This window comes from Ceratotherium simum, chromosome 5 (assembly GCF_057802395.1).
Source record: "Ceratotherium simum simum isolate JZ-2026a chromosome 5, ASM5780239v1, whole genome shotgun sequence".
Taxonomy (NCBI): Eukaryota; Metazoa; Chordata; class Mammalia; order Perissodactyla; family Rhinocerotidae; genus Ceratotherium; species Ceratotherium simum.
In genome coordinates, this window is record NC_141904.1 from 68536977 (window position 1) to 68825334 (window position 288358).

Genomic DNA, 288358 nt, shown 5'->3' on the forward strand with positions numbered 1-288358 from the left:
TCCGGGTTAGTTATAGAAATGAAACGCACAAGAACACTTTCTACAGTGTTTTAATTACAAAGTGAAGGAAACTTCCTCCACTCTGTTCCAATCCGAGGACAAGCTGATATGTCGCAGCAGCGCTGGGAAGCACGCAGGCTGATAGGAAGACCTTTTATTTTAAGGGAGGCTTGAAGGCTAAAACTTTGTAGTGCAAAACACTTCACTATTTTTTTTTGTCTTTAATAACGACTTGGCGTGCCCTCTCAAGTGTCTGAGCTGGGAGGCGGGATGACGATAGGAGAACAGGGCTGAGTCCGTTCTTATTAATATTAAATAGCCAAGTCTGTACCCTTGAAGTAAGCGGGGAGAGACAAGCGAGAGGAGCTGCTGACATTGACAATGAATCCGAACAGGAGTTGCACTAGCGGTGTCCACCACGTTGCCTCTGCCCCCGCCTGGCCTTCTGGGAGTTGTAGTTTTCGCGGGAGCTGCTCCCCTGGCGAGCCGGGAATGCCCCGCCCGGACCGAACTACAGATCCCAGGCAGCGCTCGGCCGCCGGCCCCTCCCGCCCGAGTGCGAGTGTAAACTCACCGCGCTGGGGCGGGCGGCCGCGCGCGGGTGAGGGGCTGAGCTCGGCACAGCGCGGGGGCGCGCCGCTCGGGGGACCCAGGCCCCGCCACCTTCCCTCCGCCCCCGGGTTCTCTTCGCACTTTCCAGCAGTAGAAGGCCGGGAAGCGGGAGCCATGCAGTCGGAATCGGGGATCGTGCCGGATTTCGAAGTCGGGGAGGAGTTTCACGAAGAGCCCAAAACCTATTACGAACTCAAAAGTCAACCCCTGAAGAGCAGGTGAGTGGTGACAGTTGGAGGGAGGCGCGGCGGGCGGCTGGGGGGCCCCGCGCCTCCCACCTTGGGGCGTGGAAAGCCGGTTGGCCGGGCTCTGGGACAAGGACCCCGTGCCCTTGCCCCGGGGCAGAGGGCGAACTGCCCCCCGCACTTGGGGGCCGTGCACGCCCAGCCGGTGCGCCTCCGGGGGGTCTCCGCCGAAGCGCACTCCGCGGGAGCGGCGGGCAGCCCGGGACCGCCCGCCGCGGCGAGGGGACCCTTGGCTGGGGATACCAGCTGCCGAGACCGGGTGGGGGCTGGGGAGCGACCCGGAGCAGAGGTGGGGGAGGAGGAGCGCCGGGCCGGGAGGCAGTCGCGGTGGAAGGGAGGGAAGAAGAGTTTCTAGTGAAGCCCTTTTTTGAAGATCTCAACGGGCTGACGACTTGGAGAGGGAGAGCTTGGGGTGGATTGAGGCGCGACGTTCGAGGGAAGCAATTAGCTTGTCTGTTGTCGCCTCTTAGGAGTCCGGTCCCTGTGGGAAAACCCGCCCCTGGCCGCCTCCAGGTGAGGTTTCTCTGAGCCCCGCCTCTCACCTTCCCGCAGGCTGCTCCCGAGCGCGGGCGGGGCCAGGGGCAGCGAGGGGGCGTGTCTCCTCGTCCAGGTTAAACTCCCTGGGCGATAGAGTCCCATTCAAATCCAGGCCTTACCTGGAGGGGAAAAAGCCTTGGGACTGGAGGGTTTTGGGAGTGTCCCCTGCTTGGCAACGACACGTGTTTATTTCTCTGGGGACTTCAAAAACTTTTTAGGAGAGGAGTGAAGACACTGGCAGGTCTGGCGCCCCACCATCTCTAGTGCCCACTTTCTATGTTACCTCCACTCCCACTCATCTGTCGGAATGCGTTGGAGATCTTCCTTTCTGTCCTGTGGCACTCCGGACATTCCCATTGTTCACTAAGAGGGAGATGGTCATTTGAGGCTGTAGTAGCAGAGAAGGGTTCATTTCCACCCCTCTCAGTTGTGACGTAAGATAAGGCTACAACTGGAAGGTTCAGCAATGCTTCAGCACTCTCTCAAACCTTCCTGCCTGCCCCTGGCTTTGGGTAGGGCCTGGGTGAATGGACCTGGCTGGCAGACGGGGAGTGGGTCCAGAAATCAGGGTGAATGAAGAAAGGCAGCTGAGTTAGGAGTGAGGTGGTGTAATCTTTGCTTCTGGGGCACAGGAGGCTGGTACTTGCTCTAGCTGAAAGCAGAGCCAGGCTTGTTTCCTTCAGCCAATGTCAAGACTGAAACCAAATTGGGGAAGAAAATCTGGGAACAGCACACCCACCGACCGGGTTGCTGAAGCAGCCACTTTGCTGATGCTTCACCAAGATTGGAAGGAAACCTCCTATGCAGTTAGATGCATAAAACTAGCCTTTAGTTGGTGGTTTTTCTTCATAATGGCTGTTTTGTGTGTGAGCATAGATTGTGTGTGTTGGGGGTTGGGGGTTTTGAGTAATATTGTGTAAAGGGTATTGTTGGTTATGCTCATTGGGGCTTTATCTGCATTCGGCTGAAGGGACCAGTGTTTTACCAGGCAGTCTCTGCTTTTGCTTCTATAAGCAAATGCTTGCATGACCAGAATGAGGGAGTGAGTGTGCGTGTGTGTGTAGTCCTGAAAGAAATGAATTAACCGGACTGTTTAGAACATTTTTGATGGTAGCTGATACATAAATTAAATGACTGAGAGAGTGAGGAAAATACCATCTGGAAAAACCTAAATGAGTGCCATGAAACTCATGTTGAAGGATTTGGGCCTGCTCTTTTTCAGAGTCGGCAAAAAATTACTTGCAAGGGTGAACGTCCTCGGCAGCTAGCTAGCACATGTAAGGAAAAATGTGCGTACGTGGGAAGCAGTGGCTTCACACGTTGAAGCTAGAAACAGGTGCGGGACAGAACCGGTATGGAGAGGAAAGCTAAATTAAAAAAGTTGTTGTAAAACTTGTCTGTGGAGCAGACACATGCTCTTTGAAATAAACCAGTTAAATAAAATCTGTGAATAAATATATGGGGTTGGCAAAATTCCCCCATACTGTTTTCCACAGTTGTCTAACGTATTGTCATCGACATCTGTTGTGTGACTTTAAAAGGGCCACACGTTTTTCAGGGCCTCCTCATGGCTTTTTGTCTTAAGTCTTTGCTGGGGCACTTACCTTCTTGTAAGTCTTGGATGGAAAAAGTTGAAATTGAAAGCTTAAGGCTGCTGTAGCCATTTCATCTATGAACTGTGTTCTCCGGATTGTATCTTGGAGTTGAAAATATGTCCAGAATCTGCCCACTTCTCACCAACTCCTCTGCTACCTCTTTGGTCCATGCCAGCACCAGCCCTCGCCTGGGTTAATGCAGTAATCTCTTAACTGCTCTCCTGCCTTCCACCCTTACCCTCTTTCAGTGGATTTTCAACATAGCAACCACAATGTTCCTGTTAAAATTGGTTCTCAATCTGGGGGCGATTTTGCAATGTCTGGAGACATTTTTGGTTGTCACAATGGAAGGAGGTTGCTACTGGCCTTTAGGAAGTAGAGGCTAGAGGTGCAAAGCATTCTGTAGTGCACAGGACAGCCCCCACAATAAAGAATTATCTGGCCCCAAATCGTCACTGCTGAGGTTGAGAAACCCTGTGTTAAAACGTGTTACATCATGTCATTCTCTTCTCAAAACCCTCCAGTGGCTCCTAGTTTCAGTAAAACTCAAGATCCTTAAACTGGCACAAGCAGCCTCTCTGGGCAAGCTCCTTGTCAGCTCTGACTTTCTCGCTTGCTGCCACTCTCCTGGCTCCCTCTGCTTCAGCCAGGTTGGTCTCCTTGCTATTCCTGGAACACTCCAGACCCCTCCACCTCAGGGCCTTTGTATGTTGTACTTGCTGGTCCCTCTGCCTGGACGGTCCTTTGCCCAGAGAGCCACAGTGCTCACTCCCCCACCAACTTCAAGTCTTCCTGTAAATGTCACTTCCATTAAGCCTACCTTGACCATGCTATTTACAATTGCTCTCCCTCCAAACTCCCATCTTCCCTGCCCTGCTCTGTTTCTTCCATAGTACTTAGATTATAATCTACTCTATAATTTTCTAATATGTTAGCTTTATTTTATGTTTCTCCACACAAGACTGCAAGCTCCAAGGGAGTAAGGATTTCAGTCTGTTCCTTGTTTACTGTTGGGTCCCCAGAGCGTTTGACAGTTTCTCAGCCTTGGTGCTATTGAAATTTTGGGCTGGATAATTCTTTGTCGTGGGGGCTGTCCTGGGCATTGCAGGATGTTTAGCAGCATCCCGGGCCTCTACCTACTAGAGGCCAGTAGCACCGTTTCCCCAGTTGTGAAACCAAAAATGTCTCCAGACACTTCCAAATGTCCATAGGGGCAGAATCACCCGTGTTTCAGAATGTCTGGCCTGGAATGATGCCTGGCACAACAGCGATTTGTCATTTGAAGATGTGTCGGTACCCCACTCAAGAGGAGGTGTTTGGTTTTGGTTTTGCATTCAACATTGCGTGTCTTTTAAAATAGGTATCCACCAGGGTCTCACCAAAGAGGAATTTATGTATTCTTCCTTTGGGCTAAGCTCAGATGTGCAAGTGTTTCCTGAGGAAAGACATGTTTCATTCCTAACCCAGATTCCCTTGCCTTTAGGAACGTGAAGCTGCTCAGTTTAGCTTATGTGAGCCCCCTTTTGGTCATGTTGAGTGGCAAAGCTGTGTCGTAGGAAGACACACACGACCAGAAAAGGTTCTATGAAGAATTGTTTGCAGATTGGTTCTCCCAATAAGGTGTTTGAAACCTCGGTGTGTTCTCCTGGGAATGAGCTCTGAATGGTGGGTGCAGGGGAAAAGTGCTGAATATCGAAGGTGAACCCAGAATTCACACGTCGGCACTGTCACGTCAGGGAAACAGCTGTGGAGCTATTGAATGAGCTCCCAGCAGGGAAGGAAGTTTCTGTAGGTCTTTGGGACCTGAAAAAACCATTTTAAAACATGGTAGCCTCTTTCAAGGTCATAGTCTTTTTGTTTGGTTTACTCCGTGCTCAATTCTGCGGCTTTGTAGTTGTTAATGCCCCTTTCCTGGACAGACTTCAGAATTGGCTTCGTCTAATTCTAGTTTCTTCTCTGCTCAAATTTTTAGTAATGTTTTAGCTGACTGTTACTTCCTACAAATTAGAAATGGGAACGAAAGTGTTAGGTTTATAATGGCAGGACGGGATACAGCAGTGGTTCCCAAATGCTGATTCATAGAGAGATGTGTGAAGTTTTCACCGGTTTGTGGTGAAATGAGAAAGACAAAGACTATCGTGTCACACGCACACTCACACGCATATATTTCGGTATAAAACCACGGCCCTTTCTTGGATTTATGCTGAGATTTTCCCTCCTGTCTTCCTATTAAAAATACCCTTTCATTTATGCAATGATAATCCATTCTTGGAAAAACAAAACTCAATCTTTTATTGATTTCTGCAAGTTTTCTTGATTGTTCTGTCTGTTCAGTCTGCAGGGAATCACTAGCATGGAGATTAAGAGCATTGTTCTGGCATCACTGTCTGTCCCTAACTAGCTGGATGACCTTGGGCAGCCTGGGTGACCTCTAGCTTCAGTTTCCTCATCTGGCAAATGGGGGCCTGCCTCCTACGGGTCTTGAGAACATTAACTGTGGCAGTGACTTGGGAAAAGTATTAGCATGGTGCCTGCAATATAGTACTTGCTCAGTAAACATTAGCGGATATTGTTCTTGTTGTTATTTTCTTTATTAGCCTTTATTATCCTGATGAGTCCTGACATTCTGAAAAGTGTTTGCATTTGGTTTACTCTGGCTTTCTTCTCTAAGGCCAGTGTTGTTATGCAATAAAATTACCCCAATTTTAGTAAATTCTTTTTGCTTTCTTCCTAATGAGGTATTCAGATAAGTTTCTTAATTTTATATTTTTGATCCAACCCGTAACAGTTTCTTTATGCTGGTTAAAAAAAAGCACTTGTGGCATCAGCATATACATAAAAATTCATGTTCAACGTGTATCTATTGAACCCTAGTATGTGCAAATTAACACCAATAATGATACCTACCATTTATTGAGCACGTACTAACCCCAGTTCTAAGTTGTTTTATGTGTGTTAACTTAATCTCGCAAAACCTGCATGAGGTAATGATAATAAATAAAAACAGTAATGATATTGATTATAATTTTATTTTTTAAATTTTATTTATTTATTTTGCCCCCAAAGCCCCAGTAGATAGTTGTATGTCATAGTTGCACATCCTTCTAGTTGCCGTATGTGGGACGCGGCCTCAGCATGGCCAGAGAAGCGGTGCGTCAGTGCGCGCCTGGGATCCGAACCCAGGCCGCCAGCATCGGAGTGCGCGCACTTAACCGCTAAGCCACGGGGCTGGCCCTGATTATAATTTTAAAAACAGGTAGCACTTATACAGTGCTTACTCCATGCCAGGAACGATTCTAAATATTTTACTTGTATTAACTCAGTTAATTCTCACTTTCACTTTGGGTGTATGTATTTTTATCGTTCTCAGTTTACAGAGAAGGAAACTGAGGCAGAGCAAGCAGATGGGCCTGGATTTAAATGGAGGCCGTCTGGCTCTAGCCTCCGGCTCTTGTCTGCTAGTCTGTACTGTATAAAAGGTGTGCTGTGCTGACGCTGGGAAATGCCAAGGTGCATTGTGCTGCTCCTTCTCCAAAGCTCACCTCAGTGGATGAGGGAAAGAGAACGCATGGATCCAGCGAAACTTATGAGACAGAGTGTGATCACCGTGGGGAGGTGGGCATCGGCAATGGGAATTTAATGGAGGAAGGGAATTTGGGGGCCGATTTTGTGAACAAATAGGGATATTTGAGTTTGGCCTTGAAGGTCAAGCAATACTCAAACATATTTCTCCACAACAGTAAATAGAATGTTAAATGCCTTGGAGGGCATAATCTTAAAACAGACTTTTAGGGTTTGTGGTTGTCTTTTCAACTTCTGACTAGGGTCCCAGCTCTTCCTCGTGGTGTGCAGGCACCTGGTGGTGGCAGAGAGACTGGGTGCACGTGGACAGGTTCAGAGGGAGCTGTGCTTATGCGCTGTGCCCACGGCTTTGCCACTTAACTGCTATGTCTGTGTTCAAGACACTTAGCCCCTAGGAGTCTCAATTTCTTTACCTGTAAAATGGGATCAGTGGAACTGTCCTTTTAGGATTAGTAGAAGTGTTAAAACTGAGATAAAATGTGTAAAAGTGCTTTGCAGAGTGCCTAGCACCTGTTAGTAAGTAATATCAATTCTTTCTTCTCTAGTTTACCATGATTGCAATTTTTTCCCCTCTCTTAACAATAACTAAAGCCTGTATAAATGTATCTGAAGCAAAATAGACATATTGAGGTGCCTTAACCTGGCAGGTGTTCAGATCTTATTATGCAAATTAGTGATGTGGTATGATTAGATGGAGAACTTGATTAAAGTGGGATTCTAAGTGTTGGTTTTGTGTGTTATTGGAGATTTCCTTTTCCTGAGTACTGCTATTTATAGAATTTACTTAAGTGTATGTATGTGTGTGTGTTTTTAATTCCCTTTGAGTTCTGCCGTGCAGTTTGCACAGGCTGATGTTTATATCTGCTCCAGTTGTGCAAGAAGTGGAAAATATCCTTTTTTTAGAACAGGTCACATGTGCTTACTGTCAGGAATAGGACCTCAGTGTAAAAAAATGTATCTTGGGACAAATCAAAGTTACTAAATTTCTCCCTCCAACTGCTTTGTTTCAGAACTGGCAGTATTAGGATAAATAATAGGAAAAAAAAAATCCTTAGCTGAATTTTTTTTTGTCATTTTTCAAGGACAGTGAGCAAGAGTTTCATTTGTTTTTTTGTGTGTGTTCGTGTGTGTGTTTTAAGTATAAAATGTACTTTGCTGTTAGGTTTGTCTCATTGAAGTAAATTATAAAAATATGTTGGACTCAACTCCAAGTATGCATTATTTGGAAAAAATAATCAAGAAGACGGGTCAAAGATATTAAATGCAGTCACCACAGTCTTTTGATATTGTAGACAAGTTTGCAGTTTATAAGAAGGTTTTTGTGAGTCTGGTGAACGTTGTGTACTCTAGGGCAAGGAATTACACCAAGTCATGAAGTCTGCCTCTTTATTGAGGCAGATGAGGGCTGAGGGCAAGAAGACCTGCGAGCAAGTGTGGGATCTCTGTTGAAATTCCTTCACCTCCTTTCTGTTCCTGAGGATTTGGGGAGGAGAACCAGGCTCCTCATTTCTCTAGCTTGGTCCTTAAACATGGCTTCCTTATTTCTTTGCTCCCTCTTTCGCTACTGGGCTTTCATGCATGCCATGAAGAATAAAGAAGTACACCTGTGGAGTGTTCACATGAGCCATCTCTCCCGAGATTCAGAACGATGAGGCTCTTCTCTTCAACCTCCAGCATTTCTGGAGGCTTCTCAAGGGCTAAACACTGTGCTGAGTGTGTTACAGTTGGTATACCGCTCATTGGCTGTTTTCCATCTGAGCTGGAAGCTCAACCAGGGCAGGCTGAAAAGGATGCAGTGCTTGGGGGGAGTGGTGGGGTGATGGTGAGAGAAAGACCCAACAGGGAAGTAAATTGTACCTCAAAATCAGGAGGATCCTACTGTCCTCCCCAAGTCGCTTCTAAAACGTCCCTCAATCACTTTAAGCGGAGGCAGTATAACTTTAGGGTCAGAAGGACCTGGATTTATTCATTTTTCTTATTTTCCTTTTTCTCCCCCATTACCACAGTTATTTATTAAGCTCCTGTAGTGTGTCAGGTTCTGTGCTGGCCGTAGGGAGTCAGATGTAGAACCAGAGAGGCCAACTTCCTGCTAACATGGTGCTTCCATCTTGGAGATGGGGACACAGTTAAATGAACAAGATAATTTTTGGTGCTATGAAAAATAGGATGTTATTGATAGAATGTGACTGGGAAAGAAGGGGGCTTTATTAAATTGGGTCATGAGGAGTGACTTCTTGGAGGAGGTGATTTTGAGGCAAGACCTGAATGTCTGAAATAAATGTGCAAATCTTGGTGCTACTACTTACTAGCTGTGTGACTTCGGACAAGTTACCCAATCTCTCTGAACTTCAGTTCCCTCTTCTGGAAAATGGGGCAATGGCTACTTTGCAAGACTGCTGTGAAGATAAAAGGTAGTGCATGTCAAGCAGCTAACATTAGGCTTGACCTTATAGGTGTTCAGGAAGACATATAGGATTGGTTTAAGGTAATAAAGGAATAGTGGAGAAAGAAATACAGACATTAATCTTCCCTGTAAGTGTTTATAACTTGGTCTTAAGTGTTTTCCTAGTGTTGAGTGAGTCAGAGATTTATGCTTGTCTTTATGAAGCTAACCCTGGACTAGAAGTGGAGATGGGTGTTGTTATTTTTATTATCTTTTCTTCCCTCTAGGATCATCTTACTTGAGTTGTCCCCTTGCTCTTCTCCCCGTTGTTGCGTTGAGATCATTTATGTCCGACCATACTTCCCTTATGCTTAGCTTAGGAAAGGTTTTTGGCTGGATTTTGAATTACTTTTTGGTATAAAGGAGAGGTCCAAGTAACCTAAGATTCAAACATCCAGCCTAAGATTGATTTAACAAAATATACACACACACACCACAAATAACCCACCAGAACTCCTGACTCCCTGTCCTGTGTTTCAGCCCCTAGATCACGCTTCCTGTCTACACTGATGTGAAAATGTCAGTGTTGATGCAGAAAGAAAAAAGAAGAAGCCTCTCCTCCCACACACCACCTCAAGCTTTCATCAATGCTGACATGTGCAGGCAATGGCGTATTTTTAATTCAACTACTTAAAAAAAAACTTAAAAGCATTCGAATTTCAGGAGCAGTGTACTTTGATTCAAGTACCCGTGGAGTGGAACTTTCAAAAGGGAAAATCCTGGGTCTTGTGAGAGTAAATGTTTTAAATCCAAATGTAGTGAGTTATAGGTCTATGGAGTATACTGGTGGAATCCTCTTCTTCTATAAGAAAATTGTGGGTTATTGAGCAATTTTAGGAAGGCCTTTCTGGCCTTCAACCTCCCCACCCCCGCCCCTTCCCCAAAGTGAGATAACTTGCTGAATCATTCACACGCATTTGTCTATTTTCTTATATGATCAAGGGCAACATGGGAAAAGTGGTTGTCCCCACTGTTGGGAGTATGTATACCTTGTATTTGTAGAGCAGGTTTTCCTTCTGGGAAGTTTAACTTGCTTTGGTGGGAAGATTTGATGCAGGGAAAATTTTAGCCTGATGGCTAATGTTATATATGAAATTATGAGATGACAGATAGATAGGAATGCTGTATTTACTTTGGTACCTTTATTGTAAAATGTTCCTAAATACTACGTGGTTCTAAGAAGCATGTTTTTCAAAATATACATTTTATTTTTATAACTGGAGATTTGAAACTTGATGAAAGGAAGAGCACATAGAAATCCTAAAGATGATTTCCCTACTGAACTCGGAACCTAGTGCCAAATCCTCTTAAAGTCTAGCAGAGGACCTCAGTGAGATGCGGCCACGCTGTTTCTCTTGCATATGTCTGTCCCAAGCAGCTGGAGATAGTACTCTAAAATTGAGTCCATGAACAGACACACAGATATTGTAACAATCCCTTCTACATCCATTTTTGTTTTAATTTTTAGCATTTCAAGTTTTTTAGCAAAATATGGAAAGGTATTATTTCAGGGTCAGCTTTGCTCTGTTTTATTCCTGAGCCTGCATAACCACACCATCTAAATTTAGAACATTGGCACCTTGGCCGATAGAACCCTTTGCAACGAATTTATAATGCTTTTGGCAAAGAATGTCTGTGAATAAACCTTAAAATAGTATTGGCCAGTTAGGATCATTTACTTTCAAGGGAAGAGGATGACACCAACTATTCATTCTTGAAAATTCTATTTATTTATTTTTAAAAGAAGAGTTTACAAGCTTATGTAAAACAGTCCCTAAAAATATATGCAACTGGCATGATTCCTGGTGACATTCCAAATAAAAGTTTACGCATTTGCTGCAAGGAAGTATGCTTGGAGAGTAACTCGTGAGAGATTGGCCACAGCCTTGTGGTGTGTTGGACAATCGGTGTGTAGACTTTTTGGAACCACACCTTGCGTCATCTTAGCGTGGTCATTTATCCACTGGTCTTTAGGTAGATAAACACTAATAATGTTTTATCTAGATAAATGCTAGACGTGTAAATGCTAAATGATGGGATCTTGGAATGTAATTCCAATGATACTGATTACATATGGAAGCTTTAAATCTTTGTTGATTCAGAAATGAATGAGAGTTTGATGGTGCTTGCTTGGTCATAGTATCACAGGCACCAAAATGTGTGATTTAACAGTGGGGGTTGAATGGCAAGGACAGTTAATTGGGGTTTGTTTTTAGAGTCAGTGGTACTATATGTCCCTCTGCTGGCCTAGTGTACCCTCTTTTTTCACTCTAGAGTTCATATAGCTGATGTCTTCATAATCAGTTCTCACTGCAGCTAACTTCCCTTTCCCTACATATTTCCTCTAGTGGACAATTTTATTTTGCCTGCCTATAGTCTCATTTCCAATTTTTTTTTTTTTTGCAGAGGAAGATTGGCCCTGAGCTAACATCTGTGCCCATCTTCCTCTATTGTACATGTGGAATGCCTGCCACAGCATGGCTTGATAAGTGATGCATAAGTCCTCGCCCAAGATCCGAACTCAAGAACCCTGCACCGCCGAAGCGGAGTGCACGAACTTAACCACTACGCCGCTGGGCCAGCCTTCTTTTCCAAATTCTTGTAACAACTCCTTCCCACATGCTCAGCCCATGTGCTTCTGTTTCATGGCTCCAGGAGTGGAGAATTTGACACAGGCCCGGCCATATTTCTTCATCGCAGGGATTGGTTTCAGGGAGATGCATCTTGATTAATGAAAACGAATCCTAGGATTTTTGCTTGGGTGCTAACAGAAAGAGATTCTCTGTTTATTTCTATTGATCTTGAGCTTGGGAGGATATTGAGCTTTAGAAGAAAGCCATCCCTTGGAGGCAGAGAAAAACCAAGTCCTTACATTAAGTTAATGTTAGTTGCTGTAACAGAGTGGCATTCAATAGTCATAGGTGTCATAGTTCCTGACGGGCAGGGAACTTTCCTCCATATAGCAAATCAAGAACCTAGGATCCTTCAGTCTTATGATTCTGCCGTTGCCTAGGACCCTAGAGTCCTTTGTGTCCAGTAGTGGAAAGGAAAAGAAGAGAAGGCATAACTAAGGGCCAAAAGTGACAGGCATCACTTTTACTAAAATTCTGTTGGCAAGGACCAGTCTCATGTCTGATCTGGATGCAGGGGAGGGAGCAGGGAAGTATAGAACCCAGTGGGCAGTGACACCTCTATCCGAGAAAAGAGAACACGTTTTTGGTGGCTAGCTAGCCATCATTGCCGTGGTCTTAGTAGTAGCGTTTTCACCTCTGGATCAAGTCATGCCTATCCTTGGTAGGCCTGGTTAGGCCTATCCTTGGACTTTTCCGCTATTTAGCCGATACATTTCTTTTCTGAGTAAGTATGGTTAATTTGGATTTTCTGCCACCTGAATGGGGACTGCCCGAGCTTATACATTGTTTGAATCCCACGTCTATGCAATGCTTCCTAATCCAAGTTCATTGAGCAAAATCACCACCCCACTTCCCAGCAATAGCATATCCACCACCACCACCACCTTAGTGCAGTGGCTTTCAAAATGTGGCCCCCGGAGCGGCAGCTTCAGCATCACTTAGAAACTTGTTAGAAACGCAAATTCTCGGACCCTACCTACTGAATCAGAAACTGTGGGGATGGGTCCCAGTAGTCTGTGTTTTAACAAGCCCCTCAGGGGTTGCGGATGCACATTCAAGTTTGAGAACCACTGCCCTAATGCTTTTACCATAAATCCGATGTCTCCATTTTGAATTATTCTTGTATTGCTGTTTTGGAATGAAAAATTCCCGGATTTGAATACATTTAGTAAAAAATGGAGTGTCGCTTGTTGTGGTCAGGCCAGAGATGATCACTGATGATAATCATTCACTGATTAAAAAAAAAAAAAAAAGAGGAAATCCCTTCTAGAAAGTTAGCTATCAGATCTACATTAGTGAAACCAGGTAGGATTCTTGGTTGTCTAAATGTGATCTCTGAGTAACTTGGAGTTAACCTAGCTTTACTACTATAAGGAGCCCTGGCCCCAATCTCAAAAGAGAGTTGTAATCTAGACTCAGAAAGTGTGAAACTTGAAGCAGACTGCAGTCACTTGACTGAAAGATTTGGTTGAGAAACAGGGTGAGGGTGGTTTTGAGCGTGCCCACATGACCAAATTGTTTTTCACAAAACTTCTGCTGCATAAAATTTGAAATACGAGTGTCAGCCTGTTTTCCCGTCTTAATGAATTCCAGACAGTTTGTAGAGTGTGGGAGCTTCCAAAACAGAGAGGCGGAATGACTATGACCAGCCAGCATCTGTTTTGTCACATGTAAGGGTGTCCTGACATAACAGAGTTGTTCCCCTCTTCTGAATCTTTCCGGGGCCATTTACTTCTCTGATGGAGATGTATAGACTCTGAGAGGGAAGGGCAAGGCCAGTGTCGTGTCTGACAAATACAGCCTATAGAAAAGTTCCAGACCTCTTATTTACTGGGGAATTCCACCTACCCCTATGTTTAATCCACTTAGACCCAAGCATTTTGATTTTTTTTTTTTTTTTTGCTTCATGCTGAATTTCTCCAGAGAAAAAGCCCTGATCTGTTCTTATTGTAAACTGGTTAAGAGCTCTAACCAGTCTAAGAAGTCTAAAGTTCTGGGTTTAACCTTCAGAGTAAGAAGGATTTTTTTTTTTTTGATGTCATAATAGTTTATAACATTGTGAGATTCCAGTTGTACATTATTATTTGTCAGTCGCCATATAAATGCGCCCCTTCACCCCTTGTGCCCACCCCCCAGCTCCCTTCCCCCTGGTGACCATCAAACTGTTCTCTCTGTCCGTGTGTTAGTTTATATTTCACATATGAGAGAGGTCATACAGTGTTTGTCTTTCTCTATCTGGCTTATTTCACTTAACATAATACCCTCCAGGCCCATCCACGTTGTTGCCAATGGGACGATTTTGTCTTTTTTTTTTATGGCTGAGTAGTATTCTATTGTATATATATGCCACATCTGGAAGAAGGATTTTTAACTTAAATTCCAATTTGACCACCTACTAGCTTTTTTATCTTTGGCCAAGTTATTCTTGAGGCCTCTGCTTCAGCAGAGGGCTAAGTGGGGCTAATGGATAATAATATGATCTAAGTTATAGGGTAACTGCGTGGCTTAAAAGAAATATGTGGGTAAAGTGCTCAGCCCAAAGCCTGGCTCTTAATCACTGCTCAATAGCTGGTTCCCTCATTCTGGCTCCCTCTGTATCCACAGCATCAACAAGGTTTTTGACTTGAAATAAATTTTTAGTTTTAGACACATTAATAAAGAGAAGACAACTCAAAGCCAATCAGCAGGAAAAGAAGAGGGTCCGTAGAAGAGAAATAGGGGGCTCAAGTAATCCCTAAGTTGGATAATCAGCATCAGGATCTTAGGGAGTTGATGCAGGTCAAATAGTGGTGAACTGTGGGATGCCTAACAGGGAAGTATTTAAAGATGGCACGTGCTATTTACAGGTAAGGCGTTACTTTTGTTGCCAGAACAATCTTTGTCTTTATCAGCATGTTTCCTTTAATCATAATTATAGACTATAACTAGGTGGAGGAATAAATAATAAGATGCACTAATTGGGATTTCACAACACCATGCAGTGTGCCAGCTGAGCTCCTTTGCTGTGTCCACACGCGTAGCTATCCTTCCCGACTGTCATGTTTCAACTTTGCCCATAGTGAGTTCCTGCTTTATCTTTTCACGTTTAACATGACAGCCTCTCTATATATTTATCTTTATCCAATATAAGCCATAATTTCCTATATTCTTGAACCTCAGAATCTTTATATCTTTCATTCTTCTAGGATGTTCCCCTCCTAGTAGCAATGTATAGCTATTTTAGAGACTAGACCCTAAGTTTTTTTTTTTTTTTTTTTTGTGAGGAAGATCAGCCCTGAGCTAACATCCATGCCAATCCTCCTCTTTTTGCTGAGGAAGACTGGCCCGGGGCCAACATCCGTGCCCATCTTCCTCCACTTTATGTGGGACACCGCCACAGCATGGCCCGACAAGCGGGGTGTCTGTGCGCGCCCGGGATCTGAACCTGGGCCGCCAGCAGCGGAGCGCGTGAACCCAACCGCTACGCCATGGAGCCGGCCCCTAGAACCTAAGTTTTAAATGTTTGTATCCACACCAATACAATAGCTTGCTTTTCTTTCTTCCAACTTTACTGAGGTATAATGGACAAAGAAGAATTGTGTATATTTAAAGTGTACAACTTGATGTTTTGGTGTGGTATACATTTTGGACTGATGACCACAGTCATAGCTTGCTTTTCTTGATCCTCACAAAGTTTCTCCCCCAAACCTGTGCTTAACTGGTGACTAGGAAGCAGAAAGGGGGATTAGCCTGAAGAGGAACCATCTTTCTCAGGAGAGAAGTTCCCATTATAGTGCACACACAAGTGGATGCCTTCATCAGTTACAGCTTAGATGTGGTACATGGATAAGGAGGCTGCCTGCCTCATCCAATTACTGTGAAGATTCAGTAAGGTAATCAGAGAAGGACCTGTAGCAGGGGCGCATAGACGCTGGCTGTGCTGCTATGCCCCGATTTCCACAACTCCTACCACTATACTACTCTTACTGCCCGTCTCGGCCTGCTGCTGCGCCCCTGTGCTACTACTGGGGTCGTTGCTATTAGAGTTTAGGGGGTTGCATAAGAATTGAAGACGTGGTTAATCCGTGCAGGTGCTGTTGACTTTCCCGTTGCTTTTTGTCACTGTTGAGTAAATAACAGTTTGATTCTCCATAGTTTAAAAAACCCCAACCACGTAGTCAGTTCTCGAATGCTTCGGATGTATGCAGCAAGGTTTCAAACCTGTACGTATTAGCACTCAGTTGTAGCCTGAGAGTCTACTAGACCACTCCCCGCCCACACTCAGCTATTGTGTGTAGAGGAACAGGAACTCGTTTCATTACCAATTAATGGGAGACATCTTCTACCAGAATCCATACATACATTCATACGCACATATATAGGGTTCCCAAGGCCGTGCTTTTCAGAGTATTTGCAGCCTTTCTCTGGTATTGTCATGACTAAATTGAAACTAGACTCTTGGTTAAATGGTTCCTGTCCTGAGTTTTATAAAGAAATAGGAATAATGACAGTATTCCTCTTTCCATGGGATTAAAACAAACACACACACACACACCCCTTGACGCAAAAGACACATAGCGTTAAGTTCATTAGGGTGAGAGCCACTGTGCTTGGAGAAGTGATGAGCACTGGAGAGAATGAAGCCTGAGAGGGAAGGTCAGAAATGGACCAGTTTGATGGGCTTCTGAGCTCTGCATTTTAGTGAGAGAACAGGATGAATCAGCTGCGTAGGCTGGAGTTGAGAGTTAGGACACCCATCACGAGGGGAAGAGCCAGCCATCAGAGATAGAAAAGGCAGTTTGGGAAGTTTTCAGAGTACATTTATTTCTTGGGCATCTAAATAGATGGTGGACATTAAGAGATCTGACTCTTATTTTCTCAGAGTCCTGGTTTGGGAATGATTTGCAAGATCCTTGGGCAAATTTTCCTTGCCCTATGAGGTACAAGATATTCAATGAATATTTCTTGAGCCTGCTGTGGAGTCAAGAGACCATGGTGGGTAAAAAGGGTCAACCGTAAACTGCTGTTGCGTTTGGCAAATGGGTGGCTGTGAGGGGTCGAGGGGCAACGTGGAACGCGGATCAGATCATCGAGGGCCAGAGATACTCTTTCTGGGGGAGGAAAAGAGCATACTTGATGGTCACATCAGTTACCCTGTGAAAGAAATATATTTCATTTTATTTTTTTTCTATCGAAGTATAGTTGACATACAATATTGTATTATTTCAGGTGTACAACATAGTGATTTGACATTTATTTATATTACAAATTGATCACCCTAAGACTAGAAACCATCTGTTATCAAAGTTAGTATGATATTGTTGGCTATATTCACTATGCTGTACATTACATCCCTATGCCTTATTTATTTTATGACTGAAGAAATATATTTTAAACTGATATTCACTGAAGACAGCCTTCAGCTCTCACTTCATTGGAAGCTCTTTCTTAAAAAATAATGTGTATATTAAGAAATCAAGCATCTTCTGCCTATAAATAGGCCAATAGGTCATACTCATTTTTTTTGTCTGTCAGTTCTCATTTGAAAGAGGCCTCATGGGAACAGGGAGATTATTAGTTCAGTGGGCATCTCCAGGATCCAGGATAGTGAGTGTCCAATAAATATTTGTTGAATAAAGAAGGACTAAAATGGATAAAGTGTTTCTGGTGTGCTAGAAGGGGTCAGTAACTTTTGGGAACTTTATTAAACTCAAGAAAATGTGTAAGAAATTATCTTGACTTTTTCTCTTATTAGCTATGGGCCCTTGTTAAGTTTTTCTGAGCCTCAATTTTCTCACCTAAATTATGGGGGTAATAATATTTCTTTCTTGGAATAGCTGTGAAGATCATAGAAGATAATGTGTAAAATGCCTGGTGTATGTAAATGCTCAATACATTAAGTTAGTGGGGGCGATGATTGTTGTTACTACTATTGGTGCTAAGAGATGAAATAAAAGTATAGTCAATTCTTGTTATTTGTGATAGTTCTGTAAAGGCACCACAAACATTTAATTAAAGAATACTGAACCCTTGCTTCTAGGGGAACTACAGGGTTAGGTTCCTGCGACCCTGTGGTCACAACCTTTTGTCAACTGATCAGTACATTACCTTGTTTTATGTGTGTTTCTTTTAAAGACTCTTTATTTAATATCTATTATTGATTCATTAATCTTGAACTTGCGGCCAGCGGCATTGTAAGTCATGCCTGAATGAAGCCTATCTAAACCTGGGTTTTCTTCGTAAGGCCCGTCACAGCTTTCTTTCACTTAGCAACACTAGAGAACACTTTGGCACTAGGCTTGGAGTTGTCTTAAACAGTGAGGTCAACCAACAAAAAACACAAAAATGCAAATAGTGTGGCACTAAATAGACCTTGAAAAGGACACATGTTTACAGTATGAGAGCTGTAACAAGAAGGCAGAGTGTCACCTTGTGTGACCTCAGTTGGGAATGCATGCATTGGGTGACTCAAATTTTTCAACTCTCTGCGCATGTCTGCAAATGACTGCAAAAGTGCTGTGAATGTTGATTTTGGGGTTACAAATAAATTTTAGCAAGTAGGTGAATTCTCACATAGGGAATCCATGAATGATGAGAGTTGACTTTTAAAAATTGTTTTCTTGCATCTGTCTTTCTCTAGCAATTCTTTCTCTGAGCTGAAAAACATACTCACTGGGGAAAACATTTTAAAACACTGTCTGCTCCTGCTTTGTTGTGTCTTATACATGAAACTACATTAATAAAGCTTTTTCAGGAATCTGACGTTCCTGTTTTTACCAGTTTATTTGCCAATAAAAATGGCCCAACTTTAAAGTTGGGTGGAACGTTGCTCTTCAGATATGTTACTCTTTATTTTGATGTAATTACTATTGTTCTTTAGGAAGGTGGAGTATGAGAGTGGGGACCTGGGAAGAGAGCACAGAGAAATTATGGGGCCATTGCTGAAAAATCCAGCAGAAAGCAGTAGGATGGCTTACAAATTCTGGTGTAGGCAGTTTTTGAAGTAACCAGGCTCAGCTTACTCAGGGCCTACAGGATAAAGGTGATGATTTTGACTTCTCAGTGTATTAAAAATTAGCATCTTATAATTATCAGCATAGTTATTATTGTAAACATTAATTGAGTACTTGTTGGGAGTGCTTGGAATCCTTTTAGGAAGGAGGGAAGAATTGTTTTCAGTAGGTCCAGTAGTTTTGAGTTGCATAGCAGATAGATCACACAATTTAATAACAAAGAAACACAAACAGCAATAGTAATCACAGCGGCACCTAGCATTTTTAAAGCCCTTACTACAGGCTGTGCCTTGTGTTAGTGCTTTAATCTCTTCTACATTTAGGAAACTGAAACTCACTGGGGTTAAAATAATGAGAATTACGTGTTGCTCTGCCTTGCATCTGTAGCCTACCTTTTGTATTTTCGTACTATATCTATGTATATTGTAAAAAGAAGGGCTTGTTAAGTTTGTGTGTGTGTGTGTGTGTGTGTGTGTGTATGTGTCTGTTTAGCTTACTCCTGGGATAAGGAAGGTACCTATGTAATTTTTTTTTCAGATTTTTTTCTGTGTTAGAAAAGTCAAGAAACTAAAACAGCAGAAATGAATAATTTAGATCTAGGTCAATTACACACATATTAAGGCACCTACTCTCTACCAGGTCTTGTGTTAAATATTTCAAGTGCTTTATATAATTTAATTCTAATATGAGGTAGGTGGGATTCCATTTTATAGAGGAAGAAACTGAGGTTTGGCCATCACTTGCCTAAAGTCATTCAAATAAAAGTGAAATTAAGACTTAAACTGAGGACTGTCTGACTTCAAAGCTCACCCTCTTATCCACCCTGCTGTGGTGGTTACTTTGTATAATGGGGTACAAAGGGAGAGACAGGATAGGAAGTGATCAGGGGTGACAACTCATGTTGATTTTGGAATAGAAAGAGGCCGAGGTTTCTGATGAAGTAAAGACTAGAGACTCTGGGTGTGGTTGAACACCTGAATCCAAGATAAATAGATTTATCTATTGAAGGTGCTTACAGCATGCTTGGCTGCATATTCCTTTGTTTTCAAAGCTGTTTCTGAAGAATGAAAAGAGTTAGGCTGTGAAGGCTCCAAGAAAGGTGGCAAAAGATGGGATGGTGGATACTTAATCATTTATAAGGGTGTGATGTGTAAGTTATAGATTTTCCTCATTCCTCAATAAAGATCTTCTTTGAATGTTCCTAGTTGATGACATCAAGACGTCTGGTCTACATACCCATCCTGTGGTCTACCACTGAACATGTAGCTTCTAACATCTTGATGTCACTCATCTCTCTCTCTCTTTTCCCTCCCTAACCTGCCTTGTTAATTGCTTTTCCTGTGTGTCTTGGTAAAGTTGTAGCCAGTCTATTCCATTCTGGACTGTTTATCTTTGAATGCCAAAGGTCTTGAAACATCATAATGTTGTGTAATGAACATAACTTCTGCCTTGATATGTGGGTGTTAAGAGCATTAGTCATTGCAAAGTATTGAGTTAAATATTTTCAATAAAAGGATATAATGATCTAATAGGAAGAAGTTATAAAAATACTAGTTGATGGCTTTAATGGTGAGCCATATACTTAGTGGGTTCCATCAGTGATGGGTTAGAGATTCACAAAATGAAGGTGTAAAAGCATTCTTCCACTAACAAAGGTTAGTGGAAGAGGAGAAAGACCACCAACAAAAAAACCCCCATTTAATTCTTGTACATACAGAAAAGTGTAAACTACCAGTTTCCAATGCTTCTGCTCCCAATTTACTATCTAGCATATATCTTTAACTGTCACAAGAAATGTTGGAGATTTCCATGAGACATTATCAATAGGGACTCTTGGGCTGTGTCTTATCAGAAAACCCTCAGCCTTGTAATGATTTTTTTTTGGTGAGCCATCCAGGGATCCTTTGCAACACCATCAGAGAGCCAGGGATTTCCTGAGCAAATGAGATAGGTCTTTACCTGTGGAGTTGATTGTATGAAGAGTTTTGGTCAGCATTAGTCATTGTGAAACCATGTGCCTGCTGCCCTGGTTTATCTCTATAGACCTCTCCCCGTGGCAGAAGATTGAATCCTCATCTCTCCACGTCTCTGGGCATCTAAAGATGTTAGAGGTACGTTGGTTTGCTTCTTGCTGGGGAGTGTGTAGTGGCTACTGGTCTTCTTTGATGAAATATTGTCTAGATCAGTGTTTGGTAATCGGTTAACAGGTTGATGTGCTATCTTATTTCCTGGGATTGAAAGTTTAAACTGGAGACAGTGTGTGCTAACTCTCCTTTACCTTGCTGGCAATCTTCAGTTGTTCTGATAAACAACTTCTGAGCTAAATACCTTTTCTTTCCTAGAGAGGTTACAGAAAAGAGATTGCTTTAATTTCAGAATAGAGAGTATAAACTGTCTATGTACGCTGTTAAAAATTTCTGCACAGACTGGCTGTTTTCAAAGGATGTCCAAGTTGAAATAGATCCCTTATGGGAAAAATGTTCTTTTCCAATATGGCATCTTGTACAAATTGATAATTATTTTCATGATCAAGTTAGGAATTTATGACATTTTGGGGGTTGGAGAGTGTCTGGAGGGGAGATCTATTTTCACCAGATTTCCTTGCATCTATGGTGATATTTCTGGAAGGATTATTGATCTCTAGTCTTCTTATGTATGATTTTGAGTTTATTTGCTATCATTATTAGCTGATCTGTAGATAAGGAGGTAGTTTTGAATGGGAGCCAAGTAACCTGTTGATATAAAGTCTATTTTACCTTTTATGATTCCCATCGTTGGCACCTGCCTCCTTCCTGGCTGAATTCCCTGTCATTTTAAGTAGGCAGCAATTACTGGTTTGGTAAAGAAGCTGGCTCCTGCTGCCAAGGATCCTATTAATTATCACTCCATCTCTAATTTAGCCTTCCTAGTGTTGAGAGAAGGTGCATGTAAGCATGTGGCAGAGCGGCTGCAGTCGCATCTTCATAATAATCTCCTTTCTGAGACGGTTCAGTGGACTCAATGTTCAGCCAAAGGGCCAAGGCGGCCCTGGTGAGTGTTTTCAAATCTTCTATAGATTGTTTGGTCAGTCAAGTTTGGTGTGGTTTTCTTCTCCCTTTGACTCTGACCTGAGTAACACTAATGGTTAGCATTTATTTTGGGAATTCAGACCTATGTCCGATCGATCTCTGAACTCAAATGGGACACCTTGAAAAGACTTCAGTGGTTTTCCCACGAGCTATTTTCCGTACCTGGGAAAAGGAGACCATGGAATTGACTCTATGCCTGTCTTCAAGAAGGTAATGCAAATGCTAACCAAAGTAAATCGGTTTATGGGTTCTTGTATAGCAGATGATATTTAAAGAGTGACAGCTTGTATATAATACTGAATCTTTGGTTCTTGTCATTTGTAAATGACTAGATTGCTTTCTGTTTGTTTTCAGAAATGTTCAGCTCACTTGTTTTAGTGAACATTTTTTCAGAAGTTCCACTGGATCATTTGATTAGGTTTGGAGTGCTTATGCTTCCTTTTCCACTTTTTATGTTATTTTTGGCAGTGTTGGTGATTGAAGCTGTTGGAGTGATTCACTGCAAAGTGAATTAATTTTCCACGTTTTCAAATGCGCTTTCCAGTTGCCCCCAAGTTCCCCCTCACCATATGATTCTGCAGTTGTAGTTCTGTCATTCTTGCTGGATCAAATATAAATGCTGATGTCACTGAATTTCTTAAATTACAGCTGGTGGGGATTAACAGAAATTGTAAGAGAATACCACTTCCTCATTTTGCTATTTTCTTGACTAATTATTGTCCTTTCAAGTCCTGTAGGAGGTTGGGGATTTGGAAGTAAGTTCTCTGTCTTGAAGTTAAAACAGCAATTTTCATTTTCCTTTTTCTGTTAATGCTATTCTTCAAAAATAATTTAGTGTTTAGGATGCTGCTCTTCTGTGACCTTTAATAACTTCAGACAGACTTTCCCCACTCATGATTTTGCACATAGGGTTGTCTTCTATCCTGGGTGAAGGGTTTTGAATACTTCCCTTAAGTAAGTTTCCTTATATAGAATATTTTTACTCAACAGTCTTTCGCCAACTCCAGGCTGTTAGCGCATTAGGTGAAGGGTTGTGATTCCTTTATTATTTTTTTCCAGAGCCTTTTGTTCTTTAAGGAATGCCTAGCTCTGTCCCCCACTGTATTCTTGTTTAGAATCCGAGTGTGCTTTGTAACAGTTCTGATGTCTCGACATCCTCACACATTTATTTTTCTGGCTTTCCAGCTCTTGTTCTAGCAGTTGGAGTCTGGGGCTCAGGCTTTCTCGTCACTCTCTTTGTGCGATGGCTCCCTGAGCCTTGTCCTGGGAGTTCTCTGGGCTTCTGGGCGGGACATTGGAGGCCACCTGGAAGTATGCATCAGTGGTGGCCGAGCACTGCACGGTGGCAGTATTGATCGAACTGCAGTCCCGTGGAAACAGAAATAGAAAGGGTTCAGCATTTGCACTTTCCTCTGGTGGTGTTTTTGCTTATTTTGTGTATTTGGAAAAGGCAGCCGTATGCAAACTGCTGACTTACTATTTTCCCTGGAATGGAAACCGGTTGGATTATTTCAATGAGTTTTAGCTAAGATTTGTTTGTTCACAGTATTAGTTTTGTTTTCTGGTGGCCTGTTTAGAATAAGACCAGAATGTGTCTTTTTGCTTTATGGAAATAAGTTACTTGGTGCCTCGGGATTTTGCAAACCATGAATTTGAAAAATCATAGGTTTACTCCAGAGTCAAAATGGAAACTCTTTAGTGAAAATTATAGATACATAAATATTTCCATTTTAGGTCAATTACTTTCTTTGAAAAAAAAATTTTTTTGGCTAAATCATTTAAGGTTTCAGAGCAATCCATTTTCCTACTTAATTTCCCACTAATTAACTTTTCTAATTTTTAAAGAGAAAAAGAGATTAAATAGAAGAATTGCAGACCAAAATCTTATGTACTACACTATTTGATGTAAGATAGTGACTGGTTCTTTTTTGTTCTCTTTGATGATAGAGTGGATTTAGTTTAACTGTTAGTAGTAAAATTTAGATTAGGAATAAAAATAGAATTTCCTCACTGTAAGAACTATTAAGCACTAGTTTGAGTTTCTGAGTATAAGTTCTGATTGTTCAACCTCTGCAAAATGTGCACTATAGGATCTGTATACGCTCAGCCAACACTTCCTTTAACATTGTGGTAATAAGTTCTTTGAACTGAGATTTGGGCATAGTATAGGTATCTAAAAAATATTTCACATATCACTGGAGTTTTTGGTTAAATGTGAGTTTTTAAAAATTTAGACAACTAGAATAAAGGGGGGAAAGAGAATAGTTATGAATTGGTTGAATTGTTTGAAATGAGGTATTTTTTTAAAAAAAGAGTTTTTCTATGTATCTAGGAAATGTCACTAAATATAAGAAAATGGGAATTTAATAGCAGAGGGGAGGTGGGAATTGGAATCATACTGTGAGGTAGTAAGAGGACCTATGGATTAGCATCAAATAAATTGTAAATTTCACTAGGTTGATGAACGTGAATGTTTTCATTTATCATTTTATCTCAGCAGATGGAACCATGCAGCACCTAAATGTTGAATGAACGAATGTATTGGGAGGCCTGGTTCCAGGCCTAGCTGTGCCACTACCTAATTGTGTGACCCTGAGCTAACCATTTATGAGGACTCTATCTCTTCTTATTTACAGTGAAGGGTAAGGACTAGCTCTACTCTGCTGCTCCTTGTCTCAGCTATAGCATGGTAGATGTTGGAAACATTTACCTCGCTCTGTTCTCTGAACCTAGGGGGAGCCTTGGGCCCTTCTGAATTCAGTGCACCAGGCTTTCACAACTCACCATGGTACTAGAGGTAAAACTTATTTGCTATCTCAGAAGTACCTCCTCTCTGAAGTCCCTTACTATGGTTCCTTGATTTTGGGTTATTTTGTTTTTGATACCTCAAGCCCAATTACAAGTAGACAATATTCTATGAAGTTTCTTTTTTTTAAAAATTATTTTATTGAGGTCATATTGGCTTATAACATTGAGTAAATTTCAGGTGTGCATTATTATATATCAGTCCGTATAGATTGCATCATGTTCACCACCAGTAGTCTAGTTTTAATCTGTCACCATACATATGTGTCCCTTTATCCCTTTCGCCCCTCCCCCACCCCCTTCACCTCTGGTAATCACTAATCTGTTCTCCTTACCTTTGTGTTTGTTTGTTTATCTTCCACATATGAGTGAAATCATATGGTATTTGGTATTTGTCTTTCTCTGTCTGACTTATTTCAGTTAGCATAATACCCTCAAGATCTACCCATGTTGTCACAAATGGCACGATTTTGTCTATGAAATTTCTTGGTCAGCAGGTGTTTACAGTAGCAATTACAACGGCACTCACTGTTGTCTCTCCTTTCAATAATTTTTCTGGTAGATTTAGCCAGATATGAATAGAACTTAATGAATGGATCTAGACACTATTCCTCCAGTGGAGTAAGAGATCAAGAAATGATTATATTAACAAAGTTTTTCACTTTTACTCTCCCAAGTCCATTTATCCATCTAGGAAATGATTGTTTAACACTTAGTACATGCCAGTCACTATGCTAGTGATAAAATGGCTGGCCCATTATACATGAGCTCTGCCTTCTTGTAACTCACAGTGACAGGAATATGGTGCTAGGTCTGTAATTGTACCTTTGGGGACAAAAGATGGAGGGGTCAGTTCTTCTGAGGGGAGAAGGGAAGAGTAAAATCTCATAGAAGAAATGAAGTTTGAGTTCATTATCAAAAGGTGACTGCCAAGCAAATGAGAGGAGGGCGTTCTGGGTAGACGGGCGACATGGAAGACAGCACAGTATGGTGGCTTTGGGACAGTGTAAGCTTTTGAGCATGACTGGAGCACCAGGGAGCATGGCCGGATTTAACCAGAAGAATAGCAGTCTGGCTGCCAAATGAAGAACGAGTTGGAGGGTGGCCAGCTCTAGTGTCATGGAGGCCTGTTAGGAAGGTTCCAGCTGAATAGTCTTTGTGAGAAACGATGATACACGTGCACTGTTCAGCCCTGAAGAGAGGTTATGATTGCAAGAGGATACAAATCTTGGTCACAGATTTCAAGGGCAAGGAGGGCAAAAGTAAGACTACATGCACACCCCTTACTGGTGACAAGAATGATTGCTCATTCATTAATTCATCACATAGTTGGTTGTCTATTCTTTACCACACACCTGAGAAATATAATGGTGAATAAAATAGACATGGTCCTTGCCCTCGGGAAGCCTGTAGTCTAATGAGAGACACGGTCAAGTAAACAGGCAGTTATAGATTACTATGTATTCTTTATAAGTTACACGAGCAGAATTCTAAGTATCCATCCTATCCACAGGACTCCCCTCCCCCCTTTTCCTGCAGCTAACTCATTCTCTGACCAACATGCTTTCTGCTCCCTGTAGTAAGTTTTGAGGGTCAAGTTAGATAGGCATTGTATTGTATGTGTGTTGTATTGCACATGCTTACACACACACACACACACACACACACACACATACACACTGATTAAAGACATCTGTCTTCATTCCAGAGGTAGACAAGCACGTAGAATAAGGCATTTGAGGATTCTGATAGGTAAATTTGCTCCAGGTAAAATTCCGGATATCTTCTGATATTTTTCTAAACTCTGATGTTTTACACGGAATAATCCTGGCTATTTAGTTCCAGATCCAAGAAGAAAAATCTTGGCTCTTGTGGTGCTTTCATACATAATTGGATCCTGAATCTGGCTTTGGTGGCTGCTTCAAACTGGCCCTCATGTCTGTGTTCCAGGTTATTGCTAGTGTTTGGAATTCATGTGCAGGAGCAAGAATTTGCCTCAGGGCAGCAAGACTGGTAGACATTAGATAAGTGGCTTATTTTAAAGAGACGTTTGGTACAGAAATGGCAGTAACAACAAATTCTTCCCCTAAGTAGAAATCTTCTCCACATTCTCCATCCAACCCAGGATAACCTTTGGATTTTAAGGAGTCAAAATTCAGCTACATGGATCTGATAAAAATTCCTAGGAAGCCATTCTAGGTTCAAGCACTGTTGTTTGAAAATGAATCATTCTAACTTATTACAATGGTAATCGCAGCTGGTGTAGGTAGGAAGTACACTTTACCCATTTTTGCATGACTAGGAGAGGTGGTATATTGTTGGGGCTAAAACTCTGGTGTCAGATTCTCCTAGGTTTGAATCCCAGCCACAGCTATGTGAGTTGGGGCAAATTACTAAGATTCTCTTTCTTCACCTGTAAAATGAGATAGTAGTTAAGTGTGTAAGCCTTTTTGTTAAACCAGCCTGGGTTTGACTCGCTGCTCTACTGCTCCATGACATTGGCAACTTGTTCTCCTTGTATCTTGCTTTCCTTATCTGTAAAGAAGTAATAATAATAATAATAGTTCCTGCCTCATAAGGATGTGGTAAGAATTAAATTAGATAATGCACATAAAGGGTTTGGCATAGTACCTGACATATAGTTAACACTCAGTGCAACCTTACTCAGCTGTTTTTCCTACCCTCATTATACTGAGCTTTCTAAAATGTTGTGTAAGGCTATTTGATGACTTATTTTATTCTTTCTGAGAGTTAAGTCTTCACAAAATGCATTCATTGCTGTATGCTTTCCTTTTTCCTTTTTTACAATTAAAGACTCAATAATGCGATTTCTGGGTTTGGAGTAGGGTTGCCAGATAAAATACTGGATGCCCAGTTAAATTTGAATTTCACGTGAACAAAGAACAATTTTTTAGTACAAGTATGCCCCAAATATTTCATGGGATATCTACACTAAGAAGTTATTCTTTATTCATCTGAATTCAAATTTAATTGGGCATCCTATATTTTTATTTGCTAAATCTGGTAACCCTAGTTTTGGGGTAAAACTTACCCCTTTACTCTCTCATCCATTTTTTTACTCAGATGTATATGAATGTTTATGCAAACACAGCGAATGATGCCTTTGGAACATGAGCATAGAAATAGTTACACAAATTTGATGGAATATTTCCTAGTATCTCTAGTAAATCTGTCTCCTAATTTGTTATACCTGTATGTAAGCAATGGGACCATCAAATTAATATTATGTTGACACCTGAGTATATAGTGCGAAGTTGCTTGAGAATTCTGAAATGTTCTAGTGTTGCTTCTACCCAGAGGGAACTATTAACAACGACACATTAATGGCTAGGTATACATTCCAGAGAATCCTGAAAACCTCATCATCTTTGAAGGAAATTACCTCATTACTGTTAGAGTCACCTGTCTAGGGAAGGTCACTCCCTATGGCTGGCCTGGTTTTCCAAGTAGGAAAATAAACACATCAAGTGGTTAGGTTAATAACTTAGACTGATTTCATTGTACTTACAATTTAAGTTAATTTTTAAGTGGGTTTGGTCCTTAAGCTATTAGACTAGTTGGAGACTTTGAGAGAATTAAATCCAAGACTGAGGTCCTTTCAATTCAACTCATTTACTGAGTATGTGCTGGGCGTAAAGCAACTGCATAGGGGTAGAGAGGAATTTAAAGTATAGTTCCAGCCCTCAAAACCTTAGTGTTAACTGGAGCAGTAAGGTAAGAAACAATTATGACAAAAGACAGAATAAATAACATCAGAGTCAAAGGCAAGTAAAGCCAGGTCTCAGATGCTTGAATGTAGGAAGGGATTAAATCTGAAGAACAGGTAGAGTGGGAATGGATTCTATTAGGAATGGCTTCCCGGGGGGTCATATTTGGGAGAACTCTACAAAGGTGAGAGTGATCTTATCTGGGAAACGAAATGTTCTAGGTGTAGGCTTAGCATTAACAAAGACTTGGAGGTGGCCGCAGTTTGAAATGAATATGTTATTTAGACATGACAAAAATATATTCAGCACTGTAACTGGTCACAATCTTTTCTCTTATGTGTGACTGTTTATGGTCTAGAATTTCTAGATCAGAAACTTGACTTTATGTGGGTGGAGCTGGATTCGTTCCATGTTGGTTTCCTAAATAATTATCGTGCACCTGCTGTTGTTATGTATGAGGCGGCCAGAGAGACTTGGACAGTGTTTAGAGACTCTTTCAGTTGGTCACTTAAAACCAACTGAAAATCACTCCATTTAAATGTTTTTCTCCCCCCTGAAATGAACATTTCCAGTGATCTCTGATTTAAATTGGGCAAAATCAACAAGAGAAGGATTTCCTGAGAAGCTTCTTGTGAGGCACTCTGCCTTTGAGTATTTGCTTAAGTGACTCTGAAGGCCAGCTTAACTCATTTCCTGTTGCGATGACATTTGTTTATTAGACTTGGCCCAAATCAGGGTTAATAGCATTAATGTTTTCAGTGGTCCCAAATGATTCTTCAGCAGCGTGCCATTAGCAAATGGGGAGATTTCCACAGATGGCAACACATATAACTGCTTCAGCTATCATAGATTTGAGAGAAGAGCTGTGGATTTAGCTGTGGAAATTTGGGATCTTGGAAAGTAAGAGTTACCATTGCAGTAAATGCTAAAATATTTTTCAACAGCTCTTTTCTAGTACTTTTGCTTTTTTTTTTTGAAATGATTCCATGTGAAATTAACGCCATTTAAAAATGTACCCGGCATTCGGAACTTGTTGAGATCACCCAACTTCTCCAGCAAATGAATTAAAATGGGACAGGGGGATCATGTTGGTGAGGAGATAATAAGACATGTCATGAAGAGCATTGGATTGGGTAGCGTGCCCAGTAGCATGAGAGGGACTGCTAAGACTGAGACTGGAAAATTCTCCATTTTTCAATTTGTATGTGTGTTGGGCTATAAAGCTCTAAATTAGACTGGAAATTAGCAAGGCATTTAATGATTCCTGGTATTTCATTTTCATAAATTAGGATTAGCATGTGTCTTTCAAGTTCAGACAGGTAGTTCTTTGTGGATGTTTTTGCTATTTCAGGTGCTAGTGGGGTGAGATATACTCTTGAGATAAAGGATACAAATCTTTATTGGGTTCTTGATCATGAAAGGGCATAAACTGCTTATGTTAGTTTGGATCTGTCTGAATGTTACTTTTTTTCCCTGATGACTGGGCCAAATATTATGTAGTTTTAATATCTGCCCTTGGTTCCTACTGCCGTGTTTTTGGCCACTTTTAATATCTTCCTTTATATATCTGTCATTAAGTTATAATTGAAGCTTTGTGTTTTATATTTAGAATGATGCATGGAGGCTCAGGTGTGCCAGCCATTCAGGCTTAATGGCAAATATTGGTTCATGGCAGAAAGTTTTTGAAATCTGTTCTTTTTTTTGGGATGTCCAATATAAGCAAACCATCCCCTTCTACTCTTAAGCTGAAGGGCACAGGGAAGCCATTCAGAAGTGATTTCTGCATCTGTACATGTAAGAGCATCTTGTTTCTGATAAAAAATATTGGCTTACTAGTTCATTCTTCAATCCAAAGTCACATAGCCTCAAAGGGAATTGCTTTGACAAGTCTTTATGTCACTTCATTCCTTCATTTACTGGCTTTCACACAGGGTATCTGTGAATGCCAGTTCTAGAGTGGGCACATAGTGATGGTAGATGACACCCAGGCCACACACTGCTTCCCAGGGGCTGCCAGACACTATCACACATTTCACAGCTCTTGGATTCTCTGGATTTGGGCCACTTTTGAACTCCATCCCTCAATCCATATAACCAGTTATTCAACTAATATTTACTGAGACTTTACTGGGTGCTAGGCACTCATCTAGGATCGAGGAATAGAGCAGTGAACCAGACTATTGAAAATCCTTGTGTTCGTGGAGCTTACAGGGGGGAGATGAGAGGGTTGTAGAAATAAATACATAAAAATAAGTAAAATATATAACATGTTAAATGGCGATAAGAGCTATAGAGAAGATAAAGCGTGAATGGATTTGGGGTGACTTGTAATTTAAAATTGAGTGGACAAGGAAAGCCTCACTGAGAAAATGACCTTGGATGAAAGATCTGAAGGGGGTGAGAGAGTGGGTCATACCAGTATTTGGAGGAAAAGCTCAGCAGACAGAGGGAAGGATGAGTACATGGGCCTGGGACAGGAGTGTGCCCAATTCAGGAACAGCGTGATGGCATCAGTGGCTGGGATAGGTTGAGCACAGGGAGAAGTGGTAGGAATGGCAGGAGAAGAAATGGGATCCAAGTGGAGGCAGACCCTGTAGGGTTTGTAAAGACTTTGCCTTTTACTCGCTGAAAATGGGGAGCCATTGCAGATTTCCAGCTAGAGGAGTGACATGATCTGATTAATTCAGGTGGCAGCCCAGTGTGGTGGGGAAAACCGTGATGTAAGAATCTGGGGATCATTTAGGTCACGGTTTTGTCACCAGGTAGGGGCAAATTCGTTCAGCATTCTGAGCTTCAATTTTTTTTCCTCCTTATAAAACACAGCTGGTGGACTAGATAATTTTAAATGACCTTCCATGTTTTGATACTGCCTCTGTGCATTCATTGATTCCCCCTCCTGCCGCATCTCAGTGTGTTTGAATATTTCATATTTGTGGCTCTCTTTGAGTTTGCAGAGCAGGACTTCAGATGTGTGAATTCTCTTACTGCACTTCGTTTAATTTCTTGAAATTTTTCATAAACATCTCACATTGAAAACCTTGCAAACTATGAAGTAATTTTGTATATTGACATTAAAGATTGCTCACAGACTAAATGGTGTGGGTAAAAACAGATTATAAGCTTTATTGTGTAGCCTTCATACTATTTTTTTGTTATAGAAAATAGAGCAAATTGATCGGGGGTTACAGTGAGCTATCAGTTGGGATAGAGTGATAAACAAGACACAGCTTCTGCCCTCAAGGAGCTAAGTAAGAGGAGACAGGCCTAGTTAAGAGAGCAACCCATATAGCAGTGTTCATGGCAGAAAAGAGAGCAGGAAGCCATGGCCAGCCTGAGGCCTGTGGGAATCCCAGGCAGACTAATATTCAGGTGCATCTTCACACTAATATTCTCTAACTATGTTTCCACCATCCAGTTAGACCTAGTGCCACACAGGGTAGGAGGAGCTAGAGGTCCGGCAGCCTCTCTTCTACAGCCTTGAGCCATTTGTCTCTGCCCGAAACTTGCATCATGCTGTTTAGTGCATCAAGATCTTGCAATTAACCAACTTTAAAACACAGTTTAGGGAGTATCTTTTATTACTCGAGAATGTCCTTTGGGCATCTCAACCTTCTTCCTCCCATCAGAATATTTCTTCCACTCCTGTGATTTTTAGTGTTCCTTATAGACAGGTGCCCCAGGCAGGCACATGGCTGGTTAGTTTCTACATCTCCTCTGTGGAGAAGTATTGCCCTAACCTCGCCTTATCTTCAGGACTCCAGTGTGAACTCTGTCAGGAGTCAGGTGGAGCCCCAGTCATTTTACCCACTGACATAATGTATTCCTTGTGTTCTATTAACTGGCCTCATCTTGGGCAGCCTAGAAATGTCGTAAGTTTCCAGGTTGAGGATTCTAGAAATAACTTCCTAGGAGATGGGAGGGCTACCATTCTCCCAGACTGGCCCTTCTGCTGAGTCTCCTGGCATATGATGGGGTGCTGGAGGCCTTGCTGCTGAGGGGAGTTACTGTGATTAACCAGCGCCATGACTCTCAGAAGGATGACGCCAGCCCTTTAGCACCTAAGCTGTCCCTGTGATAATGCTGAGGAGGCAAAGGATTGTGCCAACGAATGCTGTTAGAGATGGAGGGGAAACTGAGGCCCAGAAAGGTGAAGGGACTTGCCAGGGCTAGTGGTAGAGCTGGAAACAGAGCCAAGAGCTCTTGACTCCCATGTCACACAGTGCCTCCTTTTAATTCTTTTCTAGCTCAGGCCTTTACACACTTTCTTCCCGCCATCTTGAACACTTTTCTACTGCTCTTCTACTTTCTACTCCATCTTTCAGTCTCAATTTAAAAGCTGCATCCTGACCCACCTCCTTGCCCCGTCATCTGAGTTAGCTGGCTGTGCTATTCTTTTATGGTTTCCTGAGCTTTTCCTTCATACTACTTACGTACTGAATTACTTACATAGTTATCCTATATTCATCTGTGTATTCAGTGTCTGTCTTCCAACTTCATGAGGCCAGGGAGCACAGCTTAGTTGTCACCATTGTATTCTCAGAGGTTAGCCCAGGGTCTGACACAGATAGACACTGTATAAATATTTGTCGATTAAATGAGTCCATAAGTGAAAGAATAAATGATTAAAACGCAGACTCTGTGTTTTCTCTTGTCTATTCATATTAAATATCTGTGCCTATCCTGGCTAAGGGTCACAACTGTTATTGACTTTATATATTATTGAGGATGCTGAAGATGTGATTTTTTGTCTCCAGCATAACTCTGTGGCCTTGTGGAATTTTATTAAAGTTGCCTCTGCAAAAACCAAAATTCAGTGACACACACAAATCAGCATTCTTTAATTGGTGTGGCTTGACGTGTTGGGCTATGATTTATCAATTTATTTTGCTGTAGTTGCCTTTTTTTTTTAATTCTGTTTCCAGAAATGAGCTTTAATTCTATTCAAGTTGTCCTCCATTCTGTTTATTAAAAATGAATAGAGAAACTATTGCTTTTTCTTAATAGGATTCATAATGCTTTTTTGGAGGGGATTGTTTTGGCTTACATGATGGAAATTTTAAGTGGGTAGGAAGGGAAAACCGAGAGGTGCTTTCTCTAGAAGAAAGAGAAAAGTTTCCTGCTGTGTGTAAAAAGGAAACACAACAACAACAATAGACTTTCTTTATTTCTAAAACTAAACTGTTCTAAGTGCTCATATCACAAAGATGGGCTTTTCTCAAGGTGGGTTGGCATGTTTAATTTATAGAGAAAGCGTGCATTGTTCTGCAGCGTGCGTTGCGGTTGCCTTGGCTCCCAGAAGATTAGCTCAGAGGTATCTATGAGTAGTCACACCCTAAATTACATGAACTGAACAGTTTTAAAGAGGTGGAAAATCTGATGCATACTGTTTCCCAGCCACTCATACCTCAGGAAAAAAATTGGGGAGGTGGGGAGTGAAACACAAACATTGCCACTTAAATTCTCCGATGTGGCACTTGTTGGCTGTGTGACCTTGGGCAACTGAATTAACTTCTCTGATCCCCAGAACCTCCTTGTGTAAAGTGGAGATAAAAATACCACCTACCTCAGAGTTATTGTGAGGATTTCATGAGATAATGTATGGAAATGCCCAGCACATTATAAATGCTCTAGAGATATTATTACTTGGGGGATAGTACATTGGATAGGGTGATAGTTAAGGGCATAGACTCTGGAGGCCCTGGCTGGGTTTGAATCCTGGATCTGCAGCTTGTTGGCTGGGCCATCTTGACCTAGTAAGTTGACCTTTCCGTGTTTGAATTTCCTTGTATGTGAAATGAGAATAGTAACATACCTGCTACATAGGATTCTTGTGAAGACTGAGTATTTGTCAACTCCTGGAACATGATAAGTGCTATGTAAATATTTGCAGTCGTGATTAAGAAGCCTGGGTCCTGCAGATTGGTGGTCTGGGGTCATAAGTTGGGTTCCATCAGGTACCAGACGTATGATCATAAAGAAGTTGCTAACTTCTTTGAGCCTCAGTTTCTTCTTTTTGTAATATGGGGATGATTCTAGTTGTAGTGTGAAGTTTTATAAGAAATCAGTGAGGGCCGGCCCTGTGGCTTGGTGGTTAAGTGCGCGCGCTGCGATGCTGGTGGCCCGGGTTCGGATCCCGGGTGCGCATCAAGGCACCGCTTCTCCGTTCATCCTGAGGCCGAGTCCCACATACAGCAACTAGAAGGATGTGCAGCTACGACATACAACTATCCACTGGGGCTTTGGGGGGAAAAAATAAAATAAATAAAATCTTTAAAAAAAAAAAAAAAAAGAAATCAGTGAGATAATGCTTGTGTAAAGTGCTTAGCATAGGGCCTGGAACATGGGAAATACTCACTAAGTCATAGCTACTGCGAAGACTTTTCTTATAATTGTTACCACTATCACTGTTATTGTTTCCATTATTTTTAATTCTACTGCTAATATGTCTCTGGCTTATATAGAACTTATATTCTAAGATAGATTCCACAAACTCTATGTAAAAATCAACATGATTAATATGTGGAAAATAATGTTGAGGTCTATTGTTACTATTGGTGTATTTATATAAATGGAGCTATTACAGCACATTGAAAATATTCAGTAGAAGTCTCATAATCATGCATTTACAATTTTGTAGGTCACAAAAGATCAAATCAGGTTCAGTGTTAGGTGGACAGTTTTATGTTCATGGAAAATGACTCATAGGAAACATTAGAAACTAAAATTTCCAAAATAAAAAACAAAAAGCCATCACATAAACCATGTTTAAGTCAAGTTTGTATCTACTTCATATCTTAACTAGGATTGTGTTCATAGAGTAAACTTTTGGCATTGTTTAAATTTCCCGATGTTAAATCTCATTTGTGACTGATAACCATGCATCATAATCGCGCATCACCGGAAATGGATAAGCACTGATTCCAGTGTTGGTAACATTTTCCACTTTAGTCATTGGGGCCACTGTTTCTACAATATCCATATTTAAACCTTTGTGTTGTTTTACAATATATCTTTAAGTTCAACTTCCTTTTTTTTTTTAAAAAAAAAAAAAGAAGGTAGGGAAGGAAAAACAGGAATTATAATACAGAGCTATAAATGGCATTTGAGAAAAGCAGGGCTTTGACTAGCGTTTGACCTAGAAGTCCCCTGTGTTTTAATGGAAGGTGGGAGCTTGTACTGAGCAGTCGGGTGTGCAGAGTAGTGCAAACGGTTGAACCAGGCCTAGGTTGTCAGATACTCTCAAGTCAAAATATAGAAGTGCTGATGAGATTCTGAGATTATATGTTCTGGAAGGATGAGTAAAGTTATTTAATCAAAAATATGTGGAGAGGCTTCCTCCAGGCATGTGCCAATATCTTCTGAGAGTATGGAATGGTTTGAAGGCCAGAACCTGGAAAGTTAATTCAAGTTCAGTGTCATTGGGGCCATAGAATGGAGGACCTTGAAAGCCATGATTAGAAGGGTAGCTTTATTCAGCGGCTGATAGGCAGGCATGGAGAAGTTTTAAGTAGGAGTGGTAGGATCCTATTTGTGTTTCTGAAAGAACACTGTGGCAGTGCCACAGAGAATGGATTGCAGAGGGTGGTGACAAAGAAGACCAGCGAGGAACAGTGAAGGCAGGAGATGATGCCATCCTGGACTTGCATGGTGGTTGTGGAGATGGAGAGAAGGGAATGGAATCGAGAGATACTGGGGGGATGAAGAAGACATGCCTGGGTGATCGGTTGGACTTAATGGCGAGAGAGAGTAAGGAGGGAAGGATGGCTTTCAGACTTCTCACATGGGCAGGTGGGTAGAACAATGGTGCTATTTACAGAGATGGAGCTCTAGGGAGAGAAACAGCTTGGGGAGGATGGATATTAGTTCTTTCTTGTACGTGGGGTGTAAGAGATGGAACAGTTGTCACTTGAGAGAGCTTTAGGGCGGGCACTATTCTGGGGGTAGAGTTTGTGTTTCTATCAGGTTTACATTTTCATGCGTGAAACTCAACAGCCAATTAACAGTTGCCTAAACAAAGAGGGATTCATTCATCTCCCATACAAGAAGCCCAGCGATCCATGACCACTGCCCTTCTCTTAGTGGCTCCATGATGTCAGAACCGTCCTCACAGTGATTCGTCTTGGTTTTTTCCTAATGTTTTTCACCTTGTGGTTGCAAGATGGCTGCTGCTCCTCCAGGTATCACATCTGCTTTAAGATGAGGGGAAAGAACAGCAGGATAACACCTGTAGCAGGAAAACACAGGCTTTCCCAGAAACCCCCTGTAGATGTCTCCTTGCATCTCATTGGCCAGAACTGTGTCAACGGCAACTCCTTGCTGGGCACATTGCTGCCCAGAACAAATTATGGTTCTGTTAGTAGGAGACAAAAGAAGTGAAACTTCTATATGTAAATAGTTGCCTAGTTTGCCTCAGCCAAGTTTCTGGTAAAGGATGAAATGTTTGAGGACACAGAAGAGTTTAATCACATGGATGAGAAATTTCAATGGGCACATTTTCTCTCAACTCTGTGGTCAGCCACAAGCTATAATTTCTCATTAACATATAAATTATGTAGTGTATTTAAAGTTCAACTATATTTTTGTTAGTTACTTTCGAACACATATAACTCTGAATTGTCTTTAACATATATTAAGCACGTCTTTTTTCCTATCTGATTAAAATTCTCAACCTGCAAAAGACATTTTTCTTAAATTTATTCCACATCTTCCTTATCCCTAAGTTCTCAGTGGACCTCTTTGGGTTTAGAGCAAATGCGGAAAATTCCATTTGGTGTTCACTTACTGATGTGCGAGTAAAAGCAGGGGATGCATGATGGAAAATGTCATACCCTTTACTATGACTTTTGTCTCTGTGCAGGAAATAATTATTCTGTGTTTAAAATTAGAGAGGGGAAATGTTTGTTCACTCTTTTTGAAGGTAACATTATTCAGGATGTCAGAAGATGCAAATATTTGTCCTCTACTCCAGTTTAATTCAAGAGAGTCTCACCACCTAATATGTGCAGAATTCTGTTAGTGACTCTTTTAGTTAACAGTGGTTCTGAAGATAAATAATTTTCCAGTCCCTGAGGGGTAGCAGAAGGAGCAGAGATTTTGGAAAGAGGCATCTCAAGCCTACCAGTTTGCTGTGTGATCTTGGGAATATTGTTTAACCTCCCTGAACTAGTTGATTTTATGAAATTGGGATGAGAGCAGGAGATAGTCCCTACCTCATGCTTATACAAAAATATGTCTGAAACAAGGGTGGCTGGGGCACACTGAAGGTGCACATAAAATACAGTGGGATGTAGGATAAGGAGAGATTAAGTTCTGCTGGGAGACTTTAAAAAGGCTTTGTGGAACAGGGGGTTTGAACTCCATGCTGGAGAATGCAGAGAGTTTACAGGATGCTGGAGGATGGCCTCAGGCTGAGCAGAAGCACACAGTGTGAGGGTGTGTTTGAGAATTTCAGGGATTTATTGTTCTCGATAAAGGACAAGATGAGGAGAGTCTTGACAGTCTGGCTGAGTGAGTTTGGATTTTGTTCTGTAGGTGATGGGGAGCAACCGAAGACATTTAGAAAATTCATACAAATTTAATTTTGATAGAAGTGGAATTTATGTGTCAAAGAATATGTACATTTAAATTTTCATGGATTTTAAAAATTACGCTTATTATTTTGAGATAATTGTGGATTCCTAAAATATGCGGTTTTAAGAAATAGTACCAAGAGAGCCCGTGTACTTGCCCAGTTTTCTCCAATGGTGACATTTAGTACAAGATCACAACCAGGAAATCAACTGAAGACTTTTGAGGAGAGTCTATGATATGCCTGAATCTGTGTTTTAAGTGGGTGGTCCTAGTAGGCATGAACTGGAATGGACTGGACGTGCAACATGGAGGCAAGAAGACCCTTAGGAGGTTCTTGCAATGATCTAAGAGAAGATGTGAAGGCAGTGATGATAGGATTGGAAAGGAGGGGATATCTGAGGTAGTAACAACAGGATTTGGCAATCATATGGGCGTGATAAGAGCAGTTGATGCTGTGTGCAATTGCTCAACAAGTAGGTATTGGGGACCAATTGTGTGTGCCAATCATTCTGCTAAGCACTGTAGGAGTTAATGGTGATTTAACAGAGACCAGACAATGTGACGGAGGGCAGGTTGGACTGGACGAGACAGTGAGCCCTTTGTAGAGGGGGTAACTATGTATTATTCTGCTGCTGCTGGTTATGACCATGTGAGAATGTAGGTCCACTGTGGTTGGTTTTCTGATTTCTCAGAAGCTAGAAATATATTTTATGAGAGATCTCCCAATTTTTAAATGTTTCCTAAAACAACTTAAAAAAATGATGCACAGCAATTAGCATTCGTCTGTGGGCTAGATTCACCTTATGGATTACCAGTTCCTAGCCTCTGTTTTCTTGATGGGATGTTTAGAGCTCATTTCAGGAATGTTTAGAGTTTCAGCTATCCACTGCTGTGTAACAAATCACCCCAAACAATAACCGTTTCGTTATCTCTTATAGTTCTGAGGGTTGACTGAGCTCAACTGGGTAGTTCTTCTGGTCTTGCTTGGGGCCCCTCATGTAGTTGAGGGTAGATGATAGCCAGTGCTGGAGAAATCTGGAGGTCCATCTTGGGCCCTGAGACAATTAGAACTTTTTCTTCCTCCATATAGTGTCAGGGCCTCTCCATGTGGTCTCTCTAACAGGGTAACTGAATTTCTTACATGATGGCTCAGAGCTCCTCAAAGTGAATATTCCAAGAGGGAATAAGTGGAAGCTGCCAGTCTCCTTAAGGCGAGATCCAGAATTGCCAAAGCATCATTCTTGCCACCTTCTGTTAGTTAACACAAACCAGACAGAGGCCAGCCCAGATTTGTTGTGGGAGGGGACTACACAAGGGTATGAATACTTGGAGGCCTGGTTCCGTTCATTGACTGCCGTCTTTGGAGACTACCTACAATTAAAGTCAGGATATCCAGATATTGGTGACACTGTTTTTCAAAGTGAGTTGGGAAGACAAGGCAAATTCCCCTGCTTACCGGCCCATGTTACTCTGAAGTTTCTGAGAAGTACATAATGCTAAGTTTTTTGTGGTGACTGTGATTCTGGAGAAGATTTGGTTTTTAATACAATTGTTTCCTTCGGAAATATAACTCATTTGTAGTTATTTGTAGTTATTTGCTTTCTAGTCCTTTTAAAAAATAATACTATTAGGCGATACCACAGATTGATTGTGGTTTTGGTGAGTGGTGTGTTTTTCAGATGTGTGACCAGACTGGTAATTAATATTGGGTCCTTAATCATGTGTTCTTTTAGAGAAAAGGCCCTTGAATGAAGTCTGTTGAATTAGAATCCCAAATGTTTACTGGGCCCAAATAGGCGCAGTTGTTCATTATCATGGGACTTTTATATCCCTAAGAACCAGCTATGTAATTTGCAGGGCCCAGTACGAAATGAAAATATGGGATCCCTTGATTAAAAATTAAGAATTTTAAGGTGGTGACAGCACAGCATTAAATCAAACCTGGGCCCTATGTAACTACGTAAGTCACATGCTCATCAAGCTGTCCCTAACCTGGTTACGCCCTTGAAAATGTTTGCAAATGTTGGGGTAAAGTATATTTTTCCAGTAGAGGGCCATTGGCTCTAATCAAGTTCTCATTGTAGAAAGTTTTAGACGCACTGCTTAGACAAATCAGAAAAGGTGGAAGCTTTGTGTTTGAAAAGTCCTCTGCTCCAAACAGGCCACAGCAACTGCTCTCGGCAGGCATCAGGCTGAGCTTCCGTTCAGCCTTCCTGAATTCCAGTGGCGCCAACGCAGTAGGGACAGCGCATGTTGTTGAGTGTTTGACCCATCGTCTCCTGAATGTACTTTCTCCCTTTTTACTGAGCTCGGTTTCTAAAGCATACAGAATAGATTGGCTGTCTAATTGACGGGCACTCAAGTTCATTTGAAATAGACACTAGCACAGTTCATTATGCTAAGGATTTGGGGGTCACCATCTCTGGAAGATAGTTGGTGGATTCTAGACAGGACTACCACATTGCACGCCTTCACGGGTTGTATTAATTTGCTCGGGCTGCTGAAACAGAGTACAACAAACTGAGTGGCTTAAACAACAGAAGTTTATTAGCTCACAGGTCTGGAGGCTGCAAGTCTGGGATCAAAGTGTCAGCAGGGCTGTGCTCCCTCGGAAAGCTCCAGGGAGGAATCTGCTCTAGGCCTTTCTCCTATCTTCTGGTAGTTCCTTAGCTTGTGGCACCGTAACTCCAATCTTCACATGGCTTCTCCGTGTGTGTGTGTCTGTGTCCAGATTTCCCCTTTTTATAAGGACACCAGTCATATTGGATTAAGGGCTCATTCTATTCCAGTGTGACTTCATCTTAACTAATTATATCTGCAACGAACCTATTTCCAAATAAGGACACATTCTGAGTTGTTGGGGGCTAGGACTTCAACATATGAGTTTTTGGGACACACGATTCAACCCGTAGTGGGGGTATGTTCAGATCATAGTCTAGGAATGGCAGCCCCTGGCATTGTGCAGTGCACAACCCAAGTGGCTGTACACCGAGGCCCTGCCCTGTAAGAATCTCAGTCTACTATAATAATTTAGAGAGGTCTTTGTGGAGCTGACTTTTTATAATACATGAGCCACTTTGAATTACTTGTTTGAGCCCTTGACTTGTAGCATCATAAGCTCTTCAATTTTCTTTTTATCATCCCTGTCAATCAGTGGATGCCAAGGTCAAATTACCCTCACACCCATATGCCTGACTCTTATAATAATAATAAGCTAACATTTATTGAATGCTTATTATGTGCTAAGAACTCTGCATACATTATCTAATTTTATCTTCACAACAACTCTATTAGATAGTTACTGTTATTCTTCCATTTAACAGATGAAGACGCTGAGATTGTGTGGTTGTGTGACTTGCCCATAGTCACATAGCTAATTAAACGACAAGCTGTGATCTGAACCCAATTCTGTCTGATTTCTAAACCGAAGCAACGTTACATAGGGTGTACACTATATTTTTAGAAGAATGCTTGCATATAACAATTCGCCATTCAAAGCCTATTTTATCATGGGCCTTTTCTTTTTTCTAGATCATTCCCTGATTAAGTATTTTCCATCTACGATTATTTCTTTCAGGATTCTTAACCCTTTTCAAAGTAACCACCAGACCTTCCATAGGTTTTATTGCTATCTCCTTCAGTAAATCTAGGAATATTCCATCTGAATTAATTGAATTTGTAAATGGTAAATGATTATATTGGAGCTGTGTGTTTTATAGATCCTTAAGAGAACATGAAAATTAACTCATTTCTTTGACACAAGAATAGAGCCCTAAACACCACCAGAGAATTTCCTACTAGTGATAAGGAAAATTACTCTTATCTAATTTATACTGCTTTCAATATAATGTGCTATATGGTGAGAGAGGAGAGGCCGTTTCCCTTGATAAACACCGTTTTGCTTTGTTCCTTCTTTCCCAGGTAGCAACTAGAATTCTCTTTCTCCATCGGAGTGATAGTCTAATTAAAATCATGCATATAAATAGATAAGTTCTTCTCTAGGTGTGAGAACAATACTTGTTTGGAAGCAGAGACCTGGGTATCCTCTGACAGATTGTGGGGAAGTTCAGATACCAGAAATTACATTTTGCTTGGATGCTTTTTGTCTCAGTTGCCCCTCTGTACAGTATAAAATTGCAAACAATATGATAGAGTCATCTTTCTAAAAGTCCTGATTATTCCTAACTAATAGTTTATGTTTGGCAAATAGAAAATAAAAGTAGGATGCTTTATTTGACTATAGTATACTTAGTGAAATATATATATACATACACACGTGCATGTGTGCGTGTGTATGTATATAGCCTTTGTTAAAGTGCCAAGTCAGGTTTTGTTGCTTTTACCACCACAAATGTTGACTGAGGACATCCCTCCTCTAACTGAAGTATTTGCCAGGGGCTGTGGAATACTTTAGTATACTTATTTGCAAAGTTCTGATAAAGGATGTTTTAAATTATCCCAGAATATGTTATTTTTTTCTGTCTGTCTAAAAGCAGTGTTTCACAAAGTGTAGTTTGAGGGTCATCTGTGTCAAAATCATCTGGGAACACATTAAAAATATGAGTTCCTGGGTCCCAGGGCTCCAGGCCTGCTGACTCGAGGGTTCCAGGAAACTGCATTTACTCAGCTTCTCTGTGATTCTTTGCCACACCATCGTTTGAGAATCATGGTCTGAAATGTATCAACAGGAAGATAAAGATTTAATTTAATTTTCTCTTTTTTGATTCACTTTCCTCTTGTCTGTCTCTCTTCCTCCTCCCTTTCCCTCAAATATATTAAAGAAAACTATTTTAAGCGTTATTCTAATGGCTTATGTTTATTGTTCATGAAAGTCTTTTGTTAATTTTAGCAATATCACAATTCCATCTTTTCCTTTGTGGTCTGTATAAAAGGAGCCATTGGGGAAGAGGTTTGTTTGTTTGTTTTTTAAATACCCAATATTCTCCATAGCAAGTCTCCAGGAAGAAACAGCATGCTGTTTGTTCTTTTCTCAGGATGAACCATGGCTTTCTTTGCTAGTGGGTGTTGTAATCAATGCTTTTAGCAATTTATGACTCCTCCTTTTTATAAATCCCAGAATTTGGTGCAGACATTTCTAAAGTTTATAGAGGCTACTTTTGGCGGTGAAAGAAGGGAATCAGAATTTTCTGAGAAATCATTTTGAGGGTTTCCTGGCATCTCAGAATAGGTCATAATGACTCCCTCAGTGTTGAGTGTCAAAGATTTTGAGATCTTTAAGTATGTATAGGAAACAGTCACAAAACTGGAGGTTTTAATGGATTTTTTAAAATGTGAAGTTTTTAACAAAATATTCCTGAGAGGTGAGTTCCGTACCCCCCTCCCCTGTATTAGAGAAGTTCCTTTGTTGAGAAGCTGAACTAGCAGACTAGTTTCTGCTTTCATCCATGGTAAATAACTAACTGGATTACTAGAGATTAGGAAATTTTCAGGTGATTTGGATGGATACTCCTAAAGGCATATTAATCCTGACAATGATTTTAGAGGCAGATTCTTCTTTATAAAGGACTTTCTAACATAGGAAAATCATAATTTAAGTGTTGTAAAGTTAAGAAACTGTTGTAGTGATTTCTTCTTTCAAGGTATACTTTCCAGTGGACACCCCCAGGTAAATCTCAAGGGTCCTGTGTCCCTGTCTGGAAAGGCTGGCCTGGACTGTGGGCTCCGGCACCTAATTGTTTGGCTTTTGTTTGTGTGAGCTGGTTAATACAAGTGAGAGCCTGTTATCTTTGTCAAAGGGCTGCGGTTGGATTTTTTTTTTTTTTAATGGTACAAATCTATTATCTGCCTGCTGTATCTTTTCCATGAAAGCTTTGTACTGGCAGAGAACCCTTGGCTGCAAAGCTGGGCTGATGGACGTGGTGCTGAGTATAATTCAGGTTGCCCTGTGAGGGGCTTGAACATTCCTCATGAGGGCTGAGGCAGGATAGGCTGAGTGGAGCAGTGAGTCATGGCGTGCTGGGGCAGTTGTGTCCTGAAATAACAGCAGCAGCAGCAACAACAATTTAATAGCAGTAGCTAGCCTAGCATTTATTGATGCTTCCGACATGCCAGACACTCTGCTAAGTACCTTACGTGCATTATCTCATTTAAATTGGCCACAGTCCCATGAGCTAAGCACCATCATTCATCTCCATTTTACAGATAATCATCCCCAAGTCATGTGATTAGTAAGAAGTAGAAGTGGGACTTGAACTCTGATCTCTTAGATGCCCAAATTCATGCATATAGCAACATCACTATACACTCTTTGACCGAAGTACACATTGTTACTGGCTTTTTTCCCCCTTAAATCATATCATAATCAGTTTTTACTTAGTAGTTTTTAATTAGTAATCCAGGGACCCGAAGACTCTCTTTTCTTATTTTTCTTGGGTTTAGGTTTTGAGTGAGAGGGAAATATGACCCGAGAAAGTTCAACCTTGGGAATGACTTTCAGCCTGAGGCCATGTCCATTTCCTGAGTGGTCAAGTGAAAAGAGGAGTCTTGGGGGGTGAAATGTTGGGAGGGTTAGGTAAGAGAGAACGAGATAGACAGGTAGACACATCCAGGGTGATTTCTACCTTCTTAGAGGAGAAGGAGGGATATTAAATATAATTTAAGAACTAGAGTTCAGAGGTCAGCTAGGTGATAATTATTGCCACAGGAGGCTTTATAAAAAAGGTTCTATGATCAAATAAATTTGGGAAACTGTACGTTCTAATATCCATTTGCAGAACAACAACAACAACACTTATTGTTGCACCTAACACTTATTGAGTGCTTCCTGTGTGTACTTTAAGCACTTTATGTGTACCAACACTATTAGTGGGTATTATTTTAATCCCAATTTCACAGATGAAGAAAGGTCATCCTGCTGTTGTGTGGTAGAGCTGGGATCCTAACCAAGTCAGTCTGGTTCCAAACACTGGATCCTGTCTACTCTTGCCTCTTCTGGTGATATCTACTGAGCACCTATACATGTGCCAGGCCCTATTCTAAGTTCTTACATGTATTTGTGTTTATTCATTTAACCTTCTCAAGTATCACGTTGTGCATCTGCTTATTAAAGGCTCTGAAATATCCAGCAATCAACAAACTTGTTTATCTCTGTCCAGTGTTTCTCAGATTTGCTTGACTACAGAATTCTCCTGCCTTTTTTGCAGGGGGAGGAGAATTGAAGGGAGAATATCTGCCCGTGTGCACTTTGGGAAATTACAAACAAGAGAATCATTTTATTCTGACTTTGCTTCTTCTCAAACACAGGTTTGAGACATGATTTATTTTCAAAACAGAGCAGGGACTCCCTGAGAGTCTGGCTTCATTCTGCAACTGCTCTGTGCCTAGTGACCTTCATCAGGTCTCCATCTTGCTGTCCCCATGGGCATGAATACTTGCTTCTATCCATTTTATGGGAATGTTGACAGTGAATGAGTATAAAGCACCTTGGGCTCTTTAGAAGAAAGAAGCTATTGAAGTCCAAGGTCTTCCTAATGTCATATCAAGTATCCAGAGTTCCTTCATTTTCGTTAACATTGAAAAATGAATGTATATCCTAGCAGGACAGATTAAATAGCCTTAGCTTACTCAGAGAAGGAAAGGAAATAATCTGGAAAGTGTTTACTGCTCTCAGGAGTCAAATCTTCAAGTTCTTATAGGTGGTGTTGAGCTGATTGGTGACAATCACTTGAGTAATATTCATACTGAATTTCCTATAAGACTGTGGGAGCCATATGTTTGTTTGTATGGTTTTATCCTTTTGAAGTCCAAATATTTGAGGCCAGAGACCCAAATACATACATCTGGGGCATACATCCTTGGAAGTGTGTGTTATTTTAAAAGTTTTGTTTTAGCAGAGTTTGGTCAGTGTATCAGGTAAAAATCCATTCAGATGTAAATGACATGAAATCCAACTTAAGCAAAAAAAGGAGATTTATTAGTTCATTCAGGTGAAGAGTCCAGGTCTTTTCAGAGTTGATTTGAACTTCAGGGTTGGTTTGACTCAGAAGCTTAGACTTATATCATGGGTCTGGTTTCTGATCCAATCCACTCTGCCTTCATGGTATCATGTCACCTTTAGTCTATTGTTGGTTCTCCTTCATGTCAAGATGTCTACCAAATACTCTTGGGGCTACTTATTCCCTCCTCCATATCCGGAGAGAGAGAGAAAGGGAGAGAGAGAGGGAGGGAGAGGGAGTACGAGGGAGAGGGAGTACGAGGGAGAGGGAGAGGGAAAAAGAGCTCGATTGACAGAGAGAGGTAGACGTATTTCTGGAAGCTCTTTCAGAATAGCAAGGAAGATGATCAAACCTTTCTTATTGGCCAGATTTAAGTTGTGTCTTAAGTTCATTCAGGAGCCAATGCCTCTGATGAGGAAATGAGTTTAGGCTGATTACTATAGACAGTGGTGCCACATTCCATTCATAGATTCTGAGATGGCGTGAGCTTTGCCGAAGGAGGTATGGATCCTAGAGGAAAATCAAGGTAGTTTCCAAAGTAAGTGAGAATGGATGCAGATTTAAACAGTTGAGACTCATAACACAATTTACCTTGTAATTTTCTCTTATACACTCATGTTAGCGGTTACATGTGAAACTGGCCTGTTAATGAATAAAAGACCTAGATCAAGATTTAACTTCTAAAGGATTTAGTTTTAAGCTCCTTCCTCTCTTTCTTGGTAGTACAGGCTACACCAGAGCAAATTGAGGGATTCTCTTCCTTTGAGCTTGTTGAAAAGTCTTGATGTTTTGGTTTTGAATTTGTAAAGCGTCAAGTTGAGTCTCTATCTGGCCAGTGGTTTTCTATACCAAATGCCTTTTGGATGAATGAATCTGAGGTTTTAGTAAGGCAGAATAAATTATCCTAACTTTATTTCTTTTTCCTTCATATTGATCTCAGCATGACTGTTCCTTCCTTCTGAGATTGAACTTCATGCTTGAATAAATAAAGATATCTGTTTCCACGTGGGTCTCCTAGGTCCCTGACATTACATTATATTCTACAAAAATTACACTACTGATAAAAATAAAATAGTTAATATTGAGAGGCATAAATACCAAGAATGAAGGGAGTAGCCAGAGGTGGATCAAGTGCTGCCTGTGTACCAGGAAAGCACTGTGCTAAGTGCTTTATCTGAATTATTTTGTTTGTTCATCACAACAGCCCTAGCAAGGAGGTGCTATCATTACCTCCATTTTATAGATGGGGAGACTGAGGTTGAATAATATGCACAAAGTTGCATAGACAGGAAATGGTGGAGCTGAAACACAGATCTCTTTGACTCTGGGCCCTGTGCTCTTACCTCTATTCCCTCCACCAGCAAGGCCAGGATACCTTTAGTCTGCTCCATCTGTTGTTAAGTTTGCAATTCCTGGGAAGTTGCATTATGTCTTTAAGTCCTTCTGAAGTTAGTGCTTCTACACACTAGTAGTGGTAGAGGATTGAAAGAGAGCATTTCCCAGCTTGGGCCTTGGAAAAACCTGACCCAAGAGTCTTTCATAAAAAATTTATATTTGCCCCAAAACAATTTTGAAAAAGAGCAAAATTGGAGGATTCATGCTTCCTGATTTCAAAACATGATTCAAAGTTACAGTAATCAAAACAGTATGGTACTGATGTAAAGACGCACAAATAGACCAATGGAATAGAATAGAGAGCACAGAAATAAACCTTCACATATATGGTTAAATGATCTTTGACAGGGGTGCCAAGACCGCAAGGTGGGGTAAGGACAGTCTCTTCAATCAGTGGTATCGGGAAAACTGGTTATCCGCATACAGAGGAATGAAGGCGGATCCTTATATTACACCATATACAAAAATTAACTCCAAATGGATTAAAGATCTAAACATAAGACCCCAAACTATAAAACTCCTAAAGGAAAACGTACAGGAAAAGCTTCCTCACACTGAACTTGGCAGTGATTTCTTTGATATGACAACAAAAGCACAGGCAACAAAAGGAAAAGTAGACAAGCAGGACTGTATCAAACTTAAAAACTTTCGTGCATCAAAGGACATAATTAACAGAGTGAAAAGGCAACCTATGGAATGATAGAAAATATTTGCAAATCATATATCTGATAAGGAGTTAATATCCAAAATATATATAGCACTCCTACAACTCAACAACAAAACATTAAATAGCCCAGTTAAAAAATGGGCAAAGGACTTTAATACACATTTCTCCAAAGATGACATATAAATGGCCAACAAGGTTATGAACAGATGCTCAGCATCACTAGTTGTAAGAGAAATGGAAATGGAAACCACAATGAGGGGCTGGCCCGGTGGCGCAAGCCATTAAGTGCGCGCGCTCCACTGCGGTGGCCCGGGGTTCGGATCCCGGGTGGGCAGTGATGCACTGCTTGGCAAGCCATGGTGTGGCAGCGTCCCATATAAAATGGAGGAAGATGGGTGTGGATGTTAGCCCAGGGCCAGTCTTCCTCAGCAAAAACCAAAAAAACAAAAAAGAGGAAGATTGGCAGATGTTAGCACAGGGCTGATCTCCTCACAAAAAAAAAAAAAAAGAAAGAAAACCACAATGAGATATCACCTCACGCCTATTAGAAGGCCTATTATAAAAACCAGAAAAGGGGCTGGCCCAGAGATGTAGTGGTTAAGTTCAAGCACTCCGCTTTGGCGGTTTGGGGTTTGCAGGTTCGAATCCTGGGTGCGGACCAACACACAGCTCATCAAGCCATGCTGTGGTGGCATCCCACATACACAATGGAGGAAGATGGGCACAGATGTCAGCTCAAAGCCAATCTTCCTCACACACAAAAAAACAAAACCAGAAAATAACAAGTGTTGGTAGGAATGTAGAGAAATTGGAAACCTAGTGCACTGTTGGAAGCATTGTAAAATGGTGCAAATGCTGTGGAAAAGAGTTTAGAGTCTCCTCAAAAAGTTAAAAATAGGACTACCGTATGATCCAGCAACCCACTTCTGGGTATATATCCAAAAGAATTGAAAGCAGGCTCTTGAAGAGATATTTTCACACCTATGTACATAGCAGCACTATTCACAATAGCCAAGAGGTGGAAGCAATCCAAATGTTTATTAATGAATGAACAGATTAAAAAAATGTGCTAAGGGGCTGGCCCCGTGGCTTAGCGGTTAAGTGCGCGCGCTCCGCTTCTGGCGGCCCGGGTTTGGATCCCGGGCGCGCACTGACACACTGCTTGTCCGGCCATGCTGAGGCCGCGTCCCACATACAGCAACTAGAAGGATGTGCAACTATGACATACAACTACCTACTGGGGTTTTGGGGAGAAAAAGGGGGGAAAAAAAAAGGAGGAGGATTGGCAACAGATGTTAGCTCAGGGCCAGTCTTCCTCAGCAAAAAGAGGAGGATTGGCATGGATGTTAGCTCAGGGCTGATCTTCCTCAAAAAAAAAAAAATGTGCTAAATGCATACAGTGGAATATTATTTAGCCTTAAAAAGGAAGGAAATCTGTTACATGCTACAACATGAGTGAACCTGGAGGACATTATAGTACGTGAAATAAGCCAATCACAAAAAAGACAGATACTATATGATTCCACTTATACGAGGTGTCTAGAATATTTAGATTCATAGAAACAGAAAGTAGAATGGTGGTTGTGAGGGCGCTGGGGGGAGGGAGAAAAGGGGAGTTTTTAAAATGGGTGTAGAGTTTTAGTTCTGCAAGTTGAAAAAGTTTTGGGGACTGGTTGCACAGCAGTGTGCATGTACTTAATACCATTGAATTGTACACTTAAAAGATGGTAAATTTTATGATATGTGTTTTTTTGTCAGAATTTTTAAAAAATGGCATTTGTCTCCTGGTACTAATTTAACTACTTAATTGAGTTATTTGAACATCTTACTCGAAGTTGCAAACCCCGAGCCTACAGACTGAATGTGGCCCACAGACACATTTAGATGGACCCACAATCTATTTTTGACAACATATGAATCAGTGGTCAATATTTTTAAAAATATGGAATTTCACATAAAAATCCACATTTCTAGCTTCTCTTAGAAAGCTGGGAAATCTGGAAACTCTGGGCCCATGTTCTGTCTAATCAGCAAATGGCTGGGGCTGAGGAGTAGCTAATGTCCTTTTAGACTGGGCGTGAAATTCAGACTACACTTCCCATGTTCCCTAATTTCTTATACCAGGCCCAAGACCTCATATATATATATATGTGTATATATATGCGTATGTATATATACACACATATATATATGTACTAACTTCCTGGCCACGGTATTTGTAGGTTTAACCTATTAAACTCTTAGTTCCAAATGCCTCCCGTAATCATACGCTGTGGATGCTCTGCTGGTCCTATACTAACCAGTTAGGGTCACTAGTCTCTAAGTAGCCTATTTTATTTTAGGTCCGAGAGTTATGATCTCTTTCTATAGGAACAAATATAGCCTCTGCTTTTTTTTTTTCTTTTGCTGTTCTGCTTGCGGCAAATGCTGTCCTACAGTCGTGTTCTAAATATAGATGTGTTAAATTTCCAATGCGAAAGTTTTCGATGGGTCTCAAGCCAGTTTGCTAATCAGGGGAAGTGCTGTGATTGGCGCCAGTCTGTACAGGCCCTGAGGGGATTGTGAAATCCGGCCTTGCAGCTGTGATTCAACGCTGGGTTGGAAGAAAGCTTAGCCGCTGCTCAGAAGTTCTCCAAGCTGTTTTTGTCCTTAACAGTGTGGGGGTTCTTAGAGCGTCATCACTTAGAAAAGATAAATACATGTTCCCTAGTTCATTTCACTAGCACTGGATTAATAGTACGGTGATAAATCATTTTCGCGAGCAAAAACAAATCACGTTTTCTGATTTTTTATGTGCAATCTGTGCGTAAATGTCTGTGTAGAGAAAGGAACTCAGAGACCCGAGGGCCTGCCTCCTCCTGGAAAGTTAAGAAGAAGAACTTCTTACAAGAAGTTACTTGTGCAAAATATGAGTGTCTTGGCTATTTGAAAGTTCAAATTGGACCAATTTTTTATCTTTATCTTTTAAATCTTATTGTTATGTAGTCTTTCAAGATAGGGCTAGTGGTGTTCCTTGCAAATAGGGGCAAAATACTGGAACATTTTTTACAGTGACATTTATGCGTGCGTTTGTGTATGCACGAGGCATTGTTAGAAATGCCTGTATGTTTCACGTGGGGTCTATTTCATTTGTGCGGTAGAACTTGGAAAATGCAGTTTCATGCTTTGAGTAATAGTGACCAGGAGTTAGAGGAGGCCTTAGTTTCCAGTACTGGTGGAGTACAGGTATTCAGAGAACTTGCTGGTTACTCCTCAAAGGGGTGACTGATGTGCTGAGTCCTTATCTACATTTGCCAGAATTGAGGCTGTCATCTAGCGCAGTTGATGTCTCTGTTTTTGAAAAGAGATATGACGGTAGTTGATCCCATCGCTATCTGGTGCAGAAGTTTTGAAGATGAGCAGTGGGTCAGAGAAACCAAACCAAACAAGCTGTTTGAACCAAACTGCGTTGCTAGCTGAAGGGGCCTGATAGTGACCAAAGTGACAGATGTTTGGCGTTGCTTTCCTGAATTTTATTTCACTGCTTTTAGCCATTAACTTGGTCAACAGCAGCACTCACTGGTAAAAACAGGAACAACAGACTCCAGTTTTCTTATTAGCTCTTATAGTGCTGTTCTCTCTTTTTTCTTTCCCTTCTCTTCTCTTCCTTCATTTGTTCTTTCTCTCTCTCCCTAAGCTCATTTGATTTTATAAGATTTTTTTAATTCCAAAAGAATAATAACATATAAAGAGAAACTTGTTAACTTTCCTCTTCATCGTCCCCAATGTCATCCTTCTAAAGAAATCAATAATAACATTTTGGTTTGTATCAACGGTTCTTCCTTTGCTCATGCAAATAATATATGTATATAGAAAAATTTATTTGTTTAAATTTTTATAAAAGTGGACTCATGCTGTATACAATATCCTGTAACTTTCTTTATTATCCTGACACTATTTCATGGGCATCTCTCCAAATCAGTGCATTTAGCTAAAAATCATTATTTTTAATGGCTGCGGAATATTTCATAGTATGATTTTATCATAATTTATTCACATAATCCTGTATTGATTGATTCAGATTGTTTATAGACACCCCTCTCCAAAAACAAATAGTACTTATTTTAACTGCATATTTTTTTGAAGCCTTTTCCAAACTGTGTGATATTTGAAGAGGAAGGTTAAAGGGCTTCTAATTTTTCATTTTGCTTTTATTTATTGCTTTACATTTTCATCTGATTTTATGAGCTTAAGTCTTTAGCTTTTCTAATTTGCTAATTTATCTCTTGGAATCTTTGCATTTTGGCTATCTTCGCTATAATGCAGGGTTTCTCAACCTCGGTGCTATTGTCATTTTGGGCCAGATAGTTCTTTGTTGTGGGGGCTGCCCTGAGCACTGTAGGGAGTTTAACAGCATCCTTGGCCTCTACTCTAGATTCCGGTAGCCTACCAACCCCCACCCCCTCAAGTATGACAATCAAAAATGTGTGCAGGCACTGCCCAATGTTCCCTGGAGGGCAAAATCCCCCTGGTTGAGACATGGCTATAACGTATAATGTCTATAAAGCATATATTTAAAAATCCAGTTATGTGGCAGAAAATCATTTTTCTTGTATATTCATCTATACTTGAAAACATGAGTTTAATGTATCATAGTATTATTAGAAATGAATCTCAATATTAGGTTCCAAATAATGAACCTCAGTTAGCTCATGTATACAAGACAGCATTGGAATCTTCTTTAGGTTTTGGTGTCATACTGGTGCATTGACACAGGGTCCCCGTTTGTAAGCTGTGCTATCTTTGTTTTTTTCTTTTTTGCTGAGGAAGATTCGCCCTGAGCTAACATCTGCTGCCAGTGTTCCTCTTTTTATATGTGAGCTGCCACCACAGCATGGACACTGACAGATGAGTGGGGTAGGTTCGCGCCTGGGAACCAAACCTGGGCCGCTGAAGCAGAGCGTGCCGAACTTAACCGCTAGGCAAACTGGGGCTGGCCCAAAGCCGTGCTATCTTAATCGTAGTTTGGATATTTCTTGGCTGTGGTTGGGGCAGCACCTACTCAAATTAGACAAGCGTGAGAATGAGACGGGAGTGCCATTTGAGTCTTACATTGTTTTATTCTAATGGGATTCAGGCACTTCTTGTAGTGCACATAGTCCTGCCCATGGCACTCCAGATAGTTCAGGTGTGTAGGAGGCAGTGGCACCCGGGTAGCCAACCACCTGCTGCCCCTCCTCGTCTCTCTTCCTCAGGGTCTCCCCAGCTTCTCACCTTGGGCAAAATAGCCCCACTTGGGAGGATTTTTGGGGGCCTCCCCACTTTCCACATATTCTGTAATTTTTTTCTGCAAAAAAGATGCGTTGTGTAATGATTTAAGTAGCTTCACATTTTACAACTGACTGTTTGTGGTTGATTTGTTTAATTAATAGGGTATGTATTATCATATCTGAGCAAAGCTGGGCATCAGGCCCTTAATCAGAAATTGTGGTCCCTGATCAAAGCGTTGTTTTTTGTATTTTTACAAAAAGTCAGATGGCCTTGTGTTGATTGGACTTAGTGCCTTTTTCAAGTGGGTGACTGTAAAGATTACTGATGTTTCTATGGGCTGGGCAATAAGCCCATAGGCATCTCTCTTCTTTTGCCTTAATACTGAGCTAAGATGATTGAGATTTGATTGTCATGTCCTTGGTTGTCATTTTAGTTTGATAGGTTTGTTGTCAAAATAATCGGCAAACATTAAAATTTACGTGCATTTAAAAAAATAGTTATGTCATTTAGGCTGCTTTGCATTTGTGATATATTTATTTACACACACACACACACACACACACACACATGCATGTAGCTACTACCCACATCAAGAATTAGAACCATTGCAGCACTGTAGAAGGTTCTCCTATGTCCCTCTCAGCCAGTAACTATCCCCCAAAAGAAACCATTAGTCTGACCTCTATCACTCTGACCTAGTTTTACCTATTCTTGAACTTTATGTAAATGGAATCATTTGTATTTGTTCTATTGCCTCTTTTTAAGAAAGCCTGATATAGAACACTTCCAATTAAAAAAAAATACAGAAAATTATGTAATTACTCTTCATATTACAAAAAGCTCACTTTTGGTTTTAAGAAAATAATGAATTTTCTTACCTCATTTAAAAATCAATCTGTTCATAAAATTTAAATACATGGCTAGTATTTCAAATCAATCTTACATATTTTAAAAGCATATAAAATTATAAAAATATAATACACATTTTTAGACTGTTTGTGATTTCTCATTATTTTTGCTCATGTGCATACCATACCAAGTTATGTAGAGCAGAGGTCCCTTCCATCGTAAAGCATATAAAATCTGTTGTTAGGAAGCAAAATTTTAATTTGCTGTTGTTATTTTTGAAGATTGGGTTTAGTTGTTATTCCTTTGAAGAGTATGGCAATTATTCTTTTCGGTGGAAAAAGGGGATATGATCTGACAGGAATTTTTTTTTCCGTGCCTGTGAGGAATCTTCTGCAATAGTTTTCCAGGTAGTAAAACTTTAGTGCTGTTTGGATGCCCTGTAGTTTGTGAATCTGACAAGCAACATCTCTTTGGGGTAGTTGTGAAACAAGACTTGGGACAGACTGACTTGTTACTTAGTCCTCATCTGTTGCCTTGACAACAAACTAAACATTTCAAAATACTGGGGCAGATGCCACAAACAAGTGATGCTTAGGGGTTAGGGCGTTACAGCAGAAGCACCGAGACCACGTTTAGATGATAAAGGTGCCGAAACCATACCCATTTAATAGGAGAATTTTATTGTAGGTTTTCTGACTCTAATATAAACTAAATGCATTAGCAAAGAGAAAATTTTCTGCTTTAAGTTTACAAATTATTTTTTAATAGCAATATGAAACAATTTGCACTGTATTTTAGTCCAAAGGATATACCTCTAATAATTTGGCTTTCATCAAACCAATTTAATACCACATGTTGCCTGGGTGGCAATATTGACAAATCATATAAATGAACATTTATTACAGCATCTATTCTATTATACTAAAGATCATTCATTAAATAATTTTGGGGAATGAATAAATTGTAGGAAAAAAAGGATTCTTTTGGCCAAACAGGAAGGATTTTCTGTTTTGTTGGACTCAATGGGAGGGGGAAAAAAGATCGTGTTACAGCATTAGATATTTGAAGGGGGGCACAGGTTATGATAGCTGAGGAATTAGGAATTCAGGGAGCCTCTTTCACTGTTTTCTGTTTTCTTGAATTCTCGTGGTCTAATATCGTTCTCTTTGGTTGTAAGTGACATATATTTTCAGTCCTGATTTTGAAATGCTGATACTTTCACTATACATTTAGTGAAAAATAGTATGATTCTTCATAGATGACTTGAGTGTCACAGTCATTTTTTCTGCCCATTTTGGTGGAAATCCTCAATATTTTTCATCTCTAACCGAGGTTATCTTTATGAGCTGTCAGGGGTGTGGTGACAGAAGAAGCGATACAAATCTGGGACTCCCAGTGCTGTGGGTCAGAGATTACAGTAAAAATATGAATGCTGATTTCAGAAACAACATGCGTTTTAGATTTTACCGAGGGCTTTACCGATTACAGATAAAGTGGTGACTCATAGTTTTAGTTTTTAATTAATCAGCATCCTAATGAAAAAGGAAGAACCCTTCAGAACTTTGTCTTCGGTGAGTCCAAATCCCAGTTCTGTGACTTTCTGAGCTGGTAACATTTATGTACTCATTTTATTCCTGCAACTGACCTGGCCCTGCCTCAGTTTCCCCATCTGTAAAGTGGGGATGCTGCTACCCATATGACACAGTTTTTGGAGGATTAAAAGCCCGACTGATTTTAAACAGTAGGAGCATAGTTCCTGGCTTGACGTTCATTGATATTTTTATTATTTTTATGGTAAGGAAACAATGTCATATTGGTGAAAACTGGGCAGATAGATTTTATTCAGTTCCTGTTGTATCACATGCCAGCTGCATGGGGTCTTGGCTAGGTGATTTAAGTCACTTAACTGCCTCTGATTCTCAGTTTCCTTGACTGCAAAAATGGGAATCCCAATATTTACCGTTCAAAGTGTAAGGAAAAAAGATACTATATTTAAAGCAGGGGTCTTGGCATGTAATATGCATTCAGCAAATGACAGCTGCTGCTGTCATTATCACTTTTATTTTTATTTGGTTATATCTACCTTGCAAAATTTTTGCTGCCTTTTCCATAGCCTAGCTACTATCATTTCCCCCTGGATTATTGTAATAGCCTTTTAACCCTACTCCCCCTGTTGGTGTAAAGACCCTACATGATCTGGCCTTTGCCTACACCCCTCCCCACCATTCTCCCACATTGTTTCCCCACAGTTCTTTCTGTGCTTCAGCCACCATGGACTTCATTTACTTCTTCAAATGCGTTCTGCTACTTTCCTGCACAGGGCCTTTGCATATGCTGTTTTTGTCAACTTGGAATGGTCCTGACTTCTTTTCATCTCCTCTTCTACCCCTTCACATCCCTACTCATCATATTAAACATCCATTGTACTTCACCTTAACTTTGCCTTGTACTTAACTTTAAGTCACTTGTTGTTTTACATTTTTTGTGTACTCATTTAATGACTTCTATATCACACCTAGACTGTAGGTTCTGACAGAGCACAGATAATGTCGGATTTAGATTACCATTATATATATCTTCATTTAGTTCCCTGCCACACTCTGTTGTGGGAGGGAGTGAATAAATGGATGAATGACTGCGATGGTGGTAGAAAGTGTCTGGGCAACGTTTGAGGAAATAGAGGAGGTTGTGGGGTGTGAGGTTCATCCCTGGGAGATGCATAGAAAGAAGACAGATTAGCTAATGGTCTGGCACTCCACGGAGGAAGAGTGGTGTGTTTATGCAGCAAGAAAAACTGTGCAAATGAAGAAATGCAGGGAGGAAGGAAGAAGCTTAGCAGGAAATAGTTGTGGAGTGTGGAAAGAGGAAATAGCTGAGAAGTGATTTGATAGAAAATTGTGCATTTATTTCCTCTGCTACAGTTCTTATTTTTCTGGTTTATGCATTTGTCACCTTTGTTCTATTTTTTTGTTTTGAGTCTGATTTACAGTATTCTCCTTTTCCCCATGTCTGTTTATTTATGCAGACAAACATATATACCAAAAATGAGCAAAGAAATGATGGCAGTTTAGCCTTTATTTTGTCCTCCTTTCCTAGGACAAACTCCCTCCCCTTTTCCAATTTCTTTCACTGTCTTATTATTTCCTCTGTCAAAAATACACTTTTATTTTCTTGTGGTTCTGTACTCTGAAATGAATTTAAATCCCCTTACCACGCTGCCTTTACCATTTCTCGTTGTTTAAAGCTTCTGCGTTGGCTTCTCTTTGCAGTTGTTCATGTCACTTAAATGAATGGGGAGGTTTTTCAGGGAAGAAACCTCTACGGAGACCACTGTCAGGGTGAGGTTCCAGGGGGTGAGGAACCAACCGTACATCTGTAAGTTTAGTGTTTCTCTTTTTCAGTCTCCAAGCTTTTCTTTTAGCATTATGTTAAATGAAGATGTAATTCATATAACATAAAATTCACCATGTTAAAGTGTACACTTCAGTGGTTTTTAGTATATTCACTATGTTATGTAATCATCACCACTGTTTAATTCCAGAACATTTCCATCACCCCAAAAAAGCCTTGTACCTATTAGCAGTTGGTCCCAACTTCCCTTTCGCCCACCCGCTGGCAACCATAAATCTATTTTCTGTCTTTACGAATTTGCTTGCTGAATATTTCATATAAATGGCATTATGCAACATGTGGCCTCTTATGTTCGGTTTCTTTCACTTAGCGTAATGTTTTCAAGGTTCATCCTTGTTGTAGCATGTATCAGTACTTCATTCCTTTTTATGGCCAAGTAATATTCCATTGTAGGGATATACTATGTTTTGTTTATTCATTCATTCCTCAGTTGATGGACATTTGAATTATTTCCCTTTTTGGCTGTTATGAATAATGCTGCTACAAATATTCTTGCATGAGTTTTTGTGTGAATATGTTTTCAGTTCTCTTGGGAATATACTTAGGAGTGGAATTGCTGGGACATATGGTAACTCTATGTTCAACCTTTTGAGGAACTTTAGACTGTGTTCTATGGCATTTGTACCATTTTACATCCCCACCGGCAATGTGCTGGGGTTCCCATTCCCAGTTTCTCCATATTCTTACCAGTGCTTGTTATTTTCATTTTTTTTTTATTATAGCCATTCTAGTGTGTGTGAAGTGGTCATGGTGTCTGACTTTATTTTTTATTTTATTTTATATTTTCGGTGAGGAAGATTGGCCCTGAGCTAACATCTGTAGCCAATCTTCCTCTTTTTGCTTGAGGAAGATTGTCCTTGAGCTAACCTCTGTGCCAATCTTCCTCTAGCTTTTGTATGTGGGATGCTGCCACAGCATGGCTCGAGGAGAAGTGTAGGTCTGCGCCCAGGATCCAAACCTCTGAACCCTGGGCCGCCGAAGCAGAGTGCGCAAACTTAACCACTACGCCACCGGGTCGGCCCCATGTCTGACTTTTTTAGTGGTGGTATCTGCTGGGGCTTGATTACTTCCTTCTCCTCACCGTCCCCCCCCCCCCCACCTTGTTCATTTAAAAAAAAGGGTATTATTCTTGTCATTTTTATTAGAACTGGATTTTGAAATGGGCCGTTTCTAGGATTAAGGGAATCTTGAATAGTATTTGAAATACTGCTTTGTGATTGGGAAACAACATGCTTAGAGAAAGTAACTGAACCAGAAAATGGCAGGTATAGCCTACAAATTAGGATTTATTCTACCAAACTAAACCTCAAGTAGATATTCTCATGTATAAATTATAGAAACCTATCATTTTCAGGAAAAAAGTCAAAAAAGAAATTTGGGTAATAAAAATTTGTATCTCTCTACGGTTTGATTTTTTTCCTTGTGAAGATTACTTTTCTTTAACTTTAAATGCTTATTCTTTATATGCTGTTACCGTGATGATTATTTACTTGTATAGTAATCTTGTACGATCCTTTAAATCCTGTAGAAAAAACTCTGCTAACATTAGCCAACTCTAGTTTTTATTCTGTTGTTTCAAGTGGATAAAGCATCATGGCTAAGGGCCCAGCATTAAGCAGCTTAAACAATTATAGATTCTTTTTCCTCCCATTCATTAAATGCAATTTAGTATTAAAAAAAATAAAATTACTCAACTTCAGTTGAAGTTCAGCTGTCTTAACCCCTTCTAAAATTCTGTATATGGCATTTTCATTGTAAACCTTGACAATGTCAAATCAATAACAATATATTTTTGTTTCTGTCTAATGTAAGATTACCACCATCACCCATAAACATGTAACCAATACTTCAATTATGTGGGGAAACTGTCTCTGATCTTTAGGAACTTACAGTTGGATACAGAGAGCATCGATGCCAGTAGATATCATGGATGGAAAGCATTTGCAGCATATACCAGGCAGGAGGAAGTCAGTAATTATAAGGATGGAAGAGGCAACTGGGAACTATGCTATATTTGACATGGGATTTTAAGACATCATTTCCATATTTCATATGCAGTAGGGAAACTTACCGAACTCTGATTATTCTGGGAAAAGAAAATTAGGAAAAATGTTGGAAGGAGATAGATGTTTGTTGAGGGCCCACTGGATGACAAGCTGTGTTCGGAGATTGATTGTAGAGTGTGGTGGGTGAGAGCTAGGAGTCTTGGAGTCAGGTGGCTTCAATACGAGTCTTGGCTATGACAACTCCTAGTTGTGTGATTATGGTGAAAGTGAGAGTACCTATGATCCATATGGTTGTTGTGTGGATTGGAGGGAACCAATTTAAGTAACTCCTCCATTCAGTGCCTGGCACACAACAGGCATGTGATGAATATTAGCCTTGTTGTCAGAATTGTTTGTAATTATAGTTATTTTATAATTATTACAACCATTACTTGAGGAAAGTGGTATTACACACATTTTTTGTATGAGAAAATGAGGCTAAAGTAATCAGGAGATTTGCCTACAGCAGTGGTTCTCACCTGGAGATGATTTTGACCCCCAGGAAACATTTGACAATGTCTGGAAAAACGTTTTTGCTTGTCACAACTGGGGGTGCAGGATAATACTGGCATCTAGTGAGTAGAGGCCAGGTATGTTACTGAACATTCTGCAACGCACAGGACAGCCTCCACAACAAAGAATTATCCAGCCCAAAAGGTCAGCCGTGCCAAGGTTGAGAAACCCTGGCCGAGAGTCGTGGACCTTCTAGGTAGAGGAGTAGGATTTGAACCAACTTTTCTGAGTCATACATTTATACTTTCCCCTTGAAACCATTTTGTTTCTTCATCAGAATCCAAGGAGTGAAATCAAGTTAAGTTTTTGACAAGTCCCTTTAAGATGGTCTTATGGCTTGAGACTCAAATATGGCTTCGTGGGAGAGTGACAAGCCAAATCCAGAGAAACTGAGGTGACGTGGGAGAGAACCGCCATCCATTTATTCTTTCACCGTTCATTCATGTATTGACTTGATATTCATATATTGATTCACGTGTTGATCATTAAGTCTTTAAATGCTTAGTGAGCACTATGTGCTAGTCGACGGTCCGTATTCTCATGTAACTTCTATTCTGCTAGCCAAGCATCGCTCAGAAATGGAAGTGCACATTTCTGAAATGTAACATAAGAAGTGAAAAAAATGATTCAGTGTACAAAAATCCGTTGTATGAAGTTGTCTAACTGGAACCCTCATCTTAATCTCTGTTCTTTTATTCATTGACTACTCAAATACATTTATGCCCTGGCATCGTCTTGCCAGGAACTGTGTCAGATCCTGGCATGGTATACTTAAGGAAATCTGACTTCTGTTTGTCTTTCCATAAACTCGTATATAGCTCTCAGGAAGAATTTGCAGTTCTATCATTCTCATTACCAGTAAAAATCTTTTCAGAAACGAGATGTATTGGTCTGTGTCTCAGACGACTTTTGGAATTGAGGTTAATGCTTGGGGAAGGAGGAATCTTCCTTGTATATTTACTGAGCCCTGTGGTTTACTTTTAATAATTATTTTAGTATGAGACAGTTTGCTGGGTTTTGTGGGAAGTATCATAAAATACCTAATTTCCCTCAACAAAAAATAAATGCTGGACTTATAAAAAAGGTTGGGATAGAGCAATTCTGTTTCTTTTTAAATGCATCTGTGCTATAGAAATTCTGTTAACGACAGATAGCAAGCGTGTACACACACCTCAAGAAGATAAATTGAAGGCCTTGATTCTCAACAGTTTTTGCTTTTATCCCATGAAAAAGTAAGAATTACTACTATTATTATTATTATGAACTTCATTGACCCAATAACTCAGGTTTTTTTTTTTTTTTTTTATTAACCACAAATTTTCCCATAGTGAGGAAGAGGTAACAGTTTCCTTGGTGCTGGGAAGTCCCTTTCTTAGAAGTGTATATTCATCGTGGCTGAGTGAGGCTAATTTTTTTTTGCTTGCTTGTTTCTGTTCTTATCTACATAGAAGAAAGAATCTGTGAGGCAGAGGTACACTGTGCTGTACATAAGGAAAAACTGAGTCAGCAGCACAGAGCACGGCTTCACTGGTCACTCCTGCATAGTCCGAACTGTTTGAACAGTTCAGCTGTACATGCACAGAGCAGTTTAATTCCTTCACTGTGGAACAGCCAACTCAACGATCTTTCTGAAGTTCTAAAAATACATAACCATTTGTTATGACAGATAGTATAATATTCTTTTTCTTGATCAATTTTTGCCAGTTTGCTCTGTCTCCCCTTGTCCCGCTAACATCAACAATGAATCTCTTTGAACCCTTTCCACACTTTTGGGGTTCAGGCCTCCTTTTTATTCTGGCTTCTTCCCCCCTTTCCCATTCTTTACCACCTACCTTTTTCTTCTGTGATTCTTCCATGCCCAACATTTAACAAAATTTTATGGTTAAATCTCTTTTAAAAAATACTTTAGCTAGCACTTGATACTATTCTTGTGTTTATTCTTTTAACTTGAATTTTGGAAAGTTTATGTACACAAGTGCAATTAAGAGTTGATAGTTTCAAAATGTGATTTGCTCTTGTGATATGTGAGAGCAAGATTTTTTATTTGGCCCTAACGCATATGCTTTCAACTTCTTTTTGTTTTGCTTTTCAAGAGCTTCTGAAGGCTCTCTGAAGGGCCCCGTGGGGCAGAGACCATCCTCAGTGAAGGAGTGCTGAGTGCAAGGAAGTTGTGGGATGTTGGCTATATGTGGAAGGCCAGCATGATGCAGTCCTAAGACTTCACCATGCGGAATCTTGGCCCTTGAGTTTGAAAAGCTGTAAAACAACTTTGTTCTGCTTATTAGAACAATGAAACCACATTAGGGTTTACATGGAGGTCACACATCTCTAATACATGTGTGCTGCTAATGGTTCTAAATCTACTTTTTGAATAAAGCTTGTCATTTTCTGGATGTTTTGTAGAGACAGATGTTAGAGGAATCATTCTCTGACTTTTCATACTTGTTCTATTTAAACTAACAGGAAACTGAGTCTATAATATGACATATTTCATCTTGTAACTTTTTGTGACCTTATAATTTCCTTTTGCCTTCTTAGCTAACCAGTTCAAATTAGAAAAATAATTTGTCTATTGCCACATGTTTCTTAACCTCCTCTCCATTTCTTCCCCATTTGTAATTTTTGGTTCTTTAATAATTTAACATCTATTCACTATTTTAACTAAAATTTTGATGCTAACTTGATATTTTAAAGATATTCTCAGCTAAAAACAAGAAGCTCTGTATAGTCCCCTCTAGCTTTGATTAATTTGTTTTCTTTTTCTTAGGTGGAGGGCAAAAGAGGGTGAGGCCTTCTCTGACCGCCTGATGCTATACCAGATTACAGCTACCTATTGATTTCTTTCATAGCGGTTAAGAACATCTTTGATCATGTAGCCTAATCATTTACTTATTTGCTTATTTATTGTCATCTATTCCACTAGACTGTATGTGTTATAAGGGCAGGAAGAATGTTAATTTTAGTCACTATACCTCAATACTTAAAACATTCATGATATACAGTAGACAGTCAATAAACATTTGATGAGTGAATAAATGCATTTTTAGAAGCATGGCATATAAAGTTATTGTAATTTAGTCCATTTAATGTAAACTAGTTCTTTGAAAATCTACCTTGCAAAGTGAATTTTAGGTGCAGGGTATCTGTTTGTAACACTAAACTTAGTTTTTTTAAACAGAGATTTATTTTACTATTCTTTTAACTGAGAGATTTTTTTTTAAATGAGGAATTGATAATAAAAAAGTTCTTAACTTTGAGGATCAAGAGCCAATTTATAATTTGAAGCTAAAGATCCTTTCCCCAGAAAAATATATTTAGTCCATTATAAATTGTGCATATAACACTGAGATTTATGGACCTTGAACTCATATGCTGAGAACTCAGTCTTTTTTCTCTGAGGCTTTGTGTAAAGAACAAAACTCGTTTCGTTTAAAGATGGAGCTCTTGTGCTTAAAACTCTGTGAGCCTACGGACTTGTAATCAAAACCGCAATTATTGTTAGATTGGTTCCATGTGTAATTAAGACGGGAAAAAATACAAGCCAGTAAAATGAGTAATGCAAGGAAATTCTGATGTGCAGCTTCCTTTTGAAGAGGATTTTACACATTCATCTCTGTCTAGTTCTCTTGAAGATTGTCTTGGCCTCATAGATTGTTCTGAATTTTCAACCTAAGGAAAACAATTAAAATGATCTGCCTTTTCTTGGGGAAGCTCCCCAGGAAAGTATTTCTGGCTGGGCCAGATTCTCTCTTAACTTACGTGATATCCCCCAGCATGTTGGTGGGCTTCTTTTATTTCAAATTTCAGTGGTACACTGTAGCTCTCTGGAACTATGTTAGGGATGACGTAGCACACCTCAGACCTGAGGAACGCTTGCGTGTTATTTTATTGCCTTGAGCAGTCTTATGGATCTCTTTCTTCTTCGTCTGAGTAGTGGGGAATTCAGAACTATAGTTAGGAAATAGTTCGCCTGAACTATTATTGCTTTGATGGAATTAATGATCAAATATTGGTTAGTGCCCAAAGCAGATATGTGTTCTGTGCTTAATTTTACACTTCCCTTTCAAAGACAGTTGTTCAACAAAGGGCTTTTATATTGATGAAAGCCAATTAATAAGTGGAAATGTAATTTAATTTCTCCTCCACCTATGGTTGAATTTGATGAGTCTTGCTTGTCTACAATGACATATAAACAGGCGACACTTTTGTTTGTTAAGTGTAATAATTAAGGCAGAACACTCTTTATTGCACTTCTGTGCTGGATAAATCAGTTTGATACCTTTATTTGGGTCAAAGTGTTCTTTATACAGCCTTTGCGGTACTGACCTCATCGAAGCAGTTAATCTTCCAGTGACCCATTTGGGAATAATATGGACACAATGGTGCTTCTCTAGCGTTGATCTAAAGTATTGTGTATTTAGTAACTAAGCTTAGCTATTCTAAATGCCAGAGACTGTTAAGAGTTGGCTATATATTTGATGGTTCTCTTTGTTTAGCAGTTTGGTATTTTGGAAAGCTACTTGGTAGATCTTTTTTTTTCTTCTTGATATGATTATATATAAAATTAGATTTTATACTCGTTAATCATTCAATCAATATTTACTGACTACTTTATATAGTTGCTATAGCAGTAGTTACTGGGGATTCAATGATGAACTAAAATTAGGATAACCATAAGTGTTCTAATCTAATCAGATACCTTTGAGAGTCAAAGGTGGCACTCAATAATTATTTTGGGACAACAGATGTAAACTGGACTGTTCCAGGAAAATTGGGATGAGTGGTCACCGTAGTTAAAGCAGCTGTGGTCTCTGTCCTCATGGAGCTTGCAGTCAATGGAGGGGACAGAGATTAATCCAATAATCAGATAATGAATACCAATTTACAGCTGTAAAAAATTATGAAAGACCATATAATCAGGGGATTATGGGGTTAGGGTCATGGGGTTAGGGTCATGGGGTTAGGGAAGGCCTTCCTAAGGAGGTAAATTTTATGCTGAGATCTGGAACAAGGGTTGTAGAGTAAGAGGAGAATATTTCAGAAGGAAAAAGAAGGTGCAGAAAGCTGTGGGGTGGGAAGGGCATATGGTGTGTCCAGGTGACTGTGAGAAGACCAGAGTGAGTCAAGCACAGACCTCAGTGCAGAGCATGGTGTGGGGTGAGGCTAGGAAGCTCCACACCACACAGGACTTTGACTACCCTGGAAAGGATTTAGATCTTTACACTAAAGGAAATGGGAAGCCATTATAGAAGTTAGAGGGAGGAGGGGATAAGTAGGTAGGTGGGTCACATGATCAGATTTGGTTTTTGAAAAGATCATTTGGGTTGCAGTGTGGAGAAGAGATTGAGCAGGGATGGGTGGGGTGAAGCAGCGCTGAGGGCAAGAGTGAATCTGGGGAGAGTGGTTAGTTTAGCTCTTGTGTTAGTCCAACCAAGAGACTATGGTGACTTTAACTAGGGTGGTAACTAACAGTGGAATTGGAGCAAATGGATGGGTTTGAGAGGTATTCAGGAGCAAAACTCAAAGGACTTGGAAACAGAGTGTTATGGGGAATGAAGGGTGTTTCAAATTCTTTTGTGCCTACTTGTAATGATATACAGTTCTATTGTGCAATGAGCAGAAACCACAGAACAGATAGAGCTAGCTTTCCTGACTTCTGAGATAGTCCCTAAGTGACTGGAAGTAGTTTCTGAGAAGTCAGAAACTTAGAACATATCTTAACTGTTCGGTAGAGTGTAGTGGAAGAATAGCATAAGGAATGTATTGGGTGTCGGGGAGAGTACAGCTTTTTAAATTCTTGTGCAAGAGTTGAACTGTGGTATGATCCCAACCAGTATTGCTGTGTCATTGATTTCTTACCCTGATCTCTCCTCAGCCTGTAGGGCAGCATGGCTAAGGTATCATTTAGGATGCCAGAACAATAATTTTCTGAATAATACCCTGGTGCATTGAAGGGGTTAAGGTAAGGATTCCCAGTTGTTTTGTCTATGATGAGGATGCATCTTAGACATTGGGCTCAACTGGTTTATCACAAGGTTCTTTTATAAGGCTGTTGCTCGTATTAAAGCATGATGTAATGAGCTTACAAATTAAAAATAAAAACCCACAGGGTCACGTGAGTGTGTATAAACACCAATGAACTAAGTATATCTTTCTTTGTAGAACATAATGTTGTGGGTAGAGATTTTTGCTTTTGCACATAGCATAGCATCAGGCTAACATTGGTATTTAAATATTTGCCAAATGATGAAATATTGTAGTTTACTTCTTTCCTACACTCTGGATTCTTGTTTCATTCATTCTGTCTTTATTACTGATATGGTACGCACACTTTTTAGCAACAGTCGAACCAGGCCTATCTCTGGGACCATCTTGCAATCTTAGTTCAGATACTGTACTAAGAACCTCAAAATTTTTATTAACATATATAAAATTCTGTTTACTCCTTAGATATAAAATATCAATTTTAAGGCATTCTAAAGTTCTTAAGATGATATCTTGACTGTTCTTCCAAAAATCCTGTTTCAGTTAAATAAAAAGCAGACGTTCTTTCACATGTTTCTCTTTACTGCTTTTGCTTAGCTCTTTAATCTTGGCAAGTTATAAAATTTCTACCCCAGTTTATACATCGAGATTCAGTTTCTATTATCAGTCTTTTTTGCTTGTGGAGGTGAGGAAGGATGTTGTTAGAAATTTTCATTTTCATTTCCTGTCTCTTTCCTTTTCGGTTTTCTCTTTTTATTTATTCTAAGCTGAGTATTTTAAGCAGGCTCATCTACCTTTGGTCCTTTATCCTGAGCCTGCGCCTGGCATTGGCTGGCCAGAAGAATTGGATGTTATTTTTCAAAAGCTTAGTACAGATTTTGATATCTTGTTGCAGGTTTTGGTCCTCAGAATGACTGAGGCCAGTGTTTAGGGATAATTCAGGTGGCTTTGACTACTGCTTGCCAACTCATTACTTTACTAAGCATTGAGTCATATTTTAGATTAAATGTGGTTAATTTTTTCCATTCAATTCTTAAAACCTTACACACTGAGTTAGATATGTGGCTTAAGTTTAAACTGTGTTTGCCATCAGTGGGGTTCCTGGATTATTGTCCAGTATGAACTTGGACAGTCCAAAGATTTATTTGACAGCAATATGCTCCGCTTTTGAAATTAAATAACAGAGCTAGTATTCAAAATAACTTTTTTAACATACCAGTTTTGATCTTTGATCAACATATCAGTTTTGATTAACTCCCTGAAAAGACATGTAATTTCAACATTATCTGTATGATAAGTGAAGCACCTGTGTTGCCTTAAGTCTATTAGAGACTTTCTTAGCTTAAAAATCCTCATTAGTGACAAGGAAATAATATTGCCTACCTTCAAGGGCCACTATGAGTGATAAATAAAATCATACATTCCTTTGTTCATTCAACAAGTACTTATTAAGCATCTACAGTATACAGGCACTGTACTAGACATTGGGGATGTGACAGAGAACAAAACCAAGTCCTATCCTGCATGAAGCTTATATTCCACTTAATATTTGTAAAGCACATTATAGGTGCTCAATAAATGATAGCTCGAATCGTTGCTATCCAAAATTTGTATAAAACTTGTGATCTAAAATATGTTGTTACATTATTTAACTTTACATATTTTGAATTTGAATGAAAGTCGAGGTGATGAAGAATTTCTGTAGATATATTTGCACATTAATTTTAAGGTTCTCAGGCAGTGATTCTCAGCTCTGCCTGCGCATTAGAATGACCTGGGGAGCTTTTAGAAAACTACAGTACTGGTGTCAGGAGGCTGCCATCAGAGATTCTGATATAATTGGTCTAGGCGGGGACTCAGACCCTGGTATTTTTTAAAAAGCTCCTAACGTGATTCTAATGGGCAGCTGTGGTTGAGACTTACTGCTTTAAAGGGAGGAATATTTTATGGGTATTTACACATTATGGTTAATGATAGATTCACTATTTATATATCAAGATATATAGGTTGATGTGAGAAAGGAGCTATACCATTAGCTATGGATTGAACAATTTCAATGATACGTTTCAGAAAAAAATATGTGGCTTCAGAGAACCAGGATATGCGGACTGTAGGCATGACTGCCACAGAGCATCTGTGTCACCTTAGATAAGTCACTTTACCATGCAGACCTCAGTATTCTCATCTTTAAACTGAGGGATTTGGTTAGATGCAGTGAGGGTGCCTGCTAGTACTAGTGTTTTGCTGTGCTGTAATATATTGATTTAAGGCCCCAGTATATGAATTATCTGTTACCAGAATGGTTTCCTGGCCTGCTGCCTTATTCCCTCCCTTCCCCATAACTAATCAAACTAGTGGTAGACATCCAACCAGAGCCTGCCAGGCCATCAGCTGGCTAACACACAGACAGCTAACTCACTCTTGAGAGAGCCTGAGTAAAGTTACAAACATTATTATAGTGCATGAAGCATAGAAAGATGAGGAAGGGGTGGGAGAGCTTGATGATCACCTTGGACCATGTGTTAGCTGAGGCCAACTGTGTGGAGAGACTAACTAGAGTAGGTGTGCAAGGCGAGGCACCGACTTCATGCGAATGCAACTAGATGACCCTTGAGAGAGATGACGAGAGCTTTGTCTTTGACCTCGTCCCGGTACCAGTCCCCAGGGCCTCAGGGTATTTAATTCCTGCCCTGGGCAACTGTGATAGTGCCTGCTGTTTCCTTATCATTCTCCTTCCTTGTTCTCCCTTCAGGGGATTTCTGTCCTTTGCAACCCCAAAGGCTTTGAGTAGAACATGAGGTTAGTAGAAACTTTTGAGTAACAAATGGGGCAATAATAAAAATAGAAATGGGGTGGAGAATAAGCAAAATAGTGCGATGTGGTGGAAAGAATGAAGATAGTAAGTTACAGTCTTAGCTCTGTCCCAGAATAGCTCAGTGACCTATCCAAGGTGCTTGACACTTCCAGGTTTGTCTAAAATGGGAATGGTACAATCTCTTAGGAATGGCGTAATGAAAAATTAGATTACAGTTGTAGAAATGCTTTGAAAAGGTACAGGGGCATGTCAGTGAGGGGATTGCCTTGTGAACAGGTATTTGCAGAATGCAAGTTTTGAGATGTTTGCTCTCAGAGACAGAGATAGTAGAGAAGAGAGGCTGAGTTACAAGATATACCTGAAAGACCAAGTTTTTTTTGTGTGTGAGGAGGTCAGCCCTATGCTAACATCTGCCAATCCTCCTCTTTTTTTTGCTGGGGAAGACTGGCCCTGGGCTAACATCCGTGCCCATTTTCCTCCACTTCACATGGGGTGCCGCCACAGCATGGCTTGCCAAGCAGTGCGTTGGTGCGCGCCCGGGATGCGAACCAGCGAACCCCGGGCCGCTGCAGCGGAGCGCGTGCACCTAACCGCTTGCGCCACCGGGCCGGCCCGTGAAAGACCAAGTTTTTAAGTGTTGATTTAACTCTAAACGGAATATTTCTTTACTTCTCTCAATTTTTAATTTTCATAGCTTGAGTTTTCTCAATGGTTATTATTTCATTCTCAAGATTTCTAATTATTTGATGCCTAAATTGTCACATAGAGTTCTTCTAATATATATTTTTAGATATAGTTCAGTTTTTTTAATGAAAATATGAGTAACAGAGTTCTGTGTGTCATGAGTTAATGATAAAGTTATTGTTTTTCTTTCTCTGGGTTCAGTGAAGAGCAAGCGTTGGGTCACGCATGCAAACGATTTGGTTTCCTTCTTGTCCTCAGTTGGCACATCCTAAAATCATTTTGTTGTCTCCCACTCAGTGGGTTGGGCAGACAATGGGAAAAGTTTATGACTGGAATAGTGAGGGTGTCAAGAGTTCAGGACTGAGGGAAACTGGCCCTGCAGTGAACATGTTTAGCATGTGGATACCAGTAAGCCTGACTCAGACAAGATTTTCTCTTCCTTCTGCATTACTCTTGAAGGTAACTTTTCATTGACATGGTCGAGTAACTAAGAAAGATAAGGTAAAAAAGAAGGAGGATTGGGTCAGTCAGTAGGTATAATGTGTACGAAATCTTTCCTATCATTTATGCATTTATTTTCATCAGGTGGAATAATTCTCCTCCTGGAAGTGCTTTTACATTTCCCATTATATTTTGGCATTAATATCATTCCCTTTCTCAGAGCCACTTAACAAATTACTTTATGTCAGAGGCAAAAGTGCAAGGATTTTTGATAGATTTTACTGCTGGAAAGACCTAGGTCATTTTTCCTTGCATTCCAAATTTCTTTCTGTTGCTTTAGTGGAAAAGGAAGATCATCAAAGGCTGCTCGTAGATCTGACATAGGACCATAAGTTTCTTAAATCATTAGCAGCTTTTATGGAGTTACCTAGCTGCCAAATGTTTGAGATTTCTTTGAAAGGTGTGAAGTTTATTATTTCCACTGAAGTCTGAATGAAGTATGCAATACTGTTCTTTTTTTAACCTTACTGACAAGTTGATTAGAGTTTATGGAATTAAGTGGAAAATCAGTAATTTTCAGAGGGTGACTTTGTTTTGCTTTTTTTTTGATTGGTGTTATGAACAAGAAGTGAAAATACTTAAGGATCATAGATAAAAATCTGTAATAGAGCACTGAAAGAGGATTGCTAATCCATTATTTTCTAGGGGCCCGTTAAGAACTACAGAAACTTAATAGAGGGCTACTAGTGCTTAATTTAAGTGTCCCTGAAAGATATGAGATGCTTTTCAACATTATGGTTGATTGTTGTTTCATCTGACTTTCTGTCCTTTGGGAAAATAGTGTATTATTGGCTCATGGAAACTGGGAAAAGAGTTACATACCATTGGTCAGGTCGTTGTGTGACTTGGCAGCTTCGTGATTTCCCTCTCAAAGAATCAATTCTCCGTCGACTTTTGATCATCTTCCCAAGGTGAGGCATTCACAGTGTCTGATGACCTAGCCTTGTGGTATGTTTTGTGATATACAACTTAAATATTGATTCGCTGATTCATTGATTGATTGTTCATTCATTCATTCAATAAGTCTTTTCCCATTTTGTGGTTTGAACTGCCATTTTTGTGTGTAGTCTGAAATTTTGGTATCTTTGTATACCATAGAGATATGCCAGTTATTAATCTATTAGTGCATGTAGACACAAGGCTCAAACTTCCAGGTGGCCCTTCCCAGTGGAGTCACATGGGGATTCACTTAATTCTCCCAGCAACAACACGTGCTAACACGTGCAAAGTGTTGCCAACCAAGGAAGTTCACCTGAGCCTTGGTGTACAGGATGTTTTTTGGGGGTCCTATAGTGCCTGTGTGACTGACCTCAGCTATTCAGACTCCACCTCACCCTACTCTAGCTCCCCTCCCCCTCCAGCAAAAACAGGTGTTCACCCTAAATCACGCAATTAGGAAACCTTTCCTAGGATAAACTTTTCTGGTAAATGGTGACAGTATGGCTCAAGGCCTCAGGCATAGAAAAAGAGATGTTCACCATGAATACAGTGTGGCTCAAGCCTCCAGGCATACAAAAACAGATGTTCACCATAAATACAGTGTGATCCAAGACCTCAGACATACAAAAACACTCTTATCAAGCAAATATTCCAGGGGCTTAGAGGTTATCTCCTAGGAACCATTGAAGACAAATCCTGAAGACAGACATTTCTTTGGAATGTGCAGAGTTTGAGCAACCCAGGCCTGCTGAGTTAAGTCTTTTCTGCCCACATATCTAGTGATATTTTATTGGGTGCTAGTCATTGTGAATGTTATGCTGTTGTGTCTCTGGATTTTGTTGTCTTCCTTTAGGAAGTGTTGAGTTTCGTCCTGGCAGGCAGTTAATTTACTTGGGGATCAGCTTGATTCTTTTGAGATTGGTTTTAATCTTTGTGTGAGTGGATCTAGTGTAGCATTGTTATAGGCCTGGTTTATCCCTACTCCTAAGGTGAGGGCTTGCTGGAGTCTTTACTGAATGTTTCAGTTGTTCAATGAAGTTTCTCCACTTTGGTGGGCTGGAACTTGCATGTCTCCCAGCCTGTTGTGAGCTCTGAAAGTTTTTCAGCTTATAGCTTCTCAATAGATGTTCTTTTCCTGGTAGTCATTCTTCCTCTGGTAGTTGTTCTTTGCCAAGCCTTGTAGAGTCTCACCCTCTGTGTATGCATATTGCTATTTAGCTAAAAACTTAAAGAGACCCCTGTGAAGATTTCTAGATCTCTTTTTTTACATAACTCCTTCCGTTCTTGTACTCTGCCCTACATATTCCAACCACCTCATTCTCCTCAAATTCCAACCTTTCTCTTCACAACTCCTTGAGATTGCTCTGCTCTGCTCAGGCTTCCCCTCTCTGTCTCACAATCCAGAAAGTACTTATAGGCAGAAAGTTTAGGTGGTCATACTGCTCATCTCATTTGTTTCTCTTCCTTCAAAGATTACAGTCATGAAATGTCTATTGTTTAATGACTGAAAACTATTGTTTCATATATTCTGTCTAATTTTCTAGTTAATTACAGTGAGAGAGATAATCTGGTACCAGTTACTCTGTGTGGTTGGAAATGTAATTTTTTTCCTAACACAGTTTTTACGTAGTGGTTAAGATCTGGACCTGAGAATCAGACACATGAGGTTCAAATTTAGTCTTCAGCATTTATTATCTTTTGATCTTTGGCAATTAGTTAACATCTCTCTGATTAAGTTGCTTTATCTGTAAAATGGACATAATAATATCTAATTCATAGGGTTTTATGAGAATTATTTGTGGCAGTGCAAGTAAAATACTTAGTATAGCTCCTGACAGTAGTAAGGCTCATTCACTGATGATGATGATGGTGATGATGGTGATGGTGGTGATGGGGGTGATGGTGGTATTTGGCTGTATTTTCACCAAAGGTGAAATACAAGGTGCTACAAGTTTTGTGGCAGTTAATTGTCGCTGAAGTATGATAGGATAGAGAAGAACATAGACACTTTTCCTTTTCTCTGCTTGCAGAACTGTCAGAAAAGTTACAGAAAAATTGATTGATGACTTCCAGTCATGGTAGTCAGAAGTGTTGATGCTTGTTCTGGAGCTACTCATATACACTCTAGGGATCCAAAACTCCTGAAGACTGTGTGCAAAATGACTTTAAAAATCAACCTGATTTTATCTTTAATGTTTTATTTCTTAAGCTGTGTGATACATACATGGGTGTATTTATTATATTTGTCCTCATTCTTTTTGGTATGCCTGAAATGTTCTGTAATTTTAAAAACCTGTCTTACCCCCTAAAATGATCCTGATATACATATTCAAAAAAATACTGAATTAAACATACAAGTTGCAGTATGATGGGTATGATAGGTCCCACTTAGGTAAAGTTTTAAAATACGTATAGAGCATTACCATATATGATAATATATAAGTGGATGTGTGTGTGTGTGTGTGTGTGTATGCATGAAAAACGTGGTTTGGAAAGAAACACCAATTTCAGGAAAGCAATTCCTTTCTGAGGAGAGAAATGGATAGGAGGGACAACAGACAAGGGTACAAAAAGGTCTTAAATTGGACCCATGCTATTTCATTTCTGAAAAAAAGATTGAATCAGACATTTTGAATAATATCTTAAGGTCTGGTTGGTGTTTATATGGGTATTTGTTTTATTCTTCTCTGTATTTTTCTGTATGTTTGGTTTTGCTTAAAAACAAATATAATAACTATAATGTTCAAGTTGGAGATGGAATTAAAACTCTTTGTTTTAGTTCCTTGGTTCATGTTATATCAAGCCTTTTGAGGATGCTTCCAGGGATGTGATTACAATATTGGGACAATTCCAGAATATATATATTCTTAGGGGTCAAGAACACCTCTCCTTCTGTATATGTATTTGCAGTAGCTGTTGGTAGGATAAAACATGGCTAGTGGTCTACTTAAGTTTGAATTTTGGGAAGTGGAAAGTGGGGACTTTTTCCTGGGCCAGTCTATGCTCTAAATCTAATCTGCTTTCCTCTGAGCCCTTCAAATCTTAAAAACTGCGAGATGGCTTCTCATTGCTAGGACAAAGTCCATACAACTTAGGGGGACCTGCGGAGCCCCCACACTTTCTCCCCTGTTGCTCCTCCCACCATCATCTACTCTTTCTTTTTGTCATCCAGCCATACTCAAATGTTTTCTTCTTTATTTTTTGTTTCCTCTTGGGTTTCCTGATTGTTCCCTTGCTTTCATTCTGGACATTTGTGCTTGATTTCCTCTTCATCTGTAACTCCCTCCCCCTTTCCCTCAGTTTTTCCAGTTGACTCGTATCCATCAAATCTTAGCTTCAATATCGCTATTAAATATAGTGATCCCTATCCATATATATATTCATAATACATATATATAGATATGCTTTCTACAATTCCCCAATATTAATACCCATATCCGTACTGTTATTACTTACTTATCCATCTTTCCAGTCTAGTTTTTAAGCTCCACTAAAGAAAGATTGTGTCTGTTTCCATTTCCCCACCTATACAGGTGTGTAGCACCTGTATAGTGTCTGGGATAACATAGGCATTGAATAAATATTTGTTGGATGAGTACGTGAATGAAGTACAGTTTGGGCTTTTGACTTACATATTCTCACTAGCTATTTAAACCTTTTAATGGAAAATACTGGATTTAAATAAAACATTTATGAATATTTTCGTAACATAGAGGACTTGGGATCAAAGATATATTTTAAAGTCAGAGAAGTAGTGTTTACTCCTAAGAGGAGCAACATTAGAGTCCATGGCCATTAATAGGTTAATTTTCTTCTTTAAATAAATTAATTAAAAATTTTCTTATAAGTGGCACTTGCGTATGGAAAAAAATCAAAGAGGACTGAAGTGTTAACATGAAAAGCAGCAGTTGCCCAGCCCTACCGTTCTTCAGTCCTATCTGATTAATAGGTTAAAATTTCAATAAGATTCACCTTCAGGAAGAAAAAAGTATATACATGTGTACATCAGAATACTAGAATGTTTTAAGAAAAGCACTACGGTTATTGTATTGAGGGTAGGATGGGAATGAAAGTTCTCACTAAAGAGACTTTTTAAGTCACGATTTGTTTTTTTTTTAAATGCCATATAAAGGGCTCAGTGTCTCCCTCAATGTTAGCTGTGTTTCCTGTAACCTTCTTCCTCAAAGGCCCATCCTAAAAAAGGTTCATCCTTGCTCTTTTCCCCTCTTTGAAAGACAGTATCTCAAAAATGGTACTAATTTAAGCCCTGCTAAATGTCCAGGTGTTGCACCTGGGAAAAATGAAGTTCAGAATTGGGAACTGCTTAAGCTAGGAGAATCTTCTTGCTGAGATTGCATGTCTGGTTCTAGAAGCTGGTAACTTCTTTCGGACGGGCATTGTTCCATTATAACAGATGGCCCGAAGTGTGGATGTGCCAGAGAGTGAAACCGAGTGTGAACTTGTCGAAGTTGAAACACTTCTCAGAATATCTTCTTCTCCTGCTGATAGCCGTGTCATTGCCACTAGAACTTTCTGGGTTGGAAGAGAGACCTCAAAGAAGAGTAAGAGAAGTCTTTAGAGCTGTGTTGTCCACTATGGTAGCACTACCACATGTGCCTGTGGAACACTTGAAATGTGACTGTTCAAACTGAGATGTATTTTAAGTGTAAAATGCACACCTGATTTCATAGATTTAGTATGAGAAAAAGAATGTAAAACATATTGTTAATAATTTTTAATATTGATTAATATTGAAATAATATTTTGGGCAGGCTGGGTTAGATAAGATAAAATTAATGTCACCTGCTTCATTCTGATTTTCTTTTTACTATGACTACAAGAAAATTTAAATTTACATATGTGGTTTGCTTATATTTTTATTGGACACTTTTGTTTTAGGGATAAACTACCAGGAATGTACAACTTTGTCCACCTTACACTTTGACTTGACTGTTTATTTTGAAATATGTCTGATCAGATATGGAATTAAAATATTGGAATTTCTAAGTTAGTTTCTTAACAACTTGCAGTTTAAATGTAGCAATAAAAGCAAGAGTAGGATTCTTCTTTTCAGTTGTAAAAGAAATTTCTAGAAACTAAGAGCTTTGCAGAGCTAAAAATTCATTCTCATTGTTTTATTTTTAAGCTCTATTTTAAGTTTCTGCCAGGACGAAAATGTTCATTCCTTTTTGGGTTCTGATGGCCTGGTAAAACTTCTTTGTAAACCCAGGGGATGTGATAGAATTGGCACAGGAGAAAATTAATTTGGTTGGGATCCATGAATGGAATGGACGTAATGTGCAGGGCTTGCAGAGTCCTTTGTAATCAATCATTGCAGAAGTTTTGCTGCGATGCTGGGCACCCAACACCCTGCACTGGGGGTATAGCTTGTCAAGATACCTTTGTGAAGAACTCTTGTGATAAGAGGAAAGCGTAAACATAGAAAGAGAGTACGTGTGTAATTATAGACCACATATACACACATTCAGTAAAATTGCTTGGCATTTATTCTTGTGTGTATGTGTGTGTGTTTTTCTGGAAAAAAGTTAAATGGGGTTTTCCACAACTTTTTTTTTTCTTTCAGCCTAATTGTAGGATATTTTCCAACCCCGCATTTTTCCAGTAACTTAAGCTCAAAACTCATAGCAGTGAGGCACTTTCTTGTCAAAGGTGAGTCAAAAACAGGAACCTTTTAATTCTGTCACATGATGCCGAATGTTATAAAATAATAATAGCAAGGAGTTCATTTTTTTTCCTTCAATCGTCAGACTTTTAGCTGCTTGCCTTCTTGACCGTTGCTAAAGCCAGGAATTCAGAAGTGTGTGTCGTATATTCTCCGTAGAAAATGCATTCAGGAGCATACACATTAAACAAGTTATAAATAGTATCTGCCCTGACAATGCTGGAATTTTCTCAGCTTCTGGAGACATTGAAGTCTTTGTTTTGTGGGTCGCTGCCCTATCCCCCACCCCCTAAGCCTGAGTCATAAAGCTTGAAAAACTAATGAGGGTGCAGAAACTTACGATCTAATTGGTAGGATGTATGGGAAACAATGAAAGATAGCAGAAACCATAAGCTTGGATTCAAGGCGGCTTCTCTGCGGCTGTCTTGAAACTTGCTCACTTTGCATTTTATTGTGTCAGGCCCTTGAATTTATTTTTTTCCTTCGATAGGATCAAATGAGACTTGGATTGAAAAAATTAAAACAGAACCTAAGTAGATAGCCATCAAAGCTAATATTAGATCCTAAATTCTCCATTTAGAATAGGAAAAAAATTTATCCATCAGAGCAAAAGTAGAAGTAAAATTTTCTTGATACTGCATATATATGTGTATATATATATTTAAAAATATTTTGCTCTTATATGCTGAGTTTATGTATGATAGTGTACAATAGGCACTAGCAAACCATAATCTGCGCCTAGCCTGCCACCTGTTCACGTGTAGCCGTAGAACTGGGAATGGTTTTTACAGTTAATAGTTGTTTTCAACCATTTAATGTTAAAAAAAAAAACAACCAAACAAGAACCGTGCAACAGAGACCATATGTAGCCCACCAAGCCTAAAATATTTACTGGCTCTTTATCTAAAAAGTTTGCTAACCCTTGGTTTAGAATGTGCTTACTGTGTAACACTTGACGTTAGATATTTAATCAAATAAAAAGTTCCGTTCTTGGATTTTGTTAATTCAACCAACAAATATTTCTTGAGTATTTGTTCTGTCATAGATACTGGGCAGATAAAGTCAAAAGAAGAGACACATCCCTGCCTTCACCGAGCTTACCTTCCTGTGGAGAAAAAAGACCAAACCTAACCAAGTCCCATAGAAATAAACTGAAAAATTAGGCGCTGGGAAGACAAAGCAGCTGACTGTGAGATAGAGAATAACAGAGGGAGTGCTGTGCGTCTCACCCTCTGTTCTCCCTTGGACTGCGCTGTGGAATGGTGACTAAGTTATTTCCCAGATTTTGAATTCACCCCCCAGCCACCCACACACAAACACAAAACACTCATTTGCTTTTCCCTATGATTCTTTCATTTTCTGTTTTATTTCTTTCCCAAAGTCTCTTTGTGCCCCAACTGAAGTTCATTATTCAGCCCAGACTTATTGAGTCCTGTAGATTGGTGTTGACAAGGTATATTTATTTTCATCATTTTTTTCAGTCAGCTTTTCTGTGTCCGTCTACTTAAGGTTTGTTGCTTGTATGCGACGTATAGTTGGGTTTTGAGCCTTAGTCTTTTATGCTTTTTTCCCCTCTCTTCTGGAGATATGGATTGTGATTATTTTCTTTCTTTCAGCCTCGGGGTTTTCCCCCAGATCTGATGTTCTCTAAAGAGCCTGCATTTTGTGCTCTGCCCCAAAGTGAGTTATTGACAAATGTTTGCTTGCTTCCTTTATTTTGGATCTTTCCTGTTGTTGGACTCCCCTCTGACACTACCTGATCATTAGTCTTGCTCTCCTGAGCCAATGAGTAGTTGAGAATGATTTCTTTTCTGGTTTTCAAAATATGCCTTCTAGCCTACATTTTGGTTAGCAGAATGACCAGAGCTTGGACAAAAGGCTGGGACTGACACATACACAGGCCTGAAATTATCCTATCACAAAACAGTTACCACATTCATGTAAACGGCTAAGCAAAGGTCAAAATATGAGCAACATTATTTATGGCTCAGTGAGCGATTTGATATTCAAAGTCTGTCATCATTTGTCAAAAGACTGGTATTATTAATGTCTGCGCCAGGCTAAGGACCATCTAAAGAGGAATTTGGTACAAACTCAGAATATAGTAAAAAGAAGACAGTTTAGATATATCCTAGGAAACAAGAACCCTGTTCCTGACTCAGAAGTAGTTCTGTTATTCGTGCTGCTTTCAGACTTGTTTGCCTTTTGACAAGAGAATTTTCTTCCCTCTAAATCAGTTTTGTCATCTGTAACCAGGGTAGTACTCACATGATCAAGTTAATATCTATGGCATGCATGCAGGGTGTTGGGATATTAGAACTTACTGCAATTGCTTGCTCTAGAGTCTGTGTGGGTTATTAATTTATTGCCTCTCAGGTCCAAATTCACCCTCTGTTGCCTGCTCTATGAAAATGGATCTGGACTCTGAATGTTTTCCTTTGCCAGCTGGCATGATGTTAAGCTTTGTCAGGAGAGGGTGCTGGAGAGACATTGCAGGAGGAAGGAGTTTTTCTTCCTGGAGCTGGTGTGTCTGCTCGCCTGGCTTCTGCAGCATTCGTGGTTTCTCCAGCACTTGGCTCCTATAGCGTGGGCGCTTCTCCAGTGCCAGGCTTCTGTAGTGCCTGGTGACCAGAACTGCGTGTAGCAGCCAGCAGCTTCCCCTGACATCCCGACTTGGGCAGTTTTGGAGCAGAGTGCCTCTGGTGAGCCACCTCTCTGTGAACAGCTTTCTCTGGCACCCTAGAGGATGGGTTACAGTAAACTCCACAGCTGTAGCACCACAGCGAATTCCCTGCTGTGCAGTGAGCCCATAGGACCTGGATTTCAGCTTTAGAGAGGAAGGCTCTCCCTTGGGCCCTGTGTCTCAGCTCTGGGGGTAGTGGCTGCTCCTTTTATCTGCCATTCCTATATTCTTTAGGGTTCTATTTACTTCCTACTAGCTAATCCCCTGTTATAGTTAATAATTCCTTATATTAAACTTTCTCTGTTCAAATTACTGTGTAGTTTCTCTCTCCTGATTGGACCCTAACTAATCCAGGGTCCCATCAATAGAATTGCATTCTGTGCTTGCGTTGCAAGAAGCAAGTATGTAAGAGAGTCTAATGGATTTGTACAAAGGAGCATGAAATAAAAATGTATCTGCTATTATATATTTCTCTGCATTCTTCTAAGCAAATGAACAAATCTTAGGAAAATCTGGAATTTGCAGTTATCTGTATAGTAAAGGAGGAAGTTAATGGTTCTGATGATCCTAGACTAAAAAATCCATAAAAGATTTTGTGTGACAAATTGGCCATTCTGCTTTGTGTGGGAGATTTGGGATAAATGAACAAGACTGCTGATGGGACCCGGTTGGTGAATGTAATTCAGTTTCTGGAGACTGGCTGCAAAGCTATAACATCTACATTGATAATCCAAAGCTGATTAAATGTACATGTCAAGTTTGTTTCCTTCTAACCTCGTATCGTGTGATCGGGTTTCAAGCAGTTGCTCTTTTGTTCCCCTTTTCTGTGTGAATGCTGCAGCAATGTGATAGGGGCAAGTATAGGACTCAGAAAAAAAGAAAAGCCCAGAATGAGGTGTCTTGAGGGTCATCTGCTCTGATCCCTTCAATTTTGAGATGGGAAAACTGACCACAGGTGAGGTTAAATGTCTTGCTCTCAAGAGTATGCACCTAGAGAACAAAAGAATACACCAAAACAGATTTTTTTTATTTCTGCTGGATTGTTTTTCCCTGACTCCAATCTATTAACTTTTAAATCTCTAATGATTCTTCTTCTTACGCTTGTACTGCTTGGGATTTATAAAGCTTGGGAAAATATAGTATGTGCTTTATTAAAGAGTATTTGAGTCTAAATACATTAAAAGGATGGAGCAGAAAATGCCTTGATCACCTGTATCATTTTTTAATTTAAAATGTATTTTATTGAAGGGTAATATATGTAGAGAAAAGTACACTATTATAAGTGTATAGCATGATCAATTTTTTAATAAATTGGACTCCTGTTTACCAGTACTCAGGTCAATTAATCCAATGTAATCTGTACCCTAGATGCTCCCTTCCTGTGCTCTTTAGTTGTTATCCCTGCCAAAGGTAGCCACCACCCTGACTCATAAAAGCCTAGATTAATTTTGCCTGTTTTATGCTTTACAGAAATGGAATCAGTCAAACAGTAGGTACTTGCCTGTGCCTGCTGCCTGTTGATCATGGTTATGTTTGAGAAATTCATCCATGCTGCTGTGGGTAGTTGTAGTTCATTCATTTTCATTGCTATATAATATTTCATTGCATGACTCTAATGGGATTTATTTATCCATTCTACTGTTGATGGGCATTTAGGGAGTTTTCTAGTTTGGGGCATTTACGAATACTGCAGCTATGAACCATTTGTTATTGTTATTGTTATTTTTTAAATGTTTGGGCATTAGAAGAGAGCAAAGTGTGAGGTTAAGGGCACAAGCTTGGAATTGGATAGACAAACACATTAACTGTGTGTGATCTTGGTCAAGTGTTTTATATCTTTGAGCCTGTCTCCTCATTTGTAATGGGCATACTAATTCCAGCACTTTGGAAAGAAATGAAATGAAATGATGGGTGCTCTGCACAGTGCTTGACACATAATAAGTACTCAGAGAATGGAAGTTGCTATTATTTTTTAAATTAAACTTTTATGAATTATAGCAGAGCATCCTCATAATTTACTGTTTGCATTCTGTTGCTTGTACACAGTGTTTTCGTTTTTTTCAGAGCTTGCCCGCGCTTTGTTTGAATCTTCTTTATCTTCCCTCTCCCCATGCCATGCTTATTACCCGCCTGTTATAATCCAGGGATAGGAGCAGGGGTTAAAGAAGAGAGTTTTTACCAGACTTCATTCATTATCTTCTCGGTTTTTACCATATAGGCTCACCGTTGTAATACTGTTTGCTTATTGTTTTTTCTTATTTTGCCTTAATCAGCTCACTTTGTTTTACTTTGCTTTGCCCAAAGATGCAAAATCCTTGAAATAAGGAGTTTGTAGCAGTATTTTTAAAGAGTTTTCTATTTACTATCAAAAACATTTCACATACTACCACTGATATGCATATCTCACTTTTGGAAATATTGAACTAAACGTGGACTCTGCTTATTGGAACTCATGGTCTATGGATAGAACTGGACAATTAAGCAGATAGCTCACGTTTTATAATTTTGCTGGTGTCTTTCCTTATTGCCACTGTTTGAGTTCACGTCCTTTTCACCTCATACCAGCTTCTGAATGCTAATATTTCTCCTCTTCATCCGCTCACTGGTATAATCCATGCTACCTGGGGTTGACAGGGTAGTCTTTCTGCAGGACTGCCGCGGCCAGTTGATTCCTATAGTAAAAACTTGAGAAAACTCAGCTTTACCATTAAGTCTTCAACAAACACTGTTGTATGGGCTTTTTTCCCAAAGACATGGATACATCATGAGAGAAGGCCAATGTATCAGTCAGCGGAGTTTTGCTGCATCAACAAAGGACTCCAAAATTTTAGTGACTTACAAAAATCTCAGATTGGCAGTGGCCCTGCTGCATGTTTCTTTGTTTCTGAAACTAAGACTTAAAGAGCAGCACCTATTTGGGACATATTTATCTTGAACAGGAGGAAAAGGAAAATGGTGGAACCACACACTGGCTCTTAGAACTTCTCCTGGGAAGTGGCACATGTCACTTGCACACACATTCATTGGCCACAACACATCAGTGGGCAAGCCTGGTGTCAGTGTGAGGGGAATATAAACCTCCCAGAGGGAGCAGTCAGTGAGAAGGAATTTGGCAAGGAGGGGCAACATAGTAATGTTTTAAATATTTTCATTGAGTTAGTAGCAATCTCGATCTGAGGGGTTATAATTCCGAATTTGTTTTTCATTGTTAGTTTTATTCAACAGCTTCATTCCTTTTTTTTTTTTTTCTTCTTTTAACTTTCACATCAGTTTACTGCTGAACCAACAAACAGGCAATGCACAAGATATACAGGAGACCCAGGCTACAAGTCAGTGACCCAGGTATGCTGATGACTTCCTGTTTCTCACAAAGGTATGCATGAGCATCAGTGACCTCAGCAGCCTGTAAGAAATGAGGGATCAACGGTTTCATTCTGTGATTCAGTAAATATTTACTCCTTCTGCCAGATGATGTGATAGAAGCTCTGTGAAGCTTGAAGGCAACAATCTTGAGTCCTGCCTCTAGAAAATTCATGTTATAAACATCATCAAGAATGTCCCTGCCTTTATTTATAATTGGCCTAAAGCTAGGATTACTTGCCTGGGTGCCAGCTAATAAGTAAATCAGTCAGTATTGACTCCATGTTCAGCCTCAAGCATGCTTTTCTCTGGAATGCATGTTTAGTTGGACTTCGAGGAAAATCATTAACTCATCCCAACTTAAGGAAGCCTTGTGAATGACTAGAGATTTCAGGATTATGTTTATGTAGTTTCAAAGGTTGTATTTTAAGATGAAGGATAATTTAAGATTAGCTAGCATGCCTCATTAATCTGGACCTATTTTAATGAAAAAGAAGAAAAAATCTGTTTTCTTCTACTTAGAAGAGTCATATGTCGGTTTTGTTTATAAATTATATTTCATCTAATTCTATTTAGGTTGTATAGGATAATTTTCAAGTAGATAATGTTAACTAACCTAGAAGAGGCAAAGGAAAACCCTTGTGGCCCAAGTGTACATCATTTTAGTAGCATTTTTTAAGACTTCATCATAATAGTTTACATGATATATTTCTATAAGCTGCACAAATATATAAATATAGGAGATAAATATATAAAGATTACGTATTATAAATGGATTAATATAAAATCACCGTTGTATTTACATACATAAAATGCATCTTATAATTATTCTACTAAATGTAGGATCCATTATAAAATGAACAATCTGATCCTAACTTTTGTGCTTAAATCGTGGGATGATTTGAAGTTTGGCATAATCAATATATTAACATCTTTTTGGAGTCTGATATTATGGGCATCATGGGCTTGCTAATTTTATTCCTTGATGGTTGAAGTAAGTGTCTGACAGAAGCGTAATAGGAAGCAGAACGTTCTTTTTCTCCTCGTCTACTGGAAAGCAGAAGCATTGGCGTCGGGATTGGATATCGGAATCACTGGCGTGTGTGTGCGTGTGTGTGCGTGTGTGTGTGTGTGTGTGTGTGTGTGTGTCCGATCTAAGAGCCATGCTCCTCAAAGTGTGAGCCATGGATTAGACTGGTTCGTGAACTGCGTGTGGCTGGTCCGCAATGAGATAAGAACAGAAATTGAGAGTGTTCAGAAACCTTTATAGCAATTGGACGGAGTAATTTTAGGTCTGTTGAATCTAATACAAATTTGGGCTTGCATATTCGTGTGTCTGTTTTGTTTTTCATTTCATTTGTTTAAGAATTCATTTTTATTATAGTTTACAAAAGTATTGGTTCGTGATGGATTTGAAATTAAAAAAAAAACAGACAAACTGGTGCAAACCACCAATACTTTGAGAAGCATTGGTGAGAAACCTATATTACTGAGGCAGAAAGGTGGTATAATTTCTCATATTCCGTCAGCATGAGTTATGACATGGAACACTGTGGCTCATGTTGCTTTGAACTTTTCTAATCCCTAGTTAAGCCATATCCCCTAACCTTTCCAACATAACTATTCTGTCTATTTAATTGTGACATTTTGATCCACATATTTCCTAGAATGATTTGCAAAGAAGTAATTCTTTGGATTTATTCATTCATTCAACCCTTGTTTATTGAGCAGCTACTGTGTGCCAGATATTATTGTAAGCACTGGGAATTCACCAGTAACAAAACAGGAAAACAATTCCTGCTTTCTTCCAGCTTACATGAAAAGAATGAAAATATATGAATATATATGTATACGTGCACGTATAAGCACACACACACACAAATGAACTGCACAGTGGTAGCTTGGCTCCAAGTGTCATCCAGTTCCACTGGGGCTGTGACTGCATGCATTCCTTTACCCTCTGGGTGTTAAGATCACTGTTGGTGTGGTTTTGTGTCTGAACCCTGTGTAGGAGGGTTACAAGGTAAGAGTTCCCAGGTGACAAATGTGAGTGGCTTCCCTTTGAGCCCTTGGTGCTTGAACATGGCTTCCCCAGATTGATGAGGACTGTGGAACAAGTGAAGCCGCAGACACCAGAGGAACTTTCGTGTCCGCTGTCCTGAATTGCAATTGCTTTTTGGGATGTTTGTAATACAGAGTTAGATCCAGTGTGTTTCTTTGGTCCAGCAGGAGGGACTGTGATTTCCTGCAGGACAATGTTCTGATCCTGGGAGTCTGGGATGGAGTGTCGGGGAGATGTTAACCATCTGAAATTAGGGCAGTATTTTGTGTATGTGGATTTTCTGGGGAGAGAGTCCCTAGACTTCATCAGCTTCTACAAGTAATTCATGACCCCGAAAGCTGAAGAATCATTGGCATACAGTGGCCTAAAGAGCCTTTTGCAGTTTGGCCCCTGTTATTCAATGTGATTTTATCTCCTGTTTTCTCCCTTGGGCTTCCCTGCAGTAGTTAGACTGGCCTCCTTGCTGTTCTCCAGCATGCCAGGCATGGTCCCATGCTCAATCTCCAACCACCCACAGAACTCAGCTCATCACCTCCTTTAAGCCTTTGCTCCAGTGCCACCTTCTGGGCTCACCCTAACTGCTATATTTAAAATTGCATCCCTCTCCCGCCCCTATCTTGGTTCTTGGTGCTTTATTTTTACCCTTCGCACTTGCTACCTTTAACATCGTATATGGCTTGGTTATTTGTTGAGTTTATTGTCCGTGTTCCCCTCCCCACCCTGATGCTCCACAGAAGTGGGAATTTTTGTCTCTTTGTTCACTGCTGTATTCCCAGCACCTTGAACCCTGTCTGGCACATAGTAGGTGCTCAATAAATGTTTGATGAATGAATGAATGAATATGGGATCTGACTCTCCCTTTCAGAGTGTATGACATGGAGCTTAAATTCGGCCAGTTTAGCTGAAATTCCTCATGTTGCTCTGTGTGTATTGCATCCCGTTGGTTATGGTTTCATGAATCTCAGTTCTTACGTTGCCATAAATTGGCTTTCAGTGCCTCTCTTTATTTTTATTTCCATGTTTCAAATATTCCCATAAGGCGTTTTCATCTTTTTCTTATTGATTTTTGCTGTTTGTTTAATCTTACTTTACCCAAGACCCTCAAAGTGTTCATGGATAAGACCTTAGGCAAGTTACCTGACCTCTCCACCCCTCAGTTTCTTCATCTGTAAAATGGGAATAATGATATATAACCTTGCAAGGTTGCTGTGAGGGTGAAATGAGATGATGCTTGTAAAGTGGATAGCACAGTGCCTGGCGTAAGTATTGGTTGCATAAATGCTGATGAAGATATAGTATCTTATGGCCTAGCATAATGTCTGCACGTGGCAGGCACAGAATAAATGGCAGTTGTTACAATTATTGTGTCCCCCTTGTCCATTATTACCACCACTGATGATATGGTCCCAGGCAATCATCAGAGAGTAGGGCATTTGCAGAAAATTCTAGAGAAGATTAAGTGTGTCTTCCTTCCCCGCCCCTCCCTTCCCTTCCGTTCCCTTCCCCTTCTCTTTCCCCTTCCCATTTCCCTTCCTTTTCTGTGGTGGGACTAAACTGTTTCTCTCCCCTTGCCGTGCCATGGAAGACCTGTCAGGTTTGAAATTCATTCTTTGCTGTGATATTGTTTGTCACCGTCATCACAGTACTCAGTCTTTTTGCAACATTCTGTTTGAATAGATAGCAGTAGGTAACTTGTCTGGGTCGTTGAGACGTATTTCCACATATGTATTTCATAATAATCACGATTTCTGGCAAAGGTTTCATTTTTTTGGAGGGCGTTTCAAGGAGCTGCCTTGTAAGTCTCTGAATGCCTGTGTTGTTTGCTTTCTGTCTTTTTTTTCCTTCAGCTCCAGGTTAGTAAAACTCCCCAGGTTTGAATCTTACAAGTAATCAATCAGCAAATGTTTATTAAGTTATTATTAGGTATATATTTGGAGGACTTTTTGAGTAGCAAAATGCCACAGTGAAAGGTGAGCTTTAGAAAGATTAACCTGGGGGCTGTGTGCATAGTTGGTAGAGGGGGTGTTACACATGCAGCAGAGAAGGGAGAAGGGGGGAATATTGTGGAAATTGGCAAGAAGCAGAAATGCAGTGGTGCCAGTGGGATTGTAAGCCGGGGTGGTAGACGGGGTATCTGTGTGTCCAAGTTTGCTGGGTACTGCCAACAGTCTCCCAAAGCAGTTGTCCCAATTTACACCTCCAGCAGCAATGTCAGAGAGTTCTGGGTGCTCCCCATTCTTGCCAACGCTTGGTTACTATTGTTGCATAACAAATCATGCTAAGACATAGTGACCGAAAACAGTAGCTATCATTTTATTATCTGTCGTGGTTTCTGTGGGTCAGGCATTCAGCAGGGCTGGGCTGGGCAGTTCTGGCTTGGGGTCTGTCGTGAGGTTGTAGACAGATCGTGGCTGCCAGACTTTCTGAAGGAGGAAGCCTTTGGTGGTCAATTTATACCCCTTTTTATCATCTTTCTCTATCCCAAGGGACAGGGCCTGAGTAGGGTGAGCCAAGAAAGGTGGAAGTCCTGGCCCTGCCAAGGAATGAAATGAACATTTATTGAGCATCTACTGTGTGCTAGGCCTCGTGCAAGATGCTCTACTATTATATGAGGTTTTTGTTCCCCTCACCATTATCTTTCTTTCAGAGTTAACTTAGAGAAGCCTTTTCCTAACAACTCTATATTTAAATACAGTTTCCTCTTTATTTTTATCTTAGTGCTCCATTCACCACCTTCAAAGCTCTTTTCTCTATTTCCACTGTGTATATAGTTGTTTGCCTATTTATTACCCATCCACCTGCCTCCTGTGCACTACTGTTTACCTAGTAGGGCTGCCAGATGAAATATAGGACACCCAGTGAAATTTGAATTTCACATCAAAACAAATAATATTTTAGTATAAGTATGTCCCAAATATGGGACATTTTAAAAGTATATCTCAAATGCTTAGAAACCAAATCCTTAAAAAAATGTATGAGTATATCTCAAATGTGGGACATGCTTATACTGAAATATTATTGTAGTTTATTTGAAACTCAAATTTAATTTGATGTCTGGTGGTTCTGTTTGCTACATCTAGTCACTCGAGTACCTACTATTTAGCACAATATGTAGCACATAATAGAAACTCAATAAATGGTTGAGTGAACAAATGAGTGAATAAATAAAAGAGCTCATTTCTTTCTCATGAAGAGTTTTGCAAAGTGGATATTATTATTTTACAGATAGGGAAACTGATGTTCAAATAATCTGATAAGCTTGTTCATATACCCAGAGACAGTTGGCACAGGGTGGGGATAAGAATTTTGAAGGCTGCTCTCTTTGGCTTTCAGTTATCTTTGTATTCTTTTCACTACATCCTGCTGCCTCACTTTGTTAAAAAAAATTTCCTCAAATTTCTTAGCCGTATCAACAGAAAACTAAACTCTCTTTAGTTTAAGCAGAAAGAGAGTTTATTAAAGGATTTTCAGAGCCCTGGAGCCCTGGGAGGCCACAGAAGCCGACCTGAGGCTGAGTAGCCAGGAGCCATGCCCCTACCACACTGCAGAACTGGTCCGGTGGAGACACTGATGTTGCTGCTGCTGGGCACAGATGCTGCAGATTGCACCGTGGATCCCACCAGCACAGACCACTAAACCAAACTCCTAGCCTCAAGGCCTTCCAGATGTAGCTGTTTCTTTCTCTACCAGTGTACAGTTCCACACACTCTGGCCCAGGCGTGTCCATTTGGCAGAACTGAAGGCATCATGTCTTCATCCTAGCTGCAAGGGATTCTGGGAAAGTGAATATTTGGCTTCCAAAGTCAAAGCTCTCTTTACCTCTCTCTCTAAACTCATAAGAAGGGGAATTCTCCAAACACAGGAAATGTCTTAAAAGGTGCTAGGTATCCTAAAAGGTAATACGTGTCCACCTAACATCTCCTTTGAACTTTTGTAGCACAGCGCCTTCTAATTTTTGAAACAGGTATTACTTTCTACCTTGTGTGAACATAGGAATTATTTTTGCTTTAATTTTTTAATGTGCCTGCAGAGTACTGAGCCTGTCTCCAGGAGGCACTCAATACATGAGTGAATAAAAACTCAATTCTCTATGTGATAGGATTTTACAGGTGACTTTAATTTTATTCATGTGTATTTTCTAAATTTCCTATCATGAACATTTGTAATAAAAAACAAAGTTTTCAAAACTTGGTAAGTAACTGGGAGAAAAACTGTAAGTCTGAAATCCCTTATCCATGATTCTGAAATCTAAGTCTCTGAATGTTCAAGGATTTTTTTTCCTCCTTTGGCAGAATTACCTGACCTGAAATGACACGAGGCTATTTATAGTCTTTATTATCTCACTTAGTTGACTCTTCATATGTTTTCTGGCAGAAATATTAATGCACTTGATTACAAGTTGTTGCCTTGATCTTACTGGGGATATTATATGGTGTATATACTCTCTAAAATCTGGGAAATTCTGATCTAAGGCCCATCAGTCCCCAAGAGTGTTTTTGAAGTGTGTGTGTAAATACACATGCATAATATGTACATAGAAATTTCTGGAATGATATATTAAAAACTGTCAACAATGATTACCTCTAAGAGAAGGGATTGGATGGGGAGACAGTGAAAGATGAATTTATGCTTCATATTCTTCAATATTTCTAATAATTTTTATAATAAAATGATTGCCTTTTTCAATGAAAGAGAGGAAAGAGTAGAATTGGCTAGAGGTTTTATTTTATTTAGGAAAATAGTGGTAATATTAATGTTAAAAGATAGTTTTTCAAGCAGGCTCTGCTTTACGTATTTGTTCAACATTACTAACTGCTGACGAGGACCCAGAAAAAGTTATACACACTCCAGGCAGCCTACTGCCTTTTGGATAATGTGTGCATGCTCTAGTGGCAGGGAATTTGCATCAGCAAAAACACTAATTTCGCTTAAAAAAATAAAATAAAGGCACCCAAAAATGTGATGAGTAGATGAAACTACCGTTATTAGCGTTGGGTTTGGCATGTTTTACGAAGTCTGAACGATTACTCATCCACTGCACATTTGCAGAAGTTCTTTAACAAAAGCCAGATGCATACGTAGTAGCAGAGGTTAGTAGGTGGATGAGAGGATTAAACCCAGTGAGTTTTTGGAGCATTGGTTTGTAGCTGTTTTTGGCTTGTCAACAGGCTACTTTTCTGAGTCAGCCTATAGGATGGCTTCCCAGGGTAAGTCTGATTTTTCTTTTCTCGGTTTACAATAGAAGTGGTAAAAGAGATCTGACTAGTTGCCTTTTGCATTGGATTCTGTAAATTAATAGTGCCTGCATTTCTTCTGTGAGAATGACATTTATCATATTCCAGCATATTCTGGTGTTCCTGCTACTGATTTTTATAGCTTTGCCTCACCTCCCCCTAATTTTTAAAGTCGAATGCCCAAGTGCTGAAAGGATTTGCAAGGGGAATTGCAAAGGTCATCTGTAAGTTCTGCGGCTGGCGTGTGGGGAACAGTGGGATTGAGCCATAGCCCTTTGTGACCCTGTCTTTTAAAGAGGATGTTTCCAATAAATTAGTGTAGCACATTTTATGTGCTTGTTTATGACCTTAAAAATGGTTTAGATTTTGCTGAGTGGCCATTACTGATGCTTTATGACATGTTATAATGGTTTCAACCTGCACATTTTTTTTGGACTAAAACAATGTCGTGCACCAGTCAGTGTGAAGCTCATTTTTTTTTTCTTTTAAAGGGGCTCGGGAGAACTTATTAGAATAAATCCCTGGATTCTGACTCCAGAGAATGTTGGTTCTCGCGGTCAGAAAAAGGATGAGGATTCGCCAAGCTCTTACAAATGAGCTTTGTAGTAATTGCTGATGAAATTATAAAAACACTGCTTTTCCCACTGGATGTTAAATGCCCCTTTTCATTAGCTATAGTATGGGGAGCAAAATCATGTGATTTTTTTTTTTTTTTTTTTTTTTTATGTTTAACCGTACTACTTTGAAAAGGCAGTTTTTATTTTGTGGCTGCTTTTTTTCTTCTGATGTCTAGCACAGTTGAGGACTTTATCTTCTTGTGTCTTTTTAGGGCACTCTGATGAATAATGGAGTCTGAGTAGCTCTAAAGCGAAAAGGGTGCAGAGGAGCCTGGGCTGGAGGGTCTGGAAGAGCCCAGTCGCGTCTCTGCCAGCCATGGGTTGGGGGTACTGCTCTTCTCCCCTCCCCTCCAGCTCTCAGACAGACTGAAGGAGGTTACTGTGAAGTGAGGGCTGGGACGTGTCAGTGGCTGATAGCTTTCCGTGTGGCAGTGACATCTCTGTGGGCTCAGAAGAGAACTTGCCTCAAGATTTCCGTTCATTAGTGTTTGGTACCCACAAAAGAGAAAAGTGATCTGCTCTAAATGCTGTCCTATCTCGAGAAAGACTGATACATAAAAATGAGTAAGGGAATTTCAGTTGATTTTTTAAAAAAATGACAACATTGACATTAGGACTTAAAAAAATAAAAGCACTCATATCCTTAGTGCTGTGTGTGTCATCTAGAAATACTTCTACCCCTTGGAGTCTGAAGCCCTCTGCCAAGGGCTGCATGAATTTGGAGGTTAATGTGGCCCATCTTTCTGGAGCATCAGTAGTTCTTAAATATTTGGGGTAGGGGCGCAAAAGTTTCGTAATCCAACTGGTCAGTAATTTAGGAAGTCTTTCCTGCTGATATACGCAAGGCTGTCTTATGGAGTAGAATGTGAGATAAAATATAAGGCTGAAAAGAGACGTCTCCCTTGCTGATGGTGAATTCAGACCACCCTTCCAGGCCTTGCTTCCAGTCTTCCTTGCGAGGGTGGTCCCCTTTCCTCTGTGGTGAGATGTGCTTTGGTGGAAAAGTGATGGGATCAACTTTCACCCCTTCTCAACCAGCCTTTCCGGGAATGCTTCTGTGGGGAAAACAAGGTGCACTGCTGTGTGGTTTGAGAAACGTTATTGCCCAGAGTGAGCTGGAACACGTAATCCATCATGTCACACGCACAGAGGTACTTGGAAAGGGACAGGAGTTGGGGCTGAAGGCTTAACCACCACCCGGAAATTGTTATAATAATAAGACAATTGTCTTTTTCAGTGAGAGAGAGAAGAGTAAAATGTGGTGGCGATTGGCACCTGAAGATGTAACCCTGTGACCTTTTCCAGTGTTCCCTCCCTCCTCTGGTTTTGAGCTTGAATAATGACTTAGCTAAGCATTTTTTTTTTTTTAAAGAGAAGAGTAAAATCAATTATCGGTGATTTCAGAGCAGATTATTATGTGTCTGGATTCTTTAGCCTCTTTTGATTTTGTCCTATTGGCCTCATTTCTCAGTGTTTCTCAGCTTCTTATCAAAGGGCAAGAGAGGATGAAAACTCCAACAGCTTTTTACTCCTAGTGGCTTGTTGCTAGTTAGGGAATATAACTTAGAGAGAATGACAAACATAATTCACATTTTGTAGGAGAGAAAATTCAAGAATATATATATTTGAGCCTGTCTTTTATACATACATACACACACATATATGTGTGTATATATATATATATATATATATCTAAATCTTCCACATAATTTACTAAACTCTTAAATCCACACTCACGCACACACAAAGATCAAATCTTAAAATAATTCTGCTGGAAGAAATAAAGAAGGAAAATTAGTAGGCAGTCTTCATGAGACTTTAATGTGTATATTTACTACTTAGAAATATTCAAATACAGCTTTGTTTTGTGTCGTTAATTTTGGTGATACAATATTGGAAAAGGTGACAGAGAAAAGGGCAGAATGCAATTCTTGAAGCTGTAATTTGCAGGAGACTAATAATACAAGTCCATTTTCTTTTCCAAATGTGCTATTTATATAATTTATATTTTTAACAAGTCTTAGAACTAGAATGAAAATAGTAATTAATCTTAAGGGCAAGAAATGTTGCAACTATGCCAAATTTGGAAACTTTAAGCAACTCTCTTGGTGGCTAAGCATAGTCTATAGAGTGTTCTAATTTGAATGTCACAGAGCGTAGTGCTGAGTGAATAGTGTGTGCTCAGTTAATGTGAAATGATTGACTCAATTTGGCAACACTTTTCTTTTTTAGAAAAGTAGGCATATTTGATTTAGAAGTGGCAGGTCAAATTTAAAGCCAAGTTAGGATAAATAGATCAGGTGAAATAGTGCACATAGCAGGGATAGTAGTGTTATATGTGCAAAGAAAAAAGATGGAAAGAAAAACCATCAAAATGTTTGCATGGTAAGATGATGAGTCATTTTTATTTTCAATCCATTTTTCATTTTCCTTTAATTTTCCAAAATGAGCAATACATTCTTTGGAACATAGTACTTTCATGACACATGTTAGGCTTCATATAACTATTTGTTGAATGCTGAGTTAATTAATTTATAGTAAAAATGATACACATCAAATATGATGTGAGTAGTGTCCCCTGGAGTTGGGCAGCTTGGTAGCTTTGAACTTACAAAGCGAAATTTTGAGCTAGAACTTAGAATTTCTAGCGAAATTCATTTTTTCAAATAATATTTTATATAGAATCCCAGTGTTGTCAGTTCTGCTATAACACAAAATACGCCTTTCTAAAAAAATCACCAGGCTATGCAAAATCATGCAGTAGATACCATAGAGTCTATAGGGGCACAAGTTAGGGGCACAGTATTCAAAAACTTCATCAGTGACATATTAAAAAAATAAAAGATAGAAACCTAATAAAGCCTAATAAAAACGGTAGACAGTTTTACACTTGCTAAATGATTAAACAGTATATAAATGTAATAATAAGCTTGGTACTCTGCTTTGAAAAGACCTGGTATTTGCTTGTGGAAGTGGCTGTGGGAAGGATTGCAGCTTATAAATTATGGTGAAGTGTGGAAGGAGGCTTATCTGAAATTGGACAGAAAGATGTGGATGGGTGTGGTGTGTAACATGCATGGTAAACTGAGGTAGCTGGCAGATGTGTGAGGTGTGTGCATTTTGTGTATCCCTACACTGCTTGATTCAGCTGGGTGTAGTTTTTTGTGTTCACCTAGTGTTTCTAAAATCACACATAAACAAACCAGAATTCATTTGGGTTATGCTCAAATTGTTCCGTAATGTATCAGTTGTGGTTGAACAAATTTGCATTTTTAAAATAAGTATTATAGCAGAACTAAGTGTATACGAGATAGATGAAATAAAACTGCATTAGCTCTAAGTATGTCGAGAGCCCAGTTTAGAATCCAGCCTCCCTGTCATTACCCCAGGGATTCCAGGGGGCATCGCTGTGTGGCGTAGAACTTGGTCGTCCTTTTGTTCGTGACCTGGAACAGATACAGAACAATGTTCTTTTTGTGGAGACATTTGGTCCTATCTTTGTATCCTTCCTTGACTGGAGGCGTGCCAGGTTCTTCAACATTCACAAAGTTCAGTCCCACTGCCAGATGGACTGTCCAGTAAAGTGAGTGGCCTTGAACTTAACAGCCCCACAGAAGCCCTCACTTCAGGTCCTTGTTGGGGAATCTAACCTTGAACCCGGTGCTACTTGATACTTATCAAATGCTGCTGTGAAAAAACAATATTTATGGATTACAGTCAGAAGGATAGAGGTTCACTCGTTTCTCTGGATACTCTAAAACAGCGAGAGAGGAAGGGAATGTTGTTTGAAAAATGATTTTCCAAGGTGGCTTTTGCTTTGACTTGTGAAATAATGTTAAAGAAAGGTGTGAGAATTTTGCTTTTATCAAAAAAGGTATTGGTTAAAAAATAGTTAAGGGAATTCTGATGTAAAATGTATACATGAAATAATTTAGACCAGCAGAAATCTCTATACCTGAGAATTTTCCCCCTTGCTCTCCCGTCCCTGGCAATTAGTTTTACTAAATTACACTTAGTATTGTGCCCTTAGCTCCGGTTGAAGGTCATTGCAAGATAGAGCCCCGTGAATCTTGATGGTATGGGGCGCCTATCTTGTGGGTGTTACAGTGTCATCTTCAGGAAGACTCTTGGGAGAAGTGTCTCTCTGGTTTCAGTACCACAAATGACTGTACTTCTACACAACTTTGGGTTTTTATTTTATGGATATAGTTAGTCATGTAACTGATCACGTCTTCTTCCTCTTTATGGCCACAGGCATGTTTTCTTTAAGCCACACATTTTTTTTTTTTTTTAACCAAAAGAAAAACTAGTTTGCCAACATTGGAAAATGAGAAGATTTCGCACAAGTATGTTTGAATTTCCAGCATCTATTGAAAAATCAGATCTAGCAACACTGGGCTTACATGTCTCCATGGCAACCATGGGATCCAATAAACTAACGCCATTTTCCTTAAAATACAACAGGCACTCTTGAGTTTGTTTTACTCCTTTACCTCAACTGCTTGGCCCTTAGATGTTGGACTCTGTGGCCCCTGGCTTAGAAAGCAATTTGCAACCCACCTCTAGAAAATGTGCAGACTCTTATTTGCATTTTGTATACTGATCTTATTCCTAGGGTCATTTATTTTTTTCTTTAATTCTCTTTCCTTTACCCACACACATTCATTTTCTGTTGTTGATTCACCTTGGAATGTTGTGTGCTTTTACATACACTGCTTTAAGTCCTTTTGGGAAGAAACAAGGTATAAATAAACAAAAATAGGAGAATGACTTTTTTCTCCTCAGGTCTTTTTATTTTTTACCTGACAAGAGTTTAAAACAATTTCAGGTCTTTCGCTGACCTATTTTAGAGTCTACTTGATTCTAGCACCATTCAGAGCTCTGCAATTCTTTGTTTTCTCATTTATTTGTTTTTTGTAGTTCTTCACAGAGACTTGGAGAAAATGCTGTTTTGTACCTAAGGTTGGTTGACTTTCCATGATCTTGCATTAAGAACTGAAAAGCTAAGAAAGTCGGAATAGTTGTTCATTTACTTCTGAGAGGGAGGATTAGGACACCACGAACCTCCATAGAGGTTATTTGCCAACTGCAAAGACCACGAGAAGGCATCGTTCGGTGTCCTACACATGGCACTGTTGTGGCTCTTGGGGAAATGATCAGAGAAGGCAATAGTTGCTGTGACCTGGAGACCTGCTGTTGTGAATCTTGCTATTAGATGTTAGTGTAGCCCAAGAAGTGTTGAAAACAACTCTGAATTGATCAGAATGTAGAAACATTAATTTTTAAGTACTATTCACGATTTCCATATTCCTTTGAGAAATCTGAAGACCCAACAAGAATGGGACAACATTTGCCCTTGGATGGGTTCTTGTCTAGTTCACCACATCCTCCCCACCCCCTGTTGTCTCCATGACACTGAGGCTGAATGCCACTTGCCCTGTCTTCCTCCATTTGCTCAATATGTAACCGATTGTTATTTAATACCATGTTGGAGCACTAGATAACAAGCTCATCTTGCTTGTTAAGCATATCCCAGACTTTGGCATATTTTCTAACTGCTATAGTCACATTCCACATGCCTCACAGCCTATCAGCTCTTTCCGTAGCGTTCACGTTCAATGAGTTGGATTTTCTTCAATGTTCCTCTTCTCCCCAATCTCAGAGTTGTAAGCTTCCTCAGTAGGAGTATCATGGGTGTGTGTATACGTAGGTAGAAAGAACACCAGGCTCATTCATTCAACAAGTATTTATTGAGCACTTACTCTGTGCCAGGCGCTATTCCTGCAGTAGGATAAAGCAATGAATAAAATAGGCAAAAATATGTGCACTGATGGAGTTTACATTCCGGTAGGGGGTGGTAAGTGCTATGAAAAAAAATAAAGCCTGAAGGGGTTCCTATTTAATTTGAGGCTGATAGGTTAGACCTTGCTTCTGAGGTTCCTTTTGAAGAGAGATGTGAATTAACTGACTGAGGAGGGAGCCACGCAGCTTTCTGGGGAAGAACGTCGTAGACCAAGGGGACATGCTTGGATTTGGCGTTAGACATGGATTTTAGTTCAGCGCTGCCTCTCCTAATGGTGTGAATTGCTTTTTGGTGTGGTTGCTTTTTGCCTCTGGACCACGTCTGTGAACTCCTCTCTGAAGTGCTAAGACTCGACATTGGAGAAGGACCATGTCTTCTCGGCAGTCTGTACCCAGGGTCATGTCTGGTCTTTGGCTCTCAGTAAGTGTTCAGTAAATATTTGTGCAGTTAACAGATGGACACATAAATAGTTTTTGTGCAATTAACAGATCGGCACATAAATGGTTTTAAAAGCATAGAAAACATCTCAAAAACAGGTTCTTAGCTAAGTGTATTTCAGTCCCATAGATTAATGACAGTGAACGTGGCCAGCTCTGAAGTATGTGTACAAGAAACTTTTCTTTAATGATGCTTCCACATTCTCTGTGCTTAGCAAGACGCATCTACAAAACATCATAGGGTACTATTATGACCCAGGAAAGGGACCTGGGATTCTTTGAAAGTTTCCCCTTGAGGGCATTAGCCTAGTCAATTGGGGGGCAGTCCCCCCAATTCAACTAAATATTGGTCACACTCCAAGAGGACACTGGGAGCTAGACTGAGGGCAGGGACTGTGTCTTTGTTGTTGTGTCCATTGTTGTTCATTAGTGTGTCCCAATCTCCAGCATAGTACCTGTGGGCTCACAGTAGAAGCCTTAATAAATATTTATTAAAGAGTGAATAAAATCAAAGCAAGTATACATTTTTGGCTCTTTCATAAAGCAGTGTTGGAGTCACACTGGAAAGATAACATACATTCCACTTATTTCCTTCCCAAGAAAGACACACTAGAACTAGAGAAGATGAGAAAGACTAAAATGATGTCAAGGCCAGGCATAGTGTTAATGTCCTATTTGCTTTAACTCATTTAGATATCCTCATTTACAGATGGAGAAATAGAGGCTTGGAGCTAGTAAGTGGCAAAGCCAGGTACTTGAGTCCAGGGATTGCGTTCTTAACCCTTAGAGTGTGTTGCTTACACGAAAGAATAACTAGCAGGTATAGAAGCAGAAGTATGAAAAGAATTCACTTAGGCTAAATGGACTGTGTTAGTGGCATTAGTAACTGATGATCCTTTCTGTTGATCGAAGTTTCTTTCACATATGACAGGTTTCAGTTGGAGAGACAGGTTTACTTTGTAATTCGTAGTTCTCTAGTTTTCTTGTGTATGCCTCAAAGACTGCTTTGTTTCAATTTCTTGAGAACATATCAGGTTTTCTGAAAGCCATCTGGGAACTCCCTCCTAACATGAATCCTTGTTTTGATTCTGGTAGGACAGAGGTATTTTTTCAGTGCCATAGTCACATTCCACATGTTTCACAGCCTATCAGCTCTTTCCATCACATTCACGTTTAATGATGTGCTAGTAACATTATCCTCTCGTCAGCCTCAATTTCTCCCTTCTGCCCCCATCTCATGAACACATTCTTCTATTTCTTGTTCTAGGACAATTGGGTTTTTTACTGCTTATTTTCATTTTCCATGGAATGAGCTCATTTGCTACTATGCTTTTACAGGAGAGCAAATTTAAAGCTGAAGGGAAGCTTGGTGAATTTGTAACAGTCTCTTGGGTTCAGGGAGGATCATTGGAATCCCTGCATTTTCCTTTCATTCGTGTGCTTTAAAGTGAGGTGAACACTGTGATTTTTATAGATGATGTTAGCCTCTATGGCAGAGATAAGCAGATATCGTGGCCAGCTTTCTGGGGAAGATGAGAATGGTTGTGTTTCTATGACTTTATTTTTCCAGTGCTGACTATATGGCAGTATCACTCTGGCAAATATTGGCTGGCCATGGAACATTTTTAAGAGCAAGGATTTCATGAATGTTCTGTCTATTACCATGGCTGAGAAAGCAAAACAAAATATTCTTCACACATTTCCTCGAGCATTCATGGATAGGTTCCAGTATATTACTTTTATGTTAGCTCCTAGACCACATGAAGAGTTCAAAATAAAATAGTACTGAAAATACAATGATTAAGAAGGATTGGGTAGAATATTTTGTACCATTTTTCCCTTCCTGTATAGTAATGTCATGCCAGGAATGGTGACAGATGAACTGGGTGCAGAAAGGCTTCGCAAGAATTTTTGTTTTCGGGCTCTTGTTATGGACATGATACTAATAACAATAACATGTAACATTTATTTAGCTTTTGGTAATCTCTATTCTCACTTAGGAGAAGAGCAGACACTGATGATATTAAAAAACAAAAACAGGGCCGGCCCCGTGGCTTAGCGGTTAAGTGCGCGTGCTCCCCTACTGGCGGCCTGGGTTCGGATCCCGGGCACGCACCGACGCACCGCTTCTCCGGCCATGCTGAGGCCGCGTCCCACATACAGCAACTAGAAGGATGTGCAGCTATGACATACAACTATCTACTGGGGCTTTGGGGGAAATATTTAAAAAAAAAAAAAAGAAGATCATTAAAAAACAAAAACAAATCCACCACAGAGATCCCAAAGATCGTTGTAATTTCTGTTTTTCCCCCCTTCTCTAGAGTATGCTTCTCACATTTTTATGTGATTAATGAGAATAAGTAATAGGGTGTGAGTTTACAAGGAATTTACAAGGAGAGTATTTTGAGAGGTAGCTTTTTGCAGTGGGGCTCTATTTGGGCAGAGATCCTTCTGGGGTACCTCATGTGTCTAAGAATGTAGCAGTTGGTCCAAACATGAATCAAGGAGTTCAGTTCTGTTGCTGTTATGGAGGAGTTCCTTTTGGGAGGCCATGTCGGTGTCAGGCCAGGGTGATGATGGTGGTGGTGATGATGATGCTATTAGTAATAATGGCTACAATGTATTGAATGCTCACACCATTCCAGGTTCTGTGCCAAATGCATGTCATGCGTTATTCCATGGGTTATCTCACAGCAAGCCTGTGGAGTTGGGGCTCTTCTGATCCCCATTTTACAGACGAGGAGACTGAAGCTTAGAGGGGTTTAATTTTCCCCTGGGTGCACAGCTAATGAGAGAGGGAAGAATTTGGATTTGAACCCAGGTCTTTCTGACCCCAGAGCCTGGGCTCATACCTCATTGTTCTTAGCATTTCCTTTCTAGAAGTAGGAAATTCTTGCCTGAAATATTTCAGTGACCTGTTACCTATTTCTCTGCTTCCCTCCTCTTTCCTCTTTAGATCTTTTTCCTGCAACCAGCTTTCTGAAGCAGGTACTTCTCCATGGAAGTCCCCCTTCCTTCCTTCTTTGCCTGGTAGATTCCTCTCAATCTTCAGGACTTCTCCTTTGACTTCTCACAATACTTTACTCCTGTCTTCATCAAAACCCTTTGCAGCTGATAGTTAGCTACTTACATATTCCAAAGATTCCTAGGTTGTGGCCCAAGCATTCAGTTGAGTTTTGCATGTCTTTGCCTGTGTGAATTTTTCTAGAGAGAGTTTGTGGTTTTCATATGAGTCTCAGAAAAGTATTTGACCAAAAAGTTAAGATATAATTGTTTATAAGATTCTCCACCCTCCTCCAAGTAGTGAGCACCTAGAGAGGAAAAGCATTTCTTATTCATATTTATTTCCTTGGATGGATATAATAATGTAGGATTTTTTGAGTATCTGGATAAATGAATGTATTTACTAGTAAGGCTATGAGGTGGTATAGCCTGTGGGTTAAGAACATAGGATCCAGATTCAGACTGTGCCTTGGGTTGAATTCCTTCTCTGCAACCCCTTCAGCAAGTGATATAATCTCTCAAAGCCTTACTCTCCTCATTGGTACAAGGGACATCATAATGGTATTTAAGTTAGAGGGTCGTGGTTGAAGATTAAAACAAGGTACTGCGTATAAAGTGCTTAGCATGGGAGAATATAGCATACCTGCCATAATTAGCTGCTACTATTATTATTATTACTTAAGAACTTTTGAAAGGGGCTGATGGATGAGGTTCTCATGCTTTTCCTAGTGGCTATCATGGAGATATTAAAACCTTTACAGTAGAAAGAGTTGCCATGCTACTCTTGAGTTTCAAAGGCTTAGAACCAAGGTGTTTTCTCTAGCCATGGTGGCAGGTGCAGCTCGGATTCCTCCTCCCTGTTGTTCTTGGACATTTCCTTTCTCCGTGGCCTTGACCCTGGCCATGCAGTGGCTCAGGCTCCACAGAAGGACACCCCAAAACACCAGCTAATGGAAATTTTATGATGTGGGCACTCTGCCCTCGAGGATTTGGACATATGCGTTTTGTGTTTAAATCAACAGAAAAAAGTGCAGCTGTAGCCACCCCTCCACATAATGGTTGAAGTAGCCCTTTTCCTCGTGTGTTCTTGGAGCCCCTAAGTGCCAGGCCTGTCACTTGCCATCACCTCTGAGCATAGCAGGTGAGTCCAGTAGGTCAGATGAAAGGCAGAGGCCAGCAGGGCATAATCACTTATTTACATAGCACTGATGAATAGCTGCCCAGACATCAAGACACACACGTTATTTATAATAGTGCAGCCGTAGGGTCACATTGGCAAGAAGCAGCCTTTAGAAAAGTGCTTTAGTTGGATACTTGTGAACTCTGGCCCATCAATGTGCACTAAATATAGAAAAGGGAGCTCGATCCCTTTACAGAAAATATATTGTGAGCTGGATTCATTGACACAAGGGGAAAAATTGTCAGCTCCTACTTTTCCCATAGTCAGTTTATTTTTGTTTTTGTTTTTAAAGTGTATACCATTTCTTTTTATCACTGGTAACTGTATGACCTTGGGTGAGTTACTTCCAAATATCCTTTTTTTTTTTTTTAAATCTTAAAAGTAGATAGCAACTTTATTCACAATCACCAAAAACTAGAAACAGCCCAAATGTTCTTTCACTGGTGAAAGGATAAACAAGTTGTGGTTCATCCATACAATGGAATACTAATTAGCAACGAAAAGGAACGAGCTACTGATACCTGCAGCAAGATGAATGAATCTCAAATGTACTTGCTAAGGGAAAGAAACTGGATTCAAAAGCCTATGTATTATATGATTCCATTTATATGACATTCTAGAAAAGACAAAACTATAGGAATAGGAAATAGGTGGTTTCTGGGGGTTGGGAATGGGTGATGTTTTGACTCAAAAGGTGCTGCCCTGGGGAGTATTTTGAGGTGAGGGAACTGTTCTGTATCTTGATTGTGGTGGTGGTTACATGAATCTGTGTATTTAAAAACTTACAGAACTGTGCACCAAAAAAGGTGAATTTTAGTGTATATAAATAAAAATAAAATAAAAAAAGGGAATGATAGCATTTATCCAACATTCTAAAAAATGTGGCCTTGCTTTGAAAGAGGCAATGTATGTCATTTAAATCTCATAAATATTTATTGATTAGCTACTATAACGCAGTGCTTTATGGGAAATCATAAAGGAAATACTGGTCTGTGTGCTCAGTGGTGTAACAATCAACTTTGGTAAACATGCACAAAAACCCTAGGGTAATTTTAAGGTTATAATTATATTATGGGAATTTAGATAGAGGAGGAAGAGACATCTAGTTGGGATCATGGATGATTTTTTTTTTTAAGAAAGTGAGGAAAGTTTGTCAAGGAATAATCTTGAAGAATGGATAGATTTTTAAAATGTTTTTTAGTAAACTTTTAATGGAAGTATAACATTCCTACAGGAAAGTATACAAATCTTACTGTGTACTGCCTGATGAATTTTTACCAAGTAATCAGCACCCAGGTTGTGAGACAGATCATTACTAGTACCCTTGTGCCTTCTGCTAGTCAACGCCTCCTCAAGTTATAATCACTCTCTTGATTTCTAACATCACAGATTAATAATGTCTGGGTTTTATTTAATTTTATACAAATGGAATCATACAGCATGTACTCTCACATCTGGATTCTTTTGTTCAACATTGTGTATGTGAGATTCATCCCTGTTGTTGTGTGTGGCCATAGTTCATTCCCATGGAATATTCCATTGTATGAATACATCACTATTTATCTCTTTTAATGTTGGTGGGTATTTGGGTTGCCTACAGTTTTGCATTATTATGAGCAGTGCTGCTATGAACATTACTGCTGTATGGTTTTGGTGAACATACATATACATTTCTGTTGGGTATGCACCAAGGAGTGGAGTTATCAGGTCATAAGGCTTGCATATGTTCAGCTTTGATAGATACTATAAACTGTTTCCAAAGTCTTTGTACCAATTTACACCCTCAGCAGCTATGTCTCAGTGTTCTCGTTGCTCCATTCCTTGCCAACGTTGTGTAATGCGTCTCTATTTCATTTCATTGAAGAATGAGTAGGATTTTTTATATAAAGCAATGGTGAGCACTTGAATGGTACTCCAGGCAAGAGGAACAACCCAAGCAAGAGTGTACAGCTGGGGTTAGAGAATGAATATGCTGTTTATATTGGTTGGAATATTTATAATAGTTGTGACTAGAAAGGTAAGTTGGCCTCGACTGCCAGTCTAAATAAGACATTTGAAATTCATTTATTCTATGTTGATGAACAATTAATTTTTATTAAAGTACTTGCATGGAAACAGCAAAGCCATGCTTTAGGAAGAGTTATCTGGTGGTATGCGTAGGATGTATGAAGGGGAGTGGGGAGAACAATTTAGCAGTCCAGGCTGGAGCTAAATCATGGCAGAATAACTGAGGGCAGAGGAGATGCAGTTTGGTGGTTGATAGGTAAGACATGGTAAGTGACTGAACAGTGGAGGGTTAAGGGGAAGGAAGAATAAGAGATACCTCTGACCTGGTGGTACCTTAGCCACTTACGTTAAAATTCACTATTATCCTTCTAACTGAGTGACCTATGCTTGTTATCTCTGTTTCTTCACTTCCCTAACACTCCTTACTTTTTAATGACTTTTTTAATCGTTAGATGTATTGTACATGTAGAAAAGTGTCTAAAACCTATCAGTTTGGTAAAGAACAATAAAACGAATAACTATGTACCCACAGTATCTTGAGATATAGAATACTCTAGAAGCCTCATCTTTGATTACATCCTTTTCTCTGTCCCGCACTGAGTTAACCGCCACCCTGAATTTTAGGCTAATCTTTCCCTTGCTTTTCATTATTGTTTTACTATCTATGAATATATCTCTAAAGTATACTTTGAATTTTATTTATTTGTTTTTTTTTTTTTTGTGAGAAGATCAGCCCTGAGCTAACATCCATGCCAATCCTCTTTTTGCTGAGGAAGACTGGCCCTGGGCTAACATCCGTGCCCATCTTCCTCCACTTTGTATGGGACGCCACCACAGCATGGCCTGACAAGCGGTACATCAGTGTGCGCCCAGGATCCGAACCAGGGCCGCCGGCAACGGAGCGCGTGCATTTAACCACTACCCCACAGGGCCGGCCCTATACTTTGAACTTTAAATAAATGGAATCATGTGGCAATATTCTATGTGATTTGCCTTTTTTTCATTCAACATTAGTTTTTATTTTATCCATGTAGAGGCATGTAGTTGTCGTTCATTCATTTTTCACTGTTGTGTGGTAGTCCATTGTGTCCATAATCCTCAATTTATTGATCTATTCCACCTTAATCTTTAATCCCTGACTTTAATCACCCAAAATTATTTTTACATATTGCCACAAATACTGTGGCATATGTGAAAGATTCAGGGACATCAATGTACTGTGTCCCACAGATTTAATAGCTGTCTTATAAACACATTGAGATTTTTGCTTAGTATTTAATGCTTACAATGAGTTCCTGCTGTGTCTCCTGTATGGGAGAGGTGCTTACTCTAAAATAGTTTCTCAGTCTTGGCACTATTGACATTTGGGGCCGGATATTCTCTATTGTGGGGACTGTCCTGTGCATTGTAGGATGTTTAGCTGCATCCCTGGCCTCTGCTTACTAGATGCCAGTAGCACCCACCTCCCCATTTGTAACAACCAAAAGTGTCTCCAGACATTGTCAAATATACGCTGGGGACAGAGTAATCCCTGGTTGAGAACCACTGCTCTAAAATGTTAGGATTCAATGAAAAGGCATTGAGTTACCATGACTGACATGAGACAATCATCTCTGTAACCTTCCTCTTACTTCCCTTCTGCTGCAGCCCAGCCCAGCCCCGCCCCAGGTTAGTGACTCTGGAACAGTGGTGTATTCTCGTCTTTCCCCTGGTCCCTGGAGATCAGCCATTTCCTCTTGCAAGTACCTTAGCAGTTTCCCCCATGCTGGCAACTATTTTCTATATTCTCATAGACTGTGAGTCGACGTTTTACCGACCTGCAACTCTCTTTGCCCTGATTTCTCCTACACTGGAGGTAGTCTTTACTTAGGTGTCTGATGAGACAGTCATGCTCATTGCATTTATAAATTGCTTCCATTTCTCCTAAAACAACAAAGAAAAAGCATGTATTTTTTGAAATTGTCAGTTTAAAAAACTATAATAAATACATATTAATAAATCAAAGTTAAAATATGCAGAATGGTAAAATGATGGGACCATTTGATCTTTAAAATTAAAATTTAAGAAATTTAAATTAAAATATATTTAGGTGGTACACAGCTCTCCTGTAACTTTGTGTATGGATTTTTTTCAAGTGCAACACAAACCTGTCCATGAATCCCAAAGCATTGTAAAGTTGGCTCCATCTAGTGTATGCAAGTATTATACAAGCTGGGGGAAAAATCTGTACTAGGAATCTCTTTGGGTACTTCATTATGAAACTAGAAAAAAAAAAAAAAACAAAGCTGGACTATATGCTATATTTGTGCCCCAGGAGATAACACAGGCGGAAGTGACCTTCACAGCCTGAGAGCAGAGGTTGTTATATATTGGAACATCAACCTCAAGCATGCCTGACATTTTGTTCTAACAACCTTGCCTTTTTTTTCCTGGACAGAGGACTTATTTACAGGCACTATCAACAAATGCAGCGTGTCCCTTCCATTCTGATATTCTCAGGGCTACTTGGCCAGGTCCCTGCTTTTCCTGTATGGGGTCATATCTGAGAGTCATGCTCATTTTCCACAGTTGGGGAGTGATTAGGGCTGGGCCCACTTAACTGTGATTTCAGAACCCTACATGATTTTCTTTATCAGACTGAAATTCTTTGTAGTTGTTAGCTTCTCGCTACAATAGAGTAGGCCAGTATTTCTGGGCTGTGTTTAATCTTGTTTCTGCTGAAGGATTCTGGCACATTCTTCTTTTCTCTCAACCAATGTTTCCCAAATTTTAGCCATTCTCATGCTAACTTCATGACTTTTGCCCCCATATGCTACAGTCTTGCCCCGCATAACGACGTTTTGGTCAACGACAGACCCACATATATGATGATGGTCCTGTAAGATTAGTACCATTTAGCCCAGATTTGTAGTAGACTATACAATCTAGGTTTGTGCAAGTACACTCTACGATGTTCGCACAACAACAAAAATCACCTAACGACACATTTCTCAGAACTTATTTCTGTTGTTAAGTGATGCATGACTGTATATGATGCTTAAAAAAATTAAAAGTATATTTTAAAGGAAATTTTATAATAAGTGGAAACCACATATGGAAGTACTTGTGAAATAAATATAATGAAATTGGAAGAAAATTGTTAGATTCTTACTAAGTGTACTGTCTGGAAGCTTAGCCTGAGGTCTGAGCTTTTGTCTTGTTACAAAGGGCAAGTGTTGAGAGATTGACGACATATTAGCATTAAACAGAGACTCTTCCTGGGATGAAAGAAATTTGAAAGGGCCTTTCTCACTCTGTAATTCCATGGTTATTTAATGTGGAGTCTATGTGCCTTCATTTGAGATCATCTCACGTTGGGAAACTTTGCTCAAGATTTACCATCTTTGCCAAAGGAAGTTCATCATTCTCTCCCAAATTTCCAAAGGCCTTGTTTCCCTTAGAAAGCCTTTTTGAATTATTCCTTTCTTCTCTGAGCACTTCCTTACTTCTTCTCCCATTAACAAGTATAAATTGTACTGATATGTTGGGTTACTTTATTTTTTTCCTTGTAATTTCACATTTTCACACTCTCTTTTCCAACTAGATTATTTGAGGACAAACATTGTGTATTTTTTTTTTCCTAGTGAATGCCATCAATTTAACTCGTGCTTGGTATAAATATTTAGGGAAGTCTGCTTCATTCCCTGTTTTTTTTTTTTTTTTTAAGGTGGATCATGGTCAAAAGTGGCCAGAAAAAGCACTATGGTCAATTAATTAATCATTTAACCCACTGACAAATAGTTATTGGGTGCCTTCTCTGGGTCTGGAATTGTGCCTGGTTAAATAATGAAGAGGTGAACTAAATAGACATGGTTTCTGCCTTCATGGAATTCAGAATCTAGTGTGGGGTGTAGGGTACAAACAACTAAAGAGGCAACTTGAGTGCAAGGTTCTAATTTTAGAGTTAGTTTGCTTTTGTGATTGTTGGGTGGCTCACATAAACTTGGAACAGAAATCCATAGTGAGAAGCTTGTGGGCTCTGAAGTTTCACACCCCAGATCTGCAGCTCATGAACATCTTTTTTTTTTTTTTTTTGTGAGGAAGATCAGCCCTGAGCTAACATCCATGCCAATCCTCCTCTTTTTGCTGAGGAAGACTGGCCCTGAGCTAACATCTATTGCCAATCCTCCTCCTTTTTTCCCCCCATTTTCTCCCCAAAGCCCCAGTAGCTAGTTGTATGTCGTAGTTGCACATCCCTCTAGTTGCTGTATGTGGGATGCCACCTCAGCATGGCCAGACAAGCGGTGCTTCGGTGCGTGCCTGGGATCCGAACCCAGGCAGCCAGTAGCAGAGTGCGGGCACTTAACTGCTAAGCCAGCCCCCGCCCCCGTGAACATCTTGATTTTGGGCAAGTTACTCATCTCACTCCCTGTCCCTCAGTTTCTTTATGTCAATAAAAAGAGATTAAATAAACCTGAGGTGTAATATGCAAATATGTGACACAGTTATTGGTGTGACTATAAGATGAATTCTGTCTTCTCTCCTCCTCCCTCTTTTTTTAAAATGAGACACGATCTCATTATTTTTTCAAATTTTCAAATTTCCTACGTGGCACACTAGGAAATGAAAATACCTTGATCCTTGATCCAGTATTAGAAACCAAACATCCTTGTTAATGGGAATATCATTGTGGATGGTGCTTAAAGATTGCAAATCCATGCAATTTCCAAATTGTCTGTTTAAATTAATAAATGATTTGAGCATTCAGAGTTACTGTAAAACATTTTTGTCTTCAGAATCTAAGGTCCATCATGTGTCACTGATCTCTGTCAAGCATATTGAGCAGTGCCTGGGACACAGTAGGTGCTAAATAAATATTTGTAGACTGAATGAGTCTTAATAAGAATATTTTGATTTTTCTTTTATTCATATTTTTTCCATATCTCTTAAAAATTAACCAGTGTTATTTGATATTAGGAGCCAGATGAGCTTGAATGGAGTGGTTATCCTCTGCATCTATATCACTAGCCTTGCCTGTAATACCTAGCAGGTAATAAATACTTAGTAAATGTTAAAAAGAGAATTAGGTAGCTTTGTTAGGCACTTTAAAAAAAAAAATAAACACAAAAACATGACTTAATTTTTTTAAGCAAAGATTTAATTTTTCCTTTATGTCACTTCGTGGCAGTAATACTTAAAATTACATAGGCTATTAATTTAAAATATTGGTTATTTTAGCATTTTTCTATCAACATAAATATACACTTTGATTATAGGCAAGACTCCCTAGAGTGTAAATTAGATACAGAACGCTAATGTGTATTGAGTTTATTATGATTGATTGGATTTAATCAACAGACAGGAAGGATTTCTGTGCAAATATTATTTTTCTCATTTTAAATCCTGTTTGCTCAGCATAACCGAAACAGGATGTCATTAGTATAAGAGTGAGTATTGAGAAGCTTTAGAAGTTTGGGAAATTTGACTCTTAGTACACACTTAACATAAGATGATCTATTGAACACAAAGAAGTTCGATTTGTTATAGTTTTGCTTGTTTAATACATGATTTCCCTGCTTGATTTCTGGGTATGTTTATACAGTAAACAAACAAATTAAAAATATAATTGACACACTGAGTCAGAGCAGAAGATTCCTTGGGCTAGGATTTTTTGTCTGTATCTAAGACAGCCATTAAAAAGGCATAGTTAGTTGTCCACTATCAGAAGAAGTTACAGATCACCACCACCATTGTAAATAATATCTTATTGAAAGATTTCTCTAGACCTTTCCTGAGCTTACATATATTTTCAATCTGTACAACCTCTTTGAATATCAAGTTTGAAAAGCATCTTCACTATTGTCTTCAGATAATAACTTTTGTTTGCCCTATAACTTGCAGTTCTTTGGGGTTCTAAGGGCTGCCTTTTCGTTCCCTATAGTATTCTGAAATAGAGTCCTTCCTTGCATAACATTGATTGAGTGCATTTTTTCAGGCACTGTACTAAGGACTTTTCATACTTTACCTCATTTAATCATCACATTAATCTATTAAATAGGAAATATTAATATTACCATTTTCTAGGTACAGATCTTAAGACTCGGGACTTAAATGATTTAACCAAGGTAAAGCTAGGATATGAACACAGAGTGTGGGGTATATGAGTATTTGTGTGTCTACCTTGCACTGTCACACTCTGATGTCTCCAGTTGAAAAATGGTGCTAAGTTTATGCCCATAGGAGACACATATCAGCTGTTCATTCATTTATAAAATAGACTTCTCAGAGGTTTGCTGCCCACAGGTTGAAAGCACTGCTCTGGGTCCTTACCACATCTTGTACAAATTGGGGTTTTCACGTATCGATCTACCACCTTCCATACCACCTTCCACCATAGCATGGTTGTCCACAAGAAAGTCTATCTCTACCTTCAGCTCAGTTTTTGGAATACAGATATTTAGTTTACATGAATGGACTAGAATGTCTAACTGACAAAGTATCCCTTTCTTCTTTTTCTTCATCCCTTTTCCAGCTCCCCCTTGGGCCATAAAAGATTTGGGTGGTTTTCTGAGCTGCTGATGCCCTGGTATCTCATTCAGAGACGGAATCTGGGGAAGGATGGGTTCACCTTCCTTAGCAGCCAGGACCTCAGCTAAGGTGGTCTGTGGAGGCCACGTCTAAAAGCTGAGTATTATGTTGCTTTAAAATATTTTAATATCTCAGCTCCTGCTTGGAAGAAGAAACTGATGTCTTCGATGCTGATGACGATGGTCCCCTCTCCTGCTTCAGTCCTCAACACCCTTAAGCTGTAGGCAGAGACATCCTATGTGCTTATTTGCTCTTTAGTCCTTCGTTGCTTAAAAAAAAAGAGTTAATACAGTAAAAGAGAAGTCCACATTTTTCTTTGCTTTTTTTTTAGTTAACTTAGGAGTTAACCAGTAAATTGAGAGAAAGACACCATGATTTTAAAGTCCTGAAGTGGAAGATTTTATTTATTGTAAAGTCATATTGTAACTTTGGCCTCCCGCAATGGCGACAGCCTTATCTTTTCCTGTTTATTTACCTAGATAAGGAAAGTAAATTGCATTTTTACTAAATTTCTTATTTGAAGAGATTATCAGAGTGGCATAATCTCGTTGGTGTTTCCCTCCACAGTGTTGTGTTGTCTCACCTACTCGGCTTATATAGTAGATTGTGGTCTGCTTATTGCAAATACCCTGTTGCCATTTATAGATAACAAAGAAACAGCCTTTGAATTACCTTTAATGCAGGAACAAGTATTTCTTTTGAAGTGAGCCCTAAGAGAGAGAATATCAGAGAGCTGAGGACAGGGAAATTAATCTGTTGTATTGATTATTATATTAAACGAAAGGATCAAGCTCTTATTTTATGTATTTCTCGCTTCATTAATTGCTTAAAAATTCACTTCAGACAGCATTAGAGATGCCTCTTTGTAGATTATGTTTTTATTCTCAGGAAAGATTTCTCTAAGCAGATGTAAAAAACATTAATTTTTCTCTCTGGATGTTTGTCTAAGCATCTAAACAGTTCTTTAATCATGTTGGCATGAGCCTAGATAAAGTTTACCTGGGGTCATCTTGGTCTCATCTGTATTTTCCTTCTCAACCTTAAAGGGCTTCTTTGTGTGCCAGGTACAATGAACAGTCTTTCAGAAGATGCTGTACTATCATTGTTACAGGAAAATCTGTTCTTGGTAGTAGAAAAAAATAGAAACAGGATGAAAGAGATAAACATGATTGAGTGGTTCTGAACCAGTTATTTCTGCAGATAGGTAGTCATTAAAAATTTCCTTCAGTCACTCAGTGAGGGTTTCACATGAGAAGTGCTGGACCAATTCCTTGTAACTTTGTATTCGAATACTTTATCCATGAAAGTGAGTTGTGTACAGCAACTAAAAGCTTCCAAACAAAGAGTATACAATTGTGCGTCTCATTTATGCCTGTTGACTTCCTTCCTAATTAATTAAATGCCATCCTCAAATTATATTTCATAGGCTCCTTCCTTACCTGGTCTTGTCTCATTTTGCCACTCATCCATCGCTTCCTGCTTCCTTCTATGCATCCATCCATCCATCCATCCATCCATCCATCCAGCTAGCCAATATTTATTGAGTACTTACTATATGCCAGGCACTGAGAATAAAATAAATACAAAGGACCCTGCTGTCAAGGATGAAAGACAAACAAACAAATGACATGATTACTAGTTGGACTAAGTCTATGAAGGAAACAAACATTGGCCGAGAGAGCAAAAAACAGAAGTGGGTGTTTCTGCTTTAGGTAGGATGGGCAGAGAAAACATCCCTGGGGAAGAAACATACACCTGTAAGACCTCATCTGAAAGATGAGGAGGAGCTGGCCACGGGAAGGAGTCAGTGGAGCAGCATTGTACAGCAGTTGCTGCACACAACTCACTTTCATGGATAAAGTATTTGAATACAAAGTTACAAGGAATTGGTCCAGCACTTCTCATGTGAAACCCTCACTGAGTGACTGAAGGAAATTTTTAATGACTACCTATCTGCAGAAATAACTGGTTCAGAACCACTCAATCATGTTTATCTCTTTCATCCTGTTTCTATTTTTTTCTACTACCAAGTAGAAAAAAGTAGTACCAAGTTCTGTCCTCCTTCCCCACTCTTATGATAGGCGTGTGTATGTGAGTTTTGGGTGTCTGTGGTGTGGGGCCCCGAGAAGCAGAGCCTCTTACGTCTTCACCTTGGTCTTCCTCACAGCACTGAGAACAGTGTCTCTCACATGGTGGGTGAATCAATAACTGTTTGAGTTGCAGGGCCTTTTGGTGGCATCTGACTCTCTCAGAATGTGAGCATAATGGCATGTGGGGAGAAGAGAGGATGTATTTGTTACTCTTAAGAGTACTTGTTGAGTTTCGTAACCACTTTCATGATACTCTTTTAATTACCTCATAATAGGGCTTTCACTGAACCTTCAAAGCTTATCCATAGTAATTCCAAATGGACACTTTAAAGAATTAAACTGTACAAGTAAAGACTTCTTTATTCAAATTCTTGGGTATTTTCATGCCACTCTTAGATAATTTACATAGAATGTATTATATATAATTATATATATTATAAAATGTTATATTGTATATTAGTGATTCCCAGGCCTGTCTTCACATTAGACTTTTATGAGAATCTTTTAAAAAACACAGAATTCCAAACCATAGCCCTGAAGAGTGTCATTCAGTCATTTGTATAGGGAAAGATCTTTTTTTTTGGTGTGTGTGTGTGTGTGTGTGGAAGATTAGCCCTGAGCTAACATCCAATGCCAATCATCCTCTTTTTGCTGAGGAAGACTGGCCCTGGGCTAACATCCATGCCCATCTTCCTCTACTTTATATGGGACGCCGCCATAGCATGGCCTGACAAGCGGTGTGTCAGTCTGCACCCGGGATCCAAACCTGTGAACCCTGGGCTGCTGAAGCAGAGCGCGTGAACTTAACTGCTATGCCACTGGGCCGGCCCCTGAGGAAAGATCTTTAACATTTATATTTTTAAATGCTCCTGAGTTTATTTTAAGGGAGTGGGTGGGGAGCAGGGTCCTCAGGTGCTTTTGATAGGAATACAGATTTGGGAACCATTGGCTGGGATCATAATGAAACCTTTGAAGACTGGGTAGATACTTTCTAAATTGTATGTAGGAGGTCGTTCATGGGTCAGGGTAGTGCTGGGCACACAATAAGCCCTCAAATATTAACCATCATGGAACAGGTGAGTGAAAGTGTGAGTTTACTAAAAAAAAGCAATGACTATCAAAATAAAAAATATATGAAAATGGCGTGCTTTGGGAGCAATAAAACATTTGATACCCAAATAACATAAGAAGAATTCCAGCTGTGATAAAACAGTAGTCCTACTTTTCTTCAGCTGAGTTTTGGACAGGATAACAAGTAAAACCTCTTATCTCTTCTCTAACCCATTCAACATAGTGATTGAATTTTTCCTTCCAAAAAGATTCTGAGGCCCAAATTTAGTATCCTAAGAAAAAGTTGGCTGTCACTTGGATGGTTGATAGTTTTAAGTTCCATTTTAGTTAAGGTCACCCTTGAAAAGGTCAGTAAGAATTCTGATGACTCTAGTTGATTTGCTGCAATTTGAGTTGATTTGCTGCAATGAGGGGCAAGGAGTAGTAATTAAGATTTGAAATGCATTAGAGTGCAGGTAATATTTTTATTGTGCACTCAGTGTTTCACTTTTAAAAATATTATTTTTCCTTTCCCTCCACTGCCATTTCTTAGTTTGTGTTTAAATTTAGAGTTTGTATATGTGTGTGTGTGTGTGTGTGTGTGTGCGCGTGCAGATGCATATACATATGTAATGCGCTTAGGATACTCATCTGGATAGCACAAATGTGCACAAGAGAGTTGCTTACACATTATAGATTAATTCATTTTAAAGATATTTATTGAACATCAACCATAGACTGTTTATTCCACTAGGTTCTAGGGATGTAACCATAAACCAAACAGACATGGTTCCTGCCACTCAGAAGACATTTGTTGAATAATTGGGTGACTGCTCGAGGACCAGTGTTTTAGTATTGGGGAAATGTATGTAATATTTCATGAATTTTGTAGATGGTGGCAGATGTGCACATTTAAGTCAAGCTTTGGTCCATTTGCTGGTGGGTATTTCATTGCTGTGTCCAAGAAGATTCTCCGAGAACACTGGTGTCATATAGATTTTCCTAAAGTACCATGGATGAGTTGAACACATGTCCCTTAAATGTAATTTTGTTTAAACACTCATATAAACGGTCAGTGGATTGCTTTCTTGGGATGGTGGATTGTCTGGGATAAAAAGCCAGGCAATGTCATTGCCGAACCTGCCAGGGGAGCATTTGGCATTACATTGCATCCCCTGCTGGAATGGCTGGAATTGATACCATTGGTTTCATGTTCAACGTTTGGGAGCCCACGGAGGGTACAGATTTTCCCTGTGTGTAAGCATGTAATAAATCACGGTTTCAGTTCTACAATTTATCTGGGTACCCTGTAACTTAATGCAGTTTCAAATAATGCCCAAAGTGGGAGAGAGCCCGGCTCCGTCTTTTTGAACAATAATCCCTTCAAGGCCTTGCTATGGTAATTTCCTACCCTCTCTATTTTCCTTGATCTTCCACTGTCTGTATGTTTTCTTTCACTCTGTCCTATTTCTCTTGGTTCTCTAAATCAGTCAGTGTGAATCCAGGATAACAGCCCTAACCAAGGTCATAATCGTAAGAGCTGGTTTTTAATTGAGAGCTTACTATGTGTCAGAGACTATGCCAGACACATTACGTATATTATCTCCTTCAGTTCTGACAGTAGTCTATGGGATAGCCATTTATCATTTCCTCTTTCTCAGGTGAAGAAACTGCGGCACAGAAAGTTTGTAAATTTGCACAAGGTGACAGAATTAGTTAAGTGGTGGGATTTGAACCTGAATAGGTTGACACCCGAACCTGTGTTCTTGATTTTTATGCCACATTTGCTAGAGGCAGGAGCAGAGGGGCGGGGTAGGTTAGTGAAGGGAATAGTGTAGTGTCTTAGTCATCTATTTACTCCAGTACACAGCACAATACCCTGTGTGTAGGAAGTGCTTAATAACTGTTGTTAATGAATGCAATTATTGCATCAGGACCTGGATTACCCGTTCCTTATATTTGTTGGTTTTTAGTTTTACTAGTAATCTACCTACTTTTCTCCACTTATCTCCACTATTGCCCCTTCTCCCTGCACTCCCCCCACCATCCAGTGAGCTATCACCACCTCCTATCAGAACTATTGCAGTAGCCAATCTCGCCCCTCCTCTGGTTGGTTCTCAATGTACTAGCCAGAGGGACCTTTCTAAAAACTCAAATCTGAGCCCATCACCTCCCTGCTTACAACCTCTCAATGGTTTCCTGTTCATCTTGGAACAAAATCAGGGACCCTTCCCTGGCCTACCAGATCCTGCATGGTCTGGTCCTGGTCACTGCTTTGGTCTCACAGATGCTGTTCTTTTCCCTCCCTCTCTGTCCTCCAGCCACAATGGATCTTTATTCTAACTCCTCACCTTGGGTTTTGTATATGTTATTACCACTGTTCAGAAGACTCTTCTTCCATCCCCCTCAGGTATCCCCAACTGCTACCCCGACTCACCTCTCAGCCCAGAGGTCCCTGCCTAAGGGAAGCCTTCTCTGACCTTTACATTGTAAGCTTTTCCAGCTCCCTGTAGCAGTTATCACATGTATCATTATATATTTGTGTGATTATTTACTGTGTCCCCCCCTAGACTGTAAACTCCAAGAGTTTACACAGTGCTTGTGCCATAGTAGGTGTTCCATAAATAGTTATTAAACAAAAGAATGAAAAATGAACAAAGAATAAAAAGAGCCAGAAATAGCTTGTCTGAGACCCCTGGCTGGATATTTCCTATTATTAAAGGAAAGTTAAAAAAAGATAATTTCATGACATTATGGAATTCGAGTTTGATCATGATTTAAAAAGATTGTATTGTTTTCCAACCATTTACTTTGGAGACAAACTCTTAGGCACAGAGAGGTGAAGTAACGTGCCCAGGGTACACAGCTAGTCAATGTCAGATGTCTTTGTTCTGACCTTTGGGTCGTGTGTAGGGAGAAACATATTTTCATATCTCTGCAGGACATCTTTGGTTTGCCGAGTCTGTAGGAGCTGCATCAATATTTGATAATGTTGATGTTGTCATGTCAGAATTTTAAAGTGTCTTTTGAGAACATGTATTTTTTTTTTTCTTCTTGTATACTAGTGTGTTCAGAATTTAATTGGATGCGAATTGAAGAATACACAGATAGATGTATGGCCTAAAGATGTGTATGTCCCAAAAGGTAGCGCCCACAGTTAGAAGCAGCTTGTGTTTGACTCCCACCAGGACTGGGCAAGAACAGCCCTCCTTAAATTCTTGGGGTCTGAGGGTGAGGAATGCTGTCCTGATCTCTAGCTTGTCAGCAGGAGAGCATGTTCAGTTATCAAGTTCCAGTTCCAAAAATGCCTGTGCACGGATGCAGAGCAGCTGGAGGTGTGTGATGAGCTGATGCCCGAGCTCTCCCCAGCTGAGAAGGGGCACGAGCAATCCCACAACTCTCCTAGATCCTGTGACTCTATTAAGTGTTAAAAATTCACCGGTATGTGAAATTACCTCTCCTTTCAAGTTCTCTAATAAGGCGCAGCCGCGGCGAGCCTCAACCGGTACCTGCGTTTGGGAAGGCTAAGTCAGCATCCCGAGGTGCTTGCCTGGCTGCTGGGTTGGATTTCTGTCCGTGTCTGGGTCCTTGCATAGCCCCCTTTGCGGTGTGAGGCAGCATTTCTGTCCCGCAGGTATAGTAGGTACTGGATTAAACAGGTCTGCGATTGCAGACAGACACCAGGCACCGTTGTAGCGTGAGCTGTGTTTGGATTGGAGTTTCCAAGGCCTTATCAGGAGCCACCCCTAGTGACACAGCCAGTGCCAGAACTAACTTTGACTTTCACTCTTCGCCAAGGGCTTGCAGAACACCTTAAAGGAAAAAAGATGGAGGCGCTTAGAGTTCAGATGTTCATGCCTTGCTCCTTTGAAAGCTTGTATCTGTAAGTGAAGTTTTATTCTGGAAATAATCCCGGGACCACTTAACAGGAGCGATTGTCTTCTTTTTAAGGGGGAGGACAGAGAAAGGGAAGGTTTTATTGGGAGTTAAAAATCCTGGAGCTGTCACTTTGTGACCGTGGCTTTAATCAGCTTCAGCTGTAACCTCTAGTAGGCGGCTATGACAAGAACAACTAATTTGTGGGGGTGGTGGTGGGGATCGAAATGCTAGCCCACTAGCTTTGCCTTCCCATTTAAAATTGAACATTGGTCTTAAATTAATGATGCCAAAAGAATGACTGCTTGAAAAATCTGAGTTAGAACAGAGCGTGATGTATGATTACAAGGTAGACTGCCGCCCAGCTTTCTTATGAATAAAAGAGGATTTCTTCAGGAAAACAGTTGTGCTTACTAGTGACATTTGTCAAAACTGCCCCATTGCAAACACTTTGGATTTTTGGTTTCTCCTTTTGTTTTTTGTTTTCCCCCTGACCTTGTAATAGTAACAGTTGCATTAATAAACATCTCATTTGCATTTCAGTATATTGATTTTTTTTCTCTTTGAGAGGAAAACGAAACATCCATACATCAGAATCATCTGCCTGGCATATAAGTGCAGAACAAATTTGAAATTGGCATTCTCAAAGAAATACTGAGAAGGAGAAATACTACATAGATGATAGCTCCCTCCACTGCCTTTAACGTTTACTTTCAATGTTAAGTGATAAGATTTGAAAACAATACATAAGCCCTGTCCCTCAGTGAATAGGCATTCAAGCAAATCAACTTATGCAAAAGCCACCTCTGGAGCTTAATAATTATTTACAGAACGTTCCTGGGTCATGAGAGAGGTTCTGATTAAGTCAGAAAAGCATCATGTTCAGCAGCTTGTGAAGGTGTGTTTAAAGACGGCAAGAAAGATGGAAAAACACTACGTGTAGCAGAACTGCTTTGAGAATCTGATTCTTAAAATTCCCACAAATTTAAGTGTGAGTAAAGTTCATAATGTTCCTCTTTAGAAGGTCTTATAGTAGCTTTTAAAATGATTTCTAATTTCTTGTGCTATTTTTGCTGTACTGAGTTTGCTTTTATAGATATTTTTTCATTCCATATGTCATTAAAACAGTTTAATTACTCATCTCTCTAAAATGATAGAGCAGTTTATGAACAAAGTGTATATAGTTATGTATTTAAAATGGCATTATGCTAGAAATGTTATAAATGTCTGCTTTGTAAATCAGAGAATGGTTAGGCAGATGATGGCTGCTCTTTGTGATTCGTACCCCACAAGAATGTCCTCTATAACTTACTAATTTTTTTTAAATGTTAATTTAAGCAAATTAATGTCTGGCATGGAGGGATAAACCATGCCGTTTTGATGCAGTGTAAGGACAGTAGTGATGTCACCCTTGAATTTACACCCAAATTAATTCTTAATTTCAACTCCTTTTGCTTAATTGATTTTGAATTTATTTTTTTTTTTCTGGATAACTAAAGTACTCACTGTAGGAGCATGCTTCCCATATGAACTTTCAGAATGAAATTCTTAGCACACTCTTTGACAAAACTTGTGCACTGGGCTGTTGCCCATTAACTTCTTTGTGCCTCGTCTTTTAGGGAGGGCACACACTGTGAATTGTTTCTTTTGTATTTTCTTCTAGGAAAGCAATGGAACACCATGGCAGAAGGCAACATTCTAAGGGTTTTGGCTTCTTAAAAAAAAACTCAGTTTTCACTAGTTTTGAGGTATTAAGATGCTCAGAGGATACCCGTTCAGGAATTAAAACACAGTATAGAAGAATTCCTTGCCTATCTTTTACTTATCGTCTACATGGTGTGCCAGCCACCATTCTAAGTATCTTACCTATATTAACTCATTTAATTGCTGTCATAATTGCTCTATGACAAAGGTGCTTTTTTCTACCTCCATATTGCAGATGAGAAAATCGGGCCTTGGGCAGGTGAAAATTCTGCCCAAGTCGGATAGCTGAGAAGTAATGGAGCCGGGATCTCACCCTAGGTATTCTGGCTCCGGGGCTTATGGTCTTCTCTGTTGTGGTCTACGGATTTTCATTTAAGATACTGAAGGAACTGATGTTTCTTCCTCTGCCTTTTTATTGATGAGTTTGTCCAATGCCCAGATTTTTGAATTACACAGACTGTAACTCATTTGAGCTTTTAAGGGGCCACAATTAGTCCAATGCCGCAGTATTTGTCTATCAAATATATTTCCTTGTGTTCAATTCACCATTGATTATAAGGCAACTATTTAGGGGAGGAGAAAACTATAAATAAGATTATAAAATTATAAGGTCTATTCTGACTTGGGAGGTCTTAAAATGTGGAGGGAAAGTTCATCTTAGAATTAAGGAAATATACTAGGTCTCTAGAACTCAGATCTCCTTGGAAAAAATGTGTTCTCTGTTACTGGATGATTCAAGCAACTGAAGGTCTTCTAACACTAAGGTTCTAATAATATCTGATTTTATGAGGTGGGGTATTTCTTAGGATAGAGACACCAAATTTACCCATTGAACAGATATTATTTCATTCTACTATGTGCCAAGTATTTTTCTAGGTGCTGGGGAATCTGTATGTGAGTAAGACAAATAAAAATCCCTGTCCTTGTGGAGCCGGCTCCATCAGGTCATGAAGCACTAGGTATACTCAGCTTCATCCTTAAGTTTGAGCCTTATCCTCCTGGTCCAAAATCGCTGCTAGAACTCCAGACATTACAGCCAAATTCCAAGAGACATGATGGCAGAAAGTTCAAAGAAGGGTATCTCTTTAGGAGAATTCCTGGAAGTACCACATGACATTTCTGCTTAAATCTCATTGGCAAAACTTGGACATGAAGCCAACCTAGCTCCTGGAAAGCTGGGAAATATTGTAGGTGGCAGTGTACCACCCAAAAGAAGGAGAAAATGAGAGAATGGATACTAGATTGTTTGAGTTCTAGATCTTAGGCTGAAACTTGGATCATTTTTTTCAGAATAACTGATATTTTCTAAAATGTCACAAAAACCAGCTGTGGTATATCAGAGCACATCAAACTGGCTTAAGCAAAAATGGAGATTGATTGGCCCTTGTAAATCAACATCCAGCATCCAGGGTCATCAAGAGTTCAGGGGTGGTTTGATCCAGATGCTCAATGCCATTCAAGTACCAACTCCTTCTTTGTTCTTCCTTCTTGTCAGTCTTCTGTTTCCCCTTTCAACTCACGTTACTGTTTCATCTAGTTTGGCTTTCTTTTCAGATACGCCCAGGAAGTTCTAGATTTAAATCCTACCATCTTTTTAAACCTTAGTATAAAGAGAGTTCTTCTACCCCAATAGTTCCGATCAAAGGCATAGGGCTGACTCTTATTGGACCGTCTTGGAGCACATGTGCGTTCGATGATATGCTGGCCAAGCCTGGGGTGTGTTTCTATGTCTGGAGATAGTAGCACCACCATAACCTCATAAAGTGAAAGTGAGGAGGCTGGTTCTTCAAAGTGAAGTCAGAGTGCTGTACCGAAGAAGGGAGACAGGATGCTGGGCTGGAATAAATAGCATGTGATCACCATAAATCATTACTACTATTCGTAAGGCTGCCCCCTAAACCATGACAAGTGCACCCATTCACTGCTCCTGAGACTGTAATTCGTACTTTTGTCTTGATTTCCACACAGTATTGCAAACTTTGCATCTTGGTAGGTGTGTCCTGGACATGCAGTAATTGTTAAGTGATGGCAGTCTAAGGCTTTTGAATCTTCTCTGACCTGTTACCACGTTGTCTAGACGAGTAGACAGAGCATGCTCTGTGCCTGGGGCAGTTATTTGAGTAAGGATAGAAGGACTTTCTGTCTCTAAAAAGATCCTTTCGATTACTTTCACATTCATGTCTAAATTCTGTCATTAGGTTGTCATAGTTTTGGATAAACAAAGTTCTTCCTTTCAAAGTACTCTAGGTGGGGTTTCATGTCATGCCATATCAATTACATACGCCTTATAGGGGATGAGTTTTTCAGAGGCTTTTAAAACATGGCAGCTAGATGTGGATGAGATTCCATGATTGGACAGAGTAAGCAAGAATTCTAGAGTGTGGTCTAGTGGAGGAAAACTTGATATGAAAGCCAGAAAGCTTGAGTGTGGGGCACCTCAGCTGTATCTGCTTTATAACCTTTCGATCGTCTGGCTCTCAGAGGCAATTTCCTGAAGGGAATTGAATGTTAAGAGTGTGCCCATAGTGGCATCTGTGGAAAACAGAGATCAGTCATGGCCATAAAATGAGGAAATGGCATCCTCATATACTTGGTTGAAAATATCTTTTAGTAAGAGATTGACATTCTCCTTAGTTGGAGTGTATAAAATGAGAAACTCGTTGGGAGTGGTGAAAATAACCAACTTCAGAATAAATCTGATGATGAAAATTGCCTGGAAGAACATTAGTCATATATTAGAGATCTCTTAAACTTTTTTTTTTTTTTTTGTGAGGAAGATCAGCCCTGAACTAACATCCGATGCCAATCCTCCTCTTTTTGCTGAGGAAGATTGGCCCTGGGCTAATATCTGTGCCCATCTTCCTCTATTTTATATGGGATGCCGCCACAGCATGGCTTGACAAGCAGTGCGTCCGTGCTCGCCCGGTATCCGAACCTGTGAACCCCGGGCCACCGAAGCGGAGCACGTGAACTTAACCACTATGCCACTGGGCTGGCCCCCTCATAAACATTTTTGGTCTTCCTTCCTAGTTAAAGACATTTAAACAAACTCTCAGCATATTTGAATATTTTTTTAATAAATTATATACTTGTGCCACTGTGCTCATATTGTATTACATTATACATGTACAAAAATAGAAAATAAAAATGATGGATAAAATATATATAATGTTCTAATCTTTTCTTCCTCCATCCAAGGGTATCATTTTTTGTGCCCTCTTTTGACGACTATTGATATATTGGGAGTCTTATTAGTGTTCTCTTTGATTTTGATCTAATCAATTATTGAGATTACTCTTACTGGTAACTGCTGGAAGTCCGGCTTAAAGAATATTAATCCTGAATAGATACAGAGAGTCTTCAATTTTTACCAACTAATTGGAGTCTAGGTGTTGACAAGATTTCAGATTTTGACTTACATATAATTGGTGGTTCTTACTTTTTAGAATGTTTTCCTCCTTTTGTGCAATGAGAGGTGCAGCGCTCCAGAGGACAGGAGTGCTGCCCACTTGGGACACCGTGATATCCCTCATGTCTAGCAGAACCTGGCCTTTGGAAAACATTCAAATATTTGTTGAAGGAAAGAAGAGGAGAAAGACAAGCTGCGCTTTGCAAGCCTTTTGATTTTCTCTGTGCCAGAAACCTGTAGTATTTATTGTCTGAGCTGGTAATGTTACCAGAAAAAGCTGGAATTTTGGCAGGTTTTCATGTTTTCTCTTGACCACTAAAACCCAAGGTTGGTGATGACAGAAGTCCAGAAGATCTCACATCTCAGAAGCCAAACTGTGAAATCTGGTACTTTCACATGTACATGGGTTGTACTCTCAGCTAGTTTAAGTACAAGTGACAATATATTTTCTTATTGATACTTGCTTCCACTATACATGGTGAAAAAGTCATCCTTACACTTACAAAGTGATTACTTTGGAAGGAATGGAAAGATTAAGATAATGGAACTACTGATTATTCTGAAATATTAGATACCCAGACTGTCATTTAAAATATAAATTCATTTACCAACTCTTATTTCAGTGACTTGTGCATGTGCAGGCACTTCGAAAAGACTCTTGAGAATTTCTTTTTGCTTATAGAACAAACTGGCTGGGGGCAATTTCTATAGATTCAGCCTATCAGTTTCTTTTACTTATGATAAAGTACTCATGTTTTAACCATGAAGACCCATTGGTGGTTTCTGGACAGATGTTTTTATTTGTGTGGCTTCTTAGCCCATTTGGCAGCAGTGAGTAGTCCTTCTCGTTCCATTCCATTCAACATGTTGAATTCGGTGCGAGGAGGACTCTTCAGAGCTCTTGTCAGGCTTACTGGAGGTGGGGAATGGAATGTGCGTTTTCTCAGACATGGAAGAAAGTGTTCTAGTCTAAGAATCAGAGATGTGGATTCATGTCCCAGCTCTCCTGCTAAACAGATGGGTGATCTTGGGTGTTTTACTATTAGTTTTCGAACCTGGCCAGGCATCAGAATCAGCTGCAGAGTTTTTGCAGGCATATTGATTCCTGGGCCTTACCTAAACTGAAATGAGAGTTTCCAGGGATGGAGACTGGGCATTTTGATTTTAGACAGAGTCCTCAGCTGATCTTGTGGCAGCCAGCCTTTTGCATTTGGAAACACCTTTAGCTTAACCTATCCAGGACATAGCTTTCTCACCTGTACATGAGGTTACTATTGCCTTTCTGTGTCTCCGCTGTATATGTGAACATCAGCCACTGTGTTTTCCTGGACATAATTACATTGTACCCCAGTGTAGCCAAATGCTAGGCTTTGAGCTCTATGAACTGAATGATTATAATGAAGATTAATTTTTCCTGGAGAAAAATGCTAGAATTTTTACTTGATGTCGTGAGAGAATTGCAGGATAGATCATCGTCTCTCTCCACCCCTGCAAAACTTTGTCAAGTTCTCTAAATTAAATAGGATTGCCTAAACCTTAAAAGACAGGTCTAGTATGGTCCAAACTTGCATATAGGCTTATAAAAAATTGCTTCCTTTCATCAAAAAAGAAGTAGCATGTTCATAGTTTAATATTTTTTTTACTTTGTTTCAGTTTATTAGACTATGTTCCATTCATTGTGCTGATAAGCTTTTTACATCTATTACAAATTTTAATCCTCATCACAATGCTGAGAGGTAGATGTATTAACGCTTAATAAATAAGGAAAACTGAAGCTCATACAGATTGGCTAACTTGGCCACAGTCTCAGGTTAGTTAGTAGGAGTTAGTTAGTTAGTTAATTAGAGCTGGACTCTGCCTAAGGAATTGAAGAGAGGCCTAAGGAATTGAAGAGAGGAAATGCAGGAAAAAGTTTAACGGCTCCTTTAGCCTAGAGACTGTTTCAGCTGACAACCAGATTCCTGCCTTGGATGACCATGATATGCAGACTCTGGGCTGATTCATTCGGTCTAGGAAAGGGACATTGGCATCACTGTCAAAGGGGAGAAGTGGTCTGGCAGATATTCTGGTATTGGATTTAATGGAATTTCTGATATATTTAGACGGTTGATGAGAGCAGTGGAATAAACTATTTGAATTTAGGAATATACTGGATAATTCAGAGCATATGTCCACAAACCGAGAGCAGTGGAATAAACTATTTGAATTTAGGAATATACTGGATAATTCAGAGCATATGTCCACAAACCTAAACTATCACAGAGAAAGGCTTTGAAGGTTAAAAATGTAAATTCAGCCCTCAAGGTAGGAACTCAGGTCACATTTAGTGGCTGCCTATTGTCCATATTCCAGCTGCTGTGCTGAGCACTGTAATTTAGCTAACATTAGCACCCTCAATTGCTGCAGTACATTTGGGAGGTGGGTTTTGGAGAGGCTCAGAGTGGTTGAATGGCTTGTTAAAGATCGTGCTGCTCAGCAGTGAATGAGCTAGAACTTGTGTCCAGTTGATGGCCATCCTCCTCGAGTCACCGTTGAGCATTTCCCAGTTCTCAGGGAAGTTGTGTGTCTGGCTTCAGTGTTTTGGATAAGTGCCAGTAAAGGCATTAGCGTCTCTTCAGTTGGCTTTCAAAGGGTGACTTCTTAAGGTGAGATGTACCCCTTCCTACGTAGAACTAGATAAGAGTCAGATAATCTAGATAATTGACTTAATTTTAAGGCATCTCAGAAAAATTATGTGACTGTGGCTTTAAACTCTGAGATTAGAAACCAGGTATTCCCGGCACCTGACACAGAGGAAACACTCAATCACTATTTGTTGAATAAATGACCTTTACATAATCTGATTAAAAGGAATCAGACTCATGGAATTAGGATTATCTAACACAGACTGAGCTTTATGGGTCCTGGATGAATTCAGTTAGCTTTTAAAATTAAATACATTTGGACAACTCTCCTTGCTTATCATTAGTGGCTTCAGCATCAGATCCTCATTTTAAAAATAAGCTTTGTAGCCACCTACAATGTTCTCACATAAACCTTGATTTTGACTTTAAATCATTATGCTCATGTGTCCTGCTTACATTTTGAAGTGTAGATATCTTCATTTTTGTCTATAAGGTGATAATTGCAGCTTCAATTATTTCTAAGAGAAAGAGATTTTTATTGAGAGTAAAGCTGAGAATCGGGGAGTCGTCTTTAACAAGGTGGAAATATCCCGCAGCGAGTGTATGCAATGAAATGACTCCAATCTTCCTTTGCATGTTTTTTTTTTTTGAGAAGATTTATTAAAATAATATCAATTAGCTGACCTCTGCTAGATTTTCTTTAGTGGGATTTCAATTCATTTATACAGATCTACCATATAAATACATATTTTTTTGATAGGATATTTCAGTCGATGCTTTAAATGATATTGTTATTGACTTTAAAGTCTGCACCCTTAGTGTGGTTGATAACGAGTAATTTTAATTTAAGATGTCTCAAGAATGCTTTACTGTTAATTGAAAGGATTTTTCCCCCAGTATCACAGCCAATGGCTTGTCCTGAGCAGCTAATTAGTGCGATTATTCCACAGCTGCATTTGCTACAGCACAAAGGTTTGCTCCTGTTTTTATCAAAAGGATCAGTCTCTCTGGGAATGTTTTAACCTGACAGGCTTTGAATAGTAAGACCATTTATTTATTTATTTAGTTTTAAATAGCGCCCCCACCCCCCTTTCTTTTCTTGGTTTAGGAAAGTACATCTCAATTTTGAACACATACTCCAGAGTGGGAAAATACATGTTCTTCTGATGCTCTTTTAGTAGAAGCTTCCAGGTGAATAGATTATTTTGAGTAATGGTTAGGTATTTTTATTGCATGGATGACACATGATATTAAAATAGTAAGCAGGGTATTCACCTTGTTCCATCTGTGTGTGTCTGTAGGAAACTATAAAGGAAAGAGCGTTTAAGTCTTCTAGGATACTGAAGACTTCCAGGAGAACCAGTGCGCTGGGTACAGTCACTTCTTTCCCATCCTATTGTCAAAACACTGTCTGTGATGGATCCAGTCTCCTTTCTTCTAGCCAAATGGTGACTTTGATTGCTCAAATCATTTCTTCATGTTCTTAAATTAGTTCATGTTCTTCATGTTCTTAAATTAGTGGCATATATTCTCTCACTGAAAAAAATGTTATGGTTTATTTTAGTTTAGGGGGGAAAACTAAAGAAAAATAAATTTACCTCTAATTCCACTTCCATTCTGGCAGCTATGATTACCTTTATATAGTCCCTGCTAGTTGTGTGTGTGTATTTGTGTATATACACTTTTGAATCCTACTTTTAAATTTACTCTTATTGTGTGCATTTCTCACTTTGCTCTCTGGAGTTGTGCAATTAAAAAAATATCAAATTCATGTATTATAATTTACTTTTTTAAACCTATTTTATGCTTAGATCTTTTTAATGGTTTTATCTTTTCCCCGCTTTATTGAGATATAATTGACAAAAATTGTTTATATTTAAGGTGTATAATGTGATGATTTGATACATATATACATTGTGAAATGATTACAGTCAAGCTAATTAACACATCCATCACCTCACATAGTTACTGTTTATTTTCTTTTTTGTGGTGAGAACACTCAAAATCTGCTCTCTTAGCAGATTTCAAGTATATAATATAGTATTATTAACTATAGTCACCATGCTATACCTCAGATCTCCAGAACTTTTTCATCTTGTAGCTATAAGTTTGTATCCTTTGACTAACATCTCCCCTCATAGTTGACTTAACCATTCTCATAATAGGGGGTAAATTTAGGTGACTCAGAATATTTTTCAATTTGTAAACATCTTTGTAATGTCAGGTTTTCCTAATGTCAGGTTTTCCACACTTTAAATTATTTTCTCAGGAAAATTGTCCATTAGTGAAATTTCTGAATCGAACTGTGTGAACAATTTTATAGCTTTTTGATAATATTAAGTTGTTTTCTTAAAGGATTATAATAAAACATACCAGCAACGGCTCAGAGTTACGTTGCCATTATACTTTTTCTTGTGATGAACATTTTTTTTAAAAAACTGGATTGTACCTTGAATAGTATTTTGTAGCTGTGTTTTCTAAGTTTATTATACTGTGTAGTTTTTATTCACAACAATAAATATATTTCTATACTATTTTTAATGGCTATATAGTATTACATTGTGTGAACCTATCATAATTTACTGAACCAATTTCCTGTGGTGAGTATTAAGTAAACTGCTAGTATAATTTTTATTATGTAATTTCTGGAACTATGTGCGGGTGAAACACAAACATTTCTTCATCCTTTGGCATGTTTTGTTGCTTGCAGAGTTTGAAGGTTCCTGTCTTTAAGGAGTTCCTGAAGGGATGGTCAATGATTTAAAGGCTTTATTTTGCCTTTTGTTAGAAGGTCAAGACAATACTGGGGTTTATACTCAAGCGAAAAGTGCAACGCTCACTTGAAGAGTGACTTACTCAGGAGTGAATATTTTCTTAAATGTTACTTTTTTCTTTTTCCATGTGCAAAGGTTTTGTACTCTTTGCGCTAAAAAGAGATAATTTTAGAAAATTGCATTGCTGGAAATAAACAATTAGAATTTCTAGATAATAATAATAATAATATCAACAGTGACCATTTATTGAGGCAAACTACATGGCGCTCATTGTACCAGGGGATTTTTGTGCATTATTTTATTTAATCCTCAAAAATTCCTTAGAGGAAGGGTTTTAAAATGTAAATGATGCAACAGACATTTAAAAAAACACCTTCCACTTTGTTAAATGGATAAGTGGGTAGAAAACTATTCTTATCCTCTTTTCCCAATATGGTAACTAAGGCAGAGAGAGGTTTGATAACTTGTTGATGTCATAGAGCTGGCAAGATAAGTGATCGAAACCCATATTTAGGAAAATTAGGAAGTCTTTTCTTCTTAACTTACAGCTAGTGTTTAAGCATTTATATAATTTTGGGTAGAGTGACTACCAAAACCATTAGAAGTAGGCCTCATGGGGAACTTGCAGAGCACATATAGGAGAGGGCATGCCAAGATGAATCAGAAGAAAAGACGGTACAAAGAAAAGCAGGCGGAGAAGAATTGGGTTGTCAAACCAGCTTGTCTTCTGCCCCCTTTCCCAAAGACTAAGGTCGAGTTCAGTGTTAACATTCTAATCCAAATACTTCTTTCATTAATGATTTTTACTTCCCAAATCTTAGGCAAATTTCCTCATGACAAAGTTCACCTTTTCTTTATTCTGTGTTAGTAAACATTTTAAAGATATTCAGGGAATTTAGATAACCTGTAGAAATAGTTATTTGGTTAGATTCAGTTATAAAAAAGCAAATCACCCAATTTATTTTTAAATGTGGAAATCTGGGTGCCATTAAGACGCGTTGCTTCTTGGCACTTCATATGGCGGCACTATATTTGGTGGTGATGAGTAGTATGCAGTATAAAATGTCAAAAAAAAAAAAACCTTCAGCCGTATGATAAAAATGCCTAGATGCAATCAAGCTGACTTATTTTAATTCAACTGCTAATGACTTAAATCCTGTCACCTCTTGAGTTTCAATTATGTGGAGTACTTTTCTGTGACTTGATTATATTTGCACAGGCTCTTTTCATAGTTTGGTGCAATTTAGGATACCCCAAAATGCAAATGAAGAGTCTCCTTAGGAAACTAACTGTTACGTGTTTTTTGGTTTTCCCACAGCAGTTCCGAGGAGCATCCTGGGGCCTCCAAGCCTCCGATAAGCTCCTCCAGTATGACATCACGCATCTTGCTACGCCAGCAACTCATGCGTGAGCAGATGCAGGAGCAGGAGCGCAGGGAGCAGCAGCAGAAGCTCCAGGCAGCCCAGTTCATGCAACAGAGAGTGCCCGTGAGTCAGACACCAGCCATAAACGTCAGCGTGCCCACCACCCTTCCCTCTGCCACCCAGGTGCCGATGGAAGTCCTTAAGGTATGTGTGTGTCGCTCTTGTTGGTTGGGCCAAACCCTCTTCCCCAACATTTTCCGTTTTCTAGGTGTTTTATTTATCCGAACGTGTATTGAGTTATATGGACCCATCTGAATGATATTTGTAAATGCCAACTTTGTTGAATGCTACATGGCTTTGTATTTTAAAAGAATGTTGCAAACTAACTGTAAGTTTAATAGTAACCCTCACTAAATGGGGGAAGAGTGTGATGTTCCATGAAATCACAGGTAGGAACAGGTGTGGTCATGATGTCTTTCCATCTTTGGGAAAGTTTCAAAATGTACAAGTTATCTGAAGTGAGCCTCTTCTAATAACTTGTATATGTTTTTTCCTCACTACATTCTGTGGCTGTTTTTAATTTTTTTTCTTTATTTAGTAAATAATCTTGGCTATAGAATCTGACTCTTTTAGAAAGTGTCTTCAGATATAAAACTGTAGAGGAGTTTCCTACACTTTAATAACCAGACTGCGTAATCCTTAAACTGGAGTGAGTTGTCTGTTTTGGGTCTCTTTGATTTCTTGCTAGAGTAGAAACTGCAGGAGCTTGTTAGCATCATTCTATCAGGGACATATAGCTTCCTAATTACTAGGGAAAATTGTAACAAGTCTAAGAACAGAATTCCATCTCACACATGTGTCCTCCACATCCCATTGGGAGCTACTCCTTGTTTAAAGATAAATGTTCCAACTCTTAAATATGACTGATGTAAAGAAAGTTAAAAGGAAAGTAGGGGAGTTTCCTTTTTTGTTTTTTCTTTTTTTACCCATTCACCTAATTGATTCATTCTGAAGAGTCCCAAGTGTTACTGTTCATTAAACAATGTGAACTTTACACGCCAGTGATTCATTGTTGGTCTTCGCATTCATTCGTGTGCTTGGAAAAAACATCTCCCACTATTCAAAGTTTACTATTAAAGCAAATAGAGGGGATGATGTGTTATAATTGGGAAGCAATGTATGATCCTTACCGGGAAGTAGGAAGGAGATCCTTTAAAAACAAATTTAAAGTCAGTTGTTTTTTATTTGCAAAGACTCTTTCAAAATGTAGTGATGAAATAATGAAGCCCTTTTATAGAGAAACCAACTGAAATTCTGTTAAGGCAAAAAAGATCCAAACAGTTTAGCATAAAATTTTGCTCTAATGTGATTGAAGTTCTGGACATTGCCACTTAAATTAATGGATATTTTATTCTTCCCCCACCCCTCTCACGTAAAGGCAAGGCTTTCTCTCGGGAGTAGATTATACATTAAATCTTTCTGTTTTGCTTGGGTGAAAATTGACAATCACTAAGTTTTCTATAGACTTAAGATTTAAGGTTTAAGTTGGCCGGTGTTCATAAGAATCATGATTGTTTTGTCTGTACCTTAGATTATTTAAAGTTATATGAATTAAATAATAATAAAATGTAGAGAAATATGTCTGTTTTATTCACCTTCATAGTCTACTTTTTTAATCTGAAGGACAAATTTTAGAAGAAATGACATGGATTTTTGCTGGTAGTGGTTTATAATACTTGATATTATATTACATATATTAATTGAAATGAATATTGCTATTAAAGCAGTTACATCTCATGATGGGAAAATTACCTAAATGCAAATATATTGAAAAACATCATTTCCCTATCATCTTAAAAATGGACATCATTCCCAAATGTTTTTATTACTTAAAACATGTTATTTCAAAAATGATTAAAATTAAAATCTAAGTGGTTTGAATAATATACCCATTTTTCCTCATATTTCGCTGTGTCCTGGTAACACTGGCTTGAGCTGCAGTCCCCAATTTAGGTATGCCAGAAAAATGTCCACAGTTAGAGCACAAATAAATTGTTAGAACTGGGAGACTTAATCTAACTAAAAATGAGCAATTGGTAAATTTATATTACATGCTGAATATAGTTGATCTCTATTTAACGTGTGCAGTTAAATAAAGTAGTGAAGTATGTCATAGAAATGAAAAGAAAGAATCGTTGGCACAGCAGTGCGGATTGGTTTGATAGATATTTAGACAGATTTTAGTACCCTTAAGTGAAAGATCAAATAAAAATATATGATTTCTTATAAGATGATGTTCTAAGAAATTCAAATAACATTTTTAAGGAGAGTATCATATAAGTGATTGCTTCAGATACTTAAAGGCTTGGTACTTTATAAAAATAGTTTATGTATTTTCAAAAGTTTTATGTATGAAAATATTTTTATGAAGTATTTATTATAGAAAGGTAAGTGAGAAAAATGTAGTCACTTTTTTCTTTTCCCTTTTATAGTTCTTAAATCATCAGCATAATTTTATAAAGTAAATGGTTAATAGCAAAAACAATAAATTTGCTTAATTTTGGACCATTTTTCTATGAATATGCATTATTAAGGAATGGATAATGCCGAATGTCCTGATTGTGTGCAATTATGACACAAATTATATTGAATAACTATTTACTCATAGTGTAGCCTGAATAAATTCTTCATTTAATTTTTAAAGATTTAAATCGATAAAACAGAACATACCTGCTTCTTAGTGGCGGTGGGTGTACAATCAGATATGCTCCCATGTGCTAGAGAATCCTGGTTAAATCTCTCTGTCTCCCACTGGTTTGCAAGAACTTGATAAAAGATAACACGCGCAAATTTAAGTTACCAACATTTTACTGTCAGTGGATTGACTGACTGATTTTGAAAAGCTGAATTCGTGTTTTCAGATTAATCCTTTTCTTTGGCAGTTATACTTAAAATATGAAGCTTTGTAAAGCATGTTTAAAAATTGTTGACAGCTTCTGGTAAACTTAGGACTAGTCTTTGGAATTTGTGTTAGTGGTTGGAAATGTGCGTTACATATTCCTCACATGGTCATTGTTCAGTCTGTAAATTCAGGAAGCTTTGCAGGATTAGCCTCTGGTTTCTATATTGATTTAATTAATTTATGGCTTTATTCCTGGTGTTGATTTTTATGTTCGATGACATGGAATGATGTCTTATTGCTATATATTTAAGTATTGGAGATGCCCTCTAGGTTTCCAAAGAATAACCCTATTCAATTGGGTATTGTAATTTAAGGATTCTTCTTTATCATAAATTAACCAATACTTGGAATATATTGCATAGTGCATTTTTTCACAGTAGTGAACACATCTTACATTTCAAACTGTGAATTAATAAAAAAAAGTCATTAAGAACCATTAATGGAAGCAGTTTCTTCTACAGGTGGGTTTTGTTGACGTGCGAGTCATACAGACCTGAGGTTTGATATTTGATGTAGCTTCTTTCAAACAAAAGCAGAGGAACCAGGGACAGACCTTGTGGACATGTCAGGTCTCATGGCTAAAGAAGCATCACGTACCAACCACTGCGTTATCATCTGCACACCCATCAAGCATCTGTTTTCACTGTCTCAGCTCCCTAACTCTAACTGATTATAGGAGCATCTGGGTGCTCTGATCCTGGACTGCATGTTCATCAGAATTTCTCTCCCCACTCCCTCCCACAACATGGACTCTGACAGTTTATAGCTTGAAAACATTATTTATAGTTTGTAAACATTTCTCTGTTCAGAAATTTGTAGAGAATTACCCAGGATTTCCATCTCTACCTCCTTCCCTTCCTTCCTTTCACTTTGGAATGTAAAGATTTCAAAACAAGGTGTTCTATCTGGAATAGATTGTACATTGAATTTTTCTGTTCTGCTCAGGAGAAAGGTTATATGAATTTAAAAGAAAAGAAATTTTTTTTGTAGCTTTAAGATATTTTAAGTAGTTCAGAGGAATTTATTTTTTCCTTTTTTCTACATCATCTCAGATAATCCAAAGAGTTGGGCAGATTGCTTTAGAATTAGAAATGATAATTATTGCTGTTCGTCAGATACAGAAACACATTTTGCCAGAGCCCTCTACGTTGTCAACTAAGTTTACTTTGGTATTTATTGGGTGGTTGTTGCATAAATGTGGCCTATTGTTTGGATAGTGATTCTAGCGAGTTGTCACCGTGTTCTACCCCCAGCGTTCCTTGAGATTTCACTAGTGAGGGGAAGGGTGGATGGCTGAATTACTGGCCTTTTTTTGTAAATTATGAAATCTACCTGGGGTAGACTTTTCAAGGTGTGGTTTATTCTTTAGGTAAAATACAGAGACACGAAAAAGGGTGTGTGGAGTTACAAGCGGGTTGGTGGGTTATGGGCTAGCAGAAGGGTCTACTCCCACACCCAACTATGCATTTAGGTTTTGTTCCTAATTTATTTAGCTGGGAATACAGAGCCTTATTAGCATCACGGTGGTTGCAAGAAGCAGGAACAGATGCAGCATGTCTCAGATTGGCTTGCCTTGCTCCCCTTAGTTAGGGGATCTGTTGCTAGAGGCGCTGTCCCCCTAAGAAAGGACGTCTGAGAATTCCTCTAATACCATAGTCTGTGGGCCATCATATGTGTATTCATGTTCATCTGTGGGCCATCATATATTTTTGTCACCAGTCAGTGTGACTTACACAAACATTCTGTGAGCCTTGATTTCAGGACTGTTTATAAACTTCAGTGTCCTTTGTTGTTGAGTCAGACTTGGTGTCTGCAAGGCTACATCCTCTTTCAGGGGGACAAAGGGACTCAGTTTCCAGGTGCCACAAACAGCTCTTTGTTCTCCCAGCCCTCCTTTCCCTACAGGGTCTTGGAATCTCTTGGTTGTATCACTTGGACGTGTTCAATGTCACACATAAGGTAATTTTCTCTTTACAACTCATTTTTATTGATTTTTTAAAAATTACAGAGGATTTGTTAACTTGGAACAGATTTAAACAGTGCTGAAGAAGAATCCAGCCGGAAGGTCTCCCTCCCACCTCTTCCCTCCATCGAGCTCCCTGGAGGGAGCTACTGTTAACAGTTTTGGGTGCAGCCTTCCTGACTTCTGCTGCTTTCCAATCCTACAGTTGCCTTTTGTGGGAGCGAGGTCTAAAGAAGTATGCTAGGCATTTTTGATCAGGCACACATAAACCCTATCTTTCTCTTTGTTCACATTTGCAAATGGAACAAAAGAAATAGAATTTCTTCTCCTTCTGTGTTGTCTCTACTTTTAAGGATACTGCCTCATACTCCACTCTCCCTTAGGCAGAATGGGGACTTCTTACTCTCTATTTTGAAAGCAGTTAGATCATCCCAATGGTACAGGTGTGAGCCAGCTTGCATTGGCACTGACTGGTAGCCCATTTGCTTCCCAGGCTGCTTTCCGAACCCCCGTGGGTAAGGATTTAATAATCTCAGGGCTGGTGCGAGAAGGTACTCCGTAGAGTTGTCTTACCTTGGTGAAATCAAACTTAACCCAGGCTAATTAGGGCAAAAATCTCAGTAAATGCGCATTGATTAATTTTAGACATCGTTTTTCTGCCTGCACTGCTTTTAGTGACTAGTCACTAGTAATGAAATGCTGGCTGAAGAAAGTCGTCTTTGCTTAGATTTTTAGGCCTGGTCCACTTGAAAGGGCAGACCCATGGGGAGCAACTATCTAAAACAAAATATTCAACCTTGACACAGCTAAGCCTCTGAATTAGTTCCCCTTTCCTGAGAACATTGAAACATCAGCTCTAATCACATGTTCACTTGGTAATATTGGCACAAAATGGAAATGATTTCTCTCCCTATGAAAATGGAAACGATTTCTCCCCTTATGACCACAAGGCCATTTTTATGGGTAGTTTGATATGCTCAGGTTGTGGATAGGGCAGCTGTGCTCAGTGGACACCTGGACCCTACGGTTTAGGAGGGACACCTTGTCTTCAGGCATGAGGACCTTTGTCATCTTCTCTATGAGCTACTTTGTGATCACTGAAGTCCTCTTGTGAGTTTCTGTGAGAGGGTACCTGCTCAGCTCCTCCTTGTTTTTTGCTGTTAAAGGAAGCTGCATTGATGGGTGCGCTTTCCTTTCATTTACACACTTCTCATAATTCCATAGTACTGGAGGTTAGGGTAGCATCTTAAGGAGAATATTAAGCTCTGGGGCCTAGGAGTGAGGGCTGAAAATTGAAGTGGGCCTTTTTTATCTGGCTCTAATGGTAATTTCTTTGTAATGTGATGAGACCTGTAGAGCATGCATCCTCAACAGAGGTGATATTGCCCCCCAGAGGGGCGAAAATTGGTTCTTGGAGGGCAAAAAAGTCGTAGATGTTACAATGGTTGGTGATTCTCTAAAGGACCATAGTACATAAACAGATACACAGTATATGTGCCTGTTAAAATTTCATGGGGACAGGGATATGGGAGAGGCAGTTAGGAAAAAAAAAAAATGTCTAAAAAGGCTCCTTAGGGGGCTGATGATGGAAAAAAGGTTGAGAAACATTCCTGTAGAGTTCTCAGCATCTTTCTTTAACTCCTGTCTTTGTGTTGTGTTTAGAGAACACTTATCGAGGCTCTTATAGATGTGACTCCTACTACATTCCAGCTAGTCTGTACCTCCCGAGGAGAACTGTTAGAATAGCAGTCCTGCTTAGCCTGTCCAGCACTGGGCAGTTATTACTAGTCTCCCCATTTCACAGATGCAGGACCTGAGGCAAAGGGGTTAAGTAGCTCACCCAAAGTCGCTGAAGCAAGTGAATACCCTCAGGATTTGAACCCCCTCAATTAGACTCCCTGGCTCAGATTTCTTAACCATCGGTAGTTATACCTCTCCTAGAGTGGATGACCTGGGAAACTTTAGGAGAGGGAGGTAGCAATATTCAGTCTCTCAACTGACATGGTAGCCTGGGGCCTGTAGCAAATGTTTCTTATAGCGCTTCAGGTCATAGCTTAAAATTTTTAGGGGAATTACTGGTGTAAATGTGGTACTACTTAAAGCTACTTGGAGGAGGAAAGGCAATGACTGCAGGGACATTAACTGTTGGCTGGATTGGGTGATAGGCTGAACATTTCATATCCTTTGTGTCACTTATCCCTCTAGCAACCCTATAGGATAGGTAGGATAAGCCCCATCTTCCAGATGAGGAAACTGAGGCATACTGAGATTGTACTGTGGTCACAGAGTTAGGCTCCACAACCTACCATATCTACGTATACCCACACACCCTGCTATGTCCTGTGTTTTCTACAGAGCTCAAGTTCGTACTCTAAATATTTCTAAACAATCACCAGTAACAGAATATGTTAGAGCAAAGTGAGAGGTCAAAGAGAAACTACAGGGGAGTCTCACAGGCTTCACAGGAGGATCCATGATCTTAAGCATTTGGAATTAGTAAAGACCATCTATATTGAATAATTACAGTGTCTTCATGAGTCTCCACGATATGCCAGATGAAAGAGCTGGGTGTGTTCTTACTGTATAAAAAGATCACCTGGCCACAGTGACGACGATGGTAATTTGTGGTTGAGTTATAGTCATCATCGTTGGTCAAAAAACACTATAGTGATAGTCTCTGTCATCCAAAAAGCCAAAAATCACAAGTCAAGATCACTTATGTTTCAAACATCCTGTTGACCCAGGCTATCATAATTCATATGCCTCATAGTTCTATGTATTTTAATAATACATCTGTATTCTTTTAAATGATTTCTGAAATACTCAATTTAATAGACTCACACACATCTTTTCATATGAATTTTCTCCTGAAATTACAGTTTATAGTTTTGTTCCCCTGCCTACCTGCAGTATTATGGCTTTTGCTCTCTTTTGGCACTTAAAACTAGAACTTCAGTTCTGGTTGTTTTTCTGTTTGCTTTTAAGTGAATAATATCAGCTGTAATAAATCTTATATTCTTATATGAAAAGGTCATGAGTCTTCTTCATGAACTTAATCCCAACAATTAAAGGAAGGACTTAGATTTGAAAGACTGCTGATGGATGACCTTCCATAGGTATGCTCTTGAACAATAGAGATTGTGGACATGTTTAAGCAAAATCTAATTTTAACACTGCCCTATTAAAATAAATGAGTGGGATCTGTGTTTGAAAGTATGTAAATCAGTGCAGCGGCTTTGTACAATGTTATAGTTGCCATCAGTAATAGAATATTGGCTCTTGCCCTGAATATGTCTCTTTTTATTGACTACTTTGAGTATCAGCGTGAACTTTAAGGAAAATTTAGCTCCTAACAATACACTAGTCTTTCAGACCTTGTTTATAAAGTTAGATATTTTTGCATATTAATTTATAACTATGTGAAAATGAGATAAATCAAAATTGGAGCATATGAAGCAGATGAAGGAGGCAGCTTTTAGAGAGTGATCCTAGAAAAAGAACTGTTTAATCACTCCTGAAAAATGGAGAATACCCTAAAAAAAGGTCTAGATGAATCTATACCAAACTGTTTCTACTAGTGACCTTTGGAATGGGTTTTGGGATTGGAAGTGGTGGTGGTCAAAGGCTTTATTCTTTTTACCAGGAGAGCATATGCATACATTCTCAATGTTATTATAATGAGCATCTCATACATTTTATTTAGGAGTCTTAGCAAAGATTTTTTCACCTACAACTTTTTGAGGAGCACAGTTCTTCTGTTAGTGAATTTACTACATTATGCACATTATGTAACTCTAATGGTCTTCCCTACAGGAAAGATAGCAAGGTGTAAGGGTCCTGAAAATTAAAAATGAATAAAAGGATTTGAATCACCAGGTTGTGAATAATTTTAAAAAGCAGTTAAGAGGCCCAACATGAAAAGCAAAATTCAGATTTCTATTACCTTACCACCAGGCATAGCTTTGTCATAATCTCCCCTGTTGGCCCTGAGTTTTGTATAATTAAAATTTAGGAGCTAGAAATTTTGTTGAGACTTAATTAGAAGCGACAAACCAGAGACATTCCTGCTGGTTAGGAAAGGCTTAAGAAATTCTTATTGGCTAAATTACAAATATGTAACATTTTTTCTGAACACTGCATGGTAGTTCAGACTGCCTAAAGGTGACAAGATTAGCTCTGTTTTTCTAGTGAAGTAGTAAAAATTAGATTAATAAGTACCAGGCAAAGAACCTTTTCTTTTTTTCGAAAGAAATCTTACCTTGAGTACTTCTGGCTGTGGAGAGCGGTGCCTTAATTAGCCACATGTTCTTTTTACCTCCTGGGAAATAAGTACGGGATAAAATTGGGGATCAAGACGTAGACGCACATTGACTTAGCACACGCCGCTAAGTAATTCATCAAGGAATGTTGGTAATTAGTCTTGCCTCTTTCAACTCTTGGCTTATTTCATAAAACTGGTTGATTTAAAATAATGCCTGCTGATTTATTACCAACACGTTTCAAGACTGAGACTTGGCCCTTAAACAAAAGCAATATTGTGCAACGATGGAAATGCGCCCTCTTGTTTTTGTGTTTTTACAAATTCTGAAGGGCCATCTATGGCCCCCTATTAACTTTGTTGTGTTTTCTTTTACTCCATTCAGCATTTTACTGGGCTTTCTTTTGTCTGTTGGTGAAGAGAAAGGGGGAGCAAATTAGGAAAAAAAACTTCCAGGCTCTTGGAGGTTTTGGATGTGAGGTGCTTGTCAAAGTGTATTGGTTCACTATGGTTTGATGGAATTTAATTTGAATCCTTCGTCTGGTAAGACAGGCTGTAGTAATGGCCTTTGGTCCTCCTGCATTGTTAAGTGTTCAGTGATATTTATGACAGCCAGGTTAATCTTAAAAGGTTGAATTTATGAGGAGCACAGAACCTTGTGACTGTAGCCTCGTAGCCTTGGTATCCAAACACTGCAGTAAATTATTATTTGGATGCCAAATTCCCATTAATGCCAGCTGATGGGCTTCATTATGCTTTGAGATGCAGCCATAATCAGCATCCCTGTTGACAATCTAGGATTAGATTAGAGGAATCAAAATTGGAGCATATGAAGCAGACAAAGGAGGCTCTAATACTTAACTGGGTGACCTTGGGCACATTCCCTGTTCTCTCTGGACCTCAGTGTCCTCATCTGTGAAATGGAGGTAATAGCGCCTGCTGTGGAGAGTCTTTGTGAAAGTTAATTGAGATAATTCACCTAAAGCAGTGCTGTCCAATAGAAATAGAATGTGAGCCACATATTCTATTTCTAGTAGTCATATTAAAAACAGTAAAAAGAAGCAAGTGAAATAAATTGTAATAATAGATTTTATTTAACCCAATATATCCAAAATATTATCATTTCAACATGTAACCAATATAAAAATTATTAACAAGATTTTTTTATATTCTTTTTTATATTGTCTTCATATTATGTCTTTCATACTAAGCCTTCAACTTGTGTATTTGACACCTAGAAGAACATCTTAATTCAGATGCTGAATTTTCATCAGAATTATTTGATCTCTGTTTAGATGTTGTAAGGTTTACAGTTGAAAAAGTAGATTTATATACCCAAGTTTCTCGAACATTTAAAAGATTTCCAAAAAACTAAATTGAGTGTGTCTTTAAATTTAGATTTAAATGAAATAAAAATTAAAAACTCATTTTCTCAGTCCCACTGGCCACATTTCCAGTGCTCAGTAGCCACACGTGGCCTGTGGCTTCTATATTAGCACAGATCTAAAGCATTTAGCACAGTGCTGGGTAGATGGAAAGTGCTTAGTAAATGATTCTGGTTTGTTGTTGTTGGTAATGAATAATATAATAATTTCTAACTATTACTCACCTAACTATAGTAATTATTATTATCATTTCCAAGTTGGCCATCTTCATATGCCACCATTGTACCTACCCAATACTGCTGTTTTCCTGCTGCCTTCCTCCGCACCAAAGAAAACATAAAAAAGCATTTAGTCATTATTTTCTTTGTCACAACCCTTTGGAGCCCGGGTTAGCTGACATATCTCATGTATGGTTGATATTCCCTGTCAAAAACGGGCTCTGGCAGGAAAGCACAGTGAGGAGTCACCCTTGGTCACATTTGGACTTGTCTCTGCCTGCAGCCTTCCATTCAGGCCTGAGCGATGTGACACTTCTTGACTTGTTAGTCACATGTCCTGTACTCTCAGTCCAGTTTCTTTTCAAACCTATATGTATCAGACTTGCATGGCACCTGTCCAGCGTGTTAAAGATGTCTAAAACCTTGGGAGTATATAAGCATTTCATCAAAGTTCTTGGTGCAAAAAAGACATTGAAGGAAAAGGAATTAGTTAGTCTTAGTTGTTCTTTAAATATATATTCAATAGTAGCTAAATTAACATGGAGGGTATTAAAAAACTAGTTTTTTTGGCAGAGTTCTATATATGATTTTTATTCATGCTAATATCACTGAGGCAATTTCTTTCCTCAGTTAACTTACAGTATATTTTTAGGAATTTTCCGCATAGCTGATGATTCAATGAAACAGTTTTTTCTCCTTTTCTTATTCACCAGGCATCCATGTTTTCTGTTTTGATAGTAGTTTTTGACCATTTATTAAATCAGAAATAATGTACCTAAAATGATAATTTATATTTTATTAGGTACCTTGTCATTCCTAATTCAAACAATGAGTCAATTATGTTGGAATCAGTAAACTATGTTGGAGAGATTTAATGTGTTCTTCATATAATACTAAGAGCCTATAAAGTTCCATTCTTGTTCAATTACAGCAAGCAAGAAAACCAAGAGAGCAAAAATATTAACCGTGCCATGACTTCCAGAAAGAAAAATCACAGTGTTGTCAGATTTGATGATTTCCTTGGTTTGGAGTTATATATTTTCTCAATGTTTATTACTTATTTCATTATCATCTTAAAATAAGTTAATAAACCTGTAGGCCATTGTAAAGTTGATTTCAATTTTCCTAGTAGCTTTCCAGGTTTGTATTGAAATCATATACCATAAGAATTTTTTTAACTCATTAACTGGCATAATCTTGATAGAATTCATAATACAATGTTAAGAGTATGGATCATTGTGCCCATTTTTATTGACGCTTAGGACCACTGATATGTCATAGATGAGAGAAAAACCAGAACATTGTGAAAGAAGTTTTAATTTTGATATAAAATCCTTATTCAGTTTGACGTGAACCTAAGGTATGTAGAACTGAACCCTAAATGGTGTTTCTTGGAAAGTATTCTGTAGCATAGTGGTTCTCAAAGTGTGGTCTGGGGTCTGCCTGCATCGCCTGGGAAATCTTTAGAAACGAAAATCCCCTGAGTCCATTCCAAACCTGTTGAGCCAGAAACTCTGGGGTGGGGCCTATTAATCTGTGTTTTAACCAGCCCTCTGGAAGATTCTAATGCATGCTCATGTTTGAGAATCACTACTGTAGAAACCTGGAGGTTAATTTGTAAGAAGCATAAGAAAAATTAGGAAATGCTAGTGCAAATAAAGTCAACCAAGTTTCTTTACTGTAGGGCTTCTTAGACCTACGGTAAACATGTAGAGTTATGGCAGATCTTCAACAATGGTACAAGAGGTAGGCACTCTGAGAAGAGAGGAGAGCGGGAAGACAAGCAAAGGAAATGTTGCCTTTGTGTAAAATTGATCCATAGAAGTTGCAAAATATCCAGAAGCTCTTTAGAGTCCTTTGTACATGGGGTGCATTCCATTATATGCTTATACTTACGCAAAGCAGATAAAAATAGATTAATCCTGTTAAATCTTGGGGATAAAACAACAAGAAACTCTAAAATTACACAGTGGTTCCCACTTTAAGCTGCAGCGACCATTGTGCCTTTGGAGGAGCTCTGAGAGGTCAGTGGATCCATTTGTCCACAAATATTTGTAAATTAAATATATATCTCACTTACATATATACCATACATCTCTTTTTCTAAAAAAATGTAGATGCTGCTGTGATGGACAAAGTATAAATTGATACCCAAGCATATATTTCTCTTTTTTTTCCTCATTTTTGCACATTTTCTTAATGAAAACTAAAAGCAAAGTCCTAATCCAATAGGGCCTTGAAATATTTGACTTTTAAAAAAGGTTAAGAGCTACTTCTTTTTAGGAAAGCTTTTTTTTTTTTAAACTATCAAGTGTTATTTAACTTCTACTTTTGGCCTCTGCTCTTTTTTTCAAATTGGATTTCGTTAAATGGTAACACAAAATGGCCTTTTCAGAGTCTGAGGGACCCTAACGTCTATAATTTCACGAGCAGCGGGCCCTTGATGGTCAGTCTCTGACATCAAAGGTCTTTACTGACATGGCCATGGTCTTGGCTTTGCCTTTTACACTGGAGCATTGACCAACAGAAAGTGTTTTTTTTTTGTTTATTTTTTCTGTATTAGTTTTCTGCCTGAAGGCAGTATATCTAGTGTATGTGGCCTGCTTGCCCCCTGGTTGGAATAAAACCCATGTTCATTTTTGGAAGCTCCCCAGGAAAGACCAGCTCTTTCTGACGCTGGACTCCTTAACTTGCACACCCAGCGTGCAGACCCAAGTCCAGCCTTAGAAGAGGCATGGCTCACACAGCAGCCATAATGTGCACTTTTCTTCCACCAGGAGACACGGATTCTTACCTCCCCCCTAGTAAGAGGAGAAAATTGGCAATAACCCTAAGATGCGCCTTGTGGACTTCTGCGCTAATCATGACCCTTGTTTCCTAGACCTACATTGCTTTTCTGTTAGGGTTTCTGTTTTTCAATTAAAATTCATTCAAAGAACTCTTGCCCAAAGGTGTTTGATTACATGCAACACCTGCTTTCTGGGTGGAGCATACATGTTTAAGGGCATGGGCTCTGGAGTTAGATGGGCAGGGTCCAAATTCTTTCAACTTTAATTCCCTTGTCTGCATAACAGGGATAATAAAAGTTTCTAGCTAGTAGGGTTACTGTGAGAAATAAGTGACATGATGCTTGCAAAGCACTTAGTACTGTGCCTGGCACAATACTTATTAATGCTGATCACTGTCATCAGCGTTTCAACGAGAGACACACGCCAAGTCCACAGTGATTGAGGCACATAATGAGTTCTTGAGAAATGACTAGAAGATTACTGCTTTGGCAAAAGGTGAGAAAAGTTGATTCTACTTACAGTCTGGAATTAATTTCTCTAGAGTTATATGGGATGTATAAAGATTCTTTGAACAGATAACTATTGAGTTACATTTCAACAGCAAAGAATTTTTATTCTTAAAAATCACCTGGCTACTCAGGTTCCCTTAAAAGTGACTTTCTTTGTGGAGGAGAGTGGGATGCTTGGCCACAGTTTTTAGCTTCCTCCCAAATTACACCCATTACTTAAAATTCTTAGAAGTTGTTTTGATGATTGAAAACCAAATTAGGCAACTGTTAAATCCTTACTTCTAGAAAATTTTGAGGAAAGAAGTAGAAATTGGGGTTAAGTTTTCAAGAAAAATTAATAGGTGTTGGGCTGTCAAAATTCTTCCTGATTCTGAAATTAAACTTTCACTTATAAGCTGAGAAGTCAACAGTTTTGGTTCTGGAACTCTGGTTAAATATAAGTGACCACATATGATTTTACTAGCTGTTCAGTTTATGTGTGTGTGTGTGTGAGGAAGATTGGCCCTGAGCTAACCTCTATTGCCAGTCTTCCTTTTTCTGCTTGAGGAAGATTGTCCCTGAGCTAACATCTGTGCCAGTCTTCCTCTATTTTTTTGTATGTGGGATGCCAGCACAGCATAGCTTGAAGAGCAGTGTATAAGTCTCCACCTGGGATCTGAACGCACCAACCCCCAGCCGCCGAAGCAGAGTACGCCACACTTAACCACTATGACACCAAGGCCAGCCCTTTAACTGTTCACTTTTGAAAGCATTATTATTTTGGGGGGAAGTAGAGATTCAAAATATACTTAATCTCAACCTCTCATCCCCAAGCCGCGGGGCCCACTTTATAGAGCCAATCAACTGATGGAAACCAATATCTGTGTTCAGAAAGTTTTCATTGCTAATTGAATTACATGATTATTTTTATCTCATCTCCAAGTGTTTTGACTCATATGCTCTGCAATTACCTGACTTCTTCCTTACATGATATGTCCATTTTCTTTTTCTAGTCTAAGGTCTTGCTGTCCTACCCACCTATATCTTGTAATTTATATAAAATTTTAATCTTTTTAAAAATGTTTTTCCTTTTATTTTTTACCTTTTAGAAACATGTCACCTTGAATGTTCTGTAGTCAAGACTACTTCCTGACCTTTATTTTTTCTGTTAAATCATTTATCTTATTTCTGTGATATGTGCTATCATGAGATAAGACCAAAGGCCATTCCCTTCAACCGATCTTGCAACGTTCCCTACTTTACAATCAATGCTACAGCCCTGAAATAAAATATAAATGCATAATATCCATGTCCATGCATGGCCCTGTAATATCACCTTGAGGAAGTTGCCTTTCTGCGCCTCAGTCTCCCCATCTGACTAGCTGGTCTCAGACTAACTCTGACGATCCCTCCCAACTCTGATATTCAGACTAACTCTGACATTCCCTGCTAACTCTTGGCATTCAGTGAGCTGTCTTCTTTTTCCTTGAGAGGTGCTTACCTACAGATCACTAAAGTTTCATTTGTGATAAGATGAAGACAACAAAGGACTTTAAAAGTCCTTGAAAGAAACATTAGGCATGTTTTAAGTATTAGATACACAGAACAGATGTCATGATAAAGAACCTCAGTGTATATAATGCTTACAATTCCATTGTAGTTTAAGTGACCTTAAACTACAGGGTGGCAAAAGGTGAGTTGGAAAACCTTTTTTATTGTTATTTATATTTCTGTTATTTTATCTGTTTTATTTATATTATATTATAATATATTATATACTATTTTATATATTATTGTCATGTTATATTATAGTTATATTATTATAACAGTAATAATATTAATACTGACTTTCACTTACTGCATTTCTGAGACTTTCCTGACAGCCTTTTAAGCAGAAACTGAGCACAGACTTATTAGGAATAGATGATGAGGGAGTTGACAAAACTGAGTTTATTTACACAGATGTCTTAAAATCCATATTAAATATTTAATTCTCAGGTTTACTAAATCTCTAACATTAAAATTCATTTCTGACATAATTTGTGGTCACAGAATGTTCTATAGCTTTTATTTTCTTTATTAAGCAGAAAAGGAGTTGACGCTAAGGATGTTTGTTTATGATTGATCAGTGAGGATGAGGGCAGGAGAAGGGGAATTTAAAATGTGACTCGCTTCTCTATGTATATATTGTTCATTTTCCTTCAGTTTACGTATTAATACTGATTTTAATTCTCTTCTTAAGAGAGAATGTGTGTGTGTGTTTGTATGTTGACTAGTTTTCTCTCAAAGGCTTTCCTTTTTTAGTGATCTTTCAATTTTTCCTCTTTTTTCCCCCTTGGAGGACACCTTTATAGATGTTAATCTCCCCGCCTCCTCCTTTCTTTCTTCCTTAAATGTACAAATCTGGAATTACACAGCCTGCCTTTGAATCCTAGCTCTGTCATTAAGTAATCTTGAGCAGGCGACTTAGTCTCTAGTCTAAACCTTAGTTTCATCATCTGTAAAATGGGCCCAGTATCAGCGTACCCTATCGGTTGCAGTGTGTTTCTTTAATGTGAATACCTCAGATGTTATTGATAAAGAACTCAGACTAGTGTAACTTGGAATTCCTTTTGGTTCATTTTCTACAACATGTTAATGGTTAAAGCAGTCAGGGGCAAGCTTTAGCATATTTAAAGAGAAAGCCTTATCCATAGATGAAGACTTTAAAATAAGCCAAATTTCTACAAAGCATCTGCCCCTCCTCCAGGTTTAGTGGAATCTAAGCTTCGAGAACTATTTGGCTTTCCCATCTGCTTGCTCTCTGGAGAAGTTGAGAGTACAGAGGAAGCAGGGGCAAAAACATTTCTTTCTGTATTAACACAATGCACTCATAAAGAAGGCTATCTCCAGGATCAGATTTTAATCTTTAAAGAATTGATCTATGTTAGAAGCACTCACCATCCATAATCTACCTTTTGAAGGAAGAAAGCAGGAGTCTCAGGGTTTAAAACGGTCTGTGAAGCCAGCTGCAAATGCCAGTAGAAATTTAACCAGCTGGTGTTGAAGTAGAGTTTACTGATTGTTGTTATTCATGCTCTGGTTACAAAGGTCCACAGGTTTTGAGGGGTCTGCCTCTAACCATTTATTTTCCTATATGCCCGGTTATTCATAGGGTGTGGTTTTGCAGAACGTGCCACTTTTCGGGACTGTATAGACGGAATAAGAGCAGAAACACCTGAGTCAGCCTCAGAGCTGTGGTAGTGTGGTGAATTAATGTATGTAAAGTGCGTCGCACAGCTCCTGAGGTGGTTGCCTTTGAGCGGAGTCTTGAAGGACGAATAGGAAAGCACTCAATACAGCTCGTGCTGTTAAGGCCTTCTCACATTGAAACTTTTACTTCTCCAACAATGAAGGCGATTGGCCTACCTTGTGGGGAAGTGCTGTGGGCACACAGAGGGACTGCAGTTCAGCCTCTCAGCCTCGGAAGGTGAGGGAGGTATTCCTGAAGTGGTTAGTGTTGAGTGGAAACTTGAAGAACAAGTAGGGTCATACCAAAAGGACTAGGATAAGGGAGCATGGCATGAGGAGAGGAACGATCAACAATACATATTCTGGATTTTACTGTGAAGCTGTGAAATGCAAGATAGTAGAAGATGGGGTTGAGAGAGTGTTGGGAGGGGAAGGTGGAGGGGCGAGCAGGGGTCAGGTGGTGGAGGGCCCGTACGCAGTGCTGAGGAGCTTGGATCTGATGTAGTAGGTGTTGCATAGCCACTGAGGCCTGTGTTTGTTCCTTTATTTTCATTTTAGAGGAGAGGAATGGTCAAGTAGATGCCTCTGGGAGCTGGTAGAGGTGGGAAGATCAGTTTTAGAGGAATATGATTGGAAGTAGGGAGACTATCAAAATAATTTGGGGAATAAATGATGAAAGCTTTGCCTCTAGAAGTCGTAGAAGACATAAGAAGAGAGCACTGGTTAAAAAAAAATTAAGGGATAAAGTGAATGAAACCTTGTTAGGTAAAAAGGAAAAGGTAGAAAACATAAGGTATATATTTTACATAGAAGAAAACTGACCATAGTAGAGATGAAGAAATTGCTCTGTACCAGGGGTTGGCAAACAATGTCCTCAGGCTAAGTCCTGCCTGCTGCCTGTTTTACTAAGGTTTTATTAGAATACAGCTATGCTCATTCATTTTCTTATGGTCTGTGACTGCTTTTCACACTACAGTGGCAGAGTTGAGTAGTGCACCAGAGATCTCATGGCCCCCAAAGCTGAAAATAATTAATCTTTGGATCTTTATAGGAAAAGTTTGCTGACTGCTGGTCTATGCACATGGCTAATAAGTAGTAGACCTGGGATTCAAATCTTTGAGATTTGGGATCATATCTCTTGTTCATCTCTGATCCTGAGCATTTTACATTGTGTGCAATATATAGTAAGCCCTCATAAATAAACTCTTATTGAATTAATGAATAAGTGAATGTGAATAAATGAATGAACAAACTAGCAAAGTCAAATCTACTTGATTTATAGCCGTTGCTGTTCACAATTATTCTGTACTAATTCTTATAAAGATGTCAAGTGTAAGTTAATATATAAGACAGATATTTGTTAAGTGCCAACAGTGTACAAGGCATTGTTCTTGGTTTGAAGATTTTTCTATGCCTTTGTGAAACTCCCTGCTAATAGAGGAGACAAATGTTAATCAAATAATCACAGAAATGAATGTACAGTTGCAGTGTCAACAGGTACCAGACAAGAGACAGGCACAGTGCTATGGGAGCTGGTGATGGGAGGATTTGATGTAATGAGTCAGAGAAGACTTTCCTGTATTCATCTGTCCTACAATCTGAAGAGTGAGTAGACTGTAATTTGGCGAAGAGATGTGGGAGAAGTATTTCAGGCAGCAGGAACTGCATCTGCAAAGGCCCTGTGGCAGGGGAGAGCAGGCAAAGAACAGAGAAGGCTGGCCATGCTAGGGGTCACACTGGAGAGATGGGCAGGGCTCTTGTGATCAGGATAGGCGAATCCATCTGCTTCTAGAGCCAAGTCTGAACTTGAACTACATGTGTAGGACTAGTAGCATAGTGAGTATTTTAATCCAGAGAGAGTATGAGGTCACCAGAGAGAGTATTGTGAGAAAAGATGTGGGCCTTGAGAAGAACTCTGGAATACACCAATAAATAGAAGGACAAAGTATGGAGAACCTATGAAGAGACAGAAAAACTAGGAACAAAACTTGGAGAACGTGGTGTGGCAGAAAAGTTTTGAGGTTGAAGAGCAGCCGATCAATTGTAGATATGGCATGTATGTCCAAGAAGTTAAGGATTGAAAAGTGTCCACTGGGTTGTTCCATTGGGAGGTCACTATAACCTTTGAAAGACTAGCTTTGGGAGAGTGGAGGGGGAAAGATGGGGCTACCAATTTGTTGAATAACTGGGCAGAGAGGAAATGGAAACATGCATATATTCATTCATTTATTCAGTAAATAGTTACTGAGCATCTATATATTAGGGATCCATTGTGGAGCAAGATCAGTCAGGGTCCTTGTTCTTCTAGAGCTTACTGTTAAGTGGAGGAGAGCGATACTTAGTCAGTCTCCCCAGAACCACCAAAGAAGGTGAATGGACAATTACAAACTAAAGTAGGTGCTATGAAGGAAGGAAAGAAGGCTCTGTGGGAATACACAGCAGAGGAGAGGGGGAGAGTTGGAGTAGGAAAGAATTCTCTAAGTCCTGGAGCTGAAGAAAGTGTAGGTGTTAACTCTGTGGAGTCTGTGGTGAGAGAACGTTTCAGGTTGTGGAGGAAAGCTTGTGGCCAGACCTGGTGGTGCCAGAGGGCTTCACAGCTCCGGGAAACAAGAAGAAATGAAGTCTGGGTGGTTGTGTGCAGAGAGTGAGGACGAGAATTGTGTGGTACAGGGCTAAAAGGTGGGCAAGGCCAGAGTGCCTGGCGCCTTGTAGACCATCTTAAGGATTCTTGTCTTTGTTCCAGGAGCAGTGGAAAGCCGTGGAAAGGCATTGGCCAGGGTAACCAGACTTAACCAGACTAAAGTTTTAAGAAGTGTAGTTTGCTGTTTGTAGAGAGAGTGCGAACCTGTTATACCTTTCTGAACGGACGCGGGCAGATGACCCTGAGAAGGATTGTCGTCCCAGGAGAATGTCATTCTATCCCCCGAGAGTGGGTGCACCGAAGATCTTCAGGGAAATACTAGCTCATATACAAGCTATGCCTGCCTTGGCAACAACATGAACATTTCTCCGGAAATCATTGGAGAAAGTTCTTCTGAGGAGAAGAATGTCCTTGTTGACTTTGTATAGTGTTATTTCAGGAGACCTGAATTTCTGAATCAGCCAATTTCAGGAAAAAAGAAAAAAGTACACCTGAAATTTACACAATGTTATAAGCTAATATGACCTCAATGAAATAATTTTTAAAAAAATGCAGATAACTTCTGACAGTAATGATTTAAAGGGCCACTGTCTTTACGCTTGAGTTACCTCCGGGTGGTGTCTCTCCTTGGGGTCTGCCTGGGGACATGACTGCAAAGCAGACAAGTGTTTTCAGAGACCTTTCTTTTAAAAAGCCATTTGTACACCTCCCTAGTTCTGCACTCCTGTTCTTAGATTTGATAAATCAAGAAAGCTGCTAAGAGTGGCTTACCTACATGACTTCCTCCAAGAAGTCTTTGTATATTAAGAGGACTTGATTACTGCTGGCATGCAGGAAGAGAGAAAAAAGATGGATTTTCAGAGAAGGTAATGACGGGCCTGGTGGGGGCTGAAGGCAGGAAGCAGTGGCTTTCTCTGCCACACTTCTAATCACGGTGGGTAGGTGGCCCTTTCCTCTGCTCCCAGTTAAGGCTCACCTCACCCAGCCCTGTTTCAGCCGGTTTATTTTTGTGTCAATGATAACCTTTCTCCATGGAATTAAAAAATTGTTGTACTTTCTTGTCTTGTTCTTGCCTACATTCTCTTGTTTCTAAACCACCCCCCCTCTTTTTCCAAGAGTGCCTCCTTAATTAGTTTTGCATAATATGTGTGGTACAGTTTACCTGAATTTCTTCTCATCCTTCCTGGAGCTGTTTAATCAAACACCTCCCACATCTTTGTTCTTTGTGCTCATCCTGATTGACTCATGAGGTGACACTGGCTGACGCTTGGCAAACCAGTGACCTTGTTTTCGAGCTAGAGTTGACGAAAGCTGATAGAAGAGGGTAGAAAGTGTGGATGGAAGCATGCAGCTGGCCCTTTCTTCGGGAAGGAGGAAGCAGCTGAGGTGAATATATTAACAGGAAGTTACGTTTTGAATATTTTGGGAATATTTGACTAGATAATTTGTCCAAGAACAGAAGTAACATATTTAAGACAAATAAAGGATGAGGGACAATGCACGCTAAGGGAAAACTTGATCAATGGCTAGAGGAGAAAATGTTTGTACAATGTCTATTTTAGAGATATTACTTTGTGAAAGTCCTGAATTTGTTACCAATTAAATTTGGCTGGAAAAGTAATATCAGAGGAACAATGCACTTAAAGTATGTTAAGCTGGGCCAGGCCGGTGGTGTGCTCCACTTCAGCGGCCCAGGATTTGCAGGTTCGGATTCCGGGCGTGGACCTACACACCGCTCATCAAGCTGTGCTGTGGCGGTGTCCCGCATACAAAACAGAGGAAGACTGGCACAGGGGTTAGCTCGGGGACAGTCTTCCTCAGCGAAAAAAAAAAAAAATACATATGTTAAGCACCAGAAGCCCTTTTTTAAATCTCCCCAGAAAAAATTGTTTCAATTAAAAAGAGAAAAAAAGCTCGAACTTGTGAGGATGGAATGAGATATGTGTCAAGTACATTATGCTCTTTGGATGAAGGTTGCTGCAGTATAGCTTTTTATATATCTATGACTTGGGTTTTGGTTGTAATTTCCAGCAGCATACTCCTAGACTAGCTAGATAAAAGGAAGTGCTCTTTAACCAAAATAGCAGTGATAGGAACCAATGTGATTTTTAAAAATCCGATGTATCTTTAGTAAGACTTTCTTACTTTGCCTCTGTGTTAACATTTGTAGTATGTAGCTTCATTTAGAGCCTTTTTTTCTAAATATGAATAGTAAGTTGTTAATAATGCAGGTGGTTTGGCTTTTTTTAAAAAAAAAATACTTTTTATAACAGTTTTTACCACTTCCATTTTGCCAAGATTTAGACAAATTTCATGGGTTTGAGCACAGTCTTTTCAATTTAAGAACCCAAGTTTTTAGCCATTATGCCACAGATACTACCCTTCTGCTCATCCTTCATCCCTCTCCCAACTCCCATAGTTCCAATTTCTTTAAGACTCTCTCTGTCAGAGTGCACCTAGAATGAATAGCCTGTGAGCCCATGGAAGTTAGCTACTGCTTAATTCTTTTTCTCCCAATGGCCCGTGGTTTAATCACATATTTGAGACAGAACAACTAGTTCCTATCCTATGCGTAGCTCCTCACTTCTGCATGGGTTGTAACCAGATGAAGAAACGGATTAATATTACAGTAAATTCTGAAAACAAGCATTTAACATGTTACCACTTACCTAATTCAGAGATCTGCAGAAAAACTTGAGTAGTACTTTGAGCCTCCAAGATGTGATGTAGGCTGACTGAGTATAGCCTCCCGCCCTTTGTCCTAAGAGCTCATAAGGTCTAGGCAGTTAACGACTCATTTATCCCAGCAAGTGTCAGCCTTGCAAGTGCAAGTGTTACAAACTCGGAGTTGTCCACTCTGTGCCTGCATGGCGACAGGAGAGGGAGGTGCAGCCCTGGCCCCGTCTGGCAAGGTAGGGCAGGTGGTAGTAGTATGATTTGCTTTGCACTGGAAATTGAGATTTGGCTCCATTCCAACTGGCAGTGAAGAAGCGACCTTCCTTCTAGATTGTGTCCGTCAGGTTTCATGAAAATAAAAAATGGAGAGGTGGCTATCAGTGGAATTGAGACCTTTTACATCGGAGTCATATCTCCTAGAAAGAAATACATTCATGTTTTGCGATTGTTCATTTCTTTAGTTTTTCTTTTGTTTCTCCAGTGATGGATCATTTCTCGTGTTTCATCTTCTTTCCATTTATATAAATTCATAACTGTTCCATACTTAATATATTTATACCTAAAGCTCAGTTTTAACTTCATGAGAACATGGATCTTATATCTACTTGGCTTCCTGCTGGGACCTCAGCACCTAGAAGAGTATGGGACATGTTACAGGCTCAAATACTTATTGAATGGAATTGAAGTTTAATTCATGAGTCACTCTTCACCGCTTGATTTTTATGTTGGAGTGACCTAGCTCTCCAGTGGGCTTGTATGGGTGATTTATATTTTCCTCCAAACGAAGGGTTGAACAGATAGTTCATAGGTCATTCTGGTATAAAATAGACCCTTTTGAAAACCAGCCTGAGGCTTTCTTTTTTTTTTTTTTAAATATATGACGCTAGTTTGATCTTCTGACAAAAATACTACTTTTAATTACTGTGTAGTCTTTAGTTACACTCATAACCTCTGGAACACTGAGATGGTAACACATTCAATTCTTTGTCTTTAGACATCTTGCCTTTTGACTTGGTTATTGGCAGTTTGTGATGTTTAGTTGGAATTGCCTCTGGAACGTTTTAATATCTACTTTATTTTTTTTAAGGTAGAAAACAAAAAAAATACAAATGGGTTTGTTTTTGAATTTTAAAATAAATTACTCTTATTTTTGTTTTTATTTTATAAATAGAATAATTAAAGTAATGCAATAATGATATTTTTCTATCCTGTTTCATCATTTCCAGTTTTGTTTATAGAGTTTATAAGCTATGGTCTCTGAATCTTCAAAGAGTTTAGGAACTAGGTTTTCCTTTTAAGTTAACCACACTGTATGAGTTTTAGTTTCAATTATTATGAAACCATAGAGATGAAAATTCTATGTGTATCATAAGAACAGTTTTTCCCTAAGATGCGGGTCTAATTTGTGGTGGAGAATAATGATTTCCAAACCAGCTAATCTTTGGGATACTCTGGCCATCTTTTAAAAATAAAGATAGCTGGGCCCAGACCTAGAGTGTGGAAGTGCCCTTTCAATCTTTATTTCAAAAAAGCTCCCTAGTGGTTTCTGATGATAAGCAAAGCCTGGTTTAGAACAGGGGATCAGTGGGTTCAAGGTCATGGGTGTGATTTTTCTGTTGGTCTTTTCTGTACCTGAGACCTGCTTCTGACCAACCCTTGGATGATGAGGCGGCTAGGGTCATCTTCTCTAAAGGCAGCTCACTTCATTAACCACGTTAAGCAGCAGCCTTGTCACTAGGGGCTTCTTTCTTTCTTTTTTTTTTAAAGATTATTTATTTATTTATTCCCCCCAGCCCAAAGCCCCAGTAGATAGTTGTACGTCATAGCTGCACATCCTTCTAGTTGCTGTATGCGGGACGTGGCCTCAGCATGGCCGGACAAGTGGTGCGTCGGTGCGCGCCCGGGATCCGAACCCAGGCCGCCAGCAGCGGAGCGCACGCACTTAACCACTAAGCCACGGGGCCGGCCCTAGGGGCTTCTTTCTTAATTTTTTTTTTTTTTAAATCAGTGGTCAGCAGAGGGGTGTTGTTGAGTTGCCGCTAATTGAGACTCAGTGGTCCATTCCAGTATTCACTGGAGATGGAATTGAGAAACTCAACTCCCTTCTAGAAGTCATAGCTTCTAACTCTGCCTTGGTGTGGGAGGTGTTTCAGGAGCATGTGAGGAAGAGGTGCTGGAATCAGATCACCTGGGCTCTGATTCTGCCTCTTTTCGTGTGCTAGTTGTGTGATCTTAGCAGCAGATTACTTAACCTCTGAGAGCCTCTGTTTTCCCATTGGCAAAAGGCCATAATAAGGATGTAAGGTTGTTGGAGCACTATGTGAGATAAGGCCTATGCAGGCAAAAAAGTAAGTGCTCAGTAAATGTGAATGGCTGCTATTATTACTAATATTATTACTACAAATTTTGAATAGTAACTCTAGAGACAACTTGCCATAATTGGTTTGAAGTTGTGTTGCCCATAATTGTTCATTAAGTATTGTCTTCTTTTGTCCTCTTTGGAATTTTTATTCATTTCACTAATATTGATTTAGTACTGACTATGCACCAAGCAAGGTAGTATGCACTGGGAATACCATAGCTAACAAAGAGACAAAACATAAATGATAATTTAAAAAATGACACTTTATTGTCTTTTAACAGCCCTACCATTTAACCATGCTGATGACTGAGAGAAGACCTGAGATGTTCGATCATTTTTAGATTTTGTGTATTTGCCCATACCAGGCACTCACCAGGGTGAAAAATAGCAGCAGAAATGCTGAGAATTTGCTCATTATGTCTTCTCCTGGTCTGCCCTTCTGTCTTTTGTCTCCATCTATCCTTGGCCAAATCTTGTCCAGCCATAAGGCGCAGCTCAAACGCTGCCTTCTGTGTGAAATATTCCTTGACTTTTCCTCTTTTCCTCTCTGTCTCCCTCTCCTCTACTCTCCACCCACCTCCTTCATGGAATTTTGCTTCTATTCTCCTTATAGCACGGATCAGTTTATCCTTTCTACTACTGTTAGCTATTTTCATCCTTATAGGCTGTAAGTAACGTGGCAGCAGGACCACTTGGCTTCCGTGTGTTTGCATGTCCCCTGGCTCTTAGGGCAGTCTCTAGTATATATTAAGTTGTCAGTGTGATGCAGAGTTTATTGAGAGAAAGAAAGAAGTCTCAGTCTGCAAGTGATGTTTTCCTCTCTTCACTCCTCTGTAAAACGCGAGTAAGTAATACCTCCCTCGTAGGCTGGTAAGAATATGTGAGACTATGTTTATATACAGGTAGAAATATTAGCACAGCACATTCATAGTACAGTTTCAATAACTACTAATTATTGTTATTATTTTTTAAAACAGCTTTATTGAGGCATAATTGACATATGACAAACTACACATATTGTGAAAGTGTACTATCATTTGATAAATGCTGATATATTTTACACTTGTGAAATGATCACCACAATCAAGATAATGAACAGATCCTTCACCCCCAAAAGTTTCCTTGTGCCACTTTATAATGCTTCTTTCCCACTCAGCTCAGCCCTTCTCCCCTCATCCCCAGGCAACCACTGAACACTGACTTGATTTCTGTCATTATAGATTAGTTTGAATTTTCTAGAGTTTGATAAGTATAGGTTTATATAGTATGTACTCTTTTTGGGGGTGTCTGGCTTCTTTCATTCAAGGATAATTAATTTGATATTCAGCAGTGCTGTGGCATGTATGAATAGCTCATTCCTTTATGTTGCTAAGCAGTATTCCTTTATATGGATATACCAGTTTGTTTATCCATTTACCTATCGATGGACGTTTAGGGTTGTTTTCGGTCTTAGAATATTACAAATAAAGCTGCTCTAAACGTTTGTGCACAGGTCTTTGTAGGGATGCTTTCTTTTCTCTTGGGTGACTACCTGGGAGTGGAGCAGCCGAATCATACAGTAAGCATATATTTAACTTTTTAAAAAACTGCCAAACTTTTTCCAAAGTGGTTGTACCACTTTATGTTCTCACCAGCAGTGTATGAGAGCTCCATTTCCTTAGATCCTCTGCAACACTTGGTGTGGTTAGTCTTTTTATTTTCAAAGAGGTGTGTATACTGATATGTGTGTAATTCTATCTCATTGTGATTTTTTGTTTGTTTGTTTTGGTGAGGGAGATTGGCCATGAGCTAACATCTGCACCCATCTTCCTCTATTTTGTATATGAGATACCCCCACAGCATGGCTTGATGAATGGTGTGTAGGTCCACGCCCCGGGATTCAAACCTGCGAACCCCAGGCCACTGAAGCAGAGTGTGTGAACTTAACTACTATGCCATTGGCCCGGCCCCTTTCTCATTGTGGTTTTAATTTGCATTTCTCTAATGATGGATGATGTAGAGCATCTTCTCATGTACCTATTTGCTATCTATATATCTTCTTTTGGTGAAGTGTCTGTGCAAATAATTTGCCCATTTTTTAATTGGGTTTTTTGCCTCATTGTATTTTGAGAGTTCTTTATTTTTTCTGGATCGAGATGTCCTTTGTCAGATATACGCTTTGCATATTTTTTCTCCCAGTTTGTAGTTTGTCTTTTCATTATATAAACGGTATCTGTTGAAGAGCAGAAGTTTTTATTTTGACAAAGCCCAATTTATCAATTTATTCCTTTATTAATCATGCTTATTAATCATGCCTATCTAAGAACTCTGCCTAACCCAAGATCATAGAGATTTTCTTTTATGTTTCTTCTAGAAGTTTTACAGTTTTAGGTTTTTTGATTTATTTTGAATTAATTTTTGTATATGTTATAAGATATGGGTCAAAATTATTTTTTTCATATATGAATGTCTAATTGTTCCAACATAATTTGTTGAAAAGACTGTTCTGTCTCCATTGCATTGCCTTGTACTTTTGTCAAAAAGCAGTTGATCAGATACGTGAGGGTCTGTTTCTGTGCTCTCTGTCCTGTTCCTGTGCTCTCTTTGTCTATCTTGACACTGATACCAAACTATCTTATGACTGTAGCATTCGAGTAAGTCTTGAAATCAGGTAGTGTCTGCTCTCCAATTTGTTCTTCTGTTGTTTTTTGTTTTTTTAGTAAAGTTAATAGTTGTGTATATGATGTCAATCTTTAGGGAGGTAAAACTGAAACTTTGCTTTATCACTCTGGTTAATAAATGCCATGATTTGATATGCTACCAAGTGTCTTTCTCTGAAGATGATTTATCTAAGACATTTCAGAATTTTCCCCAATAGCAGAAGGATGGGTTATGTACAAGTCCCTTTGTTTAATCTTTAATATTTTCTAGTCTTATTTTACGTAGTCTTTAATGATGTAGTTATTTAACATTTAGGAAGTGACTTCAGAGTGCTTGTCACAAGATTGATTCAACTGTGGTAGATTCTGAAGTGGATTGTAGAGTCTGTCCAGAGGACTGTGGTTGCGTTTTTATTTGCTTATTTTATAAGATGCCCAAGTGCAGAGGGTCCAGAGTAGAGACTGGCAACCTGTAGGCTGGTGGGTGTGATTTATAATAGAAGCTGTCAGCACACTCCCTTTTCTACTTCTTTGACTACAGTACACAATAGATGCAGCAGCTTTTATTTATTGGCTACTTAATATATGCTGGTCACTGTGTTAAGTGCTTTATGTAGATTGTCTCATTGGTACTTAGACTGGCAGTGTGAAGTAGGTGCTGTTAACCTCTCTCTCTCCTATTTTGCTTGGAGAGAGAGAGGTTAAACAACTTGACTGAGGCCACACAATTAGAAGTGATGGAGCCTGTATTTAATCCCCTCCTTGCTTCCCCAAATAATCTTGTTTTCCTAACCACTATACATAATAACTTTAGTACTAAAAGAATGAAAGGGGTTCAAAACTTGAAATATAACTTAAATAGGCCATTGATCTCTGGAATTCTTACTTTCTATGTCTAAAACTTTCCTGTTTATGATCTTTTGAACCATTGGATGAAAAAGGCTGGTGGGCCATTTGTGACAACATGGATGGACGTTGAGGGTATCATCCTAAGCGAAATAAGTCAGAGGGAGAAGGTCAAATACCGTATGATCTCACTCGTAAGTAGAAGATAAAAACAACGCACACATAGAGACAGAGATTGGATTGGTGGTTACCAGAGGGGAAGGAGGGAGGGAGGAGAGCGAAAGGGATGATTAGGCACATGTGTGTGGTGATGGAACATGATGTAATCTATGCAGAAATAGAAGTATAATGATGTACACCTGAAATTTATACAATGTTATAAACCAATGTTACCGAATTAAAAAAAAAAAAAGAAAGAAAAAGGCTAGTGGTATTTAGAAATGGGGCCCTGTGGGGTCAAACTGCTTGAATAAATAAATGGGTCATTTATTCATTGAGTAATTCAACACAAATTATTGAGTTTCTGTGTGCCAGGCACTGTTATAGGTGCTGAGGACACAGCAGCAAAACAAACAAATAAACAAATACACAGGTCTTTCTTTCATGAACCTTATATCCTATTGCGGAGAGGCATATGCTGGGTACTTTGCTGGGTAGCATCCTCCTCCATTCCCAATCTAATGGCTTCTATTGCAATGAGAAAATTTGTAGTTGAAATTACCTTTGATTTCAGACAGGAGATCCTTCCTGTCTGTCCCTGGCAGTTTTGAACGCTCTGTTTGGTTTGGGTAGACCATCTGCTTTACCTTGGCTTAGATCATTGGCTGTCCTTTCTAGTATTGAGTTTGCCCCAAGACCACTCATCTCTCCACATACCTCTTAAGTGTATCAGAGCAAACGCCCCAAAACACACTCATTGCTCTTGAGAATAAACAGTATCTGTATGAACACACAAAAAAACATATTTCTGTGGGGCTCAAAGAGAGTTTCTCAGAGTCAACTCAAGAGAGGCTTAAAAATAATAAATAATAAAAAAATGATTTTTGAAAGAAAAACGGAAATGATTTATTTATCATTTTAATGATTTTAAGAGTGAGGAAGATAAACCAAAATATCCAGGTCTTTTTCTTCTAAAACTCTTTTACCGGAGATCTTGCAGCATTTGCCCCAAACTTTTGCCTGTTAGTTTTGCTGTAGCATCCAGGATGGATACATGAGATGGAGAGATAACTGAGAAATGTTCTCAAAGCGGTTGGTTAGGCCACTCAATTAACGCTGGGGGTATGACTCAATTTTGTGACTAAATCATTTTAAACAGCAAGAGAACATTCTAGAAGGAGTAGTGCTCTCCTTGGGCACAGGAATGTCTTCTCCCTTCTGGTTTGCCTGATGAAATTTAAAAAACAAAACAAACCAAAACTCTTTTATACTACGTATCACTCCTTTATTTGGCATGAGTTTTCAAATTGACTGATATTTCCCTTTATCACCCTCCTCCCATTTAAAAAAAATTACTGGGTGGTAGAATTTTTAAACATTTGAAAAATAAAAAAATAATGGCACTTTAACAAGTGTAAAATCATTTTTCTTAAAAAAACATATTAAAATATTAAATATTATCAAAATAAAATAATAGTAAGGTTTTTTGTTTACCACATTGATATTTGTATATTTGCAGTTTGTTTACTACACTGCAATTCAATCTCTTGTGGAGGTGTGGGGAAATAGATGCTCATCCACTGCTGGTAATAGTGTAAATTGGTACAATTTTTCTGGATGAAAATTTGGCAAAATGCATCAAAAACTTCAGTGTTTTATCCTTTTCTATCTAGTTATTCCACTTAGGATTTATTTTTCTCCTTAGGAGAAAGGAATGAGGAATAATCTGAGAGTATTTCTTCCTACATGAGCAAACACAATTTCTGAAGATTTGTGTAGAGTTAGTTCCTTTGTACTGTCAGTTCTGCTTTTAAGTTGAGACTATGTGATAATTTTTTTTTAATATAAGTCCTTAGAAAATGTATCTTTGATCATTATAATTTTAGGATATGGTGATTTCCTTTACCAGCTGCTAAATTCTATTCAGTTTTCAATGACACTTTTGGGAGATGGTATTATAAAAGTTGGGACATTAGTGTTATGATTATATGACGTTTAACATGAATGGCAAATTGAGTTGCCACAGAGGTAATTCTTAGTTATCATATAAGGTTTTAATCCTCTGTATTAAATTTGAATATCATAGTTAGTGATTGGGTTTAAATAGTGAATCTATTCGTACACAAAGGTTCTTATTAAAAAAAGTTGATTTTTTAATGTTTAGCAGCCCAATTTTATAGATTGACAATTTTATTTTAATGCTTATGGATCAGTTCCCTAATAAGATTATTAAGAATAATTTTCTCTGTAATAATTTTAAAAAGTTTATGCTTTCTTTATTTTTTAAAACTTTTCCATTTTACTTTGGAGAATGGATGAAAGCACAGGTGCAGATGGGATAAATGAAAATGGAAGATCTCTTCCTATGGGTTTTGTTCTCAATCCCTTTTCAAGGAAAGTGCATATAGTTAAATAGAAACACAAAGTTAAAAGACAAGCAATAAGTAGGAAAACAATATTGGTAACATAAAATAGCAAGCATAGGATTAGTACCTAGACTATATAAAGAACTCCTGAAAATCAATAGGAAAATAATGAGATGAGAGAAACGGCAAAGAATGTAGATAGACAATTCACAAAAGCCAGCCTGATTTATAATTTGTTGTTAGTGCTGTCGAGTTGATTCTGACTCTAGTGACCTTGTGTCCAGCAGAGCAGAACCCTGCTTGGGCTTTTTGCACCATCCTCTCACCTTCCAGGACTATATCAGACAATGGTCTGCTGCTATTCATAGGGTTTTCATGGCCAATTTTTTCAGAAGTGGGGGGCCAGGTCCTTCTTCCTAGTCTGTCTTAGTCTGGAAGCTCTGCTGAAACCTGTCCACCCTGGGTGACCCTGCTGGTGTTGAAACCCCGGTGACAGAGCTTTCAGCATCACAGCAACACACAGCTGCCATAATATGACAACCGACAGAGGGGTATTGTAGTTCCCTGACTGGGAAACGAACCCAGGCTGGGGCAGTGAGAGCACCAAATCTTAACCACTAGACCACCAGGGCTGGCTGATTTGTAGAGAACTGCAAATTAAAACAGCAGCCATATACTATTTTACATACAATCAGATTGGCAAAAATTGGAAAGCCTGATAATACCATGTTTGGATAGAACAGGGGAAATGGAACCCTCATGCTTTGTTAGTGGGAGCATAGTTTGTACAAACACCTTGGGAACAATTTGGCAACATTTAATCAAGTTTTTACTGTGTGGAACCTGCTGTCTAGCAATTCCACTTCAAGATCTATACCCTAAAGAAACTCTAAAGGAGATGGGCAGACGGATGTTCACTGCAGCATTGTTTGTGATTGCAACAAATTACAGTCACCCTCAATGTCTGTTAATAAAGGAATGGATTATATGAAATATCATAATGTGGAGAAAATAAATAAATTAGATGTGTATGTATCATCATAGATAGATTTCAGAAATGTAATATTGAATGACAAAAGCAAGTTGATTCAGATATACATTTGGTTAATATTTATGGGGTTTTTTTTTAAAAGAAAATCACACAATAACATAAGTACTTTATAGGTGCCATGTTGTAAATGCTTGAAAATATGGATGGATACACAACAAATTCTAAGTAATAGTTGCCTCTGGGGAGAGAGTAGGGGGAATGGGATTGGACAGGTGAGCCTAAGAAACTTATCGTTATCTCCAATATTTAATCCTAAGCAAACATGGCAATATTTTAACTTTTTTCATTCCAAGGGGCAGGAAGATGGCTATTATATCACTCTGCACAAATTTTAAAAATAAAAAAAATTTGTAACTGTGTGGTGATGGATGTTAACTAGACATTGTGGTGGTCATTTCACACTATATACATATATCAAATCCTTGTGCCGTACACTTGAAACAATATAATGCTGTACAATGAAACAATATAATGACATATAACAATATAATGTTATATGTCAGTTATATCTCGATAAAAATTTCTTTTTAAAAAGGAACACTTTAAGGGAAAAAAAAAAAGTAGTGAACACATCCCAACCAAAGAGACTGCCCAAGGGTTTATCGCAGAAGCTTGTCATCACTGTTCTCTGCTTGGTTAGCTTCCTTGAGTGCTTGTCTTGGACGTTTTTTAGTAGTTTTCTATGTTGCTATTTTCCCTCACACTGTAGTTACCTTTAGGGCAGGAACTTCGCCTGTGATTTCTTTGAAGTCAAGCTTCATGCTGTTTCCTAAAGAAAATGTGACACTCATTCAATAGCCTATAGGCTGTTCACAAAAATTGTTAGAAAGCTTCTCAAACCTGTTGGAGTCGGTGTTGAGGAGGGTGTTGGGTAAATGGGCACTCGATCCTCTGCTATATCAGTGAATAGCCTTTTTGCAGGGAATTTGGGCAGCATCTGTCAAAATGTAAAACAGTTTTGACATTTTGCCCAACTGTCTTCTACCTCAAAGACTGCACCCGCCAATAAAGCTCATATAATGATGCAGTATGGTCATGAATGCAAGAGTGTACCAATTCTCCATTACTTATAGTAGTGAAAATTGGGAACCACCTAAATGCTCTTCAACCTGAGAGTAAAAAAATTTATCAATAGAATGGAACACTAGGTGGCTGCTTTTAAAAAGAGAAGTAGATCTAGGCACGTTGATGTGGAGAGTTGTCTATATTATATAATCATTAAAAAAAAAGCAAACTGCAGAAATATGCATCACACCACCAGATGTTTGTTTTAAATACATATATTGTATATATATGATTATATTTTTATTTAATTCTTTTTGAATTAACCTGAAAAGATAAAAAATACATGTAAACTTTAAAATTGATTACTTCTAAAGCATAAAAATAATAGAGAGGAATGAGATAGGGCTTTTTGTTCTAGATTTATATTGTCTTTATGGTTTTAAGATTTTTTTAATGAGCTTGTTTTATTGTTTAACGAACAACATAGTAGTATTACTGATGTTTGAATGACACTTCTGTCTAAATAAATGAAGGAAGCATGTCATGTGCTGCGTTTCATGTTTTATGCCATTATTTTTCTTTAGGAGATGGATTTTTCCTTGAGAGCTCTCATTTGCCCTGCACATGTAATGTAGGGTTTTTCTATGGTTCCAAAGAAAAAGCTGAGGTAATGGAGCCATTGACCATAGTGCATAGTTGAGTTTGCATGAAGGTGACTCAGATTTCAGCCCTTGAGATACTTGATCCTTGTGCGCAGTGATGGACTGCATCTCGTTTATAATAATGCAGTCGACTCTTTTTAGATATTTAATAAATAGTAGCACAGCTCATTGGACAGGAGGGTCGAGCTGGGCAGTTCCACAGTGTCATCAGCGTGTAAACTAAGCCAGTGATTTTATATCATCCTAACAAACGTGTTAATAGCATGATAAAACGAAGTCCCTTGAACTGTTTTGGCGGTGGTGCCTACTCAACCTTTCCATATTCAGGATGACATAAAGCTGTAACTGGCTTTTGTGTATGCAGTATAGATTTGATATTGCGCTTTTTATGAACTGTGACATGACAGATTATGGCTCTTTATTTTTTTTTTTTTAAAGATTTTATTTATTCATTTTTTTCCCCCCAAAGCCCCAGCAGATAGTTGTATGTCATAGGTTCACATCCTTCTAGTTGCTGTACGTGGGACTCGGCCTCGCGCTGAACGGAGAAGTGGTGCCTTGGGGCGCGCCCGGGATCCGAACCCGGGCCGCCAGCATCGGAGCGCGCGCACTTAACCGCTAAGCCACAGAGCCGGCCCAATTATGGCTCTTTAAATGAGAAGGGGAATTCTCTCTCTATTTGAAGTGTAAATTAACAAAATACTTATTCTTGGGAAAAGTTGTTTTCATGGTTGTCCCCGTTTGTTTTTGTTGTGGTTGCCCTTCTCTCCTGCTCCTTTTATCAGATAGATAGACAGACAGACACACAGACACACACACACAATTCATACTCATCAATACTTGCTACTAGAGTTGAACAGTTTTTCTTCAAAGAACAATTTTGTGTTTCAGAAGAGGATATTTATACTGAGCCATGTGATGAAAACTCTGCAGCAGATAAATTTGATGTCCCCTTGTGTATCTACGGTCTATCTTTGCACAGTTGTTACTTCCTCTGACATAGGGATACTTCGTCCGTTTGTGAGGTGGTATTGGTGATACCTGCCCCACTGGAGCATTGAGTCCATCCATCATTGTGCAGTGTTGGATAAGTAAATATGTGAGAAAGGGTGATTGCTAAGGTCTGGGTAGTTCTGCATGAGGGGTGGGTTGTAATTGTTGGCTGATTGTTAAAATAGGAGAGTAACAAAAGGAACCCTGAGCTTGACTTCCTCTGGAGTTGCTTAACCTGTAAAAATAATGAGCAATTCAGGATAGTTCGTATCAATTCAGTATTTGAACAGATGTTTATTGAACACCTGCTATAAGTAATGTATTGTAATAAGCATAGGAGGAGATATACAGCCTAGGTTAGTAGGTTCTAATGAAATGTAAACATCTTAAAATAAGTGTAGTTCTTTATAGAACAAACAACTCTTGTGTTCTGTGGGTCAGTCATTGTGCAATACATAGATACAAGCATGGATGTTAAACATAATCAATCACTCTTTTCTCCAAAGTTAAACAGAGATATTGCCTGCTTCCACGTATTACATTTAATTGTAAGTTATAGCCCAGAGAGAAATGTTAGAAGCTCATTTCAGTTTTTCCAATGGGAAGAAATCTAAGAGAATCTATTCATTTGAGGATTTTCCATATCGTAGGATTCTTTTCTAAACTAGAGCCTGTATTCTTTTAAACACAAGAAGTGTACATCATCATCAGGCATAATAAAAATGAATCATACCATATAGTTCTTGTTTGTGTAAAAAAATCATAATACATAATAAAAATTAATGGTAATTCCCTTTATATATGTGTAAATAAATATATTTGTATATATAAATGCATATATTCATATGTATTTAAATATGTACATATTTCTATAATAAATATATATTTATAACACACCCATATGTGTATTTATAAAAGGAATGAAACCTTAGTCCTGTATCAGAGATTTTAATAGCTAGTAACAATCAGCAACTCTGGTTAATTTAAAAGAAAAGAAATTTATTGACAGAATAGTGGGATACCTGCAGAGTTGCTAGGTAGGTAGGAGAACCAGGCTTGGAGCCATACAGCCAGGAGTAGGACCTCAGACCACACCCGCAGAATTAGTCTGGCGAACAACTACTGAAGCCTGCTCCGTTGTCCGCGCTGTACCGGAAGCTCCATCTTCCCGCACCGTGACCATCTCCAGTGGGGCCTGCTACTTATCTCTGGCGCCTGAGTCCAGGGTGAATGTATCTGGTTGGTGGCTTCTGAGCCATGTGTTCACTCCTGTGCAGCAAGGGAGGCAGGAAAAGAAACACCTACATTTTCCCACTTCTGTAGTAGGAGGCTGGCTCTGCAGCCCCCCAAATTGGCAAATTATTATTATAATAATCATACCAGAAAGTTTGGAAGGTAGGAAAGATGAAAATATCATCATACTCCATTGTTCTGATATAAAACTATTTTAAAATATAATTTCCTTAGTCTTTTTCCAATTCATGTGTTTTTGTGTCAGTGCTTTCATAACTTTTATACTATTATATCTGCATTTTAAATATCATGTATTTTTTCATATTACTGTATAATCCCCATATAAATAATTTTTAATAATTTCATAATAATTCAAGTGAATGTACTTATTTTGGCATTCTTCTAAAGTTGGAGTTTGCTGATACATTTTCATTATTATGAAAAATAATGTGATGAATATGTTCATATTTAAAGATTTGGCATCTGAACATTGAATTTGGGTGTTAAGAACGTGGAGAAAAATCTATTAACCCTCCATTCTCTAATAAGAAAATTTAGTATACTTAATTTATACCTTTTGTTAATTGATTTTAACATTGACACACTCCTGACTCCTTTTGATGTGAAATTTTGTAGGTTCAGAATTGAGTGAGTTAAATTTGGGGCTGTTTAAACTTTTTAAAACATTTTATGTAGGCAAGCTATGTTTATTAAGCAAAGATTTACTAAATAGCACTATTTTTAAATTTAATATTAGGAAAACAAATACATGACCTAATAGTAAATATCCTGTATCTAGACTAGGTAACTTGATGTGCATCATAATAAGTTTATGGCTGTCACATGACTATTAACACTTGCCTCTTAATATTTTTTAAAGTAAAACATTTCTGTTTCATCAGGATCACATATCTTAGAATGATCTTCTTACTTTGTGGATGTTCTGAGTCAATTACTGTATTCATAAGTGGATTCTTTTAGAATTAAATGGTATTATCATAAAATGAACTATGTTCATTTTATTAGTTTATTAGCCAGCTGCCTTGGTAAATCTGTCAATATCCCATTTTCAGTCTTTAGAAGACTTGCTCCCTCCTGTAAGATTCTGGCAACATCACTTGTTCATTTGGGATATGTTTATTATATGTCTCATGCATGTCAGACTGTGCTAAGTACCAGGTACAAGAACAGAAAGGACGTCTGTCTGCTATCAAGGGGGTTACATCAAGTAGGTGGTTTTATATTCTGGAAGTGTATGTGTATGAATGCTTTTGAAAAACCACAGTAGATTGTTTCTGGGAATAATGACCAAAAAAGAAATCTCATTTGTGCATATTTAAGTTATTGGCATTTAGGTTAGTGTGCATAGTTTGAGGACTCAGCTCTGGAAAATTCTTGGATATTCTTCACCATTCTTTGAAATATGGGGATATTTGACTTGATAGATTTTCTGCCCTCTCTTTTTTTTGCTATCATTAGCCCTTCAACCCAGTCTGGGTTGTAATTCTGCTCTCAGGTAAGGGTGGTTGCACTTACGGCTTGATGTAAAAAAGACATTTGTGTGGCAAAATTGGATGGGTTAGGGGAAAGCATAGGATTTTTCAGCATTAAGTCTCTCCTTGTAAGATTCCTTATCTTCTTCCCATTGATGATTCCCTTTCTACTCCCTTGACACCTAGCAAAGGGCTCTTTGTAGCTCCAAGTGTTCCCTGGAGTTGGGATCCTACAACATGTAGTTAAAGAGTCAGGAGTAGTAAAATGTAATTTAAGTTAATAATCCAAATCTGAACTCTACTCTCAGAGATTAAATTGGGTGTAATCTTGCAGGATCTTGGTGGGGAGGTTGGCGAGTATGTTTTGTGTTTTAGAGATATATATAGATTTCCCTTTAGGAAAGATGGAGCCTTGGTCTTTTTGAACTTTTGCTCACGTTGCCTGGTGACAACATTACAATTCAACTTGGATCCATAGAAAGATGAATACCATCATGTATTTGTCTCAGTATGGGATTATTTGTGATATTTTTTCCCTTCCCTTTGCTCATCTTTATTCTCTAAGTTTTCTCCAACCATGTACCTTACATATTTAATGAGAAAGTCATAACATTTTTGTTTTGTCCCTATTCTTGAGAGCGATAATCAATAAAATTCCTTCAGTGGTTTTTCTCTGCTGCATTCCCTTTTGGGGGTGACAATTTTAGGGGTCTTTTACATAAGCATATTTGCCATATCACTTGTAGCAGAGCACTGATCACTCCCGAGAAGTGAAGCCATGATGCATCCTGCATATTTTGGCTGGTTTGGAGCCCAAGAAACTAGGGGTTAGAGCTCTCACTATGTGAGAGCAGGTAAGTGACATCAGACTAGTTATTTAACCTCTCTGCTCTCGGTTTCCTCATCTGTATAATCAGAATAGTGATAGCACTTTATTGTGCGCATCAAGTAAAATTCAGGTATATAAAGGCCCGAGCATTATGCCTTGTATAAAAGAGATGCTCAGTAGAAGTTAATTTTCTTCCCTTTGAATAGAGAGGGTAAAAATTGTGTTAGAACTCAGTCTCATACCCTCCAATGACCATTTTGAATATGGAAAATTATGTAGCTTTGTTGTTAAGTAAATAATCATGTTCTATCTACAGGAAAACAAATGAAAAGTATTGCATTATCTGGCCTTTTATTACATGTCTTTCCTTAATCATTTCTATTATTTCATGAAAGTGCTCTCTTTCTCTCTCTCTCTCACCATTTTATATCAAAAGCTAACTTTCTAAGCACATATTCTGTGGTAAAGGTATAACTGCATGATTCCGTATTTCAGAGCCAAAAGGGGAGGAAGAGAACACTCAAATTCAGTCACCACATTGTAAGCATTTTCTGGAGTGCTAATTAGATAAAACATGTAATAAAAGGAAGCTTCAGTTTGGCAGTTGAAACCACTTGTCATTTTGCTAAAAGTGAGAGTCCATTTAAGGTCATTTGAGTCTGCGCTTATCTGTTATAGGCATCATTTGAGACAAAAACTTTGTGGGAAGAATATTGTTTAATTAGTTCTATTTCCACCACTTTAGCTTTTTCTTGTTTTTTCTTACTAAATAGTTTATAGATTTTTTTTTTTTTAACGTAGGGTATAGGGAGGCAGATAGCAAAGTAAAAGTAGATCTAGAATCTTTAAGACCGCAAAGCATTTGCCATTGAAATCATCAGGATTAAATTATTTTATATAAACACCCAGGGCAACATTTGTGTTTGTGTGTTTGTGTGTATGTCTAAGAACTATGTACACATTTTTCTTTTTTATAATTCTTTATCATGGAAAATTTATAGTATATACAAAAGTAGGAAGAGTACTACAATGAGACTCCTTCTCCCCATCATTCACCTTTAACAGTTGTCAGCATTTGCTACACTTCTATTTATACTTTTAAAAGCAGTTAGAAATAAAAGTCCGCGTGTCATATACAAAATTATAAGCTAATGACTTTTGAAAGCTCTTAAAAATTATTATTTTTTTTTTTTGTGAGGAAGATCAGAGCTAACATCCGATGCCAATCTTCCTCTTTTTGCTGAGGAAGACTGGCCCTGGGCTAACATCCATGCCCATCTTCCTCCACTTTATATGGGACGCCGCCACAACATGGCTTGACAGGTGGTGAGTCGGTGTGTGCCTGGGATCCGAACCTACGAATCTTGGGCCTCCGAAGCGGAGCACGTGCACTTAACTGCTACGCCACCCGGCCAACCCCAAAATATATTTTTTAAAAAATCCTTTTTTAATGTTGGAAATGAGTAGATGAAAAACTGTTGTTTTGTTATTGATAGTTTGGGAGAGTAAGGATTTATGTGAAACATTGTCTAAGAAGTAATTCTTAGAATTAATTAACTAAGAATTAGCAAACTCTGGCTTTCTTTGCAAGTGCAGTAATGTTCCTTTATTTAGTATTTTCACAGACAGAAAAGACTGTCAAGTGACACTTAAGTGATATTGCCCATGCACTCATAGTTCGTGTTCAGAAACACCAAAGCAGGTTCCCAGTGTGTGGTGTTTTTTTTTCTTTCTTTTTTTTTTTTTTGCTGAGAAAGATTCACCCTGAGCTAACATCTGTTGCCAATCTTCCTCTTTTTTTTTCCCTCCCCAAAGCCCCAGTACATAGTTGTATATTCTAGTTGTGAGCCCTCTAGTTCTTGTGAGCCACCGCCACAGTGTGGCTCCTGACAAAGAGTGGTGTCCTTCCGTGCCTGGGAACCGAACCCGGGGCCGCCGAAGTGGAGCGCACCAAACTTTAACCACTAGGGCATCAGGGCTGGCTCCCAGTGTGCCTTTTGAATCGTTAGAATTGTTCACTTTCATTCTGTGTAGCTTTAGGGCACAGTTTATCATTATTCTGTCAAAGTGATAATTTACCAGCATAACTTTTCCTGCCCACGTTACTATCCAGAACTCAAGTTGATATGAAGTCTTGGGGTTTGAATTAAGCTATTTACAGTGATGCTGACATTTCCTCCTCCTTCCAATAAACTAAAAAGGTGTCCTTTGCATGTCAAGACAAGATATAAAGTCACTGTTAACTAACTATGAAGCTCGGATGCAAGGTGAAAGCACATCAATAGTTTCTGAGGTATCTATGCCATTCCTGTGGCTTAGACTGGTTTTGTTGCCTTTTTCTGAAATCGACCACTAAGAGCGTTGGTGTGGGAAATTGGCACAATATCTCTTAGTGTAGGGCTTCTCTACTGTCAAAATTGGGGCCACGTAATTCTATGTTGTGAGGGGCTGTCCTGTGCACCATAGGATGTTGAGCAGTATGTTTAGTCTCTACCCACTAGATGCTAGTAGCAGCCCCCGGCTCCTATCCCCAGATGTGACAACCAAAAATGTCTCCAGACATTCCCACATGTTCCTCAGAGGACAAAATCACCTGTGGTTGAGAACCACTATCTTAAAGGGTAGGAGCATTTTAAATATAAATTTGTGTGTGGATTTCCCTTCCCTCCATTGTCCCCCACCCTAACCCTCCAATTATAAGCTCCTTGAGGAGAGGAATGAGGTATTTTCTTTCGTGTTGAGGTCCTTCTATTTACTACACATAATGTATAGACTTTTGGGGACTGACTAAACCATCACTTTTTGCTTTTGTTTTATCCAAACCGCATAGTGCAGTGGGCCTTTTAACAAAAGAGTAAGCTGGACACTTCTCTTCTTCCCTAATTTTTTGATATTGGTTTCCAATTAGCTATACGGCGACTGGCATTTCAGTGGTACAGTGGCCTATTTTCTTTCTTATAAAAGGCATTACTATATCGTACAATAGTTTAACCTTTCCTTTAAAAATCCCATGATACTTAGTTGCTTTTGGTTAACAAAAATTCCTATTGAGTCTGAAAGATTCTGTTTGTCTGCCGACTCCCCCGTTCCTACCCCCTCACCCAAAAAAACGAAAGAAAAAGCATCAACTCTTAAATTACTCAACGTCCTAGGGCGGTTTTCCCATAACAAATGTTCACTTTGACTTTCTCTCTTGTAAAGTCCTGTCTTCATTGATCCACTGCTTGCCTGACTGCCTGCTTTTGTTCACTTAGGAATTGGATAGAGCTTTGGTTTAAGGCCTGGTGTCCACCCAGGTGAGGAACATATATTAAAGAGAGGCTTATTTATGATGAAAGCATGAAAACAAGTACTCAGAAGAAATATTATTACAAAGCCTCTCTGTACAGTTTCAAAACCAGAAATACTATGTTGAAATATGAATTCTACAGATAACTCATACCATGGCAGTGTTTAATACAATGGTTAGGAGTGAGCCCCAGCTTTCTCATCCCTAAAATGGGAATAATAACAGCCCCTACCTCAGAGGGTTGTAGTGAAGATTATATGAGCAAATTCATTGAAAACTTTTAGAAAAACTACCTGGCACCTAATTAGTGCTCAATAATTACTTCATTTTCACTTTTTAATTCTTTCTCCTCGTTATGAGGAGTCTCAGTACATTCCCATTTTCTTTCCCCTATTAAATCCTCACCTCTATTCTCAAAAGAAGTATTTTGTCCTTTTCCTCTTTACACCGTTTATCCATTATTTTTATCACACAAAGAAATCCAATTGAAACTATTCCAACTACATATATTGGTTTTGTATAGGTGTGTCCCACCTCTATAAATTTTTATAGATTTGTAATAAATTTGAAATCTCTCTGAGAATTTGCTTTGTGGAGTGTGATGGATCATTTTTTGCAAATGAAATTTTTTTTAGTGAGGAAAAACAAAACTACTTCTACATATCTCCATAAGCTTAGGTTTCAGTTGATTGTATTTTCTTATAGGACATAAATGTAGATTAGTGGCCATTTTGTTTGAAAGAGATAGTCCTGATTTTTTTCTGAAAAGGTCAGTATGAATTCAGTGTTCTACCCCCTGCACAAGTAAAAAATTATTCATTTGTGGCTAAAATACACACTTCTGGTTTGATCAGTGAGAGCACTCTATGGGCAGATCCAACTTACTTTGTTAACAAAATGTTTTTCTGAGAGGTGCTCAGGCCGACAACAAAACACCACAGAGGATCACAGATCGTGTTGAATCCATGATCAGTTCATGGAACATCAAGTCAGTTCCTTTAGAAGAAAAGTTCAGGCAAAGGTCCAGAATAGTAAGCAAAAAAGCAGACATTTATGCTTGTGTTAGGTTGATAGATTGACCAAGTGCTTGCTTAGTAAATATGCTACCATGAAACTTTCCTTTTTATAGAAAATGAATAAAAATAAAGTTTCTAATACATAAATATATATGCTCTGTATGAATGAAAGATGTCTGAAAGAGGCCAAAAATGTCCCTCCTCCCCTTTGCCCTCTCTGCTCCTTCAGGGTGGCCTTGTATTCTTTGAGATGGAGGAGCTAAGTGATCTAACACTGATCTACTTGAATGTGAAAGCAAAAATTTCAGGACTACCAGTAATACAGAACATTATTTATTTATTGAGCGTTTATTATGTGCCAAGTACTGTTCATGCATTTTATCACTTAAACTAATCAACATACCCAGCAGCTACTAGGTGGGTAATATCCATGATCCCATTTGCAAATGGAAAACTGAGGTTCCAAGCATTTAAGCAACCTGCTTAGGATTTGAACTCAGATCTATCTGAAATTCCAGCCAGATATTAACAATACTAGACAGGCTCTCTCCATTGCACTCCAATAGTTGGCCATACACTTAGCTTGTGTTCCTCAAGCAGGTATATATATGGGATATTTACAACTGTGTGCATCATTTATAATAACTTCTCGATGGTGATGTGAGACATTTCAGAGCATTGTATAAGAAAAGTCCTTTAATCTGTGTGCTATTCTTACATTAGATTTGATGCAAGCCAAGAAGAAGCCAGAGACAAGACCTGGTAGCATGTATCTTGTATCCAACCGCATCTTAATATTTGAGACAAGGCATCATCAGCTCTCATCTATGTGGCTACAGGAGCCTCCTAATTGTTCCTCCACTCTGACCTCCCATCCATATCGACCCCAGAGAGATGTTTTACAAATGTTCATCACGTCATGTCACTTCTCTGCTTAAGACCTCCCAAAGGCTTCTTATAAGTAGCAGGGAAGAAAAATCCAGTTCCTTACAGAGGCCTGCAAAGCTCCATGACGTCTGGCCCCGACTGCCTTTCTCAGTTCACACGCTGACCTGGTCGCTGCCCCAGCCCTGCTGGCTTAGTTGTTTTTGAGGTTGTTCTTGTTCTTCCAATATGCCAAGCTGCTTCTCACCCCAGAGTTTAGGCTCTTCTGGTGCTCAACATTCCTGGCTTTGCGTCATTCAGGTTTCAGGTAGAATGTCAGCACCACAGAGTAGACTTCTTCTCTCCCAATGGCTTTCTTTATTTTATTTTCTGCATTGCACTTATGTCACTGTATGAGATTCTTCTTTCTGCGTTGATTTGTTTCTGTTGTGTTTGTCTCGCTTCCCCAACCTAATGTAGTTTTTGTGGGATATAGTTGCTGCTGTATCCTCGGTGCCTTCGTAAATGCTGGTTGAATGAGTGACTGAGTTGTTTGTTACGTCGGGGTAGTTACAGTGTGTCTGCATGTACAGCTCTCAGCACAGTGCCTAGCACAGTCAGGAAGCTCTTGAGCTGCTGCTGTTATTGTTGGGGTTGTTAATTCCATTCTGGAATGTCATCATCACATAATCTATACAGCAAGTCTTGCGAATTGCCCAAGACAATGCAGTTCCTCAAACACCGGGAGGACTCTGCAGTCTCATGATATAGGCCCTGAGGTCTGTGTTATTATGAGGCAGCTGCTTTTTGCCAGTTTTCAGCTCATGTGGACTTGACCTTCAAACTGGGAGCATTCAGCTCTCATTTCTGACTGACCTTTTGCTTAGGCCCAGGGCAATGTTTTCATCTCTGACAAACTTGACCACTGCCAGTTTCTTAAGAGTGTCGGTCCTTACGAGAAGTTGTGCTGCCTGTCCCCTAATGATCGCTAATACCCGATAAACTGCAAACAATGGGGGCATTTTGGGGGGAAAAATGCTAAAACAAAAAGGCGTCTGCAGTTCTGAGGCAGTGCTAAACTGGGGCACATGGAAAAGTTATAGCACGTGGAATGCTGTGCTCGCAGCTCCCCTTAGGAGGAGAGAGAACTGGACAGTCCTTACAATGGGCTATTATAAGGGCGCCATTGAACCACGTAATCGCAGCCCTTTACAAAACGGTAAAAATGTGGCAAATATTATACAAATTCAAACTGTCCGGGCTTCAGTGCTAGACTAAAAATTTCATAAATAACAGGGTCCTCTTAATCTGATCAAGTATTTAAAGAAAAAATTGAAACGAGGCAAATTTTACCATTAAATAACAACTTAATGGGTTTATCTGTTGTTTGCAGAATTTTCAATAGAGGAATTCTGCCTGAATATATTTGTAGTTCTCCAGATCCATAGACTTTAATTTTTGTGGAATTTATAGATTTTTTAAAAAATTACAAGTTTAGTGCCATGTACATTATAAAAAATGTAGAAAAGAACCAATAAAAGAACAATCACTTATAATTTCATCACCCAGGCATAGTCATTATTAAGACTTTGCAGAATGATTTGTCATTAGTCTTTTTTGTCTATGCATATGTGTAAACAACATTTTTAAGCCAATTTAGAATCAGTGTATGTAGTGTTTCTAACCTGCTTTGTGTTCCTACTTACATACGAACTTACCCCTCATTAGTTTTATAAAATATGGATTTAATGACTGTATTGTATCCATTTATATGCAGTGGTCTCAACTGGGGGCAATTTTGCCCCCCTAGAGGACATTTGGAATGTCTGGAGACATTTTTGGTTGTCACAACTGGAGGAGAGTGTGCTACTGGCATGTAGTGGGTAGAGGCCAAGGATACTGCTAAGCATCCTGCAAGGCACAGGACAGCCCCCCAACACAGAATCATCTGGCCCCAGGGTCAATAGTGCTGAGGTTGGGGAACCCTGAATTTATATGACTACCTCATGATTAATTGAATCCATTGTCTGTTATTAGATATTTGTTTCCAATTTTCATTATTAGAGATTAATGGTTGGCAGACTTTCTGTAAAGGGCCAGATAGTAAATATTTAGGCTTTTGGGGACATAAGGTCTATTACTCAACTCTACTCTAGCACTGTGACAGCTTGAAAGCAGTCACAGACTGTATGTAAATGAATGAGCATGGCTGCATCCCCATGAAACTTCAGTTAGAAAAACAGGTGGTGGGCCCCAGGGTAGTAGTTTGACTATTCCTATTTTCGATAATGCTCTGATGGACATCCTTGTACTTAAATCGTTGCCCCTGTATCTGATGATTTCCTAGAAAAGTTCTTGAACGTGTAAATTGCTGGATGGACATGTATGTACCTTTTAAAAGTTTACATCAATTTATTTTATTTGTTAAAGTTCTACCAATTTATTTTGTTTTCCCACCCATACCATATGAGATTGTTCATTTAATGTGGCTTTCTAAGCACAAATATGCCACCACCATTCCATCAGATTTGGAACTACCTCCAGGAATGTGAAGTATGAAAGGATAAGGCAGGGTTTGCCAATTTCAAGACAGATGGATGAGTGGAGCAGGCTAGTGGGAGTGTCAGAATGAGGAGTGGGAGAACTGTGGCAAAATGAAGAGCAAGTGGCCCTTGCTCTGGATTGTGACCATGGGCCAGCTGCTTGGGGACCTCGGCTGTAATTGTGACTTATCGAGGGGTCTACAGTTTAGAGATGGAGATAAACCTCCAGGCTCCTGGCCGTGTGTGTCAGACCCTCAGAGCCCTAAGCCTCACAGACGAGAGCTATAAGAATCGGCAATCTTTGGGCAGACCCTGATCAAAAAGAAGCTTTATCTCTCAGAGTAGGGAGGTGGGCTGTGAATCAGCTGCCTGACCTGGAGACTTAGTTCCTTTAGAACTAAGGCAGCAAGAGTGAGTTAGTCAGGAAGAGTGAGAGTCTGTCACTTCTGTTTCCTCAGGACATTTCCAGAGGCTGTCAGAATCCTAGCCTCTAACCCCTACAAGGTCCTACACAATCTGACCCCTTGTCCTTAAGCTTCTGTCTCCCACCTCCCACCCCATCCGTGCGCTTCAGCCTCACTGGCTTATTCATTGATTGATTCACCAAATATCTACTGAGTGCCTACTGTGTGCCAGGCCATGTTCTGGACAAAGAAGAGCAGGGTACTGGGATCAGCAGCACGGGCAGGGCATGGGTTGGGATTTTGAACAAGTTCTTAGGATAGCTGTGGGAGGTAAGGTTAGAGGTCATGATGCTAGGGTGGAGTGGGAAGTAGGTACAGTGGGCAGGGGTCCTCAAACTGGTGTGCATAAGAATCTACCTGCAGAGCTTGTTAAAACAGATTTCTGGTCCCTAGAGATTCCGATTCATTAGCTCTGCTGTAAGGCCCAATAATGTGCATTTCTAACAAGCGCCATGGTTGGCACTGGTTTAGGGACTTGTAGGCCATTGTAGGTACTTTGTTTTTTCTCAGAGATAAATGGGGAGCCATTACAGAGAGTTTTTTTGCAAAGGACTAACACAACCTGACATACTTTACAAAGATCATTCTAGTCGGTGTATTGAAAATAGACTGCAAGAGGGAAAAGACAGAAGCAAGTAGAAGAGTCCAGAGACTTACAATAATCCAAGTGAGAAATGATGTTGACTTGGATCAGGTGAAAATGGGTTAAATTCTGGATATATTCTGAAGAGGGAGCCAATACTTCTTGGTGGATTGGATATAGGATGTCAAGGAGAGACAGGAGTCAAAGATGACCAAGATTTTGGTCATGAGCAACTAGGTTGCACCAGATGAAGACCATTTTTTTGGCCTACAAAGAAATGATAATTTCATATGTTCCAACCTAATAAAGGATGGAGTTGCCATCTACTAATATGGAAAAGACCATGGGAGGAGCAGGTTTGGAGTAGATATTGAGCATGTTAAAGTTTGAGATGTCTGCAGTCCTCCAAATGGTGCTGTGGAGTAGGCAGATAGAGATGAATTGGGGGTATAGAGACATCTGGACTGGGTGTTTACATCCGTGAGACTGGCTTAGGTCTCCAGGGCTGTGCGTGTAGATACAGACACTCCAGCTCTGAGCCTTGAGGCACTTTGACATTTAAGAGGGAGAGAAGAGGAGAAAACTAGCAAAGGAAACTGAGAGGACATGATGCAAGAGGCAGGAGGAAAACCAGGCAAGTGTGGTAAATTAGAAGCCAAGTAAAGAATGTGTATTATGAGCCTTCTTGTCGTTCCCCGAACATGTGAGGCTTGTTCACACCTGAGGACTTGGCACTTTGCTGGGATGCTCTTCCCACCAATCTGCCTGGCTCATCTCCTCCCCAACTTCAGCTCTGTGCTTCAATGTCACCTTCTGTATGAGGCCTTCCCTGAGCAGCCTGTGTAAGATTTAGGATGGTTGCCTGGCATTTGGTTGGTGCTCAAGCAATATTTGTTGAATGAGTAGTGAACCTATGACTCTTTTGATAGGAGCAGGAGTCCAGGTGAGAACCTATTAAAGCCTGGCACTCAAGGTGTGGTGTGGTCCATGGACCAGCAGGTGAGCATCCCCTAGGAGCTTATTAGAAATGCAAGATCTTGGGTCCCACCCCAGACCTATGGAATTACACTGCATTTAACAAGATCCCAGGTGATCTGCTTACACCTTAAGGTTTGCACCCAGTCCTGTATTTAGTTCTTTATGTATATGGCAAGAGGGTGATTGGGTGTGCTCTCAGGTGGCAACGACTTGAAATAAGAGGTTAAAACTATGGAAATCAGATCTCTTCTGTAGTTGCTTCTGTATTCAATCAGTTGTCACGATATGATTAAAAAAAGAAACTGTGTGAGGAGGCTTTCAAGAATATTTTATATGGTTATCCAAGTGATTTATTAGTTTATTTTAAATTGACCTAAGCTAGGGGTAAATGTAAAATGCACAGCATCTGATACATGGTAGACAGTTTTGAGTGAATGAATGCTAATTCTGTTTTCTGTATTTTAAAAAATATCTTGCTATTTAATATGCCATATCCATGCATAATGACTGATAAGATCCTCAAAGTGCAGGCCCTGTAAATGCATGATTTTCTCTTAATGTGAGTTATGGATTAAGTTTATTGGGTCTTGCTGAGTCTCTCATAGGAATTTGATTCTGAAAGTGATGTTTTTATTCTGGGATTATAAATACTTCGCAGGCAGACGGCTACCACTCTTAAATCTCTCATATTTCTGTTTGACTGAGATAAGAACTTGATGTATACTCAGACCTGTGGCTTATTTTAATCTGAGAGAGAAAAAATAGTATATATAGTAGGAGTTTTCTTATAATATCTTTTTTCATGAGGCTACTCAATATTGTTTGCCCTAAACCCAAAGTATGCCTGCCTTGCGGTTTATAATAAGCACACTGTTTTATAGGTCATTAGCAAAGAATAAAAGACCTGATAGGAATTTTGGGTCGGGCTGGTCTAGTTTATTCTATTACAACATCAAGATTTTAGAAAATAGATTTGCTGTCTTTTCTTTTTGTACACATTTGCAACTCATTTCTCTGAATCCAGAAGCCTAATGATCCTACAAAGTAATATGACAGGAAGTGGTGTGAACATATACAGACCAATAAAAATGGGATATAAATGCATATACATTAGTGTGTGCACATAGAGGGCATGTGAGTATACCTCTGGATTTACATCGTTTTATCTTCCCCTCTTTACTCAGTTAAAGTTCTAGATCAAAATGATCAACAGTGAAGGGTGTTTCTGTCATTTACCACTGGGGACAGAGTGAGGGAAACCTTGGTTTAATGTCTGACCCTCTGACCCTGGCAAGTCTTTTTTTTTTTTTTTGTGAGGAAGATTGGTCCTGAGCTAACATCTGTGCCAGTCCTCCTCTATTTTGTATGTGGGTCGCCGCTACAGTGTGGGTTGATGAGTGGTGTAAGTCTGTGCCTGGGATCCGAACCCACAAACCCTGGGCTGCTGAAGCAGAGCATACCGAACTCAACCACTACACCACCAGGCCAGCCCCCTTGGCACATCTTTTAATTTTCTTTTCAGAGTTTCTGTTTCTTTACCTTTAAAATGGAGGTAATTAAGCATACTCTGTGTTCTTACGTGGCTGTTTGTCCAGTTTGGACAATATTTGGAAAAACAAATACAAAATTATATACCCATATACTGTTTCTCTTTAGAACAATCACCTCATTCTTTTCCTCAAACCTTGCTAAAACTTCTACCTAATAGAAAAGCTGAATTATAATTTGGTAAAACTTTCTGACAGAGCAGGGGTTGGCATTTTCTGTAAAAGTCCAGATAGTAGATATTTTCGGCTTTGGAGGCCGTGCAGGCTCTGTTGCAACTACTTGTAGTGTGAAAGCAGCCATGGCCAACATGGAAACAAATGGGTGAGTTCCATGAAAACTTTATCTGTGGACACTGAAATTTGGATTTCATATTATTTTCATGTCATGAAATCTCATTCTTCTTTTGATTTTTTCCAACCATTTAAAAATGTAAAATCTATTCTTAGTTTACAGGCCATACAAAAATAAGGAGTAGGCCTGTGGGGCTGGTGGGAAGACCCTGGTGATAGGGAAAAGGACTTGTTCTTTTCAACCTTTGTCACTTCTAACCTTCCTTTATTGAAGTACTCTTTGTTTTTGCTTTTTGTTTGCATCTGATTTTTTGTGTGTGTGTGTGTGAGGAAGATCAGCCCTGAGCTAACATCTGATGCCAATCCTCCTCTTTTTGCCGAGGAAGATTGGCCCTGGGCTAACATCCGTGCCCATCTTCCTCCAGTTTATACGGGACACCGCCACAGCATGGCTTGACAAGCGGTGCATCGGTGCACGCCCGGGATCCGAACCTGCGAACCCTTGGGCCGCTAAAGCAGAGCGTGTGCACTTAACCGCTGCGCCACCAGGCCGGCCCTGTTTGCATCTGATTTTGATTCTTCTGTCTTAGGTCAGGATTCATATCCTTGTTGTCCTTATATTTTGTTAAGGATACTTTTGTACAGATTGTACAGAAAACATGACTGAGTGTCCGAGAACCTGTGTTCTGGGCTTGAGTTTTCTCTTGCAGTGATGTTATAATTGTGGGACTGAAAAGAACCTTGGCACCTAGCAGATGTGACCCTGAACAAGACTTTGCTCAAGTCATTTAAGAAAGCTAGCTTTCTCTGTTTTACCTTTTTTTTCAGGGATGGTGATTACATAATTGACCTTCTCTATAAATTGTCATTTAAAAAATAGTATGAAAAAAATAGTGGGATGAGGGTGGCAGTGGATAGCAATTGATTGAATTATAATCCCTTTAAATTTCCTCAAGCTTCCTGAGCAAAAGGACACATTCTGTCTCTAAACATAAAATGAGAGATCTGAACCTTTGTTGACTTGTTAAAAAATAAAATCAGTTATAAACTAAAAGAGTTATTGGAATCTTCACTCAATCTTATTTATATTCTGGTTTATAAATAGTAGAGGGAATAGAAGACCAATGGACATCAGATGGGGATTTTTTTTTTTCCTCCGATGAATTCTTCTGTGAGCCAAGATGGTAGTATCTACAGGCACCATCTTACCGTGATGTGCTTCAGGAGCTCTTAAGAATGAAACTGATGAAAAATAACCTGTCAGTGTCACCTGGGAAGTGGAGAAAATAAACTGTGACAGTTAGAAAGTGATCCATTCCACTTCTCTTGCTATCAATTCAAGATCTGATTGAAGAAAGGAAAATGGCAAAATGATAGTGGTAGTATCGTAACAAGGAAGAAAAGTTTCAGTCTTTGGATTTTTGCACTTTAACCAGAGAGCTAGCATATTTTATGTGAAATATAAATTATATCAATAAAATATTATATTATAATAGAGTATTAAGAATTTTAGCTTTATTTTGTGGTCTGTGCTTCAAGTGCTCAGCAATATCCAGGTCAAAAACATGCAAAAATTATTGGGAAATCATGCAGATGTTTGATGCCACCTATATGTTTTCATCTGCTTATTTGTTTGATTGGCTATTTAAAAATTGGTAAAAGGGAAGTCACTAACTAAAAACCTGTGGTTCAGGATGGTTGAAGACAGAAAATTATATTTATACGGCTTTTAAAATAGTCAAAGGACTGTAGAGCCTTATAATCATGCTATAAGCAAGTTAGCGCAGGGGTAATGTCTTCCTCCAGCGTCTTCTGGATGAGGGAGGCAAGACACACAAAGGCTGTGTCACACACCACCGAAACACAGTGGTGAATGACATGGCTAGGATGGGTGCTGATAATGCTAGAATACTATGTTCTAGATCGGTGGTTCTCAAAGTGTGATCAGAGAGCCTTGGGGGTATCCAGGACCCTTGCAGTGGTTCTGCCAGGTCAAAACTATTTTCATAATAATACTAAGAAGTTATTTTCTTTTTTTCATGCTCATTTCACAAGTATACAGGAGAGTTTTACAGAGGCTACATGACGTGTTAAAATGTCATTATTCTGATGGCCAGTGGAATATGTGCTAGTGTATAATCTTGTGTTTTAAAATTCTCTGTTTTAATTCCTAATGTGGTAAATATTGATAGATATAACCCACATAAACACAATAAATTTGGAAAGTTTAAAAGAATCCTAAGACAAAAACAGTTTGAGAATTGCTGTTTGAGGTATGTGGCTATGGCTAAGCCTGTTAGAGGTGTGATTAATTGAATGCTGAAAACACCTCTATGAGGCAGGCTCTATTATCAGCCCCATTGAGCACGTGAGGAGATGAAGGCCTGGAAAAGTTAATGACTGGCAGACGGTCACATCAGTAGTAAGTTGCAAAGCCAGAATTTGAACCCAGGTTTCGCATTCTTAACTATTCTGCTGACTGTGCTGTCAGGCATGCTGTCTCTCAGAGAAGCACCAGAAATGCCTGGATTTTGACACTAACTTCTCAGAAGAGGAACTAACTTCTCAGAACCTAGGCCACCCTGCAGGGAATGTAGATGTGAAGATTATCCCCGTGGACACTGTAGAGCAGAGACCACATTCTAGTGGCTTGTGGGCTGAGTCCAACCCACGGATGTGTTTGATTGGTCTTATGCAATGTGGAAAATCAAACAAGTGGGTATCATTTTTTTAATCTGGGAGATTTCACTTAAAAAAGAAGTTCAGCTGGCCAGCTAAATTGAGAAATTGGAAGATCTAGCTAGACTAGACTAGTATTCCCAAATGGCCACAATCAGCTGCAGTTTATGTCAGCTGTTCCTTTTAGATAAGATGTGTGTCCTCTGATTTGCCACAGACCTTACCACTCCATGTTACCCTACAGTTTATGTCCGTCATTTATGTTACCTGTTTCAAGTGTTTGGACTGGAAACAGCTGGAGATGTTCTGTCTACCGCATAGTGTTTATAGCCAATCTGTTCTCAACTTACTTGAAAACCAAAAAGATGCTGACAGTAAAAGAGCAAAATACATCCCACTCTGATTACCCCAACCTGAATGTAGTAAAGACCTCACTGACAATGCCAATAGAGAGCAAGTTGCTTCTTTTCTTTCTAAAGCACAAAATTCTAATTCATTAAAGAATAAGGATCTGCCAGTGAATTAACATTTATTTTTAAATGTGCAGCCGTTTCTTTTTTAAGTGTAATAGTGAAATGAGCACATTACACCCATTGCCCTCATTTTATGTTTATTTTAGTAATGTCTGTTGTCCTCATCATTATCGTGTCTGGACCCTTTATGAACCTTAAAATGTCTCTGTGAACCTCTGTGTGCATGTTAGATCAGTCATTTGAAGCAATTTGAGATTGTCAACCTAAAGGACTTCATTATCTTGGGCATTTGGACCGAATTATTGAATTTCAAATTTTTATGCTTAAAATAGCTCCCATTTCAGCAGTGAATAACCATTTATCATAATTTTTAGATATATATTTGTTTGGCATTTTTTCTTCTTTTTCCTCCCCTCAGACTATAAGTTTCCTAAAGGTGGCAAATGTATTTGTTCACAATGTATATTCTGTGATTTGCACACTGTTTAGCACATACTAAAAGTAAATAGTGGAATGAATAAATAAGTAAATGTATAAATGCATCAGTTGTGTATATGATAACTCTTAGTCTTCTCTAGCCCCAAGAATTATATTAAAAGATTTTCAGTAAAAATTTTCACGCTTCCTAATTCGAGGGTTAAATTGGGAAGACATTTATTTCTTATTTTCCACATAAATAAACATCCAGTCGTGTGTGTCTGTGTATATTTTTCCTGTTCTATTTAGGATAGCTCCCCCTCTTTCTGATGCGAGATCAGTAGGAAGGTTACATATCTATCCAGCTAAGAATAAGATGTACATTAAGACCAGGATGCAAGATACGGCCATTGAACTTGAACGTTCATCACAGAGACTCCTCCATCCTTAAAGACAGTCTTCCTGCAGTCGGCAGTGGCAGAGTTATTCGGCCATTAGGAAAGTCTCGTGTGTAATAGTAGCATTTAGGCAATGTCTTCTCCAAAGGGGGCATGTAGCTCTTAACCTATTGCTGCAAGAGAAATACCATTGTCTATTAATACCACTGGAACTAAAGATGAATAGTGAATCGGCCTTGATCTGACCGTGAGTTTGACTTTGATAGCTCATCACTTAAAAAGGTTCTTTTATATTTATGAAAAAAAGCATGACGTCAAGCCAGGGGGAAAAATTGATATCAATATTTAAGACCAAACTCTTAGGGCTTCCAAAAAAACGGCCCCTTGTGTGAACGTGTTTTTTTTACATGCATAACTAATTAGCTTAGGTTATTATAAGCAGGGCCGCTGTGATAAAGTTTCCGGTGGTGTCTCGGGATACCTTGTTTATAGTGCCTTCTCTATGCCAGTCAGTCTTCGAACCGGAATTACAGAAAGTAGAGGGAGTGAATAGTCTACCGTTTCTCGTTGGACTGGGGCCACCTAAAACGTTGTTATGCTGGAAATGCTAGAATATAATCACTATCAGGTGAGCTTTATTCTTATTCTTATTCAGTCTCTGAAATATAGTGCAATCAATTGGGTAATTCAGCTTTTCATGTTATTGCAGTAGACACTGTTTTCAATAAGTACAAATCTACTATTTTAATGCTGTTTATTGTTTGATACCATAAGAAGTAATTCAGTGTAATTTTGAACAAAGTAAGTATTAGCAGGATATACTTTTTTCCCTGGCGCATGGCTATGCTCTCTCCTTGAGCTCCTGAAATTGTGTTTATCAAGGAAGAAGTGACTTTAAAGTGAATATTATTGCTTTTTTAAAAAAGCATTCCTAATTCTGTATTGATATTTATAAGATAGGAAGAAAAATATCCTGGTGGCTTAATATTCATGCCTTTAAAAACACATGCATGTAAGAGTTACGCTTTTGCTTAATGTGGAATTGCTTTTTATGTTGAGTTCAGGCTCTTAATTAAAATGTTGAATAATCATGTCCAAATGAAAGTGGGAGGAATTAATCCACAACTAGTTGATTTAATCATCAGAATGTTTCTGTTTATTTTCTGCAACCATTTTACAGTTGGTTCTTAAGGAGTTTTTTTTTGTAACAGAAAGCTGTTCTGTTTGCCAAAGAAAGTGAAATAAATTGAGCTATGCTTCTTCTTCTTGGATTGTTGTTTTGATCTTAATAAACCTTTCAGGTGTGTTGGGGAAATTTTTGCCCTACAGCTACTTGCAAATTTTTAGTTATTAGACATGAGAAGAAGGGCACAAGGTTTTAAAGAGATGTACCGCTAATTAGCAGGGAAATAAAACAGGGCAAAGTATTACCCCAAATCCTAAGAGTTAGACTTTAAACTTCAGTAATATCAAAATCCATGAGCACAGTGCCTGGTACATAACAGGGGCTTAATAATTTATTCTGTTGGTGGACTGGCCAGTCTCATGTTTGTGCCTGAGAGAAAAGCTGTCCCAGACTCACGAATAACAGCGCTGTCTTCTCTTCCCTCCGTGGCTATGTTCAGGTGCAGACCCACCTCGAAAACCCCACCAAGTACCACATACAGCAAGCCCAAAGGCAGCAGGTAAAGCAGTACCTTTCTACCACTTTAGCAAATAAACATGCCAACCAAGTCCTGAGCTTGCCATGTCCAAACCAGCCTGGCGATCATGTCATGCCACCGGTGCCGGGGAGCAGCGCACCCAACAGCCCCATGGCTATGCTTACACTTAACTCCAACTGTGAAAAAGAGGTAATTCATGTCTCCTCCCCTCTTCTGTTTTCTTACACTGAATGACTGTCTGTTGGATATTATTCCCGCACTTGACTCTGGACTCTAGTCTGTCCGTCCGTGTGGCCATATTCACCGGCCTTTGTCCCAGATTCGCCAGCATGGCTGTTGCACTCCAGCCTCTTGTCACCGTCACTGGGTTATTGGGTTATGGTGCATGACAGGCGACCTGGCCCGCTCTGAGTGGAATGCAGAGGCGAGGACACTTTCTCTCTTAACCTGTTTCTGCTTCGTTAGCTGAGTGCGCTCTTCTCTTCACTGCCTTTCCGTTTACAAAGCAGCGAAAATGCAGAGAGAGGAGAAGGGAAGGTGGAAAAGGAAAAGGAAAAATAGGAAAGGTGTAGGACAGGCGATTTAGAAGTTCCACTTGTTGTGAATGTCTGGAATATTATTTCTCCCTGAGTTGAAAAAAAAAAAAAAGCACGGAATGTGTGTGGAGGAATTTGAATAACATAGCACATGAGAATTTTACGGAGAACCAAAGGTTTAATGGCTAGATAAATTCAGTTTGATAATAAAATTGTCGCTGCCCATTCAATCTGCTTTTGTAAAGACAGGATTGGAGACAAGACTCAAACGCACCTCACGCTAATTGTTGCATCCAAATTTGAAACATAAAAGACCTGAGAGTTGTGATTTAATGCCAGTTATTTCCAAATTATGAGATGATGAGCCTCATTTTAATGGAATTTTACTGTACTCTGAAATGTTTATGTGATTTCAGAGGTGACATTCCTGAAGTTCAGTTGATTTTAATTTCTAGAGGGACTAAGTCTTTTCCCCTGTGTCCAAGCCAGACCGCCTTGTTCTTCTCTGGCCATATTTGTCATCTATCAGGCTGATTTGATGGACTTTCTTCCTTCATTATTTTGTTTCTTGGTCAGATTCCACTTTATTTGAAAGCTTAGTTCATCTTGTTGCTGCACCATCAGCCTCGTGTGAACATGTCGTTGAAAAGTCATTTGCAAATCCAAGTCATGGGCTGATTTTGCTTGTGTTTTTGCAGGGGTTTTATAAGTTTGAAGAGCAAAACAGGGCGGAGAGCGAATGCCCAAGTATGAACACACATTCACGAGCATCGTGCATGCAGGTACTGAACGACTCTGCAGTCCAAGGATGTAACACTTTGTAATGAGAATCTATATTTGTGGCTAATCACACCTTCCTGATGACTTAAGGGTTTCCCCCCCCCCCATTGATTTTTTTTTTTTTAAAATACAGAAAGTTATGAACAAGACCATTTTCTTCATAATATCTCATGATTAAATAATTACTGGGGAAATTAAACTTAAAATGTATTTTTCCCCAAGTTACTTTAAGTCATTAAAAAGTGCTTAAAATACATAAATTTTAATAAATAAAATGTAAAATGCTGTGCTTCATTTTCATACCACCAGCAATGTATTTTATGCAAATTTGTAGGGTAGCAACTTTGATTAGTAAAACCAAGATGTGTGTGAGATCTATACATTGTTTTAGAAAATGGAATCTCATGGAACATACATTTTGAAACTTCATTAATTTAATAATATTTAATGGATATTTTCCCAAGTAATTAAAGGTTCTTCTATGATATCTTATTTAATGGATATATAAATTATGCTACATTCATTTATTAATATATTTATATATTTAAAAAAGTATGTATAGAGATATGAGAAAGAATAACCAAAACATTTTTTTTTGCTTTTCTATATTTCCTATTAACTCGCATTACTTTTTTCATAAGAGAAAAAAAAATTGTTTTGAAAATTCTATCACCTGAATCCCATTAATTTTATTTCCCTAAAAATAAAATTAAAAATATACAAAGAAAGGTTGTTCATAAGTCCCCTCACCCATTTGCCTGTTCACCAACTCAAGTAGAAAATCATCTCTTAAAGACAAACAGATAAAACTGGTATACCTAGAAATGGAACTTAATAAACAATGTGCTGGCAAACTGACCTCCAATTATTCTTCTCAGGGGTCACATAATAACACTGATTTTTTGAATGTTTACTATATTCTTGGTACTATGAGCTCTTTATATGGCTTATCCTTAAACCTCACAAGAATTCAGTAAGGCAATGAGTATTATTAACCCCTTTTACAGATTGACACACTGAAGCTCTTACAGATTAGGGGCTTTGCCCCTAATATGGAAAGTGGGAGAATGAAGATTCCAACGAGCCCCATAACAATGGAGCCTGTTCTCTTTAATTGGAAGTGGCAAAAAGACACAAAGGACCATCCCTCTGAGTTCTGAGATTTCATTGTGTACTTATGAAGCACGATTAAGATCCAAGCCTGTGTGTACATGCACACACACACACACACACACACACACACACACACGCAGACACTCCAACTAGCTCAAATACAGAAGGTGTTTACAAAGAAATGTTTTCACAGACTTGTCTTTGCAAGTGCTGCAATGCACATGTAATCACTGTTGTTTGTTGTCATAACCGATGTTTTGGTACTTCAGGAATAAACTTGACCTAGTGGGAATGGCAGCTCCACGACAGTAATGATAACCTCGTCCTGGTGTTCTCCTTGGGGAGTACCAAGCACACTGGCAGCTGTACAAGGAGAAATTTATTTTACAAGTACACTGATCTTATTTATAAGATCAGTGCAGGGCTAGCCAGTGGCCTGGGAGTCACAGTGCCCTACATGCCCCTGTGGGAGCAAAGGGCTGAATTTACCATCTGTTTTCCTACTTCAAAGAGGATGTGGGAAGGATATGGGGCAGAGTTCTTAGAAAAACAAGGAAAAGGCAGCTATCATTCAAGATGAAGTTTCCGGGTTCTTCTTTCTTGTTTAGGTTGGGCAGTTTAGCATCGCAGTTGAGAGCATGGGTTCAAATTGTGGCTCTAACCCTTCTTTGATGTGTGACTTTGGGCAAGTTGCTTCTCATTTATCTCACCTGGAAAATTAGTATAATAACAGCACCTACCCTGATAGAGTTATTGTCAGGGTAAATAACTTAGCCCATGCAAAGCCCTGAGCTCAGTGCCTGGCATCTAGTAATCACTCACTAAGTGCTGGTTGCAGATGTCATTCTTATCACCCCCTAGTGTTAATGGCCTCCAATAACATTCATATTTGGGGAGGAAAAGGACAGTTACTTCTTAGAATCTAACTAAAGAGTGTTATTGCTTTGGATAAGAAAAGACCATGGATCTCTTTTTGGGTTGCTTTGCACAGTTTTTGCTTATATCTGTCTCTCTTCCATTGCCCCTTTTCCTGCAGATGGATGATGTGATCGATGACATTATTAGCCTAGAATCAAGTTATAATGAAGAGATCCTGGGCTTGATGGATCCTGCGTTGCAAATGGCAAATACGGTATTGATGACTTTTTTTCCCCAAAGAAAATCTTGAGATGTTTCTAGTGTTCTCTCTCTTTTTCTTAACTTTTAGTTTCTTTGCAAGGGATTCATTGAGAAATTTATTAATAATAAAACAGAATTATCTCAGGATCAGAAATAAGTGACTTTGACATCAGAAATTAAGAATTTCTCATGAGTTTATCAGTAATCCCATGATAAAGCTCTACATTCCCTGGACTCCAAGTCCACTTTCAGTGGTACCTTAGACTTTCCAATTCCCCTGACATCTAATGCCCAACTTAGTATACTGCTGCCAAGGGAAATGCTATGGACTATACTATTTACAGTGGTATTCTAGTTGACCTGAAAAATAAATGCAGTTTTTAAAGGTGGTACCTTACTAGTCATGGGTGATAGAGGGATAGTCTTCAACAGTGAAATTTATTCTAATTTTAGTTAATAAACCAGTGGTCATAATTGCTCTTATGTTACTTATTTCTCTCTATAATTTAGAGCCTTGCCTGTATTGTTTATTTTTTTTCACTCCTTACATATGTGTCTTATGTTACTGTTTGCCAAAGTCTTTTTGCAGATCTTATGTAGCCCTTGCAATGATTCTGAGTCAAGTTGGGGTGGTGTCATTGCCCTCAGTTTTAAGATTACAAAAGGTTAACTAGTCTTGCATAAGATTACATAGCTTAGGTGTGTCACAAGAATACTTCAGTAGGTCTTTGAATGCCTAGTCTAGTCTTTCTCTGTTTTCTGTAAGAGCAAGGCCACGAGACTCTCATATTCTTTAATAACTAGTATTTAAAAGACTAACTTCCGTGGGGGAGAGAGTGTAAAAGGGAGTAGTTATTTAATGGGTATAGAGTTTCAGACTTGCAAGATGAAAAAGTTCCAGAGATCTGTCTCACAACGATATGAATATACTTAACACTACTGACCTGTACACTTAAAAATAGTTAAGGTAGTAAATTTGATGTTATATGTTTTTTACCACAATAAAAAAAATTATTTAAAAAGACTAAATTCCAGTAATAAATTCCCTCTGCCAGGGCGCATGATAGCTCTCGCTTATTTACACCAAAAGATTTAGTAAACTAAATTTTCATAGTTAGCATTTTCTTTTCTTTTCCATCTTGATCCAGTTCTTTAAGTTCACTTACTTGAAATCTTGAGGGGTGAGGACTTCCCTTGAAACCTCAGAGCTTCTTCTAGGATCTTTAGTTTCTGTCAGCTTCCTACCCTTGTGAACTTACCCCCTGGTTTTGAAAGAACTAAATGTTCTTTTATCCTGACGAGTGTTTCCATTCCAAACTCTCCCCACCCTCTTTGAACTCTTGGTTGGCTTCCATCGAACCCTTCTGCTTTCAACTATGTGCATCCCTTGAGGCTGACTACACTTGTCAGTAGTCAAAATCCTAGGACAAACGTGAGCAAAACACTTGGGGGAGCTTGCACTGGGGAATTTATAAATATACCCAAAGACCTGGCTATATTTACAATGTTTTCACGGCCCTGGCAGCATTAATTAGCAATGGCCCAGTCATCTCAAAAGAAGTTTGCTGATGAGGGTGGTCACTTTGCCAGTGGTATCAAATGGGTACCTGAGCACACTCAGGACTGTAGAATTGATGTGTTCTTTTTTTAGGTCATTGTCATTGTCTTTTTTTTCCCCCAATGGTGAGGATCTTTGAAGTCATCTGATCCAGCCTAGTACTCAGTGCATTAACTTCCTCTTGCATATCCTCCATCCCCTACAAAAAAACAAAAGGCAGGCATCCAGCTTCTTGAAAGCCTCCCGTGAAGGATAGGCAGTAACTCACAGGAGAAGCAGTGAAGCACAATGGTTAGGAGTTAGAGATTTGTGATCAGACTTGGGTTCAAATCCTAAGTCTGCCATTTACCATGTGACCTTGCAGGTTACTTAGCTTCTTCAAGTCCTGCATTTCCCCATCTGTAAAATGGGACTGATAATTGGACTTGCCTCACATGGTCGTGTCACTTGATAAAGTATATATAGTGTTTAGCATTAGAAACGTAAGTGGTATTCAATATCTAAATCAATAAGTGTAATTTATTAATTAGAATACCAAATAATTTTGATAGTATTTTATTCAGCTGATATTCATTGAGCACCTGTAATGTGTCAAGCTCTATGTTAGAATAACATCATACATAATAATCAAAATATTCCTCACAGTGAGTCTCTGTAAATTCCAGGCACGGGTCCCAGTTTGCCTCATGGAGAACTTGTCCTCATGACAACCTTTCTCAAAACAGTTGTCATGACCCCCATTTGCTTCTCCCCTTTAGACTGAATACTCGTGTCTCTGTAGTCAGTCTGCATTAGAGTTGACATCTTATTCCTTAATTATCTGATTGCTCCTGAACTAATTTTACTATAGATTTAGCATTTTTTAAATGCCTAATATGTGACCAGCACTAGGTGAGGTGCTGTGGATGCAGATGAGTAAGGTTGCTTCCTGTTGTCATGGGGCTTACTGGTCTGGAAAGGGGAGACCACTTTAGCCCTTGAATGGAGAAGGATAATTTAGGAGCAGAGAGGCCATCTCGGAGGAGTTCTCATATAGGAATGATCCTCTGGGCAGAGTTGAATTAATTCCCAGCCATGAGGGGAGTAACCTACAGCAACCCTCAGAAGTCCCTGACTTTGTTTCAGCATCCATTTCTCTTCTATATTCCCACCCTGGAAAAGGCTAAATGTGCCCCACTGGAGCCTTCCCTTGATGAAACTATTTCAGCATTTTACTATTAGGGGAAAGACAATATAACATAGATGTTAGGAACACAGACTCTGAGCCAAACATCTGAATTCAGTACATAGGCTTGGGTGAGTTATTTGACCTCTCTGCCTCACTTTCCTTGTCTGTAAAATAGGGATAATAATAGCATCTAAAACACAGAATCCATGTGAAAATGGATTAAGAGTTAATGCACAAAAAGCATTTAGAACCATCCTGGCCCTGATAGGCTCTCACTAATAGTTACCAGCTATTATTCTTGGTAAACTTGAGTTTTAGTTGTCAAAATTAAATAACAAAGCTACTACAACTTACTAACATTTAAATTTTTTTCCCCACACTAAAGTTTCAACTTAATGTTTTTCATGTTGGGCATTTTTTTCCCTTTATTTGATTCTTTGAAATGCTTTACTTAAAGTTAACTACTTAAAAAACATAAAGTGGAAGGGACACTTAGAGAAGAAACTATCCTAAGGGAATTGAAGTCTAGAAATAACTATTCTGAGAGCACAAGGGCCCTCTTGTACCATCACAAACAAAGAATAAAAGTCCCAGTTTACTTGTTCTAACAGCGTTCAATTGATATTCAGAGAAGAGGACCATCCAGAGAGAGAAAAATAATAACGTTTTACAATTATCATTGACTTGGAAAAATATTCATTTTGGTGGAGCTTGAAGAACTCGATTCAGACCAAGTTTGGGGCACAGACCCCTGCCTGTCTACGTTCTCTTTCTTTGTCCTGATTAGACTGTGGCTCTCATCTGTCCTTTGTGTGGCTTGTGTGCTGAAAGTGAAATCTTGTCCATCAGGTTAATGCGCTGGATAAACACCCAGCAGAGACACAACATATCCATGTTAACAGAAGATGCTTCTTCCTCTCCTTTAGCTGAAAAGGTGTTGTTCTGAGCTAATTAGGATAATAATTGTGTTTCTGAAGGAATTTTTCTAACCCAGAAGGAGAAGCACAGATTCCTTTCTTAAATATGCATGGCCAGGAGACTAATTTTTAATTAATTAATTAAATTTTAATTTTATTTTTAATTTAATTTAATTTAATTTTAATTAAAAATTATTGTAATCAACCTTCCTTTTAGTAGCTTTAATAAGATGACATGCATTAATACCAAGAACATAAGCCACCATTTACCACCAGGTCTCTCAGCTTTGGCACTATTGACATTTGAGACGGATAATTCTTTGTTGTGGAGGCTGTCTTGTCCATTGTAGGATGTTCAGCAGCATCCCTCGCCTTTACATACTAGGTGCCAATAGCACCCTCCTTACGAGTTGTGACAAGCAAAAATGTTTCTAGACATTGACAGATGTCCCCTGGTGGGAGAAACGCTGATTGAAGGTAATGAGTGGGCACTTCAGCCTTGCAGATCCCCTAATTTGAGATTTGCATTGTAATGTGGTACAATTGGGGTAATGATTGACAGGATACTTGTTAATTAACATGCAGATAGTTTTGTTGATCAGAGTGAAAATTAGCTTGACTGTCCAAATTGTAGACTGGGAATAGAGTACTTTCTAGAAAATTACAATATTACTAAACGTAGCAGCTTATCGACCACTTAAGTAGCAGGCACTGTGTTCCACCTACTTTATCTCATTTAATTCTTACAAAGCTCTGTGAGATGGGTGATGTGATTGCCACTTTTCAGTGGGGGACACCATACCTCCGAGAGGCTAATACCACACGGCAGGTCAGTAAGAGAGGCAGGTTTTAACCCGGGTCTCTGACTCCTAAACCTAGGCTGTAAATCACTGCACTATTAATTTGTAAATTTGAGTATCCACACTTGGTTAGTGAGCGACTTTGCTCAGGTCCACGTGGAGATTAATTGAAAATTGCAGTTTCTACTTGGTTAATATCAGCAGGTTGATACTGCCCCCCAAATACTGCTATTAACATGGGACATGAACCTCCTACCAACAATCTCCATTCAGACATAGCAAGAACCGTGGTTTTCTTTCTGTAAAATCTGTAAGATAATGTACACAAAGTGCCTTTCTAGTTCTGTGCCTGGCCCAGAATAGGTGCCCACAGTTACATCTTCCCCATCAGAGTACTCTGGCAGGCTCTATGCCACCTACTCCTCATCAGCAAGTATTGGAAAAGCAGCCGAAATGGGAAATTTTTACGGGACTAGATAGAGAGTTATAAGCTGCTTTTTGGACTGGAAGTAATGATGCCTGAGCTCAGTGGAGTGCCTCATAAGGCATCTAATTATAGAGATTTTAATTCATCTCCTTTCTTGGTGGGCAGTGCTGTCAATCCATGCCAGTCACAGCCATCTTCTCTTAAATTTGTAACCCCCTCCCAATCCATTTGTCTCTGAGCCTCCCCTAGTCTTGCATCACTTCCACCCCCTCCCCTCCCCCTCCCCCTCCCCTCCGCTCCCCTCCCCTCCCCTCCCCTCCCCTCCCCTCCTCCCCTCCCTCCCCTCCCCTCCTCCCTCCCTCCCCCTCCCCTCCTCCCTCCCCTCCCCTCCCCTCCCCTCCCTCCCCTCCCCTCCCTCCCCCTCCCCTCCCCTCCCCCTCCCCCTCCCCTCCCCTCCACCCCACCTGTACCTCCATCAGTCTTTCCATCTCTTTCCCCATTTCCACCCCACCTCTGTGTCTTTGTCTCTGTCTCATTCCCAGTTTTTGATTTTTTGCCCTTTGTGTCTTTCTATCTCGGTCTTCCTCTCTCTGTGAGCTTGCATTTATTATTAGGTTTATATATCCATATCTTTCTTTAGAGTATGGTTAGAAAATATATTCTTGTTCTGAAGAAGCTTATAATTAGGTATCTGTTCAATGTAGATCCATTGGTAACTTAGAGGTTTTTTTTTTAAAGATAGCTGTACCTATCACTTCCCTATTATTGGTAACTTAGAGGTTTTTTTTTTAAAGATAGCTGTACCTATCACTTCCCTATTATATATTTATCGCCAACAAATCATCATTATAACATGATTGCATGTTTTACATACAATTTGCATATGAAAACATAATATATATGATTTGTATTTCTAGAGCTATGGGAATAATTTTTTTAGCTTGTTGCCTTGAATTTTGAAGTCACGTTCTTGGTTTATTAATACCCAGGAGTTCTCCCCAAATCTGACACTCCATAAAGATAGGATAAAGCTTCGGAATCCAGATGAGTTGCCGGATGTCATAGCAGCTTTATAGGTTTCAACTCTCTGACTTTTTACAGTGCTGTATTGCAACATTTTGTGCTCCTTTCACTTTGCTGTGTTAAGTTGGACAAGAATAAAACTGAACATACACAAGGCAAGGTCGACCCTGACAAGGTGACCTATTTCAAATAAAACCACTTAGTGAACTGACAGCTAATAATCAAAGTCACTTTTTATCAATTCCTTAGCTAGAAGGCCTTGAAATGAGGTTCAAGGGCATTTTAAATTATCACAATACATTGTTTTATATGCACATGTAAGTGGGGTATGTGTATTACATTTTATATACATGATATAAATGCTGCCTTCAAAAAGGAGCAAAAGACTAAGTGGAGAAGAGAGAGACATGCTCTGCTGATCTCTGCTGATCTCTCTGTCCTCCCTGCCCCAGCCTCATTTATATTAACCTGTTGAGATGTATCTTATTCTATGTGCAGCCCTCCTCCATCTCTTTAGCTAGGGGTTTGGTTCTTAGAATATTTATTTAGAAGCCATGATAGGAATAGATGGCTGATGGCTACCAATGAGGGAAAACACATTGGATTCTCTCTTTATTTCATATTCTATATTTTCACCTGTATGTTAGTGGTTATTTGAGAGAATGAAAGATGCTATATTGCAGTACAATCTTTACTAGCTACCTCTCAATCACTAAACATTTATATCACACTTAAATGCTATCTAAATTTACTTTTCTCAGATGTAGAGTAAAATTCAGTGTGTGTAATGAAGTAAGAAAGGACTAAAAGACATAAAGTCTTACCTGGTAATAATAGTTATAGGAGTTGTTTGAATTAAGCTGGAAATGAGAATTTTCTATGGTGAAAGTGGTGAGGTCGTTTAATTGTGTCCCTGGAATTAACATTTAGAACTTTATTTCAGGGAGTGGGAGTAGGAAATACAATAGAGCGTATCAAACTCCTGAATGAACCAGTCACAGGGAAATGCATGTATGACAAAAGGAAGTCGATGTCGGGAAGAAATAAGTTCACTACTTTATAGTGTTCAATTCATAACTAGAGAAAAACGGTCTTAAGCTAGCTTGGGAACACTAAATATTTCTTCTTTTTCTTTTCTTTTTTTTTTAGGTGTAACTTTTTTTCTTTTACTAAAGTCAGGGGGCTCCCTCTTGTGGCTTTGTGAAAAATTTCAGTTTCAAGGAAAATAGCTTTTCTTGAGCAATAAGGAAACTATTTCTTTTCCAATAAGAAAACACTTTTCCTTGTAAAAGTACAAGAGCGAATAAGGGAGAGGGGAAGAGAGGGAAGGAAGAAAATTGACTTTAATGAAAAACCCGATTTGGTGAAAAAGGTCGTCCTGCATAGAACCCTGTTTTACCATAATAGCCAGCTTTTACTGAACTTCTACTATATGCTACTAGATGTGCTGGATAATGCTCAAAACAAACTATAAGCTGGGTAGTATAACCATTTTTATGGGTCTGAGATTCTGCATTCTTTCCTCTCTCTAAGGGAGCTAGCTAAGGAGACCATATATCTGTGACAGAAGAAAAGGTAAACACCCCATGTTTCCTAGTTTAAAAAAATGGCTTTCTATATCAAACCATTTCCCTTAAGTCAAGCCTGGAATAGGATATGGGTTTTATGTGAATAACTTAGGAATTGTTCAACAATCCATTTCTGTTACTGTTTTTCTGTCTCTAGTTACCTGTCTCCGGAAACTTGATTGACCTTTATGGCAACCAGGGCCTGCCGCCCCCAGGCCTCACCATCAGCAACTCCTGTCCAGCCAACCTTCCCAACATAAAAAGGGAGCTCACAGGTAAATACCTGGCAAATGTGCCTCTTACTGGGGATTTTCTGCAAACTCTCTGATAAGCAACATTATCAAGATAGTGACTCACAGACTCACAGACATACTTTTTTAGCTCTATGCAGTGGTTAAAACATTGAGCAATATTTTCAGATAGTGGATTTATACTTGAAAATCCTAGTTTCCAGTATTTCTTGAGATACTGGAAACTGGGGCCGCCATTACTCCATGGCATCATTACTCCATGACCCCCATCATTGTGTCCATGGCTGTTGTCCCCTTTGGAATGGAGGCAACAGACAACACTTTCCATTATAAAATGTGTCCACCCAGTCTGGTGTTGATATTACTTGCCAAGCCCTTAGAGGCACTGAGTTTGAGAACCCTGGTCTGAGTTTTCCTTTGACACACATTTAAGCCCACAGTTGGGATAGGGTAAGAATAGATTTCTTACATCTTCAGATGCCTTCTGTTATTTTTGCTATATCATGGTGCAAAAGATTTATTACAGAAAAGAAAAAAATAAATTATAAAATGGAGCAATGGATATTGTTTGTTCTTGAGGCAGGTGTGAAATTACCAATTTCGCCATTTTGTTTAATGCTTTTCGGAAGGCATTTGGCCGTTAAAACATGACGAAACGATATTAGAACTGGCATTCTACCATGCTGAATTTTATGGCCCTCACCTCGTCCTCCTTTTTATTACTTGGTTCTTGCATCCTGGAAGATTGGGTGAACAGACTGAGAATATGGAATATTGATTTGGTGCAGAAAATTCCTGTTCTGTTCAAGGGTATCTCTTTAAAAAAATACTTCAGAAAATTGTGGCAGGATAAAGACTTTTTAAAAGAAATCATTGATTTGAGTTGAAAAAGATAACCGATTAATTAATAAGTAAAAACCAATGGAAACCAACAAATAAGTAGATACCCTACCAGGAAGGAAAAGTACCATGGAGTCTTAGAAAATATTGCCAAATGAGATCTATATTAAATAATGATAAAATATGGTTAGAGCAACATGAGTGAAATTCTTTCTACTTCAGTACAAAGTGGAGTTTTATGCTTCAGTGGCTATAAGTTATACTAAAAAGATTTCTACTTTGAGGTAAAATTCTGAATTATGGTACTATAATATTTCAGATATCACTTCTGAAAAGAAAATAACAGAGGTTCCTGAATCCCAAGATTACTCAAACAGCATGTTTTTTTCTTGTTTTGTTTTGATCTCTGTAAAGCAAAAAGTAATCCTTATCACAGAGATCTCACAAGAGTTGCTCTGCTGCAAATAGACCTTTCCAAATGGAGTTGCCACCAGATGCCTCTGTACCCTGTTCCTATTTTTGTTTTGATAAACTCAGACTAGTAAATAGTTGCTCCTAAGAGTCATTAAATAATTTCATTCTAGAAGGTTCTGATAGAACCTGACTCCAAGTTCTGAAAAAATGAGTTTATGCCCATAAATCCGTTAGAGATTCATTTTGGGGGCTTCTCTACTCTGTTTTCGTGTCATTGTGTTACACGAGGCATCAAAGAAAGACAAAGTTCTACTGCCCAAAAAGAAAATTTGACTCCTGATAATAGACTATCAATAGCAAATTTTCATAGTTTTCTAGTTATTTTTCTCTTGTTCATACCTGTATGATTACAGCGTGTCATACATCTTTGTCACTGGTCTTTTACCATTTTCTAGGAGCCAAGTTTTTGCATTTATTTGATTTGATTCTTTTGAAAAAATGCAAATTTTATAAAAGTCATAATTTTAAAAACTGTATTTTTACTTAGAGTCAAGTCAGATAAGCTTCCATATGTTTAGAAAATGAGCTGTTTTGAAGTTTACTTTATTGTGTGCCTTGAAAAGTTCCAATTTCTAATGACTTCATTCACGTGCACAGCGTGTATTTTTCCCACAGAGTCTGAAGCGAGAGCATTGGCTAAAGAGAGGCAGAAAAAGGACAATCACAACTTGAGTAAGTTGGTTTTATGTTCATACTATTTGGTATTGGAGTTGATGTTCCCCCATATATCAAGATTTTTCCAGAAATTGTGGAGGGGAAAAACTGATTTCTAAACGTATATTTTATGGAAGAAAATTGTTTTTCGGAGGAACCAAGGTATACATTTTTTCCCATATTTCTGATCAAATTGAGTTTTTTTTATATCCTTGTTTTCAGTATCCCGAAGAGTATTTATTTTCCTTGTTTATAGTAATGGTTTGTGTGTGTGTCTGTGAGAGTGAGGGAGAGCTGATCCCCAACTACCCACTTAGAAATGTTGCTCACACTGGAACTTATTAACAAAAATGAATTATGGGATCACCTTCTCCAGTGAGATTTGAAAGAAAAAAAATGAAAAATCTGGAGGGCAGTAAATGCGTGTGGTAGCCTCCCAAATTTCTGACTTAAAAAACAAAAGTCTTCTAACATTTGAAATTATTTTCTATGTGTTTAATTTACTCTTGATCAAATCTTTAAATTTTTACTATGAAAACTTAAAATTTTTGTTTTATAAACAAATAAGAGAGACTGCACGATTAAAAAAAAGGGATTGGGCGTGGAGATAGGAAATAGTTTGCAAGTGTGTGAATTTCTCATTTCATGGCCTCCTTTCCTCTTTTTTTAAATTGATTTTTAAAAATATGAGTTACGTATAAACACTTTTTCCTTATCAAAATGGTAGAAAAAGGCCAGATTTTTCCTTTGATCTCCAGGAATAAGAATTATTGTTTTCAATTTGCTGCTGGTCTTCCCAACCTCTATGTATTTAAGAATGTATGCACATATGCGCACAGAGGATAAATAGCATTGTTTTGTGTGTATTTTAACACAAACAGTGTCATATTGTCCATATTCTGTTGCTGCTTGCTTTTTTTTCAGCAGTATGTCCTGAAGACCTTTTGCTGTTATTAATCTAGATCTATCTACTTTTTAAAAACTGTTGCATAGTATTCCACAGTGTGACTGTGTGATACTTAGCAATCATCCTACTGCTAAGTGTTTATCTTGTTTCCAGTTTTTCCCTATTATTTTAGAAACAATGCCGTAGTCATCATTTGCATACACGCCTCTTTGTGTACAGGGGAGTTTGTTTCTCCAGGTTAGGTACTGAGAAATGGAATAGCTGTGTCCCAGAGGGGGTGAGTTTTTTCTTTTAATAGATACTGCCCTTCCCAGTTCTCATTTCAATAGGAGAAGCTTTCCTCATCTTTTAACCAAGAGATTTGGACTAATATTTCAAAGGTCTTCTCTAGCTTCCAAGTAATTTTACTCTTAAGATATTTCTTCTTTTAAAATGCCTTAGAAATAAGGTAATTAGGCATTATCCAAAACTTCACCTACCTGAAATGTGGAAAACTAAGTTGGATCTTGTCAAAAACAATATACGCCTTTACTTAGGCACCTAAACTCTCAAGTTCAGGGTTGTCAGTAACATGCCAACATGGTCACCTCAAACTCTGGGAGCTGTAAAACCATCTTACGATCTCATCTAACCATTGGAAATAACACTCAAGGTTAGAGTCCCTGTTGGCATAGTTCTTCCTCTTCTAGGAGTTTATTACTCAGTGAGAAGAGCAAGTGACAGAATAATATCTACAGTATCCCGTTATGTAAAGAGATACACTGTCTAGGAATGTGTGTGTGTGATGTGGATGTGTGTATGTGTGGGAGAAGATCTAGGAGTCACCCTTATCCATGACGATTTCCTCAGATGTCTAGATATGGATGGTATAAGAAGTTAGCTTTTACTTTTTACTTCATACATTTTTGTATTTTTTGAAATTTTTTGCAAGCTTATATCAGTTTTGTAATAAAAAAATAATTGGGGAGGGAAGGCACTGAAATAAAGATAAAATGTGATACATCTAAATGTTGACAATGAGAGGTGTCAACAATATGCTAAGTGAGAAAAGATAGATGCAGAATTGTTTTCAGTGTAATTCTATTTTAACTGTATCATTCTTTATTTAACACATAGTTATTAGGGGACTACTATGTGCTAGACTCCTGTGGGTGCTTGAAATGCAACAGAGAATAAAAACAATAAATAAATGAAATATGCAGATATTAAATGGTAGACAGTTCTGTGAGGAGACAAAGGGCAGCCAAGGGGGTAGAGTGTCAGGATGGGCATGGGAGGTGGTGGTTCAGCTTTGAATTGGGTGGTCAGGGAAGGGTCATAGGTAAATTTGATTCACTACCTGAGGGAGGTGAGGGCAGAGCTAAGGTATCTGGGGGAAGAGTGTTCCAGGCAGGGGAGACAGCAGTATGAAGTCCTAAAGTGGGGAGTGTGTCTGGCTTGGTTGAGGAACAGCAAGGAACCTGTGGGGCTAAAGGGGGGGAACACAGGTGAGTCACAATAGGAGATGTGGTCAGAGGGGTGGGAGGGCCAAATCCTTGTAGGGCACCTCAAGGACTTGGCTTTTCTCTAGGTGAGATGGGAAGTGATTGGAGAGTTTTGAGCCAAGGATTGACATGCTCTGACTTATGCTTTAATACAATCCCTGTGGCTGCTATGTTCTAGAAAGGCCAAAGTGGGTAGGGAGTGAGTGAAGCAGAGATACCAGTTAGGAGGATTGCAATAATCCAGGCACAAGATGATGGTGGCTTCTGTCAGGTGGCAGTGTAGGGGACAGTTTCTGGAAATATTTTGAAGGTAGAGCTAACAGATTTGATGATGGATCATATGTAGGCTGTGAGAGGGACAGAGCTGCAGCACTGATCCAAGGTTCTGGCCTAAACAACTAAGTGAGGTGGGGAAGCCTGTGTGTGAAGCTATTTGAGTGGAGAAGATCAGGAGCTCATGTTTGAAGTGTTGGACTGTCCACTAGACATCCGTATGGAGACATCTAGTAGTCACTTAGACGTATGAGTCTGGAGTTCTGGGGAGATGTCTGGCCTGGAAATATAAGTATGGAGTCATCAGTGTATACATGGTATTCAAAACTGAGACTAAATGAGATCACCAGAAAGTGATTGTAGATAAGAATTCTAATGACTGTGTCCTAGGTGCACACCTGTGCCATGTGCGTGTTTATTTTCAGAGCAGAGAAATAATCACAAAGGATATATAAGAAACTTAACAGTGGTTGCATCTGGATCTAGGGGATTTTTAATTTTACTTATAGGGGACTTTTATTTTCACTTTTTGTATTTCAGTATTGTTTTGATTTTTATGATTATCATATACTTGGAAAAGTAAGAGAAAGTATCAGCTTCAGAGTTTTGGAGGAGGATAGCTAGAAGATCAGAGATCCAAAAATTCCTTCTTCAGAACCATTGATATCATTTACTGTTTCTATTTTATTAAAGTCTAATGATAAGGCAGTATGATATATGACTGATTTAATCATAGAAATAATCACTCAGCTAAGAAGAAAAATGCAATTTATATATTAGGAAAGCAGTGAATAAAATTTATCTAAGTGTACAGAATATTAATGAGTGAAACATAAATATATATTAGACTATAATGTATTTAAAGTAAAATATTAAGAACTTTAACCCAATTTATTAGACCTTAAATTATTTAGAATTTATTTGCCAGACTAGGTAAATTAGACACGTTTATTAACTCATATGCCTTACTCTTTCACCGTCCCCTAAGAAGATGTTAATTTAGTTGAACATACAACTGGATTTATAATATAAAAATGCTGTTAGGTTGCAGGGTATAGTTAAAGATGCTAGACTTAAGTTCCAAGGTTGTCTTATCCAGTATAGTAACCACTCCACATGTCTGCCTGTTGAGCACTTGAAATGTAGCTAGTCCAAATGGTGACGTGCTTGAAGTGTGAAATACACACTGATTTCAAAAAGTTAGTACAAAGAAAAGAATGTAAATATCTAATTTATAAATTTTTATATTGATTACACATTGAGATGATAATATTTTGGATAGAGTGGGTTTAATAAAATGTTAAGTTAATTTTACCTCTTTTTATCTTTTTAACGTGGCTACCAAAAAATTTAAAATTACTTATGTAGCTTGCATTGTATTTCTGTTGGGCAGTGCTGGGCTGGAGCAGGGGTTTTAGTATGACCCGTGAGTTAAGAATGTTTTTTACATTTTTAAATGGTTAAAAAAAATCAAAACAAGAATAATATTTTGTGATATGTGAAAATTCTTTAAAATCCAAATTTTGGCATCCAGTGTTTCTCATTAATAGACTTGCATTGCAAAAACTGTCCCCAGTTAATATTGCCAACGTTTTGAATTTTGTCAATAAAAAATTTGTGGAAATCTGTTTTTTCTCTGTCATGTAAGTTATATCCTCAATTTTTGCCATTTAGCTCGCAAAGCCAAAAATACTCACTCTCTGGCCCTTTGCAGAAAGTTTGCCACCCCTGGTCTGGAGGCTCAGGGTTGAGTTCGGGCTGTTCCCCACTTATTGCTGGGTGTCCTCCTCAAGTTCCTAATATCTCCAAGGATGTTTCATCATTTGTAACTGAGGATAGTGACTCGTTTCAGGGTTGTTATAGGATCGAATGAGAAATTGCATATCTCAGGGCTTTGTAACTGATCAAGTTCTGTATAAAGCTAGCTCATTTTTTCAAGTGCTTCAACCTCAGTACCAAAAACATGGTAAAAACGGGGAAATAGAGGTTCAGGGGTTGCATTGTCCTAACCCGGGGAAGTTAACACCCACATGCCTTGAATGGGATGTGCTGACTGTGTATGTGGCGCTGATACTGATGGCCCTTTCCTGTGCTCTTTTCTTGAAGTTGAACGAAGAAGAAGATTTAACATAAATGACCGCATTAAAGAACTAGGTACTTTGATTCCCAAGTCAAATGATCCGTGAGTATAATTGCGTGTTAATCTGCATCGTATCTTTTTTCATACCTTAATGTTTTTTCATATGTTGCAAAAATTGGGCAGTTATAAAAATTATAGTAAAGAAGTGCCCTCTCTCCCCTTGGTCTCATTCTTAATTACTTCTTACACCTTTCTTTTGGTTACTCTCATCAAACTGCAATTTCAAGAGAAATAAACTGAATTGTACAAAAGGATTCTTGGAAGTGAGATGTTCAGTTTTGGGTGTGAGGAGGTGGCTTTCTGAAATCTGAGAATCCTTGGCAAAGAAGCACCGAGCTGCCAAAAAAAGTTATTTTAACAGTTCATGCAGTACAGAGATTTCAGTCGCTATTAAAGCAGGATTTGTTGACTATTTGTTCTTCAGCTCTGACAATATCTGTAGGCGCTGCGAGCTGATATTGGAGACCTCAGGTTTAACAGTATTCCACAGACAAAAGGTCAATTTTTTTTGAAAACTTGCATGCTCTTTGTATGTTTTACCCATCTAGAAAAAAAAGTAATTTTTAATCCTCTTCTGAGTACAGGTTAGCTAATTTGGATTTCGACTTTCAGGCTCCCTGCCTCCCCCCCCCCCCCCCCCCGCCCCTGGCCCCATTTAGAGATAACAGTTGTAAAGATAATTTTCCTGGCAGCAATGTCAGCAAATAGGACAACAAATACACAATTTTTATCCATTAGAAATTGGCCCATTTGAAGTAAGGGGTTAGAAGATGTATACATTTTAATGGCTCCCACAGGCATTCTATGAAATTAGCCTTTGAATATGACCTTTTAGCTACCTAATAAAATGTAAAGATGAAATCAAGCATTATTCATGCAAGGCTTATTAAATTTGCTATTCACATTATTGTCAGGGAATTTATGACAAAGTAAAATAAAACCATTGCCCATTGTAAGGTGGTTTTGATGGATGTTCCACCACAATTTCCATCATCAACATTTTGCTTTCCCAGGTTTCTAGGAAAGCCATTTTGAAACTCAAAACATTCAAATTCTCAGTTCTGCAGCACAAATTTATCCTACTAAGGGGCTGTGACCTTCATTTCCTATAGTCAGTCTTGCATGATAGTTGAAATTGAATTCTCATTTTCCTGTTCTTTATCAGCGTTTGCTTTTTAGCATATTCTTTTAAACTGTAGCATGTGAATCTCTTTAGCAACATATTATGAAATTATGGGGCTACAGTGAAAGCCTCTATTTGCATATCTTCTTTCTCCATTGTATTAGAATACTTATGTGTTTATAATCTGAACTGATAATGATCTTTAATTGTAGGCATTGTTTTAAGATAAAATGGACTATAATGTATTACGGGGTTTTCCCATACCGGGGTGCTGGAGCAAGCTTTGGGGCTGCTATAGAGAAACAGAATAGCTGCCAGGGTCTCAGCCCCATTCTGTCTCCTCCTCTAGATCAGATCTGCTTTTGTCACTTTATTTACTGGGGATCTGTGTACACTTCTGTGTGAAAAAAGGGTCACTCTCATTAACAACGACAACAAAAAGTTAGAAAACCTTTCCTTTAAGCCCCAAAGCATAATTGATTGATTGGGTCTCACAAGGAAGCAAAACCCAATATATTTGACTGAAATAGTCACTTACAAATTGAGTAGCTGCTTGCGTGTTTCAATACTGATTTCTCACCTTACTGGCCTAGTTAAGGCATCTTTCAGTGTAGTCACATTTTTCTCTGGCTGCTAAAGTTTCTGTTTTGGCCTTAGCTCTGAACATTAAGTCTCTTGGCTTTCTGCTCACTCTGAGGGTCTCAGGACACCTCCCTGGGTTGCCATCTTTGGTGCCCAGACCCCGGGGAGCAACCCCAGGGAATTCTCAGGGGGCTGTAACTCTGCCTCTCATGGGAGAACTTCTGTTTTGTTCTTCGTCTAACCCGTATGAGGATCAATTACTTGGTGGCTTGTTTTAATGGCCCTTCATTCACATGTCCCACCTGATACTTCCGATCTGCTTTTAGCAGCTATAGATTTTGAAGTAGGAGGTTTATGATGCATTAAATTGTTTTTGTTTTCATCATTGTCATTGTCATCATCATTATGAACATTGTCTATAAAAGGGCTCAGATTAATTTAAAGTGCTACAGAAATATTACTTATGTAATTATAATTTCATTCTTAATTATTTTTCTGGAGTGCTCTAAACTTTTCAACTCACTTTTACCTACATTTTAATGGCGTTCTTAATTTTCTCATATATGAGTACATTAGAGCTGTAATGATTGAAAACTGAGAGGAACCAAGCTCGGGCCATCTGGGTTTGAATTCCAAAACAGTACCTTACTAGATGTCTGACCTTGGGGAAGATACTTGAATTCTTGTACTTCATATTTCTCATCTGTTAAAAAAAGGGGGCGAATCAGAATATTTCTACCTAGTTTAGTTGTTTTGAGGACCCAATCACATAAGAGGAAGAATGGTATAGTGGTTTAGGTCATGGAGTCTGGAGCCAGATTCCCTAGGCTGCCTGCCTCTGCCATTTCCTAGCTGTGTGACCTTGGACAAATTACCTAATGTCTCTGTGCCTTAGTTTCTCAATCTGTAAAATGGGGATAATATTAGTGCCTCCCATTGGGATTGTTATGATTAAATGAGCTGTAAAACACTTTAAAAAGTACCTGGTACATAATAAATACTATTTAAAGATAGCTATTATGGGGCCGGCCCAGTGGCACAAGCGGTTGGGTGCGCATGCTCCGCTGTGGCGGCCCAGGTTCGGATCCCGGGCGCGCACCGACGCACCGCTTGTCAAGCCGTGCTGCAGCGGCGTCCGATATAAAGTGGAGGAAGATGGGCACGGATGTTAGCTCAGGGCCAGTCTTCCTCACACACACAAAAAAAGATAGCTATTATAATTGTATGTTGAGCCCTTAACACAGTGCCTGCTTCATTATTCGAACTGCATTCTAAACTTTTCACATTCATATGTGGAAGTGCCTCCTTTGATTCCAATAACATACCAATGAAGCAGCTCATGCAAGTGTAGTATCACCATTTTATAGATGAGGAAATGGAGACAGAGAGAGGTTAGATAATCTGTCTATGAAAATTCATGATAGAATCCAAGGATGCCACTTTTATGTGCACACAATCAAGTAGTGGGATCTCATGGAATTTTTTTTACCATAGCTCATTCCATCTGAGTGAATTAACTTTAATACTCCTAGGAACCTATAAGAAGTTTTAAATAAAAATATAGTGTTTAAAAATATTGACTTTGTAATCAACAGACCTAAATTTAAGTCCTGACTCCACTCTGTGACCTAGGGCAAATTGAATAGTCTCTGTTTCAACACGTGCACAACGTCCCTCCCTTTCAAGGTGCTTTTCTGAGTTAGGTGAGATAATGTATAAGAAATGAGGGGATAGTGTCTGGCATGTGGCAAGCACTCAATGCGGGATAGCTATTATCAACTTATAATTGTTATAACATCTTTAGAAACTAAATGCTCTGAATATTGAATTTTCATTGAGCCTCAAATCCTGAAAAAGTCTGTTTTCTTCCATTTTTATTACAGAGACATGCGCTGGAACAAGGGAACCATTTTGAAAGCATCCGTGGACTATATCCGAAAGTTACAACGAGAACAGCAACGTGCAAAAGAACTTGAAAACCGACAGAAGAAACTGGAGCATGCCAACCGGCATTTGTTGCTCAGAATACAGGTACACGGCATGCATCGTGTAAAGTTTACTGCATGTTACTGGCGTTAAGATGAGAGAAGAAAGGATATAATGAGCCATGAGGAAGTTGACTTACGTGATCCTAATAAGTCGATACTCATTATTTGTGGATTTCCTATTTGTGAACTTGCCAACTGGTAAAAATTTATTTGTAACCCTCAATTGAATATTTTTGACACTTTCATGGTTGTTCTCGGATGTGTTCAAGGCAGCAAATTTGAGTTTCCCAATGCACTTGTTCCCAGATAAGTTTGGACAAGGCGATTCTCTGCCTTCTTGTTTCAGCTCATGATGTAGACAGTGTCGTTTTTGTAGTCTATATATTGGCATGTTTTTCACATTTTTGTGTTTTTTTGTTGGTGATTTCGCTGTTTAAAATGGCCTCTAAGCCTAGTGCTGCAGTGCTGTCTAGTGTCTAAGCACAGGAAGGCTGTGATGGGCCTTATGGAGATAAGTTTTGTTCAGGCATGAGCTATAGTGCTGTTGGCTGTGAGCTCAATGTTAATAAATTGACAATATATATTAAATAAGGTGTCTTTAAACAGAAACACACAAAAAACAAGGTTGCATGTTGATTGGTTGATGAAAATGTGTGACTACTCACAGGAACCTAACCTTGTATTTCTCTAGGAGCAATGGTTCAGTATTCACTAATCCAGTGTTCACAGTGACTTTATAGATCATAACTGTCTTAGTCCATTTGTGCTGCTATAACAAAAATACCATAGACTTGGTGGCTTACACAGCAGACATTTATTTCTCACCGTTCTGGAGGCTGAGAAGTCCAAGATCAAGGTTCCAGAAAATTTGGTGTCTGGTGAGGGCTTGCTTCCTGGTTCATAGAGAGCTGTGTTCTCACTGTGTCTTCAAATGGCAGAAGAGGGAGAGATCTCTCTGGGGTCTCTTTTATAAGAGCAATAACCCCATTCATGAGGGCTCCACTCTTATGATCTAAAAACCTCCCTGCACCTCCAAATACCATCACATTGGGGATTAGATTGCAAAGTATGAATTTTGGGGGGACACAAGCATTCAGTCTATAGTAATCACTACCTTGAATAATGAGAATTGACTGTAGTTGTTAAATACAAAGATGCCTTGGGGCCAGCCCAGTGGTGTAGTGGTTAAGTTCCCGGGCTCCACTTCAGCGACCTGGGGTTCACGGGTTCAGATCCCGGGCACAGACCTACACACCACTCATCAAGCCATGCTGTGGCAGCATCCCATATACAAAACAGAGGAAGTTTGGCACAGGTGTTAGCTCAGGGGCAATCTTCGTCATCAAAAAAAAAATTACTGAGATGCCTTAGTATTTGGGGGGAAAAGTGTGGTCTGTCATCAAAGCTCATCTCTATAGGGAACTTGGGAATACCAAGAGGATCTTATCATCAAGATATAAATTTTAGAAGTAGTTAAAGAGAGTGAAATTATACCATATGTATCTTTAACTTACCCTATACACTCTTAGAGGGAAAAATACTAATTTTAACAATATATGAAATTCATCCGTCATTCCATTTAGTGAGTGTACAGACCAGTGTGAGCATGAGATGGAGGATCCCTCTTTAGTATCAGCTCTTGGTACTTCTAGAACAATCAGCCTCTCAGGCTGAGTGTAAAGACATAACTTTCTCTGAAATTGTCTCGAAGAAGAGAAAGAAAAACTGACTCGCTGCTAATGACCGAAGGAGTTTGCAAGGGTAATTTTAATTTACTTGCTGACTTTGAACGCAACTTACCAGTAAGAGTCAATGACGCTGTGTCTTCTTGAGTAGATGGACTCACCTTTTACCAGGTTTTGCCCTAGAACAATGGTTGTGTTTCAGATTGCCAGTACAACTATTTATGGAACGGCAATGCAAAGGATGACACTTTAGAGACTAGCGTGTTTCTTCAACTGATGTTAATCCTGGACACTGAACTTATTTACCAGAGTAATTCATTTATAACAATGGTCTCCAGTCTTTCTAATGCCCTACAACAGTGTTGACTTTTCTAGGTGTCACCTCTCTCATTTCACTGCAGTAATCTTCAGCCGTGGGATAGGGAGGCAGAAGGCGGTTCTCCTCTAGGCGGTGCATTCTAGAATCTCGGGAGTGAAGTAGAGGTCATATGTGATTTGAAAATCCTCCTTCCCCTCTCCCCTCTTTTTTTTGGCTTTTGTTGTTTATGTTCCATCTCTTCAGTAAGTAGCCATAGGTCTTTAATCTCTTGAATGTAGTATACCCATTTATAAAAGCAGCTTTTCCGAATATATTATTTCCTTATACGAATATTAGAATATAATAACTATTTTGAAAGAGAAGCTATGTTTCGTTTTAAGGTTCCAAACACATCTCTTCATTTGACCTACAAACATTATGAAATATATGCATTGGAAATTCTCTGGTGATGATGTCTTGGGTGTCTTCCAGTGACACTGCGAGGCAGCTTTTAGAACTTTTGCGTATCATGGAAAACATTATTAATTAGGAAAGCTCTGTCATGCAATGAGCCTGAGTTCTCTAGATGAGATTTATCACATTATTTAGAAATCTAAATAAAGCTTTAATCAGCTGATAAACATTTTTAATTAAACAACAAAGGATTAGAGTAAGATGTTTGCCTCTCTTGATCCAACTTTTTTTTTTTTTTTGAAAAGACAGACTGCACATGTGGAGGTGCTGCTCTTGTTAGCGTGTTGGTGTAGATTGACAGGAGTGCCTTGTTCAGCTTGGGCCTAAGGGCTTCCCTTCATTTTCGCTCTAAGTGATGTATACAAAAATTTTCACAGAAGAAAGAGCATGAAGCCTTAATATCATTGGAACTGTCTTTGTATTGAACAGCCCAGGGCTTTAAAACGATGCCGGGAGAGACTTGTGTTTCTGGAGATCGAGTACAGGAACATGCAGATGCTTGTGTGACGTCTCAGGCTCCTGTCTCTTACCCGCATTGCATCCAGAGAAAGAGCTTGCAGATCAAACACCCTTTAGTGTAGACTAACATGACTTTTCAGGAACACATACTTCTAGGCTTGTGGGCAAAAGTTGAGAGGCCTTATCACGTTAGAGAGTACCTTCCTCTCTCTGATGAGGCAAGGTGACTTGCTTCAAATTTATATTCTGTTATTATTATATTATCGAATCACATAGGAAGATCAACATTGGTATGTGGAAGAGAAAGCTCATCAGGAAGTCAGTTGGAGTCTATGTGGTTCCTTTGAGGAGGGTCCAGAGGCACTCAGAAAGGGAAAAGGGAAAAGGGAAAGAGCTTGCTTAGAAGGCGTTTTGAAATGAGGTATTGAGGGAGGCTCTGACACTTAGGAAGTGAATTAGGCGGCTCAGGCTGCCATAACAAATACCACAGACTAGGTGGCTTAAACAACAGACATTTATTTTCTCACAGTTCTGGAGGCTAGAAATCTAAGATCAAGGTGTGGCCAGGGTTGGTTTCTCCTGAGGCCTCTCTCCTTGCCTTGTACATGGCCACCTTCTCACTGTGTTCTCACATGGTCTTACCTATGTGCATCTCTGTGTCTTAATCTCCTCTTCTTATAAAGACACCAGTCCTACTGGGTATTCGATTAGGGCCCACTCTAATGATCTCATTTTAACTTAATTACCTCTTTAAAGATACTGTCTCTAAATACAGTCACATTCTGAGGTACTAGAGGTTAGGATTTCAATATATGATTTTTTTTTTTTTTTTTTTGGTGAGGAAGATTAGCCCAGAGCTAACATCCGTTGCCAATCCTCCTCTTTTTGCTGAGGAAGATTGGCCCTGTGCTAACATCCATGCCCATCTTCCTCTACTTTATATGTGAGACACCTGACACAGTATGGCTTGATAAGCGGTGCATAGGTCTGCGCCTGGGATCTGAACCTGCGAACCCTGGGCCACCGAAGCAGAGTGCATGAACTTAACCACTACACCACCGGGCTGGCCCCTCAACATAATAATTTTGTGAGGGACACAATTCACCCCATAATAGGAAGGATGTAAGAAAGTGTAGGAAGAATACAGATAAGAACTTTCGTGTGGGATTAAAAAAAAAACCTTACATTTGCCATGGTGAGATGGGTTAAATGGTACTTCTCAAACTTAAGTTACTTGTGTAGAACCTTCTCAGCTTTTGCCATTACTACCCAAACTTTCTTAGTTCACAGCACACTTAGTGAATTAGTAACTTTTTCACCACACCCCTAGACCAAAAGAAATACCTATCATTTCTTTGTTAAGTGGAAACAACTTATTAAATATTTAGGTCCTAACAACTTAGTAGCCATTTGAAACATATAAATATAAAACATATAAATTGAAAGAAAAATAGCATTTTTAAATAACCACATTACTTACTAATGGGATGCATGTGCCTATTGGGCACTGCACAACTTCTTGAACCTTGGAATCAGATTGGACCCTGCCACCCTCGTTTCCACATTGATTTTCATGCAATACTTGGTATTTTTTTATATTTTTATTTTTTTATTGGTGTCATAATAGTTTATAACATTGTAAAATGTCAGTTGTACATTATTATGTCAGTCACCATATATATGTGCCCCTTTACCCCTTACGCTCACATCCTAATCCCCTACCCCTCTGGGAACCACTATTCTGCTCTCTTTGTCCATATATTTGTTTATCTTCCACATATGAGTGAAATCATACGGTGTTTGTCTTTCTCTGACTGCCTTATCTCACTTAACATAATATCCTCAAGTTCCATCCATGTTGTTGAGAATGGGACCATTTTGTCTTTTTATGGCTGAGTCGTATTCCATTGTATATATATACCACATCTTCTTTATCCAGTCATCAGTTGATGGACACTTGGGTTGCTTCCACATCTTGGCTATTGTGAATAATGCTGCAGTGAACATAAAGGTGCATAAGTATCTTTGAATTTTTGATTTCAAGTTCTTTGGATAAATACCCAATAGTGGTATAGCTAGGTCATATGGTATTTTGATTTTTAGGTTTTTGAGAAATCTCCATACTGTTTTCCATAGTGGCTGTACCAGTTTGCATTTCTACCAACAGTGTATGAGGGTTCCTTTTTCTCCATATCCTCTCCATTTGTTGTTTTTTGTCCTGGTAATTATAGCCATTCTAATAGGTGTAAAGTGATATCTCATTGTAGTTTTGATTTGCATTTCCCTGATGATTAGGGATGTTAAACATCTTTTCATGTGCCTGTTGGCTATCCATATATCTTCACTGGAAAAATGCCTGTTCATATCTTCTGCCCAATTTTTGATCGAGTTGTTTGTTTTTTTGTTGTTGAGTTGTATGTGTTCTTTGTATATTTTGGAGATTAACCCCTTGTCAGATAAATGATTTGCAAATGTTTTCTCCCAGTTGGTGGGTTGTCTTTTTGTTTTTTTCATGGTTTCTTTTTGCCTTGCAGAAGCTCTTTAGTCTGATGAAGTCCTATTCGTTTATTTTTTCTTTTGTTTCCCTTGCCCCAGTAGATATGGCATTTGAAAAGATCCTTCTAAGACCGATGTCAAAGAGTGTACTGCCTGTATTTTCTTCTAGGAGTTTTTTGGTTTCACGTCCCACCTTCAAATATTTAATCCATTTTGAGTTAATTTTTGTGTATGGTGAAAGGTAATGCTTGGTTTTTATCACAGCAACCACCAAAAACCTGGCTTTGCCCTGATATGATGTGATGGAAAAGAATGTAGCACAATCTACTACTGAAACTGTAAACTATCTTGAGTTTGATAGTTCTCACAGTAGCGTGCCATTTCCCATGAAATTTTAAGATATCCTCAGTGCCCCACGAGTTCATTGCAGCACTCCTGGGTATCTCTGCACAGTTTAGGGACCGCAGAACTATATTGTATACTGAATATTTTCCTTTAATCAGCTCACATTTTGAATTTTTATTTTTATATTGTTTAACTTATCCTCATTGTGAACATTACATCTGAACATTACATCTGAGACTGTCTCTATATTTAATATATCATAAAATCCATATACCACCTAAAACTCATTTCATATACTACCAATGGTACCTATACTATACTTTAAGAAATACAGCATTTATTTGTTGAAAAGAGCAAAAAAATTTTATTTTAATAATTTATTGTTTTCCCACTAAGGGATTTTTTAATAGACTTTGTTTCTTAGAGCAATTTCAGGTGCACAGCAAAATTGAGCAAAAGGTACAGAGATTTCCCACATACCTCCTGCTCCCACACATACACATCCTCCCCCGCTTATCAACATGCTCCACCAGGGGATACATTTGTTACAGTTGATGAACCTACATTGACACATCACAATCACCCAAAGTCCCTACTTTCATTAGGATTCACTCTTGGTGTTGTACACCCTATGAGTTTGGACAAAAGCGTCATGACATGTACCTTTCGTTATAGTATCACATACAGTAGTTTCAGTGCCCTAAAATCCTCTGTGCTTCATCTATTTAAGTGTCTGATTTTTACTTTTCTTTTAGGAACTTGAAATGCAGGCTCGAGCTCATGGACTTTCCCTTATTCCATCCACGGGTCTCTGCTCTCCAGATTTAGTGAATCGGATCATCAAGCAAGAACCTGCTCTTGAGAACTGCAACCAAGACCTCCTTCAGCATCACGCAGACCTAACTTGTACAACCACCCTCGATCTCACAGATGGCAGCATCACCTTCAACAGCAACCTCGGAACCGGGACCGAGAGCAGCCAAGCCTACGGCGTCCCCACGAAAATGGGATCCAAACTGGAAGACATCCTGATGGATGATACTCTTTCTCCTGTTGGTGTAACTGATCCTCTTCTTTCATCAGTTTCCCCCGGAGCTTCCAAAACCAGCAGCCGAAGGAGCAGTATGAGCATGGAAGAAACCGAGCACGCTTGTTAGCAAATCCCTCCTCTGCATCCTCACAAACTGCTTCCTTTCTTGATTAGTCGGTTTAATAGTTTACCTGAAGGGGTTTTCTTGATAATTTTCCTTTGATATGAAATTTTTTTTTCATGCTTTATCAATAGCCCAGGATATATTTTATTTTTAGAATTTTGTGAAACAGACTTGTATATTCTATTTTACAACTACAGATGCCTCCAAAGTATTGTACAGTAAGTGTACAGTATCTGTGAACTGAAGTCACCCTGGACTTGAGCTTTCTGAGCAAGAAGATTTGCGTCAGAGAAATTTCTGTCCATTTTTATTCAGGGGAAACTTGGTTTGAGATTTTTATGCCTGTGACTTCCTTGGAAATTAAATGTAAAGTTTAATCGAAAGAATGTAAAGCAACCAAAAAAAAAAAAAAGAGAGAAAGGAAAGAAGACAAGAAATCCACACTAACCCTTTTCCATTTTGTAAATGTATTGATTTATTGGTACTGCCTTAAAGATACAGTACCCTTCTAGCATCCTTTAGTCTTTATACTGTAAACTATTTAAAGAAATACTATATTCCATAAAAGAAAAGAAATGCAACTATTTTCAAGAGGATTGTCTGGTTAGAAAATGTAACTGATACCTTACTTAGGTGCAACTGAAATTGAAGGGAGATAGACAAGGCTCTGAAACGTGGGGTCTGATCTTGCTCTTATTCACTCTGTGCTCTGTTACAGTTTTCATCAATGAATGTGGTTCAGTTTTTCATAAGATATACTTTATTTTGAAATGGAAATTAATGTCCTCTCAAGGTAAAATGTTGAGGAGCACTGAAAGTTTTACTTTTTTTTGTTCTTTATTTTCTCTTTTGATAAGAAAACCAAACTGGGCACATCTAATTGGCTTTACTATTTTTATTTTTAAATTATGTTTTACTGTTTATTTGATTTGTATAGACTCTTTATCATCATTGTTCTTTTCAATATGTTTGTATTAATTTGTAAGAATATGCATCTTAAAATGGCAAGTTTTCAATATTTTTACAACTCACTGGTGGTTTTCCACATTCTTTGTACACATATGAAAGAAAACTTTTATGCAAGATCTTGTGTTTAAAGAGAGCTTTGCAAATTTTTTGTATATTACAGTCTCACTCAGAACTGTTTTTCGACACATTTAAGGTGTAGTATTAATAGGTTAAAATCAGCTATCTAGAGAGAATAAACTTACATATTTATTTTTAGCGATATAAAAATAGCAATATTCTTGGAAACTGATAACCATAGCGTTAATACACCCATTATGGTCGTTGAAATTGGTGTTTATTTCAGCAAACCTGCTGAACTTTTTTAAAGAGAGAAATACTGTATTGGCAAATTACTGTTACTTGATAACAATGTTTTAACAAGCAGCAATGTTGTAAAGTTAGTTTCAGTGCATTATCTACTTGTGTAGTCCTATGTTAATAACAGTAGTGTTACATGTATTCTATCAAGCCTAGATGTTTTATACAGATGACATATGGTGTTAAGAGCCAGGCTGTTGAATGGAATTTTTCAGTAGCAGCCTACAATTGAATAGCAAGTGGCATAAAGCATATCCATTCAGAATGAAGTGCCTTAAATACAGCAGTAGTCTTTTTTGGACTAGCACTGACTGAACTGTAATGTAGGAGAAAGTTTCAAGATGGTATGTATAGTCAAGAGGAACATGTAGCATGGTGCCTATGTAGACAATATAAGAGCTTCCAATTTTCCTTCAGATATTTTTAATATTAAATATATTTTAGTGACAGAGTGCCAACTTCTTTCATCAGGAAACCTTATTCAGGAAGGGTTGTTAAAAAAAAGAAAATGAGTCTAAATATCAGCTGTGAATTGGTGATGGGTATTGGAGGGTTCAGAGGGAAGGAGTGATTGTCAGATGTATGAATGGATGGCTTATGTGAAAATAATCAACCACATAGTTCCCGTGCACGTTGGGCAATGAGAATCCTTGGAAACATTGATGATGCTATCAGTTTTATAGCTTTATTACTTAAGGGGGTAGGGAAAATTAGTTCCCATTCTTTCAACCCCCTTAATTGTATAGCTCTTTTCCTAGAATAGTGATGCAGATCTGCATGAACAGCTAATTGTACCATAGTGTTCATTGATACAATCATACCATTGTCTTTCTCTTCATATTTATATGGGGGGAGGGGAGCTGGGTGCAAATTCGAAGACCACGATGGTATGATGCTAGTTTTCCTTAGCTGATTTTGAGGGTTCTTAAAAATAGAGCAAGGTTGACTAAGCATGGCCCAGGGAATATGGCCAGGGTTAAGCGACCTAGTAGAAAGCTTTGTTGCGAGAAAGCATGGCATCTTGTACCACTGCTCTGACTCTCGCAATTCCTTAGCTTGCCATCGCCTGCTTTCCCATCCCCTTCTACTTAAGAGACAATTTCTGGGAGTGGCGGGTTAGCAAGCTCGGGGATGCTGCGACCTCGGGGGTGGATTTATTTATTTCTTTTTTGCCAAATAGAGTGTGGATTCGTTTTAGGGACTAGTTAAGCCAAGAGATGCCGGTTTGGGCTCGCCATTTGTGACAACGAGAGAATGAACCACACCGCTCCCCCCATCCCTGTGTACAGAATTGTGACTCGGGGTTGGGCCTCCATATGGAGTGACCAAAATGCCAAACTTGTCCACCTGCCTATGGGTAAAGGCAATGAAAATACCAAACCTGACTTTGCCAAAAACGGTACAACCAACCTGGTCATACATAGGATGACAAAGTTCTTTCTGGTGGTTTTTAAATAATAAAGCAATAAGAACAAATAAAATACATAGGACGTTAAAAGACATAAAATAAAGCACAAAGGAATGCACTTATTAATATTTTTTTAAATGCACTGGGGAAAAGTTGATGTTGATAACAGTATATTAAAAAACCCTATTTCTTGAAAAAAAATGACAAATGACTGTCTCCTGCGGACGCTTGGTACTGTAATGTTAATAATAGTCACCTGCTGTTGGATGCAGCAGTAATTTCTGTATGGTCCATAGCACTGTATATTATGGATCAATATTAATGTATCCAATGAAATAATTGAACTGTTGTTCTTGATAGCCTCATTAAAGCATTTGGTTTTTCACATAATGGCCAGTTGTGTTTAGTTAATGCCAATTTTGAATATTGTTTGCCTTATCAGAAATTGTAGTGCACATTTTCTTCTGATTTAATGAATAACAAATTGCACGAAAAATTTAAAAATGCCAGTAAGTACTTTTTTTGTTCTAAATGCCACTCTAAAATATTACTTTTTGGTTTTAAACATTTTTGATTACTTTATGACTTACACTCAGATGAACTATAATTATGCAGCTTTTCTTTACCCCTCTGAATTTGGGGAGATTTTGAATTCCCACATGCCAAGAATTCATTTTAGATATAAAAGTTTTATTTAAAATGTTTCAGTGAGTGGTGGCTTTACCAAAAGAGAAATTGTTAGAAAAACTCTTGCATATTTACGAAAAAGAGATTGGGTTTTTAAAATACAAGTTTACAATAATGAAAGCTTAATATACCCAGGTTGCCAGCTCCTGGCTGGTTTTTTTTTTTTTTTTTTAATACAGTACTTATGAATCATTTGATAAATGTTGGATTTGACTTGGGAAGTGTCAGACAAAACATGTCTTTATTCCCTAGCTAGACCTTAAACTTCTGCCCTCTTCAAAAAATATTCCAGTTTAACCTCTGGAGAAAATGAGCAAGAAACTTCCTGTAACACTTCTGATCTGATTGTCAGCTTTTTCTTAAGTTTGATTTTTTTTTCTTAAATTGTAATATACAATAATTGAGCCTTTTCTTTTTCAGAGTTATTTGAATTATTTATATTTCCCATAGAAATATGATTATATGATGTCTTAAAAACGTGAAAATGGGAAGGTTTCCTATCTGGATAAGAGAATTTTCTGGGCAACATTGAAAACAGGTAAGTTGCACGTTGGAGCCATTCATCTCAGGAGGTCTGCAGCGGGACTTGAACTCAAATTTCTGATCTGTCATTTGCCTATTAACATTTACTTAATAATCTGTAAGAATCCTTAATCTCTAGCTGCCCCCCCCCAAAAAAACATAATTATGTGTTATAGCGTTATTACCAGAACATAAACGTGTACTCTCAGCTAGACTTTCTGAGTTTGAATCTTATCTCTGCCCATTTCCTGCTGTGTGATTTTGAGCTAGTTATTTAGCCTCTCTGCACCTCAATTTCCTTTCTGTTCATTGGAGATAGTAATAGTAGCTACCACTTAGTGTTCTTGTGAAAACCATTCAAATTAATACACTAGAATTTTTGCTTGGCAGCACATGTAAATACTCAGTAAATGGCAGCTATTTTTCTATTATCATCATAATCACCTTCATTATTGAAACCTACTCCTGGACCACCTAAAAACATCATATGTATCGACAGTAACATGCACATTTTGAAAAACGCTGCATTTTAGCATAGGGCTAATATTTCTGTGAATTGGCAAAGCGACAGAAGCTACAAGCTAATTTGGAGAAGAGGACCTTGCTGTCTCTAGGACCCAGGAGTAGAATATTTTAGAGAATTAATAATAAATCCAATTTGTCACATTTTTAAAACATCTTCAGCACAAAAGAGCTAAAATTTAGATTGTATTAAACCTATATACTCTGCATGTGTGCCTCTGCCATGAGAATTGTTATACTATATTATTTCCATAAAATATGCCTTGCTAAAGCTGAAATCTCCATTATATTCCCTAGAGAATTAAACTTTTAATCCTTTTTGATACGCACTGATGTTATGTATCTAAAGTGTGGAGCCTTGACTATATCCTATCTGTTCACTTTCCATCAATATTTAAATGTTTTTCAGGTTTTTATTTTCAATTATACTCACATTTGATGACTTCTTTGGAACACCATCTGAGGAGTTAATCTTCATAATCCAGCCAACATAAATGAACCTTTAGAAATACCCTGTTTTTATTTTTTGTGTATGCCGAGATTTAATGCATAGCCAAGTAGCATGAGGAAAGCTCGATTAAGAGGAGTGTTGTAAAGTTAGATTGTCATTATATTTAGAGAGAGATGGTGGTGATCTCTTAATTCTTTGCTGCCACATCTGAGGCTCAATAGCAATGACTTCATGTCCTCACCTATACTAACATGAATCCATAATATACATCTTGTGCAGAATTTAAATGAAGATGCTTCCGTTCCATTCCTGGTTTTCCCAAGAGGCATGTAACAACAACAACAACAAAGAAGTTCGGAGTACATTTGCCATATTAAAATTGTCAAGCCCCTGTTTATACATAAAATTTAGATATGGCTAATCTTATTTGTGTTCAATATTTATAGGTCTTTGGAGCCTCTTACCTTTACCAGATATACTGGAAAGTAACAGGACTTTACCCAAATCCAAATAAATCTCAGCAACATGTCTAAATGGTAAAGGCAGTTTGCTTTTGAAGAATTTGCATTTTAAATTTCTAATTATGGAGTCAGTTGAAGTTATATCCAAATGGGTGCAATTGTCACTCAAAATTTCTTACATATTATTCAGACAGCAAAATCTGTAGATAGAAACCACTAAACTAGTGTTTCCCAAACTTTGCTTTATGGAACTAGTTCCACAAGCTGTTCCAAAAGTTGCTTTGGGGAAAGGAGGGGTTGGGGGACCGGGGGAGGAAGCAAAACACTAGTTAATTTTGAGAAAGTTAACTTTGGAAGATGCTGAGTTAATTAAATTTGGACAGGTATCTCTACTGCAAGACTTCACACATTCTAAAATATGCTAATGGGCATTGAGAGTTTTGAAGACTGGGAATAGTATATAATGTTTGCCAATCTTATTTGACCACAGGAGTGTGTGTGTGTGTGTGTGTGTGTGTAAAACACCTGTTAATGGTTCCAAAGAACATAGTTTGAGAAATTCTGAGGATTTTACAGAAATTATGGAGTTGATAAAGATAATCTCTTCTGTTTTCCTAAGGTAAGTATACTTACATTTGTTTATTATTCTGTAAGTAGAAACCATTGTCGTTAAAAAATTATTATTCCTGAATAAACAAATTAGCCTAGGTTTTCATTTCCAATGAAAATATAAAATTCTGGCCAAGGAAACTATTGCCATTAAAATATTATTATTCCTGAATTCAAAAAGTAATTTATGTTTTTACTTTCAATGAAAATATAAATTCTGTTATGCTCACTTTTGGTGTACCTTTTCTATGAGTGGTAAAAAAAAAAAAAAGCCCTTTATATTGCATGTCTCCCACCCCTTTAAATACAGGCACCTGATGTTTGGGAAGTAGGGTGAGGATCTTGGCTACAGTACAATTGGTTTATGATGTTAGGTCCTGCTCATTGGTTTTTGGTGGAAGGAAGTTAGGAAGAATTGTATGGTATTCAGAATTTACGTAGTCTTGTCCATGATGCTTTTTTTAATGCAAGCAAATCCTAAGAGATCAGGTTATATCTCAAAAATTCAATTATTAATTGGTTGTAGGCCAGCCCACAAAGCTACATTAGTTATCAAGTCCCTGAAGTATATTATCGTACTTACTAAGGTTGTCCTAGAATTGAAATACCCTGTATTACAAAGTCTGAGGGAAAACACATTAGCACATCTTCTCCCCTCCTTACAAATGGGATCAGAGATTTCTTTCATTCAATGTCTTTTTTAAATATATTTTTTTCAGCCACCACTCTTTGCCTGGGAATAAATGGTGAACAGAGGAATCTCACTCCAGTGGGACAGAGGAATTTATTGGCTCATACTACCACAAAGTCCAAATGGTAAATGTAGCTTCATGTGTGCCTGAATTCAAAGGCTCAGATGGCATTCGATCTGCCCGTTGGTAATTTTCTTGACTCTACCCCCGTCTCTGCAGGCGAGTCTTCTCCATGAGGACTCTTCTGACGGTTTCAAAGTCCAGTTGAAAGCCAGCACCTCTTTCTCAGTTGCTATGGCAAAGTCCTTCTGTTAGTACTGGTCAGGCCTACTTGAGTATGATCATCACAACCCGAAGATGCAACACACCAATTGGCCAGGTCTGGATTATGTGGTTTGCACTGCCAGATTCACTCTAGCACCTAAACCATGTGGACCAAGAGAAAGATATGTGGGATTAACCCAGACTCCAAACGGTGGTGGTGCTCCCAAAAGGGGGAGGAGAGGCCTCTAGGTAGGCAAAACAACAGATACTCACTACTATACGTTTCAAGAGGATTGGGCAAGCTCTGCCTTTCCCAATCCCTTGCTCCTCCCAGATGCATCAATTTGGAATTTTTTTCCCTCTACCTTAACTGCAGGATGATGGAAAGGGAGGGAAAGAAGGTATTAAATCCCTATAGCTGTATCTCCCTCCTCCTCCTCATTCATGGCTGGTTTTTCATAAACAATTCTCCAGCTCTTACCCCCCTAATCAATCCTCTACCAGATGGAGATCATAGGCCCAAGCTTTTCAATAACGTGTTCAGAGGAATCCCTCAGCACGTTTTGGTACACTTCTTCTGTCATTTCCAAAGTACATGGACTCTTCTTTCTGTCATTTCCAAAGTTCACTGGGTTGTCAGAATGTTTTCAGTTGCACATGACTGAAACCAAACTCCCATTTGGCTTAAACTGAAATGGGGGATCTATTGGTTCACATATTGAAAAAAATCCCAGAGTCTCTCCTCCCAGAGTCTCCTTGGCCCAAATTGGCCAATGTACTTATTCCTGGACCAATCGCTCTTGCCAGGGGGTTGGAATAGACTGGTCATGCCTAATCATTTCCACATGTTGAGCCAGGTGAACTCAGTCCTCTGGAGGGGAAAAGGGGCAGCCCTAAAAGCTAGGAAGGTGGTCCTCCCATGGCCCCTGTCCAGTTGTCCTTCCTGCCTGTGAGGGTCTACTTCTTGCTTTTGCAACAGTTGGCTCCTTATCGTTCAGGTTTCAGATTAAATTTTACCTCCTTGGAAAAGAGGGTGCTGACCACCTTATAGAAGGGAAGCTCTACTTGTATTCTCTTAAAACTCCATCTTGTTATTTCCTTCGTAGCCCGTTTTCTTTTCTTCTCCTCCTCTGCCCCCCGCCCCTTTCCTTGAACCACTTTGAGCTGGTTTCCTGTCATTTGCATAGAAAATAATCATATTTGTGATCAGTAGACAAGGACTGGCAAGTTTTGCTACAATATTGTCACTAAAAATACGGTCTATTTTAAAAAAAAATCTTATAAATAAGATTTTGAATAAGTACTAGGTTAAAATAATTCGTTTGCTAGGACTGTGGAAATACCTGTTTACAAGCACATCATCACATCTTATTTACAGTTCTTGGGAGAATAAAAGTTTCATATGCATTAACTAACGGATAACTTACTTATGTCTTTAAATGGCCAGAATTTTCTCTTCACTATTTTGATGATAGACTTTCTCAAGTATATTATTCTCTGCCTCTTAAAACAGAATATAATGAATATAATTTTACCTGTGCTTGACAGCACAGGGTCGTCTTTAAGATCATTATGTCACTGAGCTGTAATACAGTGTGTCCTTGGGGGCTTCAGAGATGGAAAGGAGGTTGTGGTCCCTATATTAAGATGCCCTAGAGAAGCACTCTTATCCTGTCTTCTTTCCTCCCCAACCCCTTTAAATTTACTGCTACAGCTCTGCCGTGGGTTTGGGTGAACTGCTAATCTGTTAACAGAATCATTAACAGTGAACAGAATTGTGTCTTGTATGAGAAAAATGTGCTCTTTGTGAAGGTCTGGGCATTCTCCTGTATGTGCAGTACATAAACTTTAGTGCTTTGATTTTGGCTGTGCAGAAGCTTTTTTCTCCCCTACTTTTCTGTTTTTCCACAGGACTTTGGCTAAAAAAAGTTTCTGGATTTGTGACTTGGTTAAAGAAGTTTTACTATGGTTAGAAACACAGGCTAGACTCCTTGGGGTCATGGGGTTCTGTTTTGCTACACCTCTTGTAAGCCATTCTTCCTTCTACATTTTACAGGAATTCCACTGATTTAGTGCAGCTCAGACTATGACAGGGGTCAACAAACTTGTCTATACAGGACCAGAGAGTAAATACTGAAGGCGTTGTGGGCTGAGAGGCAAAATCAAGGATATTGTCGGTACTTGTATAACAAGAAAGAAAACAAATTTCCACAGATTTTTCATTGATGAAGTTCACAGTATAATAATAATTGAGTACAAGTTTTGTAACACAGATTTTACTCATGAAAAGAATGGAATTCTTTTTCAAGAGGAATAACATTTTGCCTAATTGGGGTTCAAAGTTAGTGTTCCGTAGCATCAAATTGATTGTAAACGGTCACCTGTAAAAGCCGCTTTTAGCTCACAGGCTGTTCAGAAGCAGGCGGTGGGCCAGATTTGGGCCATAGCATCCCAACCCCTGGACTATGGCATAGACGGATAATTGTCCCCTGATTTCTGTTTTTTCTTCTTCCTTTTAGTAATAGAATGCTTTGAATTTTAGCTCAGCACATAGCCACATTGCTGGGTTCCTTTTTTTTCCAGCCTCCCTTGCAACTGGGTGGGAACATGTCATTAAATTCTGGATAATAGCACGTAAGCAGCCCTGCGTTTCTTACTTCCTACTGGCCAGGAGAGAGTGAGAGCTGAAACAGGCTCCTGAAGCCCAGAGACGGATGCTCTACATTGACTTTGGCAGAGCTGCCCCCCCAGCCCTGGACCTCTCATCTCTGGCCTGCTATCTGAAAAAAAAGAAATGTCTATCTTATTTGAGGCCTGTGTTTTGCGATCTTTTGTTATTACAGCTTAGCTATGTTCACTGCACTCTTTGCAATTAAAAGTAAGAAATGTTTTCTCCTTCTCTTCCTTCTCCTCCCCTGTTCCCCACTCCTGCTCTTTGTCCTTTTCATCAACATTATTTCAGGATTTTTGCTATTTCCTACTGGCCTGACCACTCAAATGGTCTAAATCAGTGAGTTTTTTTCTGCTTAAGCAAAAACAAATTAAATTCCCCTTTGTAGCTTCAATGAGAATAGTTGAATTAGGATTTAAAAGCTGTCTAAGGATTTTGTATGTTTCTAAGGATTTTGTATGAAATGTAGTTGTTCTTTTGTAATAGTAGGAAGCAAAAAATCTTGAGAAGTATATCTTACTTTGTTTAGTGAAAGCTGCAGGCAGATTTGATCTGTTTACTGGGATTATTATAAAAGACTGGATAACGGCCTTGAATATTGACTTATTTTGTTGTCAGCGGAGCTTTTCCTCTAATCATATCTGGTTTGAAATGAACTGCTAAATGTAGAGTGTTATACACACACATGTTGCACAAAATTTAAAATTATCCAAGAAGCAATGAAACCAGTGCAAATACTGTTGTCTTTGCCGTGATTCGCTGTAGAAAAAGAGAGCTACAATGGCATTTTTCTTATCATTTTGTAAGGCTATGGGGTATGTGATAAGTTGCTAAGATCAGGTCCCTCCTGCACCCTGAAGGTAGACATCTCCCCAGAAATGTAAGTAGTAAGGATCCTGCCCCTAATGTCTAATATCATCGTAGTTTTCCCCTATTTTCTCTCTTATACCCAATTTCTACTGGTGTGTCTGAATAGGAAGAGACATGAGCCATCTTTCTCTGCCATGGAAAATCTATCTCAAGGATGGCAAAGACAAGGTCCACACATTGCCATTTCCTGAACCTCCTCATTGGCCAGCACCACTAATCAGTTGCCACAGTGTTTCTCTCTGAGTCCAGACATGGCTTCACAATTCAAAAAGAGCGTTCTTAGCAGCTCCCGCCAATTGATCAGGGTTGTTTCATCAAGTGAGCCTATTTCATAGCTCCAATCTAGTTGGTGGAAAAGGCATGCATTTGGGAGGATGTCGCTGGCTCACAAACTTTCTCACCAAATAAGATGCTACTGAGGTGTATTATTTGGTCCAGTGTCAAAATCACAGGTAAATGGCTCAAAAAAAAAAAAAAAATGTGTTCCACATTTTAAAACCTCATCTGTTCTAGATAGCATTCGACATTGAACCTACAAATACAAGAAGACTTAGTTACTTCTCAACTTGTATCCAGGACATTTCAATACCAATGATTCATATGTCTTTCATTTTTATATCCCTAGTATTTAACCCAGGACCTGACACCTAATAGGTTTTCAATAAATAGTTGAATGAATGAGTAAATGAATGCTCATGTGTAATGATTCAAGTAATATTTGTTGAATTCCTGTTATGTTCTTAATAGAATTTCAAAATTTGGAGAAAGATTAGAAGCACCTATTACGATAATTTACAAGACAGGGTGCATAGTTTTAAAAAAAATAGTATTTTTTTATTTAAAAAAGGAAAAATAGCTGTTTAATAATGTAGAAAGGAAAGATCTTGTGTGTAGAAACCACTTCTTGAGTGTGAAGGCACATACTCGTAGGAGGAGGTTTATTAAAATGGGAATGTATTATAAATGTCAAGAAATGCTCAACATTTTATATATAAAGAAGTAGACCCAGAGAGGTTAATTGATGTACCTAAGGTCACACAGATCTTCCAGGGCAGAGGTTGGACTGGTATCTTACTTCCTGACATTGTACTGAGTGAGGTTAGCATGAAGAATGATAACAGGGTGTTTTAAAATATAGTTTATTAATAGAAAATTTGAAGTATGGTAAGGCCAACAGATCAGGAGATGATTGCCATTGAAAGATAGTTTGTTACTCACAGTCTCAAGGTGTGGGAAGGGGCTGTCACACCATGCCATGGGAGGCCACATGGGGAAGCATTGGAGAGATGGAGCAAGGAACCGTGGCAAGACAAAAGGAACTGGCAAGGCAGGGTAAGCAGGCTTAGGATTGGCCAGTTTGAATAATTTCAGTAGGCTCTGGGGAATAGGGCTCTCCCTAGTTCTCTGGTACCTGGCGGGGGGTTGATTAGGGCAGGTGGATAGTGACCAGGAGCGTGAGAGCATGAGCGCCCAATAAGGTGGTTGGTTGGAGGTGTGGAGTCTGGATTGGTTGATTTGTATTTGAAAAATGTGCTATGGGAGGAAGACTCCTTTCTAGGTGGCATGGGGTGCGTGCTGAGGGAGGCGGGAGGCCACGGCAAGGTGACTCAGGCATATTATTGGATTGTCCAGAACAAACAAAGCATGTCTAGCATACGTATGCAGGGAAGTTGTTAAAGCATCAAATTTATAGAAGCTAGGAACATGGTTAATGCACAAGGATTCACGGTTCAGAGAACATAAGCTATTAGTTGCGGCAAGAAGGCAGGGAGAAGGGCTGGGAAGAGGAAGAATGGAGACAGGATTTCTTTTGGGGTGATGGAAATGTTCTGGAATTAGATAGTGGTGATGGTAACATTGTGAATATACTAAAATCTCCTGATTTATACACTTTAAGATGGTCAATTTTATGTTACGTGAATTTTATCATAATTAAAAAAAGGGAAAAAAAGAAAAGTAGGGAGAAACATAAAAAAAGTTGTTTTAGACTGGAGAGTAGTCATTTTAAGGTAGAAAGGATTTTGCCCCACAAACTTCTACTTGGGCAAAGATTCTGCAGGGTGCAGCCAAAATAGGAAGCTGGGTTGAAAACAAGAAGTGTTGAAGAGGAAGAGGGCAAAGACGGAAGGGAAATAAGGCTTAGGGTGGGGGTGCTAGGGTTAAGTTTGTTCTCAAGTCATGGATGTGAATATTGGGGATAAAGCGAAGTTTAAATTAGGAAGCAGAATGGAAGGAAATTTTCATCTTTCTCATAATTGTAATGTCAATCAGAATCAGAATGTAATGTTTACATTTAGGTTTCTTCAAGACAACTCTTGGCTAGTACAGACTGTTTCTTCGTTTGTCAAAAAAGTTAACTTTGTCTGAAGATGAACTATTGTTATGATATCACAATCATACTCTATTTTCTAAACACTGGATGTGTTCATGTTTATTTTTTGCCACAAGACAGTACTAAAATTTCATCAATAGTGATGTTGGTTTTATTTAATGTTTAGGCTTTTGCATTAAACTACAAATGCTAGGCTAAATTAGTTTGGTTGCATTATGGTCAATAATGGTGTATCATGAGCTATCAATTAAAATATAAATTATCCAGAAATATCAATATCTTGTTCTGTTCTGGCAACACACTTGCATGTCCACCCATGCACAAGCACTCACATATGCATTTGCACACACACACACGTGCCACAACAAAACAAAACAAAAAGCATTTAAGTTACTTAAATTTATAAATTTAAGTAAATAAAAATTTATTTATTTAAACAAAACAAAAAGTATTTATTTAATCGATTCCCAGATACCATTCCATGGAATAATGCTTGTCCAAAGCATGGCATTCACATATTTGTGGTGAAGTGAGAAAAATCAGGGCAATAGATTGAACTTTTCATAAAGCTAAATGTATTCAGTTTAAAGGACTATTCTTTATTCTGAAATGATATACTCTATCATTTTTGTTGTTAAAATGACATTTATTTTATAAATTTAAAGAGAGGGATCTCAATGTTGTTCTTCCAAATTTTGTTGAAAGAGTGTTGGTTTACGAAATCCTCTAACTCGTTAATGCAACCCCTTAAAAATACTTTGTAATTCTAGACAGAACCCATCCCTGGGTTATTCTACAGGGGAGAGACCATTGGGAATAGAACTCTGGATCTTTAACATTGGTTGCTTGCTGGCCTGTGTTATTTAAGACACCAAGCATAGATATAACACAAGGTTTTGAGTTAGAAGAGTCTGTCACTTACTGTGTAATCTTGGGCAAATAACTTAAACTTTCTGAGTCTCAGCTTCCTCATCTAGAAAATGGAGGTAAAAGTACCCATCTCAGAGGGTTGGTGTGAAGATTAATGAGAGAAAATATAAAAAAGACTTACTTCTACACTTGGCAGCACTGGAAGCCTGTTGTTATTTTCTCTACAGTTGTGTTTATACCACAATGTTTTCTTTCAAACAGTAGTTGTCTTTTCTCCATAAAAAAGCCTCTGTTAGGGGCTGGTCCAGTGGCGTAGTGGTTAAGTTTGCATGCTCCACTTTGGCAGCCTGGGGTTCATGGGTTTGGATTCCGGGCACGGACCTACACACCACTCATCAAGCCATGCTGTGGCAGCATCCCACATACAAAATAGAGGAAGATTGGTGCAGATGTTAGCTCAGGGCCAATCTTCCTCACCAAAAAAAAAAAAAAAATTGACTCATTAGCCAACATATCTTAGTGACTATAGAGGGATAAGACGTCAAACTTCATTGTTCTTGTTATCCTTCAAATAGAGTTCTTTGAGGGCGAAGGCCACTGGTTGATTTTCTTTTGTCAAAACTGCTAATAGGACCTTCTCTAGGTTTCCAGATTTTTCTGCAGGATGCACACGAGTTCAGGGATGCATCAGGCTCTATAATGTGGTCAAGAACCTGGATGCTGGAGGCAGAATAGGTTTGAATTCAGTGCCCTTCACTTATAACCGTACAACCTTGGGCAAAATATCTAACTTCTCTTTACCTCTTTTTCCTCGTGTGTAAAGTGTCAATAAATCATATTCCTTACCTTAGACAGTTGTGAGGCTAAATGAATTAACACATATGAAAGGACTTGTGCCTGTTAACAAACTAACCCTCAGTAAATGTTAGCTCTTAGGTGCCATAGAGGCTGATGTTTTCTCTCTTGGAGTGGCCTTCCAGTCTAGCAATGGGCAGCTCCAGCCCACTGCTTTTCCGGTGTTTTTCTCATTTCCGTTCCCCAACTGTTGTACTTACCTATTGCTGCATAACAAACCAGTCCAAAATCGTGGCATAAAACAGAAGACGTTTTATTATGCTCACGGATTGTGTGGATCAGGAATTTGGACAGGACATAGCTGGGATGACTTGTGTTTTCTCTGCTCCATGATGTCTGGGGCCTCCGCTGGGAAGAGTCCAGCAGCTGGCGGTGACTCAGCAGCTGAGGGTTAGAATCACTGGGAGGCTGCTTCACTCACAAGTCTGGCGCCTGGGCTGCGATGACTCAAAGACTTGGCTCAGCTGCGACTGTTGACCAAAGTGCCCACACGTGGCCTTTCCATGTGGCTTGGGTTTGTCTCAGCATGGTGGCTGGTTTCTGACAGGGAGCAACCCAAGAGCGAGTGTTTCAAAAAACCCAGACAGAAGCGGCGTGGCTTTTTATGACCTGGCCTCCACTAACCTACTGCTCCGGGCAGTCACAAACCCTCTCTGATTCCAGGGGAGGGGCCATAGACTCTACTCTGGATGGGAAAAGTGTCACAGATTTGAGGTCTTTTTTCTTTTCTTTCAGACTTTCCTCCTCTAAATTTGGCTCTATTCCATCTATAGCCTTTTTCATCCAACTTCTTCTGCTTACTGGTCCCTGGTCGTCTTTGATTGCTCTGTACCTTTGACTAACCCTAACCCCTAGGATCTGGACCCTAGAGCATCCCTCTGTTAACTTGCATGTGCTCCTTCCACACCCAGACAGCGTTCCCTATTACTGCCCACTCCCCAAACCCTGACTCATATCTCCTTTCTTTGCTCCAGCTCCATCTGCCTACAGAACATTCATGGGTAGCATAATATTTTTTTAATGCTAACCAAACTTCAGTATTATAACTTCCTCCTTGGTCTATCCACAACTTCATGAAACTCAATTATTCTGTGCCCATGGACTCAGAGAAGGGATGTTTCTTCAGAAAGCAGAGAACAGAGGAGGCTCTTCATAAGAAAATAGACATGACTCACAGCAAAGGACAAATATTTGAATATAAAGATTTCCTTAACAGACTCCAAAAAGATTCCCCAGTAAGGGGCAAAGAGAAGGTCAGGGAGAGTAATGAGAGCAGAGATATTGGTGGTACCAGAAAGATAGGCCCTGTGCATTGTTCACTAGGCCAAAGCCTGGGGAGATGGCAAAAATCTCAAGTAGTTTTATGGGATCTGAGAGCAGAGAGGACATGAGGCTCTTCCAAGGTAAGTTCCTGGAGTGGCAGCCATACTCTAGAAGAAAAAATGACTACTAGAGTATTTGGGTAGGACGGAGCCTTAGACAGCATAACCAACCACCCACTAGAAAGACCTGGAATTAAAGAAGAAAACAACCAGTCACAGAAGGGCCTTGCAGAGGAGGGTGAGAGAAGACTCATCAGTAATCCACACGGTCCCATCACCAACGAACAGAGAGAATAATATGGAGAACCAGGTGCTTTGCTTCTCCTAATGCCTCTTCTCTACAGACCCCCCCAAAACTGAGACAAAACACCATGAGAAGAGGAAGGGAACCCCCAATGACAAAGATTAACCTTCCACCTCCTTAATAGGAGGTGATAGACTCAAATTAAAAATTAAATCTAGTTTTAGAAAAATAAAGTTCTACGTTTTTGCACACCTACGTGTGTGTACTGCAACCCATGTTCACCACGTGTATTTAATGTTTCATATTGATAAACGTTTCCAGAAAGAGGTGGATATATACAATGGAACACTATGTGGCATTGGTTTCTTTGTAATCTATTCTGATTTCTGTTGTCTTGGAATTTTATTAAGTTTTTGCACACCTACGTGTGTGTACTGCAACCCATGTTCACCACGTGTATTTAATGTTTCATATTGATAAACGTTTCCAGAAAGAGGTGGATATATACAATGGAACACTATGTGGCATTGGTTTCTTTGTAATCTATTCTGATTTCTGTTGTCTTGGAATTTTATTATATATTGGGTTCTGTCAAGTACATTGATAGGGACTTAGAGAGCTGTTGAGTAAGTGGAAATTGCGAGTGAGAGTAACCATTCATTCATTTACACCTTACTGAGCGCCTATCACAAGTCAAACATCGTTTTGGGTGTTGGAGTTACAGAGGTAAATAAGACCGAGTCTTTGCCCTTGAAAATGAAACTCACATTCTACCAGCTTTAGAACAGACATGATTTCTTGGTCCCATAGTCTGGGTCTTACTTTCATAGCTAGATACATACAAATGTCTGGGGAATCCGATCGGTTTAGATAAAGTGTATTCTTAGAGCTTCTTCCTCCAAACACACAGTAATGATCTCCATGTCAATTCCCCTTTTCTCTGGTTTGGTCAACAGCCTCAAAAGAAAGGCTTGAAACACATGTACACACACATGTATCTGTATACGCCATCTCTGTATTCATAGTAGGGTGTGTTGCCATTGCATGATATATTTAGACAAAATCCTCTAACTTTATAATGACCTTTGTTCACATGAAATCTACAGAAATAAATAGTATTACCAATTTCTTCTTTTGTTTGATGTCAGTGTAAGATATTCATTAAGAAAATGCACTGTATGTAAAGTCACCTTAATTACAATATGGGAAGGCTTAGTGAAGGCAAATTCCCCTGGATAGCTTTAGGCTTTAATGCCCCTAGGCTCTTCTGTTTATTCAATGAATTACATTCTGGCACTCACGAAAATCACGTAACAAATGCATAACTAATGTGACATTCACACAAAGACACCACATTAGTTCCATATGATCGGTTCTCTTCCAGTGAACACCAAACCAAATCATGTTATTGTAATGTGAGTTGTGATTTAATACCCTAATTTGTAAGTAGTTTTGTCTGAATCTAGCATGTTGTTTATATCACTTACGGTGGTTTCTGAGACGTACTAGATGCACACTTTATTTGGCTTGGATACCACCCTGCATGGACACGCCCCTAAATAATACATCAAATAGTATTTTTCTCCTAAATGTGTTCTCAACCATCTTCCTACAAGGTTCAAAATTATAGGGTGACAGTAGTTGACTGTTTACATAACTCAAAATTTCCCATAATGTAACATGCACTGAGATCTGGAGAACTAGGAGTTAGGGAAGAAAACAGATTATCATCCAGCCCAGAAAAATCTAATAGTTGCATAATATTACTTATAAAATGAGGCCAACATCATTCTGTGAGCAGAAATCAATCCATTTTGAAATGACATTCTTTCTGCCTGGCATCCTCTTCCTCCAGTTCATATGGCAAGCTCACTTGCCTCCTTTAGGCCTCAGCTCAATTGTTACCTCCTGAGAAGGCCTTTGACTACCCTATTAAAGCAGCCCTCTCTGTGTCATTTACTCTCTATCACGTCACCCTTTGTGGCACTGTCTACTACCTGTCTCTCTATCTTCTCTCCCTTTTTCCTTAGTAATAAAATTACTGTATAATTTCCCGGTGGGCAGATGACCACCTAGAAAGAAGGTTACATATTCCAGCTTCCCTTGCACAGTGGACTACAGTCTGGCTATTGAGATAAATACTAAATTATCCTTAAGGGGAGGAGATGTGGCCCTCTTCTCACCTTCATCCTTCTTGTAGTTGTAATGGCTGGAACCCAAGCAGTCATCTTGGGCCATGAGGTGGAAGCCACGTGTTGAGACTGGTGAATAACAAATCTGAGTCCTTGATGAATTCATGAAACTCCCTTGTCCATTCTGAAGAGGCTTGTTTAATGTGAGAGAAAGAGTGAAATAAACTTTTTCAGCCATAGTCAATATTCAACATATATAGCAACTTGTCCAGCATCTTAACCTGAACCAACCAAAGAGAAGAGGGCACTGATCAATCAGAATAGATGCCAGTGTTAACAAATTGTTGTAGCTACCCCAATACCTACTGGCTGAATCAAGCCTTGGTTAAAGTGAAATGATTTTGAATCTTCTGTCACTTGCAGCTAAACCTAATCCTAAGTAATATACTCTATTTCTTTTATAACCCTTGTTATAGTCTGTGATTATCTTTTCATTGCTTTACTTATTTATTATCTTTCCCTTCCCTTAAAATCTAATCTCTATGAGGGCAGAGAACACCCCTGGGGTTTGCTGCTGGAACATGACTTTGTTGAATGTTGAAAGAATGAATGAACTAATTCTTTAATTTTGTATTGTTAGATATAATATTTTAGGAATTGCAGATCTGGAGGAGTGAAAAGAATTCTATTTGGAGAACTAGGGTTGGCAGTGCAATTGACAAAAGTTTTTTTTTCTCTGTGACTCGAAAAAAAATCCTGATGAAATTAGTGGTAGATAAAAATTCATTTCTAGCTTCTAACAAGGAATCACAAACAATGGAGGACATATAAATAGAGTAGCAGCTTTATTAATAATACTTTCCTGCTCCATTCGTGATCTTTTGATGACAACCCTACCGGAGGCACTCTTTATCAGGCTCTAAAGCAATTTAGATGCTGTCACATGCCTTTCTTGATATATACGTATTAGACATAAAGCAGTTTTCTGTTCTTTAGCTTATTTTAGTATATAATTAAAACTCTGACTGTCTGCTACTAAGCAACGGAGCATGGCAGAGGTTGATCACATCCTATCACAAAGATAGAAAGAGGAAAAATAATAAAAATAATCATACGCATTCCTGTAATCAGCCTTCAGATCTTAATTATGTTTTAACTCCTTTGTTATGCCAAAGGCAGTGCCTGTTGGCATTTAAAGGACACTCGCACTTTTCTGCCTAAGTTCAATCTAGTTCTTTCATTTGGATCCTAGTCCATTTATGGAATCCTTTGGGGGGACGCAGCCAGATCCTAACCTCTGGGGAGTGGAGGCTGGGGTGGGAGTGCCTGCAAGGCTGGAGGACGGGGCAAGTGGAAGGAGGCGTTGGTAGATGAACAAGTGCTTACATACCCAAAACAGCCCTCTACCACCTTTCTACCAGACTCGAGGGCTGACCTCTGAAGTTTCCATTGTGTATTTCACTCTTCTTCAAAAGATGCCTTTTCATGAGAGTCTTAACTTACATATTAATGGTATTTCTTTAAAGTTGTTGAGAATGCACCAGTTTTGAAGAATATACTCAGAGGGAATAACTCTTGTTCTGTTCTGGCACCCTCCTCCTTCAACTCCCCCAAAGACTTCTGAATATGAACCTTATTCATTCATTCCTTCATTCACTCATTCCTTCACCCAGTGAAGAGGTTCTGAGCCCCATTTTGTGCCAGGCATGATTACGTTTTAGGGCTATAACAGTGGACAAAGCTGACATCTCGGTCCTTGTTGAGTCTCCGTTCTGTAGTGAAAGACAGCCAATAAATAAGAGAAGCTCTTTAAAGAAGAAATGGATGTTTGCCGTGTATTGAACTCTCACTCTGCCAGACACGTCACAGTCTCATGATGCCATGTACTCTTCACACCAGCTAACAAGCAGGGTCCAGAGGATGTGTGGCGGTAGTGCATGGGCAGGAGATGCGCTGCTGGGCCTGATTCCCACCTCTGCCACTTACTAGCTGTGTAATCGTAAGCAAGTTAATTAATCTTTATTTGCCTCAGTTTTCTTATCTGTAAAATGGGGGTTCTATTTTTTTTTTTTTTTGGTGAGGAAGATCAGCCTTGAGCTAACATCTGATGCCAATCCTCCTCTTTTTTTTTTTATTTTTGCTGAGGAAGATTGCCCTGAGCTAACATCCATGCCCATCTTCCTCTACTTTATATGGGATGCCACCACAGCATGGCTTGACAAGCAGATGCATCGGTGCGCGCCCGGGATCCAAACCTGCGAACCCTGGGCCTCCGAAGCGGAGTGGACGCACTTAACCGCTGCGCCACCGAGCCAGCCCCTGGGGGTTCTATCTTATAGGGCTCTGTGAAAACAATAACTTAATGTATTTGTAGTTTTTACAACAGTGCTTCACTGCTGTAAATTGGTCCAATTTTACAGATGAATAAATCAAGGCATAGTGAGATTAAACAACTCGTCCCAGTCCACTCAGCTGATAAAAAGTGGGAACCCGAATTCCAACCCAAGGCTCTTTGCATCCTCAATGTGTGCTCTTGCTCACAATTCTGCTTTGTTCTTCTAGCAAAGTCTCTTAACCTCTTAGAGGATCAGTTTCTACATCTGCAGTCTGGGCATGATAATATCAAACTGCCTCCCTCACAGCCTGTTGTGAGATTCTTCTGTGATAAGGTATTTGAAAGTGTTTTGGAAACTGTAAAGCATCACGGAAAATACAAATTGCTATTATTATTATTGATTAATAATAATAAACACTAAAAAAAGTGTTTTTATGTTCAACACTTTAATTTGCCTGTGATGAGTCTTGTTTGCAGATTTGTCAGATAAGGCTTTCTATTTAATCTTTTATGCTTATTATCAGACCTCGTAGCCAGCCCAGAAGTCTCTCTGTTGCCTCCCCATAGTCCTTTGCTGGTTAAGATACCTTGTGAAAATGATCCCGTCTGTTAGCTCTCTAAATGCAAGAGAAAATACAGAAGACAGCAACTTGAAACTATCTACAGTTTGGGATACTTTTTGGATGTTCTGTGAAAGTTTTAGTTTGAGCAGAAGGTGAAAACACTCAAACTATTGGCGTAACGCATGGGGACGGAATCTGACATAAGTGAGCCTAATTAAAGGGGAGTTCATTGAAATGACAGAGCGGCATCTCAGCAAATCCAGAACAGCCAGCTTGCTTTAAGGAAACTAAGTTATTCTCCTTGCTAGCAGGGGTGACCTCCTGTGGGTTCCAGATAACCTGAAACTGGCGAACATGTTGTGTAACTTGGGAAATGTTTCATCCTGGAGAAGCCAAGTGACTCTATAGGAGGAAACAATGTGACTTCTCTAACTCAATTCAAGGGATCACCTGTCAACTCAGATTTGTATAGATCAACACAAGTCCTTTCCCTCCATTGTATAGCAGGAGGAGAGGTATATTTCATGTCCCTCTTTTCCAGAGTCGTCCACTCTCTGACATCCACACCACCAAAAGATTTCTGACCATGTTAGGTTTTCCAGAGCCCAGACCTACATAACTTTCTTTTGGGGGGAATGTATGGAAGAATGATGATTGGTAACTATTAAGGTCATATGAGGACATAGAAAAAATCTGCAGATAGGAAGGGCAAGAATAGCTGTCCTCAAACAATTAACTACATCAGGAAAACTCCAAAAGTACCTTTACCTGCTGATGTCTCTGCACTTAAAACATATAAATTTCTGTTTGGGAGTGGGAAAGAGAAAAGAATTCTTAGGGGTTCATGGCGGCCTGCTCCATTGTTTTTCTTCTTAGGCTTTTATAATCTTCCTAGATATTAAGAAACTAAAAGTGACATGAGCTCTTGTCTCAAAACCTGAACTATTCTCCTTCTCCATGAAGGCTGACTGGCATCTATTTAGTCATCTTTATGACTAAAGACCCTCCATTGTCTGCCCTAGAAAGAGAGAGCATGTGCAGAAGAGATTGAGAGAGCCCAATGGAGACAGAGAAAGAATATAATTGGTCAGCATCAGCCAATGAACCAGCTGCATCAGAGTCAGATGTCTGTCCTTGCCCCCCTCAGCTATCACGGGGACCGAGTCAACTCTCGAGGCTTTTTATCAGTAAAGAAGGTGTGGGATGGGCAAGCTTTCCGAAATCTCTCTACTTTTGATAGTCTCTGGAATTTTATTTTCCACACAATGTGTCTAATTCCTATTATCTCTGCCCTCAACTCCATATTACAGATAGTTAAACATCAGTTATACTGTCATACTTAATATTTATGAAGGACCTTCCTAAAGGTAGCAATGTACAGATGACTTTTTAAAGTAGCTATTAGTCTCTTTGTGGGTGGAGCAGCTCAGAATCCTACACACCCAAAGGTGCTCTCTTATCCATAGGCAGCCATGAGCACCCTCAGCCTGACACTTTGAAAAACAGGTTTACATGTGGATCTGTGTTTTATGCTTTTAGTTAATCTACCAACCCTGTCATCCCACTACACTTAAAGTACTACAGGGAACAATTGAATCTGTACCCTCAAGGCGTCTTAATCTAGAGAGAGGATCATGACACATACAAGACTTTAACATTTTCTCCAAGTCCAGCTGTGAAACGGGTAACTAAATTGGCTCCTTGAGACAAAAAATTTCCTTCAAGAACATCTATTACAATTGCACGTAAAAGTTTTAACTACTCTCTTCCTAACTTTCTTTTCTGGTGGGGCTGTGCTGAGCAGTTGGCTACCACTCAGGAAAGCATTATAATTATAGGCACTAGCTTAGCCAAAAGGCCATGTTTTCGCTTTAGGGTAAACTTGTTAAAATTGGGAATTCAGCCAGGGTCATCCATCTAAGAACATTGTGAGAACGTCTTACGGTTGTTCGTCTAGCTACGGTCTAATTAATTTTCAAATGGACAAAGTAGCTTCTTGGGCCATGTAACAAGCATTTTCATTCATTTAAGCGAAGCTGGATTTGGCTCGGAGCAGGGTCACGAGAAATTCTAATGGCTTCTTCTCTTCTTTGTGTGTCCTCAGGAGAGCTTGCATTGATGTCAACAAAGCAAGATTTGTGCTCTGGGCAATTGGAGTAGAATCAGTTTCGAGAGAGCCAAGTTCTTTGACTTCCCCTAGAAGGAAAGGGTATGGAATTGAGCATATGGGAAGGCTCTCTGGCCCTTTTACATTATTGGATTTAGCTACGCTCACATAATGAAATTGTTGAGATTGTTTAAACCTTCTGCAGGGACTTCTGTTACCAGAGAAGAAACTTGTACTAAAGCCATGAGAAGATTGTATTATAGATATAAATGGAATCTTTTTTATCTTTCGCCTGGTTTTCTGTGCAGGGCTGACATTTTTTTTTTCTGGGCATGAAGCCAAAGGTCTATTTAATTTCTTAAAACTTCCCGTGGTCACTAATACTGTCCCCCCGATGGCAGATTCATAAATTAATGAATAAAGGCAAAGCTATTAGAAAGGTTGTGAATCCTCACGGTTAACTTCTAAATAATATTTGGAAGCTCTTTTTTTTTTAGGTGGTTATTTTGCACGGTAAACATAGTAACACCTATAGAAAGCATGCTCTTGAATCTGCAGAAAATGGTTCACCGGTATCACCAAAATTTCAGACCACATCTATGATTAAATAAGGTTTGAATATAAAAATGCAAGTTTACTTACATCAGATGAATTCTTATGAATAGTTAAAGTTATATCACTCATTTTTATTGCATTTAGGATTTTGGGGTGATGGTGTTTTTTCTTTTGAATTTAAAATCTTATTTTATTTACTTTTAGATTTTGGGGTTTTTTTTTTTTTTTTTTTTTTTCCAATTTAGAAGCAGAATTTTTTTGTTTGATTTTTTTCCTTTTTTTTTGAGAGAGCGGGAGGACCCAGGTGTCAAGCAGCTTCTCATAAAGGACCATCGTGACAATTTGTGAAAAATGTACACCATTGAATACCACGTGTTCAGGAATAGCTGGCCACACACAGCCCTCTGCCCCTAATATTCATTTCAACACAGTCCCCAAATTGCTTGCTTGCCCCTTTGCAGCCAACCAAGGACTGCCAAATGTATGTGTAGAAAGACATCCTACCTTCCAAAAATCCAACCTTCATAGAACCCTCGCTAATAAGAGGCTGTCTTAGTCTTTCCTGTTTCACTCTATAAAACTTACTCTCCTTTCTAATACCCTCGAACCCCTGCTGAAATTGAAGTGACAGCCCATGGTTCCCTTGCAAGTTTATGAATAGTCTTTGTTAATTTTGTCTCTTAGACTTAGTTTTGCCTTTGACAGATGTATCCCCAACTTGGAACAATACCTTGGCCATAAAGGAATCAAATATTTACTTATTGAGCAAATATCTACTGATTACCTACTACATGCCAGGCATTATTCCCAGCATTGAGATATAAGATATATAATTTGCCCTCTATCCAGTATACTAAGGTTAATTCAAGAATCCCATAAATAGTAATAACTTACCATTAACAATGCTTACTGAAAAATCACCTTCTTTTTATAGTCTAGAGAGAAGTGGTTCCTCTTTTATAAGTGTAATTGAAGCCAAAGTGTTCTATGCAACATCCTCAACTACCTGTGATGGAGAAGCAATTGTTATTGTTGTTGCCATCACATCACCTTAGTATCTGGATTAGAGTGGCATTCCATTTTCAAAGAAAAGAGTAAGTTAGTTGACACTTTCACAGAAGAGTTTTCTCTGACTAGTGAACTATACTGTCTTTTTTTTTTAACTTCTAGAACTATAGTATAATTGTATAGTGATATATATTGATAATAATCCTCTTTCACCCATATTTTATATCTGTTTTCATGATTAAGTAAAAAAAGATAATCTCAAAAAGCTAGCAGAAACAATGGAAAGCAAGACTTTATGCCAAATATAAACATATTTCTGTTTAGCAAATAGCAGGAGTATATAAGGCATTCCCATTTCTCTTCTCACATAACAGAATGTTCTATGCTTACTGTATTAGTTAACAAATTCAAGTCTGTTTATTTTGTTTGAAATTCCACTTCATCCATAAATTACAGCCTTACACAATAACACCAGAAGGACAATATCACCATTGTTTGCTTCTACAATCATCTCAGCCCACAAAATTCTGTTCCATTGTCAGCTTGCTGCCATCAAGCCATTGTTGTTTTCCTCTGTCCAGGGTCTCCCTACTAATATCATTCAAATTATTTAGACACTCAGCAATGTTTTTGCTATCAGTGCAGACTTCTAAAGAGCCGGAGCCCCAGTGTGATGACCAAATAACCCTTGACTGTTTATCTTTCCACAGTCATTGTTTCCTGAGGCCCCAGAGTAGCTGAGTTGCAGTGTGTGCAGTGCAGTGTGGGGAGCTTCCCCTGCTGAAGCCGGTTCGTTCCAGTGGACAATGAGGCCCTTTCTGCTTCACTCTCTCTGGGCACGTTCACAATGAGATGGTTCGGGGACAGGGGGTGAGGCAGATCATTTATAACGACAATTCCCAAACTTCCTAGAGCAAGGAATTTTCACACACACACCCACAATTGTACTTATTAATTCTTTTTACCCCCTTTTCTAACTGCAAAAGAACTGCAAGCACTTGATAAATATATACATGAAAAGTAAATCTCTCTTTCTGCCTAGGTTCCCTGTTCTCTTCCTTAGAATTACCTCTTTTATTCACTCCACAACTATTTATTGTGAGCCTCCTGTGTGTTAGCCATTGGAAATTCAGAAATGACTGGGACAGAAACAGTTCTTGCCCCCATGGAACTGAGGTCCTAAAGGGGAATACAGATGTTAAGTTGTTTTTAGTTTTTCATGTAAGAATACTGTCTATACATATATACATGTAATATGTACTCTCTCCCTCGTTTTTAAAAACACACATGGTGATTTACTATATGTATATTTTCATGTTTTGTTTTATTTCTTTAACAGTACGGAGAGGGCATATTTTTTTACTGTATAGCATTCTTTCTCCTTTCCAAATAGCTCCCTGATTTTATTGTGGGGAATCACCTCTTCCTCATTCTGCATACTCCTCTTGGGAATGTAAGTCCAGTCCGTGGTCCTCTGGTAGCCAGGAATTAGGTATGTGACCCACATTCTCTCTCTTTACAGTGAATCTCAACCAGAGTGACTCAAGGATTGAAACAACATTTGAAGGGCGCTGCCAACATCCAGACAAGATGATGGGATGATACCTGAGGCTGAGTGGTCTGGAGCTGTCAATTCCTCCACTGAACATATTTCTTAAATTCCAAATAGATGGAATTTTCTACTTAAATTTTTGTTTGTGATTTGTAATTTAACTGCTAGTTGTCAGACAATATACTTTGTGTGGTTTCAACCCTTTGAAATTTGCTGAGACTTGCTTCAAGGACCACTGTATGATCGATAGTGGTTACATTTATGTGTGTCTTTGAAGAATGTCTTCCCTACTTTTGGGCAGTATCCTTTGTCCTTGCTTTAAATTGGTCTTGCTAGTTGTGCTGCTCAAATCTACATCATTACTGATTTTGTGTACTTGATTTGTTGGTAACAGAGAAGGCATGTTGAAATTCCCTGCTATGATTATGTATTTGTCTATTCTTACAATTCTGTCAGTTTTTGCCTCAGATATTTTGAGGCTCAATTGTTAGGTACATACAAATTTAGAATTGTATTTTCCTGGTGTGTTAAATATTTATTCTTTAAATTGTCCCTCTTCAACTCTAATAGTGTTTTTGACTTAAAATCTATTTTGCGTTATTTCATAGCTTTCTTTTCGTTAGTTTGTATGGCATAAAATTTTCTTCTCTTTAGAATCTTTTGCTTTCAACCCATTATACTTATTCCTTATAAACAGCTGGTAGTGGATTTTGTTTTGTTTTGTTTTGAAATCCATTCAAACAGTTTTTGTCATTTAAATGAAGCATTTAGTACATTTATATTTAATGTAATTATGGGTATATTATAGAATGTCTTCTCTCTGTCCAGCCTGTTCTTTCTTCTTTTTCCTTTTTTTTGTATTATTTTAGATAAATTTAAGAGTTCCTGTCTCATATCTTTATCTAGAACTTGAAAATTTTACTTGCATCTTTTGTTATTTTGTATGGTTATTACATCCATCCTTGACTTATCAAAATCAAATGTTAGTATTTTTAACCTCTCAATGGATACTCTGAGGAGTTTAATGCTAGCCACTTTAATGCTATTTATCCCCTACTATTTAATATGACATTATGTACTTTAATTTTATATATTGCAAAAGCAAATAAAACATTAGTGTTACTGTTTTGTACATTTCATATCCATTTTGACATATCCACATATTTACCATTTATGTTGCTTTTCCCTCTTTTCTGCATCTTTAATCTGGGATAATCTTTCTTCTGCTTAAAGATCTCTCTTTAATATATTCTTTAGTGAGCATCTGCTGGTGACAAATTCTTTTAATCTTTTAGAATGAAAGTGTCTTTATTTTGCCTTCACTGGGAATTAATTTTTTTAATTTGCCAGCTTGACAGGTGATAATGGTATTATACTGCTTTAATTTGCATGTATTTTATATATTTACTACCTATTCTCTTTCTTCTCTTAGATACTTAATTTCTCACAAGGTTAAGAGCATCTCTTTTTTTTGGCAAGAGATGAGGAAAGGCTAAGTTATTCACATAACTGAGGTTAAAGTATGATATATGTTTTTGGTAACTTATCTGCTTATTGTGCAGGTGTGTCCATGCACACACAAAGATGCAGGGACCTGTCTAAGAGCCACCTATGGCTAATAAATTAACTCTTTATACGGACAAGCACATTACCAATGTTACCAAGACTTCTAAACAATTCTTGACACTCACTCTGATTTCACATGACAAACTCCTGCACCAACATCTTTTCCTTAATTATGCAACTCTTTGGGCATTTCTCTCTTCCCTGCAATGTTTCAGAAGAGAAGCCTTTTATTTTGAAATGGTTTTGAAGGGAAGAGACAATCCTTGGTCGATAGAAGCCCACTTATTCAACCAGAAATTTTCTTTTGAGCACTTACATGAAAAGTTACGTTCACTCTGTTACCCCTCTACCACCATTTAAGTTATCTATTTTTGGGTAACAGAGAACTCAAAACTTAGTGGTTTAGAACGATTATGATTTATTATTTTTCACAACATTTACCTCAGGAATTCTGGTAGAACACATCTGGGCAGTTCTTCTGTTCCATATGGCGTGGGGGTGGATTGAGTTGGAAGGTACAAGAAGATGTTACTTGTCCGGCATTGCATGTCTGTGCTTCTCCAGTGTCCCTTCTCTCTCTGTGTAACGCCTCATCATTTAGTATTTTGGCCTAAGCTTTTTTAGAGCTTGGCATCTGTCTTCCTACATTGAAAGTGGAAGTTCTTAAAGGCTCTTAAAGGCCTCTTGAAGACCTTGAACAAAGCTGGCAGAGTGTCACTTCCACCATATTCTATTGGTCAAAGCAGGTCACAGGGCAGGCCCAGATTCAGAGGAGGGAAAATAGAGTCTGCCTCTTGATGGCTGGAGTGACATGCAAGTACAGGGAAGGAAGGAATTGATGGAAGCCATCTTTGGATACTATTCACCACTCTCCCTTAGCAAGTATTTTGTATTTCTTTTCTGAAGACCAGAACACATTGCTTCTTTCAAACTTGTATTTATTTTAAAGCATAAATTAGAACATGAGTTGCGCATATGCTTACCCACTTGGTCCTTTCCTTATTGACTAAAGATAGAACAGACTTGTTCTAAACAGGCTGCAGTTCATGCAAAGAATGTAGGCCACCCCTGTAGAAGCTTGCTTTATAATCAGGAATTCATGTAATGTTTTAGTTTTTCATTTGCTTCAGCCCTCCTAGTATTAGCCAATAAAAGAGTTATAGTTTTAATAACTAGGTGACACAGCTGATTTTATCGATTTTTATAAATAATCAAACATGCCTAAAAGCAAAAACATCAAACGAATGATTTAATTCCCTAAAACCTTGCCTGTGCTAATCATGAAACTCAGTTAAATGGCTAAGATAAAAACAGATTAGTGTCATTAGGCAAAAAAAGAACACGCACCAATTACAGAGTATACGTCTTATCAGTTTGCTTAGTAAAAACCTGACAGGCTAGATGAGCAGCTGTGCTCTTCCACATCTGTGGAATGCGCCAGCCTCTTGTTTTTCGTAGTAGCCCAAAGGAAACCAGTAACAACAGCAAAGCAAGAGAACTTTGATAGACGATCGCGTGCCTGCCCTGCCTTCATTGCGTTTTCTCTTCTGTTGTTCTTATGAGCCCTATGAAGTTTGACAAAGATGGCAACTGAGACTCACACAGATGAAGGAAGTAGTCCAAGGACCCACAGCTACTGAGAGACGGAAGTGGGATTCTAACCCAGGGTTCAGTTCTTAATCGAGTCCAAATATTTCCTGCTCCCAGGCTGTCTCTCAAAGGGCCCGCCCTATTCTATTGTCTACTGGTGCTCTCGCCATAGCACCAGGGAGAGCATGGATGCTTATTCTCATGGATGTCATTCTCATGTCTGATGTTTTCCTTTAAACCTCCCCAACTTCCCTTTAATAACGTATTCATAATTTCCTCATATATAATCTCTCAGGAATAATTGGTTCCTGAGAGGGGTATGTACTACAGAGCACTGGCTTTTACACTTTGGGGTGTTACTCAGGCCTTCTTAACCTCTTTTGTGCTTCAGATCCTTTGGCAGTATGGTGAACTCTCCTCAGATTAATGTTTCTAAATTCGTACAATAAAATACAAAGGAAACAAAATTTATTGAAATATGTTTTAACTTAGTACCTTAACTTAATTTAGCTGAAGCAAAAAAGAAAATACAAGTCAGGAGCAGGGGTGAGCTTATTGGCTTAAAGAACTAGCCCAGGGATTAACAAACTACAGCCCACGGGACAAATTTGGCCTATTACCTATTTTTGCAAAGTTTATCTGAACACTATTACTTTCATTCGTTTATGTATTGTCTATGACTGCTTTCTAAGGAAATAAAAAAGAAAAACAGAAAGTCTCCCATTTTCTTATGCAGAGCAACCCACTTCTCCCTAGCTCTTCCTCTAAACTCCATTCTAGATCTCCTTTGAAAATGTAGGGATGTGGCCAAAGCCTTGAAAATACCTATAGTTAGGGTCTGATCAATAGCATTCTTAAATTTAGGGTCTTTCTTCTCCCCAGCCCCAATATGTGGGTGGGGATAATTCATTTTTTCTCTTAGTAATTCAGAACATATATAATTTGTCTGTAATCTTAACAAAAGCCTACTTTGGCCCATGACTGCTTTCATTAATCCGAAATTTGAGGGATAAAAGAAATCTCAGAAACGCATGCAAGACTGAAATGAACAATGATTTAAAATTTTTTTATTATAGAAATGAAGTCAATTGGTTAAGAAGTGTCTGAAAAGAAAACTGTGAGTATTTCAGTTCCATTTCTTTAAAAGCAAAGAAAACAAATAATGGGAAAATCTTATAATGCCCATTCAAACATGACCTGGGAGGGAATCCAAGAAAGCAAGCTATAAAACAAATAAATCACTTGCATTACGAAGTGTGGAAAGCACAATGATCTCAGACCTAAACAAGGAACTAGTCACTCTTCATATTATGTTTTAAAACACAATTATTAAAGAGTGACCTGTGGAAACTTATTCTGGAAGTAGTAATTGAAATTAATTCCCGCAGGTGACCACATCCTGGCAACCACAAATGGCAGTGATCTGGGTTGAAAGGCAATATGACCTTTGGCCCAGAAGAGACAGGGATAATGGTGTGATCTGTCTCTACTCCTTTGTCTGAGATCCCTCCCAGACAGAGCTGCAGGGCATGCTGGTTCCACCCCAAGATCCTGAGCTGGAATAGAGAGATGGAGCTCAACACTGAAATCGTGAAGCTTGAAATTATTTTCTAGAAGCAATCTCTGTTGGCCTCTGGGGAAGCTAAAACCTCCTTTGCCTACTGTGGTAGGCAGAATAATGGCTCCTTAAAGATGTCCACATCCTTATCCCTGGAACCTGTGGATATGTTACCTTACCTGGCAAAAGGGACTTTGCAGATGTGATTAAGTTAAGGATCTTGAAATGGGACTCTGGGTTATCCAGGTGAGCCCAATGTAATCACAAGCGTTCTTATAAGTGAAAGAGAGAGGCAGGCGAGTCAGAGTCAGAGAGAGATTTGAAGATATGACACCACTGGCTTTGAAGATGGAGGAAAGGTCCACAGGGCAAGGGGTGCAGGCAGCCTCTAGAAGCTGGAGAAGGTAAGGAAACAGATTCTCCCCTACATCCTCCGGAAGGAACACAGCCCTGCTGACCCATTTTAGATGTCTGACCTCCAGAACTATAAGATAATAAATTTGTGTTGTTTTGAGCCACTAAGTTTGTGGTAATTTGTTACAGCAGCAGTATGAAACTAACACAACTACTTGCCCCTTTCCACTCTACCTACAAGAAGAGCCTTGACATGCCTCAGTCAAATCAGAGGTCATGGATCAGGCAACAGTTTAGAACGTGAAACTTTGAGTGTGATGGAGGGAAAAGTGGGGCTTTCGTGTGGCAAGTTTTCTGCTTCTTACCTTTAGTTTTCAGTGGGAAGTTATGATTTTTTGTTTTTTTACAAGTTCTAGTTTCTTATGTGGCTAGGATGGCATAAGGGTCCTGGGGTGTGTTCTACCTTAAAAGGAAGCATTGTTCCTTTTTATCTACCTTGAAAGGCCAAGTAAAGAATATAGTACATTGGCCAAGTTTGCAGACTCTGGAGCAAGACCGTCTGGTTTTGAAACATAATAACTGTGAGATTTTAGGCAAATCAGTTAACCTTGGTCTCCCCATTTTTGAGTAAAGGATAATAGTATCTATCTGATGAGTTATTTATGTAAAACACTTGAACAGTGCCTGGAACACAGTAAATGTGTTTATTATTATTATTATTAGTTGTCTAGGTTTTGATTCTGTCTCTCTTATTAGGTTAGTAATCTTGCACAATGTTTTTAGACCTGTGTGTATCTCAGTTTGTTCATCTATAAACTGTAGATAATAGTAGTAACCACCTCAAACGTTGTTATGAGAATTAAGATCATACAAATAAAGCATGTGGCATGTGGTAAATTCTCAATAAATATCAGCCATACTGTAGTTAGTGGGGTTCCAGGCAAGGGTGTCCAGGAGTCAATGCTTAAGCTTCCCTAGGATGTAATTCTTCTTCCTCTTCTTTTATTTAGCTTTTCCCTTCCTTCCTTTAGGATAGAAAGATTGAAAAGACTAAGAAAGGTACTGTTATATTCTTATTCCACAACCATGCAACTTAAAACTGGGGTCCTCAGCAATGAGCCAGGGGGGTGAGAAGACACTATATAAACATGCCACATCTTCCTGGAGAGTCAACTTTACTCAAAGGTAAATAATTTAACATATTTTTCTTTTAAAGCAAACATGGATGTATTATGAAGGAGAATGCAAATTCTGCATGAATTTTTAAGAATAGGGTGGATTATTCAGCCACTTTCTTATTGAAGCTTTAGAAACCCAACTCAAACTAGCTTAGGCAGAAAAGACATTACTCCTCTGTAATTTGAAACTGCGGAGGGCTATATTTCAGAGGCTTGGCTAGATCCAAGGGCTCTAACATTGTCATCGGGAATCTTTACTTTTCCATCTTCCATGTCTGTTTTCCTCAGTGCTGGCTTCACTTGCAGGAAGGCCCCCTCTGCTCTGATGGCAATGATGATTTTTGTTCCAGTATCTACTATTTTCAAAGGGGAGAGAAACCTCCCACTCCTCGTGCCCCATGTTGGCCTGCAACGCAGGATTTTGTCCAGGTGACAGAAGAAAGGTATTGGCTAAAGTAACTTGCCTTCCAATAGGGTTGGAGTGTCTGGGCCCTTACTTTGACATACCCTCCCAGATATAGATGTGTTCGAAAGGAAAATAAAACACATTCTGATAACTGAAGAGGGAGGAGAGGATTGCAGGCAAAATCAACCATTGTCCACCATGAGAAGACTTCAAGCGAAATTGCTTGCTTCTGGGGACTGTGCACCCTGATTTCTCAGGACATAAATTTATTCTATTCTTTGACATATTTGCCTGCAGTCTAGGCAAAATTACTGCCATTCTCTGAGCCCACACATTCTAGCCAAATCCAAATGCATTGGTTCTGCTCTGTGGAGTAGGAGTGGGAACGAACACACACAAGAGGCACCTACCTGTGGCTTCCTTCTCCGCAGAGTCTGAGAAGGTGCCATTTATGCAGAAGGTGTTCAGGAGCAGAACCAATCACCTTGATTTTCCTCCAACCCCCAACATAACTTCTGGCCTTAATCCTCAAGCGTCTACACTAGAGTTTGAGAAAAAGGTTTTATTTGTAGAAGTCAAGCGTATAATTTTGCATGAGTTGTCCATCTCCCTATATCTCTCAAAGACTTGTGGCTTCAACTAAAAATCCAGAGCTCTGTGTCCTAAACATCATATCAGCATTACTAAGAATGACTACAGGGTTTCTAAATTCCTCCCTTAAATACATAATATGGACTTGGGTTACCAAATCTAAATAAGTTAAGACAAAAACAGCAAATCAAGATGTAAAACCATCTTGGGACTTCCCTAAGCATTTTGCCAAGTGTTTAGCAGACCACTAAGCTCGTGAAATGCTCTGTGAAAAAAGTGTTGGATGATCAAGGACGAGCCTCTCTGGGAATTTATGTTTTGTATTAGCACATTAAAGACTCTGAGAAATGTTGCAATAAGGGACCCTGCTTGGCTTTGCCTGACATAGCCTTTCTCACACTGATTGACAGCTTGTATAACAACTATTAAAATTTGGAACACTTGTGAAGAAAGGCTTTCTCAAGTCCAGGAACCAGAAGCTCAGGAAATTCTTGTTTGGCTCCTCAATTATAGGAAAAGAGTATCTGAAGACTTCAAGGGGAGAGTTCAAAAGTGCACCATGTGCATCACGGCCAGAAAAGGCTGCCATTTCTGCAGCAGACAAGGCACTGGACTGAGCACTGATTGTATGCGATTAGGCAAATCCCTGAACACTAAGCATAATAAATTTGAGTCTGAAAGTTATCTTTATTTTTTTTATCCTTTCTTGTATTCCTTTCTGTCCCCTCAACTCTTTTTCCCAGTCAAGAGCTAAAAGATTAAAAAAGGCAAGCAAAAATTCAACAGGAACAGGATGATTCAATAGCACCCTAGATGAAAGAGTACAACTTGAACATCTCATGGGAAATGGCCAAAGGAGTGGAAATTATCCAAATGCCCTGTATTTGCACAGATCTCCTTGTACTGTCCCTGCTGCTGTAGACTAAATGTTTGTGTCTCCCCTCCCAAATTCATCTGTTTAAACCCAATCATCAATGAGATGGTATTAGGAAGTGGGGTCTTGGGGTCGTAAGGGTGAAGCCCACATGAATGGGAAGGGTGCCCTTATGAGAAGAGACCCCAGAGAGCTCCCTTGCCCCTTACATCATGTGAGGACACAGCAAGAAGATGACCATCTATGAACCAGGAAGCGGTCCCCGACCAGACACTGAATCTGCTGGTGCCTTGATCTTGGACTTCACAGTCTCCAGAATGGTGAGTAATAAATTTCTGTTGTTTATAAACCACCCAGTCCATAGTATTTTTATTATAGCAGCTCAAATGGACTAAAACATCTGCCCCCACCAATCTGGAGATTGTGGCATTTGTGGCAGTGGCGAATAAGTCAACATGGGCAAACTTGTCAAGGAGGTGGTGTTTATCTCAGACTCTTCCCGTCCCTGTGCAGCGTGGGACCCAGAGCCTTCACACCGCCCATCTTCCACTGCCTGCATCCGTGCATTTCTCTCCACCTTCTGCCTATCTGATTGAGCCAACTTGGGTCTCATTCCTTTCCCACTAGCTAAAGGGAATAGTAATAATAAATAATAATAATCACAGCAGTAGGAGCTACTGTTGATTGAGCACCTTGCCCAATTGACGAGGCATGATGCAGAGTAAGCTCTTTACGGACATCATTCATATCATCTCCCCAATGACTATATGAAACATGTATTGTTATATAAACACACGTGGGTACTTACCAGTGAAGGGATTCAGATTTAGAACATTTAAGCAAGTTTCTCCCTTCCACGGTGAGAGAATGGCAGAGCTAAGTTTTGAAAAAATGGGTAATGGCGAGCGAAATGTCTTACCTACCTAGCTGTAATATTTGTATTTCAGCACAGGCATTCTGGAGGTTATGATGCCTTAGCTTCAAGGAGGGAGCTAAAAGTGCGAATTTTATTTTTCATGGGAAATGACTTTAGAGATGTTTCTCTTTTTACCCACATCATTTATTCACGGAAAGAATTCCCTGTGTGTGTATGTTTGTGTGGAAGGGGTGGGAAGGGAAGGAGAACGTGAGGAAACTTTACTCAGTAAGAGGCTACCAAAACACATTTCCTGCTAGTCTAATTATATCATGAGTTGTTGTTTTCAGTTAAAAATGTACTTATTTTTTTTGTATTAGATTTTCTTTTATTTCTGTTTGATATGTTTACTTTTTAAGAAAGAAGCTAGCATATGGCCTGTCTTTCAGCCTTGTTAACTGTTTGCTGTTTTTTAATTGTTTACCCTATTTTTAAAAATTTAATCTATGAAATGATGAAGTTTATCCACTTATAACATAAAACATCTGTGGCAAAATAAAGACGCGACAAAATGCTAAAAGAGCAGTCAAGAAAAACAAAGGTTGTTTAAATAATGCCGAACGTACGTCTACTTTACCTGATTATATTTTTTTACTTCTCAAAACCTCTCTTTGATTTTCTGTAATTAATTGTCATTAAAGATCCAAACCATTTTTGGTGCAATGTCTCAGAGGATTTCTCAGATTGTAACGATATTAACAGGGGAAAGTAAGTCAGTATTATTGTATATTGTTTCGGGATTGTTTTCAAGTCACTGGAGTAATTGGCCTGTAGCCTGCTCCAATTAATAAGGTTTTTAAATGCATTTCTACAAATCTGTTTTTTGGACGCAAAAATCTTGACTTAAAAAACTTACTTGCAGCTGAGGCTTATTGCTATGAGTGGACAAAGCCTGGGAGCCATTTCTCTTTAATAATTATTTTCAAAGAAACCTGTGAAATCTTCATCAACATTTTTAAAGGAATAGTCCCTATCAAGAGAAGAAAGACTTTGAGATCTAAACCCATTTAGCCATGACGATAGGTGAGAGAGTCTCATGTCACCTGCTGAGAGGTAGTGCTTGCCGGAAGGCAGCATGTTCACAAGAAGGCCCTTTTGTTTTTGCCAACATAAAGATTTTGTTCCTCCAATAATCTGTTGTCCTTGAGTTGGGGCTGGAATATGCGGAGATTTCTACAAATTGATTCTTTTTTTTTTTTTTGGTGAGGAAGATTAGCTCTGAGCTAACAGCTGTTGCCAATCCTCCTCTTTTTGCTGAGGAAGATTGGCCCTGGGCTAACATCTGTGCCCATCTTCCTCTACTTTATATGAGATGCCGCCACAGAATGGCATGACAAGCGGTGCATAGATCTGCGCCTGGGATCTGAACCTGCGAACCCCAGGCTGCTGAAGCGGAGCACACGAACTTAACCACTATGCCACTGGGCCGGTCCCATACAAACTGATTCTTTACAAAAACTCAGAGGATTCAAATGACAACAGGATGCTCCCCTCCGGCCCCCGAATGTACATAATTTGATTTCATTGAGGAATTGTGTTGCGAGACAGCCAGCACAGAAGAGAGACAACCCATTATTTTTAATTGTCCTCGTGGTTTTTTTTTGGTTCTTTTGGTTTTTCAGTTGGGAACATTTATGGGACTAATTCCATTTCTTATTGCAAAATCTATGTAGTATACTGGCTTGCATCATAAATTCCAAAGGCAATTCTAATTGACCAGATGAAGTAAGGTCTCTTTGGACTTAAGAATCTCGCAATTTCACTTTGTCTTCCCAAGTTGTTTCTTAAGAATATCATTAAAGAATTCACTGATTCTGACTAAATTTGGTGCACAACTAAAGGGCTTACAAGACTCCTTAAATTCAGTTTGGTTTTTTATCTTGCAACAAAATGATAGCTGCCATCCTTTTCAAATGGAATAGTTTCTGTGATTTTTAAGTAGCTTTTATTTTTACTTTTTTTCCTTCTGGAGATGGAGAAAAGATTGCATGGATGCAATTCTTGTGAAGAAAAAGTTGGGTTGATATTTTCATGTGATTGCCTTGAATTAAAAAACTGGTTAGAGGAATTGAATCCAAGCTCCCTCTTTTTTTTTTTAATACATACACTAGCGTTACTCAACACCTATTTCTTTCTGTTTTTTTTTTTTTTTTGAGGAAGACTGGCCCTGAAGTAACCTCTGTTGCCAATCTTCCTCTTTATCTTTTTTCTCCCCAGAGCCTCGGTACATAGTTGTATATCCTAGTTGTAGGTCCTTCTAGTTCTTCTTTCTTTGATGCTGCCTCGGCATGGCTTGATGAGCGGTGACTAGGTCCTCACCCAGGTTCTGAACCAGCGAACCCTGGGCCGCCGAAGTGGAACGTGCGAACTTAACCGCTACACCACTGGGCTAGGCCCCAAGCTCTCTCTGAATGAGGCATTCCACTAGATTCTAAAATATCTTGCCATGACATCAGAATTGCAAAATCTCAACTCATTTCCTAATCTTACTCCTGAAGTTGGTCCTTAAACCATTATTCATTTCAATGGAAACTACCAAATAATTTCTGGCCCCCAAGGCTAGGAATCTTATAATAATTTTTTCTTTCTTTTCCTTAATTTCCTGTATCCACAGCTTTCTTATCATGCAACTTTCGTCATCATAGCTGCCATTCAAAATTCCTATCAAGGAGGCAGTGTTCATAGTACACAAAAATTTGAATCCAACTCTGTTGCACCCTCTCCTCATGCTTCTCCTTGACTCAATAACTATCAGTGGCTCACATTTGTCCACTGTCACAAACTGAGCTACACATCTGCTTGTCGTTTTTTTTTCCCTTGGTGAGGAAAATTCACCCTGAGCTAACATCCGTAGCCAATCTTCCTCTTTTTTTGCTTGAAGAAGATTAGCCCTGAGCTAACACCTCTGCCGGTCTTCCTCTATTTTGTATGTGGGTTGCCGCCTAAGCATGACTGATGAGTGTTGTAGGTCTGAGCCTGGGATCCAACACACAAACCCCAGGCTGCTGAAGGGGAGTGCACTGAACTTAACCACTATGCCACTGGGCCGGCCCCAACATCTGCTTGCCTTTTGAGGCTAGACTTGTTCCCCATTTCTAGCTCTTACCATGCACGGTTCTGTCTGTTTCTCTGCTCACACCGAGTCCTTCTCCTAAAATGTCCACGCTTTTTCCTTCTGCTTGTCTTAATCTGATCTTCCCATTCAGTTTTGGTTTAAGCTTCTCCTTCCTATCCTCTTCCCAACCATTATCGGCCACACTGGTCTGTCCCTTGTTTCAGATATGCCTCCACCACTAACAGGTCCACATCTCATTATGCTGTGTCCATCTTGTTTCTTCAGCAAGAATGGCAGCTCTTTGACTCAAAGAACAATGTCCCATATCACTTTCGTATTCCCATAGTGACCGGCACAAGTCTAGACATATAGTAGGTGCTTAATATGAAATAAGGATCTAATAAATGGAACCAGGGCATGATTTTCCTAGTTTTCACTGACATACTATGGCAAAGACAGAATAGTTAGCTATAATTTTTCATGATTTATCCTATTTTTTACAAAGTCACCTCTTCTATTTTCCTCAAATTAAAAATGAGGTAGACATATCCTTTCTGATTGGAGTAGAAGCTAATAGATGGTATTAGACCAGCATCCCGAGAATAATAGTAAAATTAGCTGATATTTATCAACAGCTTTATCAGATGCCACAAAATGAAAGGAAAGATGGAGAAAGTAAGATGTTTGCCCAGAGGCAAAGAGGACCACTCACAGCCATTGCGCTCTGCCACCTCTTGGCTGAATCTTGCTTTGCCTTAACCTCTGTTGTTCTCCACGGTGTCCCTGAAAGATATGCAAGGGGGAGACAAAGGAAAGCATCAGAACGCTCTTTCGTGAGCTGGGACTTTGACTTTAAACCTCAATGCGGAACTCTACCATTTAGGTTGGTCTCATTGGAAGGCTGATGTGTTTTCAAGAGATGAAAACCTAAATCAAGTAATCTGTTTCCCTTTATCTCATGCAAATCTTGGATCTTAACATTGATGGCAAAGAAAGAAAGAAAGATACAGAGGAAAAGGAGCGAGAGAGGCAGAAAATTAGAGAATGTTTGACTCCTGAGGTCTGTTTAGTCAGCGTGGAAAGAGGTGAGAGAAACATGGCCTGAAGTCTGTTGTGGTCATGAGTTTGTCCTTGAAGAAAGGAGTGAAGAAGGATCTGGAAGAGGCCTTGAGCTTCCCACAGAGACCACCATGGGCTAAGATCTGCTCAGGTGAGAAGAATACGTTATCTTAAAATGAAGTTGGCTAAATTCCATAGTGTTTGAGGGTTGGTCAGTGTGATCAAGTTTTGAGGTACACTCGCTTAGAAGAGTCTAGAGGAAAAGCTATCTTGGAATAAGTACAGTAGTTTTATGTTAACACTTAGCCTCCAGTTGCTTTTGTATTTAATTAGCTAACAATCATCTTAAATCAGAAATCTTTTTCTCAGAAAGAACTTAAAAAACAGGCAACAGAGAGGAGAACAAACTAGTATAATGGAAATGACTAGAAGTGAAAGTTTGATAATTCATAAAAGTGCAAAAAGAGGAAATGATTTTGGAAAATTATTCAATGACACGATGATATGTTCCTTAATGAAATATTTTATTTTGCCAAGGTTCTTTACTTATTTCATGAAAGGAAATAATGTCATTGGAAGATGATATTCAATGCTGCTCTCCATGCATTGACTATGTTCCCTTTTAACTTCTGAGAATAGAATTTCTGATTTTAGATAGTTGTTAGCTCATTAAATATAAAACAATTTGAAGCTCAGCAGTTTATTTCTTTTCTCCATTTCTTTTTCATTCCTACCTCCCTTCTGCCACTCTCTGTCTCTCTGACTTGTCTGTATTTCTTTCTTCCTCTATGTTTCTTTCCCACTAAAATCAAGATTTCCTGGTGGTTTAGTAAATCTGTAACAAATAACATAGGGTACTGCCTGGGCAGAGATGCAGAGATGACAGACTGCAGGAGTGTTGAAAAAATATCAAGTCCCTGATCACCGCAGACAAGTGGTCTAGATGAGGGTTTTTCCTCCCTCCACAGCATCCTGTGGAAAATAGTTTGCTTGTTAAGGTCAGATAATTTGATGATCTTATAGTAGGCTGATAGATGCTGGGAGCCCCAAATCTCTTTCGAGGTTCATGTTGGCGGGCATGGAGTAAAAGGGGCTGGTGTCTTCTGAGTTCACCACACAAAGATTTCCAACTGGGTTGGCCTGTCAACATAGTTGGAGGAAACACACTAATTGGACATAATTGTGGGATTGTGCATGCATGACATTTTATTCTCTCACTCTCTTCTCACGTTTTTCTCTTGGCCTAAGAAATATTGAGGAACTCCAGTTAAGAAAGCATCATTGCGGGGCTGGCCTGGTGGCGTAGTGGTTAAGTTCGCGTACTCTGCTTCAACGGCCCGGGGTTCGCGGGTTCAGATTCTGGGTGCAGACCTACACACCGCTTATCAAGCCATGCTGAGGCAGGCATCCCACATATAAAGTGGAGGAAAATGGGCACGGATGTTAGCCCAGGGCCAATCTTCCTCAGCAAAAAGAGGAGGATTGGCAACAGATGTTAGCTCAGGGCTAATCTTCCTCACCAAAAAAAAAAAAAAAAAAAGAAAGCATCATTGGATGGTGGCATAGGGTAGCAGGTTGGAATGGCCATCACTTTAGCACTGACTCCTGGAGGCACTGTGCTTAAACTGGGATAATAGGGCCAGTTCCCAAACTGTACTGGGAAGTTCATAAAATGAGCATTCTGAACTAATTTTAACAAAGAAGTTTGGCCCTGCAGATTACTCTAGCGTGCATGAATCGGGCTATTAAGCCATTTTCATTTGCCATACTTTTCTTTGAGGTTGAATGTTTCTAATGATTTATTTCGGTAGTTAGCTAAAATATTTGCGTCCTATTTAGGCAAAGTAATGGAGAGGACAGCATTCTGGACTTTGAAGAATGGAAATGGGAGAATTGAGCTTCAGAAAAAATGTATCATCAGCCATGTAGAAAGCTAGAATTTGGTATAGACTAATTAATTGTGACTCAGTTTTTGTTCTAATGCCCTTGAAGACATCAGACGTTAATCTCCCCTCCCTCCTTTGGAGAATCTACTGAAAAATTTAAGTGAGCGAGAGGTGGACTAAATTAGAGTTTTCTTGAAAGCCATGATTGAAATTTATCATCAAGCTTGGGCTAGGTTATCCCTCAATGTACCAACCCACTAATTTTAGAAACCTTCCTTCTTTGTCATGAAAAATCAATTTAATGTCATGAATAATTGTTTTTTTAAATCAGCGAAATTGTAAATGTTGTTATGAGTGTTCGAGGGATTGGTTGAGAACAAATACTGGTTTATTTCAGAATAACACTACCAAGGTGGATCTATCCATTTATTCTCTTACACCAAATCTATTCTTGGACCCATTTGTCCCCAGATGTTGCCATCTTCAGAGCCATACATCATCAGAGTGAGGTGCTCTTATAATGTATTGCACTAATACATTGTGCGAAGGACAGCACTGATGATAAATTTCTTAAATGATGGTGCTGTCTAAGGCTAATGACTCTAAGAGCAAATGCAAGGTAATGCAGTGATTCCTTTTCAGGCCCCAGCAAAGAATACAGAAGACATCTCAAAACCATTTTCACTTGGGAGTAATATTGAAATAGACAGTATTTCAAGGCCTTTGCTACAGACACTTTGGCAGTATTAAGGCAAATGTAAATGGCTTTGCATTTTCAGTTAAAACCCATTTCATGCTTTCCCTCATGGGAACTGTTATTTTATTTATTTATTTTTTAGTTTTGGATATTTCTCTCTTGAAGTTGTTTCTCTCTCTTTGTGGATATGATGTGTCTTGTGCTTCTTTGAATATGCACTGTTTACCTTTGAGCTCTTTACTTTGAGCAGAAGTTATGTTCCCAAGATTTTTTTCCCATGATTGTAGCCAGAGGGATGGGCTAACTGGCAGGATTTGTGGCTGAGAGACTCTTGTTCTGGCAAAAGGTATGTGGGTGGATGGCAAATTCCTGCGTGTGCCACAGAGTATGTCACATCCATGCCCAGAAATTGCCTGGTTATTCATTAGTTGGGAAAGGAACAACCCTCAATTTGAGGCATTGAGAGGCAAAATGACACATTTAATGGAATATTTTGGTGGGAGTCATTCCTTTGGTCAGTGTGGTGTATTCTCTTTGTGCTAAAGACAGCAAAAACTGTGACCAAATCATTTCTTAATATTTGGGGATGAAGCCTCCCCAGATAGTGTCATTCCTATTCTTTAGGCATATTCAAAATAAATGTGTCTTATGTTTTCCCTAGGAAAAAAATATAAGTCCAAATGTCATCCACACAACAGTTTCCCCATTGATGATGATGATAGTAACAATCGCTAAGGTGTATTGGGCATTGCCAGCCACTGCTCTCAATGCTTTTATGCATTATCCCACTGAATTGAGGCAGGTACAATTTTTAAGCCCATTTGACAGATGAGCAATTTGGACTTGGAGAAGATAAGTAACTTGCTCAAGGTGACATGGTAAATCTGGCATTGGACCATCTGACTCCTGAGGCTATGAGCTAAACCATTAAACTATTTTGCAGGTTTATGTGTTTTAAAATTAATCCTATGTCTCCATCTACATCACAATGAGAGATAGCATCAAGTCATAGACTGGATTTGAAATTAAATGATTTCATTGCCCAATTCATTGACTTTTACCAGATGGTAATACATTTAATCCATCTTTCTTTCCAGCCAAACATATACACAATAAGAGTCAATTCTTTTCTCTTTAGCTAGAAGCCATATCAAATCTTGAGCATTTTTAAAACGCTGTTACTCTTCACCTTTAAACAATGGATGAGACCAGCGTGGAATGTTTCCTTAGCCTAATGCACCTTCAAAGTTCTCCCCTCTCTGTTAAGAACTAGAAGAGCGGCTCTAGCCTTCCCAATCAGAAGGCAGCATATATTTCTACTAATTATGCCTTAATTTGTTGATGAAAATGGTTGTGTATTGGGTTGGGTCCTTTGGGGTAGTGATTTTAACTTCTTCAAATAGGAAGATTTGGTTTGCTTGTGGATTGCATTAGAAATCATTCTTTCTGTCTATTACCTGATAGGTTCTCACTTCTAGAACTGTTTTCCTTAATCCATATTTATTCCACCTCCCTCAATTGTAGGGAAAAAATCCAATTTTAATAATCTTTTTAAATGAACCTAATTTTGGTTCATACTTCGCAGAATATTTATCTTGTGTGAGTGCCAAAAAGACAGGAAATGGGATGACCATATAAAGCTTTATTTGATATTTTTGCCAATTTTAACCAATGTGAATAAAAAATAAATTAATAATAAAAATAGTTACCTCTTATGAGGGCTTAGTTTTAGATAACAAATGTTTTATAAACTTTTTCATTTAACATATTATTTATTTATTGTCCTAATCAAATTTTACTTTTTGGAGCTTAAGTGATTGAGAAACTGGGAACTGTCCTCTAACTTTAGTTTCCTTCTTTACTGATTTTCTTTAAGATGGAAGGATACCACGGGCCACCTTTAGAGACTATAGTAAGCAACTAGTTCTGATGGGCAATTATCTTTCTTCACTTTCTACAAAGATAACCAGAGAAGATGTATATGGATCACACCATTTCCCTAAGACAAGATTGCTAATATTTTCAGAATATGTTTAGTTCCTGACCATATGCTACATATTCTACTAGGTGATTCTACATTATTATCTCTTTTACTTCTTATAGCAATACCATGAAGTGGTTATTAACAACCTCATTTTACAAATAAGGAAACCAAGGATCAGGTATTTTAACTAGGCTCCATAAGTTTGTAAACGTGTGTTTGTCTAATGCCAAAACTCATGATGATATTGCTCAATATTGCCAGCTTTTTAGATATATTTCAGAAACTTTAGCTAAGGATAATGGCATAAAGTCTTGTTATGTTTTGTTTTGCAATGCACATTTAATAAAAATGTCTTCTTATGTTTGTTATGTTTTAAACATTATATTGGCCGGCCCTGTGGCTTGGTGGTTAAGTGTGCGCGCTGCGATGCTGGTGGCCCGGGTTCGGATCCCGGGTGCGCATCGAGGCACCACTTCTCCGTTCATCCTGAGGCCGAGTCCCACATACAGCAACTAGAAGGATGTGCAGCTACGACACACAACTATCCACTGGGGCTTTGGGGGGAAAAATAAAATAAATAAAATCTTTAAAAAAAAAAAAAAAAAAAAAACAAACAAAAAAACATTTTATTAATAAAAACATTTAATTAAAATGTTTTCAGGGGCTGGCCTGGTGGCGTAGTGGTTAAGTTCGCGCACTCCACTTCAGTGGCCCAGAGTTCACACGTTCGGATCCCGGGCGCGGACCTACACACCGCTCATCAAGCCATGCTGTGGCAGACGTCTCATGTAAAATAGAGGAAGATGGGTACAGATGTTAGCTCAGGGCCAATTTTCCTCAGCAAAAAGAGGAGGATTGGCAACAGATGTTAGCTCAGGGTTAATCTTCCTCACCAAAAAAAAAAATGTTTTCAGTCATTAACGCATTAGGATCACAAATTTTAAAATATTTTGATGTTTGTTTTATAAAAGTAATGCAAAAAATGGTATAAGGCAAGAATTAAGTCTTTTTCTTCCTGTTTTCTACCCCTACCACCCACGCTTGGTCTCCTGGTACCTTTCCCCCAAGCAAATCACGAAGCACTATTAAAGATCCACAGGTTGGCTGACTTCCTTCCTTCCTTCCTTCCTTCCTTCCTTCCTTCCTTCCTTCCTCCCTCCCTCCCTCCCTCCCTTCCTTCCTTATCTTTCTTCCCCTTCCCCCTAGCTTTATTGAGATATAATTTGTACATTATCTTGTGTGATTTTAAGAGGTGCAGTGTGAAGATTTGATACATGTATATATTGCAAAATGATTACCACGATAAGGTTGGTTAACATCTCCATCACCTCATGTAATTACCATTTTTTCCTTGTGATGAGAACATTTATGATCTACTTGCTTAGCAACTTTTAAGTATATAATACAATATTAACTATAGTGACCATGCTGTAATTAGATCCCCAGAACTTGTTCATCTTATAACTGGAACTTTGTATCCTTTGACCAACGTTGCCCCATTTCCCCCACTCCCCAATTCCACTCTCTGTTTATATGAGTTCAGCTCTTTTAGATTCCATGTATAAATATTTGTCTTTCCCTGAGTTATTTCACTTAATATAATGCCCTCAAAGTCCCTCCATCTTGTCACAAATGGCAAGATTTCCTTCCTTTTTATGGCTGAATAACATTCAAGTGTGTGTGTGTGTGTGTGTGTGTGTGTGTGTGTATCACATCATCTTTATCCATTCATCCATTGATGGACACTTACGTTGTTACTATGTCTTGGCTATTGTGAATAATGCTACAATGAACATGGGGGGGTACAGATATCTCTTTGAGATAGTGATTTCATTTCCTTTGGATATATACCGAGATGTAGGATTGCTGGATCATATGGTAGTTTTATTTTTAAATTTTGGAGGAACCTCTATACTGTTTTCCATAGTAGTTGTACCGAGTTATATTCCCACCAATAGTACACAAGAGTTCCCTTTTCTCCACACTTCCATCAACACTTGTTATGTCTTGTCTTTTTGACCATAGCCATTTTAACAGGTGTAAGGTGATATCTCATTGTGGTTTTGATTTTCATTTCCCTGATGATCACTATGTTGAGCATCTTTTCATGTACCTGTTTGAGCCACAGGCTTTATAATCTCTTCATTTATAGAAAGCCTGGCCATGAATTGCCTCAATTATTTCTTTCGCTTTTAATAGCGACTTCTATTTTTATGTTTTCTTGCCAGATAAGGTGATCAAAGGGAAACACCATATTCAAGATGAAGTTTAAGATAGCTGAGATGCTTCAATTTATTCTACCCTTGCTTCAGGATCCAAAGAATTGTGTGACTTAATCTGAACCTAATCCTGTCTACAGAATCTCTTAGCTAATAATTAGGGATGGATTGAATTCAACTGGGCTAGAGAGTTGACTAAATGCAGAAGTTAGAACCTATTATTTTGAAAGATACTGCCATTTATAACTTCTAGACACAGAATTCTAGAACAGGTTTTGTTCATTAGTGTAATTATCCAAGGTGGTTAAAAGTCATTTCTACTGGAATAATTCCTGAGCCATCTTGAGAGGGAGATCACTGCAGCAGATGAATCCAACGAAACTGACCCTCACCTTGAAGTGAGAATGTGAGGCAATACCCTTTTCTCTTTCTCATGTGTGGCATGAAATATTTAGACCTTGGGCTAAATAACAATGGTATTTGTAATATTTGACTTTTTCAAAATAAGGAGTCTAAACAACATTGGCAAATTCTGTACCAAAAATTCCATGTTGTGTGCAGTATTGAAGATCATTTCTCTCTGCAAAGAGTATGAGAGTGATTGAATTGTTGTTGCTCTCTAGTGTTTATTTTTTACAACTGGCTCACTGGGACTAAGTTCGGATATATAAGAGGGCTCCTCACATTTATGGTCAATTGGTTTTCACCAAGGATACAAGACCATTCAATGGGGAAAAGATGATTTTTTCAGCATATGGTGCTGAGGAAATGGGCTATCCAAATGCAAAAGAATGAAATTGGACTCTTACCTTAAATCATATACGAGAATTAACTCAAAATGAATCAAAGACCTACATTTAAGAGCCAAATCTATAAAACTCTTAGAAGAAAATATAAGGGAAAATCTTCATAATATTAGATTTGGCAATGACTTCTTAGATATGACACCAGAAGCACTTGCAACAAAAGAAAATAGGTAAATTGGACTTCATCACAATTAAAACTCTTATGCATCAAAGGACATTATCAAGAGAGTGAAAACACAACCCACGGAATAGGAGAAAATATTTGCAAATCAGATATCTCATATTGGGTTAATATACAGAATATATAAAGAGCTTCTACAACTCAACAACAACAAGAACAAACAACCCAATTAAAAAATGAGCAAAGGACTTAAATGGGCATTTCTCCATAGAAGATATACAGATGGCCAATAAGCACATGAAAAGATGCTCAACATTATTAGTTACTAGGAAAATGCAAATCAAAACTACAATGAGATACTCCTTCATATCTGGTCAGATCACTATTATAAAAAAAATGGAAAATAATTGTTGCCAAGGATGTGGAGAAATTGGAAACCTTGTGTATTCCAGTGGAAATGTAGAATGGTGCAGCTGCTGTGGAAAACAGTTTAGATGTTCCTCAAAAAGTTAAACAGAATTACCATATGATCCAGCAATCACACTCCTAGGTATATACCTAAAGAAATTGAAAGCAGGAACTCAAACAGGTACTTATATACCAATGTTCATAGCAGCATTAGTCCCAATAGCCAAAGGTGGAAGCAACCCAAGCGTCCATCAACTGATGAATGGATAAACAAAATATGGTATATACGTACGATGGAATATTATTCAACCATGAAGAGGAATGGAATTCTGATACATACTACAACATAGATGAACCTTGAAAACATTATGCTAATTAAAATAAGCCAGACACAAAGGAACAAATATTGTACGATTCTACTTATATGCCTAAAATAGGCAAATTCGTAGAGACAAAAAGTAGAATAGAGGTTAATAGGGGCTAGGGGAGGGGGGAATGGATAGTTAGGGTTTAATGGGTACAGAGTTTCTGTTTGGGATGTTGAAAAAGTTCTGGAAATAGTGGCAATGATTGTCCAACATTGTGAATGTACTTTATGCCACTGAATTGTACACTTAAAATTGTAAATTTTATGTTATACACATTATATATGTATGTATACATACAGAACGGGGTAAAATACAGCTAGGCAAAGAAAAGACTAGGTAAGAACTAAAATGTAAAGCTAAGTATGGGCATTGTTACAGCTGTAGTGACTATCAGCTTTAACATATGGTAAACATCTCTGAAGGCAAAATAATCCTGAATTTAGGTGTATGCATAATTAGTGGCACATCGCTTAGAGCTGCTGAATGGAACCAGCTTGACTTTCCAAGAGAGTTTGATTACAATGTATTAAAACACTGTGGGCTTTTGGAGTTTGACATGGCAGAATGACTCTGTGTGCTTAACAATAAATACAGCCATCAGCACAGCGCCAGCACAGGGTATGTGCTCAACAAATATTGTTGAATGGACGCCTAACTTTACCAAAAGGCAACAGCTACATAATAATTTGACTTTAAAGATTATTTGTGAGTTGTGTGTTGCACATCTTTGTATGCAGTGCGCATTTTTCCCAGCCATAGTTTTATAAAATGGAAAAGTAATACAAATTGGCACACTCAATCAAAGGCACTGGAATTCTATTTTAAATTTATAGAAATTTGGGAACATGATTCTTTTAGGGATGAGAGATGCCTGGAATTAGGATGACACTGTTATTGTGATCAGCCAACTAACATTTCTGGGCTGCCCCTCTGAACAACCACTCGTATTTGTATCGAATTTATGTCAGGGTACATCAAGCAAACAGGAGGAGAAGGGTACAGAAAAAAATCTTTCAAATTAATTTGAATAAGCCAGGAATAGAAAAAAATATAGCTACTTGCTTAAATTATTTTAAGGGTAACTTTTTATCGATTTTATAGCAACAAAAGTTTAAAAATATGATAAAGACGTATTGGATAGTGACTTTAAATATATATATATTTTTAAAATTCCTTCAGCCTAGAGGACTTTGCTCTCTGTCTCTTACTTATTACTTTTAAAATTACAAAGACCAGGAAGAAAACAACTTTACTGCAGCATTTTGAATTGCATCTAAAGTATTTGGTTATATATTTGACAGTTAGGCCTGCAGAACTTAAACTTCATATTAACGAGTGTGTATCTTATCTTTTTATCTGTGTTCAACTGTGGCATTAGACATTTAGTATCACGGAATGGCTTGGGAAAAGCTTTACTGATTGATTCATCTAACAAACATTTGGGGAATTCTAGTGTGGACCAATTGCTCTACTAGCAGGACATGCTCTCTAGGAGCTCAGAGCTAGAGAGAGAGAGCAATAAACTCTAGTGAGTGCTGCAGGAGGGCTAAGCACAGAGGCCTTTGGGAGAACTCCTGTCTTTGGAGGAGTAGGGGAAAGCTTTGCAAAGAAGGTGTAGCACATGCTTTGGGGGGCCCTTCATCACCCGCCCCTGCCCCTCTGATTCAGTTGCTCAGGCAGTGGATAGTTCTGCCGCCCTGAGAGTATGGGCTGTGCCTCTCAGCTTTTCTGCCCGAGAGCTTTCTCCGAAGCATCAGGACCTGGAAGTATAGTGCTGAACCGCCCAGGTAGTTAATGCTCCCAGGGTCAACCTCCCACTGATGGGAGGCATGAAAGCCAATAGATAAATGCCCCAGTCTCCTCAACTTTAAAGGACCAATTCTAAGAAGCAGTCTGTGGGGTTTTCAGAGGTTCTGACATCCCTCACAGCAACAACCTTGAAACTGCAGCTTTATTTACTTATCCTTCTTCCCTTTCTCAATCACCCCACTGCGCACTCCTGTGATCACTTCTCAAATAAACCGTTTGACCTCCAGTCCTTGATTCAGCTTCTGCTTTTAGAAGAGCCCGAGTGAAGACAGAATGTGACATTTGAGCTGGTGGATGGAGCAGTGGCATAAAATCACCAAGGACCTGGAGTGTTTCTTGGAGACCCGGAAGATGATAGGATGTGTGAGGAGTGGTGGGAAGGTGAGAGTACGCTGGGCTGAGGGATCTGGGAATGGGGAGAGGCTGGAGAGGTATGTTGGGATCAATCATGAAAAGTCTGACGAGGCATGGGAAAGATTCAGGACTATCTTGTAAGTGACAGCAGATAACATGCTCAGCAGGGATGTCATACTCAGAGGAGAGAGACAGGCGGCAAGGAGAACAGTTAGGAGATGATTCTAACAGTCCAGGTGAGAGAGGAGAAATGAGGGAGGTTCAGCTGTGAATGAGGAGGAGGGGACAGCATGGCAAAATGTGGAGGCAGTGGGCTCAATGGACTTGGTGACTACACGGCGGGCTGAAGGAGAGAGTGAAGTTGAAGTTATCTAGATTTTTAGCTTGGCAGATCAGGTGAATGATGATGCCTCTTTTGAAACCTAATCCCAGGGTGATCGTATTAGGAGGTGCGTCCTCTAGGAGGTGACTAGGTCGTGAGGGTGGAGCCCTCATGAATAGGATTAGTGCCCTTATAAAAGAGACCCCAGAGAGCTCTCTTGCCCCTTTCACCATGTGGGGACATGGCAAAAAGATGGCTGTCTGTGAACCAGGAATTGGGCCCTCACCAGACACTGAATCTGCTGGTGCTCTGACCTTGGACTTTCCAGCCTCGGGAACCGTGTGAAATAAATGTTGTTTAAGCCACCCAACCTAGGTTATTTTTGTTACTGTGGCCCAGATGGACGAAGACACCACCCTTATGTGGAGGGATGGGTTGTCAGGTAAAGTTAATAAGGTTGTTGAGCTCAAAACGTGAAGGATGTGAATGTCATAGTCAGGTGTTTGGTTATATTAACCTGGTACTCATGTTAGGGGTTAGTACAGTTGAGAAAAAACGTCAGAGAATGTGACTTAGCAAGTTTAAAACACTAATCTATTTGCTATGGAGTGGCAATATACCATGGGTATATGGTAAATTTCTTATTTGTGGTAGTTTCTTGTTAACCTCATTCAAGAGAAGTTTAAAAACTTCTTGCAGATCTTAGGATAAGGTAATTTATACAAAAAGGAATTTTGGTATCCTGATTCTCAAATAAAGCTTTAGAATGAGAGTCTCCATAACTGACATTCATTGTAGATGCAGTTTCAGTAAATGCTGAAAAACTGTGATGGGAATTTAGAAGTAAATGAAATTTCCTTAAAGCACCGGTTTTTAGATTGGACTCTCAGTGCCCCACACTCAGATGGAGGCTTTGTGAATCAGAAGGGGTTGAGTGAGTAGGGGCAATCTGTCAAACAGCTGAAGCTGGAGTCAGAAGAGCATAATTTATAATAGGAGAACATGTGGGGTGAGGCAAACACAAGTAGAGGTTGGTGGCTGGGGAGTCAAGTAGAAATGAAAAAGTGTGGAGTGATTCAGGAGCTAATAGGCATTGTCTTGGGTTGGTTTCTGGGGAGCAGAGCCTGAGACAGGGATTTAGTTGTATTGTTTGATTGTTGAGGGAAAACTCCTTATGACAAACCTGCGAGAGAGATAGAAGCTGGATAGGGAAGGAAAAAATCCAAACAAGGATATGGTCTCATGTAAAGTTTAGCCTCAGTCTGGTTCATAAAGACGTCCTGCCTGGGCTCTTTGACTGCCCTATCAGTCATTGGCCATCTGAGATTGGAGAGCCTGGGGATAACCTCTTGTGATGTTTAATTTTATATATAAACTTGGAGAATGATTTTGGATGAGATTAATGTTTAAATCCATGAATTTTGAGTAAAGCAGATTGCCCTCCATAATGTGGGTGAGCCTTGTCCAATCAGTTGAAGGTCTAAATACAACGAAAAGACTCCAGCAAGAAGGAATTCTCCAGCAAACTGCCTTTGGACTTCATCTGCACCATCAGCTCTCCTGGGTCTCCAGCCTGCTAGCCCACACTACAGATTTGGACTCGCTAGCCTCTATAACTGTGTGAGCCAATTCCTTATAATAAATTCCTTTATATCCACATTCTATTTGTTTTATTTCTCTGGAGAATCCTGACTAATACACCTCCTGGAAGTCTCTGTCTCAGTGGAGGTTGCTCCCATTTGCCAAGGGCAAGTCTTCTGCAAAGATCACAGCTATAGATAGCCCTTTGCAGTGGTCTTTGCAGCAACTGATGGCTGTGTGCGCCAGTAGAGAAAGGCAATCTTGGTGGAGCACCAATCTCCTGCAGGGAGCATACATTTGGACATCCCTTTTATGGAGTGCTTGGAAAATGATGCAAGAGTAAATAATAGTGAATTAAAATTATTTAGTTGCAAGCTGAGTGTATGGGCTTTATCAGCAACCAGGCTTGCATAACCAAGAAGCGGCATGACCAGCCCAGGCAGCCCCTTGCAATACGTATATGCCCAAAACACATGACGTTTGATATGCTGTGTTCTTGACCTCACAAATCCCTCCTCAGTACTTTATCAGCTTGGTGTAGTGGTTAAGTTTGTGTGCTCCCAGGGTTCTCAGGTTCAGGTCCCAGGTGCAGACCTACGCACAGCTTATCAAGCCATGCTGTGGCAGGTGTCCTACATATAAAGTAGAGGGAGATGGGCACGGATATTAGCCCAGGGCCAATCTTGCTCAACAAAAAGAGGAGGATTCGCCACAGATGTTAGCTCAGGGCTAATCTTCCTCACCAACGAAAAACAAAAAAACAAAAAAACTGGGAGGCTTTGAAGTCAAAGAGATATATGTTCAAGTTCCAGCCCCCCACTTACCCACTGAGCAACATTTACACGTGTAACTTAATTTCCGGGTTTTGATTCCGTGTCTGTATGACAAATATTACCATAACCTCACAGATGTGTTATGGAGATTAAAATTAAAATTGATATCATACATGGAAACCAAATAAATGTCACCTGTGAATACTGAACTCTTCTGCATCAGTGAGTTAAATAACTTAAAATTGTTATCAGGTAAAATTCTCACAATAGTTCTGTAAAGTAGATATTATTTAACTTGTTTCGGAATAAGGAAACTGAGATGCAGAAGGGCGTGAGTTGCACACGCCCAACGTCACCAGGCTGGGAAGAAAAGGGGCTGGCATTCTTCCAAGTTCGGCTTCTGATAAATAGAATTCTAGAAGATTTGGGACTTGGTTGTCACTCTGGAAGCATGAGATCCTGCTCCAGGAATCTGAAATTATAGGCCACTGCTATGGCTCCCGGCCCTGGGGAATGCTGAGCAAGGGTGATGAGGGTTGGGACTCAAGGACTCTAGCCACTGCCATTGCATCTTGAGTCCGACGTGTCCGACATGCCTCATGCTATTCCCACCACCCGCCAATCATCTCAAATTGCCCCATGGCTTGGGGAGGTGGGTAAATGGAATGGAGGGCAAAATGGCGCTTCCTAAGTTCATTTTGGTATGTCATCATCAGGATGCGAATCAACGTCTCTGGGGTTGAAAAGGTCATAAACAGAAAACCTGCTGCACCTTTGAGTTTTCACAGATTTCAGTGATTTGGTCCAAATCCAGAAACTGTCTTGAGACAGTAAAAAGGCTGCTGAATGGTAACCGAGGAGGACGGCTCAACTCTCAGCGAGCCGCTTTGACGGTACCAGAGGCATTTAATTTTCATGGTCTTGCAATAAATTTAAAGGCAAATTATAAAAGTAAGGCTCAGTTTTGGGAAGGCTCCAATTTACGTGATTCGGGCTTCTTCTAACTAGACTGTGGGGGCAGCCGGCTAAGAAAGTTTAGATTTAAAGACTTTTGCCAAAGTGTCCTGCGTGAAAATTTCCAGCGTTTTGTGGTATTTCCAAAGACGTCTTGTATCCTCCTAGGCCTCATTTCCTCCACAGGTTTGGAAAGCGGGCTGTGACTGCTGGAAGGTGATATTTTAAAGGGCAAGTGCTAAAATTAGGGACCAAATCCTTTTGTCTAATGTATTTGAGAAATCAGTATCTGTTTCGGTATAAAAATTTAATTATTGCTTTCGTTTCACCATTTGCCTCTCAAGGGAAAGTGAGGCCTGCAAAGGAGGTGGTATGCATAGTGATTAGGATCTCAGAGCCTCAGTTTCTTCATCTGCAACATGTAGATGTTAATAACTATCTCACGGTGATGTTAGATGGAATAAATTCAATAAGGATTGTGAAGCTCTTAGAAAAGTTGCTGGAATAATGAATACTAATACTGTAATCATTAACAGGAAGAAAACCCTCTGTTACAGGAGGAACAAAAATCATTCGTAATGCATGAGATTGAAAAATAGAGTTATCTGTGCGTTGACCTGGACAGTAGTTGGACTCTGGTGTCCAGTTGAATGACTGAATGAGGTGGCCTTTGGAAGGACAGGAAACGGATCTCCTGTCTACTCTGAGCCTCTGCCAACACTGAAAAGGCTAAGGAATGGTTTCATGGTATATCAGGGTTCCATTTTTACAACTGGTTGCACACATCCCTCATTTGAGGGTTCAAATGGGTAGTTTAGGAGAGAAAATGAATGTCTGTGTTCTTGAAGGCCAATTTGGGAGTGCAAATCTGGGATTTGGGATCTCATTGGAAAGTCTGTGTTATTTAAATTCTACATTGCACCCTTCTCATATGACCTCAAGCTAATGCACGGGTCTGTTGGAATGACAGTTTGGAGTAATTTCTTCCAGCAGCACCTACTAAGCAACCCAGGATAAAAGTATTGTTCTCCATGAAGAGTGAAATTGTCAGGAAGGTAACAAATTTCCCCAGGCTTTTGTTGGTGCAACAGAATTCAAGCTTGTTTCAATTCTTTTGGACTTTTTAAAAAAAACCTTTGAGAGATTACTAGGTGAAAATACTGTGTGCTGGCCAAGGATTCCACAGATGACAATGCACCGTACTAGAATCTTGCCTTATTTTTCTCTTTCCTCCACCCCCACCCACCATCTCTCACCAGACAGAATAGGTGAAGAGGTTGAGTTGTAGATCTTATTTCTCCTGTTTTGCTGCTTGTGAAGTCTGCCAACAGAATCCACCTTGACAAAGTCAAGGACTGTGCGTTTAATGTTGAACTGAGTGAATAAATTATGCATGAAATTGTGCCGGAGTCTCTAGTGTGCAGAATTGCTCCTTTTGATATGAAAGGTTAATTCAGAAAGGAGTCCAAAATAGCTGGAAATTGTGGGGATAAGTGGATAGTATTCACTGTTGTGAGCTGTTATTACTAGAAATTGCATTCCCTCTCTGGCTTCCCCAGAGATTTCGCTTTGCCAGTGAATATAAACTGTACTCAATAGCATAGCATTTAGAAGTAACAAGAGTGTATGTCCACACACAATAAAATATTCTAATGGCATTTTAAAAAGAAGTTGTACTTTTTCCTGTATATCCTGCACCCCAAGGAAGAATTTCTATCCCATTTAGGTCAAGAACACAGCATATCAAACGTCATGTGTTTTGGGCATACACGTATTGCAAGGGGCTGCCTGGGCAGGTCATGCCGCTTCTTGGTTATGCAAGCCTGGTTGCTGATAAAGCCCAAACCAACCTTGCTTAAAGAAAGAACTGCCCCAAATTGTTTTATCACTACATCTTACACATCCAGCTTTAATTTAATCTTCGGTAAATTTATGAAGCTCTTCAACCTGTTTCACTTAAACGTCCTTTATACACACATCCTTATATCATTTTTATGTTAGTTCGTTATTTCCAGCAGAAACAAGTAGTTGTCTGAAAAGCTAAATTTGACTGAAAATACACATACACATATTTTTGGATCTTGTTAGAGACTCTATTTTGTGTTTCCATCACAGGGGAACGGAATTGTGCCACCAGACTGTGGAAGTTGTTTATTTTTGTCGCTCTTATGTACGTTTTCAGAAACCATCTCCTTCTTAATCTCCACTGGGGACGAGTAGTTTTTTCTCTAATTATCAAGTGGTATCATTTCTGACCTGGGGTAGTTTTTAATTTTGATTCCTGGCTTGTGTTTATAAACTGTTAGATTACGTTATCCTGTTGGGAACGTTGAGAGAAAGGCTTCAGTCTTCTGTGTTGGTTTTAACAATTAGATATTCATTCAGTGTCTTAAAATGTATTTTGAGGCAACCAAAGATGCATTTTTGATGTCGATTTTTTCCTTCTGTGTTTCACTTATCTTTTGGCAATAAAGCTTATAAAACCCTGGATTGGTTGATGGTGAATAGTTCTAGTATTATTATAAAACCTAACAGGAGTGAACAATATTGATACAATTACACTTTTTCTAGGTATTCTTTTGTGTTTCAAATGTTTATGTGGAAAAAGATATAGAAATCTTGGCATTGGGAAGATTTCCTACAAATTTTGGCAGATGCTGGGTTAAAATAAAGCAGTTGCTCAAACATCAATGTGCCCCTGGGGTTTTTTAAAAAGTGTTATTTTGTTACTTTATGGCATTACTAAGGAGCATTTAAAATTACTAATCCTTACTCCACTCATTAATGCCAAGAGTGTTATGTTTCTTTATTCTGCTGTCTGTGACTCGTTAATCTGAGATCTGGACAACAAGTTGGCAAAATGGCCTCTTGTCACTGGAAATTGTTCCTTGTGGACAGTGAGAATATGCTGTGCCTAAGGGCTGCAAACATTCTTTTCATGTGAACCTGCATGCCCCAGGCTGCTAAAACTCAAGAATTAAGGCAGTATGCAATTGTGCGTAACATTCCGATGACTTGATTACAGTGATGTCTACTCCTGTGATACAAGATTCTATGTATTTAAAAATATTTTGGGCCAGCCAAAGACGGCTTTTTGATGCAGATTCAAATGACTTCAGCAGATCAAACTGAAAAATCATTGAATAAACAACTTTGTAGCATTGGGGACAGATACTGAAGGTAGTGAAGATACCGATTAGTGTCTGATTATAATTTACACAATACTGCAAGATAAACTAAGTAGTAGAAGTTTTCATAGAATTGTGTAACATACACCCACACACATGCACGAATAAAACAAAAACCAAAGTTCTTTTAAGAGATGCTCAATCCACAATTTATACACATTTATAAATGTATATAAATATATTTACATATATTTTGATATGTGCATAATGTATAAATACATGTAATGATTTTACATATAAATATGTATAATTTTTACATATAAAACAAATAATTTTAAATATTTTATAATTTTAAGTAAATTTTGTATAATTTTAATTAAATTTAAATATATTTATATAATTTTAAACATCATATTTAAATATGTTATTAAAATTATGGCTACAGAACGTTCACTTTTACCCCAGACATTTTTGCAAGCAAGGAATCACAAAGAAACAATTTAGAAGCAAATGGAGAATCTTTCCCACAAGTAATTAACACCTTTAAAGGCATGTTTGAAATAAGTAGTTAAGCAAGACAATCAATCTCTTTTAAAAGCTTCCAATTCACTAGAGGCCCATTCAACAGCACACACCTGCTCACCAACAGCCCAACACTCTGACACCATCAACATTTTCTTTATCCACCCTCCTTTTTCTTGAGGGAGGGGAAAGTAGATACACATTTTCTTAAAAATTTATACATTCCCACCCCCTCCAAATTCCAAAAGCATGATATAGTCAATTTTCATTATGAAGTGACTAGTGGATATTTAGAAGATTGGGTTTAAAATTGCATGTATTAAATGCACATAAAATGAATAAATTGTGAAATATTAAACACAAGTACTCTTTTTCCCAGTTGTTCAACGCAAATATGGGCCTGCTGTGCACGTGTGTTATGTTGGGAAAATCTGGGGCTTTGTTAGCCCTTCTTTAACTCACACAAATTATTCCTTTTAACTATAAATGATTTTTTCTTTTGGTAAATTTCCTTGACTAAAGATAACTTCTTGAAAGCATATGTAAGTTCACCAGAAATGTAAGGAAAAAGCAACTGTTGTTCAGAAGTGGTGTATCTTTTTAAGCATCACTTGGGGGCAATATAAAAGGCAATTTAAAAAATGCAACTAATCTTTAGAAAAAATATGAAAGGGACTTTATTTGTATTCTGTTGTGTTGTGTTAGCATCCATTTCATAGGAAAGATGTTTCATTTCAACGAGATCCTCCACTGCAAGAAAATGAATTTTTTTCTTCTTTGGCACAACTCCAATCCTTTTTTTTCTTTCCCCTCCCAGTGGATGATACGACCTGAGAGAAAAGCACATTTTTTTTTGAAAGAACCAATTTACAGGTGAATGTGACCAGTGAAAATATTTGAAGTTGAAAAACGAAAATCAGGTGATCAATATAGATCTGGGTGAACCGTTTGGAGTTCTGCTGACTTGTTATAAGGAATGACCATCTACCCCAACTGGTGAGGGGGCTCATTTTAATCCACTGATGGGTATTGATTTTGGAAGATTTGCAATGTGATACGTGCCATAGGTATTTTTGCAGCTGGTACCAAGTATATCCAATACTAATATTTATTTTATTATTCATTACATTCTTGTACTTTCCAATTTTTAGGCATAAAAATTGATATTTACTCTTGAAAGACTTTTAAAAAATCAGTTTCCCAACTATTTGGAAGCCTGAGAGAACTGTTTCTTTTTTGGTTGCAGTGTGTATTGGTTTCCTATTGCTATTGTAAAAAATTACCACAAATAAACAATATAAATTTATTATCTTACCATTCTAGGTCTCACTGAGCTAAAATCAAGGTGTTGGCAGGGCTGCGTTCCTTTCTGGAGGCTCCAGGGGGTCATTTGTTTCCTTGTCTTTTCCAGCTTGTAGAGGCTGCCCACAGTCCTTACCTCATGGCCCTTCTTCCATAGTCACATCTTCCTCTGCCTCTCACTTCTGCAGGAAAAGGACTCATGTGATTAGGTTGGGCGCCCCCTATTTAATCCGGCTAATCCCCCACCTCAAGGTCCTTAACATCTTTAAAATCTCTTTTGCCAGGTAAGGTAACATATTCACAGGTTCTGAGGATTTGGATGTAGACATCTTTGGGGGACCATTATTCTGCCTATATGCACAGAAAGATGAAGAACGTCAACAGCAATAGCAGTTACTGCCATTTATTTTATTTGGTGCCTCCTTTGTGCCCTTTACAAAAGTGACCCTGTATGAAGCATAGTAGGCACCCAATAAGTATTTGTTGAGTAAATGAATGAATGAGTCAAGGGTTGATAGATTCTTATCTTTATTCATCAGAAGGCATTATCTGGAGCATTTAGCAGAAGTGGGAAGGCATTTCAGGATTGGTTACTAGCAGAGAAGTGGAGAGGTTTTATAGGAATTTACTGATGCTTATAGGCAAATCCACAGCTTGGTGTAACATTTTGCCAGAGGCATGAGAATACAGTAACTTAAAACTAAATGTCAGGTGTTGGAATAAACTCACTGTTCACCCTCCAAGGTCAAAGTGCCAACCAGTATACTTGTTCCCTGAAGGAAACGGGCAGTAGAAGGTACGTGACTCTGAGTGTTTCTTCAACACTGTGGAACATTCAGGGAGAGAACAAAACAAAGCTATGCACACGTGAGGCACCTAGAGTAATCCAGTATCATGGACGATTCTTCTTGGCCACAATCAATGGAGGCAAGAAGCTTGTTGTAACTACTGGGGTTTGGTTGGCATGAACCTCATGTGTCTCTTTGAGAGTAAAGAGAGTACACATCTGCCTTTGTTCCTATTTCAGAGTTGATATCCTGAAGTGGAAAAGACTTGGGCTTCGGACCAAAAGACCTGCACTCAAATCCTGCATAAGTGGGTAACATAAAATGTCAGTAAAATAGAGATAATAATATCTGCCTTATGGAGGATTAGATGGAAGGATTAGAGACATCTTTAAAAGGCTTTTAGTACAGGAAGAATGAATATAGTAGTCATTCAATAAATAGCAGGTATTATTATTATTATTATAAAATTTCTCATCCAGCTTCTAATTTTCCCAGTGATGTGTTATACAAAAATACCATTCATCTCAGATAATTAGGCACACTTTGGTTAAGAGTTTAGGCTCTGGATTTATTCATCCATTTATTCATTCATTTTTTTTCACACATTCCAAAATTCCCTTTTGTTAGTTATGCACCACTCCATGGGCTTGAATACAGTAGACGTGGTCTCTTTCCTCATAGTGTTTGCAGTCTAGTGGAAGGGACAGGCCATTAAGTAAATAAACAAATTAAGGTTCATATCCTGGCGCCATAACTTACTAGCTGTGTGGTCCTGGGCGGATGACTGTACCTCTCTGAATCTCTATTTCCTCATCTATAACTGAGGTTCATGGCACTTACCTTGAAAGACTGTTGTGAAGATTGTTACATAGTGCACATGAATGTTTAGCATAGTCCTTGGCACATAAGAATTATTATTTTATAACTTTGTCTGATTATTGGGTACTCAAAGAAGATGTGGTTTTATTTTTGATGAGGAAGGTATGCCCTTTACAGGGAAAGCACCAAATAGCACATATACTTGAAAAAAGTGAGACTGTGTCCTAACCTTCACTCCCTGATCTCTCATGCTCAAATTTTCAGGGAATACCATTGCTACTAGTACTGTTGCTCCTGTACCTACAACTATTACTACTCTACTTAGCTCTTACTAAGGTATTGCTCTGTGTCAGTCACTATTCTAATCACAGTGCCTGCGTTATGATATTTAATGCGCATCAAAGCCTTATAGTGTGGATTGGGTGCTGTTATGGTACCCATTTCACTGTTAAGGAAACAGAGGCAGGGGGGTTAAGCCCTAGATCTACATCAAGGGAGTGAGGGGCCAGAATTCTAACCCAGACAGTCTGATTCCAATCTTTGGAAAGAGCTATGATTTGGGATAACTTTCCAATGAGATAAATTTCATAGTGGAGGATGATGTGAAAATAAAAGAGGAATTTAGGGCTGGCATTTCACTTGTTGCTCTAAGATAAAAGAGATGTAAGTTGTATGCTCATATGTTCATTCTTTCATCAGACACTTACTAAATGCCTACCAGGTACAGGGTGCTGTTAGAGGAGATTACCTTTGTGTCCTCAAGGAGCTCTCGGTCCATTGTGAGGGCACCAGGTGACTATGAACAGGATGTTAATATACAGTATGCTGCCGGCTCTAATAGAGGTCTGTGCATATGGTATCGGGAAAGTTCAGGGCATCTCACCTGGCCTTGGGTGGCCAGGAAAGGTTTCCTGGTGGAAAAACATCCCTAGGAAAATTCAGAGCCTTAGAAAATTATTTACTAGGATGTGTGGATGAATGTGTATCATAATGGTAAAGAGTACAGGCTTTGGAATTAAAACTGGCTACTTTCAAACCCTGCCTCTGCCATTTTCTAACTCTTTGAACTTTTGCCATTAAGCCCTTGGAGTCCTCATCTGAGAAATGAGACCAAAGAGTACCTTTTTCTTTGGATTGTAGTGAAGACTACATGTAAACTGTTGGCACAGTGCCTCATATATGGTAAATGTCAACACAAGTTAACGTTTCTTATCTTTGCTCTTGTCATCATTGTCATCGCCATCGTCGTCATCATCATCATCATCACCATTTTTTCAGAAATTCAAGTCCCAAACAGCAGGACAGGTAACAAAGGGATTTTTCAGTTGTTGTTGCTGAATTATTAAGAAACATGGCACATTGGTCTTAATTTTTAAAGCTTGAAAAACTTCAGACACTTTATAAGTCCCCGTGAACTCATACAAATATATATTACTGGAATTGACGTGTGGAAAGAGCACAGTTTGTTTTTACCCCAGTTGAAAATGTGCAATGACATAATGTAACCCGTTAAGATAACAGAAGCCAGCTGCCCCATTCATATTTAAATATGAGTCACCTTCCAGGGAGACTTGCAAGATTCTATGTGCCAAGCTGGAAAAGTAAAAATTGCTAGCAAGGCGGGAAGGAATAAATTTGCACTTGGAAGGAGGTATTATAGGCTAGAGGCCCGGTCTAGCCAATTCCCTGTTGGAACAGAAAACGGCACCCTAGTGGCCAGAGAGAAGAACTGCAGCACCGTGGCATCATGGTCTATTTTGTTGAAACATGGAGCCCTCTTCACATTTTGTGAATCCTTTCCACTTGATTAAAAATCTTTTGCTTAAATGGCACATATACCCAGGCACAAACACAGTCTGCTGTCATGACTTAAAAAACACGGTGTAGTTATTTCTGAGTTTCCTCCCAAGACTTTGGGATTGGGTTGGCCAACCACTTCCAATGTCTTCCAGTTTACCAGAGCAGGTCTCAGAAGAAAAATAAAGACCAAATTCTTGACCACAGGGACAACAAAAGAAAGGCCTGAAATTTCAGATAATGGCTGTCTTCATGCGTGTTTGCTGAGAACCCATCAGAAAGAGGATGCCTGTATGTCATGCTTGGGAACAACATTTTAAAAATTAATTACATGTGTAAATTGAATTGACACATAGACAATTGGATGAGATTAGAAGGTTAGTTTGAAGGAATGCTAAACTGCTAATTAGAGTTCCCCTCGTGGCTGAATCAGATTTGCTATGTGTCTGTCCCTGTGAACTTTTACCTGAATGACAATTCAGTGATCAGTAATCAGTTGGTTGAATCAAAACCTGGAAGGTGCTTTAATTTAGGCAGCTTTGGTCAGGCCCTGGCAAATGTCCTGTGCACAGAGGAATCCACGTCACTGAATACAGTGACGCTCACTAAGAATGGCAGTGGGCACTACTTTCGGGAACAGAGTCAGATTTTTAGGGAAGGTGAAACAGCAAGGATAAAGGTGAACTTGAGTTTTGCCTTTTGATAAAATCTTTTGGAGGACAACTTGGCCATATGGATCCTACATTTTGACTTCTAATTCAACTTCTGCCAATTTCACAGCATAATTTAAGATGTATGTAAGAATTTAACAATGAAGATGTTCAGAGTAGCATTGTTTATTTTAATGAAAGATTGAAAATAATATAAATGTTTACAGTAGGGGATTGATTAAATAGATTATAAACACCCATACAATGGAGTATTTTTGTGCTTTTAAAGGGGTTTTTTAGAGTTATATTTATGGATGTATAAAGATGTGCACAATATATTACTAAGTAAAAAATAAGATGGTAGGTCTGATTTTGATTATGATAATGATCTCATTTAACTGGTATCTTTTTGTACAATGTTCTTTAGGTTAAAAAAAATTGTGGAATGTCTTTCCTATTTGACCTCTTTCCATTTCTATTAACTTAATTATTAAATTTATTTTGGTAGAGTTCTGATGTTTATTTCTCAGCTGTGTAAAAAGCAATATTTAATTTTATTAAAAAGAATTCAAAATATGTAACCTATTTATTTTCTTAACTCCATAACTACTTATTCATAAGGAAAGAAAAGAAAAATTATTACCCACAAGAATATTCCCACTTTAGGAATGTCCCCGTAATAATCTGCGTCTATTGTGTACTTTCGATGGCCAGTCTAATATCAGTGGGACTCCATTACAGTGTCAAGAAATATATTTTGTAGGAGTAAATGACAAAGAGGCACCCCTAAACCTGCTTGAGTAAAAGCCATCCCATCTCCCCTCTGCCCTGTTACCCCACCAGCCTCCTGCAGTTATAGAATTTGGGAGAGTAAATGACAAATGCTGTCATATTATCATAAACACTGCCTCCGTTAAATGTATACGAAGAAACATTTTATAATTTCAGAATTAAATTTCATTTGTACATTGCATGTGTGTTGTTATAACAGTAGCAAACATTGGTTCAATGTGAGATTCTAGGAATACCATTCCATCTAACATAATTTGGTGAAAGATGTCTTAGAATGGCATTCTGGCATTAATGTTATATGTGATGCTACATGCACATATCTGCATGTTTGTTAAATCTGAGTTTCTCAGTCTTGGCACTATTGACATTTTGGACTGAGCAATTCTTTATCGTAGAGGGCTGTAGGATATTTAGCAGCCACCCTGGAGTCTATTCACTAAATGCCAGTAGCACTCCTTGTCCCCCTCCCCCTGAATTGTAAACAACAAAAAATGCCTCCAGGAATTGCCAGAAGTCACCGGGGAGGGGCAAAATTGCCCCCATTGGAGAAGCACTGGCTTAGATTGATATATACATATACCACCATGTTAATGGGTATTATTTTGGGGTGATGAGCACATAAATGATATCTCCCCTTCTTTGTGTTTATCTTCCTCTAATTTATATATATATTGATATGTATAACTCTTATATTAGAGAAAAGATGAAAAGACAAAAAATCCATAATAAATGAATCAAAGCTCTGAAAAGCAGAACATACAGTACTAAGTTACTTACGGTCCTTGCTAGTGTAGAATGCTTTGCCGTTTGCAGTTACCTTCGCACACACATATTCTTTTGAAGACATCGATTTTGTGAAGTAGGTGGATAGGGATTATTACCTTCCTTCTTTACAGATATAAACTCTGTGGTCAAGATCAAGGTCATCCAAGTGGTACAACAGCAGACGTTGCACTTGAGCTCCAGCCTCTTGACTCCTGAATTATGTCAACCACTGCTCCGGGACCGATAGCCACTTCTCTGTGTGACACATAGGTGTGGCTCTGAGTTGTGTTTGTCTCCGGGACTGGTGTGCGTATCCCTTTGGTTATGTAGACTCTAATGGGGAATTGGAATTAACAAATAGAAAAGAGAGCAGAAAGGCAAGGCATCTCCTTGTTAAAGACGTGAGCAATGGTGGAGTATCAGACAGATGACTAATTTCCTTGACTGTGCTGCCACATAGAGTCCCAAGCCATCCTGAGGTTCTAATTCACAAGGAGGCTGACAAGTGTCAATTTTGTGAGTTATGAAATCAGCTTTTCTGTCCTGGATGCATATTTATTTTGAGAAATGTTAATGGAATTAATTCACCTACTTCCAAGGAAAACAGACCCTTCCAGATTTCCCATTATGTTAAGTTTCTGGGGTCTCTATTGTTTTCATTGGTGCATTTCCTGTGGTTCTATTAACATAATGGGAATTAAGCATGTGCATCGACTGGTGTATAGACCCAGATGCTGGGAATTAAATTTCTCAGTCTAGGTGTGTCTTGGGTAAGGTACAGTAATTATTATTACCCATTAATATCAGAGTGCACAAAAATACCCTGAGAAGTAAATATTTAATATTTCACACTCATTGCCTTTTCCTAGTTTTTAATTGACTGCTTGCATAGCAAGCAAATTGTACGTCTTCTCTTCCGCCAGTCTTAAAATTAAGCTCCTTTAATTTTGAATAGCATCTGGTTGTCAAACACATACCCATTTTGTTTTCTTACATTGAGTATTGAGCATTCCAGCATATCTGAAAAGGAGTCAACAGATAGATATAGGTGAATGTAAGAAATCTTCTTTTAGATTTTAATTTTAATTTCGATTTTAAGAGCATTAATACCTCACCCCAGTGATTACACTTTTAATTTACCCTACTGTGCTTACATTCTTACATTTCAAAACTGACAAGTGAATGGTGAAGGAGGGAAGGCTTTATGTAGTGTTGGGCTTGGCATAACTCCTTTAAAAGCAATATTACCCATCTCTGGATCTTGGAATGCGCAGCACAGAAGAGAGCCCAGCACATAATTTGGTTCTCCAAATAATTCTTGAACTAATCAAGTCAATCTGTGCCTCATAACTCCTCCATTCCCTCTCTTGGCTCCCTTGTCTGTTGACTTTGCATCTTCTCTTGTTCTGCCCTTGATTTGACCTTCAAATTTGACTCTTTGTCTTCAGCGTTGTGACTTTCTGTTCTATCTGTGACTTGCTCATGTCTGTAAGGCTAAACTCTGACTGTGGTCATCACTTCTGACATCATTAGCTAAAGGATGGGTTCCAGTCACCCGTAATTTCTTTTAGCTTAGATTTAGGATTGCAGACTCAGTTGTGTCCAAAAGCCAGACAGGTGATATAGACGTGCGGAGTATGCAGTGGGTAGGAGAATAGGGAGTGGTGAGGACTGTGGTGAGCTGAAGCATGCAAGACCTGTGTAATAGGAGAAGCGGCTGCTCCATTTCTGCTCAGTGTTGCTATTTAGGAATATGTACCCAGCGTTGCCAGATATTTTTAAGAGAGAAGTGAGAAATCATGACTTTTGGTTGAAATATCTCTATTTCCAAATGTGACAATAAATTCCTAATTTTTAAAAACACTATTACATATCTATCAGGGAATTTTGAAATTTGACTGGATATTTGATGATGTTAAGAAATTATTATTAACTTTTTTGTATGATATTGGTATTATAGTTATGTTTTAAAAATGTACTTATCTTTTAGAAATATTCACTGAGATCTTCACAGATGAATGATGCAACGTTTGAGATTTGCTTCAAAATGATCCAGGGGATAGGGTGAGGAAGTGGATATAAATGAAACAAAGGATATAAATGATGCGACGTTGACTGTGGATTGATAATTCCTGAAGCTGGATAATAGATGGATATATGCATATTTAAATTTGTACATTTGAAGTTTCCATAATAAATAGTTAAAAAAAAAAACATGGCCATAGGCCAGATTTGACCTCAGGCTACTAGAGAGGTCTCTGATCCCTGAATTTTTCTATATGTGTCCCACTCTATTTATATTTCAATCTGCACTATATTCAGTTATTTTTAAAAGTTTATCATAAATGTACCACTCTAATGCTATGTGAGCTGTCCCTCATTCCACAAGTCTTGAACTTTTTTGAACAAAACATGTTCATCCTGTTTATTTTATAAATTTTTAAACCTCCAATCATATTCCCTTGAGCTTTCATCTTTGGAGAAGATTTTTCTTTCTAGTTATTCTTCCCCGTATAAAAGTTCTCAAATTTATCAACATGCATTTCCGAGGCTTTTCATGGAGCTTATCTCTTGTGACCCATGTGTCTTTTCTAAGGCACACGGGATTTTGCACAAATTCCAAAGGTGTCATATGTTGGAAAAAGGAGAGATTAATTTCCCTTTTAATTTTGTCACCTTTCGTAACTATTTCTCCTTTCTCTTCTATCAGGATCTGAATCTGCCTCTTTATTCCTCTCTCTCTGGGCTGTGAGCTCTTTGAGGACAATTGGGGTTTGCCATCCCAGTGCTGAGCCAACGCCTAGTGTGTGGACAGCCTTTCACTTACTCAGAGAGATTTGTTGATGCTGCCTTACTCTGTGGCCATTTTGTCATCTTATTTTTTCTCACTGTTTCATTTCTGCTGCTTTTTTGCTAAAATCTAGGTCTTCCTCCTGTGAAAGAGAATAGTAATATTCCGATTATCCTTTGGGCAATGGCTGTCTTCTTACTCTCCAGGCTCTGCACAGTCTGATCTCAAGCCTCATTTACTGGTTAATTTTGATTCCTCTTTTACTTTCCTCTTAGCAAGCCTCAAAGTGACAGGCAGAGGTCTCCTTGAAATTCCTTTTGCTTTTTACCTCCTATTTCATAGCCTCCTTGATAAGCTGTCTTCCTTTGTTCCTTTATTCAACAAGGATTTACCGAACACCTACCACATGTCGGGCCCTGTTCTCCACGCGAGGATCCGGTAGTCAACAAAACAGACAAAAATCTCTGCCTTAAATTAATGAGGAAGGTGAATAAAGATTGGATTTCAACAAGGGAAAGAAGGATTTAGTAACTTCTTAAAAACTATATCTGTTCCTGAACGATTATGGTAGCTTTCCGATTTTCTATTTTTGTTTTTGCTTCTTGAATATGTTTATTTACAGAGAACTCTTCCCTCTTTTCCTCTTTTTGTTTTTTTCCTTTGGCTGAGGAAGATTTGCCCTGAGCTAACATCCAACGCCAATCTTCTTTTTTTTTTGTATGTGAGTCGCCACCACAGCGTGGCCACGGATAGACAAGCAGTGTAGGTCCACGGCTGGGAACTGAATCCGGGCCAGTGCAGTAGAGTCTGCTGAACTTAACCACTAGGCCACCAGGGCTGACATGCTTTTCCTCTTTTATTTATTTATTTTTTTTGCTGAGGAAGATTGGCCCTGGGCTAACATCCATGCTTATCTTCCTCCACTTTATATGTGGGAGGCCCCCACAGCATGGCTTGAGAAGCAGCGGGTAGGTCTGTGCCCAGCATCCGAACCCACGAACCCTGAGCCGCCTAAGCGGAGTGTGCGAACTTAACCACTACACCACCGGGCTGGCCCCATGCTTTTCCTCTTTTTAAGACCCATTTGATGTTTTACATATGGTCTCTCTCTCTCTCTCCATTAAAAATGTCAGTGGAAATATACTGTTTAGGTAGAAAGTGATTTAATAAAATAAAGTTAAATAATATTAAAATTCATAGTGTATCTATAAAAATGTTTATATTTCACATCTAAAACTTTTATTAGGTGCTAAGATACAGCATTATTTAAATTAACCAAAGATTCTCATTCATGTTAGGAGATAAACAGCCCTAATCCATATTTTCTTCCCACTGTAAGTATTCGGCAGTATTCAATCCTTATCAGTTGCATTTCCTTTTCCTATGACAGGAGGCCATATTTTGATGCCAAAGTTAACTGGTGCTATATTGAATAAAAGCCTTATCTATATAAATGAACTAGTTTAAAAATACTATGGCATTTAGTCAACTAATCAGCTATGAAAGCAGCTGCATCCAGAGAAAACATTTATCTGTAAGAAATATCTAATCTGTTTGTGTCCCAAAAAAGGCAGTCAGGAATTTACGTACGTGATAGCCAAAGAGACCCGAACAAAGAGAAAAAGAAATCGCTTGTTAATACTCCTACTAAATTACATCAGAGCTCTTCCTTTCTATTATTTTGTCACAAAATGACCCTGCTCAATTTTAGTCAAACAAGAATGTGGAATAAATTCTATGGATGATTTTTAATTTTTTTTATTGAGTAGGGAGGTGATGACAATGAGTTCTTTAAATCTGCCTTTCTCTTTTCTCTTCCTTCCTTCCCTCTCTTGTTGAATGTTTATTTATCTTCTTTCTAAGGTTATCTGATCCTAAAAGGGTGGAATATTTTTAATTCATTTTAAAAGAATGTTTCCATATACATTTGAAAAAATTTTGGATTATTCTTGTAGGACTTTAACACAACACTGAAAATTTGGCATCTGCAAGCATAATTCAACAAAGAATTGTCTTTGCCTTGTTTGAGGACATTTAGTTTTGAAATAACAGCATTAGAGTCTTTTGAAAATAACAGAACATGAACAGAAAATTATTTCCCTTGGAAAAAACTGGAGCTAATTTTTCCTTTGGCTGATTTGCTGCTGAAATCACACATTCGTATAAATGCCAAGCTATACATATGCATATACATATGTATATGGATGAGCACGTGTGTGTGTGCGTGTGTGTGTGTGTAAAATTCCACTCTACAATCATGCTAAATTGGAGAATTTGTCTTTTTAAATTAACACTCATTCATATACAGGTCAGGAAGTAATGCAGAATGTTGGTGTTGCTAGCACATTTCAACCAAGATTTCAATTAACTAAGTTTTACAATTCCCCCACGCAGTGGGCAAATACTGTCATTATCTCTGCTTTATTGATGGAAAATTTGAGAGTAAAATATTGCCCAAGGTCAAACAAAATCCAGGTCCTCAGAGCCAAAGGGAAAGGGAAATTTGAGACATTTATTTGATATGTCAGTTGAAGATAAGTATTTGTTGAGTGAATAAAATATACACATAAAAGAAAAAGATTTTGGATCTGAATTGGTCAAAATCTCTCTCGTTTTTTTCCTTTTGAGAAGAATGCCGTCTAAACTGTGAATTTAGTTGACCTTCATTCAGCCTGAAGAGAGTCGACTGGGAAAGGCAGAAACATATACATAAACGGAGGCCACTGAAGCTGGCACTTTGCAGGGAGATCAAGATGGACACATGCAAACAGCCCAGTCCTTCAACCCAGTTTGCAGAATGCGGAAGGATCCTGCCATCGCGGATTAGAATGGGCGCTGAACTCCGGCGCAGAAAGCTGCATTTCTGCTTGACTTGATTTTGAACCTGTAGCTCCAGTTTGCCTCAGTTTTGGTGCAAAGTTCCACCTAACTCAGGACAGATTCGGGTTTTCTGGACGGAATCACCAGATTTAACAAGAGGATCTCCTAAACATTCAAAGAGCTATGGGAAAAATTACGGGTTTAGACACTTTGAAGTATAATGCATGTCCTGGGCCCCATTCTAATCTCAGTCCATAAAAATCCAGTGCTGGCTTTGTGGCCACAAGACTGAGAAGTAAGAATTTTGTTTAAATGGATATTAGGAAATTGATACTGTTATCATTTAACGTTCCAATAATCACAAAATGGGTCATCCCTAGGAAATATTCTTGTCCAAAGTTCTTGTCCAATTACGGTCTCATTTGTTCTCTATAGTAAGAGAGGACCTGCCTTCATTAAGCAACTTGCTACTTACAAGCGACTATATATAGCATCATATACATCTCACAATAGGTAGGTTTTATTTTAAATCTCATTTTACATTTAAAGAAACCAAAGTAGAGAGATTAAATAATTGACTAAGAGCACACAGCTGTCATGAGATAGAATACAGATTTAAATCTGGTCTATAGGACTCCAAACTCTAAGCTGACAGGAACTATCACTACCCTGCCAGCAGGCAGACGTTAATGTACCCATTTTATGGATTGAGGAAACCAGGAGAACTTAATTGACCCACTTAAGTTCACAGGTCTCTATTTTTTTCCTACAAGGAACTCATTCCACCAGACCACTAACTTCTGGGATGATAAAAATGTGTGCTGGCTAGGTTTTTGTATCCATTATTTGTAAAGTGACATGTTTATTGTACAAATAAATAATAATTGAACTTGAATCAATAGAAATTTAATTTTAAAATACAGGAAGAGAACATTAGGCAAGCATTTTAGAGATCATAAATTCAAAATTTGGTTTCCAAGGTTCACTTTGGTTAGGGAGTGCTTTTCAGCTGTTTTAGTGAATGACACCATCATTTATTCATTTCTCCTACAAATATTTAGAATTGTCAACTGTCTATTCATTGTTGATGGTGATAATAAAAAAGTCAAAGATATAGACGCTCCTAAAGTTCTTGAATTTCATTGGTGATAAAGATCTGCTATATGGAAAATCATAACAAGACACTGTGAGGTGCCGTATAGATTTATAAACAAAGAATGACCATTGTCAGTTGGCATTAGTCAAGGATGTCTTCGTGGAGATCACTGATCTCAAGCTGTGTCTGAAAGGAATAAGAGAATTGGGGTTTTGCTGAGAATTAGATGCAGGGGAACTCACTCCATTATTGCTAGGTTTATCATTCTTTGCCAGTATATTAAGTGCCCTCTCTCTGCCAGGTGCTGTGCTAGGAGCTGGGGATACAGCTGTGAGGATGACACGCAATGTTTGTGCCCTCATGGACTGTCCAGCCTAGAGGAGAAACCAACATTAAACAAGCAGTTATTGTAAAGTCTGTGCTGTGAGAGCTCAGAGCAAAAGAATTTGCCCTAGGATGGGAATCAGACAGGCAAAACCTCCCGGGCAAGTGCTTTGATAAGAGATGAAAAAGTCAGGAGATGTGCAGACTCTGGTAATTGGCAGTAGAGTCCATATATAATCACTTTTAAACAGTGGCCAACCTTCCTCTGCCACTCTGGGCATTTCTGAACAAACTTTTCTGCCACTTATTGGTGAATATCTAGAGAGTTCAAGTTAATTTGAAGGTTATCCTGGGAAAGATGTTATGAGGGCTCAATTGTTTCCATCACCTCCTATTTGGTAGTCACAACCAGGGAGGGGTGCTACTGGCATCTAGTGGGTAGAGGCCAGGGATGCTGCTAAACATCCTACATTGCACAGAACAGCCCCTCTCCCCAGCCCCCCAAAAAGAATTATCTGGCCCCAAATATCGATAGTGCTGAAGATGAGAAACGTGCAAGGGCATTTCAGTTGGAAATAGATGTTCGGTTAGAAACGTCTTACTATGAAGAATCACGGAGCAGCTCAGCTGAAGCTGTTTGTACTTATTTTAATAATCAATGGGGAAAATAATTTCAAGTTTCTGGGCTGGGACTGAAGTGGGTGGCAAAAAAGAACTGTATTTTAGAAAGATGAGTCCAGCGACATGTGTAGCATAAAGGGAACAGAGGGAAAGGGGAGGTGGGAAATTATCTCAACAGTCTAGATTGGAAGTCATGAGAGTTTACACTGAGGATGATGGCAATAGAGATAGGAAGAAAAGAAGGCTGTATGCCAAGACACTGCTGAGGCCATGGCTTTAGGATGTGGCTTCTGGAAGGTTAGGAGAAAGAAAGAGGGAAGACCATTCCAAAGGTGAGGACTTGGCAGCAGCACTGGCATTCATGAGAAATAGGCATGGCAGGAAGAGGGGTTTTGGGGAAAATAAAATGAATTTGGGTTTGGGCATGTTGTGGTTGAGATGTTGGCAAGACCCCAGTTTGGACCGCCTAGCCAGTGAGCTCAGGAACTCAGAGCCATGACCGGGTCTGGGGACCACGCTAACATGTTTCTTCTAAGCCAGAGGTCCTAAACTGGCAACCTGCAGGCCCCATCTGGACTACAGATGTGTTTTGTTTGGCCCACATAGTGTTTTAAAATTCTTTAAAATTTCTACAACATACACATCGAGAGACTGCATATAGAAACTCATCTTTTTAGCTTCTCTTGAAATATCAGAGCATCTGGCAATTTTGCCTGATGCTCTTCATATGTGCATGGCAGCAGTCTGGGCTGAGGCTCAGCCGCCCCCTTTAGACAGGGCATGGCGTTCCCAGGTTGCCTCAATCCACCGCTCCCTTAATTTCACCTGGCCGGCCCATCGCACACATTTACTTTACCTGCCTGGAATCTGAGTTTGCAATCCCCGTTTTGGATTATGTTTGCATCATTTACGTGTCTTTGGAGGGAACCTTTCTGGACACAGGTTCCCTCAACCTCTGCCCATTACCACATTCTTCCCACCTGTACTTCCTTGGTTGTGCCTTATTTGTATAGCATTTCCCATTACTCTCTCTACACTGACTTTCTTCTGCTGTGGATAGGCACAAGTCTCCCCCAACTTGCAAAATCTTCACTTGATCCTACCACCTCCCAAGATTCTTTGTCCTTTAACTCCATCATGTTGTTGAATGAATGAAGATTACATGAGTGAATGAAACTGTTGCTTACTATTCATCTCTTTGGAACCCCCGCATTCTTGGTTAACTTTCTGAATGTGTTTTGTCTTTTTCCACCCTGCTTTTCAAATCCTGTTTCCTATGATTGCCCTCTGAACCACTTAGCTATTTACCCCCACTGGTTTCCCTGCTCTTCTTTGAGTAGGTAGCACATATTCTCAGTTGCAGCAGCTGTGGGAGGTCTCGGGAGGTTAGCCCTTCCCAAGATCCCCATCAGCTCCTCTTTATCTAGGTGGGAGTCTGGTCTGTATGCCTCCTCTGTAAGTACAGCTTCAAACAAGTAAGCGCCTGAGATATCCCTTCCCCCCAAGCAGATTTTCAACTTAACCCCCCTACAGGGAAATCCTAGAGCCGCCAGTGTACCTGCCTTCTTCTACCCTTTTGCTAAACTCATCTCATTCCTCCAGAAAGCTGTCTGTCATCCTTTCCGGGACTCTAATCCTTATCACGGGAGACACTACAGCAGGGTGCTTCGGAACCTGAGCTGTGGGGTAGGACTAACCTGAGCTTGAGCCTTAACCTCTTCCAGTGCTTTGCTGGGACGCCCATCAGCAAAACGAGGTTGTGTTGAGGATTAATTAAGGTAATATTTGTAAGGGGCTTAGCACAGTGCCTGGCATATTTTAAGCATCATTAGCATCAACATCGTTATTCTTCATCATGATTCAAGGCCCACTGTCCACAATGAATCTTTTCCAACAAGGTCGATTCTCAGTTCTCTCCTCCATTTCCTTCTGTACTTCTTGTTTGGGCTATTCCGAATTTACCCATTTTATACTTCATAATTATATGACTAGGTTGTGTGCTTTTAGAGGGCCAGAACCATGGTTACACCTCTTTGGGCCTCAATCAGCATATTCTAAGTGCCAAATATGTACACGGCTTTCCATGTGTATTTGTGGGATAAAAAATTATTCAAGGCTGTGAAGCACACAGCTGTCCTCAAACAGAGTTCCAGTGCCTTTTCGTTTAATCAGAAGGAAGATGTTTCGTGTTTTGTATCTATCTATTGTGCTGTCTTAAAACAGGCATAATAAGATATACCAAGTACTAAGCCAGCAGACATTGTCAGAAAACTGGGATTTGACACTTTAATTAAGAACTTGTAGTTAAGCGTTTGGCCAGAAGATGGTGCAGTGTTCAAGGGATCGTTCCCTCTGAAAGTCAAAACTCTGATTTTAAAGGCACGAAATTGCCATCGACCAAGTCTAGAAAGAAATAGAAGAAAGTGATGCCAGTTCAGCTTTGACACCATCCTAGGGCTTAGCAAGTGTCAGGCTTTCACGTAATTTCTTACTTCCTACTGCCTACCATAATGAGCTGAAGGATTCTTCTAATTAGCTAAATATTATTGTACATCAGAGTGGGGCCGTGCTTCCTAGACATTCTTATTTGTGTTTTGTCAGCCAAGGGAAGAAAGCTGTTAGAGGCAGGAGCAGTTGCAAGAAAGGCACAAAACATGCCAAGAAGTCATGGCACTTCTTTGCCATTGATGAGTCATTTTACTTTGCCTGTTTTTATTTTGATATTAGTATGAGTCCTTCAAGTCAACATGTCTGACTGGAAAAATCTTTTGTGTGTGGCGTATGTATGCATGGTGTATATATCAAGTCTTCTCTACCCCTGAAAAAGTTATACGAATAGGCTTTTATTGCTAAAATATCCAATGTAAAATGCAATCTGACACCATCTTCTCATTATTATTGTTTTCAGAAATGAACTGACCCAGGTAAATAATATTGCAGTTTGCTTAAATTTCTTGTTTTCATGGATTGGACACCAATTTAAAAAGAAGACTCAAGGGGCCAGCCTGGCTGTTAAGTTCACGAGCTCTGCTTTGGCGGTCCGGGGTTCACAGGTTCAGATCTCGGGTGCGGACATGCACACCGCTTATCAAGCCATGCTGTGGCAGGCATCCCACATATAATGTAGAGGAGGTTGGGCACGGATGTTAGCCCAGGGCCAATCTTCCTCAGCAAAAAGAGGAGGATTGGCCACAGATGTTGGCTCAGGGCTAATCTTCTTCACCAAAAAAACCCACAAAGTTGGTGCTGATCAGCCATCTTCTATCAAGTTTGTATATCATGTACTTGCTCCATTTTTTTTTACTGTGTAAAGTCTTCTGAAAATTGAAAACTAATTTATTATCATGTAGTTATTAGCACAATTACAAAGGAGGTCACTGGTCTTTCCTTTAATTTCTGTCACAGGCTGCAGGCCGTATTATGCTAAATCAAGGATACGGGGAGATAATTAACATAGCAACTCTGGCAAGTTTAATAGGTGAGTGATGAACTTTGAGAGTTGGGTTTCAAAATCCTTGTCTTAATTACCACCCGCCTGAGTGCAGTGATGAAGCGGTATATTATAGATACCCTCTGTCAGGCCAGAGTTTTTGTGAGCTGTCTATAAAACTATTATTCTACTGGGAGACTTCAAGACAAGGAGATAAAAAGTGTTTTGTATTTTGTTTTACAAAACTGTGTGAGAAATCTTAAGGCATCCCAATGTGTCTCTCTTCCAGAAGCATCCACGCTATTGCAACGGTTCTCACCTGGGGTAACGTTGTCCCCCAGGGGGACATTTGGTACCATCTAGAGACATATTGGTTGTCACAACTAGGGGTTGGGAAGAGGATGCTCTTGGTATCTAGTGGGTAGAGGCCAGGGATGCTGCTAAACATCCTACAATACCCAGGACAGTTCCCTACACCACAGAATTGGC

General features: G+C 39.0%; 1 protein-coding gene across 4 annotated transcripts; it reads left to right on the plus strand.

The window, feature by feature from the left end:
* The first annotated feature begins 630 nt into the window (after nt 1-630).
* On the plus strand, nt 631-215561 carry MITF (melanocyte inducing transcription factor). 4 transcript variants are annotated; one of them, XM_014793684.2, is made up of 10 exons: nt 631-830; nt 128301-128550; nt 183763-183990; nt 185036-185119; nt 187267-187362; nt 194968-195085; nt 196973-197047; nt 201800-201875; nt 205422-205569; nt 212039-215561. In XM_014793684.2, the coding sequence occupies exons 1-10, from the start codon at nt 727-729 to the stop codon at nt 212438-212440; spliced, it is 1581 nt and encodes a 526-aa protein (XP_014649170.1). In that variant the 5' UTR covers nt 631-726; the 3' UTR covers nt 212441-215561. The 4 variants fall into 4 exon arrangements, with proteins under 4 accessions (XP_014649170.1, XP_004419969.1, XP_014649172.1 ...); XM_004419912.3 differs by having other exon boundaries at nt 196991-197047; XM_014793686.2 differs by having other exon boundaries at nt 183763-183822.
* Nucleotides 215562-288358: the final 72797 nt, after the last annotated feature.

Bases quoted from the DNA above. Each gene is read 5' to 3' on its own strand.
- MITF (XM_014793684.2), top strand. From the start codon at position 727: ATGCAGTCGGAATCGGGGATCGTGCCGGATTTCGAAGTCGGGGAGGAG. The intron at 128,551-183,762 runs GTATGTGTGTGT...GGCTATGTTCAG, and splicing joins TGCCGATGGAAGTCCTTAAG to GTGCAGACCCACCTCGAAAA. The intron at 201,876-205,421 runs GTGAGTATAATT...TTTTTATTACAG, and splicing joins ATTCCCAAGTCAAATGATCC to AGACATGCGCTGGAACAAGG.